Source organism: Nelumbo lutea, chromosome 6 (assembly GCF_056320005.1).
Source record: "Nelumbo lutea isolate HS-2025 chromosome 6, American lotus-T2T, whole genome shotgun sequence".
Classification (NCBI taxonomy): Eukaryota; Viridiplantae; Streptophyta; class Magnoliopsida; order Proteales; family Nelumbonaceae; genus Nelumbo; species Nelumbo lutea.
This window is the reverse complement of record NC_142689.1, coordinates 27940785-28179726: the sequence shown is the minus strand read 5'-3', so window position 1 is coordinate 28179726 and position 238942 is coordinate 27940785. Positions and strand designations below refer to the sequence as shown.

General features: G+C 38.1%; 12 protein-coding genes, 1 long non-coding RNA gene and 3 pseudogenes across 22 annotated transcripts; 10 read left to right on the top strand and 6 right to left on the bottom strand.

Annotated features, from left to right (window-relative positions):
• Window positions 1–23192: 23192 nt before the first annotated feature.
• LOC148848202 (scarecrow-like protein 6) lies at window positions 23193–26643 on the bottom strand. 2 transcript variants are annotated; one of them, XM_088950337.1, is made up of 2 exons: window positions 26106–26643; window positions 23193–26011 (listed from the first exon to the last, which is right to left on the bottom strand). In XM_088950337.1, the coding sequence occupies exon 2, from the start codon at window positions 25607–25609 to the stop codon at window positions 23612–23614; it is 1998 nt and encodes a 665-aa protein (XP_088806463.1). In that variant the 5' UTR covers window positions 25610–26011; window positions 26106–26643; the 3' UTR covers window positions 23193–23611. The 2 variants fall into 2 exon arrangements, with proteins under 2 accessions (XP_088806463.1, XP_088806461.1); XM_088950335.1 differs by having other exon boundaries at window positions 23193–26605.
• Window positions 26644–47827: 21184 nt separating this feature from the next.
• Window positions 47828–82835, top strand: LOC148848201 (E3 ubiquitin protein ligase RIN2-like). Of its 5 annotated transcripts, none has more exons than XM_088949026.1 (13): window positions 47828–48120; window positions 48807–49267; window positions 53382–53459; window positions 63710–63796; window positions 63889–64010; window positions 72624–72720; window positions 72860–72965; window positions 73974–74131; window positions 74239–74376; window positions 74472–74539; window positions 74623–74853; window positions 74942–75323; window positions 82542–82835. In XM_088949026.1, exons 2-13 carry the CDS (start codon window positions 49028–49030, stop codon window positions 82596–82598), a joined length of 1764 nt encoding a protein of 587 aa, XP_088805152.1. In that variant the 5' UTR covers window positions 47828–48120; window positions 48807–49027; the 3' UTR covers window positions 82599–82835. The 5 variants fall into 5 exon arrangements, with proteins under 5 accessions (XP_088805152.1, XP_088805155.1, XP_088805153.1 ...); XM_088949029.1 differs by lacking the exon at window positions 82542–82835 and adding an exon at window positions 80388–81790; XM_088949027.1 differs by having other exon boundaries at window positions 47843–48120; window positions 48859–49267.
• A 12550-nt stretch (window positions 82836–95385) lies between these two features.
• Window positions 95386–96785, top strand: LOC148848200 (dehydration-responsive element-binding protein 2A-like; annotated as a pseudogene).
• Window positions 96786–98669: 1884 nt separating this feature from the next.
• Window positions 98670–104217, top strand: ATG8F (Ubiquitin-like superfamily protein). The gene is made up of 6 exons (XM_088948665.1): window positions 98670–99379; window positions 99983–100033; window positions 100147–100202; window positions 102952–103004; window positions 103637–103755; window positions 103862–104217. The coding sequence occupies exons 2-6, from the start codon at window positions 99997–99999 to the stop codon at window positions 103963–103965; spliced, it is 369 nt and encodes a 122-aa protein (XP_088804791.1). The 5' UTR covers window positions 98670–99379; window positions 99983–99996; the 3' UTR covers window positions 103966–104217.
• A 6097-nt stretch (window positions 104218–110314) lies between these two features.
• On the bottom strand, window positions 110315–123122 carry LOC148848198 (putative polygalacturonase At3g15720). The gene is made up of 12 exons (XM_088948664.1): window positions 122989–123122; window positions 121187–121271; window positions 117921–118003; window positions 116549–116697; window positions 116233–116370; window positions 115434–115610; window positions 115174–115194; window positions 114857–115064; window positions 114556–114637; window positions 114347–114455; window positions 110964–111089; window positions 110315–110720 (listed from the first exon to the last, which is right to left on the bottom strand). The coding sequence occupies exons 4-12, from the start codon at window positions 116690–116692 to the stop codon at window positions 110484–110486; spliced, it is 1242 nt and encodes a 413-aa protein (XP_088804790.1). The 5' UTR covers window positions 116693–116697; window positions 117921–118003; window positions 121187–121271; window positions 122989–123122; the 3' UTR covers window positions 110315–110483.
• A 5855-nt stretch (window positions 123123–128977) lies between these two features.
• On the top strand, window positions 128978–130967 carry RGF6 (root meristem growth factor). Its single transcript, XM_088952023.1, has 4 exons — window positions 128978–129367; window positions 129527–129740; window positions 130084–130145; window positions 130432–130967. Exons 1-4 carry the CDS (start codon window positions 129245–129247, stop codon window positions 130594–130596), a joined length of 564 nt encoding a protein of 187 aa, XP_088808149.1. The 5' UTR covers window positions 128978–129244; the 3' UTR covers window positions 130597–130967.
• A 4963-nt stretch (window positions 130968–135930) lies between these two features.
• Window positions 135931–154812, bottom strand: LOC148848196 (uncharacterized). Of its 2 annotated transcripts, none has more exons than XM_088948661.1 (6): window positions 154580–154812; window positions 154218–154339; window positions 153553–153638; window positions 153346–153406; window positions 152110–152196; window positions 135931–136229 (listed from the first exon to the last, which is right to left on the bottom strand). In XM_088948661.1, exons 2-6 carry the CDS (start codon window positions 154296–154298, stop codon window positions 136137–136139), a joined length of 408 nt encoding a protein of 135 aa, XP_088804787.1. In that variant the 5' UTR covers window positions 154299–154339; window positions 154580–154812; the 3' UTR covers window positions 135931–136136. The 2 variants fall into 2 exon arrangements, with proteins under 2 accessions (XP_088804787.1, XP_088804789.1); XM_088948663.1 differs by lacking the exon at window positions 135931–136229 and adding an exon at window positions 145581–146003.
• An 11043-nt stretch (window positions 154813–165855) lies between these two features.
• Window positions 165856–198378, bottom strand: LOC148848194 (YbaK/aminoacyl-tRNA synthetase-associated domain-containing protein). The gene is made up of 5 exons (XM_088951030.1): window positions 197990–198378; window positions 196290–196367; window positions 196136–196220; window positions 192180–192268; window positions 165856–166392 (listed from the first exon to the last, which is right to left on the bottom strand). Exons 1-5 carry the CDS (start codon window positions 198284–198286, stop codon window positions 166252–166254), a joined length of 690 nt encoding a protein of 229 aa, XP_088807156.1. The 5' UTR covers window positions 198287–198378; the 3' UTR covers window positions 165856–166251.
• LOC148848195 (cellulose synthase A catalytic subunit 7 [UDP-forming] pseudogene) lies at window positions 176772–179136 on the top strand (annotated as a pseudogene).
• A 29-nt stretch (window positions 198379–198407) lies between the features above and the next one.
• On the top strand, window positions 198408–205253 carry LOC148848193 (spindle/kinetochore-associated-like protein). 2 transcript variants are annotated; one of them, XM_088951028.1, is made up of 9 exons: window positions 198408–198769; window positions 198867–198991; window positions 199107–199219; window positions 199308–199386; window positions 203433–203500; window positions 203786–203891; window positions 203989–204018; window positions 204344–204457; window positions 204940–205253. In XM_088951028.1, exons 1-9 carry the CDS (start codon window positions 198673–198675, stop codon window positions 205015–205017), a joined length of 810 nt encoding a protein of 269 aa, XP_088807154.1. In that variant the 5' UTR covers window positions 198408–198672; the 3' UTR covers window positions 205018–205253. The 2 variants fall into 2 exon arrangements, with proteins under 2 accessions (XP_088807154.1, XP_088807155.1); XM_088951029.1 differs by having other exon boundaries at window positions 198563–198769; window positions 199134–199219.
• Window positions 199583–206347, bottom strand: LOC148848192 (uncharacterized). The gene is made up of 3 exons (XR_016101005.1): window positions 205958–206347; window positions 202672–202872; window positions 199583–199991 (listed from the first exon to the last, which is right to left on the bottom strand). It is a non-coding gene; the product is annotated as an uncharacterized LOC148848192 (long non-coding RNA).
• A 273-nt stretch (window positions 206348–206620) lies between these two features.
• LOC148848191 (L-lactate dehydrogenase B-like) lies at window positions 206621–208524 on the top strand. Its single transcript, XM_088951026.1, has 2 exons — window positions 206621–207669; window positions 207774–208524. Exons 1-2 carry the CDS (start codon window positions 207058–207060, stop codon window positions 208215–208217), a joined length of 1056 nt encoding a protein of 351 aa, XP_088807152.1. The 5' UTR covers window positions 206621–207057; the 3' UTR covers window positions 208218–208524.
• A 10503-nt stretch (window positions 208525–219027) lies between these two features.
• LOC148848190 (L-lactate dehydrogenase B-like) lies at window positions 219028–222993 on the top strand. Its single transcript, XM_088950246.1, has 2 exons — window positions 219028–220342; window positions 222414–222993. The coding sequence occupies exons 1-2, from the start codon at window positions 219725–219727 to the stop codon at window positions 222855–222857; spliced, it is 1062 nt and encodes a 353-aa protein (XP_088806372.1). The 5' UTR covers window positions 219028–219724; the 3' UTR covers window positions 222858–222993.
• Window positions 222835–225690, bottom strand: LOC148848189 (uncharacterized). Of its 2 annotated transcripts, none has more exons than XM_088950244.1 (6): window positions 225164–225690; window positions 224986–225073; window positions 224562–224852; window positions 224272–224449; window positions 223682–223763; window positions 222835–223337 (listed from the first exon to the last, which is right to left on the bottom strand). In XM_088950244.1, the coding sequence occupies exons 1-6, from the start codon at window positions 225395–225397 to the stop codon at window positions 223140–223142; spliced, it is 1071 nt and encodes a 356-aa protein (XP_088806370.1). In that variant the 5' UTR covers window positions 225398–225690; the 3' UTR covers window positions 222835–223139. The 2 variants fall into 2 exon arrangements, with proteins under 2 accessions (XP_088806370.1, XP_088806371.1); XM_088950245.1 differs by having other exon boundaries at window positions 222835–223445; window positions 225164–225684.
• Window positions 225691–226512: 822 nt separating this feature from the next.
• Window positions 226513–234700, top strand: LOC148848188 (NADH dehydrogenase [ubiquinone] 1 beta subcomplex subunit 8, mitochondrial). 2 transcript variants are annotated; one of them, XM_088951025.1, is made up of 5 exons: window positions 226513–226693; window positions 226826–226912; window positions 227022–227117; window positions 228507–228555; window positions 234437–234700. In XM_088951025.1, exons 1-4 carry the CDS (start codon window positions 226556–226558, stop codon window positions 228525–228527), a joined length of 342 nt encoding a protein of 113 aa, XP_088807151.1. In that variant the 5' UTR covers window positions 226513–226555; the 3' UTR covers window positions 228528–228555; window positions 234437–234700. The 2 variants fall into 2 exon arrangements, with proteins under 2 accessions (XP_088807151.1, XP_088807150.1); XM_088951024.1 differs by lacking the exon at window positions 228507–228555.
• A 3208-nt stretch (window positions 234701–237908) lies between these two features.
• LOC148848187 (14 kDa proline-rich protein DC2.15 pseudogene) lies at window positions 237909–238770 on the top strand (annotated as a pseudogene).
• The last annotated feature ends 172 nt before the right edge of the window (window positions 238771–238942 follow it).

Here is a 238942-nt window from a genome sequence, read left to right as displayed (position 1 = left end):
AAAATTGAGAAAGTTGTGAGGCCCTGGTTGGTAAAAAACCTAAAAGTCTAGAAAGCCAGAAGTAGGCTTATATGAGCCAAAAGACTAACTTTCCGGAAAAGCTATTCAGAAGTGGCTGTCAATGCAGCTCAATCACCGCAGATGCCCTCCTAAACAGACTTCTAATTGTTTGGTTAGCACTTTTATAATACTGGTTGATTGGTTAATAAGTTCTTTAGATACCTTACTTTAGGCAGTATATGGTTTTATTATATTTTATTAAATAAAATTTATTTAGTTGGTTTCTTTGGTTTCTTTAATGTTCAAGTTAGTTCTGGTTCCATAAAACTAATCTGCTAACTGTCACATTTATTACCAAAAAAAAAAAAACCTCATAATCACGAGAGGCTTAGGAATAGGGGTGTCAATTGGACTGAATTTGGTCCATTGACACCCTTACGTAGGAGGTTCCTGAATGAAGTGAACCATGTTTTCGGTTTTCCTGCACTGACCTATTCTTTTATCATCTCTTCATTTTATTTACAAAATCTTCATGAATTCTCCAGTTGATCATATAAGTCCAAGGATTTGTCAAAGATCAAGATTTATTGCACCTTTCGTCCAATGTATTCTACACCCGAAATTCAACCCAAAAAAAAAAAATCCAGTAGCCATTGACTTTCAGCCAATTTTGACCCCTAAACTATGTGTCCACCATTATTTTTAGTGATCCAAGTTCTAAACTAAACTAGCCAAAGACTTGAGATTCTCATGAATCATCCCTAGAAAAGCACACATTCCATCGCGAAACCCTAAGACACTATTGCTCGAATAATCTGAACATTAGATTTCCAACATATTCGCTTACATTGACTAGTAGGTGACGAAGCACCCATAATGGCCCTCGAAAGCTTCATAGAGAATGTTCCGACGAGAGATAGACTCGTGATGGTAAGAGATGTCGTTAACCTTCTAGGCTAAGGAAAGATCTTAGAGATTCTACCTGCCTGCGATATTTGATTAAAAGAGGCAAATCCATCACATGACGTTGAGATATGCTTTGATTCTTGTCCCTTGTTTGATCGATTGCCATCACTAAAATATTAATACAAAATACCCTTTTGAGAAGCAATAATGAATTAGAGAAACCATCCATAAGGATAGGTTTGTTAAAGAGTGCAAAAAGCATTTATGTAAATGTAAATTTGGTCAAAAATTGCATTGATAAATTTTGTATTGTGTTGATTGATTGTGAGTTGTGATTAAACCTGTTCATGGGCCAGGCCGGGCCGGGTTGGGCTTTCACTCTATATTAATAGATTTTTGTAAGGCCGAAGCCCAAACCTGGCCCGACCATTGGGCCTACAACTTGGGCCTGAGCCTGGCCCTCATAAAAAGCCCGAAGCCTGGGCTTGAGTCCGAAGCTCGGGCCTGAGCCCAGGCCCGAATTTAGTCCATGTTGTTACTACTTCTAAAGTGGCTAAATAGAGAGAGAGAGAGAGAGAGAGAGAGAGAGAGAGAGAGGGAGAGAGATTATAAAGAAAAAAATAAAAAATGTATATATTAAATTATAAATATATATATATATATATATATATATATATAAATATTATATTATTTATATATTTTATCTATTAAATATAAAATACATAATGTTGAGTCGGGTTGGGCTTTTTTGACAAATCCCGAGCCTGACCCAAAACACAGTCGCGCTTACTATGTTAGGCCCAAGGTCAGGCCCGCGAGCCTAATTACATGACTAAGCTCGACCGAGGTGCGGGCTGGGCCGGGCCATTGGGCTACCCGGCCCATGAACAGGTCTAGTTGTAATGAGTATAAACAGTGTTTTCAAAACCAGACTGGACGGGATTGTCAAGACTGGAAAAATCGGGAACTGGTCATCGGTTCCATCTCACCTCAAAACTATTTTTTGGCCAAAAATCGTTGATTTGGTCAACGAATTGCTAACTCGGCCAATCAATTTTTTATTTTTATTTTCAAAACAAGCCATCCATTCGAACCGGATGGTCAGACCGTTCGACCTGGGAACCGTTCTGGTGTTCGACCTAGGAACCGGTCCCAGAACGGTTCCCTGTCTGGTTTTAAAAACTTTGGGTATAAATGCAAATTTGAGTGCCACGAAAAAAAGGGAAAAAAAAGTGCAAACTTTCCTCCTATTTTTTAAGCAAATTTTGCTCTCATTTTGAATATAAAAATGACAAGAAAAAAAAAAACATATTTACTTTCATTTTCAGTACAAATACATATTCTTATCAAATACCTGCAAAACCAAACCATAGTACAGAATGCAGCCTAAAGCAAGAAATTTGCAACCAAGATTCATCTATATCAGAAAATACGATGGAATGAAAGATGCAGTCTGTATACCCTGAAACCAGGAAAATTTTGACATGGTTAGTACAAATCTAATAAAACAATGCATACAAATCTTTATTAGAATTGTTGAGGCTTTGGGTAGTCCACATTTCTAGATCCAGTGGGCTCTGGATCTGAACTCTTCAGAGAATTCTGTCATCTATTTTTATTATAAAGGCATAAGTTTAAGTTTCATACAGTTCCAATTTTGTACGTATACAATATTAAAATCACTTTTAGTTCATTTTAATAACAATACATATTAATTTGAGCATTTTTTTTGTTTAATTTATTAATTCCATTCAATATCCCATTGCCATCCAAATTTGATTTCCATCCTATATAAGTCAGTTGAAGTAAACCAATAAGATCAATTATCAACTAATCCTTGACAAAGCCCATTTAGGGTCCTGTCAATTTACGTTACAGAGATTTAGTTTATTTGTGAACCCCACTTTATATTAGAGAAAATTCAAAATTGTAGCCTTACAAGAAAAATATGTTATAAATTTTGTATCAATTTTTGAGATGCAAAATTTATATTGCCAGTGAGTATAAATAAGACAAAAAATACAAATTTTATATCCGATAAATCATGGTTACAAACAAAAGAATATAAAATTGAATGGGGTTCGGATTTGCACTACAAAGAAATAGAGCCTTGGAGTCAACTGAGAGTCTGTCCAGTTCGAAATCCGTGTCAATCCCATTTTGCTATATATTTAAAGACACAACATACCAATTAGTTCTAAGACTCGATGATAAGTCAGGACCCTATTGTGGTCCAAATTGTCCTGATCTAGCTAGGTCCAAAGTCTTTCAGTAGACCTAACCCTCAACCCAAACATACCTAAAGGCAATATTCGGTTTTTATGTTGCTGTAAACACCAACATTTAGTTGTCATTGTTTTGTTTAACTTGAATTGGTTGTTGACCATCTCTAGTCATCTTCATTCATTTTGTGTAATTAGTGATAGATAGGGGTGGCACCGAGTTGAGTATTTTATGAGCTATTTGAGTTCGGCTTGGCTCGGTTTTAATCGAGTTCAAGTTCGAGCTCGAGCCAATTTAATGGCTCGATTATTAAACAAGTTGAGTTCGAGACTACTATAACTTGGCTTGTGAGGTTCATGAGCCGGTTCGAATATATATATATATATATATATATAAATTATTAATTATTATAATTTTTAAAATTTTAAATATAAAATAAAACTTTTTATATATAATTTTTATTTTTATAAAATACTTTTTCTCAAAATCAAGCTTTAACTTATGAATTTTTGACTCGAGCCGAGCTCGAACTCAAGGTTCTAACTCGAACCGAGCTCGAGCCTTGTAGAATAGTCTCGAGTCGAACTCGATCTTGATACTATTCGGTTCGGCTCGGATCGAATCCACGGCTAGTGATAGACCATGGTTAGAAATAAGTCTATTGACCCATTGATCGATCATTCCTCTCTCTCTCTCTCCTAAGAAGTCCCAACATCACCATTGTTCTCAATTCTCTGTGCCGTCTGTTATCAGGACTCACCACTGAGGAGTGAGGACCAGAAAGAAGAAAAACTAAGTTATCTTCCCTTCTTTTATCCCAAAACCGAAAGAAGAAAATAATACAAAAAGAGAGATCACTATAAAGGAACAACTGCCACAAAACGTAGCTCCAAACGAGAGGAAGCATATTGAAAAGTCCTAACAAGTAACAACTCCACATGGGATTTGTCTCAACTTCTCTCCTTGCCCATGCACATTAGTGTACCTGAGTACATGATATAATTGTAGATAAAAATTTTTTAAATAAAAAACGCAGTTGTAAGAATTATAAGAGCATTGACTCAGGAAGGACGAAACAAACCGACCCAAGTTCTATTTTTTTTTTCAAAGAACATTAAAAAGAAGCTCGAAAAAGACATGAGTTGTGAATGTTGTCAGGTTGACCTTGTGAGGTTACAGGATAAACAGAAAAGGATGAGATAAGAGAAGAGAATAAAAGGGGGAAAATCCTGAATTAGAAGCTACTCAAATCGTCCAGGTAAGAGTCCTGTGGAGCCAAACTTCCACTAAGTGAAGTCTGGTCCAATTGGAAAAAAAAAAAAAAGAACTCAAACAGAAAACGAGATTAATTTTAATTGTAGACGGACCACAAGAGAGAGAGAGATGAGAGTGCTGGGGCCTACGTGCAGTGGCTTTTGACAAGTATTGAGTGCTTACTTTTGGGTTTTGGTATAAAAGAAAATGTGTGTGGGAAAGAAGGGAAGCGTTGTTTTTACGCTCACAAAGAAATAGAGAGTAAAACAATTGAAGGAAACTTAAAGAAGGGTTGGAGAAGATATGGTGGCGAAGCATCTGTAAAAGATGAGAAGCAAAAGTTTCAGCCATGACAACTCTCTAACTTTTCTTGCACACGCACACCCATGCACCCTCTCTCTCTCACACACACACACATAAATACAATCTCTTTTTTCTTTTCACTTTAGCCGATCTGTTGGTTGCATCCTCACATGGGTTGTCTTTGGCTTTAGCCTTGGCTTAATCTTTATTCTGCTTTCTATAATTATCTTTTGGCTTCTGATGATGATGATGATGGTCTATTATAACTCAGAGACTTGACTATATGTTCTAACCAACTAATTACTCATTAATGCTCTTTTTCCCCTCATCTCTCTCTCTCTCACTCCTGTTGTTGCCTTGATTTCTGTTACCGAAAATGGATGGATAATTTGATGGGGGAAGTAAGGGTGTGATAACATTCATAATAATTAATGGGGTTTAAGTTATAGAATTATTAAGGGCATGTGGCTTTAGCCTTTAACTGGTAGAAGAGGAGTGAGACTGAGCTGGGTGAGGAGAGGAGCAAAGTGGATTTGATGGGAGACCCACTCACAATGCCCCACATGTTTGAACAGGCCAAAAGCTGGCTCATGTCTCATAAGTGCATTTATGGTTGTCCTTACCGAATCCCTCACTCTTAGGAGGCTTCTCAGTGACAAAAGCTTAATATAAAGTTGTTTATCATACTACTTTACATGGGAACGATTTTAGAGCTTGAAAAGTGGGCTACTTTAGGCCTTCTAAATCTATATCTATAAGATGATGATCAGCTCCTGCTCTCTCTCTCTCTCTCTCTCCATATCTCTATATCTATACATCTCTCTTCGTGTTCTGGAATCTTCTTTCATCCATTCATTGGGGGTGACTAAAGGATTGAATTGGGTTGCGTGAGTATGATAAGGGGAACCCCCTTTTTCATTCATTTTTTCTTTGGTGGATGTTGTTTTCTTTCCTCCATTTAGAGGACTATTGGTCAGTCGATCAGTTCAGCTAGAGCATACAGAGGCCAAATAGAAACCGACATTCACTACCCACTCAAGTGGCTTGAGAGAAGATTTTTAACTTAAAACCACTGTGCTAGGCTGGCAACCTTGGCGAATCATTTTTTGCTTTTGACTCGGCAATTTTATGCTATATTGTCATTGCAGATAGGCAATATCTGTTTGGGTTGGTTTGTGACCCAATTGTGGGGTTTCTGATCGCATTGTAGAAAAGCAACTTGGGTCAGGTCCAAATCATGGTTTTCAAAACCAGACCAGATCGGATGATTGGACTGGAAAAAATGGGAACCGGTCAGGTACCCTAGAACCATTATTTCCTCAAAAACTTTTGATTTGGTAAATAAATCGTTGATTTGGGCGGTCGTACCATTCGAATCGTTCAACGGTTTGACTGGTTTTATCTTTTTATTTTTTTTAATTTTTTTATCAGAATGGATCATCTGTTCAGTTCAAACGATCAGACCCTTGGCCGGTTTGCTGTTCGGTTTGATTTTAAAAACCTTGGCCCAAATAAAGATGGGCAGGGTTGACTACAACTTCTGCCTGGGTCAGATCCAAATACAGCCAACCTAGGAAATGGGAACTAAACCTGGTTGATCTGCTGATGGATGGTCTGTGGATCAGTTCTGATGCAAGTGTGTGTTATAGTTAAGCCCTGGAGAATGAAGATTCAACCAGATACCAGACACCCTTCTTAGTAACAGCTGAATTGCCTAAACTGAATGACTGATTGTATTGTCTTTTAATTCGTAAACTCATTAAGTAGGTTAAGAGCTAACTTAATGACTGAAAGGTGGCATGGCTATGTGTTCATCATAGTTCTATCTGGCCAGATAGAACCAAAATTGATAGCCGAAGTTTTCAGAGCCAGGGGGATCCGGACGCAATCTTGTTGCACTAATCCACAGCTCACAAGTCACTACTCAGAAGTGGTTGGGTTGCAACATTTCCACGAGGGTTGCCACAAGCTCTTGACTCTTGAGACGTAGATGACTGACCCACGAGCTTGAAAACGACCTCTCATTGGCATTTTCACAAACATATCCAGTGGATAAGGAAATTCTCTTTGTTCCAAGACCATATACGTAACAATTTGCTTTGCTTTTCCAATCATGCTTCTTTAAAGAAACTTGTCCCTTACTACAGAAAAAGGGATTGGCCGAGTAGGGTTTGTGATCTTAAATTTGAACGACTAGGCCACCTTATTAAGTAGGCCATACCCATACCCTAACAATCACAATTTCACTGATTTAAGAATCAGATGGTTTGTATTGTTGACTATGCGCTTTTTCTGGCTTTTCCCTTTTGATGTATGAACACCTTTTTTTTTCATAGATCACACCAGATGAATCAGAATTTGCTGTAATAACCGAGCCCAGTTGTACCAACCATACCAGGCTGTCTTAATGGGGATTATGCGAGTGGGTGACGCAATCACCAGGCTTAGTATACTCTAAAATTGGCTTCAGCCCTAAATTAGCCAGCTCTGATTAGCCAAACAATAATTATCACAAAAAAAGATTTAGCAAAACAAGAGAAGTTGAATTCACTCCACAGTTATGTGTACGTGTATTGCATGTGGCAATTTGAGATGATGATGGTGATGATCAATTGGGACAAGTCTGGCCAGAAAATTTTTGAGCCTTATGCAGACGGAAACCAGGTGAACCTAAACTTTTAGGCCAGGTCGTGTTGAAAATGATCACCCTTAAGTTGAAGCATGGTGTATTAGTGGATTTGTAGCCATTCATACTAAATCACTTTTTTTCTTTCAAAACATGTCATTGACTTGGTCAACAACTCAGTAAATTGACTAGTTGAACCATCAATCCATCAGACTTTATCAATAAGTCATGAATTGTACATTAATTCTCTCTTTTTTTTTTGTATTTGTAGCCTTTATTTTTGAATAACTTGTATTTTTAGCCATTACCACCATTAATAACAACAACTGACATTTGTTATTGATGTAACCGTTTTCGGCCACGTACCAATGTTTTGTGATGAAAATTTTTTTGGCTAAGTACCTCGTTATTCGACCCGGTGGTGACGTGCCTTAGTGATGAGCTACTTGGTGGCGAACTGTCTGGTGGAGAACTGTCTGGTGGTGAACTGCCTGGTGGCGAGCTCCCTGGTGGTGAACTCCCTAGTGGCGAACTACTTGGTGGCGAACTGCCTGGTGGCGAACTGCTTGGTGGCGAGCTCCCTGGTAGGCAAACTGCCTGGTTATCACGGGGGTATTTCTACAGTGGAAAAAATCCATGCGGCGTCCTAGCCAAGGCAGGCCAGGACAAGCCTTTATACGCATAGAGGCTAGGAGTTGCCCGATGGGATGGCTCCACCAAAGTCAATAGCACTGGATCATGACCTCAAGTCCAATGGCTGGGGCACTCTCCTGGCTCAGACCAGTCCATGGGAGGCGCCGCTTACGTGCTAAAGGGGGACACCATAATGCAAGGCGACCATGCGCCGATGAGGTGACTTGGCACCGATATGATGGGTCTCTTGAATGCCAATGATGACAGGCACCTGTGTGCCATGATGATAGGCAACCGCTTGGGCCGAAGCACACCCGTGCGCTAGAGGCAACGGGATAGCTCACTCAGCTTGGGCAACGGACTGGCGAGGTGAAGGGTCATGCTTGAGCCAAGCCAGCATGCCAAGCCTCCCTTGAGTATCGGTAGTGCAATGCCGGTCCAACACTGTCTCCATGAGCAAGTGTGCACCCATGAGGAACCCTGGTAGCCATGCTAGCCATTAACCAGGGCTGCCCCGCAAGGGGATGAAGGTTTAGGAGTGCCAAGGTTAGGCACCCAAGGAGGTCAACCACCCCTCCTCAAAGAGTACGTTAAGCTTCTGGTGGTCTGCCGGAAGATGACATCAGTTCTCCCAAAAATCTTACAGGCGAAAATGATCGACATGTCCCTAACGTAAGCCTGCCAAGCGTAGGCAAGGCTAAGCTTGTGTCAGACCATCACAGGCTCCCCCACTCAATCCATTGTCGTCCTCGACAATGATCTTCCTTGTGAATGGGCGTATGTGTCCCGCGCCATCCACTTCCTTGCCAGTTCCAGGGCTCATCTGGCTAGCCCGAGTCTTGCCTATGTTGGTGTCCATTTATGGGGACGGAACCATTTCACCATGCCGGCCTGCCTGGACTTCACCCCCACTGATGAGGTTACTCAAACCGCGCAATGGCTATGCCGTTGAATTGTGAAAGAAGGGCCCTTGAAGAAATGTGTGTGGTGCTTCGTGGAGGTCCGCCCCATGTATCATCTTACCTCAAGGCTCAACCGTCTTCTTGGTAGCTTTTCAGTGATGCTACCGAACACGCTGATAGGTCTACTCCTCATGTTGGCGATGACCTGAGTACCCTTTCACCACGCTGGCCTGCAGAATTCACCTCGCCCTGTGCGGGTTACTCAAACCTAGCCATGGCTTATGCTCTCTTGGCCCTCGAAACTACGCTTCACCTCGCCGACTCGGGCTACATCTTCACTCCGAGGGGGCCCCACTGCTGCTACCTCAAGGAGACCTGACCGCAATCTGTGCGAGTGTGGCAACTTTTACCCATGAGTTGCCGAACATGCACTCGCCTTGTGATGAGCTTTTGCTGCTGCAAGTGTTCAACCTGAAAATTGAGCATGTACACCTGAAACTTTGCCGGTGTAGGGCCGCCATGCTCCAACGGCCAGCGTAACCACATTCCCAACAAGGCCCACCCGTCTGCCCCCGCATGAGGACAACAACCAATGTGTCTGCACCCGCAAGGGAAGCTATTTTAGGGTGTCATTGGAATGGGAACGCGAACAATGAATGGCCTCTTGCTAGGCCTGATAAGCAATCTGCTTGGGCAGTGTACCCACATTCCTATCAAGGCTCACGCGTCTGCCCCCGCATGAGGACAACACCCATGCGTCTGCCCCCGCAAGGGAAGCTGTTTTAGTGTCATTGGAATGGGGACACGAACTATGAAATGGCCTCTTGCCAGGCCTAATTTGAAATCTGCTCGATCCTGGGTGGAAGTGCCTAGGGACCGCACCCCACAAAATGCTGCTTGTCGAATTGACCGCTTCAACTGGCTCTGGGCTAATCTGCTGAAAACCAAATGCGGCTGCAATTGGCTAACTTGCTCTGATACCAACTGTCACGGGGGTAGTTCTACAGCGGAAGAAACCTGTATGGCGTCCTTGCCAAGGCAGGCCAGGACAAGCCTTTATACGCATAGAGGCTAGGAGTTGCCCGATGGGATGGCTCCACCAAAGTCAATAGCACTAGATCATGATCTCAAGTCCAATGGTCGGGGCACTCTCTTGGCTCAGACCGGTCCATGGGAGGCGCCGCTTACGTGCTAAAGGGGGACAACCATAATGCAAGGCGACCATGCGCAGATGAGGTGACTTGGCACCGATATGATGGGTCTCCTGAATGCCGATGATGACAGGCACCTATGTGCCATGATGATAGGAAACTGCTTGGGCTGAAGCACACCTGTGCGCTAGAGGCAATGGGATAGCTCACTCAGCTTGGGCAAGGGACTGGCGAGGTGAAGGGTCATGCTTGAGCCAAGCCCACATGCCAAGCCTCCCTTGAGTATCGGTAGCGCAGTGCCGGTCCAACACTGTCCCCATGAGCAAGTGTGCACCCATGAGGAACCCTGGTAGCCATGCTAGCCGTTAACCAGGGCCGCCCTGAAAGGGGATGAAGGTCTAGGACTGCCAAGGTTAGGCACCCAAGGAGGTCGATCACCCCTCCTCAAAGAGTACGTTAAGCTTCTAGTGGTCTGCCGGAAGATGACATCAGTTCTCCCAAAAATCTTACAGGCAAAAATGACGGGCATGTCCCTAACGTAAGCCTGCCAAGCGTAGGCAAGGCTAAGCCTGTGTCAAACCGTCACATGGTGGCGAACTGCCTGGTGGCGAACTGCTTGGTGGCAAGCTCCCTGGTAGGCGAACTGCCTGGTAGCGAACTACCTGGCGGAGAGCTACCTGGTGGCAAACTCCCTACTAGGCGGCCGGTGACTTAGAGAATGGTGGAGCTCCCTGGTGCGGTGCAATCCAACTGCCCTTAGCATGAGGTGGTCTTCTTTCCTTTGTAGGTAGTGGGAGCTGAGGGACCTACGAGAACTCCATCTTTTCCTCATCTTTGTAGGTGGTGGGAGCTGAGGGACTTGCGAGAACTCTATCTTTTCCTCCTCTTTGTAGGCGGCAGGAGCTAAGGGACCTGCAAGAACTGAATCAGAGGTCCCGGGGTATTTTCCCGATGGGGGCTCTCTGACGCTTAAGTTAGCACTCTGATTGTAGAGAGCTTTAAAGATAATATTGGAGAAACGAGAGAGCTAGAGAGTAGGGATTACTTCCCTTTTTTCATCTCCCTCCCCTTTGGGGGGTGAGGTCTTTATATACCGGAGTCCTCGCGGGTTAGGTGGGTGAAAAGCCTCCAAACGGTAAGACTCGTCACATCCCGTCAGAACCGCGGTACGGTGGTGAACTCCTCCAGGTCGGCGCCTGGGCCGGGTTGTCAGGGCGGCGCCTGCATCAGTCAGCGGGTCGGTGTCTGGGCCAGGTTGTCAGGTCAACGCCTGTTTTAGCCAGCGGGTCAGTGTCTAGGCCAGGTCGTCAGGTCGACGCCTATGCAGTCGGCAGGTCAGTGTCTAGGCCAGGTCGTCAGGCAGGAGATCTTCCTGCGATACGCCAAACTACTCCTGTACTGAACTTCTCTACAAGTGGCAAACTGCCTATAGCGAGCTGTCTGGTGGCGAACTGCCTGGGGGCAAACTCCCTGTGGCGAGCTCTGTCGAACTGTTTGTGGCGAGCTCTGCCGAGCTGCCTGGCTCTGCCGAGTTTATCGGTGGGTGTCTTATGGGCGGCTTGGCTGGATCATGTGCTAGGCTAATCCAGGTCGGCTAGGTAGCACAGGCCTCACGCCAGGCCGCGCCAGGTCGCGCAGGTCACGCCAGGCCAGCCAGACCGGTGCCCAGGTGGGTCACCAACTTCGTAAGTTTGTTGGTTGGGTGTTTGCCTAGTTGTCACGATGTGCCACGTGTCACAATTCCACTGGAGGGACAAATCTGCCCTCATTAATTATACATATTTTGTTTAATATGATGAACATATGATATTATAGACATTATAGGTCGACTTGTTTTGACCGAATAATTGAACTGTTAACCGCTATCTAGAGGAAAATACAAATTCCAATCATATTTAAGACGTTAGTTTCTATTAGTGTTTTTCTTTTTCTTTTTAACTTGTGATCGAATTAGTAGCTTGAATTGATCAATATCATCCATCCAGGATTCCATGTCCATTTCATCACCAATCTTCTTGAATGCATAAAACTATTGACTTGGTCAATAACCTAGTGCCCCTAACATTGAATATTGAACTATATTTGACTCAATCAACAAGGTTAGGGGTTAGATATTAAATCTTTAATCTAATTTTTATGTATCCTATTTCCATCTTAAGTAAAAATGATTCTTATTTAAAGTGCTAATTTTTCTTTTTTATGATGATATATAATATTATAGACATGTACATCACTAATGTTTCTACCAAATTTATGGTTTCTTTATACTTTTATTTATTTTTAAGTTTGATTATGAGGTCATATCTTATACAAAAAAAATTATAATTTTATAGGTCATTCATTTGACCCAAACAGTTGAAACACTAATCCATCACCTACATGAAAAAATGGTTTCATTTCTGAATTGGTTTTATAAATGTTGGTTTTTGTCCCATCAAAATTATGGGGCATAGATTTTTTTCTGATGGACAAATTGTGAGGATAAAAAATGTCTCAAATATATAGGATTTAATAAGAGAGAATAAGATGAACTGAAATGTGATAGTTCAAATTACGTTCAAAAAATAGAGGTATTTATTCAAATAAATATAGGTATTGTTGGACTTGTTTTTTATAATAAAAAAATAAAAAATAGAAAATCAACGGTTTTTGTCCCATCAAAAAATAAAAAATAAATTTGATCAAGTCAATGTTTTCCAGAATCAAGTAACCAAAAACCACAAAACCATGTACATGGTCTTCTTGTCCTGATTTCCTCTTTAAGTATTGTACACAAGGGACTTAAATTACCAAGATGAATGAATTTATTACATTGCACTTCGAAAAGAAAAATGAAAAGATTGAAATGAAACCAAAAACCATTTTAACTATTTTTTTTTTTTTCAGTCTGAACGGTCCAACCATGAGGTCCAGTCGAAGTGTGGCGACACTTCATATTTAATGACCTCTTCTCTATTAATATATTTATAGTAAAATTGACTTAATCTACCTATCATTGTGATTGTGATTGAGAGAATAGTTGATCAGGCCTTTCACAGTTTCATGCAAGGTTTTTAAAATTGAACCGGATAATAAACTGTTTAAGGGTCCAGTTCTCGGGTCAAATAGTTTGATCGTTCAAACCCAACAGACAGCCCGTTCTGATGGTTCGAACAGTTCGGATGCCTAGGTCAGCAGTTTGCTAGCCAAATCAACGGTTTTTGGCCAAAATGACAGTTTTGGGGTAAAATGGAATAAGTCAGATGACCAGTTCCCGGTTTTTCGGTCCAATCATTCGGTCCGGTCCGGTTTTGAAAACCAAGGTTTCATGACCTATTTTGTTACATCTAATAAATGGAAAGTACATATGGGACACCCATAAGCGGATGGCTTGTGTTTTATGATCAACCATGGTTGGCATAAAAGATATTCCTCCATTGGTCTGTCTCATGCTCATCCGTCACCATATGAGATACAAGCATAGAAAATATTTAGGGCCCGTTTGTTTTTTGGATTTTGTGAGGAGAGAAATTGGTTAATGGGATTTTATTTCCTTTTGATGAAGATGCCCATGTTCTTTTTTTAAATTTATGTGGACTCCATAGAAAATTTATTTTCCTTGAGTAAGTGATACCAATCTCATAGGTGAATAAGTAATTTTCTCACTTGGGAGGAAAATTGGCAATACTTGAATGGGATAAAATTACCTCTTTTAATAATAGCTTTTATGGCTAAAATGGACATTATCTTATTTACCTAGAAAATTAAAAAAAAAAGGATGGATAAACTCATTTACTTGAATAAGCATTTCTTAGGAAACATTTACCCGAATAAATAACTTCCCAAAAAATGAACAGGACTTACTAGTACAATCGAAAGACCAACCATACTTGTTATACATTTAATCCTCCCAAGACCTATAATATACTTCTATAGATTCTATACAGATCAACAAAGAGTACTTTTTCATAGAAAAGGGCCTCATTAGGTTAAACCAATTCGACAAATATTTGAAGGTTAATTAACTTAAACCCAAACATATGTATACTTTTTTTAAGTATTAATGATAAAAAGAGAGGGGGGATGAAACCTTACCCTTGAAACAAAAATAGGAACTGGAGCTCAAAACAAAAAGACAAAAAATAAAACCAGAAAAAGTAAAGAATAATACTGAGGGTGATAACCCTTATTTATTCTAAACGACCTTTGTTGGACTTGGTTCACATCCCTGCCTCACAGTACATCTCCGCCGTATATTAGGAACATCTCCCGATGATGACATCATCAATCCTGGTATCATCATCGGGAAATGTTCCCAATATACGGCGGGGATGTGCTGTGGGGCGGAGATGTGAAATCTGTTGGATTTGTTCTTTTTCTTTCTCTTGTTTCCCATCATCACTATTCTTCATTCGAATCATTATTATATTAGGATAAAGCATCTCTAACCAAGTTCTCAATAGTGTGATCATCTTTCTTCACAAGAATGGCTCATAACCAGAATTCTTTTCACAAGAATGGCTCATATCAATGATAACAATTAAAAAGAAATTGCACATTTTCTCTAATTCCAATCTCTTAATCTTCCTAGTACCATTAATTCACCATGGGTCAAGGAAAATTTAGCCTTTCATCATGGGTTGGTTTAGTTGTACACTTGGAAAATAGTCACCACCTTTGTTGGTTTTTAGTTGCAGCCTTGGGAGCATTCTCTTTGTTCAAATCTGTCGTAGGGTTTTCTTCAGCCTTGTACCCTCTTTCTTTTTACAGAAAGTGTAATAAGCAGGGAAGCTCTCATAAATGATCAATTGCCAAAACTCATTTCTATTAATGTCAATCCCCAACCTTTTAGGGTTCTTTTTCAAAAGATCTACTTCTACACAAACGTGTGCCTCTGTAATACAGTAAGTGTAAAGGCCAATGCTTCAATTTTCAAAACTCTACTAACAACTTAGACTGCATTTGGAAATGATGCAAATAAGTGTGAATGCAAATATGTAGAGTGTAAAATGGTTCATATAAATTGTAAAATTGGGTTATTTTTGCACTAACAAATTTACCTTCTTACCAAACAGATTTTTAGCTGTAATGGATGTAAATACGGATTCCAATAAAGCATATGTTTTTTTTATCAAAAACCCACTTGAGTGAAAATTTATTTCTTTTTTATTGATGTACTTTTACATCTTATTATCAATGCAAATATGCATTGGTCTGTTATTTGTCAATGCATAAATATAATGTTGCCAAGAACATACAGAAGTGAACCAGAGTGCAAATTTACTCTGAACCACGATTTACACTCCATTTGCATTATTTCTAAAGGCAGCCTTAGCAATGGATCTGATGAAAGAATCATTATTCATTATTAAGATTAATAGGAAGTTGAGGAAAAGAAGTCCTGATGGGAATTAGGTAAGATTCATAACCAAGAATCCAAGATAATATGCTAATGACCACTTAAAAAAATGAAAAGGAACATCCTTAATGTGGATTGATTCCCATAGCGAAACCCTGAGGAACTCATCTCATCAACAACCCGAATCAAAACCATACAAGAATCAAGAGTTGAGTACCAAGTTGTTTTGAAGATGAAAATCTCAAACGAATAAAAAAAAATTATTTGATCTCATATAAGGGTGGTATGCAGTGGATGCACTTCCCAATAAGTGCATTCTAAGAGGTTCAAACAACTCCTGAATCACCTCCTCTGAAAACTGGACTGTTGGTTCACCTTGTTTCAGTGTAAGAATCTTCTTTTCATCATGATCTTTATAAGGACCATTGGGGCGAGAATCGAGTTTACATCTGCGCCCCACAACGTTTCACAGCACATTCCTGCTGTGTATTGGGAGCATCTCCCAATGTGATATCATCGATTTTGGTATATCATCGAGAGATGTTCCCAATACACGACAGAGATATACTGTGGGATGTCGTAGGGCACAGATGTGAACTCGGCAGGGCTAATAGGGTTCCCATCTTTTCAACATTTTATAGTAACCAAACCCAATAGTCAAGAAATTAAAACTAATCAACTTATTGAAGTTTGCATGCGTTTAATTTTTAGGGCCAATTGGTGAAAAGTGTGAAACAGGGTTGTTTTACAGAAAATGGAAGATACTTTTTCTTATGCTAGAAGGAAAATTTTCATTCAACCGCTCAAAGCAAGATTAGCTTGTAAAACTTACACAATGAAAAAAGGTGCACAATACCAAGGCTTAGTAGTGAGATATTGAATGAGTCTATCTTTCTAAAGGTGATGTTTGGTATGGTTTCCATTTATTTGAAAATTGTTTATATTTGATTTTTTTTCAAAATTTCGAAATTGAGAAAAAGTGGTTGATAAACTTTTTTAGTATTATTTGACAGTTGTGCCATAAAACCAACCAAGGGTTGAATCATTGGTGTGTTAGCTGGTTTGTTCCAGCGTTGACATGTAATCAAATCCCGCAACCAGTACTTTGGGGAAAAAAAGGGTCAAGGGAAAGTTATTAACGGTGCATAACACCGAATACCAAAAAAAAAAAAGAAAAAAGACAGTTAGGTGCCATTATGAACCATATGGTCCACATAAGCTGAACAGTAAATAAACACCTTGGTGATAAGGAAAACGTTAATGAAGCTTCGCCCAACAGTTGGCTCACACATAAACCGCACAAACGTTTATTTAATAGTCTTACCAAATAGCATTTTGAGCTAAATGCCAACATGACGATGAGCTGGCACCGTTTTTCAAATAAATGAAAATCATACCACACACCATCTAAGTCATGTGCAATTCTATTATAGGAACATGGTACCAATGTTTGCAACCCACTGTTGATCTGATCGATTGAACTGTCACCCGGCCAGGATTTCAGGTCCAATCCGGTCAAGACCTACCAGACGGTCAAAACCATTGACTAGGTCAAGAACTATTTGACTAATCCGGTTGAACTGGTGACCAACGACCCAGAGACAAAAACGGTTCAGACTCTGAGTCGATTTTTTAGATATTGCATGGTACAAACTTGAGAGCGCATTGGTGGATGGATTGAAATAACGCTCTGCAATCGGCAATCAAGGTATGAGTTTAGGATGAATTCTCTCCCATCAAGGTTTGAACAATAGAAAGAGTGTCTCATTCAATAGAACCGCATTGTTTTATGTATTTTTAAAACCAAGATAGAGGGGTATTTTATGTCCAGTAAAAAGTCCAAGTGCAAACTAAATTAACTAATTCATTTTTTTAGTAGTATAGATAAGTTCATTTAGGGGGTGTTTGCCAATGTCTATGATTTTGTTTTTCAAAACCAAAACAACTACCACATGAATAGTTGTTTTTGTTTTCAGAAACATACTTGTACATATTATTCTGTAAATAGTATCCAATTTTTACAGTGCAGATGTGCCTGGACTTATCAATCCCAATCTCATGATTAGGATCATCGGTGCTTGCAATTCTCAAACCGTGTTTGGTTGAAGCTTGAAACTTGGGGGACACAATCCACAAAGTTGAACTCGAAATGGAGAAGAGCCAAAAGGGAACCTTGTTTCTGGGGTCACAAAAGCTTCAACTCTAACTGAGTATCTCAGAACCTTCCCAAGTCTGGAAATAGGAATCTCAAAGCAAAACCGTAAAGAAAACATGACAGTTAAAAGTTGAAAGAAAAACAAATTGAGTTTTGCAAGAAAAACAAAGCAATCCCCCACCCTATCCGGCCCATAGACCGTAAGACTGATACACATAACAAAGTGAGAAGGCGATTGAAATAATGGACGGAAAAAGCGAGAATCAAATCGAGTTGATTTCTGACAGAGAGAGAGAGAGGGTGTGTGTATTTTGTATAATGAAAAAGAACCCAAATCGGACAGAATCATGAATCTTGGGTTTCGGGTACAAAAGCATTGCATTTGATGTACTAAGTGAACTGTAAACAACATGAAGATGGAAACAATACAAACCCTTGGAAAGCAGCACCTTGGGTTTATTAATCATGGCTGTACCATCGTGATGAATTAGTTAGGTCAGTACAGTCTAAAGTTACTATGTAGAGAGACTTTACAAGACTTTTACCTTTTGGCTACAGCTTTTATGTTTCAATGAGATTAAAATGCTCAATTGAGAGCTGGCTTGGCTACTGCAACTCATCAATCAGGCATTCAGGCCTCAAACTAGAGTCCGTCTGGAGGGTTAAGCTGAAGATGCAGCTATCCTGGTTCAGCTGTTTTGAAGTGATTCTGATAAACTATTTAAAGAGGCTAAAGCAGATAACCCTCCAAACAGATCACATCTGCGCTTGGGAACATATCTGGAAGTTATCAATGGAAGATGTTCTCAATACACGGTGAGATATGCTGTGGGGTGCAGATATGAATTCACGACTTACTGATAGCAGATTAGAGAGAGAATGGAGCATTATTTCCTCCATGCAAGTGGATTAAACAAGACAGTCAAGATGATTAGAAAAACAAGTTAGAAAGATTGAAGGAGCTGAATAGTTATTTATGGAAAGACCTGACATTGCACAAAGAAATGGGCAATGTATTAGGTTGTCTCTCTTTTTATCCTTATGGGGTCTCCTGAACCCCACCAAGCTGTTTGTCTTTCTCTATCGATTTAACTTTACACTACTGTACAAAAAGAACAAATCGGAAGAGGATAGCTAGAAAAATAATATATGATATTACATCAGCAATTATATCAAATAAGAAACTACCAAGAAATTCTTGACAAGCACGGCTTTGAGTTAATAATTGAGAGTTGATATGCATTTTGACTCTTTAAGCTTGGTATCAAGGAACACTGGAGTACCCGAGAAGATCAAAATCATCGTCGTTTAAGTCAATCATATGGGGTCGGTTATATGAATCATGTTTTATCATTACATTCTGTTTAGTACTCAATATATCGATTGTTAGATTATGAACGCTTAAATGATTTCTCACTAACTTAACTAATGTTGTTTTCCAGCCCTTCAACTTGCAAGAGATCACTTTCAGGCTTTATCTTCTCTTTCTCATTCATTAATCTAATTAATCTAATCAAATATTCAACAAAATATAACCTCAGAACTAGGATGACTAGTACTGACCCGATCCACCAAAACATCTAGTTTCCGGGTTTTGGCTGGTTGGTCCCTGTCATGTCTGAGTCTTGTATAAATTATAACCCAATCCCGATTGACAATTTTCGGACTCGACCAGAAATGACCCGCCACCGACGCAATTCAAGAAGCATATTTGCAATAAAAGGGGCCTGGCTAAGGCTAACTTGCCGCATTCTCCGGGCCAGCTAGGCCAACAGTCAAAGGCAATTCCAATCTGGGTTACAAATTTCAACCTCCAGTCACAAGTCACAAGACGCATTCGACAATAATATGCAACCTTGGTTTGGGCCATACCCAAAACCCGGGTGGAGCATCCAATCAAATGTCCTTTTCTCTCTGTCGAAAATTAATAAAACTGCCCATGAAAATCCCAAAAGGGTCATGAATTGGAAACCGGATTCAGTCGATGCAAAGCCAGTTTGAACACCCATTATAGCCTTGTATCAAGAATATCTCCCCATGAGATAAAGCACAGAAGTGTCAAATGCAATGCTGTAAAGGCTGTTCAAACGGTATTCAAATGGCCTTGCACTGACTGAAACCGATCTCCGTGGATTGAATGGTTGCAATCTTTACAAGGGACACTTTGGACAATTGGAGGGATGGTTTGATTGGGGAATGGAGAATGGGGATGCTCTGTGCCCCTCTGTCCCTCTCCTCCTCTCTGGTCCTCCTCAACATTTCATGAACTGTCTTGTTTTGTGTTACTCGTGCATGAGAGGACTAAAACTGTTCATTCCTGTGAGTGGGGCAGCCACGCTCACAAGCATGCATAGATTTTAGAGATCCTCTCGTACTCTTTGGAGGGCTGTTTAGTCCTGCCCTGTGGGGCAATGAGGAGGGGTGTCCTAGTATTGGACAGCCCTTAAATTGGCTAGATCCGATCGGGTCCTGCCTACAAAGTTCCAAACCCGTAAGCTGACTTTAAGTGCTTTGGTGGGTCTCCCCTTTCCGGTGAGGCCGGTGACATTATATTTTCATACACCCCCCAGGCCCCCTACCCCGCCAGAGGTTGTAAGTCACAATGCCCAAAGGGTACGGACTTGGGTCACAGTTTGGACGTATCACGTCATTCTTGGACACATGTGGTGAATTTCAAGCCATGTGGGCCCATCCTCCCTGCAGCTACCGTACACGTGGCATACTACTTGATTGTGACCAACCATTCCGTGGGTGACCACCAACAACTTGGGGTGTTTAGTGGGCGAGATCTCTTGTCATTTTCTTCTCACTGCCCAATAACAGCTGCAACAGATGAGAGACGTACACACCCTCTTCATGAAACACGGTCCTCCAATTCTGGTTTGGCGATCGGTAGTGGGTCCCATCCCCTGCATACGCCACGTGTACGGTCGATATGGACCTGGCAGAAACCCGCCACGTATTTACGATTTTCCTCCCTGTGGGCCGTGGGGATCCGAAATATCGGTTGGTAGGAATTGGGATGATCCAATCCCAATCCATCGGAGTTCAGACATCAGTCCATCCATTTGTCTATACAATTAGCCTTGGCCCTCACTGTCACTCAGCCAGAGAAATTTATGAAATGAGAGATATTGCAAAGAAAGCTAGTCAGCCACGCCTTCCATTTCCATGAGAAGGGGTGTAAGGGGTCGTGTTAAATCACAATCTAAATTGATCTGAACCATTGAAGAGGTGTGTCATGTGTGGCCCCCATCTAAGTTGGATGGGTCAAACATGATTTAGAAAAAGAGAAATGATGTTAGATCAGGTAAGATGATGTGATGATCAGGAGGACGTAGAACGTCTCAATTCATAGAAAGCAACAAGAAGTGGGCCAAACAAATCTATTGGATGGTCCGGACCACTTGGGCACCTACAACAATCAACAAACACCCCCCATACCCAATTACCCATGGTGGTCAGTGGTCACAGTTGCTGTTGTATACAAGGGCTTTACACAAAAGTTGAAACCCACCACCCTCACAAAAACACTTGAGTGGGCTGCCCTGCCCATGAAGAAATCCTGCCACCATCTACATTAGAGACTGACTGACCTCATCGCCATTAAAAACAAAGATACAACAAAACCCCCCTCAATAATTTCAATTTAGATTTTATTGGGGGTAGGGGGTTTCTACCTTCTACACACTCCTAAGCCAATCTTATTAGTTACTCTTACCCACCTTCTCCTTCCCAAAAATACACTAAACAAATAAAGAAAAACCCAGTTAATGCAAAAAAAAAAAAAAAAAAAAAAACAGATAGAAACCTTAGAATCGCAGAATAAACCAAGAGGATTAAAGAAGCTTAGGGGCTTCAATTTGAATTAATTATGCCCAGAAGCAAATATAAAATCCCACCATTATCGAGGTTGTTGTTTGCAGGGATTTTTAGAGGATCGTTTTCAAGGGGACCGACGTGTTAAATTTGCTTTCTTTTTGAAAGAAAGAAAAGAAAGAAAGCAGAATAAGATATGATTGATCATCGTCTTTGTCCATACTCGGCATGTTCTCGTGCAATTTTTAAATCACCCAAAAAATTTCTAATGTATTTTATTTTCTACATATTAATGAATGTTGCATAGATTATAGATTTCTATTCCCACCTGCAACATGGTCTCCACATTAAATTTATGTTTGGTGATAAAGAAATGGAGGCCAATTAGGTGAAGAAAAAGAAATGAAGCTTAAACTAATCATGTGGAGGTCCAATCGAACATGAGGCATGTGGATTGATTGGAGGTATAAAAACTATCCACACCAATAGCAGATTCAATGTACAATAGTACAATTGTTAGCAGCTTAGCATGCATAAATAAATATTATGTTCCACAGTACGCAGAGGCGAGAGGACCACATATCATCCACTGACCCCACCTTCATTGACAAATTAATAAGAACTCCACAAACAACAAACTAACAAAGCGTGTTACGCGTTACAAATCATAGTTGCACAGAGAGAGAGAGAGACGAGTTTAGTTCTTGAAGGGTCATCATAAACCAAGATTTGACAACTGGAACTGGGTCATCATAAACATCTGATTACAAGACAATTTCCAACAGATGTGATTAGTAGAAGGGTCTGGATTTGATCGTCTCAAAGGGCTGCTGCTTATAGTTTCCAACCTTGATTTAGAGGCAGTCTCTTAATTCTATTTCTATTTGTGTTAATCCTCAAAGGTTTCAATGTTGGGTTCCGGAGATGACGATCATTTAACAAGGAACAAAACTTCCTAGACAGATTATCAAGGCCAAGTGTTTAGTAGAGACACAAGTATGAACAGGAGAAGCATCAAAATGAGTTCTTCAATCAAACACGAGACCCAATAAATGAAACAGAACCAGTTTCTCAAAGTTGAAAAGCATCAAAATTGGGATCAAGACCAACCTCGAGCATACTAACAGAACTAATTTCTCACATGAACACTTTGTGAAGGCAATCATCTAGTTCTCAAGACAATGGATACCCCAACAATTTGACTATGCTCGAATATCCGACCATGGAGCAGAAAGAAAACACCTGGAGAAAAGAAATTAATGGCGCCTCTACTCTATATTATGGCCCAAGACCTAGAACAACTGTTTGCTTCAGAGGGTGAGGGAGGGAGGCAGAGTGCAGTATCAGCAATATATAACATCAAACTAGTATGTTCCTGAAACTTCTAACAGAACCAGCAACCAAACTGAGACAAAAGCAGGAAGCAATTACTAGAAAAAAAATAATCATTAACAGAAAAACCAATATCCAAATTCTAACACAGTATACTTTCAGAGCCCAAGAAGTAAAATTGCAAAGCATCCATCTGACTGCACCATAAACGAACTCAACAAGAGAGAACAAGTCGCATAAGAAAATTAATTGTAAATTTTCAAATCATCAGCATAGGTAAAATTTTCTCTATATTATTCTCTAGAAAAAACAAGGAACTATCTAAAGCTAACACCAGCAAATATGGGGGGAAACTGCAATCGCAAATTAAAGTACCAGAAGAAACCAACATCTATATTAGCAAGACAAGTAACTGCCACGGAGAAATCCATCATCAAATAGAAGGTAGTGTAAGAGATCAGAATTAATTAACAGAAAACTAAGAAGAATTGATAAAAACAAAAGAACTTGGCACATTTATCACCCAAAATAAATAAGCTAAACAAACATGTTGGGGGAGTCAATTCTTCCATCCATTTCCATTTCTGTTTTTGCCTTGTTGTCAAGCGTACAACAAACCACCACCATGTTAAAAGAACCATGTGCTACTTCTCAGTTCTCACCATAAACATTAAAACACCTTAGCGGCAATACCCATGTCCAAAATAGAGACTGAAAGAAAGAAAAAATAAAAACTGTACTAGAAGTTGCAGTTTCTCAATGTTTTGCTTTACTCAGAAATAATCTGTCTAAGACCACAGAGACAATGAGAAGACGATAATTACGCAGGAAGGATATCAGAGAACAGGCGCCACCCTCGTAATTGAAGATTTATTAAGATTAAAGAGTAGAATAATAGGTTCGTGGCACCTTGATAACGAAAACGAATTTGGTAAAACCGACCTTCCTGCCTGTAAAAAATGTCGCTCCTCAGCACCTCCAAGCTGATGCCGAGACCAGTTCCCCACGCTGCCAGCAGAGAATGAGAGAAGCCTGGCGTTTTTCCACGTGGAATCCCCTAACATGAAGCCTCTTCACCAGGCATTCAGCCTGAGTCTCAGTGAAATTAGTGAACGGCACGGGCAAGAACCCAGCTGAAGCGAATACGTTCCTCCAAGGTAGCATCTTTTCAGGGGCACGTTGTCGCCCCAGTACAATGCTCTCAATTCTTGGCTGGAATAAGAACTTCTCGATCTTGTGCACGGCATCTGAGTTAACGTTTACAGCATCAAGAGAATCCAGCAAAATTGAGAATGACTGAAGGGAATAGAGGAAGTGGTGTGAGAAGGGGAGGTCACTGCGGTCGCATCCTCGGTCAACAGAGACCACAATTTTTGGGGAGAGTTGTTTCACAAAGCGTAGGAGGGAGGGGACAGAGGATAGTTGAGTCATGGAGGACCCGACGGGAAGGTTCACTGCAACTGCATCGCTGTCCGACACATGAAGAGGTGCCAGTGACCAGGAAGCTGGGTCAAATGAATCAAGGTTCACGATGTCAAGATCGAATGCGATGCCGAGATCGTTAGCGAAAAGGGTCAGGTTCTCCCTAGTGAGACGAAGCTCTAGTTGGTCGTGGGAAGTGGGGGATGTGAAGGCGGTAATCTTCAAAGAAGGGGCACCACCAGGCTTGGATGCAAGCTCCTGCATGAAGGAAGCCCATTGTCCACCAATTCCAATATCAAAGTCAATTATGTGGATTCGATCAGAGCGATCAAGTGCTTCAAGAAGAGCCTGGTTGCAAGTGAAATTCGCAAATTGCAAGAGAGGAGATATCTCGGAGAAGGCCTTGTAGGCGCCAATCTTGAGAACAACATCGAAGTGGGTAGAGTTCCTCGGGGAAGGAGAGGTGGCCGTGTTGTTGCTGGTAAGGAGGAGCAGTTGCAGGGCCTCCTTGAAGTAGAAAGAAGCCCTTTGGAGGGGCTTTCCTACTGGGGAGAGCTGGTGATTGAGCCGCGCCAATATCCCTCGCGCGTGTACCGAGTTCCCGGCCTCGATCAGCTCGGCGGCCTTGAAGAGCTGGTCGACCAATGCCTGCTGCTGCTGATGGGCCACTTCATCGCCTGTACCCACCACCTTCGGCTTTGTTGCCATCGTCGTCGGCTTTTGTTGAAGATGAGGAGGAAGTAACTGGAGCTGAGGGAAACCTTGTTGTTGTTGTTGTTGCTGCTGCTGTTGCAGCTGTTGCCTTCGCAGGAAAAGTTCTTGACCCGAATCGGCAAATGGAACCTTGGGGGGGATCTGGCAGCTTGGGTCGATGGCCGAGTGGGGGCGCTTCGGTTGGGGAGGGAGGAGGAGGTGCTGCTCCTGCTGGGCATACGACAACGGCACAAGGAAAGGCGGATTCTGAGGATGATGGGCTTGTTGCTGATTCATTAGCAGTTGCGGATTGAAAAGCTGAGGCTTTTCATCAGCAGGTTCAAGCTGCGGTGGTTGTTGATGTTGCTGCTGCGGATAAAACATGCCAGGAGGAAAAGAAATAGGGAGAGGAAGATTGTTAGCTGAAGGAGGGAAAATGGGGTTGGGAGGGGTACCGTTGTTATTCGACGCAAAACAAGGAACCTTGTAATTAGGAAGAGGAGATGCATTTGGGACTGAAGTCACTGAACCAACCCTTCCATTTTGATTGTTGCTATTGCTATTGTTGTTTGGCGGAAAAACAGAACCAGGAAATGCCAGAGAAGGATTAATGGTACCCATGACGTTGCCGCTCAAAGAAGCGCCTGCCCCAATAGATTCGAACCCAAAGCCTTGGTCGACGATCCCATATCCCCCGGCATTGCCTTCGAACTCTGAAGAACCCCCACCCTGCAATAAGTGCTTCAAACCCGAAGTTGGGTCGTCCACATCGCCCATGATCCATCGGAGGAGAGACTGTTCTTGGCTTGGCGAGGCCGCAGATTCGGACAACACGCTCTCCCAATCTTCCATTCCGAGTCCACATTTTTCCGCTCCGGTAGTACCGCCGCTAACAATCTCTAGCGCAGTCGGAATCGGCTGAAGCTCTGAAGTCCATTCGTCCTTCCGGGAACCACCAACACCACCCCCAACGCAGCTGCCGGACTCAGCTACTGCAGCCGAGCTGTCCTCTTGCTGCTGGGTAGGCGGCCATTTCTGTGGAGGGTTGTCGGAAACCGCCGCCACGCCGGCTGTGTCGGTTGAGCCGCAGCCTCCGCCCAAGGAAGAAGACAGGGTTGAGGTAGATGTAGGAGGGCTTGGGCTTCTTCTCGTATCCAGAACCGAGGTAGGCTCGTTGCCCAAACAGGTAGCTTCCTTCTTCCACTTCGCTCCTGATATCGAAGAAATCGCTGCAACTTCCAACACCCCCTTCCCCTGCAAATTAAAGGGCATTCCCCTCATCTAAAAATCAAAAATACCCAGAAACCAAAAGTCTCCAGAAAAACTAAAAGAAGACCCAGATGCATACAAAGGAAGAACAGAACAGAAGAGCACGGCAGAATGGGCTTTCAGATAATATTCAAAGACAGCTACACGAGTAGGTTATCGAAATAAATTTGTCAGCCATTAACAGAAAATATCAACATATTTGGAAGGCCTGAGATCGCTGTTCAGTCGGACTTCAACCCCACCTCCACTTGTTAGATGCATGCACCCGAAGAAACCCATTTCACCAGACACAAACCGCTGTTCTCCTCTTCTTCTTCTTCTTCTTCTCTATCTTCTAAGTTATTTCTCAATCCTTCTCCGCCAGTTCCATTTCCTCTCTATTTGTTTCCTTTCTTTCTTTCTTTCTATCCCTCTCTAACCCTCCTTTGTTCTTCTCTTCACTTCTCTTCTACCCTCTTGTGTCGTAGCAGTACTCTGTACCCTTCTCTGTTCTGCCATGGATGCGTGCAACATAAAAAAGGTGATAAAGTGCCCTTACCCTTACCATCTCTCTCTCTCTCCCCCCCGCAAACATTTTCCTTTTTTTATTTTTTCAATTTTATGTGGCTTGTTCTTAGAATTATTTCTCTCTCTCTCTCTCCTGGGTTTTCTTCTGCCACTGTGCCTTTTTCCTTTATTAATTTTCTTTTTTTTTGGTTTTTTTTCTTTCTGTTACACAGACTCAGAACCCAATAAGGTAATAAACCACCCTGTATATTATATTAAAATAAATCAATAAAAAAATAAATTACGTCGAAAAGAAAATAAAGGCTAACTGCCCAAAATACGATCTTAGCTTTTGTCTTCCAAAACTACCCTTACTGCTTCTCATTTATTCAGGAATCATGGTTATTCACGTGTAGATAACACGGAGGATCTTTTGGTACTTCTGCAGATGGTTGCTTTTGTGGGTCAGGTTTTCGAAACCAAATCTGGTGATCTGGTTAAAAATATCGTGATTGAATCGAAGCGAGAAATTGATGAGATGAAAAATGTGTGGCTGTGATCTGAGGACGGACGTTATAGTGTAACGGTTGCGTGGCAGGGGCAGGTCTCCTGAGACCCATCTGAGTAGTGAGTTCCACTCTCCACCAGGCATCAGTTCACCACCAATGGCAGCGGAGCTCCGGTGTTTTCTTTTGATTGGCCGTCTTGTCCTGGAGCAGAGGAAAAAGCTAAGTAATAAAAAAGCAATGGAGTACGGGGCCTGTAATGAACAGAGCGGAGGGGCTTTATGGTCATTTAAGAGAAGGAAGGGCTGATTTGTCATTTCAAATATTTTCTCTGACTCTGGTTGTTTTGGTAGGTCCTACCTAAGCGCAGCTTCAGACAATCAGACTCAGACCCCAGAGTACATATTTTACACTGTTGTGTGGTGGCACGCATGCAGAAGCGTCTGTAGGCCCCTTGGCCAAAATGTCCTTATGATCAAATGATCCTGACCATTCGACCTCGGGAGACCTCCTAGGTTAGGAGTTAGGACTTAGGAATTAGGACCAACAAATAACAATAAAAGGGAGAATGTTTGGAAATTTTCTTGGCACAAGAAATCTCTTACCTCTTGTCTTGACAACTAAAAAAAAGAAAGAGATCCTGATCCAACGGTTAGGGATGCGATGCTTCTTCCTTCCCCCACCATAAAAGTCGAGCGATTGGTGTAATAGATCCAAGAGACGATACCATTATCTCTCTCTCTCGAAAGCAGATATTTCGTAAATGGGCATCTGGCAACCACTGTTAACAAGAAAGATACGTGTTCACGGCGAATAATAACAATAATGCCTCCAATGGACTTTAAAGCTGCTATTAGTAGCTTTTAATGCCACAGAAGTTGAGTTAAAAGCTCCACGATTATCATAATGTCCACGTCCACGCAAGAGTTTGCCCTTTCTATCCAAATATTTTACTACTTTCTCCTAGTTACTCGTCAAGGACATTTGAGATCGGCTTCGGTCAGTGCAAGTGCAAGGTTATGATGACTATCAGGAATATCTCTCTGTACATCTATACTCGAAGATATTCCCAATGCAAGGTTATGATGACTGTTCGAACGGGCTTTTAACACTGACTGTCCCGTTTCGGAGATTTTATATCTCAAGTTCTCAACTGGGGTCAGCAGCGGAGACCAGACGTCGAGTTCCGCATTTTTGGATTGTGTTTGGCTTTAATGACTTCAGTAAACATTGGATTGATTAATGCAAATTGATCTTATTAATTATTTGAAACTCTAAACAGCAACAATCACTCTCCACACTCATACTTTCAGTTGAAATGACATTTTATGTAATTTGACAATTCATCTTTTATTAAAAATTTGCAATGACTCAGTTGGTAGGATATCTGAATCATTGGAACTTGGAAGAGAGATTTGGGATCAAATCCACACCAGGGTAGGGAGGTTAAAAAGGGGTGGGAAAGGGTCTAACAACTTCACAACATATAACAGCCTTTGTAGCGAGAAAAATCTCCCAAATCCTTCATGGTAGGTTGTGTTTAGTTGTAATACAAATTTATTTCCATTTATGCAAAATCATAGTAATATAAATTATTTTAATACAAATTATAGTTTATTTTTATTTTAAATCTTACCTTATTTTGTTTGGTTGCAGTACATATAATGTAAAGCAAAAAATTTAACAAAATATCTTAAACCCAAAATAAAATTAAATCAAAATTTGTATTCTTTTTATTTACACTCTTATGCGTTAATACCAGTATAAATAAAATTTTACTGCAACCAAACACAGCCTAATGTACAGCTGTGATGATCAAACTGGATAATTCCCGTTGTGTAGCCAATGAATCAACAAGAAAAAAGAGTCCCGATTTATTTTTTAGGCTTAAAACATATTTCATTCATTCAAGAAATTGATACAAGTGCATAGACTTGCTAAAAAGGTCAATCAAAACCTAAATACAATTTCTCATGAAGAACAAAATATAATGTAGGAGAATAAAAGAACTCTGCAATGAAACAAAGGTGAAAAATCACCAACAGAAGTAGAAAAACACGATTTCAATCCACCATAAACGACATGAGAGGTTCACAAAACAGATTGCGAAGCATCGATAATAGCATAATTGAGATAGATCCACAAAAGATGACAGAGCCCCAAACATTATAATCGATACCAAATATTGTAACTGCCTTCCATAACGGCATTCGCCGAAGAATTGAGAATGAGTCCCGACTTTTTTTAGTACCGGAGAATTGAGAATTGATTTGGGCATGTCGCCAAATCCAGCCCTATTCTGGGAATGATAATTTATTTTTAAGCAGTTAATCAGTTATTGGAAAAAACACTTATTTTAAAGCAGAACCACACTAATAAGCACTTGTATGATTTGGGAAATAAGTCTATTTTGAGTAAACTAAAAATTCTGACTTGTCTCCAATTACTTATTTTGTATTTAGCCCGTGGGTTAAAACAAAATTAGAAAATGCATGAGTACATTTTTGTCTTTCAAATGATATGAGTTATTTATTGACTTTTGGTTGGCACGCCTTCTCTAAAAAATGAAATGCGCCAAAATTAATAAATTATCCAAAAAAAAGTCAATAGTTGGCATTAATACGAATTTTCTTTTAAAATCACTAATACAAAACCATTAAAGGGAGGGCAAAATAGAGGGGGAAAAAAAGAAACAATTTGTGGATGCGCTGAATTTGATTGGACAAGACCATGGACAAAATACCAAAATAACTGCTTGTTTTATGCGTAATTATCTAAGTGTCCTCATTGTTGTTGTCCACTTCAATAGTGTTGATGTTTGATCTTTGTTTTGTTTCTTAGTGTTAGTGGAATGGCTTGTGTGGTGCATGGGGTATTTAATATCATTTATGAGGATGGTAACAATGTTTTGTCAAAAGGCTTTTTTTTTACTTTCCATTTTTACCCTTTATGTTTTTTATTTTTCCAAATTTATTTAATTAACGGGTAATACTTGTATTTGGATAAAGCAAATAAAATAATAACAAAATCATTGTGGAACCTACTCCTCTCTCCCCTTAGGTCTTATTTGATCTTCTCCCGAAGCACCTATCTCATGAACCTCTTCACCTATTAGACCCAACATTTGTCAAGTATCGGATGGTTTGCCAAAACCACGAATTTCAATTGAAGGAATGAATTGATTTTTTTTACCTTTTTATTTTCATCATCGAACAATCAATTAGATGATTAAATGAATCTTTTTCTTTTGTTTTCTCATATGTTTTTTTCCCATTTCCCCTCTATTTCGATTGTCTCTGTTAATGTAATAAGTTGCATTTCATCAAAAAATGTTTTCAGGTTCATTATATTGATTCACTTTTTAGAAAAACGAATGACTTTTTAGAAAAGACAATGTTTTTTTTTTTTGCCAAGAACTGTCATGCACCCTCATTTAGAATTGGGATATGTCGGAATAACCAAAAAAACTAAGGGGTAGAATTAATATAGAAAATCAAGGTCTTTCGACCACACTAACTTAATCATTCTCATTTTCTTATATATGGTAGTAGATATAATGTTTTATTTTATTCTACAAATTTTGTTCATTTTTTCTGTAATTTATGGTTTTCTTTACTTTTTGTGATTTATGTTTTTTTCTTTTTTTATTTTCTATATTTTTCTGTAAACTTTCTCTGTGTTTAATTGTTTTTTGTAATTTATGTTATTTTCTTCATTTTATGTGTTTTTTCACAATTATTTTTCAATGGCAATGTATACAATGGGAAAAAAATATAAAGTTGAAGGTAAAGTTAGAAAGTAAAATCGAGGTCTTTTGACCAAACCAATTGCAACATTCTCATTTTTCAGTGTGGTATAGATTTGTAATTTATGTTATTTTCTTGAAGTTTTATTTTTTTGTAATTTATATTATTTTCTTCATTTTATGTTTTTTTTCATAATTATTTTGCAATGACATATATACAATAGGAAAAAAATCAAAAGTTGAGGGTAAAGTTGAAAAGTAAAATCAAGGTGTTTTGACCAAACCAATTGTAACATTCTCGTTTTTTTAGTATATATATGGTATAGAAATTTCTATGGTTTTCTATATTTTGTGTAACTTTTCTATGTATTTCTTTGTTATTTTGTAATGTATATTATTTTATTCATTTTATGTGTTTCATAATTATTTTGCAATGACAATATATACAATGGGAAAAAAATAGAAAGTTGGAAAGTAAAATCAACGTGTTTTGACCAAACCAATTGCAACATTCTCATTTTTTTAGTATGGTATAGAAAATTTTATGGTTTTCTATATTTCTTTGTAATTTTTTTGTGTGTTTCTTTTTGTTGTTGTAATTTATATTGTTTTCTTCATTTTGAGGAGGAAGGTGCATAGGATAAGAGAGACACCATTTCTGATTCCTCCTTCCTAATGTGAAGTAAGGGGAATGGATAAGATATACACCATATAGAGAGGGGTTTAAAGGCGAGAACTAGGATTTTAGAATTTATGTCTTTGCTTCATGTGTGAACGATGACATTTGGCCTTTTGCCTCCTGTTGTTATACTCATCAATGATGGGGCCATTAAAAGCATATCTAACAGCTAGCATCTGAATATAGGTTGATCTTGATTTATTTATATTCGAAATCGAATCGAATATTCATTCGATTTATATAGAAGAGTCCAGATATCCTACCAACAAAATGCATTCCAAACCCCCACGACCCCTGCCAAGTACCAAACCCCTACAGTATTACATTGGTAGGGTGTCAGATTATCGAACTAGCCTGATGATCATTGAGAAAAAAACACCCTAAAACATCAAATACAGGTTATTACGTTAACAAAGACAATGAAAACAGAGGGGAAATGGGAAAAGAATACTTGAAAAAAAACAAGGAGAAAACCCAAAAGAAGCTTCATTTACTCATCTAATTGATTGTTCAATGATGTAAACAAAAAGGTCAAAAAAAATTCATTCCTCCCTTCAATTCGAATTCGTGGTTTGGGAAAACCATCCAATACTTGACACATGTTGGCTCTAATCAATGAAGAGATTATTCATCAGGTAAATGCTTTGGAAGAGGATCAGATAAGACCAAAGGGGAGAGAGGAATAGGTTCCATAGTGGTTTTATTATTATTTTATTTGCTTTTATCCAATTACAAGTGTTAACCATTAATTAAATAAAATTGAAAAAATAAAAAATACAAATGATAAAAATGAAAAATGGAAATCAGACTTTTTGGCCAAACATTGTCACCTTCCTCATTTTTATAAATGATACAGATATTTTCACTTTATTACCAAAAAAAATCTATATTTTCATAAACATTAGCAATGGGGTAAAATCAGATGCGTGAGCCCTTGTATCAGCGCATCTATCTCATGGGCTAGGTTTTGTACCTATGATAAGGGTTATAGTCTAAATAATGGCCCGTTCCGGGCTCAGGTTCTGGGCCAAATTTAATTTGAACCTATCTTTTATGTTTAAAATATTATATAATGTATATTATAAGTGTCATATTAATATATATATATATAATATAACATAAAATAATATATATTTAAATATATACGGGCTGGTTTTAATAAGCGTCATAATATTTATCATAATATATATATAGCATGGTGTAGGTCCATGCAGCTTACTAGTTAGGTAACGTGATATTAACTAATCTAATAATTAGTTAAAACCAAGCTTTCAATCTGCTATTATTGTGATATAGAATGCACTAATGCAGGAGTGGAGTTTGTCAACCTTGTTTGATGCTGATCGGTTGATGTTAGGACCAGTGGGTTCCATTTAAACAGTTAATCCATTAATCACCAAGTTGTTTGACGGGTATGCGGTTTTAATATCGCTGGTCCTAGCCCAACTTCAGCAAAAGACCAACTGACCAGCCTTCAAAAAAAAAAAAAAAAAAAGACTAACTGACCCACATCACTACTTGTTATTTGATCGTTTTTGAATGCTATGTGAAATACAATTATTGGAGGTGCAAGTCTGTGTTGTATGAACTTATTTATTATTAATAATTTAAACGTTTGAATAAAAAATTCATCTCCTGATGGCCCAACAATCAAGATGGTCACTTCACACCCCTAGGCATGGGATTAAACTCGTGGAAATGTTGGCTCTCCATGATATGATTAGTGGGCTTCACCAGGAAAGTCTGAGATTTTTTGGGCCTAGACCCAGCCCAAGTATCCAAAATCTAAGTCCAACCTATGAAAATTTGTGGGTTGGGTTGGTTTAGGGCCTCTGGGCACAAGTTGGACTTATCCAAGTTGCATACCTAATGGTTCTCCATGCTAGCTTTATTCTTTAGCATCCTCATATTGCTTTTCCATCCCTTTTGTGATTTTTGAATTAATAAAAATAGAAAATCAAACATGTGGCTATTGAAAATCAGGGGTGCAAGTCAGGCCAGGTTAGGTGAAGGTCTCAACCCTAATTCATCCCAAAGTTAAGTCAGCTTGGTACTTTTCAACTCTAATCCAATCTTCAATCAAATCCTAGGTTTTGGACTAGGTCTGGGCTAACCCAGCCCAAATTGCAGACCTAATTTAAATTCATCAACAGTTAAAGCTGCAACTTGGTTGGAGCTAGCCTGAGCCCTACTAGACCCAACTTAAATTTTTGCAAAGGTTGGACTTAAGTTTTAAGGCTATGAGTTCGGATTGGGTTGAGGCCTCAAATAGCCCAAGCCCAATTCAACGCAAGCTGAGTCTGCCGGAATTAGTACATATTTTCAATCAATTCTACTTCTAAATTGATCATAATGCCTAATAAAATGTGATTCAGAAATCCCTAATTGTGTTTGTAAATTTTCATTTATTTGTCTGTATTTATGATTTACATTCTCACCTGATACAAAATTTGTACTTTTTATCTCAATTGCACTTAGTATCTGTGAAAATTTTGCATCTTAAAAACTGATGCAAAATTTGCACCACCTTCCTCCTGCCTCAATTCTCTCTAATATGAAGTGGAGGCCATATCATCTTGCTTTCTACTCACTTGAGAACAAAACTCCCTACCTTCATTCTCTTTCATGTAAGGTGGTACCACAACATTTGACTTCCTAATAAGACAAAATCTTACCAAATAAAACAAAGTCAAATCCAAAGCGAAAAAACTAAACCATAATTACACCCAGCCTATGTGCGCTCTCACACAATTATACCAGTGAAAATCAAATTTGCACGCAAGCAAACAAAGCCTTGGGCTCAAATTTGAGCATTTTATCCATGAATAAAAGATTGCCTAGAGGAACATGTGGGGGTTTTTGGGCTCTGATGGATCGCAATCCAGTCGGTCTTAGCTGTCAACGATTTCGCCTCTGACTGGAGCGACGGGGAGCCTAAAACGGAGAAGATGAGGGAACTCCGGGGGGAACCCGGTGAGATAACTCCGAAGCTCAAGTTAGTATTCTCTCAAAGGCAAAGTAAGACCAGATGGCGCAAAGTTCACATACCTTATTGTTGGGGGTAGGGGGCCTTCTATAACCACTTAGTGCACTCACTCCAAAGCCCTTGTCAGGTCGGGTATGATTACCCTTGCTTCTGTCAGTTCGGGTGTCGTCCTTCTTGCTGGGATAGAACCGCCACTACTCTTTGTCGAAGTCGTCTCTATAACTGGAGATAGCGGTGGCAGGTGGCCGTTTGGAGCGCGGCCGTCAAGCGTCAGATCCCAAGTCAATCAGGTGCGCCGCCCTTGGGTACGGACTTCCTCGGTGTCAGGCATTGTACGGTTTGTTTGGTTTTGGTGTCCTGAGGGCGATGTGGTGGAGTGGTGAGCGAGGCAAAGTCTTGAGTTCGGAGGTATGTCTTGTATTGCTATAGGGCAGGCCAGTTCGGCGATGTGTGTCCTGAACTGTTACATAGGCCAATTCGGGTTACTGTCTGGCTTGGGGCCGAAGGGAGAGTTCGGGCTCCTAGTAGGGAGTTCGGACCACTGGTAGGGGAGTTTGGTCCACTGGTTTCTCCCCTTGGTGCTCGCGCCTTAGGCGTGCTTTTGTGGTGAGCTGTTGCCTTTGCCACGTGTTGCGTAACTGTGATGTCGAGCCAAATCTTCCTTCATCAGGCTCCATGCCAACTTGCGGTATGATTCAGATCCATTTGTTGTTCATCCTTGTTTATTAAATGGCTCATCTAGCAAACCCCACTTTTTTATCCAGGCACCAGGCATGATCTATTGATGTGTTCAATGTATATGATATCAAGGCTGCATTTGGTTGCAATGTAAATAATTTTTTACTGATGCAAAACTATAGCAGTGCAAATAGTTTGATTGTAAATTCTTACCTATTTTTGTTTCAAATTTTAGCTTGTTTTGTTTGATTGAAGTAAAAATGAAATAAACTAAGATATGAAGTAGAATAAAGTAAAATCCAAAACAAAATTAAATAGGAATTTGCATTTTCTTCATTTGCACTCCCATGCATTTGTATTAATGCAAATAAAATTGCATTGCAACTAAACATAGTCCAAAGAACATTGTGATTATAGTTACATAGTGATGGTATTCTATGCAAGCAAAAACTCTGAATACAGTTTGTAAGCATGGACATGAGAATCCAGCCAGACATTAAGAACATCTCCCACTGAATTTAACATAGGTATAAGGGAGATATTCCCAATGTACGATTGCATTTTATGTGCACAGCATGGTTTTCAAAATGTCATTGACCCAGACGGTTGAACCATTAAATTTGATAGAATGGTTGAGTAAAGCTCCACATAATCAGGACCACTTTTAGGTTATCATCAGCCTAGAAAAAACGAAAGGAAAAACAGTCATGGATTGTGGATCGTGTCAAGGGCAGCAACCTCTTGCTAAGGGTGTCAATGGACCGGTTTTGGATTGGACCCCATCTAGTCCAAAATCAATTTGGATGGATTGGACGGACCAACAATACATATTGGATTGGACCAATCCGGTCCAAAATATTTATTAGATTGGATTGGACCCAGTCCGTCCGTAATAAATTTACATTGGATTGGGTTGGATTAAGCCAATATCTGGTCCATTAATATAAGATAAGAATATAGGTGTCAATGGAACAGGTTTAGATTAAAACCAATTAATCTAAATCAAAACGAATTTGAACAGATTGGATGGTCCAGACATTGAATGGGGACCAATCCAAAATGGTCCAAAATATTCATTGGACTGGATTGGACCTGGTCCATTTATAATGGACTCACATTGGACTGGATCGATTGGACCAAAACCAGTCCAATTGGCACCCCTACCTCTTACATGAGAATCAAGTATATAAATGGATCCCTGTATCATTATGTTTAGCTGCATTAACAACCTTTGTAAAGTTTATAAGCACATTTAAAACTGTAGGTTGCATGGTCTCTTGTCATGTAATAGAGTGTCTTCCCACTCCATGAGAAAACCAGACAAACAACTTTAAGAGATGGCATGACAAGGTCTTAGGCTTTTGGAGCTATATAGTCTAATTGAGCTTCCACCAATTGGAACCAAAAGATGCAACTTATAATAGCCTTTATGTTTCCATCAGTCAAATCGCATAGTGGATGGATACAACAGCCCAGATAAGAGTGTGATGTGAGCCATAGTCTGTCATTAAAGATTTTTATATCCTAAAGAGCAGTTTGTCTCACCAAATAGAACGTTTCAATAAAATCCTCTCTTCATTGCTCCTATCTGTTTGTTATGTTTTTTCTACCTTTTTTGTCATTTTATCATAATTTTCTCTTGGGTGTCTTTTTTTTATTAATAATGGATCTGGATACCTACCCCGCCCCCCCTCTCAGAATTGTTTAGGGAAACCGTGATTTGGGCTTGTCAAATAATGGGTTTAATTAGTTAATCCCAGATCCCATGCGAGGTCTAACATCACCATCCATTTCATGGAGTGGGAAAGTGACCCAACTCAATCACATTTGCTATTTTTGTTTTCCACCTAAAGTTCTAACTTTCTTTTGTTTCTTACCTTCATTATCACCCTATCTCTATCCCTATCCATTCCCCTTTCCCTTTTTTAGTTGCTTCCTCTCTTCTCAAGACTTGTAAAGATCCTAGCAATATCATACAACCCCTAAGTCCTAACCCCCATAACTGCTCCAATAAAAGCATTATTTTAGCAAGATAAGCTCTTCACATTACATAATTAAATGTATTCGGTTTATTTGACAAGGGAAGTCCATGTTTAAAAAACACAGAAACCTTATATATCTATATTTGTTTATACAACCACATGGAGTATAGATTTGAATCACATAATTAGGCCACGTGTCACCACCGACTGGCAAAATGGATGACCCCACAATGTTGACGTGACGACAGGATTGATTTGAACATAAATAACCAGCCGAAAGAAAAAAAAAATGCAACAAAATGAAAATCACTATTCATAGAGATAGGGAAATTTTTTTGAAAAAAACTTTTCCTTTGCCTCCAATCAATAATGAAGTTGAAGCCCATCCCTCCCATTAGCCCAAATAGTAAAGGCCTAAAGGGCTTATACATAAATGCACTCTGAATCTGCTGCAAACAAAAGTGTGTAGGAAAAATGATCAGCTGAATTTGACAGCTGTTATGCTGCCTGTGGCTGTCTGTGGGACCAATCATTTTCATTATGATACACGTGGAGCAAAACGATTGGTCCCACATTCAGTGAAACATGAATCCGAAACTGTTCCTTGCAGAGTGTTTTTCGCATTGATCTAACAGCATCTATCAGCTGTACATTGAGAACATTTCTATAGGATGTGGTTGTGAGGTCGATATCGAAGCACAATTGATAAAACACCTATCAGCTAATATATTCTTGTAGAATGAATGGGCCAATAAGGACTAGAGAGTGAACATAACACCAGTGATACGTGCACTTGGGGTAACAATTAAGAGTGGTGCATAAAACTTCAACTTGAGTGGGCTCAGTTTGTCTACCCCAATGGCCCAGCCCAATACAGTTTAAAATAGCAACTGGGATCAACCCCCGATTGAACCCTTAGGTGCACATTTTTATGATCTGGGATCTGCTACAAACAAATATATCATACGTGAAGTCATTTTTCCATTTCAGTTGAAATGAGACAAATACAAACTGACAATTAAAATGGAGTCATTTTTCATTTCAATTGAAATGAGACAAATACAAACTGACAACTAAAATGGAGCCATTTTTCATTTTAATTTCTACTTAAATGTTTTTAGTTGATGAAAAAACTGGCATACAACTGTCACTTGAGGTTGATTGTTTATAAGTGAAGCAGGCATGTCTTAAAAATGTATGGGTGAAAGTCTAATCATTCTAGCTGAATTGACTCTCTTATGAATGCAACCACCCATATCTTTCACCGTATTGATTAAAGTTTTTGGTAGCAAAAGCAATGATGACAAATATAACCTTAAATGGGCATTTTTTTGCATAAAACCAGATTTGTTTGATCAAACTTTAAGATTAAGTCTGATGTTAGGCTGATGAGATTTGCATATAACCCATTAGATCAGAGGCACTAATGGATGCTTCTTGTATAACTACACTCCTACTCACCTGGTGCCCGAGTTAGTAACCCGATTTTGTTTTCCAGCGAGAATTGAGATTACGTTGGGGTCCCATGGGTGCCCCACAGTACATTCCAACCCTGTATTGGGAACATTTCTCAATAACAAGGGCTAGAGATATTCTCAATACATGCTGAGATGTGCATGTAGAGCGCTTATGAGGCATATTTTGTGGGGCACAAATATAAATTCACTAGAATTAATCCAAAGTATAACATTTTATATTGGTTCAGATTCGAGTTTTTAAGCTAAATACATTCAAATTTTGACAAAAACCCAACTGATTGACTCTCCACTCGACTAACCACCTTGCGCAGAACCACTTGACAATATAAGAACAAACTGACTAACCAACCATCCCGAAAGTGACGGCTCATCAATTCCTCTGTCTTAATCTCTCATTAGTAATGAGATGGGGATGGATTTTAATTTTCTGGTTCGATGTATGAAAGTTATTGAATTTCTAATCCATTTTCTCAGAACTTAATTTTCAGGAAATTCAGGAGAGAAGCTAGTTGTCAACTTAAGCTTCGTTCAATAATCAATACGTGTGTGGATCAAATAACTTTAGCTAAACCAATAATCAATACTTGTATGATATGCAATAATTTGGACCTTTACCTTTAGCTAAACCAATCAATTGATGGGAGGGGTTACGTACGTAGAAGAATTAAGGAGTTGTTTTTCTATATGGAGGATAGGAGGCGTTGTCGGTGTATTATATACTAAGAGCTTTTTCTTTTGGTAGAACATTGCTACAAGTTTTTTTATTCATTTATTTAATTTTTGTTATAAAGAACATCTTGATAGAATATAAAAGTATAGAGATACAAGTTATTCAAGGCTAAGCATATAAAGAAATGGGTATCGGAGTTCTCCGTATTTATATACTTTATTTCATGAAGAGATATTCCTGATGCAAGATTACAAGAGGTTGTTGGGGTGGTGTAAGCACCGACTTATCCTAACCGAAGCCGATCTCGATCAGATATAGGAAGGGTGTGAGGATATCTCAATCAGATATGCTCTTAGAGATCTAAGAACTTCTCTCATCCCTCTTGGACTAAAACTTAATGTTTTAGCTGTCTTAATTAATTATTTAAAAAATTAAAACTTTTTTTTTGTTAAACCGCAGACCGTTGTCGAGATCAAATGCTAAAGCAGTTCAACCATTTAGATTAACAGTTTGTTGACCGGTTTAACAGTTTAATAGTAAAATCCAGTCCAAGTAGTAAAATGGAATCAAATATAAGTATGTACAGTGCACTAAGATTGGTAAAAGTTTATGATTAATTGCACATCAGTATAAAAACTGTAAATTATCAAATGAAAGCATAGATTGGTCAGCCCAGCCCGTGAAAGTCATCAAATAACTGCAACAAAGATCAGAATGCAGTCTAAGCATCTGATCTGATTCAAGCCTGATAACACTGTTTATTTTTTTATATTTTCTTATGGTTCAGTTTGGAAGGAATACAAATATAAATATATACAGTGTAAATACATACAAAGTAATACAAAATACAAGGTTTTACACTCTACAAATTTGCATTTGTATTCCTTCCAAACTGAGCCTATAGAAAATATGTCATTACTGAGTTGAAGTAGTGAATGCCTATTTGATAATATAAAGCAAACAATCAGGAACCATTAGTATGTGGCAACCGAAACCCTTTTTTGAACATTTTATTTATTTTGAAACTTTAGGATTTCTGTTTTTTTCATAAAAAAAAATAAAGAAATTTTAGGAAGTCGTCATAGAGTGCTTCTCAGGTTAAAATAATCCTTTGGTATAGAATCAAAGCAAACATCTTAATTTGGTTGTTTGATAAAGAAGATTGTTGGGGCATGATTACCCCTACAAACCTTCAGCCTATAATTAAAATTTTAGAACAAATTGGGATTCAAATAAAAATAACATTTTAATTAAATCATAGTCCACGATGCACAATTAAAGGGTGTCCATCAATGTGTATGGTTTTGTTGACTGCCACATCAGAATAAATAATGGGGTATTTGCCAATATATATGGCTTTGATTTACTTCGGTCCTTATGAGCATTTCCCTTGTGAACATGTAAGACTTTCTCACATCAGCTTGAAAATTAAAATTCAGCTTTAGTTCAAGCATCCTTCTTTGAATGAGCACATTTTTCCCCTTTTAAAAGAGGGAATAGTCCTTTTCACAAAAGATGTATAGATGCTAAAGCCACGTCACCCCATACTATTTTATAGGATTAGAAACATTTAGGCCATGACCTTGTTATTCACCATCGGAAAGGACCATTCACTCCTTTTAAAAAAGGAGTGGAAAGTTTATTTATTTATATTTTCTAAAACTATAACAAATACCACATCAGGATAGGGATGTTCCACGATGTATATGGCTTTGTTTTGAAAACAAATTCCTAGTGAACATGTCTAATCATCATCATCATCATCACATTGACCCAACTATATGGGGTCAATTATATGAAGTCCTGCTTCATTGTTTAGTTATGTTCAGTGCCACATGCATCGTAGAATTATGGGTGCTTTGATCATTTTATATTACTTCCATCCAAATCTTTTTAGTCTTCCCTTAGCTTTTCTAGTCCCTTCATCTTATAACAGAGCACCATAGGTGTTATAGATGGTTTTTCTATGTATGTGATCAAACCATCTCAATTTACTTTCTTTAATTTTATCACTCATTGGAGCTACTGTTTTTTTTTTTTTTTTTTTTCTGATAGATATAATTAGAGTTACTGTTAGGGTCATTGCAAAATAGGATTCATGTAGTCACCCCCCCCCAAACCCCATATAGTTGGGGTAATTGGGTAAGGCTTGAATGATGGTGATGATAATGGTTGATTTCCCAGTTTTTCTTTTCTTTTTTTTTTTTTTTTGTAGTTTTGCCACTAGCCATCTAAGCATTCATATTTCTGTCATACTCATTTTTGGATATGTTTCTTAATTGCACAACACTCTACTTCATACAAGTAGTTGTCTTATGATTATTTTAGAGAATCACCCTTTTAAACATTGAAATCAAGGCAAGTATCTAGTTCATGGCATTAAGTTAAACCTGGACCTCCCTGATTTGAATATTGTTTTATACATGCTTCAACCAAATAATTTAATGTTTTTTACATGCTCCAAGTAAGTATTAATCATATATGATAATATGATATTTGAAGGCAAGTATCTACTTTATAAAGTATAGACTTATGATTTGTAGTATATTATTTTATTTGAATTTTGCAATGTAAATTAATGACACTCTTATGATTGGAAGCCAAGAGATAACTCAAAGTGACATCTTCTTTTACCTTGCTTTGGTTCAACAATTCATAACAAATTAGAGATTAAAGAGGATGTGCCCATAGCGTTACAACTAAATGGGCAAAATGGAGAGATGAGTCCAAGGTCTTATTTGTGACGAACGGGTCATGTAATCCCCACTTACCATCCCAATATCCTGTCGGAAGCATTATAGGTGAAACCATACTAGAGGATAGGATTAAGAGGAAAGGGGAACTGGATGTACGTAACGTTTCGCACCGATAGTTTGATTTTGTGAGTGATGTCCACTACTGTTTGTACTTATCCCTCCATGAGGTTGTGATGAACGGGTCAAGTAACCCCACTTACCATCCTGATATCATCTCAAAAGCATTGGAATTACGTAATATTTTGCACAAGTAATTTGATTTTGTGAGCATCGTCCGTTGCCGTCCATGCTTATCCCTCTACGGGGTTGTAATAAATGGGTGAAGTAAACCCCACTTATCATCCCGATATCCTCTCGAAAGCATTGGAAGTGAATCCATGGTAGAGAAGAGGATTAAGTTGAAACTGGATGTATGTAAAGTTCTATATAGAAGTTTGATAATGCAAGGTTCATGCACCACCGTTCTTGTTTCTATCGCCGCGGAATTGCAACAACCAGGTCAGCTAAACCCTATCTACCATCCCCCTTTCCCCTTGAAAGCAATGGAGGTGAGTCTATGCCAAAGGAGATGATTCGGTAGAAGGGGAACTGGATTTATGTAAAATTCTAATTGGGATTACAAATAATTCGTGGTCCACCCACCTAAAGATAGTTGTATCAGTTCACATTGTTATCATCTATAGGATCAAGGACAATGGCAACCACATATGACATGATGCTATGTTCTGGGGGCAAGATTAGTGCTCGCCGGTTATCTACATTACTAACCCAAACGACGCCCTATTCCACTATCCTGACATTCAAAGGGTAAGCATTCGGACAAGCTCATCCAAATGTATGGCTCAATCCTACAAAATTGGTATTTTCCAAATCTCATTTTCTTATGTAAAGATAATTTTTACTTTTAACTATGTCATCAATTCACCCTCTTGTCTTATAGGGTAATAAAAAGAAGATGTGAATTATAGGCACCCATAGAGGTAAGTTATCAATAGAAACAACTCTAAAGGTAAGTGTGAAACAAAATAGGTGTCCAATAATTACCCACCACCCACTGAAATGTTATAACCATGGTTTTCAAAACTAGACCGGGTTGGACGGTCGGACCAAAAAAATCGAGTACCGATCAATTTTACCCCATAACCATTATTTTTCCAAAACTGTTTGATGGTTTGGGCGTTTTCTATTTTTTGAAATTTTTTTTTTGTCAGAACGGGTTATCCATTCGGTTTGAATGGTCGAACCGTTCGACTCGAGAATTTAACCCCTGACCGGTTCGATTTTAAAAACCTTGGTCACAACAATAGGATCTTTGCATAACAATTTGCTTTTAGGTTCAACCGAAATTGTTAACCCACCAAGTTGAACCTATTGTATCCCCCAACACTGAAAGTTGGAGAATAGATTATTACCCATATATTTGTTTCCCATGATACGACAAAGGAATAATACAAAATATGTTACCCATATATCTGTCGAGAGCTCACTACATGTTCAAAATTTAGGTTTAATAAAAAAATGCATAAAAACTATATGAATAATTGATTCTTCATAAATCATATATGCATTAAGGTTTAGCTTCTAAAAACATGACCATTCACTGTTGTCTTTTAAATATATAGAAAAATAGAAATACAATGATATAGAAAATAAACTATAAACCTAATTGTCTTCATCCCTTCCAACAATAGGTTTTGAGATGACACCATGGACCCCATCTATTTTACGATAGGGGTGCAACTTGGATAGGCCCAACCCAAACCGAAAATTTACACAAGTTGAGCTTAGTTTTTTGGTGCTTGGGCCAGGGTTGGACCCAGAAAATCTGGTTTTTTTAAATTTCAGGTTGCGCTTGGGCCTGACCATTAGTGAACCTGAGCCCGGGTAGAACCCACATTGATATCTACCCAAGCTCAAGAAACTCAAGCATGGGCTGATGTCTAATTGAGCCCAAGTAACTCTTAGGTCTTAGAGAATAGAGAGTTAAGACTTGTTTCCATTTGAGAGTTGTTTGAAATTTTAACCCTAAAAAACAAGTAAGAGATTAAAAAAAATGGGAAAGACCTTTCATATTTGTTCGCTTGAGTGTTGAACTTGAGCCCATCATAGCCCTCCCTGATCCCTCTTACCTTTTCGACTTCAAATCTTCTGTGAATGTTCTACACCTCCAAGGACACTAACCGATTGAAGAGTGAAGGCACAATTGACCACCAAATATTGAGTAAAGTCTTCAAAGTCTTAGAGGAAAAAAATGTATGATTTCTATCGCCTACATTTATTTATTCTTTTTTGTTTATGGATTAAACTTTACGATTTCACTTTTCAATTTTCACCCTTTATTCTTCCATCTTTCTATTATAAAATAATGGAATGAATAAAGTAATATAAAGGATAAAAGAATCATGCATCGGTCAATCACTTTCTTACCATTAGTTTGTCTTCTTTATTTTATTTTTTATTTAGTTATTTATTGGATTGTTGGGGAAAAGAAATATGGTTTTCTAGGTTGGAGGGTATACAATAGTTGAAAGCCGATGGCAAGTAATGGTTAAAAAATACAAAATTTGCAAAAAGCTTCGGAAGGATATTGGCAAGTTATTTTTCTTTCTATTTGGGGGTTTGAAATGGATACAACATCTTTGCATTACATAACCCTTGGAGGTGCTTGCTCAACCTATAGTAACTTTAGCATATTAGTTTGTGAGTCTTAAAACTCCCACATTAACTAGTTTAGGCTTTGGTCTCTAAATGGTCCTCTTAGGTGCAAACACTTTGCATGGGAATTGCTTCTTGGTGCAATTAAAACAAAACAGACTATCTAGATCAAGGGGAAAGAAGGAGACATCCTTCTGAAACTTCATAACACACTTCTACCCACAACAAAAATTCACTTTCTTTTTGTTGTTTTTAAAGAAAGTTAGCAAACATCCCAATACAAAATTAGGGAATGATACTGATGCTATTGCTATATAAATCGCTCCTAAACACTCCTACCTTGGCTAAATTTTCACATTTCATTAAAATATAGTGTTTGTTATCAATTAATTGAATGCTCAATGATAGAAAAGTCATGAATTGCATTTGTCTTAAAAAGTTGAAACACCAAAAATGTCAATTTCCAAGTAAGTCATGCAATTCAATTTAGTAAGTGAGTTTAATATAATTGATGGTAAATTACTATATTATGACAAGTTTATCTTTTTTTTTATACTCATTAATTTCCGATTAAGATTGGATGGGACATAACAAAGTTGATCATTTCACATTAATTTTTGAATTTGATTTAATTTATGTTTTATGTTGCATATACCTTAATTTATTTTCGTTTGTTTATTGTAGGATTGAATGTTGGGGACTGATTAAAGTCTTCAACTCAATCATGGAATAAACAAATGATTAGCATCAAATAACTAGTAGTACGACTGTTGCCATAACTTTTGAGGTGGCTTCTAATAAAAAAATGTAAGAGTGTATCTTTTGTTTGGGATCATTTAAAAAAATCCCCTTGACTTAGAGGACTTAAATCAATGCGTACTACTTGCAATTATTGTGGCAATGAGCTTGGGTGTGCTACTGCTAATGGAATTAGTACACTGAAATGCCACATTATAAATCCTAAGAAATGTCCTTTTAAGTGAAAATGATTCTAAACAATATGTTCTTTCATTTGGGTCTGAGGTAACTACCAATCATGTTATTTGGAAATTTGGTCAAGATTATAGTAGGCAAGAATTGACAAAATTGATTATTCTTGATGAATTGTTATTTAATTTTGTGCAACATGAAAGTCTTAGAAGTTTTGTTAAGGCTACTCAACCTAGATTTCAACTTGTTCCACACACCATAATAACAAAAGATTGCATGGAGTTATATATGAATGAGAAGAAAATTTTTGAGAGAAGTGTTTGCAAAGCTAAAAAGGGTGTCCATCACCATTGATATTTGGACATCTATTAAAAATCTTGGATAATATGTGTTTTACTGCACATTATATTGATAGTGATTGGAATTTGCAAAAGAAAATCATTAAATTACCTGTACTTCTATCTCCACATATTGGTGATGCAATTTGAAATGCTATTAAATCTTGATTGTTATCATAGGGTTTATATAATTTATGCCTAATAACTATTGACAATGCAAGTACAAATGATGTGGTTGTCAGGTTTTTAAGAAAAAATTAACCAAGAAAAATGGTTTGTTATTTGGTGGTGATTATTTTCATTTGTGATATTGTGTTTATATCTTAAATCTCATTGTTAAAGATGGGATGAAAGAAGTTGGAGACTCAATTAGCTCTATTGGTAATAGCATCAAATATGAGGCATTCATGTTGTGTATTAATGAAGAGATGATATACAACAAATAAAAAATCAGTGCATTTGGATGTTATGACCTAATGGAATTCCACATGCTTCATGCTATAAACTTCATTGGAATCCCAAAGAACTTTTGAGCACTTAGAAGATAAAGATATGAATTTTCCAGTTTAACTTAAGGATGATGCCCCCACTGAGTTTGATTAGGGAAGAGCAAAGATTTTATGCAAGTTTTTGGAGGCTTTTTATAAGACTACAAAACTATTGTTGAAATCAAATTATGTGATAGTCAATTTGTATATTCATGAGATGATTGGAATTGAACATCATTTGAGGAAATGGTCAAAACATGATTATCATTTTTTTTTTTGTAACTTGACAATAATAATGGAAATGGTCAAAACATGTTATGACCTAATGGAATTGAACATCATTTGAGGAAATGGTCAAAACTCTTCACTAACTTAAATATTGGAGTGCCCACCTCGGGTAAAAGCAACGCAAACACTCTAATCTCTTTCTTTGCAGCTCAAATAGGCGACCTACTCAGTTCAATGTCCAAGTTGTCTGACAGTAAGGAGCACCAAATCACACACCATCAGGGTTAGTTCAATTATTGTACACCACTTCTGACCATAAATATTTCTACAGGGGCTTGCCGCGTAAATCTACCAAATCAAAAAACTGAAAAGCCAACAAATCAACCCGATCAACCAATTAACCGATCAATTTCGATTATCAAATTTCAAAAAACCAGTGCAACTGGTTTAGTTTAAAAAAAGGCATGCAGTTTAGTTAATTGAACCATGAGCACCCCTAAATTAGTCATATCGAAATCTTGTTTTAATGCTGATAATAGAGTTTTAGATAATATGAGAATCCATATGATGGATGAAACTTTGAATATGGAACACCAGAATTTTACATTTGTTAATAATAATATTTAAAAATTAATATTATTATAAATTTTAATTTTCATTTTTATTTGTAAATTGCAATAAGAGTCACTTGTGATTTTTTTCCAATTCCATTGTAAAATTTTGTTTTCGGTTTTATCATACCATTTCATTTAAATTTCATTGAATTTTTTCAATTTCGTTTTTTATTATTTCATATACGAACATGAAAAATTCTATACATTAAAATTCATATAGAATAAAAATTTAAATCGTTTTCACTTTGTTGTTTATTTTATCAAGTTATTTTTTTTTTAATTTTCCTTCATTAAAAAAATAAAAAAATTCGTGCCGGACCACTCCCCGGGCTGTCCGTGCCGAAACGTGCCGTACCGGCCCGCGTAACAACTTACAACTATAGACCAGCCATTCAAACAACCGTTTTGACGGCCGCTCGGCTGAATGATCCCACCGTCTAATTTGATCAGCGTGTGGCAACAGCTGTCCAACCGATGGATGAGATTTTAGATGGATGTAGGAGGATACAGTAAAATAGACTAGGGTATTATGGTAATACTGAAACGAAGAGAATGAATCAACTAATTATTTAATGCCCAACAAGAAAATGTACGTTCGAGGTATGAATGAATAATAAAAGTTTACGTGATAACTAAAGCGGCGATCCCCAAAAGCGAGAAACGGAGAAAGGGGAGAATTTCATTAGAGGACAACGTCGTTAGAGAAAAGAGGGTTTCATTTTTAGTTTTTATTTTCGGGTTTCGTTTTTCGTTTTCACGTTCCCGCAAAAAACTGACCTCTCTCTCTCTCTCTCTCTCTCTCCGTTACGAGGAACAAAAGCAGAGAAAGTGAAAAAAACCCTGCCGACGACATTAAACCTTCTTGGTCGAAGCAGGTACGTAATTTTGCCCAATTTCGCTTTTTAATTAAAATTTCAACGTATGCGTATCGCTTTAATTTGATTTGCCGTAATAGATTGTTAGGTTTGGATGGGAAGTTTGCTATTTTTGTTCTCGTATTTTGATCACTGGAATTTCGTCAATTTAGGGTTCTCGAAAGTTTGATTTCGATGTCTGGATATTTCTTGTATGTCTTCCTGTTATTATCAGCATCATGATCATCGTCTTCATCTAAGCTTTGTCCTAACTATATGGGGCCGGTTAGGTGAATCCTGTTTCTCCATTTCGTTCTGTTCAGTGCCATATCCGCCTTCCTGTCTGTTTAGCTATTAATTGATTATTCCTTTTGGGGGGAATTCGATCTTCCAATTAAGAGAAGAGATTCATTGGTACATAATGCTATTAGAAGGACTTTTGAATCAATTTTCTTTATTGCACTTGTATACCTATGCTTCTAGTTTCTGGAATTAAATATTAACTCTTGCTTAGCTCCCAATTTTTGTCGAATGCCTTGAGTTTCATTTTTTTTTGTATATTGTAAAACTTTTAGGTTCTGCAATGTGTACTGGGGTTCTTATCAAGAATTTTTCTTTTTCAACACCGGAGCTGTCAGTTATAAACGATATATATTTAGATGGATATTCTTTTCATGCAGAAGTGACTAAGTTATAATTTGATGCAGGTTCTTTTATTTCATTATGGGGATTGACGTTTGTGATGCATGTCTTGATCAGGGAGGAGTATGAACCCTCTAAGTTATCGTCACTCCAGTTTTTTGTGATTTGTACCTAGTCAACTGATCTTTGGATGCCACATCCTGGATATTTTTGTCTAGCCATGCTAGTTCAGTTGTGATGAAACTTTGGGAGATTGATCTTGGTAAAGAGTTTGCTTTTACTGAAAATGGGTGTGGGCTACTTATCCATCTCAGCACTCTGTACGGTGCTAAGCCTTGTAGGGCTCCAATGGTGGACAGTATTGTTACTGGATAGGATCAAGTCAGATGGCTCAATTGGTGAAAACGTTATTCATTCAGGGAATGCTGGCCATGCACTAGAGCTGCTTTTGGGTTCATACATCACAATTGCCTTGCTAGCGAATTTTGCACTTAATGTATTTATCCTGGTCGTTTTATGTCTCAAGGTAAGTCATTTCATGGCTGGAGACTTGAGAATGCATAATGAATGAACTGTATACTAATTGATCAAAACAAAAAAAAAAAAGAACTGTATACTAAGGTAATAATTGGATAACTTTGTATGCAATAGTGGCAAACACTTGTGTTGTATTAATCTTGTTTTCCCTAGATTTTTTTTTTTATAATTTTCTTTTCTGCTTTGAGAACATTTGCTGTTCTTTCATTTTTCTCATACTACAATAAAGCATGCAATGCCTTTTCCAAAAATCTTTTTTTTTTTTTCAATCAGGGGCACATCAATTTTGTTCAAAAACAAAGTTGGAAATAAGACATGAATAAACTGCAAGCTTTGAGAGTTCACATTAAGGATAAGCTAGTTGAGAACAATTTGCAATTTACAGGGATACTCATTAGCCTTTGTCTTGTTAGAAATTCTGTGAATTTTCTAGTTCCCTAAATTGTAGGATCATTTGCATGCACGACACACCTTTGGTGTTGCAGACATAAGCTGTTAAGGTTCTTGGTGGTACATAAGTTTTAGAGTTGGAGAGTTTTGACTTCTTTGGTAGTGAGTTACCATAAAAGATTCGTTTATGAAATTGAAGTTGGTTTCCTCATGCATGTATGAAACTAGATACAACTTCAGAATTTGCAACAACTTATGAGTTAGCAATAGTAAATACATACCTTAAAAAGGGAAGCTCTTGTGGGGTATAGTCCCCCATGCTATATATTGCGGGCTGTGGAAGGAGAGGAATAGAAGGATTTTTGAAAGGGAGAGTTGGGGTTTGGATAAGGTGGTCCAACAGGTTATGGCTTCGATTCATACCTGGTTGTCAGTCACAGATCTCTTCAAAATAATTCCCCATGGTCAATTTTTTGATAACAGCATTCTATCCGGCTAGTCAGATAAGTTGATTGGTATCATTTGACCTGCTTTTAAGCCTTTTGGTTTTGAGAAGATTTTTTGGGGTCTTTTTGAAATCTGATGTATAGTTCCTGGCTGTACTTGTTGAATATATGATATACTTGTTCTCTCTCTCTCTCTCTCAAAAAAAAAAAACCCCTTAAAAAGAAGGATGAAACAGAAATCTTGTTTGGGGATTAATTCTCCAAGGTGAGGGGGGTAGCCAAGGCTAGCTGAATATTGTGGTGCTTGGCACATTACTGTCTATCTACCATTCTAATTTTCAAATGTAATAAAGTTCTGTTTGTTTTTTACCAACAATAGAAATTTTATTGCAACACAAAATATAGTACAAGGATTGTTTACAATCCTCTCAATTTAATAAAATTAATTTTTCCTTGCTGATAAAAAAAATTATGTACAAATCCATACAAAATTACAAGTGGGTTAATGTAGTAAAATTCTGATTGTTACTATATATATATATTGTTACTTACAAAAAAGGAGATGTGTCCGACATTTCCATTACCAAACAAGAGAATTGGTTCCCTTAGAATGGAATGTAGGAACAGGATTTGTATTTCATTACTCCAATTAGGTGGGGTAAGCTGGATAAGGATGACCGGCGATGGTGAACTTTTGTTCAGCTTTAAGGTGTTAGTAAAGTTTTTAACTGTGTTAGCTGAAGGTGACCATAAAATTGCGTTTCTAAAAATCTGTTTAAGCATATGGATATCGGTGTTATCAAAGTTTGACTAATCATCAACCAACTTGTCAATTGAGGGCCAGACTAAGTGCATTATTAGTCAGTCGTTATTCATCATACAGTTGCCTAGGATGGCTAATGACTAGTCAACCTAGTTATCCAAAAAGCCATTTTAAGACTTTACTTTTTTGTTTGTATCTCTAGTTATTTGAAATATTATAAAATATTTATATACATTTTTTTACGTTCATTTTGTTGCTTTAAATATTTTTTGATGGATCATGATTGGATAATGGTATATGAAATGGAAAAGGCATAAAACAAAAGAAGGCATTGAAAGGGTTATTTTGATTTTTCTTTCCAATTAGGGCTGGAATCGGATCAGATTTGGATTGGATCCAGTTATGACCACATCCGATCTGATTATCAAACCTTTGGATCTGAATCCGATCTGAAGTCTGATATGTTGAACTTGAATTGAATTCGGGTTTAATCTGCATCCATCTTATTGTGTTTAAAATTACAAAAAAATAAGAAGTGAAAAAACTAGTTATTTTTAAGTTATACATGTATAATTAATGTATATAAATATAAAATATTAAATTTATCAGCTATAAGCTTTATATAATTGTATCTTATATAATATATGCATAATTATACTATATATGTATAAATTTTTATCGATCTTGGATTTTAATCAGATCGGATGGGGTTAAATCCGATCCTATCCGATTATTAATCAGATGCAAGTTCTAACATCCAATTTTTAGATAATTGGATCCGGAATCAAATCGGGTATCAAATTTTCAGAGCCCATTGACAGTCCTACAAACAAAAGGCACATCGAAAAGTCAAACTTTCACCTTTTCTTTTGAAAACAGTGATTTTGATTCCCTATAGCCTATCTAGTCTAACTTTTTCTTTGGTTGCAAAAAAAAAAAGTATTGTAAACTAAATATCCAATATCATTCTTTTCCTGCATAGTTGTAGTCTGTATTAAGATATTTATGAGATTGCACCAATATCTTAATGCTTATGATACCTGGATACCTGTACTAAGGTGCTGTATCATATCAGATACTTCAATTCAGTGTTTTAAAAGCACAAGGGCCACTTGAGCCTGAGATGTGAGGTGCACGCCTTTTTGAAGTAAGGTGCAAAAATGCAAAAAATGCTAAAAAATTCAAAAAAATGCAAAACTTAAAAAATAGTAAGCACATTATTAATTGAAAATATAAACTTAAAATTTAAAACAAATGTTTTAAAAAACCTATTTCTTAAATTAAAATACATAAACATAACATGTAAAACATGTTTAAAAATAAAATCAAGTATAACATATAAAACATATTCAAACGTGTAAACTCTTAATCTCTTTATTTTTTCCCAATTGCATTACTTCAAAAGTTATTGTGATGTTAAACATTATGCATTCTTGATTCTTTGAGCTGCCTTTGTATCAAAGCCCCTGAAGGCAAGCTCATATTTGCTAATGTTGTTCATTCACTCGTCCTAATAAAAGATATTTTTAAAAGACACTTAAAGTTATAAAACCTTTTTTTTTACAAGGATTAAGAATTTAAGACCCATATATGGATTTGTTTGGGCTTGCCTCGAGGGGCTTGGTCTGGAGGGAGGGGGGCAACTGCTAAGCACAAAAAAAAAAAAAAAGAACAGAAAAAGAAAAAGAAAAAGCACTCAGCGCATGCCTGGGCTGAAGCACATGGTACACCAGGCATGTGCCTTTTGAAAGTGCTGCGCCTGGGACCTAGGCGAGGCACATACCCTAAAATGTGCCTCGCCTGTGTACCTAGGTGCGCCATCACTGCTTTAATTTTTAGCATGTCCTCGCTGTATTTGCTTAACATAGCATGGTGCTTGTTGATATTTGCTAAGTGGTTGCTTTAATTTTTAGCATGTCCTCGCTGTATTTGCTTAACATAGCATGGTGCTTGTTGATGTTTGCTAAGTGGTTGGATTATTAATCCACTACTTTAATTTGTAAAATTGTTTGTTTTTCCTTTATTTGCATTTGATCTGAGTTTTGATATCACATTTCCTTGGGTTTAGGTCCTTCACTCCTTAGTCCTTAGGATTTTGTTTACATTTATTATAATGACTATTATTTTTTTATCATTAAGCTGATCAAAGAGATTATTAATGGCAATGATAAGAAACTCTTGCCAAAGTTGCAAGGGACAATCATTCAAACTACAGAGGCGTTATGTGATTACTGATTTTGATAATCCAATCTAGAGTTCCCCATAACAGTTCAGGTATATGAAAACCACCTCTACCTATGAAATTTAGCCAAGGCATTGCCAGGCAAGTAATGACTGTAACTTACTGTTTTCATTTTGTCATGCGTATAAAAGGATGATTCTATATGGTAGCTAGTATGCACATCATCATTTGATATTCAGTTTGCTCTGCTAAAGAAATGAGTAGTTCACTGTTGAATAAACTTGACATTTTTATTTTGATGGATATTTTTCTGTTTTTGCAGACTTTATTTTTCGTGCAGCTCTATCCTTCTGAGATTCGCAAAGTGGTGGAACGTCTTATCAATTATGTCATTTACAAGGTGATTTTTGTTTTTAAATCATTAGCTTTTTCGATAAAAAAGATTGAACTTTACAAAAAATGTAATACAAAAACCAGGTGATAAGATATCACTGCCATAAATAACATGTTATCTCTACAAATTTCCCCCCAACATAAACCCCAACACTGAATTTTCTCTCTCCCTGATCCAACAATGAAAATCCAATTGCAAATACTACAGCACCAGAGAAGCCTAACTTCATACGAACCCCCAAACACCATGACCCTTGACATGTTTTCTGTCCACACCCATCTGTATCAATACTTCCCAACTGTTAGAGTCGACAATACAAGGGTATTTTGGTCATTTGTCTATTTAATTGAGAGTGAATAGTCTGTTTTGTTTACGTTTAAGTTATATGTCCCATACTTAATGAGGGACAATATTGTCTTTTGTAATTCAGCTTATACAATATAAATACAAAGTGGGTCGGTTAGGAGAAGTGACTTTTTCTCTCCTAGGAGAAGTGACTTTTTCTCTCCTAGGAGAAGTGACTTCTTCTTCTTCTCCTTACATACTTCGGACCTAGAACTGAATAGAATTAATCAACCTATTTACATGGTATTAGAGCAATAAGAAATCAGTTCGATTTTTAATCTTCTCTCATCGCCCTTCGTCTTCCTGGGATCGCTGCCATATCAGATTTTTTTTTTGAATAACTCTTAGACAGATTGGAATTTCGGTAAGGGGCCAAAAAGGAGTGGCCGTTTTTTGTTCTTGGAGGTGAATATACCTCCAGCTGCTGTGGTGGTGATCATTGTGGTGGTGTACTAAATACCCTCTACTCGATGGTACGAAGAGGGCTGACTTTGAATTGGTGTGAACAGAAATTCCTGTTTGCTAATAGTGGATTGCAGCTGTTTTTTTGGTCTGGATTTCATTTATGTGGTAGTGTGGATTGGTAGGTATGCATATGAACCTCTTTTTCTTTTGTTTATGCTTGGTTATATGAGGTGAAAATAGGGTTTTCGAATAGTGAATTCATGACAGCAGCAGTGTGGTCATAATTATATTTTGTTGTGTAGTGTGTGGTGTGGTGCTGAATAGTAGAGGGTGACTACTTTGTTTATAATAGTGATTTCTTTGTGAAGTGAGGTGAATCAATTAGGATGGCATCAATTGGAGATGGTAGTGACAATAAGGCAGGTGTTATGATTTCTCCTGATTACTTGAATGTTCAAATGACCTTATTAAGTAAAATGGTGAGAACTATATGCCATGGGCCAAATCTTTGGAGGTGTTTTTAAGAGCCAAGAAAAAGGTGAAACATGTGAGAGAGGAGAAACCCCCCTCTGATTCTCTAGGGTTTAGTGATTGGGAAAGGAGGATGCACAGATTTTGACCTGGTTGTGGAATAGCATGGAACCTAAAATTAGTGTGAATTTTATGTTCCTAGATACGACTAAGGAAATCTGGGACAATGCTAAGAAACTTTATTCTGGCCAAGATAATACCACTAGAGTATATCAGCTTTACCAAGAGTACTTTAATCTGAAGCTCTTTAATGAAGCAGATATACTAAGCAACATTCATGGGTAGGAGCTTCTGAACTGAGGGAGATGGAACGAGAGGAGAGAAATTTTAGGCCGACGGGGAAGTGGAGGTTGGAGTTGGGTATTGAAGCTAAACATTTCTTATTCGAGCAGGGATGGACAAGAGGTAAGGCATATTTGAAAATCAGGGAAGGTAGTAGGGCAACGATATTCATACCAGAGGAAGCATGTTACTGGTTGAAAGGTTTTGTTGATGGAACAATAAACACTATTAGGGAAGAAGGTTGGAAAAATTCATTCGCCTATTGTGGGAAGAGCTATGAAACGGTACCGAGAAGGAATCGAAGAGGGTGGTTTATCATGGTAACAGAAAACTTTGGCACTAACAAAAAATAATTAATATGCATATCGGAAGGACAAAGGGGACAAGGCTGGATTGCCTTCGCCAATAACCTTCAGGCATTTCTCTCGGAAATCGAGAGGAAGGTTGAAGAATGAATTGATAACGAGCTGTGTGAATGTGTTACGACGAGCCATGGTACTCTGGAGCATAGCAAGAAGCAAAGCTCATATCGTCAAGAGATTATGGTAGCAAGTTCAACTGGAATTCGAAAATTAGCACTTGAAGAAGGGAGAGGCAAATGGGAACACAAAATGGTATTAACGATAGATAGGACTGTAAGGGATTGGACGTAAGTCTTAGATGCAGTTGCAGAAAGACTGGGCTTAGAAGGTGATGCTGTCTTATTGCCATTTACTGAGAAGAAAGTCATCCTTGATACAGGCGACGAGAAACTGAGTTTCAATACAGTCCAAGTAGATGGAGGACTGATACAAATACAAAATTGGGTTCCAATATGCAATGAAGTAGTACCAAAGGATGGCAACCTCCTGATCAAACTTTTAGGACTCCCCTTTAATCTCTGGAACGAATAGACCTTAGGAAAACCTGAGAAGCTTGCGTGCTGTGGAGATTAAAGTTGTAGGGATTAAGCCTGAGAATCTTCCTCGTGCATTTGACATACTCTCAGATGGCGCCTGGTACAGGGTTTGGTTGGCATCGGAAGTTGAGGCGTCTCTTTGGGGAAAACGACTAGAGGTAGGGGACAGTGGTGAGGTTGCAGGATGGAGCACACGTGGCACCCAGGGAATGGTGAAGAAACCTATTGCGTGTGATAAAGCAAAAGAGAATGAACAGTCACAAGGGGGTTACCATTTCTCGAAGCTTACCATTTAAAGCTATTAATTCAAAATCTTTTGAATTAAAGTCGAGGTATTTAGGTGGCCCTTCCTATGCTTACGTGGCCAAAAAGGGAAGTAACTCGGTGGGTCTCAACAGAGATACTTTATCTGAATCGGCTGTAAGAGCAGGTGAACGAAAATGTGGACCACATGCCACCATTAGTGGTCCACATGATGACTTAAGGCGTCATGTTGTGAGGGAGAGACTTAGAGAGATTGTAGATGAAAACTTTCGTATATCTTCTTCTAGAAAAGGGTTGGCCGAACTGAATGAGTCACAGAAAACGCTAACAGAAGGAGGAAAGCCTCCCTTGAGCTAGACCCATCGTCTGAACTTTGACGAGCAGGCTCTCAGTGTAGTTGATCGCCCAAACCCGTGCTACATTAGAGACATAATAGAAGAAAGAGAGGAGGAAGACCAAGGGTGGATAAGCTGCAGTTCGGAGAGTGATGTAGAGGGGAGTTCCAAAGAAATTGCAAGTATTGATGGTTCGGTAGAGGAAGGATTCTATGAAGGCCAAATCAGAAAGACATTAAACTTGGAGCATCTCTTTCTTGGAGATACGGCGGGAGTACAAAAGAAAGACTTGGAGGCTCCGGTGAACACAAACAGGGTAGGCCAAAGTCCAAAAACGGACAAGCCTTTACCAAGTTTTAGCGCCATGCAAGTAGCTGAAAAGGTGTTAGTTCAAGCTAACCTAGATCTGAACAAGGGTACATCACAGAGAGGTGGACAATTGGGTAAAGGAAAAGGTATTTGTGTAGACCATTTGATGGGGAATAGTTCCCTCCAACCTGAGGAGATAGAAAGCTCTAGTTGTTCTTTAAAGGGTTTGAAAACCAACCACCCTCATTTGCCCCTGTCTCACAACCCTTGGTCGAAACCAGGTAACTCTGTTAACTCTGTCAATTCAGTTTTTGCTACTGATGAGTGTTTTGTGTCCCTTGTTCCAGATTCCCTTTCCAACCAAGAGTCAGAGGCCCATGGATAGGAAGCCACAATGAGGATATAGGGGGAGAAGGAGAGGGAGACAGTGGTGGGAATAAATTGCAGGGATAAAAGGATCTGGGTATCATTGAGAGAATAATGGGTGAACTGGAGAGGAATGAATTGCAAAGGGAGGGTACAAGTGGGGTAGAAAGAGTTCCTGGTGGAGAGAATGTGACAAGGAATGAGGAGAGGATTAGAAGTGGAGAGCTTGGAAAACTAGATAAAGGGGAAACTTGTAGGGAAGATTCGATAGCAGAATTTGTGGGAAAGTTGGGGTGTAAACTGAAGAACCCAAATGATTTAAAAGCATTTCTACAAAAAAAAGGAGGATAGATAGATTAAGAAAAGAAAATTGAGTGAAGTTGAGAGATTAAAAAGAGATATTGAGGTGGATAAGAAGTTTGGGGCGAGAGGGGACAAAAGGAAAGGGTTTAAATAGATTTTGGTGGTGATAGGGTTTGCTTTTTACAAAATTGAAATGGGAATCCTAAGTTGGAATGTGAGGGGGCTGGGTAGTGCTAGGAAGAGAGCAACAATTAAAGAGGTGATTAAGAAGTTTAATCCAGATGTGGTATTAATTCAAGAATCCAAAAGAATGGATTTTGATTGCAGATGGACAAGAAGTGTTTGGAGAGCTAGGGGATTAAGTGGGCGGCTACTCCGTCGTGGGGGTCCTTAGATGGGATTGTGACATTATGGGAAGAAGATGTGCTAATAGGATTGGAGGAATTAATAGGTGATCATTTTGTTTCTTTAAAGTTCAGGTAGGTTGAAGATGGTTTTGAATGGGTACTAACAAATAGGCAGAGAAAGAAATTGTGGGAAGAGTTGAGTGATATTAGGGACCTTTGGGAAGGACCATGGTATGTGGGAGGGGATTTTAATGTGGTGAGATTTACAGAGGAAACCACAACCCTTGACAGAGAGTGACAACAAGTATGAGGAACTTTAATCAGTTTGTGGATACTTTTACGCTTAAAGAATTCCCACTCCTAAATAATACCTTCACTTGGTCCAACCTCCAATCAAGTGCAATATGCTCTAAGTTGGACAGGTTTCTATTTTCTACAGATTGGGAGGAACATTGGGGTAATTTAACATCTAGGGTGCTTCCTAGACTTACCTTGGACCACTGGCCTATGGTGATGTGTAAGGAGGAAATGAGAGGTGATGGTCCTGCCCCTTTCAAGTTTGAAAACATGTGGTTGATCCATCCGGGCTTCATTGAGAAAATTAGGGAGTGGTGGGAGCACTATAATCCGCTAGTACAGTGGGAAGGAATGAGGTTCCACAAAAAGCTACAGTTCTTAATATCCTAAATAAATGAGTGGAATAGGTTGGAGTTTGGGAGAGTGGAGGAAAGGAAATAGTTCTTGTTGGAGCATATAGAAGAACTGGATATGAAGGAAGAAAGGGGATCTTTTGGAGAAGAAGACAAAGAGAGGAGATGGAGCTTAAAGAATCAAATGGAGACGGGGTTTTTCCACTCAGTGGCAAATGGTAGGAGAAAGAAGAACTTCATCTCAAAATTGGAAGTTGAAGGAGTGGTCATATCCTACCCGGTAGAAATAGCAGAAGCCTCTGTTAGTCATTTCAAATCTATTTTCAGAAGACCTTTAAATGAAAGGATTTGGTTGGAGGGTTTGGATTGGCTAACTCTAAGTACAGAAAACAGAGAGTGGTTAGAAAAGAGATTTGAGTTGGAGGAGATAAAGGAAGCAGTTTTTTCTATGGATAGGACAAAAGCTCCAGGTCCAGATGGTTTCACAATGGCTTTTTATCAGGATTGTTGGGATATTGTGGAGAAGGATCTTGGGTCAGTGTTTGAGGAATTCCACGAAAGGGGAATAATTAACATGGGTTTGAACTCCACATTCATTGCTTTGGTTCCAAAGAAGAAAGAGGCATCACAACCAAGGGGCTTTAGACCTATTAGTTTGATGAACAGTTTGTATAAAATAATTGCAAAAGTGTTGTCTCTAAGGGTAAAGAAGGTTCTTCCTACCATAATTGCACCTAACCAAGGTGCTTTTGTGAAGGGAAGACAGATTGCCGATCAAATCTTGATTGCAAATGAGAGTCTGGAGAGCTTTAGGAAATCCAAGAAGAAGGGAGTGGTTTGCAAACTGGACTTGGAGAAGGGATATGGTTGATTGGTCCTTCCTGTTGGAGGTGTTGAAAAGTTTTGGATTTGGAGACAGCTGGTGTAAATGGATTTGGGGCTGTGTTAGAAGTTTCCCCTACTCTATTTTGGTGAATGGAACTGTGGTGGACTTCTTCCCCGCCTCGAGAGGAATAAGACAAGGAGATCCACTATCCCCTTTTCTTTTCACTATGATTGCTGATGTCCTTGAGAGATTGATCCATGGAGCGGACTCGAGGAATTTAATAAAAGGCTGGAGATTAGGAAGGGAGGAGGTACCACTTATGCATCTATAGTTTGCAGATGACACAATCTTGTTCTGTGAAGGTGGGGACATCAATTGGATCCATAATTTAAAATTGGCAATACAACTCTTTGAGCAGATGTCTAATCTCAAGGTGAACTTGGATAAGAGTAGTGTGGTGGGTGTGAATTTGAAGGAGAGGGAGCTAAGTGAATTTGCAGGTGTGTTAGGTTGTGCAACCTTGGATTGGCCTATGATTTACTTAGGCTTCCCCTTGGGGGATAACCCTAAGAAGGTAAGCTTTTGGAACCCAGTGGTGGAGAGATTTGAAAAAAGGCTTGCTTCTTGGAGGAAAAATTATCTTTCCTTGGGGGGAGAATCACTTTGATTAGGTCAACCCTAGCTAATCTACCTGTTTACTTCCTATCAGTGTTTAAGATCCCCACAAAGGTTTCTAACATTTTGGAAAAACTTATGAGGGATTTCTTGTGGGAGCCTGGAGAGGAAAAGCGGGACCATAGGGTGAGATGAGAGGTGGTAACTAGATGTAAAAAGCTAGGAGTTTTTGGGATTGGGAATATTAGGAAAAGGAACATGGCATTGTTGGGGAAATGGTTATGGAGGTTTCCATTGGAAAGAGACATTGTGGACAAAGATTGTGGCTAGCATACATGGGTTGGAAGACAATGGTTGGGAACCTGGAATTTTGGCAAGGGCTATAGTTGCCTCTCCTTGGAAAGCCATATATAAGTTGCTTCCAGTCTTCTCCCCTTGGATTAGGTATGGTCTTAACTATGGTAATAGAATAAAATTTTGGGAACAACATTGGGTTGGGGACTCACCTTTGATGGACGGATTTCCCTCTTTGTATGTTCTATCAGATTTGAAAAATGAACCCATATCATCCTTCTTGTGCCCTTCAGACTCTTCTTCTAGTTTTGGGTGGAACTTAGGTCTGAGAAGGGCAATTAGGGATACAGATTTGGGCCACATCATGTCTTTGTTAGCCATCCTCGAAAATGTTTTCTTGGACCCTAATAAGGAGGACACTAGATTTTGGATTCCAAATCGATGTTTTAAAACGTGGAGGTGTGACACAAGACGTTCCACTACCTAGAGGCGTGAGGCATAGTTCAGAACGTAAGAGGTGTAAGCCTCCCGAACACAAAGAGGCATAAGCCTACTTAAGAGGAGGGGGGGATGAGGAGGAAGGAGGAGGGAGAAGAGGAAGGAGGATCTCATTTTTCTTTATTTTTAATAAAAATCTTTTATATTAAGAGGAATGAAGATGCATATCACTAGTAAGAAAGGGGGGCTGGGGTGTCTGGGGGCGAAGCCCCCTAGCCAAAGGGGTCTGGGTGCTTAGTCCCTAGTCCACTTCCTTTCCCCTTACCATTTCTTTTCTTTTTTTTCCTTTCCTTTTCTTTTATTTCCTTTTCTTTCCCTTCCCTTTCTTTCCTTTCTGTTACTTTTTTTTTTCTTTGTTTTATCTATCTTTTTACATGGGGTGTGCATGAGGCGTACGCCTCATGAAAAAAGCATATGGGGTGTACGCTTCAGAGGTGTCAGCGCCTCTGGCATATGCCTCAAGGCGTTTTAGGGGTGCCTTGCCTGGAGACACCTCCCACACATTTTAAAACACTGTTCCAAATATGAGATCAACTGCGGAAGCTTGTGAGATTTGAACATTCTGGAAAAACTTAACTACTGCAGCATCTTGATTTCAGAATTGGAATGCTTGAACTCTAGCAGAGATTTTGGTTTTCAGTGTGCTTAGAGTTAAGAGTTGATTCCTGGAAGAGAAGTTTCAAGTTTACTGCAACATTTTTGATATTCATATTTTAAGAACATGAAGGTTATTTGGAAACTTGGGAGGTTGAATTTGCTTGATCCATTCATAACTTGTGGAATTAAATTTCTTGAAACTAACAAAGGCTGGTTCTGTTCTCTCTCCAAAACTACTGGGAGTGAGTCTGAAGAGTTTCAGAATCAAATTAATGTGGGGGAAAATTTACTTCTGCATGAGTGATATGGTGTTATAGAAATAAAATGAAGAAATTCAAATGGGTAACACAACACATGAATTTGACTATACAATGGGTGGGAAGGGAGGCTTATTCATTTGCTGACTATCTAGCCAAGCAAGGAGTAACTAGGGATCAGTTGTATTGGACCCAATTGTAATTTTTGTGCTGTTTTTTTCAAAAGAGTGAGGCTGCACCTCGTGCCTCCCCTTGGGATGCTTGTAAGTTTGTAACAGATATTTATCTTTTTTCTGATAATGGATTCTTAATGAACTTTTACCTATAAAAAAAATTTACTTCTGCATGATGAATCTATTCATTCTCCCGAAAACTATTTTTGTTTAAAATTTTATTGGATTAAATTATTTGAACATTAGAGAGCTTGTTGTAGGAATAGTGAGAAGAGAGAGTGAATTTGTTGCTGAAATAGCATAAAGAGGGAGAGTCTTTTGGGTATTATCACGGGAAATTTGGTCAAAAAATAAAAAAAAATCTTCCTCCTGCTCACTGACTTAACAATTGTTTTCTAAACATAACTGAATTTGTCAAATGACCAAAAACTTGGTCATTTAATAAGCAAATATATCTGTACATCTTAAAGAGGGAGAGTCTTTTGGGTATTATCAAGGGAAATTTGGTCCAAAAATAAAAAAAATCTTCCTCCTGCTCACTGACTTAACAATTGTTTTCTAAACATAACTGAATTTGTCAAATGACCAAAAACTTGGTCATTTAATATGCAGAAATATCTGTACATCTTAAAAGAGATGAAGTATCTTTGACATTACTCATAAAGAAAAAGAGATATGATGCTTCATCTTTAAACATCTTGCAAACACTCTTGAGATGACAAGTGGAATATGAATTATTTCTTGCAATTTTGTGGCTTGGTGTTGACTCCTCCATCTCTGCATTATCAACTCATTTCTTCCATCCGTCTTGTTTTTCCTCTTATTCTCATTCTCTTTCTTTAATTCTTTGTTGTTTTTACTATTTAGTTTCTACAGCCCATAATCTTAAATGGCACACCTTAGACCTATTTTCTTTTGGTTTTCTTATATTTTTAGGTACCTCAAGTTCTGTCCAGCACCTTTTTTCTGGTGACATTTAAGATTTGTTAAACCAAATAAGTTAAGGACCTTTTGGTCTCTTTTGCAGCTTGATATTGATACTTCTCGAACAAGAAGTTTCCTTTATTTTACGCCTGCTTTTACTCCCCTAGGTTGAATTGCATAAATCATCCAATTATTGCAATTTAAGCAGTTAAATCCCATCTAAAATTCAGCGAACAGCCCCTGTTATATCTTTGATGTTCATAGAAATCTCACATGAAATTTCTAGAGAATATATTTCTGCCTTTTCTCTATTAGTCTAACATTACAGATATTAAAACGCCATCTTCTTCACCTCAAATCAAACCCTCTAGTCATGATTTTTTTTTTGATAAGTACCCTCTAGTCATGGTTATGGATATGGAAACTGGAAAGATAAACCTCTCCCCCTATGCTCTGTCTCATTTTTTATTTCTTCAATTTTCCATTCTTAATCTTAATCTTCAGGTGATGGCTTGCTTATGTCATTGTTGTGGCCTATGAACTTTCAATTGCCATATGGAACAATAAGTTAGTCGTAACATATCAAACAAAGGAATATCAATGAAAAAAGAAATTCCTGAAGCATGGTAAACATGATTTTTATGCAAAGTACTTTTGTGGGAGACTGCCAGATTGTGTAAAAATGTTTCCTTATAATCCCCATGGTTTTCAATTTTATCTCTGGAACTTTCATTTTTTTCAAGCAGTTACTTTCTGCAAAGCACTATATATATGGATTGTTCTTAATTTGTAACTCTAATGAATTTTGGTCTGCAGATGGAGGTTGAGTTATGTTATTCTGATTGCTGACCTATTTTGTACAGTTATTCACAACAGTTGGATAGTTTATCTTATCATTTCCTTTATCTTAACTATATCTTGGGGTTATAAACTCTTAAATAGCAAATTCTAGGTCCTCTATAAAATTCAACATCAATTTCCTTTAGCATTTATCATTTAGTAACTGTTGGTGCAACATCATGTTTCTTATTTAACAGGGGACCTTTCTTCCACTGGTAGTTCCGCCAACAATATTTCAAGCAGGCATGTGGACAACTTGGTTAATAGTTCTTTGTTCCTTAAAGGTATCGTTACATAAATGCTTTGCAACTTACATGATCACTTAGCATGTAGAACTTGAATAGCTCCTTATAAACTTTTTCATACCTGATTACAGATGTTTCAAGCATTGGCTAGAGACCGACTTGAACGGTTGAACGCATCTCCTTCTGCAACTCCATGGACATATTTTCGTGTTTTTTCAGTGTTCTTGGTGGTTCTCTCTACTGATTTGTTCTGGTAGTGCTTTGTGACCTGCTCTTTTTGTAGATGACCTTATTTTTTTTTGTGGATTTTGTTTCTTAGAAATGTGGTACATAGTAGATCAGCCATCTTAAGAGAACATGAACCACATTAAATACATTGCCTTTGGTTAATTCTTGTTTCTTGATTGTAGACTGGCCTAATGCTTTAGATTATGACATTGTCTTAATACTTAATAGGGAATGTTCTATATCAGCAGAGATAATAGTAGGTTTTAAAAAGGAGAAAAAAATATTAGAGGAAAATTCAGTTTGAAAAGTGAGAATGGTGACTCTCCTTATATCACAACAGATTAGTAATAGTTTATATACTGTTCAGTTTTTTGGACGATAAGTTGTTTTGAATGAAATCATTTGCAGTTGCTTATCAGAAAAAAAGGCTTAGTAATAGTGCAATTTAAGTGAAGAGGAGAAGAATTGCTCTGTTAGGAAGAAAATGAGTATCTCTTTCAAATGTACTCAGACATTCAGAATGTTTATCGTGTGAAATGATATCCATTCATGCTTTCTGAAATGGGTATCTTTTTTTTTTTGATTATTTTAGTTTTGTTTTCTGAAATGATGTTCATTCATATATGTGCAAGAGATGATACTTGATAGTGGGTAGGTGTGACTCCTTTCCATTTTGGGAGAGAGGAAATAACATAACAAATGCTGGACACGATGACATGAGGGTTTAAATTATGCTCCTATTGAATATATGAAAGTTGGTATCATAGGGGAACTTTTGTAATTTCCTGTCGTTAATGTAAATATATCTTTTTGGTAATAAATAAAAAATAAAATCTTCTTAAAGAGATAGATAGTACAAAAGGTGACAAGATATCACCCACAGAAATTTAAAACCCACGCCCACATCATTAAGACCCTCCAACCCCTTTTAATACAAATTTTCCTTCCCCATTTTTACAGGCACACACAGGACTCACTGCCCATCTCAAAGCACTTCTGCACCCAACAACCTCCTTTACTATCCTCAAATCAACAATGATCTTAATAACTTTTACCAACCAAATCTTCTGTTTAAAGCTTTATTCATTCATAGGAAACCTCTTTTCCAAATCCTGGAACAATTTTTCTAGCAAAATTGTCCCCTCATAAAACATATAACCCCTAACAACTTGCTTACTTGGACTTCAGTTTCCACTATCTTTTCCAAATCCACACTGCTTTCTACTTTTCTCACTTGATCCAAAGCCACCTCCTCATTTTTCTCTTCCCCTTCTGAATTTTCTTCTTCCGTTTCACACTTCATCCCTGGCATCATCTCCTTTTTTGACAAGATATTTTCTTTTTGAACAGCAGGTGGGTTCCATCTTCTTCTCCTTGGCCTCTTTCTCCACTGAATCCATATTACTGCTGCTTCTATCAATACTCTTAATTCTATTCCTGTTTTCTTATCTCCTTTCTCTTATAAATCCTCTTATACCTACTGAAAGGTCCAACCCCAAAGAGGCCTGCCTTTAGCCAATGGAAGACCTTGGTAACATGAACTAAGTGACCATTGTTTGACCCCTTAGATTTGAAGTGAATAATGAACATCATGTTCACACGCCAATAGAGATCTTAGATTTGGCATTTGTGGCGATGAAGATGGCAATGGAGTAGGGGAGGGGAGAACGAAACAGTGGTGGTGGTGTGGTGTCTCTGGAGGTGTCACTGGTGGGTGGCGATGCGATTTTGATGGCAGCTAATCTTTAGGGTTAGGGTTTCTTGTCTCAATGAAATGGAAGAGAAGAAGGGAACCCTGGAACCAAACGAAAACCAAAACCTTTCTTCAATGGGTTTTGGACCTTCTGTTATTTTTGTTTTAACACTTATTAAACTTTCCAATTTCAGGTCTTCCCTTTTGTTAAAATTACAACTGTTTTATTAAATTGTTTAAACAAAATTGGGGGGGGGGGATACATGTCATTCTCTAAAACATAATATATCCAATTGGATCGGATTTTTTGGATTGAATCAGGGGTCATTCGAATTCGATCTGAAATGTAAATGGAATATATTTTCTGATCCGATTCAATTCAATAATCTGATAATGCTGATTTGAATCTGCCAAAATCGAATTGCATCAATATCCAATCCATTTGCATCTCTACAACCACATGTTCATTTAAGTCATCACATGACTCAAGATTCAACTTCACTCCAATGTGCCTAGAGGAACACAGCCTAGGTTGATTTTACTCAGGCCCCTGTTCAGCTCCTGTCACATGAAAATTTAAAGTGTCACCTGCCGTCTCATGAACTCCCTCCTCAGCCAAACCAACCCATGTCAAATCTAACTCATCCTCATATCCTTTCATATTCTTCTCAATATCCATCCTCTTCTTCACATTTGACAGTCCTTCTTCATTGGTAAAAGCCTGAAAACAAACCCTGTTACACACCAACCCAGTTTCCCTTCCCAAGCAAAAAACCTTGTTCTTCTGTCTTCCATCTTTAATTGTTTCCAGATTTTTTTTTGGAGAAAAAGTTAATCAGATTTCATTAAATAAAACAAGGAATACATGAGCAGATGTACTAAAAGGAAAGAGAACTTAAACAGAAGAAACACAAAATTACTAGGGGGGAAGCCTGTTGTTTTATAAATTTTCTAAGTTTGCTCCAATTTTAGCTAATCCATCTGCAATATGATTCATCTCCCTTGGTATCCACATCAGATTAACATTTAAATTTTCCAAGGAGTCTCTTGCCTCTGACAGATAATGACTCAACCTCCACGGACCCCCCTCCTTGTCTTTCAGCCATTTGATAGTATTAGCAGAATCTCCAACAATGGATAATTTCTGAATGCCTAAACTTTTTATTATTCTGATACCAGTGAGTGCTGCCATCACTTCAGCCTTTGTTGAGTCTGTGTTACCTATTGGGCCACCGAAAGCCCAACAGATAAATCCCTGTTCATCCCTCAAAATACCACCTATCCCAGCTTTGTCCGGATTGCTTGCAGCGCTTCCATCGAAGTTTAGAATCATCCCTACTTCAATATGTGGTATCTGTAATCTTTGGGTTGGTTGAGAGTAAGTTGGAAGAAGCAAGATCGTTTGGATATTTCTGTTAAGATCATTGAAAGAGAGGTCCTGAAACATCTGAGTTAGCAGCCCAAAAATTACAACAAAAGAATATATCTGAAATTAATTCTTCTAGAGATCTGGTTTTGTTTTCGAATATGCGCCTGTTTCTTTCCTCCCAAATTCCCCACAAAACTGCATGTACCACAGTTTTCCAATACACTTTACCTCTTTTGCTCAAGCCTGACACATGCCACTGGTTGAGGAACTCCTGAATATGCTTTGGAGAGACCCAACCATATCCAGTCAGGTTTAAGAAATGCCACCAAATCTTTTGAGAAAAATTGCAATGAATGAGTAGATGATCTGCAGATTCCCCTTCTCTTAAGCAAAGCACACATGCATGAGACCTTCCCAGGCTTTTTTTCTGAAGAAGATCACACGTATTTATTCTCTGTAGACACGCTTCCCAGACAAAGAAGCAAACTCTTAGAGGAATATGACTGCTCTATACCTTCTTGAACGGGAAAGAGGAGATCTGATCACCTGCAATTAGAGCCTTAAACATAGATTTGGAAGAGAAAACACCATTTGGGTTGAGGGTCCAAATTCGGGTGTCAATGGAATGAGGGGAGGTGTAGACTTCTTTTAAGGTGAGGAAGAGGTTTATGAGATCTGAGATCCCAGTGTCCCTTAGAGGTCTTCTCAGGTTCAGGGTCAAGTTAATATCGGCAGGTAAAGCTGGGATACAAGAGGAAACAGTTGAATCTTGGTCTGTGGAGAGATTGAAGATTCTAGGGAAAGATTCTGCTAGAGTGGTATTCCCCACCAGAGATTTTTCCAGAATTTTTTCCCACTTTGAGTCTAATGAAAGGAAGGAAAGAAGAGTGTGAAGAAACTATACCTTTCCATGGATTTGAATTCTTTACCTGGTTCAAATGAAGATTACTGTCCCACCCATTTATATTTGTTCCATATTTGCTAGAGATGACAGCTGCCCAATGAGTATTGGATTCTACAGGGAATCTCCATAGCCATTTGCTGAAGAGAGGTGTTCTTCTCTTTCAAATGCGCAACAACTCCCAATCCTCCATCCTCCTTCAACTTACACACTTGATCCCAACTTATCAAGTGCTTTCTATTCTCCCCTCCTCCACCCCAAAGAAAGTTTCCTTGGATTTTCTCTGAATAGTTTCTCACTTTAGGAGGAATTTTGAAGACAGAAAGATAATAAATTGGTAAGTTGGCTAGAGAGGCCTTTAGGAGAATCAGTCTACCCCCTTTTGATTGGTACCATTTTTTCCACGAAGCCAATTTCTTATCAAACTTCTCCATCACTGGTCCCCAGAAGTTTAGAGTTCTTGGGTTGCCTCCAAGGGGCATTCCTAGATAGGTAATGGGGAGGTTTTCCGCTTTACAGTTCAGAACAGCTTTGAAATTCTCTAGGAGGCTCTCTTCAACTGAATTTATGGGTATAATACTGGATTTGTTGAAATTAACCCTCAGCCCGGTAACTGATTCAAAGGCTTCGATCACCCTCTTCACATTAGAAATGTCTTTCATGGATGCATCCAAGAATAGGATGATGTCGTCAACAAATTGCAAGTGAGAAACCTGGACCATATCTCTTCCCACTTCAAAACCCTTAACCAAACTTAGTAATTTGGCTTTGTCAAATAAAAAATTGAAGATGTCCATCACTAAGGTAAAGAGGAGAGGAGAGAGTGGACAACCTTGTCTAAGCCCTTGCCTGGCCTTAAAATAGCCCTTAGACTCTCCATTTAGGAGCACTGAAAACCAAGATGAGCCAATGCATCCTTTGATCCATTTGATCCATCTCCTGCCGAACCCTCTCATTCTGAAGCAGTCCAAGATACACTCCCAGTCAACTTTATCATAGGCCTTTTCAAGGTCTAGCTTGACTAGAACCCCTGGGTTCCCATGAGCCTTTCTGTCTTCTACACACTCATTTGCAATTAAGATACTATCCACAATTTGTCTTCCTTTGACAAAGGCAAACTGGTTTGGAGAGATCAGATCTTGTAGCACTTCTTTCAGTCTTCTTGCTAGGACTATACACACACCCTACCAAACTTATTGGCCTAAAGTCCTTCACTTCCAAAATTCCCCCTTTCTTTGGGAATAAGCACAGAAAGGTTGAATTTAAGCCTTTATTTACTATGGCTGAGGAGTGGAACTCTCTAAAGAGCATTAGAAGATCTTCCTTAACAATATCCCAACATTTTTGGAAGAAAGATAAAGGGAAACCATCTGGGCCAGGTGCCCTGTCTCCATCCATGCTAAAAACCGCCTCTTTGATTTCCACCTCTTCAAAGCTTCTTTCCATCCAAACTTTCTTATCTAACGACAAAGTTGATCCTTCCCAAGTATTCAATCTGAAACTGCACATTTTATCCTTAGAATATAGGCTCTTAAAGTAGGAGAGGAAGACTTCAGTTATTTCTTCAGAAATTTCCACTTCTCATTGGTTCACTCTAATTTTGGAAATGAAGTTTTTCCTTCTTCTCCCTGAGGCATACATGCGGAAAAATGTGGAGTTATTATCTCCTTCTTTCAGCCACCTCACTCTAGATCTCTGCCTCCAGTAAATTTCCTCTTTTCGGGCTAACTTTTCCCAAGATTTCCTCAGCTCAGCTCTTCTTCTTCTGCCTGAATCATCTAAAGTGCCTTTTTTCTCTTTTACATCTAATTCATCCAGTTCCGTGAGCATCTTCTTTTTGTCTTCTTCACCAGCCTTAAGCTGTTCTTTTCCCCAAGGTTTCAACCTCCTCTTCAAGAATTTTAATTTCTGTAACAGTCTGAAACCAGCCCATCCCTCTACTTCACACTCCTCCCACCAGCCAGCTACCATCTCCTTAAAATCCTTGTGATGGGTCCACCATTTTTCTAGTCTAAAAGGAGGCTTTCCTCTTGAGATTAGATCTGTGTTCAACTTAATGGGCCAGTGGTCTGAAATGCAACGATGACAGAGTTCTTGGGAAAGATTGGGAAATCTTTCCAGCCAATCTTGAGATAAGAGGAACCTGTCAAGTCTGCATGTTTTCCTGCATAATTGTGTCCAGATTTAACTCCCCTTCTTTTGGTATTTCTGCTATGTTTTTGAAATAATGCACTTCTATTCCACCACGTAACCACTCTTCTTTGACCCCTTCATCTGCTTCTCTGCAGACCTCCAACCAGAGTGATGCTTCAATGGAGGTTTCCAACCAGACTGAGTAAAAGAAACTATCAACCAAAACCTCCACCTTCCTGTTCCTGGGTATATCCTCCGGCTTCACCCTGCTGAGGAGTATAGCCGCAGAATGAAGGTCGAAGGTGGAAACTCCATTTAGGTGACCTCCACATATTGACACAATGGATGAAAAAGCTTCAAGCTTCCACAGATCGAAAGAAGCTCAATAACACAAACGGTCACATCGTCCTCCACAAGCAGCTTCTTTGCATTGGATAATGGGGACCATCTTGAAACTAAAACGTTACCACAATCTGGCTGAATATTTATGACTTCTAACTCCAACTCTTCATCGACCAGATCACTGATTGCTTTACATTTTCAAATGGTGTAAATGTCATCGTCCCTTTCAGATTTAAACTTCTGATTATCGCATCTGCTACCTTTCTCCAAGCATGAGTTTCTCCTTTCACTTCATCTACTAACATCTTCTCCCAACCCTTGTCTCACCCTGAATCTCCATCTTGCACTACCCACTCTACCAACCAAGGTTAAGTTCTCTTCTAAAATTTCATTCTTTAGGTACAAGCTTTCTTGTATTGATTTCTCATCTATCTTACCAATTTTGCCTACTTCCGAATACCGAATAAATTCCTATAGCATTTTAGAAATTAAACCCCACCCTGCTCTGTCTCTTTCTTCAGGAAACACTAGCAGTTGTTTTCTTCTTTTTCCAAAATATTCATACAAGGCAATGAAGTTTCTTTTGTTATTCCTTCTCCTTTCAGCATTAAAACTTCTTCCTTCTATCTCTGTTGACCTCTTCCAATCCTTTTCCCCATCTAAAGACAGCTTTGTCAATAAAACTCTTAAAACCAAACAATAACATCACCCACCAACAACATTCTTTACCAACCTCCTCTGAACCATATCTCCTTAAAACTTATGTTATCAGACATGGTGAAGATTGATATACTCCTTAAAACTGAAGGCCATAGGCCTGCAGATTCTTTCTCTCTACTATCCTTTTTTCCCTCTTTTTCTTCTCTTGTGCCAGTTAGGGCTTGTTTGTTTGCTCTGAAGTCTGACATCTGAAAGTGCAATAATTACATTAAGAGGTATATTGGTATTGGTGAACTTTTCTTTCTTCTGAACTCTGAATGCAGAGAATGCTGTTATGAATTCTGAATTCTAAAAATGATCAAATATCCATTTTGACCCCGTATATGAGAGTTTTTTGTTTGTCTTTTTGGGGGTATCATTGGAAAACAAAAAGTTTATGATTGCACCTTAAGAGATAAGAGATAAGAGGAAACGAACAACCATTTTTCTCTTAAAGTTAAAAGATTCCTCTTAAGAGATAAGAGTTAAGAGGAAACAGACAGGCCCTTAGTCTACTTGGTATCAGAGCAGACAGTGGGGAGGATCCACTCTTGTTTTTTGGTGATTGACTGATGCATGATATTGGATATCCTGCTGATGTCGGCAGGTGTACAGGTGGCCTGCAGGTTCTAAAGAGGTTTTTGATTCTAGGACTACTTGAATTTAGGAGCCATCCATGCAGTTTTCATTAATGTTTGGAGTAATATGATAAACTTCAAGATTTTTTTGGCGAAAAATTTAAAATTCCAGATTCTAATAAATGGATTGGTGCTTTGATTGTGTATATGTTTCTATTTGTGGGACTATCATGGTTTGATCTACCTGACTTTTGTTCATACTTCGATTAAAGGTCAATATTGTTTGGATTATTGAACATTTGGTGAGTGATTTTATGCCTCAAATTTCTCCACTGCCCACTGGTGCATGAACCTTATTTTTCTTCTTGAACCCTGCGATACAAGTCTGTTTTATGCTCAGTATGACTTGGCCCATATGTGGATCTGAAAACTGTTAATTGGAACTTTGTCCTAGACTGTAGATTGGTTGAATATTCTTTTTTGATTTGTATCTCCTCTGGACTTCGTAGAAGTCTGTTCTGAGGAAAGAGATTTGCTTCATGCATACCTCTTATTATGTTTGAGTGGTTGCTTTTTGAAATATGTCTTCTAATTTAAAAAACAAGAAAGCTGCACACTCTGGATTTGTAATGTTCTGCATCAGTTACAATGATTGAATATTCAGTTCATTACATCAAACTCAATGGAAGAGATTATTTGGAATGGTCTCAGTCAAGAAAGCTATATGTGGGTGATAGAGAAACTAGGATGTCTCACTAGGTAGGAGGAATGCCAAAGAGTGGAGTTGTATTTTAAATTTGAATGGGACAATTGCAGAGCCATTGTCACTTTGTGCTCTTAATGGATGTTGCAGATGTAAATATTTTTGTAACATTCCCAATAATCTTGAAATATATCTTATTTATTATGCTTGTGGTCTACAGGATAAGACTTTGTCTCATGATATGCAAATCTTTAGGCTCAACCACATTTCTGCTCTTACTCTTTGAGCCTATGAGCATTGCTTTTGAGACATTACAGGTAATAATAGTCAGCATGCTTGAATTCCTGTGAGCTTAATAGCAGAAAAACCTTTTAAGAGGGCTTAGATATTCTTCTCCTCACTTATGTTCTACAAGTTGGTTTATAAGGTTCTTTGCCATGCAAAATTATTTGGCAGGCAATTATGGTTCATGGGTTTCAGCTCCTTGATTTGTGGCATCGCCATTCAGCAGAAAGCAGAACAGACTGTCAAACATCACCGTTTTTTAATAGATCAGCAGCAGGTATTTGTGCAGTTGTTTTTTTTATTTATTTGATGTGCATGAACCCAGGACAAGGGACATTGTGATTTCTTGTCTTATTTTTTAATATGATACTGTTATCTGCAAAAAATAAAAACTTCTGATACATTCCAAATAAAACTCTTGTTACAAAAGATAGTCCTACATGCACCCAGACTAAGATGAAAATATTGAAAGTGTTTTGGCCTTCTAGGTTGTTTCTGTTTTTTGACCATTTACAGTCCAAAATTTTATTAATTAAGAGGAAAATGATGTACAAGTAGACTGCTCAATATTTCACTAAGCCATCAGCCAAGAAGTTGGTTCACCTTGGGGCCCATCTGCAAACTTTATTGAGCTTACTACACAGCTCCTCAATTTCCCTCAAGACATTTCTATACATTGAAGAGCCTTTTCTTGTCATCCACCCCACATTGAATTAAGGATCCCTCTCCTCCATCAGATGTCAAAGATTTAAGGATTTGGCTAATCTTAATCATTGTCTAGAGAATAATGCAACCAAATTTCCTTTAGTCCCTAAAAGCTCCTCCAATTCCTGACATTCTTAGGTTCCGAAAACAGCACCCATGAAAGTTTAGCCTAATGTTTCTTTTTTTTTTCTTGGGGGGGGGGAGGGTCCAAATAATTGCTATGACTTTTTCTTGTCAAAGAGGGATTTGTCATAGCCTGTTCTGGGTTGTCTGTTCATGTAACCTTTAGTGCTCTTGCAAATGTTATGCATTCCCTGTCAGTCATTGCCAGGATAAACATGCTTGGTGATTTTCTTTTTTGATAAGTTACATGCTTGGTGATTTTCTTTTTTGATAAGTTACATGCTTGGTGATTTTACATTTGGGCATCCTTCAGGATACCTTTGGCTATGGAAAAAATTGTATTCCCTCTTGGATCCTTGTAATTCTCAAACTTGCCTTCGATGATTAGCTGATGTTTCTATAATTATATTGTTGTTTTAGATGTTTGATTTTCCTGATTAAAAATGTTTGATTGTAGGGTCTCTATTGGAATGGAAGGGTATTCTTATTCGGAATTTTGGTTTTTTCCTTGACATGATGACCTTGTTAATGGCACTTGGTCATCATTTACATATTTGGTGGCTTCATGGCATGGCCTTCCATCTTGTAGATGCCGTCCTTTTCCTTAATATACGTGTAAATATTCCTGCCACTCCCATATTGGAATTGTAATGTTCTTTAAGATTTTCATGTCTCAATGTCTTGTTCCTTGTACTCACTGTTCAGATGTGCACTATGAATAGGCCTTGGTTAGCACAATGATAAAGCGAATAAAAGGGTTCATCAAGTTGAGAATGGCTTTAAGTGCTCTTCATGGGGCACTTCCTGATGCAACATCTGAAGAGCTACAAGCATATGATGACGAATGTGCAATTTGTAGAGTAAGCTTAGTTCTCTCTTTTCTCTCTTGTTAGATCTAATTGGTCATTGGCTTTCCCAGGGGTAGTGTATGATTTGGAAAATTGGAATATAACAGGAACCAATGGCCAAGGCTAAAAAGCTGTCTTGTAATCACCTTTTCCATCTAGCATGTTTGAGGTCTTGGTATGTTCATTTATTAGTGCAGTATTCTTCAATTATGCTTGAAAATGGATATTATCCAATATGTGGTTATCTAATAATTTCAGGTTGGATCAAGGTCTAAGTGAAATTTATTCTTGCCCAACTTGTCGGAGGCCACTTTTTGTGGTCAGACCTGAAGTCAACTCAAACCCCAATTCTAGAAATGTCTCAAGTGATGAGCAGCTTGCTCGTCAAATAGGATCAGGATTGGAGCAGCCAGACACATCTGGACATGCACTTCCTATGGGGGCATTCTCTGAACAGCCACAACATCCTTTAGAAAGTAGTCCATGGAGGTTCAGTTTCTTGCCTTTGTCCTGTTCATGAAGCCTACTTGCATTTCACAACTCTCATTTGCAACTACCAATGTATTTGGATTTTTAGGGGTGTGGGTGTGGATTCAAGTTGGCTGCATCCTTGGCCAAGCCAGGCTCTTGATGGTGCTGGTCCATCTACTGCAATTAGATCAGTTGGATTGGGCAGATTCCAAATGATGATGAGACATCTTGCATCTGTGGGTGAAACCTATGCTCAGACTGCTCTTGAAGATGCTGCATGGAGCTTTTGGCCTATCACACAACCTCAAGCTGTCTCTGGTTCCTCTGTTCCTCCTGTGGCTATGGCTACAAGGTACACTGGAAATGCTGGTGGTTTACGGTTTAGGAATGCTTCACCCTCTGCAACTGATAATATATCAAATATACTTGCCATGGCTGACACAGTACGGGAGGTGCTACCCCACATCCCTGATGAAATAATTTTCCAGGTATTTTTTAGATTTGCATTTTTCCATACTAGCATGCACTGATACTACAAGTGTTAATTTTCTAAGTCAAAGAACATAATATATTTTAGCATAAAAAAGAATGCTTTTAGGATACACTAAACTTAAAATCCCATGTTTTAAAGATAATTGAAATTAAAAATGTTTTTTTGGTAATTATTTACTCTCCATGATTCTATAACATTTTTCAATATGCCTTTTATTTTTTTATTAACTTGTTACAAGTAAGTTTTCCATTTTTACTCTCTTAAATACAAACTAGATGTGGAGATTTAGTGAGGTTTATTTTTTCAGAAGAGTTTCCTCGATATTTTAATTAGCAAGTGAAAATAATAGTATGGTAAAGATAATTATTATCATCTTTAGTTCTACTTGTTTTCTTTTTATAGATCAAAAAGTAAAATTTTTAATTGTTTTTTTCAACTAAAGTTCCTCTTGTTTGTCATTTTGGAGAACCCAAATGGAATGCTTTTTTAATGAAGATTTCTATAATTAGATATGAGAGAAAGATATTCTTGAGGACCCAAATGGAAATGATTTATTTTATTATATAACCTAAACTTGATAAAATCCTTAAAGATTGTTTCAATCTTATTCTATGGATGATATCATTTAGGGATGGCAGGGGCCATTACTTGGTTTAAACTGTAAAGGTAAAATCTCGGGCCAGCATATGTGGATTCCAGTCCGAGGGTGGCCAGTTTGTGTTAAAAAAAGAATGTCAAAGTTTAGGACTGTACCCAGTATTACCCCTCCCAAGACCCCAGATGGTTGGAACAAACATTGGGTAATGGCTGTATATCATTTACAGGTGACGGATGGCGGCTTTGACATCAATGCCAGTGTTTTCAATCCATTGTTAACTTGGATGGTCAAACCATTCAATCTGTCACCCGGAGGCCAAGACGGAATGGTTAAATCCCAAGCCCGTCAATAGACAAAAGAGCCTGTTGGCTTAGTCAAAATCTCTTTAGCTAGGGCATTCAAAGCACTAAACCATTCAATCCAATCTATGGGTCATGGTTCATTCCATTTTACAATATTAACTTTTTTTGATAAGTGACAGAAAATATTTCACTAAATAAGATCACTAAACTGCTCAAAACAAAAGCAGCTGGCCTGTAACAACAGCTTCCTTTAGTGAAGCCCATGAGAGAATAAAAGCAGAAAGCTTTTACAAATTACAACCTGGTCCTGGGCAACCCCAACCCAAACAAATTCTCCCTACCCCATTTTTTTTTTCCAACAAGTCAGCTGTTATATTAGCACTCCTAGGAATCCAGTTGAATGAGGTGTTCAATCTTACACCTAAGGAATATGCCAACCTCACCATATGCCTGAACTGCCAAGGAATCTGGTCCTGAGCTTTCATCCATAATATGATTGTTTGACAGTCCTCCTCCACTTCTATAATATTAATTTTTATATTATAATTTGTATTTTTAATTTACTTTAAATATTAAAATTCATCCAACCAACTACTATGGAACTGAAAGCATGGAGCTAACATGGGTCCATAGATCATCCGACGGTCTTGCTAAAGCAAGTGATCAATAGAAGTATGTTATCTTGGAGGATTATTTATAGCTGGATGTTTTTTGGATTTTGGGTTAGGTAGCTGGTGCTAGCTTTGAAAGAGGGGTCCATTGGCACGCTTTGTTTACTGCTTCTCCTTGTTTTCTATCCTTGCTTCTGTAAAAGAAGAAAACAATTTCATTTGTGATAGTGCAAATGCTGATAGGAACCATCATCTTGTGGGTGGATGTAAGCTATGGAAGCCAATGGATGAGGAGCTTTAGTGAAATTTGATTATTGCATCTTTGTTGAGAAAGTTCCATGTGGTTGTGATTCTTGTGAATAATACAAGTCAAAGCACAAATTGTGGAGAATAGCTATTGGATTTTGGGTGGAGCTGAGTATCAATTAATGCATCTTTTATGACCAAATTCCAAGTGACCAACGAGATATAGATTGAAGCTCAGATTGTGGGGGATAGCTATTGGAATTATGGATTTAGGAACCCTCCATTGTAAAGTAAGATAGGGCTACACTAATAAAAAAATATAGGTAGGGCTACTGGGCAGACCAAAAATGAACCTTTGTTTTTTGATATATAAAAAGATGAACTCAGCCAGACCTATGTGAGCTTTCATATGTTTTTGTGTTTGGGGTACGCTTTGGTGTGTGTGGTGGACACCATGTTTTTTCTCCATAAGACCAAACCTTTAGATCTTGAGTTCAAAAAATCTCAATCTAATGCTTGTAAAACACTTATTTTCCAAACTTTAATCTGGATAATTGAACCATTGGAATGTCACCTGGAATTGGTTCAATCTTTGGGTTGGGTTTTAAAACATGGCACATAATATTTCATATTTATGTATACATGTTATGATGTTGGAGATGGAAAAAGTTTCATATCATGAGCAAGACATTGGAGTATTCGTGCAATAATGTGTTTTGGGGAGGAATGGAACTGGTGCATATTCAAGGATATTGAGGCATCATTTGAGGCCTTGAGTGGACATGCTCTATTTCTCCTTGGTTCTTGGATGCTTGCTTAAAGGAGTTCTAAAAATATTGATTCAATTAAACAATTAAGTAATTTGAAGCAAGAAAAAAAGTAGATGAGAATAAATGGAGAGGTGCCGAATTTGGGCACAAAAATAGGCCTGAATCTGTTTTATTAGATCTTAAATTAGAAATTTAACCTTGATTTTAGAACTTAGAAGGACTAAAAGACTACTCCTAGAAGACAATAATAGATAGCTCAAAACTCACCCTCAAGATAAGCATAATTTTTATGCATATGCCTAGTTTGCATAGGTTATCTCCTAGTTTGGGCTGAACACCTCCCTTAGATTATCAGCCAACTGAGACTTATATTTGACAAATGATGAGCACACTTTTCCATTTGCTACTTGTTCTATAGTGAAATGTCTATCCACCACTAAATATTTGTCGTGATCATGTTGAACAGGATTGTGTACAATATAGGTTGCTACTTGTTTGTCTTGGTAAAGCTTCATAGGGTTATTAGAGATGATGCCCAGTTCATCTGATAAGATCTTTAGCCATAATAACTTTGACACCCCAAGTGCTATGGCTTTGTGTTCAGCCTTTACACTCAATTTGGCAACTAGGAACTGATTCTTTTTCCTTCAATAAAATAATATATCACCTAAAATGTGTGATAACCAGTAGACTGCATTGACAAAACCTACCTGATCTGTGTCTATATAAGCTTTCACTTGGAGATGACAATGAGAAGAATTGAGGAGACCTCTACTTGGGGCTCCCTTGAAGTAACTATAGTATCTTGTTTGTAGCTGCCATATCAGAGATTGTGGATTGACGCATGTACTAACAACACAACACAATACTTCATATAAGATATTATTATGAGTTAGACAAAGGAACAAAAGATTTCCTACAAATTTTTTGATACACACCCTTGTCTGGAAACACCTTACCATTATCTCTACATAGCTTGTGATTAGGATCTAAAGGAGTATTGATTGGTTTAGTTCCTAATTTCCCTTTGCCTTTCAAAAGGTCAAGTACATTCTTCTCCAAGGTGATAAAGATACCCTTCTTTGATAAGGAAAACTTTACTTTCAAGAAATATATGAGATCCCTGATGTCATTGATCTGAACTTCAACTATCAATAATTGCTTTAACTGTGTGAGTATTGATTGGTTTAGTTCCTAATTTCCCTTTGCCTTTCAAAAGGTCAAGTACATTCTTCTCCAAGGTGATAAAGATACCCTTCTTTGATAAGGAAAACTTTATTTTCAAGAAATATATGAGATCCCTGATGTCATTGATCTGAACTTCAACTATCAATAATTGCTTTAACTGTGTAATTGCTATTGGATCATCTACTGTGACAACAATAGCATCATTATCATCTAAGCCTTATCCCAACCATATACGGTTGGGTACATGAATCCTGCTTCTTCATTCTGTTGTGTTTAATGCCATCTCCATTGTTGAATAGTGATGGCCAACTTTCCTCTTCATGAAGAGTGTATGAGCCACATGGGATTTAGGTGAACTCAATTCTATGAAGAAGCCCCTTAGATCTATCAAACTAGACCATGGAAGACTGTTTCAGACCATAGATTGATTTCCAAAGCCTGCAACCCTTAACTTGACTTCGGGACTTGAGATGATAAAATCAATTAGAAATCATCTTGGCAACCAGAGCAAAAGGGTCTTGATAATCAATACTATATGTCTGAGTTTATGCTAGGTCAATAAGACAAGATTTTTATCTTTCTATTGACCCATCAGTTTTATATTAACAGCGACCACTTACAAAGAACTGTCCTACAAATTGGAGGCTGGAAATATGAATCTATCTGATTCAGAAGGGAAGAACTTGCATCAGTATCTCAATTTCAATTCAAACATGGGTTTGATTCACACTCCATATTCTGAGAAATATTTACCATCCGAAAAGAGGAAAAAACGGAGTCTTTGTCTAAAGAAATGCGTTGAGAAACGGCAGATGTATAGAACCTTTCAACGAGATAGTGCTTTTTCAAATCTCTCAAAATGGAATCTGTTCCAAACATATATGCCATGGTTCCTTACTTCGACAGGGTGCAAATATCCAAATTTCACCTTAGGTGCATGCCTGTTTCATTAGGTTTTGTAATAATGATATAATTACAAATATAGATTACAGGCTGATTGTGTTACGTGCATATGGCCATGGGTCCATGCGTGCAAATGTCTTAGAGTCCAAAAGAACGACCCAACTTCACGTGGAGGATGGGCATAATAGTAAGAGAGGTTTGTATTTGGTTGTAGAGTCCATTAAGTGGTCAGTTATTTGATTATGGAGTCCATTAAATGAGTGGGCCATGTCGGGCAGTAGCAGATTCAGTTATTAGTGTCTTGTGAAGTCTATTTAAGTCCCTACTTTTTTGTTATTGCAATTTTAGGTGAATAGATGTTATCTTATCGTTGGAGAATTCTTTTTTAGCTTTATTTTCTTCCTATTCTCTCAGAGTCTTTTCTCTCTCCTCTCACTGTAGCACTTAAGCACCGCAAGAGTGAGAAGCGAGTGTTGATAGGAGACCAAGTACGTGACAACTTGGTATCAGAGTCAAGGATGGCTGACGATCCACACCTTTCTCAGCTTGAAGCAAGTATCTGTAGCCTGACGTCGAGCCAAGAGAGAACGATGAAAGAGTTCAAAGAAACCTTGGCGTCTTGGAGCAGGAAATTAGATCAGCTCAAGGCTCACCAGGAATGGGAGCAATCTGAAAGGTCACTGTCACGAAATACAATGGTTTTTGGGCATGGCAATAGCACTACCTTAAGATCTTCAAGTTCATGGGCCTCTCGGGTTGCCAAGTTGGATTTTGTCAAATATAGTTGAGCTGAAGATCCTACAAGCTGGATTTTCTGTGTTGAGCAATTCTTTGCCATTCAAGATACCTCGGAAGAAGACAAGGCACCAATGGCGGCTTACCACCTTGAAGGAGGCACTCTATTATGGTACCAAATATTCAAGGATGTACATGAAATCGTTACATGGACCATCTTGAAGCAAGGCCTACATGAACGGTTTGGGCCAACTCTGTTTGAAGATTTCCTTGGGGATCTTACCAAATTGAGGCAAGTTGGTTTGGTATGAGATTACTATCAACAGTTTAAGAAGCTCCCTGTGTCGAGCTAGGAACTTGTCTCCCTTACAACAGGTTAGTTGTTTTGTGAGTGGGTTAAAAGAATTCATAATGGTGGATGTCCTCGTGCAAAATCCTCAAACATTATCTATAGCAATAGGACTAGCTCATTTGCCTGAACCCAAACATGCAGTGCACATGAAGCCTGGTCAAAACGGCACCATCCATCAAGAAGCTTTCATATGCTGAGATCCAAGAAAGAAGGGACAAAGCCTATGTTTCAATTGTGATACACTTTGAACCAGGCCATTGCTGCAAGAAATTATTTCTCATAGAAGGATATTGATTGGCCTGGAGAAATGAATGAATACTTAGATGGAGAAACATCATCGGCAATTGAAGTTGGTACTGGACAAGAGATACCTGCAATTCACAGCCTTCGTTCTCGAGGACAAGAACGTTATGATTTAGGGGGGAGTTGTTACGTGCATAGGACCATGGGTCCATGTGTTCAAATATCTAGAGTCCAAAAGAACGACCCAACTTCACGTGGAGGATGGGGCATAGTAGTAGGAGAGGTTTGTTATTTGGTTGTAGAGTCCATTAAGTGGTCAGTTATTTGATTATGGAGTCCATTAAATGAGTGGGTCATGTGGGCCAGTAGTGTGGTTAGTTAAGGAGTCCTAAGTGGAGTTGGTTAATAGAGTCCTGTGAAGTCTATTTAAGTCCTACATTTTTGTTATTGTAATTTTAGGTGAATATATGTTATCTTATAGTTGGAGAATTCTTCTCTAGATTTATTTTCTTCCTATTCTGTCTTTTCTCTCTCTTCTCACCATTGCACCTAAGCACCGCAAGTGTGAGAAACTGAGTGTTGATCGGAGACCAAGTACGTGACAGCTGATTGTGACATAACCTTCCTGAGATCCTTTATTCTTTCCTTCGTATGTAGCTGGGATAGGTGCTTTTTCCAAGGCAGATGGGAGCATGCCTTCGGCCTTTATTACCCCATTGGTTTTTCATTTTTTTGTTCTTACCTTTTGTTATGCCTAGAAAAAAACTTTTCCTTTACTGGATAGATTCTTTTAAGATTCAAGATGGAGAGATTTTTAGGTTTCTCTTCTTGGCAGGCTTGGTTGTTGATACCCTGTATTCTATTTTCTATCTTTTTTGTTTCTTTATTTTTTAAGATAAAAGTAGCTAAGAAAATGGAGGCTACCATTAGAATGACGAGAAGGAAAAGTGCCATGACCATGTATACAAGCGGTAGTTTTTTTCCCAGTTATTAACATTACAAAAACTTTTATTACGAATAACGAAAGAAAGATTTAAGCATATGTCATGTTGCAGAAGTCTCATGAAGAGCAAGAGAGCCCAAGTTTAATCCTGATGGACAGGGCCCCAACTGCCCTAGATACAAGCAGTATCTCTGGGTGTCTGGGTGGCTCCTGGGAAAGTTCTGTAGCTGAGTGAGACGACTGTAAATCCTAGTTGAATTTTGTTTTTTAAAATTACCTGTTTAGTTCACTTCAAAAGTCCAACCTTTTCAAAACTTTTCAGGACTTGCAGCGAACAAACTCTGTTGCCGTTACTGTGAATAATCTTCTTCAAATGTGATCACTCATTGCATTTTCTCTGGTGCCAATTCACTTGCTTGAAGAACTCGAGGTGATTAAAAGAATTGTATATTCCAAACATCTAAGGTAGGTGAGAGTTAAATTATAGAGGCCCTTGAAATTCTGCAGAAACTACGGTCTCCTTGTCTTTTTCCCTTAATTTCCATGCATCTCATCATATGTATATACGTTCACTTATAATAGTAAAGGATTCCGATGGAAACCCGTTTTGTGCAAATTTGTGCAAATCGTTGATTATCTTCAAATAAAATTGTTATATCACTCCTCGGAGTTCCATTGTTGGTCTTACACCTGTAGTCACCCTTTATGGCTGGTAAGTGGTAACCCCAGAAAACCAATTATAATCGTGATAAGATTCATTTCGCAGCATTCGCTGTTTATAACTTGGTTTTTACCTAAACGAGCATTGTGATAATAGCATTGGTCTTAACTCTTAAGTGCCTTTGCAGTCTTAGTTTTGGCTTGTTTAATTATGTTTGGTTCAATTCTCATTTTTTTTCATTCTCACCCAAGATGAAATTCTAAAATTGAAAAGAATGGGTAAAAATAGGTAGAATGAGAAAGTAGTGCTATGAACCAAACACTTTTTTCCTAAAAATGAATTCTTTTCAGACTGACAAGTGTCTTATGTTGCCCATTTTCATTCATAAAAAAAAATGTGCTGATAATCACAAACCGTCAGCCTAGGTCTCCAATAGTCAATGTTTATTAATTGCCATAGTTGTTTTGTAAAAGCGCTTTCGTAAAAGTATTTCTATAAAAGCGCTTTCGTAAAAGTATTTTCATAAAAGTGCTTTTATAAAAGTATTTTCATAGAAGTGCTTTAGTAATGCATTTTTAAAAAAAGTGCTTCTGTAAAGTGCTTTCATAAAATTTTTGTAAAATTTTTTTATAAAAGTATTTTCATAAGTGTTTTTGTAAAAGTGTTTTCGTAAAAGTGTTTATATAAAATTATTTTTGCAAAAGTGCTTTTATAAAAGTGCTTCTGTAAAAGTACTTTTATAAAAGTAATTTTACAAAAGTAAACATCAATGACAACAGTTTTATAGGTAGAGTTTTCTCAAAGAATGAAATAAACAAGATGGGGTATGATTATTTTTCATGACTAGTCAATTTTTGTGACATGGGGCTATATTTTATTCTAAAAGAATCTCTTGACAAGAATTTTATAACCAAACACTATGTTATTCATTCTTGTCCATTTTAAGAATAAACAAGAATTAAGAAAACAAGGCCCAAAGCAGTGAACCAAACATGGCCTTAACCTGTTTCATTTCAACTCTGCTTTAGGAAGGTTTTTGACTGTAAACTGGGCTACCATTTGAGTCTTTGAAGTAAAGCTATTTAATTGCGCTCACGCTGCTGGATGTTATGTGTTACCATAGTTATTCAATCTGATCCATGTATTAAACCGCTGGAATTATGTATTCATAAATCATAATTACTGAGATTGTTTCTTTGATTGGAAGAACCGACCCGGAATTTGAATAATACAGAATAGGCAACGTACTGGAACTATTCAAAAATGTGTTCATCTTTGATAAGAAACGACTTAAGTTTTCTGTGATGAATCCATTTTAGATGAGGATGCGTGCTTTCAAATGTGAGGATTCTTACTGTAGAAGTTTTCTTTTTTTTTTTTTTTTCTTTTTCTATTTTATGGATTTTGTATATTTTATGTTTTTTCTGTTTTTGCATCCATCCTCTGTTTTACAGATCATACATCCGTGTCCCTGCCACCTTAACAACCATTTAAAACTGTTGGTCTAAATCATTAAGTGACAAAATTGCCCGTAATTCACTTAAAATTCGTAAAAGACAATCTATTTATTCTAATTTAGAAATCTACAAAATTTTGTAGCTGTAACTTAAAAAAATCCAAATAACGTTATTTTAAAATGAGAATAAACAAAAAGAAAAAATAGGAAATGAAAAACATAATGAACCTCAAATTAAAAAAAAAAAATGTAAGAAATGTATGGGGATATGCAGCTGAAAAGAATGGATCATCATCATTATCATCCAAGTCTTTTTTCAACTATATGGGGTTAGTTACATAAATCATATTTGTCATTCTGGTTTTATTTAATGCTATATCTATTGTTAAATTATTAGTACCTAAATCATTACTTAGTATTACCCATGTCCTTTTTGTCTACAACTAACCCTTTTATCCCTTTCAACTTTCAAGTTTCAACAAATCTCTTCTCACTATTGTTTTGTTTAGGTTTTTTATGCATGTGATTACACCATTTTAGTTATTTTCATTTTATCACCTATTGATGGTGGTCCTAGTTTCCTTTGAATGACTTTATTTATGACCCTAACATTTTTTTTTTAGTTTTTTCACTCATCGATCTCAACATATGCATATCTGTATATTTAATTTTAGGCATGCGTCTAGATTGCCCTAGGGCTGCAAACAACATCCGATTATCTGATTTTGAATTTGATCCTATTAAGGGTGATGCGAATTCGATCCGTTTATAATCGGATCAAATATGGATATACCCCTATCTGATTTGATGTAATCCGGTTTGATTCGATTTAAATATATATGCACACATATACTTAAAAATTTATATTATATCTGTGATTAAAGTTTTCTTAATGTTGTATTTTCACTAAATTGTCATATGTTCAAGTTTTATGCAAGTCATTTTTAATTCATTTTGTTCATAAAATATAATTTTAAAGTCATTTTTAGCTCATATTATTAATAATATATAATATTTCGGTCATTTTTAGTCTAATTTATTTATACTATTTAATATCCGATTATAATCCGAAATCAATTCGAATCCGCTAGATATCCAATAGATATGATCCGATTCGAATTCGAATGTAATCAAATCAAATTTGGATATGCTTGTATCCGATTCGATATGATCCGTTTGCAGCCCAAGATTGCCCAAGTTTGTTCCATACAACATAGTTTTACGTCACAGATTTTTTCTTTTAATCTAAGTGGTACTAACTGTCACATATGATTCTAGACCCTTCATTTTGCTCATCTTGCTCTGATTTTATGGGTGACATACTACTCAATTTCTTCATCGTTATGAATTATCAAACCAATGTAATAGAAAAAGGTCATATTGAGTTATTTCTTTGTCTTTTAATCCTAAGTATACTTTGTTTTGCACATCTATTATTGTTAAATTTATATATCATATATTCTTTTTTTGTCTTATTTATTTAAAACCTCTTGTTTCCAAGGTATTTGTCTATATTTTGATCCTTTATTAGTTTTATCAATTAAAACAATGAAATAAACAAATAAAGTGCATCATGAGATGCTTTAAATATGTTTAGCCAAGTCATCTATGATTTGCACAAATAAATATGGGTTAAATTTTGGTGAACATCCATTGCACCTATACAAATAAAGATAGACATATATACATTAAAAGTTTGGCTTCGGCCAATGCGCGTCTTGTGCTCACACCGTTTGAACCTTAGGAGAACGTGCTACGCATTCATATGTGTGTGTGGCTGCTAAGTCCGTGCACCCTCAAATGAATTTCGATTTGTTTCTTCATTCTTTTCCCTTCTCACTTCTCTTTCTCTAGAACCCAACCCACCGAACCCCCTATTCACTCACTCCCTCTCCAATTGACGATGACGTCGAGAAAACCAGGTTAGTCTTGCTTCCTTTTTACTTCCCCAAACATAGTATTTTGTTTTCTCCCATGAAAAACCTGACCATAAAATGTTTTCATTCTCTCTCTCTCTCTCCTCAACTGAAAGGGCTTCAATAGCGATTGTTCCATCGACAATTGGCAATAAATCTCGGATAATTCCTTTTTCCTTTTGCTTCCCCAAAAAAATCTCAGCGTTGTGTGACATATAAACATGGAGAAAAAACTCTCTCAACACTGCCCTGTGTTTTGATGCTAGTTAATAGTGGAAACAATCGCTGGTGAATCCATCGTCACCATCAGTTGGAGAGGGATAAAGTGAATAGGGGGTTTGGTGGGTTGGGTTCTAGAGAGAGAGAGAAGTGGGAAGGGAAATGAAAGAAGAAAAAAAATCGAAATTCATTTGAGGGCACACGGGTTTAACAATCACATGCGCATATGGACGCATGGCGCGTTCACCTAAGGTTCGAATAGTGTGAGCACGGGGCATGCACTAACTGAAGCCAACTTCATACATTAAGGGCATTTATGTAAATCTTAGGAATGCATCACTAATACTAATTCTGGGCTCAAATGGATGTAAATATGAGAGGAGATAGAGGTTTGAAGGTCAAAGGAGAAAGAAGGAAGAGGAATAACTGAGGGCAGGAGGGTCTAAGGGGCAAGAAGATACTTAGATGATGATCTTAAGCTGGAATATCAGAGGTTTGGGAAGTGCTAGGAAGAGAGCAGTAATAAACGCGGCCATCAAGAAAACAGACCCAGATGTGGTACTTTTGTAGGAGACCAGAAGAGCAGATTTTGACATTAGGCGGGCAAGGAGTGTCTGGAGAGGTAGGGGGATTAGCTGGGTGGCTCTGCCTTCTTAGGGGTCTATAGGGGGTATTGTCACAATGTGGAAGAATGAAGTACTCATAGGTCAGGAAGAGTTAATAGGCCAATTTTCAATTTTCTTGAAGTTTAAACAAGTGGAAGATGGGTTTGAATGGGTGCTTACCAATGTATATGGTCCAAATGATTACAGAGAGAGAAGGAATTTGTGGGAAGAACTGGCCGATATAAGGGGACTATGGGAATGGCCTTGGTGTCTTGGAGGTGACTTTAATGTTATAAGATTCCTAGAAGAGACAAATAGTCCGAGGCAGAAAATCCAAAGATCAACCTTGAGTATGAGGAAATTCAATAAATTTGTAGATGTTTACAAGCTTAAAGAGATCCCACTATCACACAACTGTTTTACTTGGTCCAATCTCCAAGTGAACCCGATTTGCTCTAAGCTAGATGGATTTCTATTCTCAAATGACTGGGAAGAACATTGGGGGAATTTAAACTCTGAGCATATCCAAGAGTGACTTTTGACCATTGGCCTATTGTAATCTATAGGGAGGATGTGAGAAGTGCTGGTCCTACTCCCATTAGGTTTGAAAACATGTAGCTAGGACACCTGGGGTTCATAAAGAAAGTCAAAGAGTGGTGGCTAGAAAGCAATCCAACAGTGAAATGGAGTGGAATGATGTTTCATAAGAAGCTTCAGTATCTGAAAGGCAAAATCAAGGAGTGGAATCTATTAGAGTTCGGGAGATTAGAGGAAAGAAAGCAAATGGTGACTGCACAAATTGAGGACCTAGATGGCAAGGAAGAAAGGGGTTGTCTTACAGAAGAAGATAAAGAGCTAAAATGGAAATTATGTAAATAGTTAGAGGACTATCTTCTTTGGGAGGAAATAAGTTGGAAACAAAAATTAAGGTGTAAATGGCTAAAGGAGGGGGATAGGAATACCAAATTTTTTCATGCAGTGGGAAGTGGAAGAAGAAGAAGGAATTTTGTATCAAGTCTGGAGATTGAAGGAGTTATAATATCCACCCAAAGAGAAATAGCAGGGGCTTTTTCAAATCACTTAAGGTCTATCTTTAGAAAAACCCTAAATAGTAGGGTGTGGATTGAGGGTATGGAATGGCCAGCTTTGCAGATAGAGGATAGAGATTGGTTGGAAAGGAAATTTGAAGTGAAAGAGATAAGGGAGGCATTGTTCTCTATGGATAGATCAAAGGCACCAAGCCCAGATGGTTTTATGATGGCTTTTTATCAAAATTGTTGGGAGATATTAAAGGAAGATCTATGGACTGTGTTTGATGAATTCCACTCTAGAGGGGTGATCAACCCAGGGCTGAACTCCACTTTTATTGCACTGGTTCCTAAGAAGAGGAATGCATGTCACCCAAAGGGTTCAGGCCAATTAGCATAGTCAACAACCTTTATAAGATTATCACCAAGGTGTTGTCCATCAGAATAAAGAAAGTGTTCCCAGCAATTATAGTAGATAATCAAGGAGCCTTTGTGAATGGGAGACAAATAACAAATCAAATTCTGATAGCAAATGAGAGCTTGGAGGAGTTTAAGAGATCCAAGAAAAAATGGGTGATTTGTAAACTGGATTTGGAAAATGCTTATGAATTGGTGGATTGGTGGATTGGTCTTTCTTGATGGAGGTGATGACCAATTTTGGTTTTGGGGATAATTGGTGCAGATGGGTCTTGGGTTGTATCAGGAATTGCCATTATTCCATACTAGTAAATGGGGCAGTGGTCGATTTCTTTCCAACCTTGAGAGGCATTAGGCAAGGAAACCCCCTCTCTCCCCTTTTATTTACTTTGGTAGCTGAAGTTCTGGGGAAACTAATTTATAGAGCAGATTCCAGGGGCTTAACCAGAGGTTGGAAAGTTGGGAGCGAGCTTATGCCACTCACACATTTGCAATTTGTAGATGACAGCATACTCTTTTGTGAAGTAGGGGACCCTAACAGGATTAGAAATTTGATGCTCACTATGACTTTTTGAGCAAATGTTAAACCTTAAGGTGAATTTTGAGAGGAGTTGTATAGTTGGGGTAAATATGGGCGAGGGGGAGATCTATGAGGTTGCAGACATCTTAGAATGTGCAAAAGCAAATTGGCCCCTTAATTACTTCGATTTGTCATTGGGTGATAACCCTAAGAAATGTGAGTTTTGGGTTTCGATTGTAGAGAGTCTTGAAAAGAAATTAGCAACTTGGAAGAAAAATTATTTCTCTTGGAGGGAGAACCACTCTAATCAGGTCTAATTTAACTATATTTATTTCTTGTTAATCTTCAAGATTCCGACAAAGGTGGCTAGTAGATTAGAAAAACTAATGAGAGACTTTCTCTAGGAGCTGGGGGAGGAGAAGAAGGACCATAGGGTGGGGCGGGAGATGGTTTGTAGGAGTAAGAGGTAGGGAGGTTTGGGTATCGGAAATATAAGGAATATGAACTTGGCTCTTCTGGGGAAATGGCTTTGGAGGTTCTCATTGAAGAAGGACAAACTTTGGATGAAGATAGTGAGAAGCATTCATGGGGTTGCAGCAAAATGGATGAGACTCTAGGATTCTGGCAAGGAGTACAAGAGCATCTCCTTGGAAAGCTATTCAAGCTATTCTACCTTTGTTTTCTCCATGGATAAGGTATGACTTGCACTCAAGCAATCTCATTAATTTTTGGGAACATGTTTGGATTGAGGAATCCTCCCTAAAAGACTAGTTCCTAAGCCTTTTTGCTCTTTTCACTTTTAAAAATGAATCGATGCCTTTGTTCATTGTTCATTTTAATTCTATTTCTGGGGTCGGCTAGAACTTGGGCTTGCGAAGAGATATCAGGGACACAGAGCTTCATTGGTATTTGATCACTGTTATCCATTCTTGAAGGGGTGTTCCTAGAGCCAACAAAGGTAGATAGTAGAATTTGGACTCTCACCCCCTCTAGTTCTTTCACTTGTGCCTCTTTCTTTAGTGCTCTCACACATTCTTCTTGTTCTAGCTTGTCTTTCCCTGTTAAAGAGGTGTGGTGTCATCTTATACCTCCTAAGGTTGGGAGTTTCTGTTGGGAAGCCTTTCTGGAAAGAGTTAACACAACATATTTACTTCAAAGAAAAAGACCCAATAGTTGTTTTTGTTCTCACTGGTGTGTCCTCTGTAAAGCTGATGGTGAGTTTGAATATCACTTACTAATCTCCTATTGGTTCACTAACATCATTTGGGAGTGGTGTATTTATTTGTTTGGGTGCAGGTGAGCCCCCCGTTCGAATGTGCAAAGCCTATTCACATTTATGCCATTTCGGCCAACAAAAAGGGCCAAATTTATGTGGAGGTGCATGAAAGCTGCAGTCTGTTGGACTATTTGGGAGGAGAGAAATTCACAAATATTTATAGATAAGGAGAGAGGTTTGGAAGCAATGCTGGAGGTCATCCACATTAGGGTTATACATTGGCTGAAAACCTTGGCTCTGTTCGTAGAATTCTCAGTTGATGAGCTGCAAAGAAAGTGGAAGGAGATAGCAGAACTTGTTCTAATGAGGAAGGCCTTAAATGTTTGTTGGATCCCCCACCCCATGGTTTTGTTAAACTAAACTTTGATGGCAGTAGCTTGGGCAATCCATGGCTATTTGGAATAGGAGTAATAAGAGATGAACAAGGGAAACTGTTAGCTGTGTATTCTGGACGAGTTGGGGTGGGAGATTCTTTGAGAGCTAAGATTCTTGCAGCTCTTGAAGGGGTACAAAGAATCAAGGATATGCATATTAACAAATTGATCATAGAAGGAGATTTTGAAGTGGTGGCAAACTGGTTGAAAGAGGATAGTCTTAGACTTTGGAATTATAGTAATGAAAAGAGGAAACTCAATTGGCTGACTAAGGACATGGAAATCCAATACAAATGGATAAAAAGAAGTGCAAACTCTTTGGCAGATGGTCTAACTAGACAAGGGGTGAACAGACATTCTACTTTTTGGGTTGTCTCGTAATTTTTGTTCTTTTGATGTTTAATGGTTGTTCTTGGGAGCTAAGATTGTTGAGCCCCCTTGCCCTGTAATTTTATCATATTTTTAATATTAATTCAATCCACAGTTATTGATAAAAAAAAATGGCATAAGAACCAAGGTGCAAAAGTATTGTTAGTCTTGATATGCAAAATTTGCATATTGAGAGTTTCATTCAATTGAAACTCACTTTTTTTTTTTTTTTTAACTTTTTAGTTTAGTAACATTTAAAATAAACTGAGTGTAAAGGGCACATACTATGTATATGTGCAAGTAAAGGGTAAAGATAAAACTGAAATTATACAATCAATTTTAACTTATATGATTGCATCAAAACCAAGGCAAGATTTGCTTTATAATAGTATGGATGCACGCAACTCTTAATATTTATTGCATTGGTGATCTTGAAAACCAATATGTCATATAATATGCAATGGTACGTCGTGATATTTTGAATCTTAATAGGAACATGGGAATCACAATAATGACCTAATAGTAGAGATGGTCATTCATCATGAGGTGTTGGATCAAACCTGTGGAACTATAGACTCTTCATGGTATAGCTAGTGGGCCTCATGTTAACCCACCAAGTCCCCTGTAATATGTACTCGGTTATGCTCAAAATAAAATAAATAAATAAATAAATAAAGAACATAGGAAGTCATGTATAACTTCTGTATTGGGCATGTGTACTTTCTACAATAATTTTACCAATAGATCTATCAATTGCCAAAAATTAAGAAAGCTCAATAATAATCCAAAAAAATTATTAGATAACATGGGAATGATATGTGTATGTGTGTGTTTAGACTAGCAAATTAATTCGGGGTCTCCATGGTTTGATAACCAAACCGTGGGCCTCTTTTCCAAACTGAACCGGTACCATCAATTTTTGGAAAACCATGAACTGAAATTGAACCAAAACTAATTGGTTAACTAGTTGATCATTTCAATTTTTTATCAGACTTGTTATTTGGTTTTTCAGTGTTTTGATATTTATAATATATACTATAAATAAATTTATAAATACATAATATAAATACTAGAAATACAAATAATATATTATATTATAAATAATAAATATATATTTATATATATAATGCATATTTATTATTTAAAACATATAGATAATACAAAATATATATGAAAATATTATATATATACATACTAGTTGGCTTTGTTGTTCCTTGATTCTTCTTATAAGGCCATATATCCCATAATGGTTCCATTTTTCCATATTTTGAATAAAGCTTTCTTATTATAAAAAGTCAGTTCAAATGCAAAAGTAAACTAGAAGAAGACTTTATTAAAAAAAAGTCAAATCAAACAGAGTCGGAATAACTTTTGCCATTCTATGAAGGCAAAATCCAACAATATAGAGAGAGATATGCACCGATAGGGCATTGTTGGGATGAGAACAATGCTGCATCATTCATAGGTGTAGTGATAAATGAGAAAGGGTTAGAAAACCAATGACTGCGAGCTGAAACGGATTTAAGCTGAGTTGAATTTGAGTTAAGTGAAATCAAAGGAGGAGAGAGAGAGATTTTTTCCTTTTCCTTTTCATTATAATTTATTTTTGAAAAGAAATAGTCTAGGCTGAAATTGGCATTGGTTTTCGAATGGAAATCCATTACTCTGACTTTTACTGTGCTATCTTCACATGGTTTATGGTTTAGAGATATGTGACAATTCACATGACAAAAAAGTTTCTTGATTATTATTCTATAAAATAATCATTGATTTTAGGTGTATTTTCTTTTAATGGAAATCCATATCTTCTTTCCTAACTCCACCTAATTTGCTAAGTTAATGCTTGATCATGTGATAGTGGAACACATGTTGTAACCTGATTAGAAAGCAAAAGACATGCATATGAGCTGTTAAGGGAGATTACAATTTATTCCCTTAAAAAGAATGGATTAGATAGAAGCCATAAGAGAGTCAAGTGGAAGAGATTAGAGATATATGAGAAGGGGGAGGAGCTTGAGAGGTACATGCATACGTGGAGAGAGAAATTGTGAATTTGTGAGAGAATTTTGTTTCTAGCTTGCTTTTAGAGAGAGAGAGAGTATTCATATTCAATTCAATTAAGTTTATCCAGTTCAAATCAGCCCCCCACAAGATTGCCTCCTACAACGTTCCACAGCAAATAGAGGTGCAAGTCGGGTTGGCCCGGGTTAACAGTTTACACTGTTTCAGGTTCGGGCTTCGTATTGAGCCTATTGAAATTTTGACAAAATCCCAACTCTAATTTGGAAAAATTATACTCCTAACAGCAAATCCCAGCCGTGTATTGGAAACATCTTCTGATGGTGACATCACCATTTCTGATATTATTATTGGGAGATGTTCCCAATACATGGCGGGGATGTGCTGTGGGACTTTGCGGGAGGCTGATATGATCTCAAGTTTACCTAGTCACAAAGACTCCATGGTGAACTTTTAATCTCAAAGATACCCTTATTTCTCCCTAGTTTTTCCATTCTTATACTTAGTCGCTCTTAAACACATTTGGCATTCAAATTGATTTTAATTACTTGTTGCATCCTTATAAGACCAAAACGTGAAGAGGAATTACACTTTCTTTCTGAAGTTTGGGGATTCAGAAAAAAGCATATGCAACTATCACATGGAAGCCATGTGGTCAGATGCATGTGACATTGGATTCAACTATATTCTTTGTGAATCTTATGCCAAATTTATCTCAATATTATCTATTTATATTATATATAAAGTGGATATTTGCTTTTATAAATCTTCTTCCACTATACCACAATGAACACACAATGGCCCACATTGCTTATCCAATGGGATCACCAACATACTTATCTAGGCAATCAATAGGGTTCATTATATCATTGATCATCTTTGATATTTCAAAAGTTTTCTCAAGAATAAAACAACATTCAGATTGGTGCTGGGAATCATAATAATCTTTCACTTCAGCCTTTTATTTTTTTTTCTCAAATAAAATTTATCAACCTCAGAAATACGCATTCAGAGACTTGTGTTATTTGGTAAAAAGGACTTCAGGTTCGATTTTGGAAAGAATATATATAAATATAAATACATACAAAATAATACAAATTAAATACAATGTTTTGCACTCTAAGTATTTGTCTTTGTACTCCTTCTAAACTGAGTCTTAAAAAACCCGTAAACAAAAAGCCAATTAAGACGTATTCATTAATTTGATGGGAAAGATATGATATCTGAAAGATTTCTCATTAATCAATTGGAATAAAAAACCTGATAACCTATTAGGTGTTATTTATCAAAATTTATGAGTGGATTTTGATTGATCAAAACTCTTTCCTACCACATCTTTTCCACATCATAGATTTTCCCATAAAGGAGCTAATTATAGTACAATGGGTGATTGGGTGCATCTCCCTCCTCTCAGATATCCTACAACTTACACTCCAGATCCAAGGAGACATTGTCAAAAGAGCCATGACTTCAGTTTCTAATCATGTGCATTAAGGATATATAACCACGTGGTCCATCTATCACCAAACCACTGAGATGGTATCGAACAACAATTGCCACGTGAAAAACATTGCCAAACTAAATTGCAGCCACGTGGACAACAATTGCCACTCTTTCATTTTTCAAAAAGAGTGGGATAAGAATATATGAACTGCTCATAAACCCCAAACTAAATTGCCACGTGAAAATATCCTAGGATGCTTAATATTGATAATTCTCATTAGATATACTTTTTGACTATTATTATAAGAAAGACAATTTCTATGATGCATTTTTTATAGGGTAAATCTCTTAAGATTCCACTCTTGTTCATGAAATTGTTTTAAGCTATTTTCAAGTTTTCTGACAATTGTTTAAAACCTTCATTGTTGTTAATTTTTTCATACTATTCACATGTGACATCACGTGAGCATGATTTTTAAAACCAAACTGATTAAGGGTCCAATTACGGGTTGGAATGGTCCGACTATTCAACCTGAACGATTGGCCCGTTTTGACAAAAAAATAAAAATTAAAAAAAATAAAAAATAGTCAAAATCGTTCGAAAGATTAACTGGCCGATTCAGCGGATTACTGACCAAAATCAACGGTTAGGTAACCAGTTTCTGATTTTTTCAATTTGACCATCTGGTCCGGTCTGGTTTTGAAAACCGTGGATGTGAGAATTAATTATTTGAAATTCCTAAAATACGCTTATTGTTCACCGCCACCGTTGGAAGTTGCAGCGGTGGCGGTGATTTTGGTATTGTCGTCACATGTGACAATGGCCACTATAACTTCCGAACGGAGCTCTCCTCTTAATGGTGATGGTGGTTGGGGAGAACGACTGTAGAGGCAAGAAACAAGTGATTCCCATGGAGTCGGCTTTGCCTAACTATAGAGGTGTCAGGGAGTGAACATGGGGAAAGTGGGTCACCGAGATTTGAGAACTGAAGAAAGGAAGCCGGCTTTGGCTGGGAACCTTCTCCACCGCTCTCGAAGCTGCTCTTGCTTACGATGAGGCTGCCAAAGCCATGTAAGGTCGTTGTGTACGTCTCAACTTTCTTGAAAGCTCTGCATCGATGGAATCTTCATACTCAACTACCACTTCATCTAGCTATTTTGAAGTTTACTTAGCTGAGGAATTGAAGGTGAATCTCCCAAAGGTAGAACCTAAGCCAGGGCTGAGTGAGTTGGGGATTTATAGTCAGCCTTGTACTACAATGGAAGTAGCTGCGCCAGCACCAATGAATATAGTTAAGCAAGAGCCGAAAGAAGAGTAGCCTGTGGAACCCATGAATCCTGGTCAGTTCAGAGGGTACGGAATGACCCAAGGACCAATAGATTCTGGTCACTTGACTCAGTTCAGTGAGAGTGGATGCAACCATTTTGATGATATGTAGAACTTTTCATTGGAAGAACTATTTGGTATGGAGGAGATATTGGGGATGCTGGGTCCAAATACTCCTGGGCCAGGACTGAAGAATGAGTACGACCAATTAGGTGGCTTTGATCAATTGCAGTGTGGTAGTCCATTGGATTTATCGTATCAATTGCTGAATCCCATTGAATTGGAGGGAGATGACGGGTATGGGCTATACGAGTATGACGAGCAAGGATTGCTTCAATTGGGTTTTCCTGATTTGTGGTTTTAAGTAGTTTCTTGGAGGACTGAACTGATTCTAAGGGAGTAAGGGGGGGCCTCTGCTTCAGCTTCTGATCTGTACTAAGTCAAAGTGTATATATTTTCTTTTTGGGTCTTCTGCCAACCGTTGGAGTTGATGGATGTAAGCTGATTCTCTATTGGTTTTTTAGGTTGGAGAATTGGGCTGATATTTTTGTTTTCCATCCTGGGAGGTGGACTGAAGCATGGAAAACCTCTGACCGGGAAGACATCATCCTTCCAGTAATAGTCTGACAACTCTAAAGAATGACCAGGAGAATCCTTGGCTGAAGCCATAAACCAGAAAAACACCAAAGACGAAGCTTGTGTGTAGTTGCTTGCAGATCCATATGGGTAGCCCCTATGTGAAGATCTGTACGGGTAGCCACTTGTGGTTGCAGATGCTCTGGTTGCACAATAACCGCGGAGAGGGAGATTCTACAATAGTAACCATCCTCGAAGGCTCCGCAAAGGGTTGTGTGTCCTAAAATTAGGGTTTTTTATTAGTTGAGTTTTATTTTGAAAATTTGATAAATAATGAAGGGCAAATTTGATATTCTATTTTTTCCTTAGTGTTTAATAACATATCAATTGTCAGAAAACTTAAGACCACATGTAAACAATAATATTACAGTTTGTCAAATTCATGAAGAGTAAGGATAGTTTAAGAGATTTAGGGCTGTTCATAAGAAGACCCAACCCAACCAAATCGATCAACCCGAACCGGCCCAACCTGAGTCGGGTGGATTTTCTTCAGCACCAGTCGGTTTTGGATTGTAAAAAATCATAAACCGATGATTCAGGTTGGTGTGAAAACCGAAATCAACTCGAACCAAACCAACTTTGTAGTTAGTTCCTAGTTGCAATCCAAACTTGTACCACACAGGCACATGGGGGGTGCTCCTACTTCACAAAGTTATTGCCCTGTTTTCTCTTAATTTATGTGCTTTCCTTGCTGGATGATGTTGCTAGCTACTTCTCTTATGCCTAATCTACCAATTTATTACTATAGTTGAACTTAGAGTCGAAACTGACCCAAAGTGATCCAACCCGATTCAAACCGACTAAGTCAGTTTTACTTAACACATGGTCAGTTTCGATTTCAATTTCAAGTAACCCAATCAGATCGGGTCAATTGAAAAGAATCTCAATAAACCAACCCAACCTGACCCATGAACAGCCTAAAGAGATTTACCCTTTTTTATATTATTCTACAACCATTAAAGTTCGGATTAGGTCCTATATATTGTGGCCCGATAAAGTGACATGATTCGACCCGTTAGGTAACTTTTTTTAACTAAAGTTTTCAGACCGACACTGACCCAAATGGTTGAATTGTTTAAATCATTTAAAATCATTGATCCGTCTAAAGTCTAATCCATGATCAACCCTATCATCTGTTGACTCGACTTAAAATGACTCCAATTTGCCTCCACGGAAGCCGATCCGATTGCCACGGTGTACGATACATTGCATAATGCGTAAGGAGGTTTCTTATGTGGGTCAAACAAGAAACTTCTCTATTTTAATTTTTAAGCCACAGAGAGAAATCAGGCGGTTAATCCAGGCCGTTCAGTAGATAGGGGAGGCCTTTGTTGGCCATGTGTCAGAATCTTGTAATCCACGTCAATCCTTTTCTGACTTTTCATTGGGGTTTTATGATTTTATCCCATTCTTCATATTTCTTTTTAATTTTTATATTTTAAATTAAAAAATTGTCCATTAAAAAAACTTTTAAATTTATTAGAGCTATGAGGCAATGACAGGTCATGGTCCCCTAATTCCCTAAATCCTGTGTACTCGGTTACTTGCACAATTTTTTCCTTGTATCGCATTTTCGTGCACGATCCCCCAAATCAGAATTGCAATTTGCAAACCCTTTGTCAATCACCCACAAACTCAAAAGTGAGAAGATTTCGAACCAACCCTTCTAAGCTTGGGAGCACAATTTCACCTGTACTCCCTCGGAGTGCGCCGAAGTCATCATGACCGACGAGGAGAGGATACTTGGAAAGTTGGAATATGCTTCTAGCTTCTATCCATTTGAACACAGACGGCATGATACGGTGAATCTATATCCTTGTCATCTTTCTTAGACATGACCTACAGAAATCACGACCGTTCAATTGGTGGGGCCACCTCCATCCCGTGAATTTCTTGATTCTGTGAAAGGTAAACGGCCTACCTAATAAGTAATACTAATAACAAAAAGCCATAAAAGTCATCTCCCCCGTTTCTATTCAAACTTCTATTTTTTTCGAACTTCCCTAAGAAAAGACTGCTCGAATTGCTCTGAAAAATTAATACAAAAAAAGAAGTTTTTTAATTGGAGATGGATTAGACACATTTAACATATATACTTGATTAAGGCGATGTACTAATAGGGATACACGTGAACACAATTTAATTAATAGATGGCAGTTCAGCCCGATATATTAATGCCGTAATAGATTGAACTCGGATAATCAGTCCACCTGGGTCACCTCGGGATGAGGTCATCTTGATACAAGGCTGCACGAGGATCATTTCGGTCTCAAGGCACTTCGAGGTTCACTCTAATTTGGGATTGAAGAGCAGTTTGGGGATATCGACTCAGACCACTACTTGATGACCCCGGAAGCCTCGCCATTAGATTCTAAACCTTACGAGATCACACCTTGTAACAGCAAGCTTAGCTTACTCTCGCTCGGTTCCAATGGAATAGATAAGCCTTATCAGTTGGCAATGTTATTATCTAATTAAGATGGAAACGGATCTCAGTAAAGAAATCCCTGCACTCCTCCGCGAAACCCGCAAATACTTCACTATTTAAAGTCTCTAACCCCGAGGGCACAAGATACGCACAATTTCTCTTCTTAACCACCCCGGGTTCTATGATCATCTCCTTTTTAACATCAACCTCGTCCAGAAGCCAGATAACTTCCAGCGGGAAACAGTTAGATCGCGCAAGATCAATACCCATTTTCAAGTTATTTTACATAAATACCATATCAGTCTTATTGTAAGCGCCGCGTGTAAGGGGTAAAATCGTCTACAAGGCGCCATCTTTTTATCTTCAACAACACGATCAGACCCCTTGCTGGTTGCCTGGTTCTCTGAGAGTCTAGGGAAAGAGGAGTTTTCGTTTCGTCTTTCTTTCCTGTTTCTTCCTTCTGGAGGTTAGGGTTTCTGTGTTTTAATTTTTTGATCTTCTTTCTATTTCCTATTATGTTTCTTGATTGATCATTAATTCACTTGGATGATCAGTTCGAAATTGTTGTGACACTATGATTACGAGGTGTTTGTTGTTAGATTTTTTTTTTTCCTTTTTCTTTGATAAAAAGGATTGATGGCATATTCTTGTTGAAATTTTTCTTAGTTAGGTTCCCCCTCTCTTCCTGGCTTATGTTTGTCATGTCGATGAAGCCAACTTATTAGGCACTTCTGGATCTTTTCTTTTCCTCCAGTTGTTCTTATTCGTTGGGATATATTGCTTATCTGATATTCTTCTGTTAATTGAGAGGCATATCGTAGTTAATTCTTTCTTCTTTTCTGATTAAAGCTTAAAATCTCAGATTCTTCTTCATCATCATCATCACCATCATCATCTTTCTTTATGGTTTCTGTAGTGTGATTTTAAATTAATATTGACTTATTATTGGCAGTATCTCTGGATTCTAGCAATTCTTTAAGTTGTGTATTCTTGTTTATTGGACAAATTGACTTGTCTCCCCTCTTATGCTCTACGATTTTTCTTAAAAAAGTTAAATTTTTTTCTGCAGTAGTTCGAGGACAAATGGCAAAAAGTTACTTCAAGCAAGAGCATGACCTTGGTATGCCCTGATGTTTGCTTTCATTTCATTTACTAGAGTGCTATCTTTCTTTTTTCTGGTTTCTTCTTTTACGATATTGTTAAATTTATGCTTCTTTGACTGTTCAACTTCAGAGAAGAGGCGTGCTGAGGCTGCTAGGATTAGGGAAAAATATCCAGACAGGATTCCGGTAAGAAGTAAAACATAATTATACAACTCTTATTTATTTCTCTATCATACCGGCTATTCTTTCTCAGCTACTTTTTGGTTTTGTAATTTTTTGACGTGCTGTAAACTCTATAAGATTAAGGACTTCACTCTTGGATTGGTTGGTGTTTCTTGAGGAGTCCCCCCTTCCTGACTCCAAAGAGTTTTTGTTATATGCTATTTCTTAAAGATGTTTGGATATGTTTGTGAATTGGTAATTGTTGTCTCTTTTTTTCCTGGTTCTGCTGATTTTTGTTAAAAACAAAAAATGTAGTATAATGTTGAGAAATTCGACTGCATTATGTGTTTGGGAGACATATCTGCTATAAGGCATATGTGAAATCTATTGGGTACACAGTAGTTTCCGAGCAGCCTTTTCCATTTTACTTGAATCTATGGTTTGCGAATGCAACCAGTATCAAACTATCATTAAGATACTAATTTACCGATTAAGCATTCATGATCCTTGTTGACAAGCTGACTGGCAATTAGGACCCCTGCTAGGTAGTTGTCCAAATGGCTATTTTAGGCTCTCGACATTTTGGCACATGAAAGGATTTGTTTTGGATAGTGATGTTTTGTTTCTTATATTCACATGCTTTATTGTATATTTCTAGGATGTCATTGCCTTTTAAGTTCAGCACTTTTTTTTCTGGTCGATATTCATCACTAAGGCACTAACTAATCAACATTTTGGTTGAGGCAGACCAATACTACTGGTTTCTTCTTTGTGATGATTGTATCTTGTATTTATATTGTCAGATAGTGTGTAAGCATAATAGCATATACGAACTCAGTTAAGCTTCCTCTAACTTGTTATCTGTTCATGAGTCCTGCTTTCCTATTTTACTCTGTTTAGGGCCATCGCCATATATTCCTTTTAAATGATAATGCCTTTTGTCTTATATTACTGTATCAGACTAGGTATCTTTGCCCCCCCCCCCCCCCCCCCCCCCCCTTGGCTACCGTCCCAACTCCCAAATACACCTTTTATCTAAACAACTGTGTCTTGGTCTCTGTAAGTCTTCCTCCAATACATTTAATCCATGCTCACTCCTTTGCTTGGCTAAATCATTTGCCAAAAATTCGCCCCCCTTGTATGATTCACTTTCCACCAAGATGTCTTTGAAGTTTAATGAGCAATCTAGCCTTGAGCCTTGGTCTATGGCCATCGAATCAGTTCTTAATGAATCTCCTTTCCCTATTGGTCTTAAGTATAGTGCCACAATCACCCTGTTGCCATCTCTCCATAGTCCACAAATGCAAGATCTTCCTTGAAAAAAAAAAATATCAGTTTAAGTTGGGATGCTACATTAGCACAAACAAAAATAAGGGCCTATTTTGGAGACATTTCCGAGAAAGCTGGGATGTTGACATGGTTGTCAAGGCGACACCTAGGCGATGCCTAGGTGATTAGGCACCCTTGGAGGCTCGCCTCGCTTAATCTTCAAGCAATTTTCTATAGCATGTTATAAAAACCTTTTATATTCTTAATTTTTTGAGGTTATAACTTATAATTATAAAATAGACATTTTTTAAATTAAATTATTCATTTTGTGTGTTTATATACTAATTTCTTTTTATTATTTCTTATTTGTTAGGGTTTAATCAACACAAACATTGCTAAATGCTGTATTGAACCCTCAAAGACTTCAAAACCTGAACCAATAAGTAAGGAAGAAACATAAAATGTTGTCCAATCAACACATTTTCTTCTTTTTCTTTACTAATTTTGTGTGTTTATATACTAATTTCTTCTTCTTCTTCTTCCACCTTTTCTTTTCTTCTTTTTCTGTAGCAGAAATAGGGGTTCAGCCCCTATATATATATAATTTTCTTTTCTTTTTTCATTTTCTTCTTATGAATATGTTGGAATATGTTGATTTTCTTTACTTTAACATTAATTTTATACTTTTCTTATGAAAATTATGGATATTTATCAAGGTGATATGATTATGGAACCTAGGGAACTACCCTAGGATACATGTTTTTACTTAAAAAAATCCATTGCCTAGGGCGACTAGGCGACTAGGCGACAAGGCACCCCCCCTGTCGCCTAGCCTCGCCTTGGTGCCTTGAAAACTATGATGCTGCATTATCACAAAATTCAGTTTAAGTTGGTTAAAGCTGGGTTGAAATTTATTCCATTAATACACGTTCTAGAGAGGAGCATGAGGTTTCTTTTTTGGCACTAAAAACAAGTTGCCACATGCAAGCCTTCTGTGCTGTTTGGACTTCTCTAAATGACCTGATTAGTAGCAGGCTTATATGTATATATATTATATAGAGAGAAAACAGGGTTTCTTGTCCCCAAAACAAGTAGCCACATGCCAATTCTTTTGTGCTGCTTAAACTCCTGAATGCCAAACTAGCATCCGTAACAGCTTTTGTAACAAGTGACCGACTCGACTAGTTCCATGACCCGTATCAGATCCCCAATTTCACCAAGTGATCTAAGTGGCAAAATTGTTATCAATATCATTGTGATATTGTGGAACCTGCCTATTTATTTACCCTATTGTAGTAGTAGTTCTTACAGCTCCCTGTATTTTTTGTTTGAGTTTAGAAAATAATGTTCCTGCTAAACAAGAAGAGGTGCTTTTTTGTGGTTAAGTAATTTAATTTTTTTGATCCATTGGAGCTTGAATATCTATGATTTCTATGCATCCTATTGTCTTGTACTTTACTGGGATCCATTTAACTTTGTATGACATTGGCTTTATAATTTTAAGGTGATTGTGGAGAAGGCTGAAAGAAGTGACATACCAAACATTGATAAGAAAAAGTAAGCATTACTCCATTTTACTAATGCCTTGTTTACTTCTACTGCCACGTTTTGGCTTGGCCTTCATTTTTGGAAAATTGTGATCCACTTATGCTTTAAACAGAAAATTAACACATCCATTATTAGGAAAAGAAACAAAGGAATAAAGTAAAAACAATGTTCCTTGATATCATGAAAAAACATACTTTATATATAATCGTAAAAGCTACACTTCTATATGTGTGGTCTTGGTGCATTTCACCTTCCCTCTCTCTCCTCTCTGGGTTTGGTTGGCTAGTGATTGGAAGTTAAAAATTATGGTCAAAAGAACAAGAGAGAGCTTCCCCTACCGGAAGGAGGGATTCTTAGGAAAGTTCTTTTTGTCCACATTTTAGGAGGGTGATCTAGCCAATTGAGGGGGTCTTTATACAGGAGATTAGATGGTTTGTTTGCTTTATGGTCCCTTTGCTGCACGACTAGTTTCTTTTGCATAAATTCAAAAACCAGAAGTTGATTAGTACTGTTATGGTCTCCTAGCTGAAAGACTTGGACATTGGAGCTCATATGATAATTTATTTGAGGTATAAGGACAACATGCCACTAATTTAAATATGATTTTTTTTTCCTTGATAATCTGGTTGCGAAAATTTCAGGTACCTGGTTCCTGCTGACTTGACGGTGGGACAATTTGTGTACGTAATCCGGAAGAGAATAAAATTGAGTGCAGAAAAGGCAATTTTCATTTTCGTAGATAACGTCCTCCCACCTACAGGTGGACCTATAAAGCAAATTTTGTTTAACATTACATTTTTGTGCAGTCATTTGCATTGTGTAGGCTTGACATCAAAGGCTAATTGCCATATGGTTTTCTATTACAGGTGCAATAATGTCGACAATATATGATGAAAAGAAGGATGAAGATGGATTTCTCTACGTTACTTACAGTGGGGAAAACACATTTGGGGACCAGAATCTGCTGTAGCCCACGTCTATTATTGCCTTGCTTTGTCATTATCATCCTCGTATCATTTCATCTCATGCCTCTGTTAATAATAATTCCAGTATACAGGGATCTCAACAGTGGTAAGTTGTACAGTCAATTTGTACATAGCTTCCAGGGATCATCCGTACGACATTAGAATTACTCCTTCATGCCCTAAATAATAATTCATTACTCTGCAATTATTTCACTTTCTAATGAATTTCTGGAAGATGAAATGTTGAACAATGAAAACTTGCTATCAATCGCTAGCTCTTGGTCAGTTTTTCTGTTGATTGCGCCTTTGCAAGAATTGCACAATTTAGTGCTGTTGGAACCTGCGAATGAGAAATGAGGAATCGCAATGTAAAATTTGCGATGCAATCCTTGAAATGCTTTTTAATTTGGTTTCAATGAATGCTTTTTAATTAGTTTTTCCACGTAAACAGTGGACCTGAGAATGATATCCGATATCCGTGCACCCGTCATTCACTTTTTTAAGGTGATATTTGCCATCAATCTCGGAATTCGGAAAGAGAATGAGAAGATGGTTTCCATGACCCATTCCACCTGACCTTGTCAACCAACCAGGATCAGGATGTCTGCTGTTCGTCACGACTCTCGCCGCTCCTCCCCTCCTATTGCCGACGAGGTTACTCTCGCCAGCCCAGAAACTGTCTCAATAGCCCATGCTGTTGGCCCCAACAGCCAAAATTGACCCCACTGGAAATGCGTTAAAGCAACCTTCAACTTCGCGTTAATGGTGAGATGCTGTTTTGTCTTTTTTATGCCTTTGATCCCTACCCCTTAATGGTTGTGCTGTGTATGGTTTATTTTTGTGTAAATTACAAAGACCTTTGAACTTTGGCATTTTGGCGGTTAGACAAAAATCCCCCTCCATTAATGTTCTGTCAGTTAATTTCAAAAAATATTTTCAGTTGAGTGTTTAAAATTTTTTAAATGCCCAAATTACTTTTTTATTTTTTAATTTATGAAGTCATCTTCACCATTGTTCTTTCAAGTAATATGTTGTCCTCGAGGCCTCCTTTGCGTCCCCGAGAAAATGTGGGTAGTCTCTCTCATGTTCTTGCTGTCAAGGCTGCCATGTTGTATCTCCATCGGCTAAGATAAAGCTAATCACCATTCACCAACATGGTGTTTGGAAGTGTGGGTGTTTTTTGGGACCGATTTTCAAGAAAAAATGTTTATGTATACAAAATTCGTTTTTTACAAAAAAACGTTTTTGCCACATAGGCAGTGAGTAATATTATGCTGTTTGGTAAGATGATTTTCATCACTATTTTTTATGTATGTGCTAACAGATAAGCATTACATAAGATACATATCAATTAACTGTTGGGGGAAATTATTCATCGATTTGGCATTTCATGCATCGGTGGGGTCCTAATTTTCAAGGTATGCCTGATTTTTTAATAATCGGTTGAATCAAACAATGAGATACATGGGCATTTGTTGAAACGCCTATGTGGATCCAATGTGACACTTTTTTTTTTGAAAAATGGCCACCGTTCCAAACATCCCTCAAGTCTATGCAAAGCCGAAAATTTGGGAAACTATTTTCAGAGCGTTTGATTAATTGAGCCAAACCTTTCATTGCTCAGGCGGACAACACTTTCAAATGCGGTGGTGATTTCTGGTGATGGAAATGAGGGAGGCAAGGATTTTGGGTCAAACACAAAAGCAATCTTGCAAATGTTGTCAAGGCAAATCTTTGGATCAAGGCTCAAAAAATTGACACATATATCGACCAATACATATTGTATCGAGAGCACCCCGATATGCCCTTACAGAGGGTGTATCGGGGTTTTGACCGGTTCAGGGGGTGGAGGAACCTTAAACCGCCCCCTGAACCAGATTTGGAAAACAAGTTAAAAAAAGTAAAAAAAAATACCGATACTGTCTGATACGCCCCTACCAGCATGTTGGGCATATCAATATTTAGAACCTTGCTCTAGACGATATCTTATAGATTGATCACAGACTTCTCTGCGATGATCATTGAAAGATTCTGGTTGTATAACTAAAAATGCAGCATTCGAATCCATGGATGTAAAAAAAGAAAGTAACGATCCTAAAGACAGAAGAGAAAGGGGACGACGCTACCTCCAACAAGAAAGAATGACTTGACCTTTCGATTGAAATCTGACAATCCTATATCCAGAATTGAGAAATGTTTCATGTATTTGCTCCTTTGATGGAACTGGTTCATAACCACAGGTAACTATTTGTGTGAACCCAAAAGCTGCATTTGTTAATTCGACTAAGCTGGAACTAGGCCTGTGGATGATTAATAAATATGAAAATAGACATGGATGCTGAACTGAGAAACAGGGCATTGCTGGGTTAGTTTAGTATGTACTTGAGTTCAACTGTCCAACAACTAGGTCGATTTGAGTAAAATCAACGATATATGTCAAAATGTCCCAAAGTTTCCAAATCAATCCGGTCAATTCCTCTCGTGCTATGTATGGACTTGTGGGCACAACCTGATTGAATTTATTCGATTCAGCTTCATCGTTGCAGTTTCATAAAGCAGGTTGCAAATTCTTTGGAGACGTGTATAAGATATATGTTGCTTTCTTGTAAATGATCCTTTGTGGGTAAATACTTACGTTTTGATGAGATGAATAAGAAATATATGAGAGATTCAATAATTGGCGTACAAAGTGGTCCTCTGTTTTGGCGTCATCTTGCAATGGGCCTGCAATTGCACCAGTCGAAGTCCTATGGCGGTACATGGTGCTTGCTCTGTTTTTCCGTCAACAAATACCAGTTGCAAACAGAAGTGGTTCTTGAATTTTCTTTTCTTGTAATACAAGAGAAAAGAGCTTCATAAATCCTTGCATATGGTGCAGCTTAATCCCTCCACATCTCCCTTAATTTCTTGACGTCAATGATTAACTATTATGTCTGCTCTGCAATTTGTTTACCATTCTCTGGATTGATTTGTATTAATACCAAGATATTAGTGTCCCTTGCCATTTATCAAGTGTCCTTGATTATTGGGTCGATCTTCCATGGAATGGTTATACATTGTCTTGATTCTGTCTGTTGAGAAGCTTAGATTATTAATCAGCCATCAATTGGTAAATAGTGGAGGCATTCCATGGCATTGCAGGTTTTGGACTAGCTCTGCAACCGCAGCTCATAGAGCGAAGTCAATAATTCTCTAGAGAATAATGAAATCTACTTATCGAAGGCACATATTTCGGACACACACACACGTTAGGTACTGTAGTCTTTTCATGTGCTTCGACTATCTATTCTCTGCAACCCATTTGCTACTTTCGTCAGACTGTAATCTTCTAATGTGGTTCAGAAATCTCATTTTATTCAGGACATGAAACCATCCCTTTCTATTTTAGTTCTTTTGGTGAAAGTTTTCTAGAAGTTCAACTTATGGACCTCACCACAGAACAAATCGTCAACAGAGGATCGTAACTCTAGAAGACGCATTTTTAAGATGGCTAGTTTTGGTTGATGCATTGGTTCAAGATCAAGGATGATGAATTTTCAAGAGATTTTTTCTTTTCTGGCGATGATCGCTTTCTCATTGTCGGAGGTTTCTCACTACAAAGATATTTTGGATCAGTTAGGTTTTAAGGGAGAATGACAAGAAAAGGAAAATAGAGAAAGTTTATTGGGGTATTTTTGTAATTTAACCGCTTCCATCATCTGAGAAGGGGTATTTGTCACAATATAAAAGTGGGGGGTCTTTATAATTTACCCTTTATTTTTTGAAGATTCCATGCTCTAATTTTTAACATTTTTTTTTTGTTTTTTGACAAAATAGGATACGGGTTTTAAAACATTGGTATTGCAAGGAATATTTGAATCTACCCCAAATAAAAAGTAACATTTATATTAAAAAAAAAGGAATATTGGAAATGCGATCTTACAAAAAATCCCACAAATATCGGAGTTTTCTTATGAAGTGTTTACTATCAGGATATATTTAAAAGATATTTATAAGTGTTTATTCTGAAATTTGATCTCTAAAAGGAATATGATATGCTTGAATGACCATTTCTCTTACATGTTCTGTGCCATATAGGTTTTTCTGAACAGTTTTGTCATCTCATGAAAGAACTGCATTTCTACTGTTTCATTCTCTCTTTTGGTCAATGGTGTTCCCCTTGAGCCTTTCTCCGCATAGAGTGAGACAAGCGTGTCTCTTATCTATTTATTTCGGGCATGGATGTGTTATCATGAATGTTTTTTATTTTTTATTTTTTGTATTGATTCTCTTTATGTATATGTTTGGCATCGATGCTGCAGATATAACATTGTTTTCTTAGAAAAGGTGCCACTAATGTATGGGTTGGAAGCATCATGTTTTGAGAAAATGGTGTATTTTTTTTTTGTTTGAAAATGTTGTTGTCAGGTAAGACATTTCTTGGAGCAACAACACAACACTTTCTGTTTGGTACCAGTGCTCCACATCTGTTTTCAGCACTAGTATCCATTATAAGAAATCCATGTCATTGTCACATCATGTCTTTGTTGGTAGTAAGGATCTCCAATATGAGAAAATGTCAACTTCGGCGTTGCTCCAAACCACACCTTCTCGATTTCTAAAGCGTGGCTTGGAACATCGTTTTTTATGGAAAAACGGTTCCAAACAACAGACGTTTCCTAGAGCACCATTTTTTTCAATGTGGTGTTGATGTGTCATCGGTCATTTTCTGGAGCAACGGCATCGATGCCAATCAGACGCTATGGGATTTGGTTTGGTCAAGGTGGTGTATAAATCATTTGATGTTTGTTGATATATCCTCATCTTTGGGCGGAGGGATATGGCTGAGATCATCAAAGTATATGTTTGGCATCAATTCTGCAGATACAACATCGCTTTTTGAGAAAATGGTGTCTTTTTTTTTTGTTTGGAAATGTTGCTGCCATTTAGGACGTTTCCTAGAATGACAACAACGTTTTCTATTTGGTATCAATGCTCCAGGAAACGTTTTCAGCACTGTAACCTATTATCCAGTGCCACATCATGTCCCTTTTTGGCAGCAACGAGCTGTGCAGCTCCAGGAAGCGCCAAATTCAGCGTTACTCCAAGCCATGCCTTCCTGATTTCTAAGGCGTATCTTAGAATACCGTTTTTTATGAAAAAATGGTTTTAAACAACTGGCATTTCCTGAAGCACCATTTTTTTCAATGTAATGTTGATAAATTCCCATTTGTTGGAGCAACGACATTGATGCCAAATAGACGCAAAATCACCCATATATAGCATTTGTTTGAGAAGTGGTCTAGGCAACAGGTGAATTTTGAGAAATCACCTATACTTTTTAGCAAGAACTCTATGCGGTGTGATAAGATTCGTATCACGAATTCTGTACGTGTCTCATCGAGAAAAATACTTATGTTGTTATCTACAAGAATGTCGGTCTTTGAAGGAGGAGAGCAAGCAAGTGTCTGAGAAAGTAACTTCCAGGTTGAGTAGGTGGAACTGGAAGGGGCATTATCTTTCTCATGCAGGTAGAACTGTGATGTTGAAGACTAAGGTCTCTTCTATTTCCAATTATTTTATAGCAATCAGATTGTTTCCTACTAACTAATTAAGGTCTGTAATGACATCTTGGGTAAAGTAAGAGATTTTTGGTGGGGTATGGACCAAGACAGGAAAAACTTATATTTAATTAGAAGCTGGTCCACCATCTGTTTGGTCGAGCGAAATCAAAATCCTAGTCCCATTCCTGGTGAAATGGCGTTGCCCCATTTGAGAGAATGGCCATTCTTTTCCCTTCCTTTGGGAATGAGAATCCATTCCAATTGATTCTAAATCATGTCTGATCCAAACAGGCAGGAGGAATAGACAATTCTGATTCGATTCCAATTCTAATTACAAGCCAAATGGACCCTAAATGTTTATATAAATTAATTTCTGTACATATAGATATGAAACAAAGTTTGGTCTGGATTGGGTTGTCGGGTTGGCCAAGGCCACTACCCAACCTGACCTAACCTGTCTTGAGTTGAATTCAAGCTTAACCCAACCCAAACTGTAGACCCTACAAGTTAGGAAGGTGAGATAAAATCTTCTACAATCAGCCGCTTCATCCATGTTAACTTTAATTGCACTCACTTTTGGTTTGGACCACTTCACCTACAAGAGAATACTTTGTCTGTTGGGGGCCCAACAGCCCAGTAATTCCATCATAGCTTGAGTAACTGGGCTCACATGGGCTTACACTACATTTGTATGTTTTAATATTTTGCATCGCAAAGAATAAATAGTGTGGAATTTTATAATTCTAGTTTGTATGAAAACGTACTTGATTTTTTAACGCTATTCGTTAAATATAAATAAAACATTTGAAAGGAAAGTAAAAAGACAAATATTAAGATCATGGCTTAAAACCCCAAAGGAATAAAATATTCAGATCATCATAACTTATCATTCCATAAATTTTAAAATTGACACTCTAGTCTTGAATTACGTAACCATTTTTTTTGAATGTAACATCAATAATAACTTCTGAAAAAAAAAATTAATAACGAAGCAAACATGGAACAATTGGAACTACTTGCCCTCGAGCTCTTCCATGTGTATTAATGCAAGAGGATTTTGTTTCTTCACCTTTGATGGTTATTGGAATATTTACATTGTTGAGAGAAATGCTTGTGCAAGAAACTACCTCACTGCAATCGAATTTCACTGCTATTTCTCCATCTGAGGTTCCATAAACATTGTTGTATGTAATGTTGCTCACTTGTACCGCTGATTTCTGAAAATAAAAATCACTTTAAAATCAATTAATATCATATAAAAATAACTTTTTTAATACTTGCTATGCTTGTAACATTATAAAAAATACTAAATATATGAATGATTCAAATCCATGTTGAGATTTGGTACCTTGAACACCATGGATTTAATGCAAAGTTCATATGTATATAGAGAAGGGTTTGATAAACTCTTATACTTATAATTAAACAAAACCTGTTCTCAGGAAATAAGAGAAACTTACAAGATTATGAACACATAGATCCTTGAAGTTAACATCACAATAGTTTTGATCAATGACAATTGGAAGCACTGCACCGTGAGATACTATTTGCTCAAACACAATGTTTCTAGCATATCCTTTACCTCCCTATCAAAATAGAAAGAAAACAATTAGAAAATTGAACTTTAATTGCTATGACATAGTGATGAATTTTATAATAATAATGTTTTAATTTTTTATTAAAACAATTAAACTTATTTTATAATTCCTAATAATAAAAGCTATTATTATAAAATGATATCCTAGAGTGCATGTGGTGGGAATTTAAGTAGCTTTTGTAGGAATCCAAATATCTCTAAATACCAAAAATGAAAAATTTTAGTAGTTCAAATAGATTTTTGTATATCATTCAACTTAAGGACCATAGTCTCTTATCATATCCCATGCTGAGAGAGAGAGAGAGAGATTTCCATTAGCTTTACATTTCCAAATAAGCCTGACGATAATCGTCATCACTCAATGAAAATTTAGAAGAAGAAATTAGCTCTATAATATGGAGAAGATTTCAGGAACTTCGTTAAAGTTAGCTGCCATCCACCAACATCACTTGGTTTAGTTTAGTGTCTTGGACCCCATTCTCTTCAAGTTCAAAAGTCAAAGGTCCATTGCTGTGCAGTTGTCATACCAAGAGGAGATGTCACCTTTTCCAATCAACCATTGGCAATGATGAAATGCCAAGCGTTTAAGCTCTAACATATCTAGGGGTGGATTCAAGTCAAATAACTAGTTATTTGAGCTCGACTCATCAAGGTAGTACAAGATTTGAGCTTGATTTGAGAAAAATGTTTTATAAAAAAAAAAATATATATATATATATATTATTTGATATTTAAAAAATTAAAAATTATAATAATTAATTATTATCATATATAAAAATAAAAATAAAAATATTATATATATATATTATTTTATATAATTTATTATTATTATTATTATTATTATTATTATTATTTGTAGCTCTTTGAGCAGGCTCACAATCTGAGCTTTATTAGGCTCGAGTTCGGGCTGATTAATAAACGAACCTGTAAATTGGGCTCGAACTCGGCTCAAAGCTCAGTTGAAACCAAGCTTTTCACGAGCCGAGTTCAAGTAGCTCATGAAGAGCTCAGCTCGTGGCCACCCCTAAACATATCACACCAGCTCTTTGAAAATTTTCTTGACTTTTCTAGTAAAGCAATGGGAGTAGTGCATGATGTAGTTCCTCTGGACAATACAATTAAGAGACGAAGTGTTCAATTAGCCTCAAAACGTTGTTGTTGTGAAGAATCTGTTAATCATGTTTTTGTTAGTGGTGCTCTAGCTAATAAATTGTGGGTTTTCTATAACAATTTATTTGGGGTTCCTATCATTCATGCACAACATGTTGTGGATAGGGTGAAACTTTGGTGGACTACTACTGCTTCGAAAAATTCTCAAATCCATCATCTCATTAGAGCTCTTCCATCAATTTTATTATGGACTATATTTGGAAAGAGAGGTGTACACAGAGGATCGAAAGGGGTCTCATCTTCTACCACCATTAAAAGAGTAAATAAATCAATGGTTGCAAGGCCCACCTCTAATGTCTGACAAGTATTCCATAGCGCTACAAGTAGTGAATTCTATTCATTTTTTATAATTATTATATATTATTTTATCAAAATAAAATGCTCAATAAAAATTAATAATTATATTTTAAAATTATTTAACTTCTCTTCTAAATCTATTTTTATATAAGATTTTTTCTCCAGGTATTAATTTGTGTGTCATATATTAATGAATAATGTAGTCAATTTTTTAACATGATTGCTATGAAATAATAACTATGAATTTATAATGAAAATGTTTTAATTTTTAGAACAATTGAACTTAACTTATAATTCTTAAATATCATAAAATGAAATCTTAGAGTGCATGTGTCTGGAATTTAAGTTGCTTTCGTTGGAATCCAAATATCACTAACTATGGGAAATGAATCATTTAGTAGTTTAAATCATGGTTTTGAAAACAGGCTTATCTCCCTTTTATTAGGAAAATAACTATCATATACTTTCTCCTAAATTATCTCTAACTATCTCTAATTCCTTATTTATCCTCTCCCCCATCTTTCATCTGTATCTATCGAAATTTTTTTTCAATTAAAAAATTTAACATGTATATAATTATTATAATAAAATTATGTAATAACTTTAAAATATTTATTAAAAACACAAAAAATAATCATAATAGATTCCATAGTATTCATATTATTAATAAATTTGTATTTTTTATGAAATTCATAACGAAATTATGTAATAACTATATAAGTTAGAATTTTATGGATTATTCAGTTTAATAACTAAATAATAATTTAAAAATTTCAATATAAATAATAATATTTAAATATTTCAATAACTAAAATTTTTAACAAAGTATTTAATATTAAATAACAAATTTAAAATAAATAAAAATTAAATAACAAAAAAAAAATTAAATGTTTTACATATTACTTATTACTTAAACCTTTAAATAATGAAATATTTAACATAACTAAATCTTAAATATTTAAAATAACGAAATTATTAATAAATTAAAAAGATTTCTTAAGAGTAGAAAAATAATTATAATATATTTCATCATATTTGAATTAATAATAATTTTATATTTTACAAAATTAATAACACAATTATGTAATAATAGTATAAATTCTAATTTTATGAATTGTTAAATTTAATAAATAATTAAATAACTAAATCATATCTTATATATTATTTAAAAAAATATTAAATAAAAAATTGTGTAATAACTTTAAAAAATTATCAAAAAACATAAAATTAATTATAAATAATTGAAAAAAATAAATATTATTTAAATAGTGAAAGTATATTAAATAACTTAGAGGTATTGAAGCTTTTTATTCATTATTTATTGAATATTTTATAAATATGTTTTCAATAAATAAGTATTTTTGCTATAAAATTTCAATAATTATTGGAGATTAAACTATTATTTAACTTTCGCTTAATAAAGTCCATGCATTGCACAAGTCCCATGCTAGCTAGTTGTATTATAATTTGTATATCATATATTAATTAACATGTAATGCAATGGTTTCTGAAGCTGCAAATAACAATTTTCTTTCATCCAAGAAATGCTCAGAATACAACTCAAGATACTAGAATAATCAAGAACAATGAAAAGAAAGAAGAAGTGAAGACCAAATTGAGAATTAAGAAGATAAAACTATAACGACCAAAGCATATAAAAAAATTAAGGAAGATATTACTACAAGCGACTGCATAATACAACCAAAAAGAGAAATATATTACTACAAAATAATTTTGTTATTTATATTTAATTAAGTCATAGAAAAGAAGAGAGATTACCCGCCAAGTTTTTATTCGAACCCCATTTGAAGTTTTCTTGAATTGGATGTTGCTTACATGAACATATTCTACTTGCTCTTCTCTCCCTTCCCTACCTAGACTTCCAATGCTGTATAGATACAAATTTTGCACCATATTTAACTATATAATAATAAACAAATAACAATAATAGCAATGAACATTAGTTAAATAAATAATATTTCTCTTACCTTATGCCATGACCAGGACCACATGAAATTCCACTAATGTTAAGGTACGATGTTCCACCACCAATTGAAATACAATCATCACCTATATTCCAAATAACTCTACAAGTTTTAATACATTTCAAATGAAAAAGGAATGTAGCTTAGGCTCAGTTTGAAAAGAGTACAAATACAAATATGTACAATGCAAATAGATAGAAAATAATACAAAATACAAAGTTTTGTACTCTACAAATTTGTATTTGCACTCCTTCCAAACTGAGCCTTATTTGATATAAAGACGAGACAAAGTAGAATAATATACCGGTTCCAATGGAAGAATTGTATATAAAAACATTTGTGCTTTCTTGAATATGTATGCCATCTGTGTTTGGACTTTGTTGAGGGGCTGTTATAGTGACATTTGAAACATATACCCATGTTGATCTTTCAATAATAAGATGCATTCCGGGGCTATTCATAAAGTTTAAATTTTTAATGTGAACATTGTTGGCATGTTCTAGAAAAAATGCCTGAAAATTTCAAATTAATAATAACACCATTAATTCATGAAAATAAGTATGGTTACAATAAAAAAAATTAATGTTCAACAAAAATAAACATTAAAGTTGTCCAACTCACATTTGGGCGCATGTGGCATACCTAATTAGAAAAAATGAAGATAAAAAAAGGAATTAGAAAAAAAATAAATAAATAGATAAAAAAAACTTAAGTACATCAAGTCAAATTAAAAATAAGAGTAAGCATTGATATGAATATTGTTTTCTTACCAATACACAAGGATTTGTAAAAACCATGTGTCCTTCAACATATATGCGAATTGATGACAATTTAATATCATGATTAATGTTGATTTAATTAACTTTAAAATTGAAACTTACATTATTTTCATCTTGGCATGATCGACTCCACCATTTTGAACCTTGGCCATCAATAATAGCATTTGAGCCATCAATATTGAGCCCATCCAAATTAGCAAATGTAATCCAGTGATCACAGTCTGTCTCATAACATCCCCATTGTGAATGTTCACTCGGTGCTATTATATTTCCATTTATCTGAAAAAGCCACAAAACAAGAAAAAACAATAAGGGAATAACCAAGTTTGACTTGTTTTATAAACTGAAAAAGAAATGGAAAAAGAAAGAGCTAAGAAGTAAGAAGTTGAAATGAAAAAGGAAGAACAACAAAAGCTTTTCAAGAATAATGAGTTTATGGCAAAAAAACTGAAAATGCGATAATCCAGTACCCAAACTTTCAAAGTGTGACAATCTAGTACCTACCGTTAACCAGTCTGTTAATCAGCCGTTAAGTGACATTTGAAAATTCAAAATTGCCCTTCGAATGCCATCTAATCCTCTTTATCAACCATCCAAACATTGACAAAAAACTGAACAATCCCAAATTAGGTGACTATTTAAAAGAATCTAGAATTTGGGACTGTTCATTTTATTGTCAATGTTTGGATGGTTGATAAAGAGAATTAGATGGCATTCTTAGAGAATTTTTGACTTTTCAAGTGTCACTTAACGACTAATTAGGGACTGGTTAACGACAGGTACTAGATTGTTACATTTTAAAAGTTCGGGCACTGGATTGTTGCATTTTAAAGTTCAGGTACTAAATTGTCACTCGAGTCAAAATATAGGGTAGTGATCAGGAATTTTTCCTTAATTTTACCTGGACATGAATGTTATTAGACTTGCAACCACCACTAAATGTCACAGGTCTCAACAAGAATGTTTTTCCATTTGGAATAAGCATTATTGGGGAATCATCAGAACACATGCAAGAAGCTTGCCAAGCTTCTTTGAAGGCCTAACACCACAAGAGCATCAAAAAAAAAAAAAAAGAAAGAAACTATCAAAAGAAAAGGAATTGCAGCTGAAATCTCTCTCTCTCTCTCTCTCTCTCTATATATATATATATATATATATAGGGAGAGAGAGAGAGAGAGAGAGAGAGAGAGAGAGAGAGAGAGAGAAAGAAAATGAACCTGAGAATCATCTGCACTACCATCACCCACTGCTCCAAAATCGAGCACGTTATATGTAGCATTACTGCTGTTACTGTTCTTGTTTGCACCGATTAGAGGTGCAACTAGAGTGAGTAAAAGAAAAGAAGCAAGAAGCCCTTTCATAGCTTCTAATCAGAAGTGAAGAAACAAAATACATAAAGTGTGAGTTAGAGGAGGGATTACTAGAAATCATCTTTTTATACACTTCTTTAAATTTCAATTGATGAAAGATTAGAATTGTAGAAGAAAGGTTTGAACAATGCACTAGTAGGGCCTGATGCAATGCATGGGCTTAATTTGTTATAAACCAATATCCGATTTGATAATTATAAACCAATAATCAAAACAAATTATTTTGACAATGATTTTTAAACTTATTTTTTACTTTTCATTAATCTCAATATTTTTTTTTCATTTTGATTTTACTTTATTCCTTTAATGCTCAAAATTAGTTATTTATTATTTTCATAAGTGCATTAATAAATTTTAATTGAATTATAATTTTCACATATTACATTTTACTATTGTTATTATTTTATAATTACCATGTAGCTTAATTATATTTTAAAAAATTTTTAACTTTATTAATTTGTTATCATTGTATACTTATTTTTCTCAAATTTAGTTTTCCTATATTTTCAATTATTACATTTTATTAAACTTTAAATTATGATTAATTATCATTTTCATTTATTAAATTTTATTATTTTTAGAACCAAATTATGTATTTTATTTTTAACTTTTCCCCTTAATTTTGATTTTAAGTACTAAATTTTATAAACTTCACTCTTTTATTTGTTAATTCGACGAGGCTTTGAAAAATCAAACTCTCATTGAATTTTCGTGAAAACACTTGATTGGTTCTTTTGTAGTGTCGGTTGATTGGTTGTAAGTTTTTCAGATATGTTTTTTTCGGCATCATAATAGAACCCATTAAATTCGAGAGCCGGATCGGCGGATTAAAATAGTGATGGCCGGATCGGTCCAAAAAGTGAATACAACGTTACGGCGACGAGACATGATCTCCTAAAAGCAAAAATCATGTATATATCTTGAAAGCACGGGATCCAGCCTTCAATTAAGCATTCAAGAATGAGAGATATTACAGATTTGCGGCTGGATGTGATGTTATCATGGTCCTATTGCACGATTTTTGCTTTTTATTGCTATCCGAAACGTCCCGTGGACGGTTTATCAGAAAAAAAAAGGTCTCGTGGACGTCGGAGACTTCCCAGAAGTCGAGTTCCGGCAAGAAACCGGCGAAATAGCCAAGAAAAAGACGTTGAGTAATGGACCATAATTCTATCATCGAAATAGTCTCCGAAGTTAACCTGGGAGAAAAGGGGCATACCTGGGATAAATGGGGATGGAAAATCCAGAATGATCGATGAGACAAAAAAGAATGAGTTCTGCAACTTGAGACAAATATGAGTTCTGCAAATACAGGAAGCACAGAACGGAATAAGAAACGTATCTTCAAACTTCAAAACACAAAAACAATGAAAGAGGATAAATTAAGCTCCAAATAAAGTTCAACACCCTTTCACAACTCTCAGTTTCTTCTCTTCAAGTCTTGTCTCAACGTTTTATATCTTGAAGTTTGGTCTCGTCAACTCTCAACTTAACTTAGTATATTAAACGTTCCAAAGAGTCGTGATAGAGAAAACGTCGGAGGGAAGACGAAACGTGTTCCATTGAAATACTTCTCATGAAGTCCTTAACAAGGAACTATTTCATACGTTACTACTGGATAACTCCTAGTGAAACATACATGATGCATAGAAGGTCCATGATGGGGAGGGGAATTAATGGAAGTCGAAGAAGGATTCTCGCAGGCTAGGAAATGGAAGAGACAATGCATTTAACGTTGAAGATAAGGACTTCATGCTGCTGGAAGAGCACATTAGTCAGGAAGAGCCCACGCTGAAAATTCGAGAAGGCCGAAGAGAGATTCAGCTTTGCTAATAGGTAAAGCTGTGACGTGGTTCAAAGGTTTCTTTGATGGAAGAACTCGAACTCCCTGAGTAAAGGAAACAGAAATTTCAAAGTGGAGAGGATGAGCAACACAAAAGGGCGATTTGTTTGTGTAACAGAGTAATCTGTAATTCTGTATACGTACCAGAAGGGTTACCTGTTGATAAGACAGCTTTCAGAGGGATGGAGGAAACCGGAGAAAAGACCTATTGCGGGTTCCCAATGGCGAGGTGAGAAGAGACCATTACAGCACCACCCATCAGCTCTAGATCGTGCTAACAGAGGATGAATGTGATTAAACAGATAGGCTGGTGGTCACAGCCAACGGACCAATCTTCGATTGGAAAATACTGGAGAAAGGCGAGGCTATTGTGCAAACCAGGTGTGAATTTCCACAGTAATTGTAATGTGGTGGTGGTAAGGTCGTCAGAAGGTCCTCTAATGTTTTCTTGATGGAACCCAGAATCAAACTAAGAGGAGTTATGCCTTGGTGAACTTTGTGGTGAGAGTTGAGAATTTTCAGTGGGCTTTACTCAGACTGTTTGCTTCACAATCGGAATCCATTACTTGGGTGGTGAGGTCACAGACGAGGGTCTTACAGTGAAGGTATGACAGTGACGCCGGTAGAGACTGTGGGGAGAGATTTGGGAAGTGGGAAGGTGATGAGGGCATACAAAGAATGGATCAGTATGTTGGAAGACAACAACATTGAGCAGAATGAGGTGATGAGTATCAGTAGTGAAGAAATTGCTATCAGTTGGGGTTTTCCAACTTTCTCTGCTTCTCTTATTTTCTACATAGCCAAAAAAAAAAGAAAAAAAAAAAGACAAGAAAGATATGGAGATAAGTCCTGGTGCTGTTGCAAGGTATGAGGCTTGCGAAGCAGCTTCTGTTTACAAAAAAATTTTAATCCAAACCAGTAATTTTAATTACAGTCTAGTAAATTATCAGACCAAATCAAATCAAATTATTTTGTTACAGTTTGGACGTCCAGTTTTTAATACGGTTTGGGCCGGCCATTCTATTGGCTTAACCCAATTACAAAGTCTAAATAACATACCTGCTTACATAAATAACAAATAAAATTCAAATATCAAATTGGCTTGTTAACAAATGCTATGCATTCACAATTTACCAAATATAAATGTCTTTCCCATTAAATTACAAGTTGAAACAACAATGTGGGAAATATTTATATGGGTAAGAGTAACGTAATGTTCAAATGTTAAGTAAATGCTTATGTTATATATATATATATATATATATATATAATTTTATTATATATGCTTAAACTTATGTATTATATATATTAGATACATTAATTATTTATACACTTAATAATTTGGTTTATGGTTTGGGTTGGTTTCTGAAATTTAGAAAACATGGTCTGAGAAATTCTCAAACACAATCAGATCATTTTTAATGCCAGACCATATCAGACCACCAATTTTAGTTTGGTTTAATTCAGTTTAGTGGTCTATAATGAACACCCCTAATTACATGCACAAGCTAGTAGGGACCCCCGATGCACGGGCTTTGTTACACGAAATTTAGACAGAAGGATTCTTATGAACTACTAATTGGGCCAATCCAGACCTAATTCACTCCAAATATTATTGTTGGGTTTATATTTTGTTTGAAAACTTTGTATTTAATGTTTGTTAATTTTTATAATTATTGTATGAATTTATATTTATTTTTTAAATTTGTGAGATTTGTTTCACAAAATTAAAGTAAAAAGAGCCTTATAACCCATTTAGGGAGAGCTGGTTCAAATCAGCATTCAGGTCGACAAGTCATTAAACAAAGGTGTCTAATAAAAAACTTCATTTTTCATACAGTTATTTCATGTGAAGGCATGGTTTTCGAATTGCCGTTGATCAGGACTGGCCCAGGAATCATCCAGGTAACCGGTTCTATTTTACCCCAAATCTGATACCTGGCAAAAAACCATTGAACCGGTCAATGACCCATTGACCCAGGTGGTCGAACTGTTGATCCATCGACCCGTTCAATAGTTTTGGGCCATTTTTTATTTTTAATTAATTATTTATTTTTATTATAAGAATAGACAATTCATTCGAACCGAACGGTCAAACCGTCGACCCAGAAATCGGTGGCCAGAGCGATTCCATTTCTGGGTTATTTTTTAAAACCATGTGAGATGAATCTTTTCAAGAATTCTTACTTTCAATGTATAACTGATTGTCCCTTGTTTGTAGAAAAAAATTCCATATCCTATGTTTCATTAATAACAATACACATCATAAGAATCTTTACCCCTTAATCCCCCCCTCCCCCCTAAGAAGGGCTACAATTCATTAAGAAATTTGGATGAAATCCGAATCACTTGTAGTAAATTATCAAATAAAAAATAAAAATTATTGACCACAAATTCACTAATTTATTTTGCTTTCTAGTGAATGTGAGCGTCAGATTTCGCATGCACATGTGTGTGCCTAAAAAAATGATTCTTACTATGAAACCATAAACTATATATCAAAATTTTACCTAAGGAGAACAGAAGCTAAAATACCATTAGAAGAAGAAGCAAATTCTATATTTCAAAAGCAATAAAATAGGAGATCAATTATCATAAGGAGGGACCCAAACAGGAAGAGCCTAAGAAAGCTAAAATCTTACCCCCTCTTGGCTGTTCGGAATGTTTAAAGAGTAAGGCTCAAAACCATTGTAGCTATTGAAATTGCATACTTCAAAATAACCTTTCCTATTGGCAATAAGAGAATAGATCATTAGGAACTAATCAACATTCACATAGGAAAAAACAGAAGTGAATCAAAGAACCAAAGTATTTGTTCTATATTTTTTGTTTTACTATAGTGTTCAAAACTTATTGAATGCAATTTCATGTTTCCACAAGTTTAAAGTTCCAAAATGAAGAACAATATAAGGCTAAAGAATTCAAATACTATATATAGCAATATCAAGCTATCTATGTCTTGTGTAATTAGATGGGAACTCTATAGATGTTTCATCACTGCAGTATCAGCCGCGCAAAAGAGAGGAAGATATTCCTATTTGTCCATTGATACAGAGAAGATTGGGGTAAGGCAGAATTTGTTAAAAAACATACTATTCACGTATAAAATGCTTTATTTGGAATAATATCTTTTGATCATCTTATCTGACAACATGTGGCAATGAATTATGATATTCAAGGGATCAAAATTCGACATGAAATAGAATATCCTGATTCATGAAATGAAATTACATTGTCTATTTTTCTAGTTTGTCTTATCACAGATAAAAAAAATGTTTGCAACAAATGCAAAGAAAAATTTCAAACTCAAAGGAATTTGACAAATAGATAACAATTAAGCTTTACAGAGGAGAAAGATGCCATAAGGGAGACCGATTTTCTTTTGAAATCAAAATAGAAAGTGCCTATGTCAAGATAGATAAAGAATAGAGTAATTATATTGTGGTGACATCTAGTACACTGGACACAAATTAAGTTCCTAAGTATTGGATGATTAGACGACGCATTAAAGAGCATAATGGCTTGCAACATTATAATTAATCTATCCAAACATTAAGGGTTTTATATTGGGGTGCAAATTTGGGCGGGCCCAACCTGAAATTTTATATAGGTTGGGGTTGGATTTTCAATCTTCGGGCTGGGATTAGGCCCAAGAAATCGGTCTTTTTTATTTTTCGGGCCAGGCCTAGGCCTATATTTTATAGGTAGCTCGAATACAGCTCATGCACAGTCCAACTATACATATTTATAGGTGCATATATATATATATATATATTGACTAACCTGAATCCAACCTAATCCAAATGCATCAAATTACAGTATAAAGTATAGACTAGGCTTGGGTTAGGAAGATTAGGCTCAGGCCTTAAACCTAAATTTTAAGATCAGAGCTCAGTTTATCATAAACCCGACCCGACCCAACTGATTTTCACCCTTAGTTTTAGATGGGTTTTATTCGAAATTTGCATGGTTGACTTTAAAAGGGATACATGCATCTTACATTATATCATGGCTTAACCTATATTACTTAAGAACCACTGGGTAGGATTTGAATCGAAGCATTAGAATAAAGATTACTCATACTGGTCTGAGGAGTCAGCTTAACCAGCGGCATGGTTAAGGTATTACCTAGGTATTCAAGGAATCTAATTGGCGGATTTAATAAAAATGGATCGGGTTGACACTCCATTCCAGATAACAAAACTATATAGGGCTAAATGCCAAGTGAAGTCTGGGACGAGTTGCCGGATTCTGATCATGAGTATGCTATTATAGAACGGTAAAGTTGCTGGAAACCGGCGATGGTGTCAAAAAACGGAAAAAAAGTTATTAGGAAGATTGCTTCATACAGTTTTTTTAAATATGTAGAACTGGCTACTGTTTCAGCATATATCTAGCTAAACCACGAAAACACATTAAAATTGGAAGAGATAGGCTGATTTACCTGAGTGTTTTTATTCAAAATCATCTACTTTTCAAGCAAACAAAGAATTATACGGGAGATAACGATCTTCTAGAGGAAAAGAACAAGTCCAATGGTGAATTTGCTTGTGTAGATGTTCTTCTTTGCGGGGTTCAACAGCATATTCTCTCAAGTGAAAACTACAAAGAGTAATAATTTAATTTATATTGTGAATAGAAACAAATGGATTAGAAGAGAATCCGTTATGGATTAGAAGAGATAAGGGTCGTTATGGATTAGAAGAGAATCCGTTATGGATTAGAAGAGATAAGGGTCGTTATGGATCAGAAGAGAATCCGGATTAGGTCCTCCCAGAGCGCTCCTTACACCAACATCAAACGTTTTCAGTGGTGCATTGGGAATACCTCGGGGAGATAGTGCGCGCTGGGAGGAGCAAATCCGGTTTCGGATAGAACGGAGAAATTAATGCGTCAAAGTTGGAAAGTGGGATACAATTTCTTTTTTAAATAAACCCAAAAATCTATAAAATCAGAAACCATAGGAGTAAACCGAGGCGGTGTTTGGCATCGATGCCGTTGTTTCAGAAAACGGTGACACATTATTGTCACATTGGAAAAATCAGTGCTTTAGAAAATGGTAACATGTTTGAAACCATTTTTCCATAAAATCAATGTTCCAAGTCACGTTTGGAAATCGAGAAGGCATGGTTTGGGGAAACATCAAATTTGGAGCTTGTTGCTGCCAACGAGGATATATAGTAGTGACATGGACTTACAGATATGGAGCACTAGTACCAAACAGAAATTGTTGTTGTTGCCCTAGGAAATGTCCTACCTAGCGCAATGTTTTCAAACAGTACTTCCAATCCACACATAGAAAACAATATTGTATATGCAGCACCGATGCCAAACATATACCAAGTTAACATTGGCTGTTGGAGGCCAAGAGCCTGCGCTGTTGAGAGAGTTTTTAAGATTCACACCCATGTCTATGATTATGGTTAAAAAGAAATAGGGTGCAATTGTTATTCTACTCCACTCTATGATAATGCGGCATTCCCAAAAATGTTCTCAACAGCAGATGCTATTGGCCCCCAACTGCCAAAGTTTTTTTGGAATAAACCCTATAGCAGTTTCTGAGTTGGACAATTGTGTTTGTCAAAGAAAAGTATTATCTTTGTTAGTGTTCTATTCTATTTATTTTATTTTATTAATGAATAAATATTATAACTTTTTGTAAATGTTACTTAAATATTTAAAATACTTAAATATTAGTAAACCCGAGCTCGAGGTTCAAGTTTGTGTAACCTAATGAACCAAAAACATAAAAGATCTTGAGCCAAATTTTGATAGCACATTAACAACTTTATAGGTTGCTTAGCCCAACTTGGCACACACCCCAAGCATAATAATATTTGTTTGGGCTTGGGACAGAGAAATGCTTACCTGTGTTAATTATAAAACTATACTTTTTTATAAATTACTTTTTTATTTAATTTTAGTTTTTTATAAAAAACATATAAAAAATTCTATCTATATATAGCTTCTAGGTCGAACTTAGGGGATTAGCTTGGTCCCTACCTGATAAGGCTATCAATGAACTTTGAAAATGCAATAGCTGATTTGGTTCGAAATTTGATTATCTTGGATTTGGATGTTAGAACTTGCATCCAATTATTAATTGGATTAGATGTGGATTTAATCCTGTCCAATCCAATTAAAATTCGAGTCCAATAAAAAATATTGTTTTATGCATATATATAGGATAATTATATATATATGTATGTATGTATGTATCGTGTGTAGTTATATAAATTTATAATTTATAAATTTAATATTTTATATTTACACATTTATTATACATATATACTTTAAAAATAATTATTATTTTAACTCTTGTTAATTTTTTAGTCATTTTAAACACAATAAGAAGGTTATGGATTAAATATGAATCTGATCCAAAACCCAACATAATAATTGGATTCTGCTAGATCTGATCTGAATCAAATCGGTTTATAGTCCTACCTGACATAATTTCATATATGAAATTAAAATTACTATGTTATTTTAGGGGGATATATATAGAGATGTCTTAAAATCCAAAGGGATGGAAAGAAATAGAGGTGCAACTTGGGCCTATTAGTCCAACCCAGCCCAAATTCAATCGAAAAATAAAAGTTAAATTGGGTTGGATCAAGCTTCAACTCAAATCTACTAATTTGTTAATGATTCATTTAAATGGGCTGGGTTCAATCCAAACCCAACTTGACCTACTTTTATCAATAAATTTATCAAGAAATAGCCTAATGATAAAATTCTGTCTTTTATTTTGATATGGCTTGTGGGTTCACATTACATAGAAAGCATTAATTTTGGCATTAGTAGAAAGCAAATACCATGCTACAATAGTTTTAGACAAAATAACCATAAAAGCAAATACCATCAAAAGCACAAGAAGAAAATACAATTGGGGCAAGAATGACAAAACCCATAAAAATAAAATGGAGAAAATCAGGATTTGTGTATCTGGAATCTTCCTTCCAAACAATAATAAACAACAAAATATGCACAGAAAACTTTAAAGCTTAACGTCTTAAGATCTTTTAGACGCAGTTAACCCAAACGACTAGTCCTAAGTTTAAGAAGTGAGTGAAGAAATTCGGCCAACCTGAGCACTACCAAACCAGATGTCGTAAGGTTGAAAGTTAAAAGTTAGTCTACAGCTTTGGTTGGACCAGTGTGACTTTAACCTAGGGGTGGATTCGAGCCGAGGTGAGCCGAATAGTATGAGGTTCGAGTTCGGCTTGTCAAGGTTGTATAAAGCTCGAGTTCAAATTTGAGCTAGAATATTGAGCTCGAGCTCGAGCTCGGTTCGAATAAAAAACTCATAAGCTCGAGCTTGATTTGAGAAAAAATATTTTATAAAAATAAAAAATTGTATATAAAAGATATTTTTTATTTGATATTTAAAAAATTAAGAATTATAATATTTTTATTATATATGTTATTTTCCATAATCATATATATTCGAGCTTGGCTCGCAATCCTCACGAGCCAAAATCTATTAGACTTGAGCTTGACTCATTTATTAATCAAATCTATAAATTGGACTCGAGCTCGAATTCAAACTTAACTAAAACTGAGTCAAGCCAAGCTCAAACAACTCATAAAACACTTGACTCGTTTCCACCCCTACCTTAACCTAAGCTAACCTGCCTCGGCTTGCACCGTTGTAACAATTAACTTCTTGTTAGTACAGGGCATTTTAGGAAGTAAAATCTATAAATAGCTTTATAGATGGTAGAATTTTAATTGGACATATCATTCTGTCCTGTATATTAGACTTGATTTCAAATTTGAGGAGACCAGATCCTCTGAACCATTGACTAGAGTTACATACTCCAGTGTCTAGTCTATCCCTATAAAGCAGACACATGTCTAAATACATAAATGGTGGTGGTGATGATGAAACATTTCAACTAATTCAGTCATTAACAAAGGCCCCTTGGCCTAATTCGCCCGCAGATTACTTATCTTTACCAATTTATCTTAGCTTAGGCATTTCATTTGAGTGTAGTATGGTGAACCCATGATGTGAAGTACGATGTCAAGTCGACAATATTCAATAATTAATGTGTCTCAGACAAACCTCAGGTAGCGCCCACGGCCCACGGCCCACCCCAAATAGTTGGGAATAAAGTTGGAGTTGAGATGAGACAAATCCGGTAGTGGCACCTGTCCAGGTCAAATTTAAACAGTAACAACTGAAAAAGAGAAAGAAAGAGGCTTTTTGCTTGACTACTTCTCATTGTAAGCTGCGTTCTTGATTTGTCAATAAGATCAACCCCTCAGACCCAGATAGGATAATTGGTTGCAATTGTAAGCCACCTATTGGCTATGGATGAGATTCTGAACTGGATTGTTTGTAACTTATTGGTTTCCAACTGCAAGTGGAGACAAAAAAAAAAAAAAAAATCAAATCTCACCATCAGCAGGGAAACTCATTCAGAGGCTAATAAGTGCACAGAAACACTGTAACAGTAATTCTGTAATTGTCAAAAAGGAGAGAGAGAGAGAGACTTATTGTCACTTGCTCGGCCAGCAGCAGGGAGTAAGACAAAAAAACATCTCCACGTTACAGAGTATGGAGCTTAATAATGTAAACCTTACCTCTCCTTCCTAGTTCTTACACAGACACAGTGACACAGGTGCAGTTCTGTGTAAAACACACAACTAACTTATCGGTGCTAGGATAGCTGCTAGCTTTGGCTAACCGCTCTCCTGATCTCCTCTGCTCGCCGTGGAGACAACGGCGCCGAGCCAACCAAAACTGCTTGATCTTTCCACGACATGAATGAATGAATGAATGAATCCGGTCAGGGTCAGCTGATTGCCAACGCCAAGTCCCAAACCACGAGCTATCTCGGAGTCGAGTTTGTCGCGCCGCCGCTCCAAGCCGACACAGACGGACAGACCCCGCAAACATACAATTACAAACAAACAAAATTAACTCCACCAACAACAATAGCAGTGGGATTGGGATTTGAGAACAGATGAAATGAAAGTAACATATAATCTTGTATCGGGGGCCATGCATCTCATGTCCACGTGGCAATACATTTGAACATGGTTTTTCTTGCCACGTGTCGTGTATACCTTGGTTACTGCAAGGTAGGGTGCCTCTCCCTCTCATGTCCCTCATCTCAAGTGCAAAAGGAGGTCGTTCACGTACCTTTGCCTCCCTTTCTCTCTCTCTTCTGTCCAAACCCTCCAATGCACCTCTGTCGGTCTCACTTGTGTCGGCTATGTAAATGCGGGTCCCTCGGTATTTATGTTCATCTTCTTCACATTGACTAATTAATTTACCCTTCTATTGTTGAAACATGAGCATGCAGAGCTGCATGCATATATAAATCCTTGTGCAGTACCATCCCTCAAGGTTAGCAGCAGGTCTGGATTCCCCATGTGAGATGGCTATAACTTGCCCATCACAAGGAGGAGATGTGACGTTAACGTCTAACTAATTCTGCTCTGAATGAATCACCACAACGCCGGCAACTAGCCTTACCTCTTTTGAAATATAGGTAGATCTAAATTTGATTAGTATAGCTTTTTAGTGGAAGTATAGCATTCAAACCATTTTTTTTAGTAATTATATACGTACAATGGAATATAAATCGATCCATATTTGGTCCAATTATAAATGTCTCAAAAAGCCATTCAACCTAAAAGCTTAAACTTAATTAATTATAATGGGGGTGATGAGAATTGGGATTGAATTTGGTCAAAATGACTTTGATACCATCTCAAAAAACCATTCAACTTAAAAGTTTAAGCTGTTAAGTGAGATCCTTGAATAGGTTTTATTTTTATTCTCTAACAAAATGGATCAAATTTAGATCACCATTAACAAGATGGAATATAATTTGAATCATATCAGATACATGGATACCATTTGCAGCCCTAATAGTCATGCATTCTGTTTGATAGTAAAACTGTTAAAACGATTTCCCTTAACATATACTTAGGGGAGCTTCTTCCCTTTTCAAGGGTATATTCCAATTTCAAGTATGGTTGGAAGTAATTTGTTCTTTCATCCCCAAGAGAGGGGGATAGATGATGTTTCCATTCACCAAAGAAGGGTTTAGATCTCTACCTTTGACACCACACCCACCCTTGCAGAACATTTCAACCTTTTCCCCTTGGAATGAATAATCTACTAAGTATATATTTCAAGAAATTAGGTAGGAAATGACTAAGAGCAACAGACATGGAGCCACAACCCATGCACGCAATTTGTAAAAATGTCCAACACAAAGACAAGGAAAGGAGTACCTCGAAAGAAACAAATGGGTCAACCTCTCCCTTTCTTGTTTTTGTTTGCTATATAATTTTGATATACACATTTCTCTTGCTTTTTTCTTTGTTAATTGTTTCAAAGAAAAATCTTTCTCTTTCTCTCTTACTTTCCACCTATACGTTCATGAGGAGACTAAAACTGTCTTCCTTCCATGGTGGGAGTCTGTATCTTGGGTCCCAACTGACTGAGAAGTGGGAGATAGGAGGAGACAAAAGAGGCCATACATATCTTCATTTTTCTTCTTGGGTCTCATCGTTCACACACGTCTTCACGTTCCCCTGGAGAGCCTCTTTCACTACATACAAAACCTGCATTTATTACCTAATTTCCTCCTCTCACTACAAATAGCACCCATGACACACACAGATACACAAATCACATAACCTTCAATTCTATAACCCTGAGAGTTACGTCAAACATGTCTTCTCTTCTTTTCCTCCTCTTCCTTCAGTGTCTCTCTCTCTCTCTCCTTGCATGTGACGCTCGTTATCTCCGGGGCATTGCCACAGAGTCCAGTATCCAAGTTCACTATTCTGGCAAGGTAATTATTAGTTCAAAATGCTTTTATTTTACGTAATTGCTTTTAGAATATTATCTAATTATGTAAGATTAATTGCTACCCATCAAACAGCGAGAATTAAAACTGACAAGGTTTTCCAACTTTTCTATATATTAATATAATCTTCTGGATCTGGTGCAGGAACTGGAGAAGGCCAAACTTGATGAGATGACTTCAGTTCTTATTCCATTGAAGATGAAACCTTCCTTGCCAGAACAAGTCCGAAAGAGAAAGCAAGAAGCAACAGATGGAGAAAGTATGATGGGTGAGGGTCAGGGTGGTGCAATCAGTCAGGAACCAAATCATTCAAAGGCTCCTTTGGAGGAAGTGGGAGAAACAAGAAGGAAGATATCAGGTTGCTGTTCAAAGTTCAAACCGAGTTTCTTCGCTGCTTAACTTGGACTACTCTATATATACCCAAGACACACCCTCCCTCCCACAAACTAATAAACTGCTCTCGTTCTCACTCACATCCAAATTAAAACTTCCCAAAAATCTCAACTGAATGAAGAACATTACATCCTTAATTAGAACCTGACATATATATATATATATATATAGACTACTGCCAATGACCCAGGAGCTAGCACTGTTGCATTGTATTTGTTGTCAATCTTCTTTCTTAGTGCACATATATTTGTTATCATCACCACCACCACCACCATCATCATCATAATTAATTGTTTTGGGACATGCAGGAGGAACTGAGACTATATCATCTTCTTCTCATGTGGGTGTGCCACAAGCAACTAAAATACAGGTAAACTACACCACGTTTCATGTTTGTATTAATAGTTGGAGCTAGCAATGGTGACCAGAAAAACATGGCCCATCTCATTAGCATGTCCATGATGAGGGTGGCAAGGGCGTATATGATATGTCCTACATAAATTACATGACATGCATGCTTGCATGTTTGTGTACATCTCCTTTGTGTTTGAGAATTTGAACATGCTATATATACGTACATGGGATATGCATGCATGCATGGGATGGATGGTGTTATAACATATCATCTCATCATCTATCTGGTGCTTATTGTGTAGGGATTGGAGAAGCGAGCAGCAAGGTCGGTGTTAGGATCAGCTTATTCCCATGCTACCGAAGAAGTGATAGATTCTCAGAAAAACCATACCAATAATGAAGACGTTGTAGTCATGGATTATGAGCAACCCCACAGAAAACCGCCCATCCACAACGAATCGCCATAGATAAAAACCAAGCATGTTGGCTGTGCCTCTGCCCGATCGAGTTTTAGTTTTATTCTTGGATGTTTTCAAACTCACCATTACCTTACACTGAAGAACCTTAATCTGATTGTATTTTACGAGGACATGGTGACCTAGTGGATGATGATGATGATGGTCCGCTAATATTTTCTCCTTTAATTTACTTTATTTTTCTCCTTTAAAAACCTAAAAACCAATATTTTCTCCTTTAATTTACTTTATTTTTAATAAATATTGTGAGTAAACTAAAAGAAGGAATTTAAGACGATTAATGTATGTGATCAGTATGTGTAAAATCTTGTGTGTGTGTGGTTTGATTTCTTCATCAATGAGACACGGCAGTTTTCTGATAATTTCTACATCTTCCATTATTGATATTCAACAGACATTCTAAACATGGGTTTAGAGATGTAAAATCTGTAATGAATGCTCCATAAAATCTGTATTAATTAATTCGTCAAGAATGAATGCAACACATGGTTTGTTTGCACCGTGGGGGCCGGATCACGGCTTGAGGATTAGTTTATTTGCACCGTGGTTAATTTGCAAATTTGATTTCAGCAATACCGTTTAGTTGCATTGTTATACTTGTCGATTGTTAGGACCATCAATCCTTAATCCTTAAGGCTGCGTTTAATTGGAACCGATGTAAAACGTCATAGGTGTAAAATTGCATTGATGACATTTTTACATCGAACCATAAAAAGTGATCATTTGAGTTTAGCGGTGTTTTATATGGATAATCAATGTAAAACTCTACTTTAGATGAAGTTTTGCATCGATTTACAACATAAGACTCCACTCCATCAATCTAAATGCCGACAAAATCGAACCGGAGTGGAGTTTCATGTCGATCTTGATTTGCACTCCTTCTAAACGCCAACAAAACTGAACCGGTGTAAATATTTACATTAATCTTGATTTACATTGCTTACAAACACAACTTAAGGCTCAGTTAGGAAAGAGTACAAATGAAATATGTACAGTACAATACATACAAAATATAAGGTTTTGCACGATACATATTTGCATTTGTATTCTTTCCAAACTGAGCCTAAGGCTCTGTTTGGAAAAAGTACAAATACAAATATGTACGGCATAATTACATACAAAATAATACAAAATGCAAGATTTTGCACTCTACATGTTTATATTTATACACTTTCCAAAGTGAGCATAAATGGAACCGCTAGAACAAACTGTTACTTAATTGGGAGCAATGTTTAAATACTTATGCAAAGATTCTCTAGGGCCTGAGCTTACAAACATAAATATAAATTAGAAATTTGAGATGACATTAATTAAATTAAGCCCCAAAATTTTGTCTAAAATTAAAATGGAATTTGGGGTTTAATTTATGTATTTAGTCTTGGAAGTTTCTTTAATTAGGTGGTACATATATAATATATATATTGGCAATAAATAAGAAGGATACCAAAAACAATCAAGAAATATGGTAACATGAAATATTGATCAAGTGGGATCAAATACAGACTCCAATTTATCACTATGTGCCCGTTTGAGAGGACTGTGGATCTTCTATCCACATAAATTCTACCCACGCCTATCCACAAAACACTACCTCCGTGAATTGGGAATATCTCGATCCCCATGCATATAATGTGAATAAGAATGGGTAGAATTGTCGTGGGTAATCTAGACTCGTTTGAAAGGGCTTTTGAGATGGGGCTTCTGGCCTTTCAAGTTGGGCCCCACATGGAATTCATATAATTAAGTCGTGTTTGGTGAAAGTCCAGAAAATGAAACCACTCCTGATAATTTGTTCGAGGTGCTCAAGACCGCAGTTCAATCAACCTAACTCACCTCCAACGCAGAAGCCCTCCCAAACGGGCACTATACATAAAACATAAAACATAAAACATAGCCGCTAGCCTATGTATGTAGGAAGTAGAAACTAGAAACTAGTTTTAGTTTTAGGTGATTTGGGGTGGACGTTGGAACAACAACGACTATCACTTTTCTCGCGCGGTTCCAAAACCTTCCAGAGGAAAATGTTTACGATGGATTACAACTTAACCATCAAACGAGACGACTAGAATCAAAGCTGGATTTACGAGCTCAGCCGAGTCCAATATTTAACTATTTGAGCTCAGCTTGACAATAAAACATCAAGCTCGAATTCAGGCTCGAACTCGATTCAAACTAGAAATATCAATTTGAATTCGGCTTGAAAAAAAAAAACATTTATCTTCGAGCTTAGTTCGGCTCAATCTCGAAATGAACCGAGCCTATTCGAGCTTGAATTGGAATTCGAATCCAAGCCTATCTGAGCTCGAATTTGAACCTACCTGAGCTTGGATTCGAGCTCAAATCCGAATGAATGTTATTATTCTTGTAGAAAATCAGAATTATCCTCATTTCTAATTAAAAAATTACTTGTAGAAAATCAGAATGAATGTTATTATTCTTCAACTAAAAATTACAGATTTCAAATACCTTTTTTTAATGGCGTGGATGCAACTTGCAAGACGAACCAAAATCATAAAGTCCCTGTAGAAGTCATAAGAAAATCCGAAATAAGAAGAAGAAGACCTGGAGTCACAGACCTAGAGTTGCAGAGTTGCAGACAGTAGGTAATCAATCCTCTTTGGCGGCAGTGTCTTCACTTGTTACACACTCACAGTCGCACTCGCACTTGTTCTCTACTTGTCTCTTACAGTTGTAGACTTGCAATTTCGTGTTCGGCAGTTTCATCTCAAACCAGTTTGAGTTCGGCAGTTCAAGTCTTCAAGATTCAATTGAGGGTTTTTCTTTCCCTCCCATCCCATGCATTAGATAAAGTAAGAAAATATAAAATACAATAGGGACTACAATAGTGTGCACACCAATAAGTTTAAATATAAATTATATAATTATATACGGATATTATATATATATATATTCAGGGTTCGAATAGGCTCGCGAGCCTAACGAACCAAATTGCATAATATTCGAGCTTGGCTCGACTAGTAAACAAGCTCGGTATTTAGGGAGGGTTGGTCTAATTGTCTAAGGCTTGCCTACCCATGAAATAGATTTTGAACCTTGACTTCATATGAGAGTAGACTTGTTCATGGGCTGGGTAGCCCGATGGCCCGGCCCGGCCCCGCCTGCACCCCGATCGGGCTTGGTCATGTAATTAGGCCTGCGGACCTGACCTCGGGCCTAACATAGTAAACCCGACTGTGTTACGGACCGGGCTCGGGATTTGTCAAAAAAGCCCGGCCCGAGCCTGGCCTGATCTGACTTAGCATTATATATTTTATAAAATACATAATATGTATTTTGTATATTATATAAAATATATAAATAATATAATATTTATTGAATATATATATATTTATAATTTAATATATACATTTTTTTATTTTTTTCTTTATAATTTATCTCTCTCTCCTCCATTCAGCCGCTTCAGCAGTATAACAACATGGGATAAATTTCGGGCTCGGGCCCAGGCCCAGGCCCGGGCTTCAGGCTTTTTATGAGGGTCGGGTTTGGGCTCGAGCCTTAGAAAAATCTGTTAATATAGAGTGAAAGCCCGGCACAAGCCAGGGCCGGCCCATGAACAGGTCTATATGAGAGAACCAAGGTAGGAGGAACACGGTGCTTGCATCGCTATTCTAGGTGCAAATTTTGCACCACCAATGAATACAAATGACAAAAATGCAAATTTTGCATCATGTAAGAGTGCAGTCAAAGTTACAAGCAGATGAAAAAGTGAACTCAATGCAAAACTTGTATCTAGTTCATTATACTGCAAACAAACTGAGCATGAAGAATGTTTAATGAAGCAAATTTTTTAGTGGACTTTCTATACGGCCAAGCTTATACTCAAGTTTTCAACCCGCGATTGACTCGGCTAGTTGAATCATTTGAATCATCACCCAAGCATGATTTCAGGTCTAATTCTCCCAAGGCTCGGACTTTGGTAAAAAAACCATTGACTCAATAAAAAATTGTCCAACCCTGGGCGATTGAACCATGACCCGTTCAACTTGGCACTTGGTCATTGGTTGCACATTCAACGCATATGCATTTCTAGAGGCCATAACTTTGCGTTCGGTTGTCCAATTAGGTGATCTTTATATTGATTTGGGGTAACTTTTTATATTTATGTGTTCTAAGGTGATAATGTCCCACTATTTTCACCAAAAAATTCCTTTTTTGCCTCAAATTGTAAATTTTAATATTTTTTACAAATAATGTTTATATATACATATATTATGTGTGAATTGTACATTATTTCACTGATAAATATATGTTTACACACATATTAAGTATACTAACATGTTATGGTCTGACCCATTTGACTGGACGATCAAATTGGTGACCTACAACTAGGGATGCAAACGAATCGGATCAGATTCAAATTAGGGTATATTCGAATCCAATCTGATCAGATCTGATAGGATTTGATTTAAATTTGAATCCTATCAATAAATTTGATCTTCAGATCTGATCCGATCCGACTTGTTTTCTTTAAAAATTAATAAATTATTAAAAAAATAAAATATTTTTATTTAAATAAAGTAAAAATATATAAATATTTTTTTATTATTTTCATCATATACGTACATTTTTTTATAAATAAATAAATAATATAACAAATTTATAAAAATAGAATATAAAAATATATTTATAAGTAAATAAATAACATATATATGTATTATATATATTTATATTTATAAGCATATAATATACATTGGATTGGATCTTCTCAGATCAGATGGGGGGTGTGATCCGAATTCGACCAAATTGGATTGGACCTTAGATCGGATCATTATATGATCCATTTGCACCTCTACCAACAACCTAGAAACAAAAATGGGTGAGCATCAGGTCAGTTTTTAAAACATTGGCTTATACATGAATAAACCGGCAATTATAAGATCGTTGACACAAAAATGCCCGCCAAATTTCAATTTCTTGTAGTATAAAGTTGATCTGATGGATATCATAAAGAAACATTCAACGAAGTGTTAGTTATGGAATATCTTTTAATGGCCAAAACCCTTACTTTCAGTTTGATATAACTTTGGGGTTCAGTGTAAATCCTAGAGAAAAGGGTAACATTTACGACTTTTGGGTCTGTTAGTAACTTGGAATCCGCTCTAATGGGCTTGATCAAAATGGTGTTACAATCTACTTGCTTTTCCTACAAAATAGTGCATTATATATATCTTTAAACAAATCAGGTTTTTCAGTCTTGGAACTACTGTTCTCAAAGCAGTCAAAGTGAATCTCTGGGATGCACTTCTTGATTCACACTAGCTCTGTACAGGGAAGATCAGATGATTACAAAACATAATAAGAAAATGGAAACATCAACGTGGGGATTTCATCTTAATAACCTTTCTACCAAAAATAACAATAATAATCATCAATATAGGTACTCTTATGAAGTTCTCAAAGTACATTGGAGCCTTCAAAAAAAAAAGAAAATACATTGGCCTTTTTGTGGAGCTTCCCAATTGGTTTCTTGTCTCCATTTGAGAGGAAAACATTGGATTGGATCCATAGATCTATAGATATTTTCTGGCAAGGGCTCGAACTTTTGTGTTGAAGTGTGATGATGTAATGCGGGACCCAGGTAAATAGAGGGGATTGAGAAGAATCTGCCATTTTTAACAATATGCAAATCAATAAAGTAATTAGCTCATTGAAAAAAACAAGCAAAAGAAATAAATTCCTTAGCTCTTGGGGGTACTACTTCGATGATAGGACATGCAGTTTGGTCTGTGTGTGGCAAATAGACAGGGAAATAAAATTCAGACTCACTGACATCAAGTACTAGTGAGTATTTATTGAAGGAAAATTGCACTCACTACTATTCTGTGTGTGGCAAATAGACAGGGAAATAAAATTCAGACTCACTGACATCAAGTACTAGTGAGTATTTATTGAAGGAAAATTGCACTCACTACTATTTTTGTTACAAGAATTTATGCTAAAAATCCAAGCCAATTGATGAAGTAAGATTTGGTCCGACCTTCTAATCACTCAACACGTGGAAAGGTAACAGTTCAATACAACAGTACGTCTAAGGCGCGAACTCCAAAAAGAACCTGCGGTCCAAACTCCCCACAAGGAACACGAGCTCCCCCTTGGACCCGGAGCCTTACAAAAGGCAACAACCCGAACTGGCCCACCCCAGGGCAGTTTGGGCCACGTCTCTATCCGAACTCAAGACTTTACCTCGCACACCATTCCAGCACTTCACCTCCGGGACACCGAACTGAACAAACGCACCGTACCCGACACCGAAGGAGTCCGTATCTAGAGGCGGCGCACCTGACTAAGTTAGGACCTGACGCTTGACAGCCGCACTTCAACAGACACCTGCCACCGCCATCTCCAGTTACAGAGACGGCTCCGACAAAGAGAGCAGTGGCGGTTCTGACCTAGCAGAGGTGAGGATACCCGAACTGGCAAAAACGCAGGTAATCATACTCGAATTGGCAGAAGCGCAGGTAATCATACCCGACCTGACAGAAGCTTACGAGTGAGTGCGCGAAGTGGTTATAAAAAGCACTCTACCCCCAAGAACGAGGTATGTGAACTTTGCGTCATCTGGTTTATCATCTTGCCTTTGAGGATACTAACTTGAGCTTCGGAGCATTCTCACCAGGTCCCTCCCCAGAGACTGGACCCCACGGTACAACTCGCAGCGTCAAGAGAGGAGTAACACACAAGGAGTTCAAATGGCACATGGTAGCCAGCCAGCCGCGACCGTGGCCGAGTTCCTCAAGCTCGCGGATAAGTTCATGAGAACAGAGGAAGAGATCGGCCAAAGGACTAAAGGCGGAGTCGAGAAAAGGAAAAGAGAAGGCGAGCCCTCCAACCCAGATGATAGAAGAAAAAACCCAGCCCGGGAGGCGAAGCCAAGCCAGCCGTCCCGAGCTCCCTTAGCAGCTCGAACGGACTACACACCCTTAAACACGAGGTGAACTGAGATCTTGATGACGATCAAAGATGCCCCATACGTAAAATGGCCACCTCGCCTAAAAGGGAACCCAAACGAGAGAAATAAAAATTTGTACTGTAGTTTCCCTAGAGATCATAGTCATAGTACCGAACAATGTAATAATCTCCGGGACGAGATAGAGTGACTCATCCGTCGCGGGTACTTGAGAAATTTTGTACATCATAATAATAATAATAATAATAAGACTGGTCAGCAAGAAGAGCACGAAAGAGATGCCCCCGAACCCAGCAGCAGGCCAACCGAACCATCGCAAAGACAGCCTCCGGAAGAGAGGCTAGTTTGGGGAACCATCCACATAATAGTGGAAGGTTCGGTGGTAGCAGGTTGTACTTCGGCAGCGGTCCGGACGTCAGTTCACGAAGCGGCTCGAGAAGAACAGAACCCTACAAAGAGGCCGAAAGGCGGAAGGACCGATCTTCTTCACGGAAGACGATGCGCGAGGTGTTCACTACCCCCACGATGACGCACTTGTCATAAAACTAAGGATCAACGACTTTGAGGTTAGGCGCGTGCTTGTGGATTCATGTAGTTCGGCAGACATCTTCTTCAAGTCGGCATTTGACCAGCTTCAGTTACAGAGGAGCAAGTTGAAGCCCACGAACACTCCTCTGGTGGGCTTCAGCGGAGAGGAAGTCAGGCCCCTTGGGAAAATAACAGTACCTGTGGAAGTTGGCACATGGCCTTGTGCGGTTAGACTCAACCACGATTTCCTGGTGGTCGCGACCCCCTCCCTATACAATGCCATAATAGGGCGGCCAATCACGCATGTCCTACGAGCAATAGTCTCCACCTACTATTTGACAATGAAGTTCCCTACAGACTTCGGTGTGGGGGTAGCGCGGGGCAACCAGCTTGAGTCCTGCAAGTGTTATGTTGCCACCCTGAAGGGAAAAGCCAAGGCAGCCAACGACCTCGAACTGGAGCGGCCTACGGAGTAGGGTGAGAAACGAGCTTCGCCCACAGAGGAAACGGTCGCAATCCCAACTTCGGCTATGGACCCGGCCCGGACACTACAGATCGGTGCTTCTGTCAAGGAGCCTCTACGAACCGAACTGGTGAGTTTCTCACTTCAAAATTTAGACATTTTTGCATGGTTCGCGGTCGATATGCCCGATATTGACCCTAGCCTTATAACTCACAAGCTTAATACTGACCCTGTAGTCAGACCCATTAGACAGAAGAAATGCAACTTAGCCCCGGAGCGCTGGAGGGCGGTTGACGAAGAGGTCGAGAAGCTCCTCGTAGCGGACTTCATAAGGGAAGTTCATTACCCGAGCTGGGTAGCCAACTTAGTGCTGGTGAAAAAGGCAAACGACAAGTGGCGCATGTGCATCAACTACACCGACCTGAACCGGGCCTGTCCGAAAGATTGCTTCCTCCTCTCCAAAATTGACTGCCTATGGACACGACCTCGGAACATGAGTTGCTAAGCTTCTTGGACGCCTACTTAGGCTACAACCAAATCAGGATGGACAAGTCCAATGAGGAAAAAACCAGCTTCATAACCGAGTTCGGCCTGTACTGCTACAAGGTCATGCCCTTCGGGCTGAAGAACGCTGGGGCGACCTTTCAAAGACTTGTGAATAAGCTGTTTCGGCCCTTAATTGGCACGGAAGTAGAATGTTATGTAGACGACATGGTCGTCAAGACACAAATTTCACAGGAATTAATACAAGACTTAGATTTTGTCTTCCAAATTCTGCGTCGATTTAGCATGAAACTGAACCCAAACAAATGTGTCTTCGGTGCCACCTCGGGTAAGTTCCTAGGTACATTGTCAACCGACGCAGTATTGATGCCAATCTAAACAAGATAAAAGCCATCCTAGATATGAGAGCACCCCGAAAAGTAAAAGAGGTTCAGAGGCTAAACGGTCGCATAGCTGCTTTGAGTCGCTTCATGTCCAAATCGATAGACCGCTTTTGCTTTTCTTCAAGGCATTCCGGTTGACTGACGAAGTGGGCCATCGAGCTCAGCGAGTACAATCTCCAGTATAAGCCATGAACTGCTATTAAGGCCCAAGTCTTAGTAGATTTTATCGCTGAGTGCACGTTCAGCCCCGAACTCCCTAGGTCGGTTGAGCCCGAAATCCCCAGTTCGGGTGAGCCTGGAGCTCCCAAGCCAAATAGAGTATGAACCCCGTGAACTAGCAGCCAGTATGGCATCTCTCCTGGTTAGGACAAATGCGAACTGGGATGAGGAGCCCTAGATCCTTCACGTAGATGGCTTCTCGAACCAGTAGGGCAACGGGGCTGGAATAGTATTGCACGGCCCGGGCGGTACGAAATTGGAATACGCACTACGTTTTGATTTCGCATCATCCAACAACAAGGCGGAGTATGGCATTGATAGCCGGGCTGAACCTAGCACAAAAGGTAAGAGCAAAACACATAGTTATCTGCAGCGATTCCCAACTTGTGGTCAACCAGGTCGCGGGCAAATACGAAGCACGCGAGCTGACTATGATCGCCTACTTGGCAAAAGTAAAGGAGGCTCTGTTCAACTTCCAGTCACACTTCATCAGGCAAATCCCGATGTTAGAGAACACTGAGGCCGACGCCCTGTCCTGGTTAGCCAGCACAAGTAACAACACCATGAGAACCGTGTACATAGAGGACTTGCCTCGGCCTAGCATCCTCGGTGGGGCAGAGGGGGTCGCTCCTGTCCTTGAAGTAGAGCCGAGCTGGATCGACCCATTCGCGGGCTTCTTGCTAGATGGAACCCTCCCCTCGGACCGCAATGCAGTCAGGAGAGTCCAGCGCCAAGCAGCCAAATACGTCATAATAGACGAACGAGTGTACCGACGATCCTACACGCTCCCCTACCTACGCTGCTTGCAACCTGCCGAAGCCTAGCTCGTACTCCGCAACACTCATGAAGGTCTGTGCAGAGGGCACTTGGGAGGCAGGGCCCTCGCCCAAAAAGCACTTCGACAAGGGTACTACTAGCCAACAATGAAGGCAGAAGCCATCGAGCTTGTTAGAAAATGCGATAAGTGTCAGAAGCATGCCAATATCCACCATCAGCCTGTCGCCGACCTCAAGTACCTCACCAGTCCATGGCCCTTTGTGCAATGGGGCATCGACCTCCTGGGGCCATTCCCGTCAGCAACAAGTGGGAGGAAGTTTCTAGTGGTGGCGGTAGATTACTTCACAAAATGGATAGAAGTCGAACCTCTGGTAACAGTTACAGCCCGAAACGTACATAACTTCTTTTGGAAGAACATAGTATGTCGCTTTGGGTTACCTCGGGTACTGATCTCTGACAATGGCAAGCAGTTCAAGGATATCAAGTTTTAGGAATGGTGCCAAGGTATGGGAATTCGGAAGAACTTTACATCGGTCGCACACTCGCAGGCAAACGGTCAAACAGAAGTAATGAACAGAGCTATCCTCCGCGGACTGAAAGCGCGACTAGACCGAGCTAAAGGGTTGTGGGCGGACGAGCTACCAAGTGTTCTATGGGCTCACCGAACTATGGAAAAAACCGCCACGGGAGAAACCCCCTTTAACCTCACCTACGACACCGAAGCGGTAATCCCGACGGAGATCGAAATACCTACACTACGACTAGAAGCATACGACGATCAATCAAACGGAGATGAGTTACGTACCAACCTCGATCTACTGGACGAGGTAAGAGACCTTGCATACATTTGAACCGCAGTTTACCAGCAAAGAGTAGCTCGGTACTACAATATCAGAGTAAAAAAATGGAACTTTTGCGTCGGCAACCTAGTCCTCTGTAAGATCATTGCACCCAAGCCCGGCGTGGGCAAACTTGGACCAAATTGGGAAGGGCCCTACCGAGTAACGAGCGCGCTCGGGGGGGGGGGCATACGAGCTCGAAACCTTAGAGAGCAAACAAGTACCCCGAGCTTGGAATGTCGTTAACTTGAGACGATACTTCCTATAGATCTCACCAAGTGAAGTGGACCAAGTCAATTCCAGAGCCTAAGGGCCAAGATGTCGGGCTAACAAGGACCTTGACATGAGCACCAAGCGAAGGGATAGGATGCCAAGGACCTTGGCATGGGCAAGCAAAAGCAAAAAATGCAAACTAAAAGCTCAGGCAAAGTGCCAACAACGAACTAATAGGGGCATCGGCATATGGTCAATTCGGAAGAAAGAGTGACAACAACACTTAACCAAAAGAAGAACATCCATTGCAAGATACTTTGTTTACATTCCAAAAAAAAAAGGGCAAGTTCACAGGCCCGGAGGTCCCGCTTCATCCTCAGAATCCGGTTCATCGTCAGCAGCATTGGCCATCTCCTGAGTAATGCGCGAAGTGGTTATGGCGCTAATATCAAGCTCGGGGTACGTATTCCGGATTATTCACCGGCTCAGTTTAAAGCCCCGTCTGTATGAGCCCACCATCAGGTCGTCAAAGCACGGTGAGGCGATATATTCATCGACGGCCTTCTTCTTGGCATCCTCGATGCCCTGAGAAAAGATCTCCGTCCTCTCCCTAATATCCTCTTGAAGGCATTCAACCTGATGCTGCAAGTCCAGTCTCAAGTCCGCCATATGCTTCACCACAACCCCATGGCCTCGGTATCTCTCCAAGACCTCGCCAGTCTGGTCTGTGCAACGCGAGAAGCCGCCTCAGCAGCTCGGGTAGCCGCCTCGGCAGCGCGGGAAGCCTCTTCGGCAGCTCGCGCCTGCCTCGAGCTCCTTTCCACTTGGGCCGCCAAGGCGTGGATAGAAGAATTCACATACCAAAAGGAAAAATAACAAATGATCAAAAGAACGATAGCAAGAAAGAAAAGCAAAGAGCTCGACATTAAACCGCTGACTTACCACCATGGCGTGAGCGGCAGCATGATAAGCCACCTGGTTCAAAGGAAGCTCGGCCCATGCCGCGACTTCCTCAGGATAAATGGCCTCCCTATTCTTCTGAAGAGCGTGGTTCAGTGACAACACGTTCCTGAACTCACCTTGGGTTCCCGAGCCTGAGGGCCCAGCTCGTGTATAAGCAGACCCAGAGTAAGCGGGAGCCCCCGTGTAAGTAGCCTCGGCATAAGGGGCCCCTGCCACTTCTTGTATTGGAGGGGCCATCTCAAACTCCATGGGTGGATCCACTGACGAGTAGTCTAGTGCCTCGGGCTCTGCTTCTCGGGGCAGCTCGGAATGAGTCCGTTTGGCGACTCGTTTCCTCCTCTTCATGGCGTGAAACATGTTCTTATCACGAGTCTTCTCTAAGTCCATTACACCTACAAAAGAGCTCAGCATCAGGGGAAACGAAAGAACAGAGCAAAAACAAAAGACAACCTCTAAGGAACCTATCCGAACTCAGACCGGCCGCGATGAGCTTGGCCTCCGTCAGATACTGATGGCATTTTAGCACAAGCCGTACCCATTGCCGGAGGCCCTTCTCCGTCTCCTTGTCAAGTGTAACACTGGCATCAGGGGCTGCCACCCCCACTCGGTTTGGAACGGCCACCCCAATGCATTTTGCACCCCGAAGTAGTCTCGTTTCCACTCTGGGACATTGTTGGGAAGATCGTATAATAGCTTAAAACCCGGGCGAGGAGACAGGTAATACGCCCGTCTACGCCCGGGAAGGGGACCTGCTTGCTTTAGCATCAGAATGGAAGAAAAAATCTCTAAGTCTAAGGGCAAGATCTGTTCGCAAAATAGGGAAATTGTCCCTACCAAGTTACGAATAGAATTTGGGTGAACCTGGCTAATAGTAACGCCGAAGTGGTTCATGACATCGACTATAAGGGGTGGAAAGGCAGGCGCAAACCGGCGAGCTGCTCCCGGAATATCACGATCTCATTAGGACCGTGATCCCAAGGGAAACTTCCCGAAGGTATAAAATATGTATACTCCCCAAGCAAGTTAAACTGGATAATAAGGGAGTAAAACCCCTCAGGCGTCATGGTCGAAGGCCCAAACTTGTCCAATGTTCGACCTCAATGGGAGGAGGACGCCAAACCACCCGAGGCGACTCGGCCTATTGGTTCGAACTCTTCCTCGAGTTCTACCTCAGGTTCACTAGGACTGTTGGGGGATGCAACTCGGTTCGTAGAACCTGCATCTGACCCCCTTGAAGAACTGCCTGAGCTATCCGAGCTAGACATCGGAAGGAGAAGGATCCCAGGAAAGTACTCACTCGAACAAAAAGCAAATGAACTACGGGAACGTGAACGCGAGCTAAAGGCTTGAACGCCAACTGAAACTTGGACGCGAGCTCAAGAAGCAAAACGCGGGACAATGACGGTGACTGGGGTCCCCCACTATTTATGCCCACAATAGCCAAAAACCAACGGCTCTAATCAAGGCCAATCCAATGGCCCGCAGTTGCACTGACCGCACATCTCCTCAGACCGAGACGTGACTGGCCGCACGTCATTCGAAATTGAAAAGGGTGCCAGCGCACATCTCCTCGCATTAAAGACGTCCAACGGCGCACTTTTTGAATTTTTGAAATAAACGCGTACTGTCACGTCTGTCAGTATTTATGGACAGATTGGCGCGTTTTCCCGTCTTTTTGGCACTCGAAAAACTCAAAAAAATCCTAACGACCACGCACTTTGCGCTAGCAATCAACCAATCCGGAGTATGGGGCAAAACCACCCGCCACCTGGCAAACTCCCCGCGCCAGGACAAGTCCCTTAGCGCAAGGAGTGGGGGGCAATTGATGAAGGAAGATTTGGCCCGACCTCGTAATCACTCAACACGTGGAAAGGCAATAGCTCACACTACAGTACGCCCAAGGCACGAACTCCGAAAAGTGGAACCCGCAGTCCGAACTCCCCACAAGGAGCACGAGCTCCCCCTTGGACCCCGAGCCTTATAAAAGGCAACAACCCGAACTGGCCCACCCTAGTGCAGTTCGGGCCATGTCTCTATCTAAACTCAAGACTTCACCTCGCACACCATTCCAACACTTCACCTTCGGGACGCCAAACTGAACAAACGCACCGTACCCGACACCAAAGGAGTCCGTATCTAGAGGCGATGCACCTGACTAAGTTAGGACCTGACGCTTGATAGCCGCACTTCAACGGACACCTGCCACCGCCATCTCCAGTTACAGAGACGGATTCGACAAAGAGAACAGTGGCGGTTTTGCCCCAGCAGAGGTAAGGACACCCGAACTGGCGAAAACGTAGGTAATCATACCCGAGCTGGCAGAAGCGTAGGTAATCATACCCGACCTAACAAAAGCTTAGGAGTGAATGCGCGAAGTGGTTATAAAAGGCACTCTACCCCCCAAGAACGAGGTATGTGAACTTTGCGCCATTTGATTTATCATCTTGCCTTTGAGGATACTAACTTGAGCTTTAGAGCATTCTCACCGAGTCCCTCTCCGAAGATACTCGCTTTCTTCCCTGTTTCAGGCACCTTTTGCTCCAGCCAGAGGCAAGACCATTGACAGATAGGACTGACCGGATTGTGCTCCATCACCAATATTTGACAATATCAATTCTTTTCTCTTGGAAAAAGAAATCAGCTTGATACTTTCTAAGGCCAAATCAGTAACTTGATCAAGCTATTCATCTAGTTGAACCGAACTCAGCGACCAGGATCTAACAATGGAACCCATGTTAACTTTATATTTGGAAACTGTAGATGCGTTTACACTATTCTGTTGGTCTACTAACTTGCAAAGGAAAGAATAATTTCTTCTGTTCTATTATATTGGTCTATTAACCTTGCAAAGGAAACAAAACCATTAAACTTTGGCTGCTACTTACATGAGGTAAGATGAGTTTTTTTTTTCTTTTTTTTTCCTTTTTCAATTGATGTTGAGCAATGCTGCAGTCAGCACATTAAGGTCATTGCAGTCCCCTTTTCTTATCCATCCTCCCAACTCTATCCTCTCTCTTCAACTATACTGCTTTGTTTACATGAAAAGAGCTGCACTTGTTGCTACTGCTATCTATATCCATTTTTTTTTCAACTTTTCCTTTTAACTGTTTGCAATTATTCCTGTTTAGAGTTTTTTAACATATTAATAACTGAACATGTTTTTTTTTTTTATGAATAACTGATTACTTCATTGAATTTTAAGGAAAGTGTACAAGAGAAAGTGAGAGAGAGACAAGCTCTCTTATCTCTCCCCTTCAACTTTAGTTATAATTACAATTACAGTTGTTCCCAAAATGTTTGAATTCTCCCAATCCCTTGCTTGGCCAGTGCATCAGCCATTGAATTAGCTGTTCTTCTCACCCACTGTATTCTCAGTTCCATGTCCTTTGTGATCCATCTGAGTTTTTTCTTTTCATTATTAATCTTCCACATCCTACTTTCCTCATCCAGTAGCCAAGCCACTACCAGTTTGGAATCCCCTTCAATGATTAGCTTTCTTGCATTCATGGTTGTAGCCCTTTGCACTCCTTCCATAACTGCCATTACTTCCACTCTTAGTGACTCTCCTTCACCTGCTGGGCCTGAGAATAATGCACACACTTTACCCTCATTTCAATCTGCTTATTGACATTTGATACTTTAAAATTTGAATTTGGACCAATTAATCTTAATGACTTTATGGATACATATGTCTTCAATGGATTTGGATTATGGAATTTTATGGATGCCCATCTGTTATATGGATTATCCTCTTATAGAGATTTTAAAGAATCCTTCTATTTATTCTTACTTCTTTTAGAATTCAACTTGCAAAATCTTATAAGTTTTTTTCCCCAAAAGTGGTACATTGTTTGTTGCATATCTAAGGGTCGAGGAACCTCTTTCCGTCTCATTGCATTTTTTTTTTGACAGGAAGGATTTCCAAGGTTCACAAGCCGCAAATTTTCACTTGGCGAGGGTCTTTTCTATTTTAGCATGGTAATACCCACAGAAATAGATACTCCATTTTCCTTAAGTAACTAGATTCTAAGACACCTAAATTACAAGGTTCATTTCTGTAGGCAGATGGTGCCAACATTTGCACTTGAAATATGCATTTACAAAATCTGGATACAGCTTAAAAACAAAAAGGATCTTATTCACGATATTTACAAACTTAAAATATACCCTTGTCTCACCAAGACACCAGAAGTTGGAACTTTGGAATTGTCAATCTATAACTATAACTAGGTTAAGGTGAATGGATCAGTGTGAACCTCTAATCCAGCAAGCAATGCACACAGATCAGCTTTACCAAGAGTCCTTCACTCTTTCCTCCCATTTAGCTAATTCACTCAGCCAATTGGCTAATTTCTAGTCCAAGGTCTAAGACTTTGTTGCCTAGTAAATAACCATCAATATTAAGCTTGTCCAACAAGTGCTAAGCTTTACCAATTGCCAAGGAATCTTTCTGGATTGGAATTTGCAATCAAAAAATATTTTTCCAGTTGACTTCTAAAACAGACAGCCTATAGTCCTTAATGCCTTCCAATATGAAGTCTTAGAACCCAGTTTGATGCCTGGAAATAAGTTACTCCTTTAATTGGAGAACTCCAAGTTTCCTTCAGTCCTAATGCCCCAACAAATAGTTAAGTGAGAAACTATACTAAAAGGTTTTTCCCATGGTGTCTAACTTTTTCCAAGGATGAAAAAGTCTATCATCTTTTCATTATGGAAGTGCAGTAAATGAAATGGTGCTCTTGTCCATCATAATCAGACATGTTTTTACCCCAATAAATTATAAGTGTTTGATCAGAATGCTTTCACAGTCTTCGATATAAAAGAAATGACTTTAAATGGAACCTAGATTGCAAAGATCCTGGAATAAGGAACTAATTGTCATGTGAAATAAATGGTTATAGAAGGACCTGAAAGTGAGGCAGCCAACAGGCTCCGTTTCCCAAATATGTTCCCTAGACTGTTGATCTGGAGCATGTTTCTCATGAAGGACCAAAAGGAGTTCAAACATTCAAATATTTTCAGCATTCTTCTCCTCAATTCTCCTATAAACAGGGGTTTCCACAGAACCCTATTTGCCAACCAAGCATCATAAGAACTGAGAAAATCTATTTAGGGACCTCCCTTCGAGGGAAGAGTATAATAAAAGGATCGAATCAAGCGTGTTCTTATCAATTTTTTTTTGTCAAAGCTAACCATAGATTTAGGGTTGCCTTTCCAATTGCCAGACCATAGATGAACCAAAATTCCCTACTAGATCAATCCACAGGTCTCAGTCTATATCTGGTACCAATAAGCAATGTTGTAAAAATCTGACAATTTACAATATGATTCACAATTTGAACCAATGGTTTTGATTTGAATCTTATGTCTGAATATTTTCATGCAAAAATCTTACGATGTATATGATTCCTGCACTTCATTGCAATTCAAATAAATTCAATTAAGAATTAGACCTCTACTTTGTCTTTTTTGTATTTTGTGTATATTCAGTTGTGTCAAGGGAGACTTGTTTTAAAGCCCTTACTAGAAAATGATTTATTTATGTTATTTAATGCCAGGTATTGTGTTTATTTTACATCTATGTAGGTTGAAGAGCCATTGTACGTAGATTATTTGACTTTTTTTTATCAATAACAATTTCATTAGTTCACCAAAGAGGTTACATAAGGAAGACAAACACACTTATCTTCCAAGTACAATCAATAAAACAAAAGAATAGGTAGATTATTTTGACCCAGCACATTTTAACTTCCATCTCCCGCACCAGCCACTCAAATTTCCTCCTCTGATTACTATACCTCCATAAACCATTGTTGTCTGCATTCAGCCACCCTATCACCACCTCCGAATCCCCTTCAATTAAGAGTTTTCTGATGTCCATCTCCTTGGCTTTCTAGATTCCTTCCATAACTACAAAGACCTCAGCTCTAAGGGAGTCACCCACTCCAATTGGGCCTGAGAACAAGGCAAAAATGACCCCATTCTCATCCCTAAAGACACCCTCAATCCCTGATTGTCCAAGGTTCCCCCTACTACTCCCATCAAAATTTAATTTCATGAACCCAGCAGGTGGAGGTGTCCAAGACACACTCATTACTGACTTGGTCTGTGTGCACTTTGCTATTTCACCCCACTTCCTCAACATGTCATCCACTATGTAACCTGTGAATAGTTCCAAAGATTTCAGCCACTGTACAACCCTAAAATGAATGATAGCCTTTAGTTCTTCCACCCCTCTCTCAGCCGCTGAGAATATCCTGAAGTTTCTTTCTTCCCATATTGTCCAACATACTGCAGCCCTCAAACCTCTCCACATAGTCCTTCTCCTTTTCCTATGCCACCTGAAAACAGAAGGGGAAAAAAGGCCCTACAGATCTGATGGAGGGTTCCATCTACACCCAAAGAGGGAAAAAGCCCATTCCCCAGGAAATAGATGGGTAAATTAGCAAGTGTGGCCTTAATCAGTGTAACTCTTCCACCAAGAGAGAGGTAATTCTTTTTCCAAGAGACCAATCTTTTTTCAAACCTTTCCACCACCGAGTTCCAAAAGCTCTCCCTTGTAGGGTTAGATTATTTGACTTTCAACTCAAACTTGATTATGTCATCTTAGGCTTTTATTGTACAAGTGGTAATTGGTAAATTCTGTTGTTTTAGGCACATATATGGTAGATGTGGGTTAAAAATAAGGTAGCATCATTTTCATATATATAAAACCTTTTAGTAATTTTATATTTAATTTTTCAACAAATTTGTAAAAAATAGGAGTAATCTTACTATGATTTTCAGAACATTGCCATTATGTTCCCTAGTAGGTCCATTAACAATTACCATAGTTACCTGTTACAGCTGTGTATTTAACTCTCTAGACAACCTTATTCACAGCATGCCATTCTCCTTGAGCAGACATTATGCCCAATATCAACAAGGTGATACTTCTTAACCATAAGGTTGTTTTCCCAAGAAAAATATTCCTATTGGATTGATTAATACAAAGTTCTTTCTCCTAAAATGTCATGTGCAAGAAACAATTTACACCAAAAGAAAGTGGAAAATCATTGGAAAACTAGAACTACACATTGTGAGAACCAGGTTTATTAAAAGGTTGTGAATTACATGCTGTGAACCTGAACCTGAACATGTAGAACCAACCATTTAGGTAATTATGGTTAGAACTTCCTTTTGAGTGGACTATTTTTAGGATGAAGATTAAGAAGAAGAAAATCATGTAATTTAAATGAAGAAATATTGAGGTCTCCTATACCTGGTTATCCTTGCTAGAACCTAGGGGAAGCTCCAAAAAATGTTTTCTCTGTCACTATCAATCAATGTTACTGCTGTTTGACAATAAGGAGATGTACAAGGGGTATCTTCATATTTTAAATTGTCTAAGATATTGATATAATAAGTTAAAATTTTAATCAAGCCAACCAAAAAGTCTAAACTTTGACCATTTAAACTTGAAAAAATATGCAAATTACTCAATCCAGTGAATTCTATGGCCAGGCTTGGACCCAATGTGGACTTGAATTTGTCATGAACTCAAATAAAGAAGCAAATCCTTCATTCCTAGAGATTCATGCAGGAAGAAGCTTATCAAGTTCAATTTGTTTCTGAAATGTCAAAACAACTATAATTGTAACCATAGTTTTCATGGTGCCAAGGCGAAGCTAGATGATAGGGCCTTGTTGCCTAGTTGCTTAGCCGGGTGCCTAGGCATTGCCTAGGTGATGACTTTTTTTAAATAAAGTACAAATCCTAGGGTAGTTCCCTTAGGTTTCATGGTAATAAGCAGTAATCTTTAGCTAAAAATTACCATAATCCTCATGAAATAAGTATAAACCCCATACCAAAAGATAGAAAATCAACATATTTATGAGAAGAAAAATAAGAAAGGGAAGAAAACATACAAACCATAAGGGTTGAGCCCTTGTTTTGGTCCTAGGAAGAAAAGTCCTATTGATTGTTCTTGTATGTTAATTGGATAAAATCTTCAAGTTATTTCTTACTTATCAATTCAAGTTTTGAAGTCCTAAAGGATTCAAGACTGCTACTGATTATTGAAGGGGATTCCCAGGTAATAGTGAGTTGGCTGAAGGATCCGGACACTGTGAATTGGGGTTTTAGAGATCTTCTCAAAAAGGTTAAATGGTTAACAAGGAATATGACAATCAGAGTTCAGTGGGTAGGCAAATCAGCAAACTCAATGGCTGATTCACTTGCAAAACAAGGGGTTCTTTGGGATAGTTTATTTTGGACTTCTATGTAATTTCTTTTGTACTTATAATTCTGTAACTAGTTTTAAAGGAAAGGTCGCATCTCGTGCCTTTCCATGGGTTGAATGTAATTCTTACTTGTTGGGTTAATAAAATCTTACTCATTTATCAAAAAAAATTCAAGACTGCCACTGACGTTCGTGTTGATTGAACTCAAACAAATAAGAAAATAATAAAAAGAAAACTAGTATAAGAATCATCATCATCACCATTCATCCATGCCTTATCCCAACTATATGGGGTTGGCCATATGAATCCTCTTTTGCCAATCCGTTCTATTTAAAGCCATATCCATTGTTAAATTGTTAGTGCTTAAATCATTTCTTACTACTATCCATATCTTTTTGGTCTACCTCAAGCTCTTATGCCCCCTTCAATGTGTAACAAATCACTTCTTCTAACTGGCGCAATTGGTCTTCTATGCATGTGCCCAAACCATCTTAGTCTACTCTCTCTCATGTTATCACATATTGGAGCTACTCCTAGGTTCCCATGGATAACTTCATTCCTAATCCTACCCTTTCTAATTTTTCCACTCATCCATCTTAGCATTTGCATTTCTACCACATTAATTTTTTGGACATGTGGTGTCTTACATATAAATATGTAGGCGTTAGGGTGAGGCAACCCTCCAAGAATGCCTTATTGCCTAAGCATCACCTTGACAACGATCATTACAACTTGGGTGGTTTGGGTCCTATGGTCAAGCAAAGATCAAACTAGGAACTGGAGAGTCAACCATTAAATCACTGAACCCAAGGTGATCAATCAAAGGATGCTTAGACCCCAAGCCGTATTGAATTAATATGATTTGGGATGGATTACAATGTCATGCAATATTTTAGAAGATTAATAAGAAGTTGCATATTAAGACTTCAACTCAAACCTTGTGCTTGGAGCAACATTGGAATCACTAAGCCAAATGAATTTTTTTTATAGGACTAAGTCAAATGAAGTTTTTTGATAGGACTAAGTCAAATGAATTTTTTTATAGGACTAAGCCAAATGAATTTACTAACTATTCTAATAATTTTGTTAAACACCTTTATATAGTAAAGTGTGTAATATAAATTATGAGTCTCAGTTTTAGTGGGGTTTCCTAAGGTCTCAACCCAAGCCAACCCAACCTTGGATGGAATTTTTCTTTTTCAACAAGGCCCAACCTGTAGCCTGAAAACACCCACCTATCTCAGTTTGTTCGTGCTGATTGTAGCTCAGTTGCATTTTTAATAAGCAAGAATACTTTAAGGATTAAATTTATAAATCATTAATAAGCAAAAATAACAGAATTTCTTAAGTCATATTAGCATTCAAGTTTCACGGATAACATATCACAAGGACATACGTTATAGAATAAACTGAAGAGACAAACAAATAATGCCACATGATAGACAAGCATAGTTTAACAACATACCTTTATATAGAGTTCATGGACCTCTTGGAAAAAACTTCGGATTCCATCATCGTTACGAGAATCATGAAGTAGCATCAATCGCGTATGTATGATATACTCAGTCAAAGAAACAAAAGAATGAAAAGATAAAAAGGTCACTGTTGGTCCCAGCTATCTAGGGCCTTGGGAGGGGTAGACTGGATATGGACCTAATCTATGTTGTTTTTTTAGGCACAAAGTGGCCACTCTCAGACTTGAATCCATGTTCTCACACTTGTCATCCCAGGATTTTACCATTACACCAAGCAGTGGTTCTTAATGAATAAGATGAATAAAAACTGTAGATTGAAATGTTAATACATCACTACATCTATTTAACAAACAAAAATGTCATTTTCCAAAGAAAGCAAACAAATACATATACGATAGACAACCCACATTTCTCTTCAAAAAGTGTCATTGAATAGCATACTCTGAAGCACTCCTATATAGGCCAACCATAAAACCAGATTTTGCACAACCCCAATAATTGTACCAATATGATTCATGCAGATGATCATATCAAAAATACAACCTATGATTGCTAAGATCATTAGTAAGTTTGACCATTTCTCAGTTGGTAATGTCTATTATCAATGGTTCCCCATATCTGGGAATAAAAAGTAATTCTTTTAGTTGTGCCCATTGAAGGAATAACACACCTTTTGGACAGCCTGGATTACCAACCATGATAATGGCATAGCACCATCAACTCGTTCATTTGAGTTTTCTTTGTTCAGTAATGAAGATCATACAAATTGTAACCAAAATTGTGTTGTCTGTTGTAAGTTGCACTTTGGAAAATTTCATATACCTAATAGCTTGCTCAACATTCAGGTAGTACAGATGGATACGTAATGTGTATGTTTTCCAGGTAGTCTATAAAATATAATTAAATCAATAATTAGATATAGAATGCATAGGCATATAACATGTAATTAAAAATGAGTAAAAACAAAGTTGTTGAATGAACCTCAGAATCCAATTGCAGGAAGAGTTACTTAATGAAACCTATGAGTTAATACTAAGATATAAAATATACTTGGATCGCTTGTTCTATTTGTGAATGAACCTCAGAATCCAATTGCAGGAAGAGTTACTTAATGAAACCTATGAGTTAATACTAAGATATAAAATATACTTGTATCACTTGTTCTATTTGTGAAAATAATGACTTGTATTTAAGCATTGCATCAATTTGTGAATAGCTAGGATATGACCTGCAGTTACATACACAGAGACCACCAAGTCATTGAACCTGTCCACTGCCTTCAAGAACCTGAATCAATAATTTCAGACAAACAAATTATCAGGTGCTAAGAAGAAGAGGAAAAGGAAATTGTTTGAGTCAGTTACCTGCTAATTTGAACCTTCACGAAAGTACCTATAAGCAAAGGAAAACAATCAGTAGTAATGGAAACTTACATGGCACTTGTAGTCCATGCAAGATCCTGAACAACATCCAAAGCTGCATGTAGTATAAATTGATGCTGATGGGCAGATTCTTCTTTCTGTCACATTAGAATGATGTCAGAGTGCTAACCATTAATATTAACAAGTACTCATCCAAGAAGAAAGGGTAAAGATAGGGGAAATGTTGTAAATTCTACAAATAGACAGATTACTGCAACAGCAGAATTGCAAATGCACAACCAGTGAACCATCTTTTCACCCAAATAAAAAAAAAATAATAATAATAATAATAATAATAAAATTACCGGATACCTTGTGAACCTAGAATTAGATAGGCTTAAAACATGAACAATGAAGTAGAATTTATATATTACAGTTGGCATCTTATTGTATTTTAAGAAAGATTTTGCATACAAGGTGTAACAAGCATAACTAAGATGGATTGACTTGACTGTTGCATCCCCATTTCTCCTCTACCTTTGCAGATAAAACGAATCAGAGTCACCTCTAAGAAATCATTCATTATGATGCCCTCGTCTTCTAATGCGAAAAATACAAAATTGTGTTAAGTATTAAATATATTTCCTAAGCACCAAAGAAAGACTAGTATAAACCCGCTACTTTGTAATAAAAAGTTGGAACTTTGATTTAAAATGGTGGCAGAGTAAGATTCATACTTTAAGCGCAGAGCCCAGCTCGGCTTCATATATAGGAATGTCATTCCTACTGACAATAATGAAGCAAGCTGTGCTTCCCATTCCTTTCCTCTATTTAAATCAAATGCAAGGTGTTATGTTTACTGCAACATAACAGAAAAATGAAGTCAGATCTCCATAAAGATATGTGGCCATCAAACAGAAATTTAGAACAAGACAGATCGTACGCAACCTAAAAAAGAAAAATTAATCAAAACAAGCAATATGCGTAACAAGAAAAAAGGAAAATTGGAATGAAAGTGGAAAACATGGAGATCATTTATTAGAGATTCAACTAGAACATATCAAAACTTAAAAGTGGTATTGATGGGTTTCTAAATTACTCTTTTCGCAGCGGTTGATCATGAATAGTGGAGTTCTTTAGTTTTCGAATCCGAGAGAGGATTTCTTTGTTGTTTGAACTTAGTGGAGAAGAGGAGAAGGGAAGAAATCTTGGGGGTTGTCAGGTGACTAGTAGGAACGATCAATTTGAAGGGAAGAAAGTTGAGATTTGCTTCGACTCTACGTCTTTGTGTTTTTTCAGAAATGGGTGAAATCGATTTCGTGTCCAAATGTCGTTCATGAGCCATACGAGGAAGTGGCTAAACTGCTGGTTGGGGCAACCGAGCCGCTGAACAAATGAACCGGCCTCGTAAGGCGAGTTGACTCATGACTGTTGCCGTGTTGCGATATCTAGGGGTGCAAATGAATCATGATCCGATCCAGATAGCCTCATTTTAGAATCCTATACGACCGAATTCGTATCACCCTTAACTGATTCGAGAATAAATATCCGATCTAAAATATATGTTATTTATTTATTAATAAATATATTATTTATATTGTATTTTTTCAATTTGTTTTTTATAAAAAAAACATATATATATATATATATATATGAACAAAATAGTTGAAAAGATATTTGCATTTTTATTTTTCTTTTAATAATTTATTTATTTATTTTTTAAAAAATAAAACTAGATCGAATCAGATCTGACAATCCGATTGTCTCATAGAATTCAAAGTCAAATCCATATTTATGAGATTCGATGGGATCTTTAGATTGAATCGGATCTGCAATTAATAGTGTTAAATCAAATTCAGATGTACCTAACATTATCCATGCCCAAGTTCAATCTTCAAACATTTGGCTTGATCGTCTTCCCACCTAAAGTACCAATTTGAGTAGGGAGTAGGGGCACAACTTGAGCGGGTTAGACCGGTCCAGTTTAAGGTCAACCTAGGGCAATTCCTAAGATCTGTTCCCAAGCCTAAAATATACATTGAGCTGAGTTGGAATTTGGGTTGAGCTTAGCAGGTCAGTTGGGCTCCAATAGGCCTTTACACCTAAGAATTTAGGGGTGCAACTCGGGTTGGTCCGAGTTAGCATTTTAGATTGTTTAATTCTCGGGCTTTCTGGTCAGGCACATCCAAATTTTGACAAAAGCCCAAATCGAGACTGCCCAAATTGCACCTCTTGAAGAAATAGCCTTGAACTTATTTTACATCAGTGGTAATAAGGCTGCAATTTGGGTGGGGTGACCCTGGCGTTTAACAAAGGTTGAGTTTTAGTTTTTCAAACTTGTAGTTGGGCCGCGGTCAAAAAAACTCGGGCTCTACTATTGGAGACTGAATCAGCCCCCCACAACTCTCTCCTACAACGTTCCACAGCACATCCTCTCCATTGGGAGATGTTCCCAATACACGGTGGGGATGTGCTGGGGGGCTGATTTGAACTCTTACTATTGGGCTTGGGGTTGAGGTTTTGAATAACTTAAGCCCTGTCTGGCCCAATTTGAGCCTGCCCAATATCAGTTTTTTTTTTTTTTTTTTTTGTTTTCTTTGAACACCCAACGAAATATCTCATTCCACGGGATAAATTATGTCAGGTGAAATAGCAGAACAAGCAAAAAACGGGGTCAAAGACCAAGTCATCGTCCAACTAATTTATGCCCCGTTTAGGAGGTGTTTGACAACATCGTTGGTGTTGTTTTAAAAACAAAAATGATTGCTATATCCAAAAAATAATACAATTTTTCTGACGTAGCAATTGTTCAACCATATTGTCAAACACCCCTTAGATGTGGTGATTGTATATTTATGAAATATCTTTACCATATAATGCTAATTAGGGGTGATTATGGACCGAGTCGAGCTTGACCAGGACTAGAATTTGGACTTGAAATATAAGCTCAGTCCTACAACTGTAAGGGCATAAGTTTGGGTTTGTGGCTACGCCATTAAGTTCTTTATATTTGATATTTATACTATTTCATATTATACAACATATAATATATGTAAATAGTTATTGGAGCTAATTAAGTATATGTAAGAAAATGCAAAAATCAAGATTAGAACACCTATGAGAGAGACGTCAGATTTTGCATGGATCTTTATCAAGAGTCAGCAGTTAGTTCATATTTATTTGCACTAGTCATAGATAATTGACTAAACATATTTAATGCATTAGTCTAAATATATTTGCACTAAACATATTTGCATAGGTATTTATTAAAATGCAAAATTAGGTTTATGGACAACTACATTAGAAACAAGAGGTTTTATAATAAGTAAGACTAAAATAGAGTATATAGAATTTAAAACAGTTGTGATGTCAACTATGTTGTATGGAGAGTAGTGTTGAACAACCAAGAAACATGAAAAAAATGAGTATGGCAAAAATGTGTATATTCAAATAGATGAGTGGTAAAATTAGAAATGAAAGAGTAATGGAATCGGTTGCTTGAATGGTTCCTTGGCTTGCGATTTGATATTTTTGGCTTGTATCACACTTATGTTGCATGACGTGGCTATTCAAGCTTTACTTGCAATCTAGTACCATTGGTGGGGGGCGTATCCTATCAGTATTGGTTAGAGAGGATACGAGATACGCTCCGACTAAACCCGTATCCCCTGAACCACGTGTATCAGAGCAATGTGCCTTCGTATCATCATGTATCGTGGTGTATCGGAGCGATACGGACCAATACGGCCGATACGAATTGATGTGTTTCTTGCACGCATGCATTTATTTATAAAAATTTGTACCTAACGTGATTCAAACACAAATCACCTAGCATTCAAGCCTTTAACTACATGCTTCATCCACTAAGCCAATTTTCATCTTATGAAATTTAATGAAATAAAATAACTTTTTCTATTCTAGTGTCCACATGTAATGCAGAAAAATTGCATTTGTGTTTAACAACTCCAGCAAAATAAAAAAAATAATGTTCAAAACTAATATTTTATAGTATTTAAAAAAACTAATATTTTATAAACTAATAGAATAAATAATTTCTTAAATCCACATTTATATAAAAAAATTGTTTAATCTCAAGAAGTTTATAGGAAAAAGATATTAATAATACAATAATTATTTTAGTACTTAATATTTATAAATTGGAATATGACACATATCTTAAAATTTTATAAATTATTAATTAATATTTTAATTTGGACTAAATAAAAGTATATATATTATTTATAAAAAAAATATTATTTACAAAAATCTCGAGAGTATAATATAAATTGAATTTGTCAAATCCATTAATCTACATTTATATCAAAAAATGAATTTTTTATCTCAAAATTTATGGAAATAAAATATTAATAATGGAATAATTATTTTAGTAGTTAAAAATTATGAATTTGCATACGGTGTGTACCTTAGAAAATTTAAAGTAATTGATATGTTTTAAGTTAATATTATATATTATTATAAATTTTTAATTTATATTTTAATTACATTTTATAATGACGTGTTTATTGTATACAAAAATAAAATATTGTTAACTAATCATTTGAGAATTAATTTTTAGTTGACTTTCAATTAATATTAAAAATTAAAAATAGTAAAATAGAAAATAATCAACATAATAATTTGTGCCTTGAAATTCAATAGAAAATAACATAATAATAGCTTTGTGCATGTATTAATTTAAATATATATATATATATATATATATATATATATATAAGTTCTACGATTCTTGATTAATATAATATCAATAAATTTTTATGATTTCTATGCATCCCTCTATAGTAATTGTAGTATATTTCTTCATATATACCTTTAGAATATACTTTTTTTTATGCATCTATACATTAGTTATGGCTATTTTGATCTTAAAAATAATGTTATTAATATGTTTATGAAATTTATATGCATTTTTTGGCGCATTCATATTTTTCATCTGTATTCATGTGTTTTCAAAACGTATACGTATCCAAGTGGTCCGATATGATGCCTGATACCGATACTTTAATCCTTGATTGGGCATCATATGTTGCTTATATCACATTTGGTATGATGTGTGATTGTTAGTTCCATGCCATTACAAGTAGAATTATTAAGAAGTGGTTTAATAGACCATAATCTAATGATAGGTATGACACTTAAGAAAAGGGGAATGACAAAATATGATTCAAGTAGCCAACCCCATATAGATAGGACAAGTCTTGGATAAATAATCATATTGCATAAAAATAATATATATATATATATATATAACATTTATGTTAAAGTTAGTCCATAAGGGCAAATTTGTCTTTCTCTAATGTTTCTTCTTTTCCCACTTTCTTTTTCTTTTCCCTTCTTTTCTCTACTTTTCTTTTACTTCATTTTGATACATGGTATCTGAGCAATAAGCAACTAGTATTGTTCATGCTTCTACTTTTTGTGCCTTAGACATATAGAACATTCCCTTCAGGTTATAGCTTGTGATTTGGTGGTGTTTTTCTAATCTCTAAGTCTGCATTTGGCATTCCTTATTTTAAGGACTTATCTCCTTTTTACAATTAAAAACTCATTGTGCTCCCTCTACTCTGTGGTTTGAAGAGGGGCACTTTTGTGAATGACTCGAGTGATGTTGTGATTAGCCTTCAATGTGGTCAATGTGTGGTGGTTTGTAGTGTGTTGGTGGATTGTTGGAAAGTGTGTGAAGCTCCCTTAGTATTTTTCAAGTGAAAGTTTGGTGGCCCTTTGGTGTTTTTCTTAAGTTGCAACTAGTGCTACAATAGATGTATAGCACCTATTTGACAAATTGTCTATGTGGCAAATCAGTAACTTATCTCATTTACTCATGCCCTTGCTTATGTGGTAATTCAGTAACTTATTTACTCATGGCCTCATCAAGTGGTAGCTCAGCTATAGTTGTACAAGACCATATGAGTTCACAGTTAACCACAATGAAACTAAATCCCAACAACCTGATATTTTATGAAAGCATTAATGGACTATATTTATAACATATGCTCGAGCTTGGGGGTGTTTAAGAGTTTGTCAGTGGGGGAAAATTTAACTTATGTATTGAGAACTTATCTTGGGTTGACTGTCAAGAGAGGTAATTCGACTTGTCTTGGTAGTTTTCCCTTCTTTCTTTCTCTCCATCTTCTCTCTATTGTTTCTTCTTTTTTACCCTCTTCTTTTTTTCTCTTCTTTTCTTTTGCTTTTTAGGTCAGCACAATTTATAAATATATTGCATGCTAGGCCATGCCTAGGCTTGTTGTAGAAAAATTCCAAGCATGATGCGGATTCAAACCTAGAGCCTGAACCACAAAACTCAAGCCCAAGACAGTCACATTTGCAGGCTAGGCCGGGCCAGATATAAATGATCACCTCTAATGCTGATATATGCCTTGGCTTCACATTCAAGCCATAAAAGTTACATCAGAATATTTTTCATTGGATGGTACATGCTTATGAAAGTTGATGCACAAGACATCAGAAACCACCTAGGTTTGACTAGCGTTTTCAATTCACCGTTTACCCGATTGATTGAATCATTTAAATCAACACTTGGTCTGTGATTCTAGGTCCGTTGTGCTAAAACCCACCATTTTGTCAAAAACATTGACTTGGTCAAAAACCGTTTGACCAGGTGGTTCAACTGTTGACTCATTCGATTCAATCACCGGGTCACGAGTTGTACACTCAATATGTATGCAAATTTCTAGTGGCCATAGCTTTGCATTCTGATGTATGGGTGAATTTTTTTTTTGATTTTAGATAGTTCTTTGAGATCTATGCATCTCAAGGCACCTTGCCCCACTATTTTCGCCAGAAAAAATCCTTTTTGGGCCTCAAATTGTAAGACTGATTTGTATTGGATTAAGCATGGTTGGGCTGGGCTGGGCTCAAGCTTAAAATCTAAGGTCCCATTTGGTTCACTGGAATAGGGGTCTAGAAGCGGAATCAGAATGGGGTCATTCTGATTCCAACTGTTTGGTTCAACGGAATTGAAATCCCATTCCCATTTTCACTGAAATGGTATTCCCCTGTTTGATGGAATGATCATTCCCTATCTTTCTGAACCAAACAAAGTATAGGAATGAACCATTCTGATTCCAATTCTAAAAAATTCCAATTCTAACTATGAACCAAGCGGACCTTAAATGTTAGGATGGCCATCAACCCAACCTTCCCAAATTGCATTCCTAGGTCTAAATAATTAATTAAATAGGAATATTGTTTGTTTATCTTCACATTATATATGTATGTTGGTAAGTGTATTCGGGTCAGGCTTAAGTTAGGATCACATTGCGCTCAGGACTACCCAAGGGCTATCTCGGGCTCAGCTCAGGAAATGGAATAACCAATAGTTCTATGCCAGACTCAGGTCAAAGATAAAAAGAAAAAAATAAATCCAATTCTCAGTTGGGCCCGCCGAATTTGCACCTTAAATTTGACCCAACAACTTAGATCATCATGACCATTCCAGAATTGGGCCCACCATTTAATGGCTCCTTAGTCCTTACTCGTTACTACAGTAAGGGGTGGCAACAAATACCCGACATGCTCACCCCTTTATTAACATGATCTGGGTCTACACACCTTGGACCCCATCATGTATAAATGGGACATATATTTAAGACCAAATAGGAATTTGGCTCATCTACCCGTAAGAAACGGCCTATTAAAAGTTAAAAGGGGATAGAAGGGCTAAGGAAGAGCTCTAGTGTGGAGTAGATAAAAAAAAAAAAAGACATAAATTAAAATAAATAAAAAGCGATTTAAGTTTTATGAATCAAAATTGGATATGATATAAGTATTAAAAATAATGGACATGACATTAAACAGAAGGGAATGGCAAAACAGGATTTATGTAACCGACCCCATATAGTTGAGACAAATATAACCGACCCACGACCTAACTAAAAGTTATGGCTGTTTTTTGGAATCAAAATAAATAAATTTTTTCACTTTGTTTCAAAATGACACATGTCGCTGTTTCAAGAAGACACGTGTCAAGAAAATACATTGATTTTGCTGATATGACTGCTTTCTTTAAACCACTCAATCTAATTCAACTCAACTGAAGAAAGCCTCGTCCACACTATATGGGGTTGTCTACATCAATCCTATTTATGTTCAGTTTCATGTTCATTAATAAATTATGTGCCTCAAATTCACATCCATTTTCCCTTGCCTCTAGTTTAAGTTCAGTTTAGACTCTTCATCAAAACATTACATCTATATTATATTCTAAATTGCAGTTGTTCAAATGAGCAGTAAATGTCACTCCACCAGAAATAGAAATGAGATTTTCATTTTGCCCAACTAAATAGTTGGAATCAGAATAGCCTATTCTAATCTCAATTCGGGATTTCTATTTTTGCAAATCAAATGAGCAGTAAATGTAATATAAGCATATTTTATAGGGATAAATGGACTGCAGTCCACCTCAGAAATCTGAAATTACAGCCTCCTCTAGTCTACTAGTAGCTCCCCCCTACATCGCATCTTGCCCGTGAATTTGGCATCAATCCATGGGATAGGATTCATCTGACCTATAGGGTGGGGGTGAGATTTCTGAGGTGGACTGAACTATAACAACTCCTTTTTTTTTTTTAACATAAACCCAGGTCCCTTCTAACATTACATTAAAACTCAATTTGATAAGAGTATAAATACAAATATGTTCAGTGCAAAACAAACTGAGCCTAACATTTGAAGTTTTGTACTCGGCTGTAAGGACAAAATTACCGACAAGGATATCTAAATTTTGATTTCAGCTGCGACTTCCATATTTTGGTAACAGGGACATATGTGTCATTACACTATGCACGCTCAAGCACTTTGAGATATTTTGCATCCCTTCTGATGAGCAGTAGTGTATCCACCTTTAAGTCTTTAACCTATATACAAAATTAAAATAATGAAGCAGGTTATTCAAGAAAAAAGGTGGGCAAAAGCAAGAAACAACGAGCCAAAACCCCAATGTCGCAGTAAAATCTAACACAGACAAGAAATATTGGAGCTTCTCGATAGAAGCAAACGGGGGCATGCAGCAGGCTGCTCTATACCTTCTTCTTGGCTCTGTTTGTTATTTACCATCTACATATATTCACCAAAAGGATCTAAATTGCTTTTCCCTTATGGTGGAGGTCCATTTTTGGGTCCCAACTGACTGTAAATTTAGAGTAAGAGGAGACAATGGAGGCCATCCATATCTGCATTTTGCTTCTCGCGTCTCATCACAGAAACATCTGCATGTTCTCTGGAGGAACCTATTTAATCACCTGAGAAGTCTGCATTTAATGCTCTTGGTACAAATACTAGCTACTACCCCCTCGACACACAATACGCAAACTAAACGCTTAAGGTTATCATCAACCGACAATTACCTTTATCATCATGTCTATAAATAGACACATCTAAATCTCTCTCTCTCTCTTATAAGCTTTTTTCTATGTTCATTTGATGCAGGAAGCAGAAAAAGCAAGAAAAAGTAAGACTTGGGTTTCATCAGAATTTAAGCCTTATCGGTCACGGGAGCTTCGAGCAGGACAACAAAATCTGACAGTCGGCCATGGAAGAAACAGAGCTGATGAGAATGGAGATGTTGGAAGTAGTCAGAGGCCAAAGGATCAAAAGGTCCTCCTTAACAAGGTCAGAGGAAGGAGGACACGAAAGACTACTACTTCAGGTGTTGCAGAAAACAGCTCTCTTGGTTCGGTTTCATGGTGGGTACCTCACGAGAAACAGAAAAAGCATCCTGGGTTTGACCAAGACTATGCTCCACCCAAAACACACCCTCCCACTCACAACTGATGAACCATGTCCCCCATATTCTTACTTGTCACCTTTCTTTTTCTCTGTCACTGATGATGTATCTTGTTATATTTAACATCCTAAAACTCTGAAAAACATTATATATATGATGTAGAACAGGAATGTTGTATTCTTAGTGTTCTATCTTCTTCTCAACTGGTTCTGCAACAGGCGATATTGATCATGTATGCATTGAAGTCGATGTGGAGCAAAATGGAAAAGCAGAAGTGATTTGGGAATTGATGTGGAGGAAGGGGTAGTACAGATTATCTTGATCATGTTCTGCCGAGGGCAAGGGTAGATTTTCTAATTTCAATACCTTAATGTATGCATGCATGCATGTCGATCGATGTCATGTGGGTATGGTGCGTGCATGTATATGCATATTCGTAGGAAGCATGTCCTTCCATGGGTGCATGTATATATATATATATATATATGTAATATGAAAGAGAATTAATTATAAAAATGGTGTGGTTGTGTGTATATATATACGATGCATGGAGATGCTTGTGGGAAGTGAAAAGGATGATGATATATACATCTATGTTGGTTTAACATGCTTTCATTTCTTCTATGCTGGTCTAGACTATTGTATGAACAAATCAAACAACAAAACTAGCTACAGATTCTAATTAAGAAAGCTCAATTCTTTCTATTGAAGCCCACAGAAACCGACCAAGCATCAAGGAGATCTCATATATAAGGGGCCCCGGTGGAGTCATAAAATCTAGGGCTGACAAGTGTGAGAAAATGGGTTCTAAGTCTGAGAAGTTAGGTATGAATCTACACTACCCCCTTCCAAGACGCAGAAAAGGCCAGACCCAGCATTGACCAGCATTGGGTGAAGGCCTTATCTATCAGATTCAAAGAATAATATAACATGGGCGAGGGCCCTATCTTGTAGTTCTCCTATTTAATGAGGCTGTGAATTAAGGACGAGACGTAAGGATGCATGGGGCCTGCGGTAGTTGGTTCTTAAATGCGGGGGCGGCAGTTACCTGTTACTCCCATCTTTGTTGTGTATCGACGGTTACCCGTTAGCCCGTTAGTTAGTTGGCACATTGCATCAGTTAAATCAGTAAGACCATAATGTTTAAGGAAGTTTCAATGAAGCTCAGATAGTAAAGTAGATGCTTTTTCAGCAAGGTTCAAAGTCTGGATACGTCACGCAATTCAAGGGGTCATGTTCTTAGGGGTGTTCCACAAATCAACTGTCACATCAGCAAATTTGTATAGTTTTTTGTAAAATAGGGCAGTTGTTTTTTAGTTTTCAAATCAACCATCTTGTAAACACCCCATTAGATTAAAATTTTAAGTTACAAGAATTGAACTGAACTAGGTATTGATGAGTCTGGATTTGCTATTTACAGAGAGCACTTCTCACACCAATCTCAAAATATGTTTCAGCCCCACATCTGGAACATCTCATGTATTTGTATGTTGTTATTCATGGGAGATGTTTTTAATATATACATGGTGGGATGTATTGTGAGGTGTGTACTGTGAGGAACAAGTAGTCTGAACCTTGATTTTGAAAAATCTATCCAACTTTTAGAAATAAGGCTATAGAGTAACTGTCTCATGGAAATATCTTTTTTGCAGTTTCAACAAAAAAACCTATGTCAAATTTCCACTTTAGACTCTATCAATCAAACTGGTGGCAAATTGGATAAATTATTAGTGCCAATTTTTTCTCTATTTTTTTAACCCCAAACTTTACTCCAAGTGGAAGGGCAGTGACGTTAAAATTATTATCAAAAGAGAGAGAAAAAATTAGAAAAGATGACAAAGCCCTCCTTACCCCAAGCCCCAAAAAACAAGAGACAATTCAGTCATTCAAAACCATCTGATCATTCTGTACAACTCGGAGCCTGTGGATACCTTGTCAAATATCTGCCACCGACCACTAGACATTCAAAAGCCAAGCATATGGAATGGACCCACCTTAGGCTCTGTTTATTCCTAGTACAAATTACATTGCACTGGTCAAATGCATGAGAGTCCAAGTTCTTGTTTACTTTTATTTTAGAGGTTCTATATTGGAATTGAAGTAAAATAACATAACGGTCACTTTATATGAGAAAAAAATGAAAGTGGATGAAATATAGGATGGTGGTGATCGAAAAATTTACACTGCCAACGAGTCAAATGAGACAAAAATGGAAATTTTGCGTCAGTCAGGGATATGATTCATAGTCAGACAGAGATGGATACATGCAAATCTGAACCGGCAATTTGGCACTACAAACAAAAGAACCCTTACGGTTTGGTTCATTTCTTTTACTACAATTGATTAATGGCATGGCGTATTGGCCTCTAGAAGCAAAATTCCCATTTGCCACTTGTTACCATAAAAGAAGCAGCGCAAAGACGGTCAAACGGATAAAATATTACCACTTTTACACCTTTGAGTTGCTTGCGGTCAGTTTAGATAGAAGTGGGTTGCAAATGCATGCCAAATTTTCTTCCAACAACGTATATTAATTGTTTATTAGTTTTTTTATTTGATTTTGTGATTAAAATATAGAGTACATAAACAAATAACTGAATGGTCCCATCCCATAAATTCCATACCTTGATTTTTTTTTTTAATTTCAATATAAAAATGAACTGATCACCAGTCACCAGGGGCTCTTAGGCTCTACTGGAATGGTTTCCTGGGCGCCACATTCAAAACCTAACCAGGAACAGTGGCTGCTACCATTTCAAGAATGTCTCCCAAAAACGTCTAAAAAACTGATAATTTAATCAAGTTTCGACATCCCAAAAGTAAAAGTTGAGGAAAATCGAAAACAGAACCTCCTGCTGTAAGGAAAACAGACATCCCCAACTTCATTTCTCATCGAAATCCACAAGCCCGTGAAACGGCATTTCCCCGATGTGGTTTGGTGGGCAGGAAAACACGCCATTTCATTTCTACCAGACAGTCCTGCTACGCTCTGAGTCAACAATATTTTTTTAAGTACTACAGCCGACAATGAAGGGTTTAACAAAATTGATGAATTGAGAGGTCCTGATCCCCAGCTTCAGATCGACCTCTCCACCTCCCAACCAGAAGAAATCGGGATTAAGCTTTACTATTGCTTCGTCCAAGATTACCTGCAATCAACCAAATCGTTTTTTAATCAAATAACTATATCATAAATTATTAAAATCTGATCATGTAGCCACGTTGGTAAACTTTATGCGGTGAGAATGTTTCTACTTTACAAGTACATTTACTCCGCCGCCCCACCCCCCACCCCCCACCCATATTGCAGGGGTTTATTTTAACTGACACTACCTTTTAAAATCGAAAAAAATTGGTTTAACAGTGTTTAGGAAACCGGACCAAATTGGCCAGTTGAACCAATTGAACCATGACTCAGGCCTATGTCCAATGCGGTAGTACCCTAAAAACCGGAATAGGTAAAAAGCTGCTCAAAACCGATAAATTGGCCATTTAACCAGAAAACTGATAAACTGGTCCCAATTTCCTAAAACCACCTGGGTCTAAATGCATGGAGTTTTCAAAATGCAAATGGGATGACCTGAACCTCTGACCTTTTTCATGTAATATTTACCTATTGTCATTAATCCACTTCATTATTTGTATTCATTTATGAATATTTAATGTACATATTTCTTTAATACATACGTATTTTAAAGAAAATGTGAGTTGGGAGGTTTGAACCCTAGTCAATTGCTTTAAAAATTTATATATATATATATATATATATATATATGTGCGTGTGTGTATTCCATGACATCACAGTTCAGCCTCCAATTTGACTGTGGTCGAACCTACCTCTCCTCTTTCCGGTTCTCTGTCTGGTTCGGTTCTCTGAACATTGGTTAAGCACGATCAAACCTAACCTATATTTGCACTATTACACACTGATTTGCTTGTACAAGACAGGAACAGGAAGGATGGCACCTACGCTGTTCCAAGAAAGATTCTGTGTCACCCTGATTTTTTTCAGAGTCCAGACCGCTAAATTAAAATTCCATTTTCAATCTTATCTACCTACCTGTACAGGTATGCTGTATATTTCATGAGTTTCTTGCTTTCAAGTTTACAATCTATAATTATTTTGTGACTATAACATCCATATTCATTCAATATAATTCTAAAGTAAAAGTCGACAAAACCATTCACCATTTCCTGGATGCAGTTTCTTGTATTCTCCATTCAAGCTAAAAGGTTATTTTCTGACTAAATCCATATTAGTGCAATAGAACTTTAAAGAAAATTTTGATAAAAATTTTAACCATTTCATAGCTGCAGCATCTTTTTCTTGTTTGCTCCATTATGAGCTAAATATAAATAATTGCAACAAGCCATCCCAAACTTGGCCGAAATGATTAGTGAAATTGATAAACTTTTCAATATTTTTGTTATGGTTAACACTAAAAAAAAAAGATTTTTGTTATGGTTCTGATATCAGTACAAGTACTGTATAAATGTGAAAAAGAAAATGAAAACTTAGGTTCTTTATCTGCAGTGCACTCCAACCCCATATCTTAGGTTATTATGTTGCTGTGGTTGCTGCTTCTTTTTCCTTCTTTTTCCTTATGTTTAATGAAATATCTGACAAAGCCTCTAAGGTGCTGAAGATTGTTAGAGGATTTAGCGAGTCTTGTATTGTTCATGTTACTAAGGTTTGCTAACATTTATAAGGTGGTCTGGTTGGAGCAGGTCCTAGCAACAAATTTAAAAGGCTAGATAAGAGCATGCAAACTTATCAAAAGAAAAAAACAGAGAGAGGGAGGGGAAAAAACCAAAGTTTTGGATTTGTTAGATTCTTCTGGGGAAGGTCATGGTCTCCAATGCCATATTGGAAAGAAGGTTCCTTCAGTTTCTCTCTCCGAGGAGGGGTAAGAAACGGAGTTGCAGGTGATAAGCAAAGGGAGGACAGTAGTGGAGGATGGGAGAGAGATGATAATCTGGACTCAGAGGCAGTAGAGGTGCAGCGAGGAAGATATGAGTTGGATAAACTAGTTGATAGAGAGGTGGAGGTTGGCAAGTCCTTGGGTTTGTTTTTCTTTGGTGGTGAGGCTTTCACCAGAAGAGCTTCGTTTGAAAAGAAAGGAAGAGAATCTTAAGAGCAGTTTAGGGGAAGGAGGTGAGGCATGGTTTGAGGAAGGAGGAGGAGAAGTTTGTGATGGGGAGTAATTTAGGCAGTAGTTGGGGGGTCAAGCTGTCAATGGGGTTTGGAGTTTTGGAGAGAGGAGGGGGATTTAAGGGTGATTTGCAGTTGGAATTGGTGAATTTGGGCAATTTGATTTATTTAAGTTGGGGGTCTTTCTTTCTGTTCATTGCTGTAAGGTCCTGATGGTAGTTTGTAGTTGCTTTTTCTTTGGGGGCTTCTTTTGTCTCTCTCAGGTGATGTCTTATCACCTTCATCTTGTATTCTCTTATTTCCTTCTATGAAAATTTAATTTTATTATAAAAAAAATCTGATGACTCCATATATTTATGCATGGTCTAGCAGTTTATTCTTCTAGACCACCCATTTGGACTAGCAGTTTGGGTGAGAGGAGAGGACTTTGAGGGTGATATTGCAGTTGGATTTGGTGAATTTGGGCAAATTTGGCTAATTTCAGTAGGGGGTATTTCCTTCTGTTCATTGCTGTAAGGTCTTGATGGTAGTTGGTAGTTTTTTCTTTGGGGGCTTCTTTTGTCTCTCTCATGTGATGTCTTATCACCTTCCTCTTGTATTCTCTTTTTCCTTTTATGAAAATTTATTTTATTATCAAAAAATCTGATAACCCCATATCTTTATGCATGATCTAGCAGTTTATTCATCTAGACCACCCATTTGGTTGATTAACTCAATTGTGGGGCAGAGCTGAAAGATAATCTCAAAGAATTTAAGCTCCAGTGTGGACCATTGGAAGATATGGTTCTTGACTTGGGCCCAGGAAAATGCAGTGCCTGGTCTATGGTGAAAAGTTTGGACAGAAACTATGAACTATGGGGGATATTTAGGTATAAAGCAATCAATGGCATAATTAAAAGTTTCATCAGAAAAGAAAATGAAATAACTGGATGTCTAAAGATGGACTTTTACAGCATATGCATTTAATATGGCTTTGGAGTTCCATCTTCCACGTGGTGATTTGTTTTATGGCCCAAAAGGATGCCACGTGTTTCTCTCCAGCCTCTCCCAGTACATGGTAAATCTCAGACTAAAATGACTTTACACATGTCCACCATAAGCCCTTCTTTATGGGCATTTTTAAATTAAAAAAAATTATAAATTCAGATAGCCAATGTAGTTGGTCCAAAACTTCAATACAAGGAAAGAATCCACGGAGAAATAAATCAGTTTTCCAATTCCTATACCAATTTCAGATTTTTTATGATCAAAATATATGTATTTTGTTGAGTTTTTTATTTTCTAGTTGGTGGGTTAAGGTTCAGATTTCTATATATTAACTGTTCTCAGTAAAAAAATTAAAATTACTATTTATGGTAAATTTGGACCTACTATTTGTAGCAATTCCCATAATTATTATTTATAATATCATGATTTATATTTTTTCTTTTTTCTTTTTGTTTCTTTACATTAAGTCAGTTTTAGTAGGATTAGAAAGAGTTATTAGAGTTGTTGGGGTTAGACTCCCTGTCTGAGTATTCTTGTGGGTTATTTATGGGTTTGTCTCGGTTACAAAGCAATTAGAAATTGTATTGGGTCAATTTTCGAGTCCAAAATTAAAATTTGTAAAGAAATATCTAAGTTCTTGTGTTGAGTCCATAAATAGTCATTATAATTGAAAAAAGAAGTTGATTTGGTTAATAAAAGTTTGGTTTATTTAAGTCTGATTTTTTTTTTCTTTTGAGTTCCCCCTAATGTTTTTTCTTGTAAGCAATCCATCTCTTTGCTCTTTACGTTACCAACAAGAGTACTCTTTTTTCCAATCTCTTGCTTATTTCTTGGTGGACTGCAAGCTTTAGACTGTTTCTCTTTCCGATATAAGGCCTTTTCTGCTTGGTAGAATAACGAGAAAAGGTGGGTCAATGTTGTTTGGTAAATCACAACTCCTTGTGCATATAAGTAGACAAAAGGAGTTTTGGCAGATTAGTTTTAAGGTGTTATGATACTCCTTATTCGATTAAAACATTAACAAAAATTGAAAATATCTTTAATACCCTCCAATGACAATATAGAATAATTTTTTATGACTATTAAACCCTCGTAAGTGATTTAAACTACACAAATCACCCTTGTACATTTTTAAATTACCAGATTATCCTTTACCCATCATTGTTGCCCGTTTAAAACCAACTTTATCCACAAGACTCAAAACCTACTAATCCATATGAGGGACAAGCCATGGGTAAGTTATGCCAAATGCAGCCTAAATAGTTCTCTGTTCTCCACCCATATATTTCATCATTACCACCAAAACCACTTAACCACCTTTCGCCCTACAAAATCCATCAGATTTGTTAAGTTAAAGAATCCTTTACCAGTCTTACTTCAGTAGGGCTTGTGATGTAAAGCGAACACAAAGCTGGTCAAGATAGTCCTCCATCTGATGAATGATCTAGATTGACCACACGATTCCTTCAATGGCAGATATAGGTGGAGATGTTCTTCCAGCTTCACTTCTCCACCTAGATCCATTAGGGAATATTTCCAACTTTTAAGGTATAAAAAAGAGGAAAAAAGCAAAGGAGTAAATGTGAAGTTTTTAATGCATTTTATGTCACTTTTAGGGCTTTTGTTCTTCATTCTCCGTACTTTTGCTTCTTAGGAATGTTTTCAGAGCTGCAAGTTATGGAGAAGGAAGAAGATGAGAGAACTGAACAAGATGGGCAGCAGAATCATCTCTTCTGGTCAGCCCTAATCTCTTTTATGAAGAAGATGTTTAAAAATACATAAAATTGCAATAATCCCCTGATTAGTGACATAAGTTGTCTCATCACTTTAAAGAAATAATGGGCCTAATAACTTAAGCCCAATAACTACAAACAGCAATAAGTAAAATATAAGTCATAACACTAGAGCCAAGTTTGGGAGTGCTTATTTGAACAAGCACTTATTGTGAACCAGGACCACACCAATAAGCAGTTGTTGGCTTATTCAAGAAGCCCAAAATTCAGACGTATTTTTAAGTGCTTATACAATAAGTGCTCATTCAAAATTTTACTTCCAAAACATTCACTAGTTATATTTCGAAATGCCAATATTACCCTTGCTCGAAGAACATAGGGTTTTCTCTGTTCGGTGAAGGTTTCTTCTCTACTCTTCTTCTCACAGACTCCATAGCAGCGGCGGCACTACTCCAAGATCGAACAGAAGCTCCTGTGTCCAGGTTGGTGAATATTCTTCTATACTATATTTTTTTTTTCGTTTTCTCATTTTCAATCTAACAACCACTGCATGTGTCCAGCCCTGCTAGTTGTTTTTTCTGTGAATACTAGCTTATTCTTCTTTCTAAGCATTGGAATTTTTCCAAGCTCAAACCAAGCTCATGCGTCCAGATTGGTGAACATTCTCTAATCTTTTTCTTCCTCATCTTCAACTCAGCAGTGAACATGGCATCCAACCCTGTTACTCATTTTTTTTTCTCGGTGAATGCCAATTTGTTCTTCCTAAATTTGTCTTTTTATATGAATAAGTGCTTATTGGAGAAAAAGACCACCAAATGCCTAATATGAAATAAGTGCTTATTTTTTAAAACAAGCACTTGAAAAAGCTGGTCACCAAACACAAATAAGTGCTTATTTGAATAAGCACTTATTTTTCAAATAAGCGCTCCCAAACTTGGCCTAAGAGCTAAACATAAATGGGCCCAAGCCCATACGAGATTAGATATCTCAACACTCCCCCTCAAGCTGAGCATAGATGTTTGTCATGCCCAGCTTGCCAAAGATTCCATGAAACTTCGCCGAAGTCAGCCCCTTAGTGAGAACATCTGTTACCTGTCCCTCCAAAGAAGTGTGGGGATTGTTGGCAAAGTGTTTGTTAACCTCAATTTGTTTTGTTCTGTCATGCTGTACTGGATTGTTTTTTTTTTTTTTTCTTTTGGAAAAGGCAAAGTAATATTTATTGAGAATGAAATACACACTGGAGGCTGAGATCAGTCCCTAAACAGGCTGACTGATCTAAACAGCAATTACACAAGCCATCAAGACAAGGAAAAAAATACATCTGATACATTACAGTTTCTAAAATCTGCCGCCACAGGCAACCAAGAAATCAGTTTGCCCACTAACTTCTGGGTTAGGTCCTCCAGACTTAGAAACTTGTTGTTGAACACCCTTCTATTCCTCTCGGTCAAGATACACCTCATTACAGCACTTGGAATCATTTTCCATAAAGTCTTATTTTTCTTGCTCCAGCCCACAATATTCCAGCAGCAATAACAGCTCTTTTACCGACCTCGGCATCACCCAACAAACCTTCAAGGACTTGAGGAGGTGGTTCCATAACTGAGCTGAGAACGGGCAGTATAAACACAGATGATCAGTAGATTCAGCACTGCACCCACATAAGCTGCAAGACTGGTCCAAAATCTGAATTCCCCTGCTTACAAGGTTCTCCTTGGAAAGGCATTTGTTAAGAGCCATAGTCCGAACAAGGAAACTGGCTTTAGTTGGACTGATAGGATTCCACACTTGCTGAACTGGGAAATCAGGAACACCCCTCCTACCAATCCTAGCCGCCAAAGATATAACAGAGAATATTCCATCAGGATTCCACTTCCAATGCCACTTATCCTCCATACTAAAGTCCATCTCTTGATGCTGTAGACAGGTCAAAAGATTCACTGCCTCATCCACCTTCCAATCAAAGAGATTTCTATGGAAAGAGAGAGTCCAAAGAACAGAATCACCAGAAATACTATAGCACTCAGCAACTGAGGCCTCTTGGTCTGAAGCACACTGGAAGATGAGAGGGAAGGATTCAGCAAGAGGAACATCTGAGCACCAAGGGTCCTTCCAAAATTTGATCCTATTACCATTACCAGCCCTGACTGAGATCCCCCTGGCCAACTCTGGAAAGTGCTTCATTGTCCCCTTCCACAGAGAGTTACCCCAGTTGGGAGGGGGGTCCCTAGATCTCCAATTCCCCCAGCTCACACCATATTTGCTAGCTATGAGAGATCTCCACCAAGCATCAGATTCTACAGCAAATCTCCAAATCCATTTACATAGGAGTGCAGAGTTAAAATATTTCAGTTTCCTTATACCTAACTCCCCTTCAGATTTGGGAAGACAGATTTATTCCCTACTCACCAAGTGCACTTTTTTCTCCTCCTCCCAGCCTCTCCAAAGGAAATTCCATTGAAGCTTTTCAATCTGATTTGCCACCTTAGGAATAGAGAAAAGAGATAGGAAGTAGGTAGGCAAATTGGAGAGAGTACTCTTAATCAGAATCATCCTCCCCCCAAAAGAAAGGTATTTTGCCTTCCAAGAAGCCAACTTCCTTTCCAATCTCTCAATAACTGGGTCCCAAATAGCAGAGGAACCACCACTCACCCCAAGCGGGAGCCCCAAATATTTGACCGGGAGAGATTCAATCTGACAAGCCAGAATACCAGCACACTCAGCTAAATTGGAAACATGTCCAACTGGGATTATATGGCTCTTATTCCAATTAACTTTCAAGCCTGTAATCACTTCAAAACAAGAGAGAATCCCAAGAATTAGCTCCACCTGAGAGAGGGAAGCATCCACAAAACATACTGTATCATCTGCAAATTGAAGAATGTTCACCTTCTCTCCCCCTGACACCATTGCAAAACCTTCCCAATCCTCTGACTCGGCTGCCTTCTTACAGAAAAAAGTGAGGATCTCCATTGCACATAGAAATAACAGAGGAGATAGAGGGTCTCCTTGCCTAAAACCCCTGGAACTATCAAAGAAACCTGCAGACTGTCCGTTTACCAAGACTGAGAACTTTGAAGAAGTGATACATACTTTCATCCAATTCCTCCATTTCTGCCCAAAACTCATCTGAAGCACAAGGTCTACATATCTCCAGTTAACATGATCGTAGGCCTTCTTAATATCAAGTTTACAAATCAAACCCGAAGAATCTTCTTTTTTCCTGGAATGAATGAGCTCATTGGCAATAAGAACTGAATCTAGCATCTATCTACCCGGAATAAAAGCACTTTGGTTATTTGAGATAACCCTACCAAGAACTGCTTTCAATCTTTCTGCAAGGACTTTAGATAGGACTTTATAGAAGCTATGCAATAGACTAATTGGCCTAAAATCCTTAATATTCACAACACCTTCAATCTTTGGAATGAGGGTTATAAAGCTAGTGTTCAGACTTCTCTGCAATGAACCCCTCTCAAAAAAGTCCTGGAAAACATTCAATATATCCTGTCTCACCACGTCCCAACATTTAATGTAAAAGAGATTTGTAAGATCATCAGGCCTTGGAGACTTTTCATCAGCCAACAACTTGATAGCTTATTTAATTTCCTCCTCAAAAAAAGGTCTCTCAATGAAAGAAGACTGCTCATCACTCAGCTGGTTAAAAGAAAGGGATCTTGGAAAAGGTCTGAATGTCCAAGATTCCTTATACAACTTCTTGTAAAGGCTAGTTGCTACTAGCTTCATATCAGACTCAGTGATACCTACCCTGCCCTTTCCCTCCAGCCTGGTAATTACAGAAGCTCTAGCTTTGGCATTTGCCATTGTGTGAAAATAATGTGTATTCCTATCCCCCTCTTTCAGCCACGCCACTTTGGCTCTTTGCCTCCATTTAATTTCTTTTGCCACTGCCAATTTGTCAAACTTCAACTTAGCCTGAAATCTTTTTAATCTGAGCTCCTCAGCAAATAGGACCTAATTCTTTGGCTGTGTCAATCTCCTTTGTGGTATTCAGTAGAGCCTTCTTCTCAGTATCTAGATTCAAACTTTTCTCCACTTTCCAAATCTTTAGCCTTGCTTTAATAGCTCCCAATTTCTTTGCTAAGATGAATGAACTTGTACCTCCCACCTGCATATCCTCCCAAGCAGACTTCAACAACAGAACTAGAGAGTCATCCTCAAACCAAGCATTCTCTAATTTGAACGGAACTTTTGTTCTCACTCTTTCACCACAAACTAGTTGAATGGGAATATGGTCTGACACTGGTCTTGGAAGGGCAATCTGCTTAAACTCCAGAAAAATATCCTCCCAGTTAGAATTAACCAGAAACCTATCCAGCCTCACTAGGGTAGGAAGGTCTTGATTGTTGGTCCAAGTATACCTATTGCCATGAAGGGGTAAATCCTGAAGCTCAAATCTGTTGATCAAATCAGAAAATTGCACCATATCCCTAGATCTTCTTCCCCCCGAGCTTCTCTCCTCCCCAGAAAGATTGACATTAAAGTACCCACCAATAACCCACGGGCAATCCAAACTTCCCCTAGCCACTGCCAGCTCCTCCCAAAGCTCCTCCCTCTGACTTCGGTCATTAGGACGATACACATTAGTAAACTGACACACATTGCCATCTGCAAATTTCAAGACAAGAGAAATTGAAAAAAGTCCAATCTGATGAGAGATCAAGCTACAAACAGTCGGGTCCCACATACTCAGTAACAGCCGTGCATTACCAACTGCCGACTTCGACCTCCACCTAACCTCCCCCTCCCCCCAGATACTTCTAACCACTCCGACCTCCACAGATTCCAATTTAGTTTCTTGAATCAATACCACTTTTGAACCTGAATTTTTCAGTCACAAACTACCAACCTCCTTCTCCCCGACCCCAGCCCCCTCCTCCTCACTCCTACCAACTTTATCATTAAGGTTCTAAGTCAAGCGTAGCAATTCTCTAGTTCTTTTAGATTTGTTGCCCCCTTCTTTACTGCAGCTTTCCCCTTGGCCATACTCATTCTTTTCTCTACCCCCTCCAAGTACTTAATCGTTTCCTCTTCCAAGCCTTCTAGCGAGATCCCCAAAAACTTTCTGTTATGGACACCTTCCTTGGGAAGATGTACCATCGCCGCCGGGAGCAACAGGCCCCGGGCCCACCGCCAGCAGTAGCAAGGATTCAGTGATGCTCATCCTACCTAGTTCGGCAACAGCAGCCTTATCTAGATTAGATTAGCTTATTTTGCTTGTTCTTATCTTATTCTATTGTTCTTATCTTATCTTGTTAGTAGGTTATCAGATAGGATTAGTTTATCTTGTTATCAGATTAGGATTAGTTTATCTTATTATCAGATTAGGATTAGCTTATCTTATCCTTAGCAAGATAGAATTGGAAGTCTCCCTATTCAGCAAGGAGACTCCCTAAGATTAGGACTCTTGTAATCTCCTATTTAAGGAGCTGCTATCAGTCAATAAAGATAGCGAATATTCAGTTAAAAGAAGTGAATTAGGAGAGTTGGTGATCTCTTGAACAAATCACCAAAGGCACCAAGATAGGTTCATCAAGAAGGGACAAGGGAAAACATGAGGTTTTCCCCCGTGGACCGACCCGTGACGAGATCCTATTTCCGGGCCCATAACAACTTGGTATCAGAGCCTACCATCATGGGAGATCTGGAGCAGCTATCATCCAAGGTCCACGAACTGGAGCATAGGCTCGTGGAAACCTGCGTGGAGGTTCGTGAGGTCAAAGACGATGTCCGGGAGCTGCGACGCTTGCTGGAATCGTATTTCTCTAACAAGGAGAGGGATCCAGAAGGGGCTGTAACCATAAACAACCGCCGACCAGACTTGACGGAGTCGTCCAGCGAACAGCAGGTCGTCGCCCCGGTAGCCACAGTCATCCCCAAGTACAGCAGGCTGGAATTCCCGTCGTACAACGGCAACGGAGACCCCTTAGGCTGGCTGTATCGCTACGAGTAGTTTTTTCGGAATCAACTGACAGATGACCGGGATAAGGTAAATCGTTCTATATTGCTAGAAGAGGATCATGTTAAAGCAGAAACAGAACATGCCAAGGCACCAGTAGATTTCACTACATTGCAGCTTCACAATTTGATGTATGAGAAAATTCATTTTGGGAAAGCCATAAAGGTGCGCAAAGATTTCAAGTCAAAGTATCCGGATATTGAACTTGTGCCTGAGGAAGGGTTTTTCAATTCAGCCCCTCAAGATATTAAGGGATCTGTACTATCAAAAGACAGTGCACATGACCTGATGCTAAGGCGGCTTAATTTTGAGCTTTTCCGGCGAAAAGAACTCTGCAAACTTCATGAGAAACTGGAGCAACACAAGAAAAGCCTTATGGAGACCATTGCACACCGAAAGAAATTCCTTTCAAGTCTCCCAAAATCTCTGAAGAAAGCATCATTGCTTGTCCAACACCAACTAGGGGTTCTGCATACAAAGAAATTAAGGCAGCATAATTTAGCAGAATTACTGCCACCTCCACTCTATGTGATTTACAGCAAGGCTGTAAGGGAAGCCATGTGCTTTCTGATGGATCCTCAGCTTGGAAAGAAGCTAAGTTATGTCCAGTTTCCACAGAGGTTCGAAGGTATTGATCGCCACGATAGATACGCTAATCGCAATATAGTGTTCCTTGATATCAACAAGAAAGGCTTGGATGGGATCCAAGGACCAGTCTACGTTGGAACTGGTTGTGTCTTGAACAGGCAAGCATTGCATGGCTATGACCCACCAGTGTTTGAAAAGAGACCAAAGATGACTTGTGATTGCTGGCCTTCTTGGTGTTTCTGTTGTTATGGTGGATCAAGGAAAAAGTTGAAATCAAAGAAGGAAGAAAGAAGTTTGTTTGGAGGGTTTGACAGCAAGAAGACGAAAGTGATGGCAAAGGACTATTCCAAGAAAGGCTCTGCCCCTATCCTTGATCTTGAAGAGATTGAAGAAGGGCTTGAAGGATACGATGAGCTAGAGAAATCATTTCTCATGTCTCAGAAAAACTTTGAGAAGAGGTTTGGACAGTCACCTGCCTTCATTGCTTCCACACTTATGGAAGAAGGTGGTCTTCCTGAGGGTACCAACAACACAACCCTCATTAAGGAGGCTATTCATGTTATTAGCTGTGGCTATGAAGAGAAAACTGAATGGGGAAAAGAGCTTGGATGGATTTATGGCTTAGTCACAGAAGACACATTGACAGGGTTCAAGATGCACTGCAGAGGATGGAAGTCGGTGTATTGTGTTCCTAAACTAGCCGCATTTAAAGGTTCAGCTCCTATAAATCTTTCAGATCGTCTGCACCAAGTTCTCAGGTGGGCTCTTGGATCAGTTGAGATATTCCTTAGTCGGCATTGCCCTCTATGGTATGGCGTGGAGGAAAACTAAAATGGTTAGAGAGGTTGGCCTATACTAACACCATTGTTTACCCTTTAACTTCCATTCCTTTGCTTGCCTACTGCATCATTCCTGCTGTCTGTCCTCTCACTGGAAAGTTCATCATTCCCACTCTGAATAATCTTGCTAGCATATGGTTCATTGCCCTCTTCCTGTCCATCATAGCCACTGGTGTGCTTGAGCTCCAATGGAGCGGTGTTAGCATTTAGGATTGGTGGTGCAATAAACAATTCTGAGTGATAGGAGGTGTCTCAGCTCATCTTTTTGCCGTCTTCCAAGGCCTTCTTAAAGTTCCTGCAGGAGTTGACACCAACTTCACTGTAACTTCAAAGGCTGCAGATGATACAGAGTTTGGGGAACTGCACCTCTTCAAATGGACTACACTTCTCATTCCTCCTACGACACTGATTATCTAATGGTTGGAGTTGTTGCTGGAATATCGGATGCCATTAACAATGGTTATGGCTCATGGGGCCCCCTATTTGGGATTGATGGCTCTCAAGAAGGACCTCAGAACAACATCTTATGCAACTTGTTTCCTGATGATACTGGTACTGAGCTCCCCATCAGTCAGCTAAGCTCTTTGTTGGTGCTGCTATTAAAGTCTTGGTAGAATGGTGTAATTTAGCTTCGGCCGAAGCCACATGGCTCCCATTGGCAGAGTTCCCAGGCCACATATCCAGCTTTCGAGCTTGAGGACAAGCTCGTAGTCTAGGAGGGGAGTAATGTTATGGACGCCTTCCTCGGGAAGATGTACCATCGCCGCCGGCAGCAACAGGCCCCGGGCCCACCGCCAGCAGTAGCAAGGATTCAGTGATGCTCATCCTACCCAGTTCGGCAACAACAGCCTTATCTAGATTAGATTAGCTTATTTTGCTTGTTCTTATCTTATTCTATTGTTCTTATCTTATCTTGTTAGTAGGTTATCAGATTGGATTAATTTATTTTGTTATCAGATTAGGATTAGTTTATCTTATTATCAGATTAGGATTAGCTTATCTTATCCTTAGCAAGATAGAATTGGAAGTCTCCCTATTCAGCAAGGAGACTCCCTAAGATTAGGACTCTTGTAATCTCCTATTTAAGGAGCTGCTATCAGTCAATAAAGATATCGAATATTCAGTTAAAAGAAGTGAATTAGGAGAGTTGGTGATCTCTTGAACAAATCACCAAAGGCACCAAGATAGGTTCATCAAGAAGGGACAAGGGAAAACATGAGGTTTTCCCCCGTGGACCGACCCGTGACGAGATCCTATTTCCGGGCCCATAACACTTTCACAATCCCATCAACTTAGAAGAGACCCATGACGAATCAAAAGCACTTTCAAACTGCTCCCCTACCTGGTTCGACTAATCCACTAACAGATTGTTATTCTTCTGAGACTGCCCAACCGTGACAGCAAACCTATCCGTAACACAGTTTGCTACCTCCCACCTGTGGCCCAGCAACCTCAAAAATACCTTCACCACCTGCAATTTGAGAATCTGCAGCCACCATCACTATCGGATCCACCTCCATCAACTCCTCTTCCTCTCTCAACACCGCTAGTTGAATGGACTTTAGCTGCCAGAGCAGATGCTTGGGAAGGCAAAGATTTCACAACCCCAGCACCAGGATCTGAAACTCCCTCTCCACCCTTCTTCTCTCTACAAGCAACAGTCCCCCTTCGTTCCTGAGAATCCCGAGCCTCTCCAGAACCCACACCCTGAAGACCACCGCCAACCTGAGGACTGAAATTTGGCGTCAAGTTCGTCCTTCGAACAGAGGAGGGACTAAACTCAATATAACCATTGAGCCCAAGCCCAACTTCCAGAATAAAAGGCTGAAGAGTCGGCTGGGCTGGATAAAGCATTCCAGGGGGAGGCTGATAGCCCTTTTGACAATTCTTTGGTGCACTAACTTCCCTAGGGGCTAGCTGGAGCTCTGCAAGGCATTCTCTAACTAAGGCTTTAATGGCCTTAGTACCCCAAGCCCAACTTCCAGAATAAAAGGTTGAAGAGTCAGCTGGGCTGGATAAAGCATTCCAGGCCCATTAACTTCATCCAAAGTCCCATGGGCCCACTAAGACTCGAGTGGGGGAGGCTGATAGCCCTTTTGACAATTCTTTGGTGCACTAACTTCCCTAGGGGCTAGCTGGAGCTCTGCAAGGCATTCTCTAACTAAGGCTTTAATGGCCTTAGTACCCCAAGCCTGCCCGATGCTCCTCAGATTTGAATTTTGAATCTCCTTCACAGCTGGATCCTGGGTAAACCCATCTGTACCATTCGAAGTCACCAACATCGGACGGCTCAAAAGAACCCCCAAACCTGCATCTTCTTCTCTATCTACGGTCACCGGAGAAGCAACTCGCGTCTCTGTCTTTTTGATACCTCTCTGCTACTAAAAAACCAGGAAGCTCACTTTCGCCAAAATCTTCCAGGATTAACGTTTTGGAGCAATTCGAACTCTCCTTGTCTTCTTTAAGAACATCGCGGGACAATCCTTCTCCACCTCTCCAACTTCAAACAGACGGCAAAACTTCTTGCCAGATCTGAACCGCGAATTGTCATTCTTACCCACTCGCAGGTCACAATCTCCAGCGGGGAATCATCCATCTCTATAAAACCCCACAAGGATCCCCAATAGCCCTTATGACACTTGGGCACCAGAGTAGGAGTGGTAGGCCGTAAACCCTAATCCAGCATGACTCCAGGTCCTCTCCTACTTCGAAGGGATCGGGGTAATGGCATCCCGCACTTGCCCCTCACCAGTCCAGCAAAAGGGGGTTTCTTCCCATCTGCCACAGACCGTCTTAAAACCCAATCCGCACCAGCTCTTAACGGACAAATAAAGAGGAATAGACCATCCGCCATTTTCTTCACTCTCACACCCCCCACCTCTCTCCAAACGTCGTTTGCCCACCTCTCTACCTCCTTAATCTCCACCCCCCATCGGAACCTACCCACCAAACAGTTCCTCAAAAACTCTCTTCTCGCAGTCACCCCCTAAGGATCCGTTGCTACCACCCTATTACCATTAACCTGTTTCACCTTTGACGCCCCAAAAGTAGGCCAAACCCCCGCAGCCACCACTTCTTTGTAAGAAAGATTGCATCTTACCCTCCCTTCGTTCTCCAATCTACGGTACTAGGCAGAAGCTTCCCATCTTCACTTCCCCCCACCTGCTCTATTATAAGAGAATCTGTGCTCTATCAATAACTTCAGGAAAGAAGGATCAACAGCCATCAATAGCTTCCCCCCATCAATAACTTCAGGAAAGAATCTGCACTCCATCAATAACTTCCCCCATGTTGTACTGGATTGTTGGCAATATTAATAGCAGCTTTGTTGTCACAATATAGCTTGAGGGGACTAGAGATTTTCAATCCCAACTTAGACACAAGAATCAACCATAGCAATTCTACTACATAATGAATCATAGCTTGGTACTCTATTCTGCACTCAGACCTGGCAACCACATTCTACTTCTTACTCCTCCAAGTGACAAAATTCCCACCAACAAAGGTACAGTAGCCTGAAGTAGATTTCCTATCTCCAATGGAACCTGCCTAGTCAACATTGGTAGAGGCTTCAACTTCCAACTTATTATGTTTTCTGAATAGTATGCCTTTCCCTAGACATGTCTTCAGATACCAAGGATTCTCTTAGCTGCCTTCATATGAGGAACTTTAGGAGCATGCATAAACTTAGTGCCTGTTTGGCAAGTCTTTTCCAGAAGATTTGTTACAAGATCTGATGGTTAAAAGACGGGGTGAGCTTTTGCAAATAGATCTTGGAAGACCAAAGACTGTTTGGTTGAAATATTTTACATAGATCTCACAGAAGACCATAAAAGCTAGAAGAGTGTCTTGTGTGTGGGCCAACAAACCTTTCATTTAACACGTGGGACCCACATACATTTTCTAAGGTGGGACCCACATACCATTGGTGGACATGTATGTTGGGCCCACATACATTTTACAAGGTGGGCCTGACATACCATTGGTGGACATGCATGTGGGGTCCATGTCGACATGTATGTGGGGCCCACGTACATTTTACAAGGTGGGCCCAACATACTGTTGGTGGCCATGCATGTGGGGTCCATGTGTGGACATGTATGTGGAGACCACATACATTTTACAAGGTAGGCCCCACATGCCATTGGTGGACATGCATGTGGGTCCATGTGTGGACGTGTGGGACCCACATACATTTTGCAAGGTGGGCCCAACATGCCATTGGTGGATATGCATGTGGGTCCATGTGTGGACATGTATGTGGGGCCCACATACATTTTACAAGGTGGGCCCCATATACCATTGGTAGGTCCCACTTACACATTCAAATAGTTTTTGTGGAAAGATAACCCATTTTCTCCCAAGCGTGTGCATCGTAACACACGTTTGAAGAAGACAGGGCGCTAAAAGATTGTAAAAGCTTCATTTGTAGCTTCCTGAAAAAGCCCAAATTTAGGCTTCTGGTGTCTTTTATGGGCTGGAGTTTTTCCCGAATAGATCTTTCTATTGTTAAACGGAAAAAGCCTAGAATTCAGGCTTTCGAGCTTCTGAATAGCCCGAAGCCCGCGCGGAAAGACTTGCCAAACGTGGCCTTACTTATCACGAGGACAACATAACAAATATCTAGTCTTGTGAGAGATAGGTATATCAATTTGCCTACCAATCCCTGGCATCATTCCTTATCAAGACACTCCTTCCCTTTTGATTCCTACAAGTTGTGATTTTGTTCTATAGGAGTATCAGTTGGCTTACTCTATACCATTCTCTTTCAAAAGTCCAACTAGAAGTGTAAATCGAGTTGTGCTGCTTGCAGCCCGATACGATTTTAAGCCAGCCCGGCCAATGGTCCACGGGCTGTGCTACGGCCTAGCACGATTGTATGGGTTGATGGGCCATGCCGGGCAGGCATAGCCCGCATTGTGTGCCATGCCACTTGTGGCTCGGCCCGGCCTATATATATTATATAATATATAATATATAATATATTAATAAAATAAACATTTTTTTCAATTTTATTATACTATTTTATTTAATTATCGTATATATATAAGTAATTGTACACATTAAAATTCATATAAAATTAAAATTTTAAAATTTTTTCAAAATTTTAAATAAATAACTTTGGCTCGGTCCACGGCCCGACCTGGCCCAAGGCTCGGCCCACAAACCAGCTTGGCCCAGCACGAGCCCGCGGGCCGTGCCGGGCTGACCCCCCCCCAAAGGGGAGGGAGGCACCGCCCAACCCGCACTTTGCGCGGGCTGAGCTGGCCTGTTTTACACCTCTAAGTCCAACACATTTTCTTTGATAGATAATAACTGCCCTCTTTTAAACTTTCTACCTCTATTCCAAGGAAGTATCTCAAAGGTCCCACCATGTCATCAACATATTATGACAACTGTAATTTCAAATTCAAATGCTACAACCTCCTTATTTCTTTAGAATTATTTCCTATCACCACCATGCCATCAACATATACTATGACGATTGTAATCTTCTCCCCTTGTCTTCTTATGAAAAAGGTATGATCAGTGCTACTTTGAGTGTACCCCACAACATCCATAGCTTTGCATAGTCTTTCAAACTAGGCACATAGAGACTGTTTCAACCAATAGAGAGCTTTCTTCAATTTGCACAGTTACCCACGAAAGTCATAACTTGGTGGAGGAGCCATAAATACCTCTTCATGCAGATCTCCATTCAAAAAGGTGCTTCACATCTAATTGATATAATTGTCAAGAGTAGCCTTCAATTGAGGACAATAGTACCTGTATTGTGTGTTACGTTTTGCTATTGGTGCAAAAGTCTCCTTGTAATCAATTCCTTCCCTCTATAGTCAGTGTCTTACAATATCTTACAATCACTCGCCCGGATATCAGCTATGTTGTGAATAAGGTGTGTCAGTCTTGCATACCCCCATTGATGAGCATTGGATGGCTGTCAAAAGAATTTTGAGGTACCTCACTAGATTATGCACTATTCTTTTCTTGTAAGTCTAGTTTGGATCTCACTGCATTCTTCAATGCGGATTGGGCTGGTAGCCTCGATGACCGCCACTCCACCAATGGCTTTTGTATCTTCCTTGGTTCTCATCTCATTAGTTGGAGTGCCAAGAAGTAGCCGACTATTGCACATTCAAGTACCAAGGTAGAATTTCGATCCCTTGCCAAAACAACCACTGAGATATTATGGATTCGGTCCTTGTTGAAAGATCTTGGCATTCTCTTAAACTTTACCACCTATTATTGAGTGTGATAATGTCAATGCATCTTATCTCGCCTCTCATCTAGTTTTCCATGCACATACCCATCACATTGAAGTAGATTTTCATTTCCTTCGGGATTTGGTCCCCAAATGTGCTCTCCGGATACAGTACACACCTTCAATGGATCAAATTGCTGATGTATTCATAAAGGCCTTGTTATCTCCTTGGTTTTCTTCCCTTGTTAACAAGCTTCATGTGCATCCTATGCCCATTCGCTTGAGGGGGCGTATACTAAGGATAAGAGTGGCACGTCACCTACAGATAACATGAATTACAACAACCTTTCATCAGATAACTCCTAGGTTTACTCGATGTAATCTCTCATGGTTTCCTTATTGTAATTGTACTCAAACTCTTTTGACAGTATTATATAAATACAAGGTTCTGGGTGGACTGTTACCACCGAACCATTCTATTTCAATTCCAATTTGTTCTTTATTCAAACTCTAATAACCCCATACTACACGATAGAACCAAACATATTGAGATTGACAAACACTTTGTGAGAGAAAGGATTGTATCTGGAGATCTCTGCATCCCTTGTATGCCCTCTGCAAGAGAGCTAACCAATGTATTCACTAAGGGCCTCACTAAAGCAAGATTTGCTGAATTATTATTATTATTTTTTTGATAAATAGATTTGCTGAATTATTATGCAAACTGGAACTTATATTTGTGGGCGTAAGTTATAATATGTAAGTTCTTTTTATTTGAGTGGGCTGGGCCTTAAGTTCCTTTTATGTATTTCCATTGCTGCTGCCTAACTAGGGGCAGACAGAAAAAGAATCCCTTTCATCAGTTCTTTCTATCTTCTTCTTGCTTCTCTATTCAAATCTGAATGTGAACAACTGGGAAATTGGCTTTATGGAGGAGCTGTTGCAAAGGTTGTATGGCAATCAAGTGAACCTTTCTACAGCAGACGGGAGGGCATGGCTGTGGGAGAAGTCTGGGAAGTTTTTGGTGAAATCCTTTTCCTGATCATTTGCCAGCAATTAAAGAAGCAGAGGTCCCTGTTCACATAATCTGGTGCAAGAACATCCCTTCAAAGGTGGCATTTTTTGTGGACTCCTTATCTGAATAGAATACTTATTAAAGATAATTTGGTAAGAAAGGGTATGGCTGTATCGTCCACCGAATAAGTGGATCACCTTCTGTTACATTTTTTTATCAGAAAAATGAGAATTTTATTCAACTAAGAGACTTAAATACAGAATTACAGAAAGTAGAAAGCAGACATTGCACCAGAAATTGTTACAATAAAGCCCAAAAAAGCTGTTGCCTTTGAACTCCCTGTTTGGCTAGAGAATCAGCCATTCCATTTGCAGTTCTCCTGATCCATGTGAACAAGGCATTAAGTTCCACTGCTATGCTTACTATCTCCCTTAACGGATTTCTATAGATCCAAGGTACCGATTTACCGCTTGAATTGGTCCAAGATATCACTATTTTTGAGTCCCCTTCTATCTCTAAGTTCTTAAGATCTGCTTGCCTAGCAATTTTTTGAAGGGATGGGAGATCCATCATATGGATGGCCGAACCCTATAAGAAGGTTGGGCGAAATTTCAAAAATTTCTTTACTCCCTTCCAAGAATCCTATTCCCAATTTAGAAAACTACATTTTCAAGGTTCGTTCTTGTAACCAAACCGGACCAAATCTGAAACCAAAATTAGGGAGAGATATACCTGATACGGAATCCACGCAAGAATGCTCCTCCCAACGTAGGTGTTCACGCCCAAAGAGTGTACCAAATCCTTCCTCCACTGAAGATGACACAACTTAGGATGAGGCAGGATCAGTAGGTAGTTCTTCACCAAGAACTTGTGATTCTTCAGCAAGAACTGAATGGGATAGTGAGCACAGCTTCTAAATTGTTTCTTTTGGCAAGAAACAATATCAAGATCAATTCTTGATCAAATCTAAGAACTGGAGATCGAACAGGGTCCAAGAACTGGAGATTGAACAGGGTAGGGCAGCAAGAGCAGGAAGAAAAAGAACTGAAGGCAAGATCAGTCTAACTGAGTTGCCTTCTCTCGATATTGAGTGAGTGTGTTTTTTCAAGTATGCCCTGCTCTCTTATTTATAGCCTTAAAGAGACAACTTCCTAATCTCATTAGGAGTTTCCTGATCCAAATCTTTATTTGGATCTGGCCTCTTTAAGTGATAAGGATAATCCCTTATCTTATCTACATATAAAGATCAGCCTTCCTAATCAAATTAGGATTTTCTTGATCCAAATCTTTATTTGGATCTGAACTCTCTAAGTGGATAAGAGTAACCCTCTTATCCTTATCTGCTAATCCAAATCCAGAACCGCCCCTATTTAATTAATCCAATTAACCCAGTTCGAAATGGGCTTTTAGGCCTATTAAGATTTCAGGCTCACTTCCTATTTAATATTGGCTAGCTTGGCTCTCTTTGTATGGTGTGGGACCCTATCATTGATCTACACATCAGCCACATGGGTTCAACCTAGCCTCTGTTACAAGGCTTGGCCGAATTCACTGCTGAATACAATGAACCCCTGAGTCCATCACTATGGGCTCTTAATGGGCCCAACATTTACACTAAATGGTCCTTAGGTCCATCCATCTTATGAAGGCCCAAGGACTGTGGGAATATGCAAGATTAGCCCATTAGGTATAACCCTCAATGGTCTTACACTTAACCTCTCAGCCCATAATGATCAAACACTGTCTGACAAGAGGTGCAGTGTTGCACTCTCTACTCACATGGATCACAGGAATTAAAACCTTTTGCAGACATTTTGAAACCATAATATATATATGTATATATGTATATAAATATATTTTGCAAAAACAAATTTCAACAATTGAAATCAACTGCCGGCAGTTTAGGTTTCCATCAGAGAGAATGCATCCCCGATCATTCACTTTGTCCGACAAAGGGGATGATCCTGTCACTATGATCACCCACTCAGATGAATTCTCGGACTGTCCCAACATACCCAGGTTTTGACCCCCTCTAAGGATCTCACTGATTGGCATATCAAAGGCAACCCAATCTAACACCTAATGCAGTATCATAATCAAGTCTAGGGGTTAGGTGTAACATTCCAATTTTGCCCATCTATCAGGGTTTCAAGAAAACCCACACTACATGTACCTTAGGTCTCACCCTGGCAACTGAGACAAGCCACCCCAACCAACTTGGCGGTACATCAGTGCCAGCCTTGGCAGGATAAATCTCCCTAGATCTATCCAACGACTGTGAAGATTCTAAACCAACACGAGTCTCATATGTGTCCAATTTAAGGGTATTACACAGAAACACACCATAATAACATGAATCAAATATGTACTTTATTCATTTACAATAAATGTCATAATGTACATCATGCTGATTGGAGCTAAGGGCATGCACTGTCTAACAGTTTTAACCCTTGTAATAGAGCCAATACTTTACTTGAGGAATCTCTAGTCACACCACCAATGCTTGCCATACCCGGGTTTCCTATAGAGGTCCCATCAAAGTTCAGCTCAATTTTGTTGGCACCCGAGGGCTTCCACTCGATCACCTTTCTTTCTTTCTTTTTTCTCAGCAATGTATGCGACTTCATTCCATCCTCTTACTATATTAGTAATTGAGAAATTTTGAAAGAGCTGGATTGATTTCACCCAGTGTGCAACTTTTATCTTTATGCCCCCCACCAGATCTTCTTATGACCTATACTTCTTGTTGAATATTCTTGCATTCATTTTCTCCCATATAGTCCACACCAATACTGCCCTTACTGATTTGCAAATAACCCTTCATCTTTTTGTTCTGCCTTAGAAAGTTTGATCAAAGAGGCTTTCTACTTTCTAGGGAGTACTCCATTGCAACCAAAGAGAGAGCAGAAAGATTCCCAAACAAAAAAAAAATATACAAAAAAGCCAATGGATAAAACAAATGGGGTAGGGATTCACCACTTGCAAAGCAAAGAATGCACATATGAGGGTAGAGGCATTTATTTGGCCTCCTTTTTTGAAGCATGTCACAAGTGCTCCCCTTCCCAAGAAACACCTTTCAACATAGAGCTTGAGTTTTTTTGTGGAATGGGCTTTGCTCCAAACCTCTTTCACTGGATAGTTTCAAAAATAAAAAAAAAACACTCTTTCACAGGAAATTCTCACCCCAACAGAAGTTTCTACAAGGGTATTGAAGAAAGAAGCATAGGTAAAAGTGCCATTAGAAGAAGCAGACCATACTCTAGTGTCCTCCATAGATTGAACCAAGAAATCTGACTTAAGATTATCAAGCAAACAAATAAGGGACTCACACTCATTATCCCTCAAACCCCTTCTGAAACCAAAATCCCAACTCAATCTAGAGTGAGAAAAGGTGACGAAATTTGAAATGGGTTGTAACTTGTAGTTAGAAACTGAATAAAGATCAATGAAAAGGGAGCAAAAGGGAGTATCACCCAACCAAAGATCTTTCCAAAAAGGCACCCTAGAACCACAACCCGCATCAAATTTGATGAGATTAAAAAAGGTAGGATATACCTCTTGTATTGCTTTCCACAGAGAGCTCGAGGAAGATGTGGGGGCTATCTTTGCATCCCAGCCATTGTTAATCAGCCTATGAATGCTTTCTATCACCTTATGCCACAACTTGTCTCTTTCCAATGTAAACCTCCAAAGTCACTTTCCTAACAAAGAAGTATTCCTTTGAACTAAATCCTCCAATGCTAAACCTCCCCTTTCCTTTTTTTTGCTGACTTGTGCCCACTTTACTAGGTGATCCCTCTTTTCATCCCCAAGTTCCCAGAGAAAATCCCTCATAAGTTTTTCTAATTGTCCTACCACTCTAGTGGAATTCTAAAAGTTGATAAGAAATAGATTGGTAGGTCTATTAGAGTTGCTCTAATCAGGATTATTCTCCCACCTATGGATAAATAACTCTGTTTCCAAAGTGCCAACTTCCTTATATACCTCTCCACCACTAGCTTTCAAAAGACTTTTTTTATTTTGGATTCCCTCCCAAAGGCAACCCTAACTACTCCAATTGTCATTGTTTGACCTCACAACCAAGAATCTCAATTAGCTCTCTCAAACTTTCATCTTCCAAGTTAATCTTTGCTAGGGGTGGCCACAAGCCGAGCTCTTCACGAGCTATTCGAGCTTAGCTCATGAAAAGCTCGGCTTGGCTCGATTTCAACCGAGCTTCGACCCGAGATCGAGCCTAATAAAGCTCGGCTCGTGAGGCTTGCTAATAATAATAATAATATTATTATTATTATATTATATATAATAAAAATATTATAGATATAATAATTTTATTTTTATATATAATAATAACTAAATATTATAATTCTTAATTTTTTAAATATCAAATAAAAAATATTATATATATATTATTTTTATAAAACATTTTTCTCAAGTCGAGCCTAGCTCGAGCTCGAGCCTTGTACTTCCTTGGTGAGCCGAGCTCGAATAGCTAGCTATTTGGCTCAGCTCGGCTCGACTCGAATCCACCCCTAATCCCTGCCATACAACATTTTCCCCAATTTATCTTCAACTTGGAAAATGATTCAAAGGAAGTAATGAGCTCACGCAAATTTCTTATACACTCTTGATTACCTTCCTCACAAAATAAAATGATGTCATATGCAAACTGCAAATGAGTGATTGTCACCTCAAGTCTTCCTAGCCTCCATCCTCTAAACAAATTTCTTTGATCATCCTACTTGGGACATCAGCAATTAAAGTGAAAAGGAAGGGGAGGGGGGGGATTCCCTTGTCTCAATCCTCTTTTTGCTGGAAAATAATATCTAGCCACACCATTAATCATGATCAAGTCTTCCTACCCTCCATCATCTAAACAAATTTCTTTGATCACCCTCCATGATCATCCTACTTGGGACATCAGCAATTAAAGTGAAAATGAAGGGGGAAGGGGATTTCCTTGTCTCAATCCTCTTTTTGCTGGAAAAAAATATCTAGACACACCATTAATCATGATCAAGTACTGCACTGAACTAAGGCATCCCTTCATCTAGATCTTCCACTGCTCCCTTAACCCGATTCTCCTCATAATTTCTAGAGGAAAAGACTAGTCCACAAAGTCATAAGACTTCTCTAAACCCAACTTGCACACCAAGCCCCTCCCTCTCCTCCTCCTCTTCTTTGCTACACATTCATTTGCTACCAATACCTGGTCGATAATCCATCTTCCTTCAACAAAGGCACCTTGATTCTGTGAGATGACCAAAGGTAATACCCTTTTTAGGAAATCAACAATTAAAGTGAAAAAGGGGAAAGGGGATCCCCTTGTCTCAATCCTCTTTTCATTGGAAAGTAATCTCTAGCCACAGCATTAATCATGATTGAGTACTGCACTGAACTAAGGCATCACTTCATCCACATCCTCTACCACTCCCCTAACTTGATTCTCCCCATAATTTCCAGAAGAAAAGATCAGTCCACAAAGTCATAAGCCATCTCCAAATCCAACTTGCACACCAAGCCCCTCCCTCTCCCCTTCTCTGCTACGCATTCATTTGCTACCAATAACTGGTCGATAATCTGTCTTCCTTCATCAAAGGCACTTTGATGCTGTGAGATCACCTTCTAGTTTTTCTAATTTCCTCAAGCTATTTGGGTGAAGGTTTTGGGCATGTCTGCAGTTAAGGGGTGCTATCCTCAATCAGTGATGGATTTCCTAAAAGGATGGAGGCTTGATGGCTTGATACCTTGAGTAAGAGTGTAGAATCATTTGGCATATGATTCCAACAGCAGTTTTCTTTGGAGGATTATGGCAGGAAAGAAACTCCAGAATATTCAAGAATAAGACATCTCCGATAGGTAAGGTTTTTCAAATGATTTTGAGCAGACTGCACTCATAGGTGGCCACACATAAGTCTTTCAAAAGAAAGAATCATAGTACATGTTTTGTGCATGAGAATCTTTTTTGTAAATTCCAAGGGTATATCATGCTAATTCTTCTGGGGCAGTTCTTTTTTTTTTTTTTGGTTATCTCCCTTTGTACAGCCTCTTGTTGTACAGAGATTTTTTAGATTAATGAAAGTTTACTTTACCTTTTTCTCAAAAAAGAATCTCACTAATTTTGCTTTAGTTAAATTGCTAAGTATTACAGTTTAGTTCATAAAAACCACTATTTTCCTGTAGCTCTAAAAGAATATGTGTATCATATGTTTCTTAGTTTAAAAAGATTAGTATTTTGCAAGATAGAGATGTATAATTATCAATAAGAAAAAAATATGGTAATATCAGTTGATTAGCATCTTCCATTGAAGCATATCTGGATGAAGTTAGAAAACCTTATCTTAGCAGTTAATATTCACTGCAATTATTTACCATGCATAAAATATAGCACAAAGAAAACTGTGAATTTAAAGCACTAAGTAGTCGAAGCACAGAATCTTAATTACCGGAATATCTGTTTTCATGCCAATACATGTCACACCATTGTGCTCGTAACCAGTCAACTTCACTGACTGGTCCTCAGGTGCAAGCCTCACTGTAACAACAAATAAAATTTTAACCATTCACATTTCCAAGGTTAAGATACAGTGGAAAGGGTTCTGGAATCTTTGGAAGACTTCATGCCCATAAAAAATCATCAAACAATTAAATTGAAAAGGAATAGCTCAAAGTTACAGAAGTATGATTGTGAAAGGAACAAATACACATGCGCATGTATATAAGACCAATACCAAACACCACTGATAAAAAAAAAGACCAATACCAAACACATGGATGGCTGAACCAATAAACCAGAAACTCATTTCCAAATAATTTAATGTGACCTTTTCTTTATTGGTATAATTTAATGCAATTTAGACAATTAACTTTCTTGTTAATACAAGGAAACGATTTTAAATAGGACAATTGAAAGAATTGGCAGATATATACCAGGGATAGAATTCCTTTAGTGATTGAATGCATATAAGACCTTGGTACAGGCCAATATCTAATGCTTATGTCACACAATTTTAGTAACTTTTTTATCATTCTGTCTATTATCTGTATATGTTTGTCCATTACCTGAATGATTTTGATGAAAACCAACTTACAAAGCTGAAAAGTATTCCTTTTACAAACCAATGGCTACACATTATGTATTTAGAATGGGGATTAGTATTATGTCTAATCTGGGACTGACATAAATTTTCTAAGCTATATTAATTTCATGTCCTTGATAGGAAACTGATTTATAATGCAAGTAATGAGGTAATAGCATATAGCTCACTGCCTTGTTATTTTCCCATAAATATGGCAAGAGAATGGAACTAAGGCTTGCAAATCTGGAAGGTGTGGATAGGTGAAGCTGCAAAATAATAATGCATAAGCCTAGATGTGGTGAAGATAAGCCTTTTGAGCAAATCATTTCTTTGTTTTTTCAAAGAGAAGTTAAAACGAGAAAAGTGGATAAATTTGAAAGGGATGGTAGAATCCATCGTATGGACGCCAAAATAGTTGCGGAATGGGTGGGCGAATTTCAAAAATTTTCTACCTACCTTTCAACTGGGAATCGCATTCCCTGATTTTAGAATTAAGATTCAAGGATCCTACTTGAACCAGAACCAAACCAGATCTTAACCAAAAGAGAAGGGAGTGATTATACCTGATCTAGAGAAATAATATCTCCCAAAGTTGGTGTTCACGCCCAAAGAAGACACCAAGATCTACTCTTGTTGAAGATGACACAATAACTGTGGAACAGAACCAACAGAGTGCATCCTACACACTGAATCCTTCACAAGAATCCTTTGGAAGACAATGAGCATCAAACTGAATCAGCCTTTCAGTAAAAACTGATATCAAGAACTCTTTCTTGATCTTTCTCTGACAGAGAAATCGAACTGTAGTAGACAGTGGCGGCTGCAACAGGAGGAACCTAGAGAAGAAGATGGCGAACTGCTTTTTCTTCTCTAGGGTTTCTGAGATCCTATCTCAAAATTGCAGGGTATGTTGTTTTTTTTTTCAAAAACTCCTAGGGTTCGAATTCTTGTAATTGTAATAGGGTTTCATCTAGTTGCTTAATGATTAAGAAAAAAATCTCCTAATCATATCAAGAGTTGCTCTTATCCAAATCTGTATTTGGATTAAAACTCTTCTTAATCTTATCTGTAGATTATATAAACTTTTGGGCTCATCCTAATCTCAGATCCGCCTCTTAATAATGACTGATCAAATAAACCCAGTTCGAAATGGACTTTAGGCCCAATTAGGTTATGCGCTCAAATGTCTTCCAAACTGCTGCCCAGTTGGGCTTCTTTGTATGGCGTGGGACCCAAGCATTGATCTACACACCAGCCACATGGGTTCGGCCCAGCCTCTGTTACAAAGCTTAGCCGAATTCACTAGTAAGCCCAGTGAACCCCTTGAGCCCATCACATGGACCCTATGGGCCCAACACTTACACTAAGTGGTCCCTGGGCTAAGCCATCTTATAAAAACCCAGGGACTGTGGGCAGGTGCAAGACTAGCCCATCAGGTATTATCCCAAATGGCCTTACACTTAACCTCTCAGCCCATAATGATCAAACACTGCCCGACAAGAGAGGACCTCTCCCTCGGCTACAAGGAACAATATTGCACTCTCTACTTACATGGATCCCAGAAATTAAAACCATTTGCAAATATTTTGAAACCATACTTAGGTATATATCATATATATAAATTGTAAAACAAAATTCCAACGATTGAAATCAACTGCCAACAGTTTGGTTTCCATTAGAGAAAGTGCATCCCCAATCATTACCTTTGTTTGACAAAGGGGCTGATCCCGTCACTATGATCACCCACTCAGATGAATTCTCAGACTGTCCCTACATACCCAGGTTTTGACCTCCGCTAAGGATCTCACTGATTAGCATATCAAAGAGCCTAATCCGACACCTAGTGCAGTACCATAATCAAGTCTAGGGGTCAGGTGTAATTTTCCAGTTTTGCCCATCAATCTCCAAGGTCCAGGGCAACACTGGAAATGTGGTCCGGTTCAAGGGTTCAAGTAATCATACACTGCATGTGCCTTGGGTCTCACCCTGGCAGCTTAGACAAACCACCCCAACAGTTGGCAGCACACCAGTGTCAGACTTGGTAGGATAAATCTCACCAGACTTATCCAACGGCTGTGAACATTTAAAACCAACACAAGTCTCATTAAGTGTTCAGTTTTAGGGTCTTACACAGAAGTATACCACACAACATGAATCAAACATGTACTTCATTTATTTACATTAAATATCAAAAGTACATCAGAATTGATTGAAGCTAAGGACATACAAAAACTGTCCAACAAAATTAGTAGAAAAATAATGGACTATAGCTTGTATGGGAGATAAATACATAGACTCAACCAATTAATAAAGAAAATAAAGTTAGAATCTAGAAAATGCTTCAATTAAGTTTCACCTTTTTGTTAGGTGGCAAACAAGGGCAAGGCCTGAGTCTCATGAGAGTTCAGAAACAAACTGAAGTTTTCTGTAGCAGGGCAGGCTTCTGTGGTTCCCACTAATAGAGGCAATCTCTTAAGAGAATCTGGATTCTATAGGAGACTGATGTTGCTTAGGTAAGAATAGTAATTGGTTCAAAAGACAATTTCTTTATTTTTAGGATATGGAGTGCTAGTTTCATAAATAGTATTGATATTTGACTGTGGTTTGATTTTTTATTTCTAATGAGTCTATAGTAGGTATCAATCTCTTTAGTAAAAGACTTTAAGTTGCATTTAAGTTTTAGATAATGTCTAACAATAGTCTAGAGGGATCCACATTGTTGTCTTGGACCTCAAATAAACATGTATAAAATACATAGACTATTTTAACAATATATGTATATGTTAATGATATGGTGTATTATGCATATATCATATGAAAATAAATGGACTTATTTGCCATTGTTGCCTAATTGAACTTGGGGTCTTATGACTTTGCAACTACTTCATTATTAGTGCAAGAACCTTTATGCTATTTATGTAGGCAATCCTTGCATAGATCCCCCTGAAGGCACCTATTCACCTAGTTGATGCATTAAAAATCATGCATGCCAGTTTATAAATAATTTACTCAATTTAACTCAGCCTTAATTCCAACTAATTATGGTTGGCTACATGAACCTGTCCTTCCACTTTGCTCTATCAAGAGCCATGTTTTCTATCAATTGCAAGTTCTTAGGTCATTTCTTAGCACTTTATCCCATGTTTTCAGATTACAAATAATAATGATATTTAGTAGAAAAAGAATAAATGATCTAAGAACTTGCAAGTGAAAATAATTCAGTAACTCCAAATGTTCAATAAATACCATTGATCCAATGGAATTTTAAATAAATTAGACCAAACCATGCCTTAAGTTTAAATCTTGTAATAAATGCAACTTACAGTTGAATTTCTTTTTTGGTATCTTGCCATTGTTGAGTGAGTACAGAAAGTTTTTTACTGTTTCAGCATTAAATCTAGCAGTATACTGCAAAAAGGCAATGTTAGAGAGACAAGACTTTAGGCAAATGAATAACTGATGAAGTGAATAAAGCACCTGGACTACAACAAGGTAGTACTTTGAATTATTCTGATCGCTACAATCAGTAACACTTGCAGGGGCCTGTGTGTTAACCTAAAAAGAAAATATCATTCATGGTAAGGGAAACCAAGATGAGCTATCATAAAAAGGTAAAAAGTTGGAGAAAAATAACTTAGGTGATTCATAAAAGCAATTATATTGCTACAACACAATAGGCCTTAATTTGATTACATGGACTGTTAAAACTCAGGTGGTATGTCCTGGCCCATCAGAAATTGTAAATTTTCAAGTCAATATGTGGATAATAGTTGAAAATGAATCACATGCCTAAGTACGGAATTCATCCATGGTCCATAGGCAAAGGAAAGATCCAGACCCGGTTCCAAGAAAAAAAATAAAATTCAAGTATTTGCTCTTGGGTGAGGGAAAAACAGAAACCCTATTGATTATGGGAAGTGATGATTTTTTTTTTTTTTTGAAGATTATCTACTTCTTTGTTACCTCAAATACTCAGGGTAAGGCTTTGTTGAGTTTACTTGGCATTTGTTCACCTCTTTGCTTCATGTCAATCAATAAAAATGTACAATGTGAGTCTCTCAACTATTCTTGTTGACTATGTCACAAGTTAAAGGAGTGGTTCATGGAAATAGACCCATTTTATCAAAGAGCTCCATGCTTAATTTCTATGATGAACTTCTCATTCTGATGGAACCTGATATCAACCAAAACTTTATTTTAACAACATAGCTACGAACAATGTCTCCAGGAGTGATTTACAATGGAGAGTTTGCTCCCTTGCAACTTTTGGTTTTGTTTTCAGGTTGTTGATGGTGGGATTTCACAAACATAAATTCTTTCATTAATCTACCACAAAGCCCAATTAAGATTATTATACTTGAATTTAAGTTGCAAGGAGATTTAAGCTTTGGAATACACCAAAAGGCCCTGTTTTCTCATCAATGGAGAATCAGAGTTTAGTCTCTGATGGAACATAAAAAGATTAAAGAGTTGTAGATCCCATTTTTAACATAAACAAGATAACTTTAAAATTTTATATGTACTAGACTATTACTATGCTGGATATCTATACAGAAAATATGTTCTGATAAAATGATGCATGACAAAAACAGATCATTACTTGATGCAATGGGCACACTGAAGCAGCTAAATAAAAACCACAAACACATACTTTCGTTATGTAAATATTAACAATACTGACAATCTAGAGTTATTTGATAGTCAGGAAAAAAACGAATGGTTATTTACCCGTGTCAAATTATAGGAATCCCAACTACTAGTGGTCCTTTAGGGTGTGTTTGGTTTGATAGAAGATAAGAGAGAAACAAGAAGTTGAGGCAAAGTAAGAAAAATAAGGCAATACAAAAGAATAGCCTCCAAATAGCAACAATAGATGCTTTCAAGAGCTCGAACTGTCGCAAGTAATCATGGATAATCGCATCAAATAACGCGAACATGGCTAGTTACACCAATCACAAACACCTAAAAAATGCATCGAGCAGACAATCTTCTTACAAGAGTTCACATGGATTCCCGTTGAACTCTACAAACTACACTTCAAATTCAAATAGGCATTTTATGAAATAAGATTAAAATGATTATTCAATTAAAACTGCGGGAAAATTCAACTTTTTTTGATAGGAGGGAAATTCGACATATTTAATCAGAATTAATCAACAGCGAGAGAGGTAGCTCACAAGGACGATGCTCTTGCAGAGATGATGGATGGACGGCGCCTCGAGGATTTCTCTTCTTGCCTCGATAGGTCTATCATAGTAGTCGGAGGGTACCCTCTTGAACAAGAAATCTCGAACGCCATTTGCGCGAAGTATGACGGATAGACGTGATTCAGTGGTGCCGTCGCTGTAATTTTCTTCGTGATGTGAGATGGATAGAGCAGCCGAGAATTGCTGTGGCAACAGAGACAGCTCTAATTCGGTTATCCGTTGGAGGATTCCGAGTTGTCTTCTCTCTAGCTCACCTAAAGCATCCATTCTTTGTCTTCCCTTCCTCTCAGAACTCTCTCTCTCTCTCTCTCTCTCTCTCCCCCGAAGCGGAATCAAATGACCAATTAAAAAGATGCAGAGAACGTGCTTCAAGTTGTGAGGTGTGCCTATTTCATCAGTACTGACGCAACCTAGATCAGACGGTTATGGAGGCATGACCTAAATCGCATACTGGGTCCCACTCCACAACACTTGAGCTGCGTGCCTGCGTTATGTATGGGTATAGTTATTCCAGAGTTTCCCGCCAAAAGAAAAAGACTGGTAGTTTATGACTTTCGAACTAAAAAAAGGGAGGGGGACCGGGAGAGAGAGAGGAAATCAAAATTACCGAGGGAGAGAGGAGAGAGAAGGGGGAAGGAAAGGAAGAGAAAGCGATGGATCTGAAGCAAGCTGGTTCTTCACTTGATTCTCTCATATCATCCTTCAACACACGCATTTTGGATCTCCAAGAGCTTGTGATTGGTCGCAACAGTTAAGAAAATAACAGTTCTTCTGTAATTCTTTGATATTCGGATTCAAAAATAGAGGGAAAATGCTTTTCTTTTTTGCTTTTGTTCTTCTATCGCAGTGTATCCAGCCACCAGCGTTCCTGATTTATCGGCGGTAGATACGGCCGTGAAGGCAATGGAGTTTCAAGTGCAGGCTATCAAGGATCGGCTACGGGAGGAAACTGAAGCTATCCCGAAAGCAAAAGTATCTACTCTTATGCGTTTTTCTTTTCCTTTCAAATTAGGGCTTGCAATGACGTTACTGTGTTATTGCCTTCTGTTGACCCTGAAAGAGTTGTATTACTTTTTGCTAATTGTAGAAATTAATTGATATGTCCCTGCGTCAGCAAAAGAAGTTGCAGCATATGTTAGCTCATATGCCACCACGCTTGCTAGAGAGTGTAACAGTGTCGAACCGGAACCCTAGTAATTGGTAAATTTTTTTTTTTTGCAGAATTTATGCTGTTTCTTTGTCTCCTCTATACCAAATGATGAGCAGATTGCTTATCTACTGGGTTTAGTTTAATGCAGGAAAGCTCCAACCACGACTTCCACCTCGGGTCTTTGAAACTTGATGAGGAGCCTGTGGCATTACCCAAGGTAAAAATTTAATAAACAAACAGAAAGAGTTGGTGGCAAGCCTTGGTAATAGCCAGTGGGCCATGAAATAAGAAGTCAAGCTACCACTCAATTTCTTTCACAATCTGAGTAAGATTTCAATTTTAGTGGATTCGACTGTAGTTTTCACCGCCTTTAGTTGGACCATGATCACTATGTATACATTGAAGGTGCGTGATTTTTGATAGGCAAACAATCAATTTCATTTCACATCAACAAAACGATTATACAAACAATGTTCTAAGTGGTCTAGAGGAAATATAAACCATGGAGTGGTATGACATTTAACAAAATGTACTAATTTATGGGCAGATACATTAACAAGAGATCATAAACATATCTAAAATCCACCTTTTTTATCAGAAAACATATCTAAAATCCACCTTTCCAAAGCTAGAAGCTAAATTTTTAATTTTATCTAAGAGAAAAATCGTATGCCATGAGAGAGAATGTTTTCTTGTCTTCAAAGTCAAAATTACTGCTTGAGTGTCAAAATGAATTGTGTCAACTAGCCATAGCTGTTTTTTTAACTATCAACAAAGCTTTGAAGATTGCCATTAATTAACTCAGTTTCCTCAATGAAACACCTGCACCAATGTAATAAGAACTCAGGATAATTCATGTAAACTCAAGACAAACCAAAACTAAGAAGAGCAGTCATGCCCAAGTAACCCAAGATTATCCATGTAAACTCAAGAGTGGTTAACCAAAAGTAATAAAGAGGTCAAACAATCCACAATCCATAGTTGTCAAGGCGACGCTTTGGCGAGCGCCTAGGCGCCCTTTGAGGCTCGCCTCGCCTAATCGCCAAGCAGTTTTCTACTTCCTACTATGAAATACTTTTTTATTCATTCTTTTTTGAGATTATAATTATAAAATAGACATTATTAAACTAAAATAATCATTTTGTTTGTTTATATACTAATTTCTTTTTATTATTTTCTTATTTATTAGGGTTTAATCAACACAAACATTGCTAAATGCTGTATTGAACCCTCAGCACATTTTCCTTTTCCATATATTCTTCTTCTACTACTACTACTACTACCAATACTTTTTATTTTCTTATTTTCCTTTAACAAAATTAAGGGTTCAGCCCCTATATTTTTTTAATTTTATTTTCGTTCTTCCTTTTCTTCTCATGAATATGTTGATTTTCTATACTTAATATGAAATCTATACTTTTTTATGAAAATCATGAATAATTATTAAAGAAATATGGTTATGGTACCTAGGGAACTACCCTAGGATCTATGTTTTCAACATAAAAAATCCATCGCCTAGGCGACTAGGCGACAAGGTGCCCCCCAGTCGCCTAGCCTCGCCTTGGCGCCTTGAAAACTATGCCACAATCCATCATTGATGTGCGAACTGAATCACCATAGGCAACTTCTCAACAGTCAATGGACTTAATGTTTTCAAACCAATAGGGAGACACCATGATGCAACAGTGTTTCATAGAATTAAAGGAACCTAAAAAATGTTACGCAACAAGAGGACAACAAAATTTGTCTTAGCATTATAGGTATACAGTGAGAGAGGTAAGACAACTATGGAATTCATATTGGGTAGCTGCCCTGAACATTTTCTGATTATGGGTTAGGTGGCTGAGAAAGAAAGGCCATTCTCAGGGAGTTTGAGATGAAAGTAGGGTCTAGGGACTGCTTTTAATGGAGGTTTCAATTATACATTAAGAAGAAATGGAACATTTTGTCTTCAATCTTATCAAACCAATGTCCAAGAAAGATAGAAATCATTCTTAAAACCATCAAACCCAGAACAAATAATAGCATAACCTTTATAAGGCAACAAGAACACAGTGTTCAAGGAAGCTAGAGGGGAAGAGGAAGGAAACAAATATGATTGAGCATGATATTGTTGGAATTCATTGACTGTATTGTGTCTACATAAAACCCAGAACTGGTTAAAAATTGGACAGCCCATTTTATGCATTTGTTCAATGAAAGATGGCCTAAACCTGAATCTTCAATTAAACCACTTGTTCATCAAATGAAATATAGTAATATAAAAAAACAGAGAACAAGTAATTTCATTATACTGTCAAACAACAAAGAAACAATATAGATTTGAACCCCTCCCCCAAATCTTCAGATCATCCCAGTCTAACATCAGTGAACAACCAAAAGGGAATGAAAACAAAAGTAAATGGCTTCAATCTGCAAAAAAGGGGTGAAAACGTTACCTCAAGTTTTGGTTCAAACACGCTGGTGGATTTGGCTTCAATATGCAAAAAATGGGATGAAAATGTTATTAGATCTAGGAACCCAATGTGTATTTTATTAGTTTTACAGATGGAAATCCCACACACATCATCAAGAAAGAATGACATGAACACCAGTCGACCAGATCTCACCAGTGGATAGACATAAGAAAACATGAAAGCAAAAAGAAATGGAAGCCGCTGGAAGAGTGGACCAAAAAAACAAAGGGATGGGAAAGAAGGAAGAGTGGACCAAAAAAACTAAACAGCGGGTAAGCAAAGGAAGTAGAAGATGGATCTAGTCTTACCTTTGAACGAAACGGCCGGAGAATTTATTGGAGATCCAACCGTTGGGACAGGTGGAGGTTGAAGAACAATATTCTCTCAAGGCTCTGTTCTGAGAAGACCCAAGAAATTTTCTCAGTAGAGTTTCTCACTGCGATTGCACTATTTTGGTGTGATCCCTCCTACTCGATTTTGGGATCCTGTGCCCCACATTTTCCCCATCTCATCCCCCGATTTCCCTCAAAACAAATAAAGGAAAAGGAACATTTTTGGAATATTATTCATCAAAAAAATATTTTTGGAATATTCCCTATTTCCCATCCCCTATCCCACAAACCAAACAGAGCCTTAAATCATTGTTGTTGTTGTTGTTTTTGTTGTTTGTGGCAAATCAAAGATGATGACTAGTAAAATTTATCAAAAAATATGATGACTAGTAAATTCCCCAACTTCTTCATGGTTGACTCTTGAGATGAGTATATATGAATGGACTGGTTTTTGCAGGTCTGACTTCTGAGTTAGATCTTATCATCCTAAGTCTTTAATACATAACAGAATCCAACCAACTTTGGCAGCTTTGCATATAATTTAGATCAGAGACCAAACAAGAATGGAATCGAAATATTACAATTTACAACTTAGTAATGCACCTTTGATACATAACAGAATCCAACCAACTTTGGCAGTTTTGCATATAATTTAGATCAGAGACCAAACAAGAATGGAATTGGAATATTATCATTTACAACTTAGTAATGCACCTTTGAACAGTCCTTTGGCACACATAATAAGAAGTTAAATCTTTTCTGTAGTCTATTCTGATTCCTGAGGTTTATGTATCCTCTGTTTCTAAGGCATGTAGTCCAAAGATCCAACATTACCAGTTTACCACCTGGTATATCTTCAATTTCTGTTCAACAAATGTCCTTTGCCATTTTCCCCCAGAACTTCTCCCTTTGTCGCTGCAAAGTTACATGGGAAAGAAACAGAAATCAGCATGCCATCTAACTTAAAACTTCTAGATGATTTATAGAAAAAGGTACCATGGTAGAACATGAAAGTATCTAATAGGAAAAAGATTCTCCTCAAAACTATTTTTGTATTTATGAAAATTTCCACCTTAAATCTCAACATGAAATGACTAACTAGTTCTGATATCAACTGCCAAAAACTAGTTTGGTTTGTAAAGTATGGGGGAATCAAATTCCACTTTACTACCATTAACAATTAACTACTGAACCATTATTTCCATAGAAAAAATAAATAAATAATGACCTTTATGCAACTGACTAAATTTAAGAAGAATATAAATCTACCTAATAATGATATTATATTTAAAGTTTGAATTTCTGGTTGGATATATTGGTCGTTGAATAATTGAATCAGAAAATTGGGGAAACTGGGGAAAACTGTTATTGTTATCAAACTTGTTTTGATTGGGGTAATTTCTCAATTAGTACTTCTGATTAAGGATATGTTAAGCATTTTGTTGGCTTATTCCTACAGCTTTTTTTTTCTGCAGGAGAAAAAGGGCCGTGGTTCTGCACCTCTTTGGTATGTTACTGCAGAAGAACTTGATTCTTTGTCATCGTAAGTACATCATCCTCCTTCAGAGACTTGAATGGTTTAGTGTATCACCATAATTGAGTACCCAAATTCACCTTTTAGCCATTTTGTTGGGCCCATCTCCAATTCTTTATTTGTGTTGTCATCATCATCATTTAAGCCTTGTCCCAACTATATCCTGTTTTGTCATTCCACTTTGTTCAGTGCCATACCCATTGATCCAATTCCTCATTTACATAAATTCTAAAATATTTGAAGCCCTTAAACTTCCAATCCACTAACTAACTACAAATTCTTGATGATTTTTAGTTATATGAGGGGAAGACTCACACTGGACAAGGTGAATGCAGCTATCAATGACATGGCTGCATATGCAGAGACAAATGCTCAACTTATTGCAGCTCCAAGAAAGAAGGTCTTATCTCCTAACTCTTGTTTTTCTCTTTCTATTCTGGTAGTATTTGCTTTCTGGTTTTCAATTTTACTGATTATGTTGTTCTGTTTCCATGTAGTTGGCTGAAGGTTCCTGGGAAAAGGCCCTTGTAAGTTAGGCAATTGAACTTAAATGATCTAAAATTCCATTTTTTGTTTTTCATTGGAGGATGAACAAGCAGATTTGGGTACTATATCAAATGTTTACCCAGATTTTGACACAATTGAACTTGACCTCCATGCTTGAGTGGTCTTAATTTATTATATGCCAACACAGTTTCAACACTATGCATGAGTACATGACAGGATTCATATGCTTGGACCTCATACAAAATGTAGCTCGTTAATTATTCATTAATACTGATTTTTTAACTATTTAATCACTAGGTGGTGATTTCTGAAATTGATTCCTAGTTTCCCATGGAAAATATGCAGGAATTAAGAGATATAGCAATGACAGAAGCAGTAAAGGGGAAGCACTTTTTTCTTGAAAGTGACATAAAAGGACCAGCACTGAAGCTTGATAACACTGGAAAAGCAATTCTAACTGTGAGTTTTTCTTTTCTCCTTGTATGGTGGATGATCCAATGGTTTGGTAGGATATGGCATTATCATATTTTAGCACCTAACATGCAGAAACAAGCATAGTAAAGTAACCATGTTTTATTTGTTTGATGTCAATTGTCATGCAACATATTTTTTGGGATTTTCATGATCTTGACACAGTTCAAATATGTTTCAACATCCAAAATAGATAAGTATCAATTCAATCAGAAAAATATGTCATGCAACATGTTTTTTGGGACTTTCATGATCTCAACCAGTTCAAAATTCAAATATGTTTCAATATCCAAAATAGAGAAGTATCAATTCAATCAGAAAATTTATTCTAGTTCATGCAAGATTGACTAAATCTAACCTTGTTGAATTTGAAACTTATGAAATATGGACTATATTGTTTATTTTTTATGTACTGGCAGAGGATGCCAACCTCATAGCAGAATCTAAAGTTTCCGTTATGTGTTTGGTAGGTCCTTCGCCACCTCGGTCGAATAAGTGAGGCAAGAATTGGGCATCACCGTGTTATCATCCTCTCAAAGCCCCAGTGATTGACTCATTTCATTGCAGCATAAGGACCTAAAAATCTTGTGTACTTTTCTTGTTCATTTTGTTTACTGATGTTACAAGCTCAAGAACTTAGTGTGGATATCAGTAAATTGCAGAAATTGCAGGTATATATAGGTGGACAATATCAAAATGTAGTGGAAACCATATGGCATATTCCAGAGAAATTAATTTCACTATTATATATTAAATCTCAAAGGACCAATTTTTTTTTGCTTAATCATGTTCTTGTGACGCTTTAAGAGTTTCTATCAATCACAGTGGTGTTGGAAAGGCCTTTGTTTATGTAACTTGGTTTTCTTGTGCCTCTTCTTCTCTTCAAAGGAACGTCTGTTTAGGGGGGAAATCAGAGCAGTGATATGTCAATTCAGATGTATTCTCATTTGGAGATATTACCATCAAGGGCGGAGCCCAAGTTATTGGGTGGGGGTCCTTGGCCTCTCCAAACGTTTATCATCTCTATACCCATAACCAGGGGTAATCCATCCCATATGCCCACAATCAGGTTTGGCTAATACTCGCTCCCCCCCCCCTCAAACTTTTCAAAGAAAATGTTATAGGGTTCATGTTTTTAACCCTGACCTTAATAGAAAGTTCAAATCAAACTTTTGGTTGGAGTTTAGATGGAGAATACTTTCTATAGATGCACTATAGAAGTTTTCTCCTAACCTTCATTTTCCATTCTCCATTCTGTCATCTCTAAGAAAAAGTGAAAAAAAACTGAACTCCCTCATCTCTTGGCCCCCCAAGGGAAAATTCCTGGTTCCCATTGATTACTACCATGAAAGATGTCATATGGGGTGGGGTTGATCAGGAGTCCAAGAATATCTCAGGTGCTGGTTCTATCTTCAGTGAGCTATTGTTATAGTCAGATTATAAGCACATGGCATAACGAGTGGTATGGGAGAGAAAATTATATCTTACAGGAAAGGAGAAATAGCCCAAGGGCCAGTGATCAAAATTGTTCCAAGTGTCACCTTCAAGCTCAAAACCTGAGCCATGAAAGCTTCCAAATTCCAACACTCCTCCCCTCTCGAAGAAACTCATGAAAAAGTAAGAGCCTGGAAGTCAATAAAGAATAAAGATGGAGACCTTTCTCATCTCTCAGAAAAGAGGGAAGGAGTCAGGAGTCAGGAGTCGTGTCGTGCAGCCCAAGAGTCCTCCTAATACTTGGTTGAATTCTAGCTGATAGCTTCGTTAGGGGAACATGGACTTTCTCCAATGCTCCCACTCGTCTAGTACGGACATTCACAAAATATTCAAAACAAGGGGCGCAACTCGGCCCCTCCTTTTCCCTCACGCCAATTGTTTCGTATCCATCCATCTTGAACAGTTCAAAACTTCAAGTAGTTTCTTTTTTCTGTTTTTTTTTTTTTTGTAAAAAACAGTACAAATAGTTTATATTTCATAAAAGGAACTTTTCCAAGAGACAAAATGGTTATCGGTCAATAAGCAATCGCATTCTTCCTTTCTACACGTACTCTTCTGGAATGAATCTCTTCTGGAAGACGAAGACCAAAGAATTATTCCAAACATATGCTTTTTATTCTGTTAATATACTTTTCTTATTTCACATAGACTGTTGATCTGGGGATTGGAACCCCACTTTGACTCCATATTGCATTTTGCTGGCAACCGATGGAGACTCAGGGAGGGAGAGAGGAATTGGCGGGACAATTCCGCCGTTTGAGGGACTATTGATCTCATTACTTAGCGGACGAGGTGTCGATGAAGCACATGAATCGAAATTATTGGAAGAATTGACTTCTAACTTCTAAGAGTTTTTGTTGATTTTGGCGTGTGATTCAGATTTCCTGGGTGGTACGAGACTCTTTTAACTTTAATTAAAAGTAGTCCAACTGTCCAAATGCACCCGTTCAGACTTTCTACTGGTTTAATTGTTTTCGTTCTATGGTTGGTGTCTGGTGACTATAAATGATGAAACCGCCAAGTTAATGAATTATCTCCAGCTAAACTAAATAGAAATTAGAAAAGATTAACAGTTATTGTTCGTGTCGTTCCTCATGAAGAAGAGTTCTTCGTCAGCATTTCTGGGCCAGGATTTGGGCCTTGATATAGCTCAATCCTTCTTCAAGCCCATCCAACGAACCGAAGTTCCGTCCCCCACCAAGCGCCACACCAAAATCTCCGTTGTCGGCACCGGCAATGTTGGCATGGCCATCGCTCAGACCATCTTGACACAAGGCCTCGCCGATGAACTCGCCCTCGTCGATGCCAAGGCCGACAAACTCCAGGGCGAGATGCTCGATCTCCAGCACGCTGCCGCGTTTCTGCCTCGTACCAAAATCATCGCCTCCGTTGAGTACGATGTGACTGCCGGGTCAGACCTCTGCATTGTCACCGCGGGAGCGCGTCAGATTCCTGGGGAGTCCAGGCTCAATCTACTACAGCGGAATCTTGCGCTATTCTCGCATATAATACCCCAGCTTGTACACTACTCCCCCCATTCCATACTGATGATTGTTTCCAACCCAGTTGATGTGTTGACTTACGTTGCATGGAAGCTCTCGGGGTTTCCATCGAACAGGGTGATCGGGTCTGGAACGAATCTCGACTCTTCAAGGTTCCGTTTTCTAATCGCTGATCATCTCGACGTCAACGCCCAAGATGTACAGGTACGTACCTACGTTTACGTAGTAAAATTTTCTAGGGTTTTATTCAAATTTGCTTGGGAAGAATGAAATTGAAAACTGGGTGCGTCACGTTACGTTGTAACCAGGCGTATATTGTTGGGGAGCACGGTGATAGTTCGGTGGCGCTGTGGTCGAGCATAAGCGTGGGAGGAGTGCCAATTCTGAGCTTCCTGCAGATGCAGCAGATTGCATACGAGAAGGAAACGCTGGAGAAGATTCACAGAGCGGTGATAGGGAGTGCATACGAGGTGATACGTCTCAAGGGCTACACGTCGTGGGCAATCGGATACTCGGTGGCTAGCCTGGCACGAGCTTTGTTGAGGGACCAAAGGAGTATACACCCGGTGTCTGTGTTCGCCAAGGGCTTTCATGGAATTGAGGGTGGGGAAGTGTTCTTGAGCTTGCCTGCCCAACTTGGGAGGGGCGGGGTCTTGGGCGTAGCCAACGTGCATCTCACCGACGAAGAGGCGCAACGCCTCCGTCATTCGGCCAAGACCATCTTGGAGGTGCAAAGCCAACTTGGAATTTAGTCCATACCCCCATACCTGTCTACTACTGTATCTATTACGTACGTTCCGTTTGTTTGCACTGGGTATACTTTTTGCTTCGTATTTATCCTTGTTTTAATTTGTCTGTAAAATAGGAAATTAAATGATTATTGTGGTCTCTAATTATGAAAGAGAAATAAGGAGGAAGATTTTTTGTTTGGAGTAAAGTAATTAAGAAGCTAAATATCTATCATAAAATATAGGAAGCAAATTGATGTGGTACTGTGTGGTCACCTTATATATACAAGAGAATTTAGGTGGAAGTGGTGCAAATTTTGCATCACTTTTTTAGATACAAATGTTGCACTGCTAATGAATGATAATGAGCCAAAATATGCAAATTGTGCATCAGTTTAGATTTCTTTTAAACATCAGTTTAGATTTCTTTTAAACATCAGTTTATATTTGTGTTGCAAACAAATACAGCCTTATGTATTAACCATTAATTAGTTTGTTTTTACACTTTTAGGGCCATGTGATAACAGATGAAATGGATGAACTGAAAAAACTTATTATTTTATCTTTTGGTGAATTAAGGAAGATTTTAGAGTTGATAATATATTATATTATAGATAAAGTTGTACAAGGCAACATAATATGTCCATAGTGCCTTTACAAGTATAAGTATAATAAGACAAAAGATGAGCTTGTATGCTCTTAGTTGTAGATATACAGATGAAGTTTCTAAATTGCCTTTGGAGATCTGCTCAAAATGCAATGCACTTGATCAATCCATGTACGGTCCATTACTAGAAGATTTAACTTCTTTATTATTGATACTTCAGCATCCAAGAAAACTCGTATCGATTGGCATCGCAACTCTATAGCACCTTCCAAGCCTATGATAATTATATGGAATTCGATGTAGCGCAATCCGGTTGTTCCTTGTTTGAAATGATCTGTCTATCAGTAACGATGGGCTAGATGAACCTGCAAGAGATGAATCAGAAAACCTGGGGTGGCTTATCCAGTGAGGTCACTTTGATGGTTAAGTTAGCACTTAGTTGTGAGCTTGAAGATGATATTAGATTGTGAGTGAGCTAGAGAGCAAAGATTATGCATACCTTCACCCCTGGGGGTGAGGTCTTTATATACTGGAATTCTCGCGGGTTTGGTGGAGTAGTTTTGGGATCCCTGCTGTGATGGGACAGGTTTCCATGTTAGTTGGGGATAACGTCACTAACTGGTTAGGTTGCCCATTTCCGCCTGAATCGGGGAGTGGGTGAGCTAATACTAGCCGTTACAAGTCATGATCCCGTAAGATGCGGGGTACGGTGGTGAGATCCTTAGGGTTGTAGCGAACTGACCACGTCGAGTTGTCCCTTTACGATGAGTCACGTCCATGTGTCGAACGGATCATGCTGAGTTCTTACTTATGTCGAGTCACGTCCACTTGTCTCCCTGTTACGAGGTCGGGCCAAATTACCCTTCATCAATTGCCCCCCATTCCTCGAGTCAGGGGTCTTGACCAGGTGCGGGGAGTTTACGATGTGACAAGTGGATTTGGCTCGAAGTTCAGGCTGCTCTGCCAGACACGTCGTTGGTCAGACCAGTTTGTCTGCTCGGCTCAACCAAGAGTAACCCAGGTCGTATGCGTTTTATGCATGGATGTCACGCGATTTGTAAATTCCGCAGATGCCAAAAAGCGTGCTAAACTGATTTCGACCTTGAGAGTCGTGCAACCGGTTTTCTTAGGAGCCATTAGATGGCTTTGATCTGGACTGTTGCTTCTTCAGTACAGTGGCTATAAATAGGGGGGACCCGAGACTCATTTTCTTCGCCATAAGCTTAATAGCCTTCGATCTGAGGTCACACTTAGCTTCTTTAGCTCGGGTTTTCCAATTCGCCACTTTCTTCTAGTTCAGTCGTTTCTTCTTGGTGAGTCTTCCTTAGCTTCTCCTTTTCAATTCATTTGAGTTCGTTGTCATGTCCAGTTTAGCTTTGATAGCCTTTAAATGAGGTCGAGGAAGGCGCCTTGACCCAGGTCGATAGCCAAAACGAGGCTATTTTGGGTCCAAAGGCAATCTGTGGCCCTCCTGAGGCGTAGTCATCTCGGGAGGCGCGAGAGGCCTCAAATAACCTGGCATCCACTTCTCATCAAGGTAGAGTGCTAGACAACTTTGGCCCTTCGACGATGACCTTAGACAGGCTCCGGGCCTTAGTACATCAGTACAACCTCCCGAGCGAGCTTTCCTATACCTGTAGGCAACTTCCCTTGGGAACACGATCACAACGAGATCGTGATTTTTGAAGAGCAGTTCACGGTTGGTCTTTGTTTACCTTTGCACCCATTAATAATAGAGGTCTTGAAGTTTTTTAACATTACCATAGACCAGTTACACCCGAACTCTATCCGTAACGTAGTAGGGACCATTTCGCTTTTCTACGATTATTGCCTGTCCCTCAACCTCGATACCTTTTCTTCAATCTTGTCCATCAAGAAGAACTCTTCTTGTGTTCTTCCCGAGCATTGGCGGACCTACTACCTGTCTCCTCGCATGGGCTACAAGCTTTTACACGAACTCCCCAATAGGATCCCAACCTGGAAGCAGAGTTACTTCGTGGTCCGCAGTCCCGCGGGGTGGCCTTTTCTAACCCATTGGAGCGCGGCCATTCAGGATTCCGGGGTTAGACTGGACCTGAAGACAAGGGAGACGCTCCAGTCTTGGGTGGAGCTCGACTTCAACTTCGCGGACTACATCGCCAAAGATAAGCTTGTGCAGACCGGCTTGAGTCCTGGTAGGTCGTCTTGGTGTAGAGTTAGTACTTCACTTTTGATTGTGATGGCACTTTATTCTTGATAATGTTGCTAATGCTATGTTTTTGCTGCAGCTCCCATGAAGCTCGGTGCAGACAAACTTTTTGGGCGGATGAAGGGGAAGAAGCGAGCTTCTAAAAGAGTTCGCACTGAGTCTCCGCAGCCCGCCGTCCCTAAGCCTAAACAGCCTTCTACTGCGCCTTCGATAATCGACTTGATTGAGGAATTGAAGAAGATCCCACCTCGCGCTACTGAGGCATCTTCGGACCCGCTCCTACGACAATCGCTTCTTCAGGTAGTGAGGAAGCAGTTCGGAGTATCCTGACTCCGAAAAATAGCCTCCTTAAAAGCAAAGGCGCGGTGTACGCTGAGGAGGTCACGAGTTGGGCTGAACTATCGGCCACTCAGCTCGGGGCTCGGGCGACTACCCACTGCATGGTGGTAAGTCTTGTTTTTATTTCTTCAATTTGGTAATTGTGACTTTGCTGGTACTAACTCATATTCTTTTGGCAGGTGAACTCCGCCGTGCACACCCTAACGTACCAGTCCGAGCAGTATTTGAAGCGGGCTCTAGCAGCTAAGTGCTTGTCTCGCAAGGCTCATACTGAGCTGAATTTTGCTCGTAGCAAGATCAATCTGCTAGAGAATGATGCACGGGATCAGAAAGAGCTATTTTCGGTGCTGATGTCAGAGAAGGCGGAGCTGAAGCGCGAAGTGGAGAACCTCGGGGCCCTCGTCAAGGACCAGACCAAGATTCTCCTCAAGGCCATGGAGAAAGCCAAGATCAAAGCCGTTGAAGAGTACAAGAGCTCAGAGGAGTTTGAGAGAGAGTTGATCGAAGCTGGATAAGTGGGAGTATTCTCTACATCTCGTTTGGGATTTGGGAAGGGACCCGCCTCAAGTGGAGCATTGAGGCTTGCGAACATGGGAGACAATCAAACTGCCCTTTCCCTTATCATCAGATTGTTGGAGTGCAAAGCAACAACCGAGTACATAGAAGAAATAACTTAAGCAAGAGTAACAAGACTTCATCACTTTAATGTATCTCCCAACACGAAGAAAACTTGGAGGAGCGGAACTGAAAACTTGTAGCATGTTGCCCGTGTAGCTTCTTTATGGGTATTCACAATCGTACACGTAGACATAGCACTCCGAGTACCATTAATCTTGATGCTTTCAAGGCTTGATCCAAATAGTTGGATTGGTCCCTACAACCATTAAGGTGTTAAATGTTTCATTTTGAAAATTTAAAGAAGAATGATGGATAAAATCATTTTTTTCATTTTTCCGCTAATAGATGCTAATGATAAGGAGGATTTAGTCAATTATCAAAAAATTTAAGAATGCTTTAAGACAATATGTAAATAGTAAGGGTAGAGTTAGTTAATTTCCTAAAACTTAAGAATACCTTAAGAAATTTATCTTTAAACATAAAGTATAACAAAAATTACCCAAACATCCACTCTTTTCAAATTGGACAAGGACCTCCCATATTAAGTGATGATATGATGGGACAAAAGCCTCCCCTCCATTAGTAATTCATCAAAATCTGTATGCATGTGACATCACATGTGAGTTAATTTTTTGAGAAACCCAAATTTTCCCTTTAGCAATTCAAATCATACTCTCATATTTTTTTTATGCTGCAATTTAACTCCACAACAAACACAAGCTTCATCTGGTTTGTTTCTCTCCTTTCATTACAAATAATAAGGGCACCCCGCTCAAAGTTGCTCTTTTGCAGCATCGAATTCAAAGTTCTTGGTTTATTTTATTAGTTGGGGGGATGATGGAGGATCCAATTGAGGTCAGGGCCTTAAAGTTGTTGGGATTGGGGTACATTGAATTCAAAGTTATTGGTTTATTTTATCAGTTGAGGGAGTGATGGAGGAGCCAATTGAGGATAGGGCCTTAAAGTTGTTAGGATTGGGGTTCGATTTGATAAATGGTTTTAAGTTGAAACATGCAAAAGGGTATATCCAATGGAAAGTTGGTTGTGTTAGATGAGAAGAATAAGTGGGACATTGTGATTCATGGAGGGGTGATGTTTCTCGGCATCTCAATGATATCAGGTGTGATTAAAAGGGACTAGAATGTGCTTGAGTTTATTCAGATGATGGGTTTGAATCAGTTCTAGCTTTTGTTGTGATTTGAATAAGTTGTTTATATTATTTAATCAAGGATTAAACACTAGAAAAAGAGCTCTCCCTAACATTGCGGAGATGTCTGCACTAATTCCTCTGTAAATAGACAAAATCCCTTCTATCTTTTTAATTTATATTTGTTTTTTAACTCCTCTATTTTCATTGCAAATGGGTAATGGCTTCTTTTGGATCAAAACTAAGTGACACCCCTAGAAATCTTGTTCCATATTAAAACCTCCCAAAGGAAAATCCCATGCTTGATTGTGTTTATAGGGTTTAAAGTTCAATAAATCTTCCTTTTATTCTTTATCAATTCTCTACTCTAACCTTCTTTTTATTCCAAGCTCTTTGAAATATTCGTCGAAAAAGTTGTTGGGTGGGTCAAGTCAAGACAAGACAACCAGGAGAGGTCTTAGTCCAATTTGAAAATAGAGGGAATGTTTTATTATTTATGTGGAAATTCAATAAGGGAGTTTTAAGTGTTTTACCCTATATATTATTATCTATATAATTGGTTTGGGTTTTAATTGATTTGGAACATGAAGAACTAGTACCAACTCAATTATTAATTAAGACAATCGATTTGGTTGATTTGGTTTTGTCAAATATACCCGACCCATTAATAGCTTTGGACCATGGTTTTAAAAGGTTAAAGGCATGGTTGAGGTGTAATGGCCCAAAAATGATGAAACATTGTGAGCACCCAATTTTTTCTTAGCCCTTTTGTCGTACATTTTTGTACCCTTCTTTTAGACGTCAAAACTTGTAATCACAACTAGATCAAATTGAGACTTCACAAAGTCAAAAATTTCTTTTTGGACACAATCAACAGGACAAATGAAAACCTCGAGATTAATATCGGCGTCCAATCAAATATGGCCTACAGGCTTAGGAAACTATAAATTAGTCATGCATCCACCATTCATCATGCCAACTTTCTTTCTAACAACCCTGATCCAACATATCCATTTCCTCAAGATCATGAGGACACAATCAACTAACGAATCCCAATGCAAGTCTACAACGATCAAATTTGAAAGCGCCAAAATTTCATTCTGATGGCCATACACAACTAGATTTAGAAAACCTAAATTAACCATTTCTTTCTCACATCAGAACCATCCACTTGATTCCTCACCTTAATTCATGCCTATCCACTAAATTCCATCACAAAATTATACTTCATCAAATAAATATTCTATTTTAGTAAATCCCATTGATCTGAACTTGTCAACCATAGATCTTCATCATCCCGACCCTATTTGACCAATCATGCCTCACCACTGTGTTCAAAGACCCAAAAAAACCATAGCACGTCAAATTTCACGTCCTAATTCACCTATTTCACCGTTAAAGTAGGAAGGTGCCATTTTGATGTGCCAGATTGAATCGCCATCTCATTTGTCTCAATTTGAAACTTCAAAAGAGTGATGGCCGATGTCAAACCCATTCTCGACCTATTCAAACACTTGGACCAGTAAAATTGAGCCTAATAAACCAAAAAAAGCCCCAAAACCTAAAGATATCCTCACTTAAAGCTAAGAAAAGACAAAATCACATTTAAAAGTTAATCAAATTTACATTTTTTACCGCTAACAGCTCCAAATATGACACTGGCATGACAGGCACGTCTCAAGCTCCCATTGGACACAGGAAACCCATGAAAACCACCCCCAAATCAAATAAAACATTTCACCAAAGAAGAAATCTTGACTAAGCACCTTTTTCTTTAAAAATCCTTACTTATTTTTGTGAAAAAACTTTCTTGAAGCCCAAGCCTTGGACAAATTTCAGTTTTTTATTTCTCTATAAATACTGATCCAACTCAAGCTCAAAGGGAGGCCCTAGAGAGAGAGAGGGGGGGGGGAGAGGGGGGGACAGGGAACGAGAGCTAGAAAGGATGATGGAAAAAAGAGAAGAGAGTTTTCTCCCAACCCATATACTGTCTTCTATTCACCTAAAATTCAGAGGTACTTTAAACCTCAAATTCCAAGCTCACCTCCTCCATTTTCAAGTGGAAGTTATTGCAACCAGAAGCACTCCCTAGCTCAAGAAGCCATTTAAGCTTCATCCTATTTCATCCCTAGCTGCTAGAAAACTTTTGACAAAATACATACGAAAGGTAAGTCTTTCATTTTAACTTTTAAACTTGATTTCGTAATATGTTTTTTTTCTTAGATTTTTTGGATTGCTTAAAGTTTTGAAATGTTGAAGAACCATCGTTTACAATTTCTTCTTGACTGAGAATAGAGGCAGAGAGGCGAGGGTCTTAGGGAAATCAATACATAAGACTCAATAACATCACCTCAAAATTAGTCTTAGGAGAAGTTGAAAGCATTTCCTCCAAATTTAAGAAATTCAAGCAACCATTTCTATTTTTCTTCGTTAGAAATCGAGCTTGAACAACTCTCGTATTCAGTTTCTATAGTAGCTTGGAGAGGGGTGCTTAACACATTCCCTCTCTCAATCCTTCCGGATTTAGAATCTTTTTATTTGGTGCCATTCCCACGGAGAATGAAGTTATTATCAAAGCAAGTAAATCGATTTTTCATATTTGAAAATGAGAGCCCATTTCCTCTAAAAAATGGGTGGCGACTCCATTTCTTTGAACCGGCCATGAGCTTTTTGGAGCTTACAGACATAAGCCTTAAAGTACGACGACGCATAAGCCTCAAAAATTAAATGAGGATATTAATTGAAGTTTATAAATGATATAGCGTGAAATAAATAAATAAATGGTAGAAAGAACATGTGATAAACCAAGATAGAATGATATAAAAGGTACAAATATCCATAAAATTGAAATTTATAAGCAATGAGTTATATGATTTTAGCATTCAACCAAATAATTATAACTAATCAACTAGCACTCATAAACCTTTTATATTTCAAATTTTGAGATACAAATTTTTCAAATTGTTCAAATGATCCATCATAATATTTTATATTATTAAAAATTCCCTTCATCAATATTTCTTTTAGGAACGGGATCATAATGAATCAACAATATAATTGATACTAGATTTCTAGTTACCAGTTTAGGAAAAAAGGAACACTACTCAATTGAATTTATCTATGCAAAAAGAACCAATAAAAAGAAAAGAAATCCATTAAGAAGAGAAATGAGAGATGAAAACGTTGTAGAGTATTTTTCTTGTGGAGAAAATAGAGAAAATAACAAATACTGGATATTAGATCACCCAAAAGTATAAAATAATAAGAAAACCCCACTTAATTTGACTAAAAATAAGGAAAGAATGTTGAAGTTTCTTTGTGGCCATTATTGCATTGAATCTTCTAAAACCCTAAGAGAAATTAAGGCCCCTTTCGCTTTTCAATAAATTATTTACCTTGGTAAATGCATTTACCCGAGCAAGTGTTTCTTGGGAAACACTTACACAGTAAGTGCATTTACCCATTTTTTTTTAATTTCCAAGGTAAATCCATTATCAAAAGGGGCATTTTTGTCCCATCCAAGTGTTGGCAACTTTTCCCCAGGTGGAAAAGTTAACATTTACTCGGGTAAGTGATGCATAGGAAAATAAACTTTCCCTAGTCCCTACATAAATATGAGAAAAGAATATGGGTTTCTTGGTTAATGGGATTCACTTTGACCAACTTTCCCCTTTCAAAATCCAAAAAACAAGGCCCCCTTTAAAGGTATAGAGTGTTGGTCTTGTCATGGACGATATCGATGAATAACTCGGATTGTGCATTCAGCTTGCTCTTATCTGTCAAAGAGCATTAAAAATTCGAAGCAGTTTGCATCCTTTAAAGGTACATTATTCGGACAAATTTGTCCAACATTAAACTTCTAAACCCGTCAGGGCATATTTGTCTTTTGAATTATTCGATCGAACAAATGTGTCACAAAAGAGGTATTAGCCCATTTTAAAAAGATAAGGGAGGTCTTAGTATTTAATATGAACTTAAGGGAGGTTTAAGTCTTTTACCCTTCATTTTACTCTTTTTATTTGGCCCATAACTAACAAAGTTCCCCAGCCCTCTCATATATTTTAATAAAATTTAAAGAAAACATATACTATATATTTTGCATTAAATAATTTAATAATCATTGGTTTTTGAGGCTTATGCTCAAGGTTCAAATTATCGGAAAGGTAATTTTAAGAGACGTATCGGAATACACCTTGGATACGCATGCATATCGGAGAAAAAACTAAGATACACATAGATATGCTTGGAAATACTATAAATACTTTAATAAATCACAAAAATACATCAACAACACTAAATATAAGACCTCAATGAGGTGTATATACATTAAATTAATATATTTTAATGGTTTTATGAAGAAATATATTATAGCTAATTATAATTTCATTAAAAAATCTTATGCTTAACTATAATTTATAAATTATAATTCTTAAGTTTTAATGTTTTATGGGATGAGAAAAACCCAACTCTCCTATCCAACCATAAAACATGCATTGGCACAACTTCTATGTGAAAATATAATTAATAATTATTATCTATTATTCATTTCCAAAAATTATAAAAAATAAATAAACATTATATAATATATTCAAAAAATAGTTATTAAAGAAGAAATTTCAATTGTTTTGTGGATATGATTGATAGATCATCCATAGAATTGTTTTGTGATCAAATGATAAAATATAATTAATTATTTATTTTTTAATTCTAAACGAATAAAAAATAATTATTAAAGAAGAAATTTCAATCGGTCTATGGATATGATAGATCATCCATAGAATTATAATATATTCAATTATTGTCATCAAATGATAAAATATAATTAATTATTATTTATTTTTTTAATTCTAAAAATATAAAAAAAATAATTATTAAAGAAGAAATTTCAATTGCTCTATGGATATGATAGATAAATCCATAGATCTAAAACATATTTAGTCTTTATAGGCAAAGAACAAACTTACATTTTCAAATTTTTTGTTAATTTATATTTTCCCTAAATATCTTCATGAAATTTACTGATAGCACAAAAAAATTGTGATTTTGAATGTAAGAAATGTAGATCAACATAAATTTAAACATTCAAGAAAAAAAATCCACAAGATATTATAAAAAATTTAAAAAATAATTACCTATTTTTTTCATATTTTTTCAAAATTTGAAAAATGTTTTAAAAAATTAACAATTCACACTTGTTTCTTGCAAACTTTTACAAATCTAGCACTCTAGGAATGAAGTTTGGAGTTTTGTAGTCATTTGGGGGTGAAAGAAGGCTTATTTTGGGGGAAAGAAGCTTGCTTTCCCTCTTTAATTTTTGTTTTTAGTTTTTGGTCGTATCTTTTTCGTCAATACGCCCCCGATACACCCCCGATACACATGAAAAAAGACAAAATGTCCGATTTCCATGCGTATCCTGTATCAGTTTTTGAAAGATACGATACAGTACGCCTTGTATCGAACATATCGTATTGAAATTTTAAATGTTGCTTATGCCTTTGTATGCCTCATACCTTTGAATCAGATTTGTGCTTCTTTCTAATAAAGGCTTAGCCTCATATAAAAGCAAAACCTATACCATAGTTTTCAAAATCAGACCGGACTAGATGGTCGGATTGAAAAAACTAGGAACTAATCAGGTGACCGGTTCCATTTTAACCCATAACTGTTATTTTGCCAAAAACCATTGATTTGGTTAACAAACCGCTGACCTAGGCGATCAAACTGTTTAATGGTTTTAGCCATTTTTATTTTTATTTTTAATTTTTTTGCCAAAACAGACTATCCATTCGATTCAAACGGTCAGATTGTTTGACCCGAGAAGTGGACCCTAACCGGTTCGATTTTAAAAACCTTGACCTATACACCTCACCTCAAGCTATAAACCTCATCTCTCAATCCTTAAGCAAACTATGTTCTAAACCTTGTTAACTATAAAAGTTGCTTTTGTTCTTTGCGGCAAGGGGTTACAGCCACCTCCACCTAATCAATACAGCAACACAGGGTGGCTATATATAACTTGAGAAAGGATTAGCTGGATTTGACTTCATTAATCTATTTCCTGTATATTAGAAAAAAGAAAAGGAAAGGATTACTGGCCGTAGGACCAAAGCATTTGACCCACAGTCGCACAATCTCATATTTGCAAGGTGCCAATCGGCTGATTGGTATGGTCACTGGCTCTGTAGCGGATGCACCTGGATTGGGGGATGGGCTACCACACGTTGTGTAGCACTTGCAAGAAAAAAAGTCTCGTATTCATGACTGGTATGGGCTACCCCACGTTGTGTAGCATTTACAGCGGGTTCAAACGGGTGAACCTTTCGATAGCTGTTTGGTGATCTTCTGAACCAGCTGGCCCAAACAGATTTAAGTAACTTTGGATACATCAGGCATTACCAAGACTCTAATCAATCACCTCTCTCTGATTTTCATGATGACCCCATCCCATCAAGTCGATCATTGATGAATTTTGTTTGTTTAAAACACTGGATCCTTCCTCGAACCAAGGTCCTTCGTTCGTCGAGGACAACGACCCCGATGACCTTCTAAAATATTTACCCCGTCAAGAGTGGAGAAGATCCATCCAACCAGACCAGACTCCAGACTCCGAGCAGTTCCAGTTCTACTGTTCGATGTCCATGGAGAAAAGTCCTTCAACTGGGTTCTTAACCCAAGATCTAGGCCTTGACATAGCCCAGACCTTCTTCAAGCCCATCCATCGAACGGAGCCCCCATCTCCCACCAAGCGTCACATAAAGATCACCGTCGTCGGTACCGGCAACGTTGGCATGGCCATTGCTCAGACCATCCTAACCCAGGATCTTGCCGACGAACTCGCCCTCGTCGACGCCAAGCCCGACAAACTCCGTGGTGAGATGCTCGATCTCCAGCACGCCGCTGCCTTCTTGCCACGTACCAAAATCGTCGCCTCGGTAGACTACGGCGTTACTGCTGGATCGGACCTCTGCATCGTGACGGCGGGAGCGCGTCAGAACCCCGGTGAGTCGAGGCTAGGTCTACTTCACCGGAACGTGGATCTCTTCCGGAATATAATACAACCGCTAGCACAGCACTCGCCAGATTCGATATTGATGATAGTTTCCAATCCGGTGGATATTTTGACATATGTCGCCTGGAAGCTCTCTGGTTTTCCTTCTAACCGGGTGATTGGATCGGGGACGAATCTTGACTCGTCGAGGTTCCGATTTCTCATTGCGGATCATCTGGACGTGAACGCTCAGGATGTTCAGGTAACTTTTTTTAGTAAATAATTAATTATTAAAATAGATGCTCGATAATTAAAGGTCGATCTTCGATTGATCATCCGATGATATGGTGGGGGGCATCCCCATTTATTCCTGGACTCTTGATTGGTTGCTTAGAATTATATTACAAGGACATCCACTACGCATTTAGGCGTGACGGACTGACGAGGTCCAGGTTGTCTGAAACCGAGCGCCGGTAAATTAGATGCCGCGTTTGGCTTGGCACGCACGTCACCACTTTTTGCAGACTTTAGACTTTAAATTAGAGCTTTGGAAGTTCAAGAATAAACGGAGGTACACCGTACTCATATAACAATGAACAAAGAGACCTGGAAGACGAGTCCGTAATAATGTGTGGGATACGTTAGCGTTAGTATAGGTGTGCGGTGAAAATGTAATTAGAAACAATATTTTTTTGTCCAAACAGCCAAACTTTTCTCGCCGAATGGTCCGGTGCTTCTTAAATCGTCATCTTTCAACGTGACGACTTTGTGCCACTGAGCAGTGGTTTGAAGAGAGAAAAAAAAAAAAAAAGAATGTGGTTTGTCTTTGTTTTGGGCCTTGGGTGCTTGTTTATATTAGTTGGAAGTGCTTGTACGTACCACGTGCGTGATTAGTTTTATTTTATTTTTGATAACTGCGTGATAAGTTAATTTAGCTTTTGACACTACAATAAACAATCACATAGCTATTGCCTTTTTTTTTTGTAAACACAGGCCATAGTTATAGCCTATAGCTAGTGACATGCGTGGATGGACAAATTAGAAATCAAACTGATTGGGCCCCTGCACTTCAATTCTTACTCCCATCCTTTTATTGGGTTGGGCCCATTGTCCTTTGTTTAGTGCTATTAACCAATCAATATGGGAAAGAAACTCCAATACAAGATTACAAGATTAGGTACAGGTCTGATGTGGACTGTGGACTGTATAAATGGGCCTCATGAAGTCATGATTTGTTAGTTTGGATACGCTCTTCACACAGTGCTTTTCACACCGACATTTCCCCATAAATATTAAATAGAAATACAGTGATGTTCCCGATGTGTCGATGTAAGGTGCGCCCAGTGAGAAGCAGATCTTGACTGAGTGCGCCTCATATGCACTCCACTGCACATCCCCCATACATTGGGAACATCCCCCCTTGTCTCCACTCTCCAACTAGTATTTTTAGATTTTACACCGTTTTGGGTCGGGCTTTCAGTCTGGGCCCATTCAATTTTTGATAAAAGTCCAATCCAAACTGTCACTGGGCTTGGTTCAGCTAATAAGAAACAGAGAACTTCTGTCCCGTTTGATCAGGGGACCATTTTTTCACTGGGCTTGGATCTGCTACACACACCCACCCATAAGAAATTGTTGCCGCACATGGAAGACATCTATTGTACTGGTGTGTTGTCATTCACGGTTGCACTTGCACAGATATAGTCTCTTGTGGATAGTGTGGGTAGCAGATCTAGAATCCTTTCCTTTTTTTTTACTACCTTGTTCCACAGAAGGCAAGTGCATTTTTTCACGGTTGCATTTCTTTGCAACCAGATCAGATTGGCACCCCACAGAGGGCATCCGACAAGCGCCCCACAGCACCTCTAACCCATGTACTGGGAACATCTCGCCATTAAGTACAGGAGATGTTTTCAATGCACGCTGAGATGTTCATGTGGGGCGCCAATATGATTTTCTTTGCAACTCCCAACAAAACAAAGACACATCATCGGTAGAGAGAGATCATTACGTACTTTTAAATTAAAAAAAAAAATTAATGTGTTCATGTTTTATTGGGGTTGGCAAGAAAGTGCTCTGCCCGTGGTCTCAACAGATGTATTCAGATTCTCTATGCCCCAAGCCCCCAACTTATGTTGAGATATTCTTTTATTAACATCAGCAATTTAAAGTTGTAATATAATTTGGAAAAGTTTAGTCATTGTATTGTCTCTTACTCTTTGGGTGAAGCTTCTATTGTCTCTTACCCTTGAAGTTCTTAGTGTTGGCTTTGTTTCACTGTATTGTCTCTCATTCGGTGAATTATTCTTTTCCCTAACGCATCTTCTTGTTAGGCATATATTGTTGGGGAGCATGGTGATAGCTCGGTGGCACTATGGTCGAGCATAAGTGTAGGAGGAGTGCCGGTACTGAGCTTTCTTGAGAAGCAACAGATTGCATATGAGAAGGAAACGCTAGAGAAGATCCACAAGACAGTTATAGAGAGTGCGTATGAGGTGATACGTCTCAAGGGTTACACTTCTTGGGCAATTGGGTATTCAGTTGCTAACCTTGCTCGATCTGTATTGAGGAACCAAAGAAGGATCCACCCCGTCTCTGTCCTTGCCAAAGGCTTCTACGGGATTGATGGTGGGGAGGTGTTCTTGAGCTTACCAGCTCAGCTTGGAAGGGGTGGTGTCCTGGGCGTGACCAACGTGCACCTGACGGAGGAGGAGGAACAACAGCTCCGTGATTCAGCAAAGACACTTTTGGAGGTCCAAAATCAGCTTGGTTTGTAGTAATATATACTATTGTTTTTCTTCAATTTTCGAGAGTCTACTACAGTCTGCTTTCCTACTTTCAAGTGGATGTCTTGTGCTTGTAAGAGAGAACTTCCATTTCATTTTCATGAAGGAAAATTAAGTATCCAAGCAAGGTCATAAGTTGGTTGATTTATGCAGTGCCTGACATATACACAACAAAAATTTCCCATCCAATCAATCCCTTCAGGTCTTTCGAGCTGTTTGAATCTAAAACTTAATAAGCAATGCATATTTGCAAGTTTTGCATGTCGAAATGCACTACCAATGGATCAATGCCTTCAACCTCTGAAGCTTACCAGTCTCTCTTTTTTTCTCTGCCATCTTGGACACATCCGATATCTTTCTTGCAGTGGCTTGTTGCTGCTTCACCTTTTCTTCGTTGGCCTTTCTCTGTATACTTTTAATTTCCTTCTGCATCTTCTCCAGGGCTTTCAGTCGTTTCTTCTCCAACTTCGCCTGTTTAAATAACATACCTTGCAATTTTCAATTCTACCTATCGTACAGCCTAGTTGACTTTGCCGTTGATTTTTAGCAGTGAGAACCAAGTTACTGCATCCGCACTCCCTGTAACCACCAATCTGAATCATTGAAATGCCCAATTACCCTACAGAAAGAATATTTAGTCATCCTTCCACCAAAGATTCTCCTTTCTTAATGGTGGTAGAACATTTGAATGATCCAGTTGATGACCACAAGAATATGGATTACAGAAATAACATCTATGGTCTGAAACCAAAGTTCAGTTCCACCTTTACTATACTGAATCTAGTAGTAACAGCAAAATTGGCAATAAAGGTTACCTCGACTTCAGTCATTTCCATGCCAACTCTTGCTGTCTTCTTGATCTCCCATAAATTTATTAAAGCTTCCTTCCTTCTCAGTCTGTACATAAGAAATGGAGATGTCAAGTGTCTAGTAATGTAAAGTTCCATTCCTTGTTATGTAACTGCCCATATTTGTATTACTGTTTAACTTTAAAGGGTCAGCTGTTGAACCGGAAAGGGGACCAACCAGTACTGTAAGGTATCTACTAATTAGAATTTTCTTACCAAGCTCTCCCCATTTCCCCGATCATCCATGTTCAACAGGAAGGCAAGCCTGGACAGGTCAATTCTATTTACAGTCCCCAGGTTTGCTAGAACTTTCCAGGTTAGGTACCTTTTCTAACCATTACTGGTTCTACTTTTGGGCATTCCAGCTATTGTAACAGAGGTCTATAATATGCACACTGCTTTTCTCATCATTCTCATGCCTATAACTAATTCACCTACCCACCTGATACCCAAATAAAAATTATGCTGACCAAATGAAGCATCAGAAAGTTAACCAAATCTGAGACACATATATCTCTATCTGCTTGTGGGTTTGAATTAAGGAGAAGATTCCATACTTGTCCATGAGTTTGTTTGATTTGGCAGTCTTCCACTCATCGAGTTTGGCTTCAATTTTGTTCCTCTTGATTCCAGATATGAACTCATGGAAATGTCTTTTACCCAGTTCAGCTGTAGGCCCATGGTTCCCGTTTAGTCTATCCACATTAGATGCCCCACATGTGATGACGGATATATCTGTATAATCAACATCCAAATTCAAATATGACCTACATACATTCATGGACAAACTAAAAGAATTCAAAACAGATCATAACTATTTTGTATAAACACGATGCAGAGTACAAACCGAGGGATAAATTGGATACAGAGGGAGCCTCTCCGATTGAATTCTTGTGGCCTTGATTCTCTTTTCTTTCCTTGTTGCTATGCTGCGATTGGTAGGTGCTGTAATTGATGGGTTGGTTACTGCTGACTCTGTGCATCTCCTGATGAGTGCTGCAGTTGATGGGTTCGCTGCTGGCTGACACACTAATCGTGCTGGGCTCGCATAGAATTAGCCTTCTATATGTCCGAACTGACTTGGCCTTTTGATTCGGTTTGTTTCTTGGACAGCATTCTTGCTTAGCATGTTCACCAACTAACACAAAAATGGAAAAGAGATGAAGGATTCATAGAAAAATCCCAAAGAGATATTGGCAGGAAAGAAATAAAAAAAACAAAAGTAATTTTAACACAAATGGAATTTAAGTGGATGAATATTAAAGAAAAACCTTTGGAAGGCAAACGATAGTTGTTCACGCTCTCGGTCTCTTCTTTGGATGGCGGTTTCTGATCCTCATCCGAGAGAACACTAAACCACTGGAATGCAACGAAACACCATAAATATGAAAATGGGAGAACACGAGTGGTGGACTTAAGCATCTGAATCAATGGTTCTTGAATCATTACCTGATTCGTTTGGGGTGAAGACTCAATGGGAACCTGAAACAAGTGATGCTTCGAAGTAACAGAGGACGACCCCAGGTACACAGGGCTGCAAACAGGGGGAGGAGAAGATAGGGTGTGGAAAGTCTCCGGGCTCCATGTGCCTGTGCTAACCCATCCGTCGTGTTTCACTCCGAACGTCTCCGCTGAACATGTAGAAGCATCGGCAGCGGACTTAGCACCTTCCCAGACGCTCATGGCTGATGGCTCGTATAGACTGAAGCAACCTGAACTTGTACTGCTGAATGCGGAAGAAACAGTAGATATATAATCTTGCTGAATGCATTAATTTTCTTGAGTATCCTTTCGGTTTTCTTGTCTTGGTCTTGGATTGACGGGGAGGAGGTGAATCAGGTGATCAGATCACAACAAAATATCAGAAATTCAGAATATAGACTCTGTGTGATCGGGTCTTCGATTGTCTATTTGTTGCCAACAAGTGTCACCGCACCTAAACCAGCGCCCAGAGGATACCCAACCAAATATTATTCAATAAGAATAAATAATACAAAATATAATATGCAATCAAGAAATTGGCATCAATAGAGTTTATTTTTGTTGGCAGGAAATTATATCTCCCGTTCTTGTGCTCTTTATTACACCTGTAGCACCAGACTTAGTTACCCAACTTGTAAAATGTTGAGCCCATTTAAGGCCCAATCCCTTGAACATTGCATTGCCATGAATTCTCATGGAGTCTTAGGTTTCGTTTGCATCTCCACAAATGATTTATTTGGGTAAATGCATTTTATTCGGCCAATTGTTTAAAAAAAACATTTATTTAGATAAAAATATTTCTCAGTATTCTTTTATTTACTAAGTAAAGATGTATAATGACTGATATATTCAAAAAAGTAAAATTATTGAAGAGACAAATTATCCCATTATATTTCAGTGGTTTTAGCTTGCATGGATAAGTAATTTATCTAAATATGAGAAAAGTATTATAAATTGCTGGGAAATCGTTCTTTTATGTGAAACTCCATAATAACAAAATAGGAATGTGGATTTATTTATTTTCCGCGAGACTAAATATGTTTTATTACCAACAAAACGCTATTAATTCTTTACGCACGAGCGACTGTAGCCTCACATTGGGAACATCTACCGCTGCAATCGCTGATTGGGATGTTGTTGGCATCGATCCGAACTCCGAAAAGAGTGGCCCAATATAAGGGGCCATAATGGGCCAAGTCATCATATGATATAGAGGCCCATCAGTAAGGAGATGATGTGGTGTGTGTTGGCCCAGAAATGGAAGACTGGCCCATTCGAAAACCACAATATGGCGAAACAAGACGACTCTGGTTTTCGTCCTTTTGGTGGAAATTGGAAAAGCTCGCGCGCTGATCGAAGATGTCAGGAAGATTGAGCAATGTAGCGTCTCGAATCATGGGCGGCAACGGCGTTGTTGGTCGATCCGTCGCTTCCTCTCTTCGCCTCCGCTCCGGCATGGGTCTCCCCGTTGGCAAACACATTGTCCCTGAAAAACCGGTATCAGAAAAAACTCATTTATTAAGCCCTAGAACTATAGGGAAACGAAAGTTAGACTGTTATAGGCTTATGGCTCTCTTCTCTTGATTTAGTAAACCCTAAACTTCCATCAATTTCTACTTTGTATTTTAGCTCCCCGTAAACGATGAGCTGGTTTGGGACAACGGGACTCCATTTCCGGAACCCTGTTTGGACCGGATCGCAGATACAGTTGGAAAGGTACAGCCCCCTGCCTTGAATTGTTTTTTTTTTTTTGTGTGTGTGTGTGTATGGGAATTGAATTTGTTTGTTTTTCGAATTAAGTGCTGATTGTTGGTTACATTTCTAGTATGAAGCATTGGCTTGGTTGTGTGGAGGGTTGGGGTTCTTTGCGTCTCTCGGGCTATTAGCTGTCTGGAATGACAAGGCCTCCAAGATACCATTCGTAAGTTGCAAATCCATGCTCTATACTGTGAACTTGCTAATATCTTTTATTTTTGGTTTAAAAACCGTAGGTTGTAACAGAAATTATTACCCTATTCATTTTCTTATTTGTTGTACCTTATTACTTGTGTGGATGCGGGAAGTGTGTACCTTATTACTTGTTCATCTGTTAACATGTCACTCACTATGAGTGGAGCCATCAATTAGAAAGACATACCGTCCTATCAGACTTATCTAATTAGTATGACCAAATTCAAGCATGACTTGAAGTTTTATTTTTCTGATTAACATTCGTAACAGAATATTGAATCGGTATGGTTATTGTGTGAGAAAACAGACCTACAACACCAAGGCCCCTAATGTTCTTTATCCAATTTTGCCATAGAGGAGATGGGAGATGACCTTTCTTTTGGTTGCCGGGGGGTGGGGGAGAGGAATTCCTTGTATCATACATATAGATATGTGGGTCCATATGTGATCCTAGTTTTGTGTTGTGTTTGAATCAAATCACAAGGTTCGATTAGATCATAACTTGGATTGTCCTTGTAAAAAATGCATGGAACACATCCATCTGCTATCTTCTTTCTGTAAATTTTCCTTTTCCTCACTTTTTTTTCTTGATCAATAACAACAAGATTTATATTAAAGATTAAAAAGATAGACACAAGAGGTACAATATACACAGACATTGAGAGAAACAGATTAGTCTCTCCCTGAAAACCTATAAGTTTTACCACTGTGCCCAGAACAAACTCTCCCTCTCCACCCCTTGCTTGGCTAAACCATCTGCCATAGAGTTAGCAGACCACTTAACCCATTGGACCTTTACTTTGACATCTTTTGTTATCCATTTGAATTTCTTTTTTTAGAGAACTATAGATCCACATCCTCTATCATTGCACCACAACCAACTTACCACCTGTTTGGAATCTCCTTTCCCCCACTTTTGAGTATAGTACTTGTAGCAAAACCATGGGAGGAACATGTAGAATTGGAAAGTTCAAATTTTGAAATATTTACTAAAACTTTCTTGCAGTTAATCATCCAGAAAAGAAAGATTTGAGATGTCAATTCAACAAGGTATTATTTTAATACCTTGTGTTAAAAAGTTGGGAACACGTAGATCTCAAAAAGTTGCTCAAAAAAAAAAAAAGATCATCCCAATTTGACATCTGAGCACAAAGTTATGGTCTTTAGAAGTTTGCATTTATGTGCTAAAAAATTTCAAAAAACAGGCCGTTTTTCTAAAACCGAGACTGGGTCTTTGGCTTTCCGCTTTGACCGTCCGAGTCAGCGGTTTTGGCCAGTTTGTACCCAACCGGCTGCTCTGGTCTAGTTTTCTAAACACTAGTTTCAAGTCATCACTATTCTGACATGCTTCCATCTACAGATGCACCATTCAGTGATTTAAAAGGCCAAGGCGTAGCCCCTTTTAGAAGGTACACACCTAGTGCACCTGATGCACCTTGTGCCACAGCTCAAGTATGCAACTTGGTTAAATTTTGTGTGTGTGTTTTTTTTTTTTTTGTGCTTTTTGAAGCATGGTGGCTGGTTGTAGGTCAGGGGTTTTGTTGTGCGGAGATATAAGAGATCTTGTCTCTCACTGACTTTTTATTTCATACACTTTTTATATCTTTGCTCTGTAAAATTTTCTTTTTATTTCTTTAATAAATTATGCAGTTATTGATTAAAAAAATTAAAAAATGCTAGTTTGTTGTTATAATTGTTACCTTGGAGGGATATATCATTTTTAGTATCAGGACGAACATCCAAAGTTGAGGATATCTGCCAGGGTGAAACAAAAGCAAAATCAGACAAGAACATCAATGTGGTTGTAAAAGATTTAAGTAGAAGAAGAGAAAAGAAAGCTGAACCGTTTTTAACACTCAAGAGGGTATTCTGGACTGCAAGTCGTTTTGTCTGATTTTTGAACAGTTTCAACTACATTGAGCTCAGGTTAGGATTTGGACCCTTTGAAAATTTAACAATTTCCCTATCCAACCCTGCCCAAGTTGCACACCTAGTTGGGTGTATAGATTTTTAATAAGACTATTTCATAGTAAACCTTTCCACGATTTGATATGTTCCAATTTGCCTAGGTAGGTGGAACAAATTCCATGACTGTCAAGGTAATTAGGTGAATCTAGTTTCTAGGTGTCTTTATTATGTACTTCATAGCTTGGTGATCCAGTAATCTCTAGGATTTTGCATTATATAGCGTGCACAGTAATACAATAAGATGCATGAAATCGCTAACATAAGATGATAACGAAAATATATTTGTATGTAATTCAAAGAAACATGTTGAGCTTCATATTGTAATGGTATATATATCAGAGCGTCATAGTAATTGAAAAGCAATGTGACTTACAACAGTAAATTAGTAATTGAACAAATCAGAGAAAGAATGTTTCAACAAATAAGCAACATAGAAAATATGAAGACCCTATCCTCTCTTCTTTTCATCAAAGTTATGGAGGCCCTAAGCAAGCTTGTTCTTTGGGCAGCTGAGGGAGGTTTTATCCAAGGTTTTAAAGTGGGGGTGGGTAGAGACCAATTTTCCTTATGACAGTTTGCTGATGACATCATTTTCTTTCTTGACTCTTCATCCGATCAGTTGACTTCTCTAGGCTTCATTTTAAGGTGGTTTTAAGCTGTCTCAGGTCTCAAGATTAACCTTTCTAAGAGTGCATTCTTAAAGACTGAAGATGGGCTACCTGACCCCACTTTGGTTAGCTGCAAGGTAGGGAAACTACCCTCCACCTATCTTGCCCTTCCCCTGGGTGCTAGGTGCAGTTCTAAGATCTGGGACCCTGTTATTGACAGATTTGATAAGAAACTTTCTCTATGGAAACCTAAATACCTTTCAAAAGGAGATAAGCTCACCTTAATCTGGAGTGTTCTTTCTTCACTCCCTATCTACTATCTGTCTTTATTCCAGATGCCTGTAAATGTTGCAAAGGTCCTAGAGAAGAAAATGAGGGAATTCATTTGGGTGGGTTGGAGGAACACCTTCAAATTCAACTTGGTGAACTGGAAATTTGTGTGCCAGCCTAGAAAACTTGGAGGCCTCGGCATCAGAAATCTCAAAATGGTAAATAAGGCCCTTTTGGGTAAGTGGTGCTGGAGGTTCAACAAGGAAAGATACAGCCTCTGGAGTTATTGAAGACAAATATGAGCTTAGAAATTTTGGTTGGGACTCTGGTCCTAGTCTATCTCCTAAGGGATGTGCTTTATGGAGTAACATAGCCTCTATTCTACCTGTTTTTTTGAGGGGTATCAGATGCAATGTTGGTAAAGGCAATTGGCCCAAATTCTGGCATGACAGGTGGTGTGGAAACCAGACTCTACAGCAGAGATTTCCTTCTCTTTACGAGATTGCTCTTGACAAGGATGCTGTGGTTGAAGACTGTTTGATTCTGTGAATGGGGAGGCTATTTGGAGTCCCACTTTCAGACAGAAACCTCAATGATTGGGAAATCGGTCCTCTATTTGAGCTGTTAAATCTAATTCAAAGCATCTAGCCTAATCTACAGACTGAAGATGAAAGATTTTGGGCTTGGAGCTAGGGGTGAGCATTCGGTGTATTTGGTTAAAAACTGAACTGAATAAACCGAAATAACCGAAACCGAAATTTTTGGTTCGGTTTTTGGTTATTTCGGTTAAAACTGAATTTAATTAATATACATAAAATATTATATATTATAACTTATAATATATAATATTTATTATAATATATATTATGAAACTGAATTTCATAATAATAATAATAATATATTAAAACAAAAACTGAAATTCCTAAAAACCGAATTAACCAAAAACCTTAAAAACTGAAACTGAAATTTTTGGTTCGGTTTTAACCGAATAATGCTCACCCCTACTTGGAGCCCCTCAGGAAAGTTCTCCCCTCAGTCATTCTACATTAACTTGCTTCCATGTGAGGGTACTGACTTCCCACGGGCCTTGATATGGAATTTGTATGCCCCTTCTAAGGTTTCCTTTCTGGTTTGGACTGCTGTGTTGGGTAAATGTCTTACCACTGATCGGCTGCTCAGAAGGGGGATGCCCCTACCGAACATCCTTTGCCCTCTATGCAATGAAGTTCCTGAATCCTCCAACCATCTGTTCATTCACTGCAGCTTCTCCTCCCAGCTGTGGGATTTGACCTTCTCCTGCTTTGGAGTCCATTCTTGCCTACCTGATTCAGCCCTTCAGCTCTTGCAAGGATGGTCTCTTAAGGGTTTGAACAACAGGGTAAATCAATTTGGAGGACTTTCCCTTCTGCCATCATTTGGGCCCTCTGGAGGGAAAGGAACAGTCAAATCTTTTTTGCAAGCCGGACCTTTCTTTTGTTGACACTCTGTATATTCCCATTGTACAGGCTCTCATTATACATGGGCTGCTACTCTTTACTTTAATACAATTCAATACTTTACCTGTTTCAAAAAAAAGAGAAAAAAGAAAATATGAACAATTAGACACCAGCTCAACAAATGGAAATCTGATAATCTCTTTGGATGCTGTCAATCAGTGAATTCCCTTAAGAAAGTGGAGAATAGAGTTTGGTCCATGTATTCCAGATCACTGATTTAAAAGGCACGCCTCAGGCGCGTATAGGCACATAGGCGAGGCGCATTTTGGGGTATGCGCCTCACCCAGGTCCTAGGCGCACCTCTTTCAAAAGGCGCGCGCCTGGCGCCTCAGCCCAGGCATGCGCCTTTTTAAAATTTTGCGCTTTTTGCTTTTTTTTGAGTCTAATGGCTGGGTTGGGGGCTCTGCCCCCGGACCCCCGACCACGCCCCTCAAGGCAAGCCCGAACAAGTCTATGTTAGGGTCTGAAATTCTTATTTCTCACATAAAAAATATGAAAGTTGTAAAATCATTATTTTGTTCATTCATTCATTGCAATAAAATATCTTCCTAAAAGGCAATGAAAGTTGTAAAATCATTATTTTTTATATGAGAAATAAGAATTTCAGACCCTAACATAGACTTGTTCGGGTTTGCCTCAAGGGGTGTGCTACAAAGGCGACTCAAAATCAAGAATGCAATATGTTTTACATCACATTAACCACTTGAAGCAATGAAATTAAGGAAAAAAAGAGATTGTGGGTTTTACATGCTTGAAAATGCTTTATATGTTTTTAATTTTTAAATTTTCATTTGAATACACTTTAAATGTTATGTTTATGTATTTTAATTTTAGATAATAGGTTTTTTAAATCATTTATTTTAAAAATTAAGTTTATATTTTTATTAACATTATGTTTATTTTTTTTTAATTTTTTGCATTTTTTAATTTTTTTTTGGCATTTTATTTTGGAATTTTCTGACTTTTTTTTTGACTTTTTAGCTTTTTTTTTTTGTAATTTTGTGCCTTTCTTAAAAAGGCGCATGCCTCGCCTTGCGCCTTGCGCCTCAGGCGCAAATTGGCCATTGCGCTTTTTTTGCGCCTTGCGCTTTTAAAACACTGTTCCGGATGTGATTGGGCCCAAGCTTTGAGTGCCATTTTAATGATTGGGATCTGACCTCCTAGCTGATCTTTTGGGCTGGCATTCAACAAGTGAAGAACTGAAGATTTCTCCTTTGCAAGTAGATCAAAGTACTTGGTCCTCAAATCACAGAGGTTATCCCCTGGGTGGGATTCCATTCTCATTTTCTTTTAGGGAAAGCTCAAATTTATTCATTGAGATTGCTCCTTTGAGGTTTGGTTACATTATTTCATGGCATTTTGGGAGACAATAGCTCATCCCAAGAGATCTGGCCATACATGCTATGCTTGGTCTTTTAGTCATTTCAACAAAATGGGACACATCCTCCTTTTTGATCTTTGTTTCAACCTTACTGTAATAGGTTGAAACCATACTTACCCATTATGACTGGTGCAGCCAATGACCACATGGACCCCAGTTTTAAAAATAAAATCAAAGCTATTTTAATAGGAATAACAAGATCAAAGCTGCTTTAATAAACAAATGAAAGCCAAGCAGGATACAGTTCAACCTTTCTACTCAAGATTGAGAAATTATTCCTATCCTCTTGCGAATCCATCTTCCAGGGAGTTGTCTCATCTTGGAATCCAATTGACTGAGGTTTTTGTTCTGGCTGCCAATGATCTAGCTTACATATTGAAATGTTTTAGCACCAAGTCCCATTCAATATCAGTCTGAACCAGCTAATTACCACAAATGAGTACTGCTCCATTTCTAGTCCTTTAAGGCCAAGTGAATAGCCGGTCCTCAACCCTTCTGCTAGCAACATGATCTCATCCTTAATGGCTGTTGTTTCCTCAGTAGGATCCAAGTGCACCGCAATCACTTCCTAATGCATTCTTTGATTTTATCATTTGCTTTTCAAGATGAGGCCAAATAATAAAAAGAATAGAACTCCTAAACATTGATTATTTTTTGTGTTGGAAAAGTAACATTGGTTAATTTTTAGCTGAATAATCATCTGCCCAAGCTGATGATTTCTTTCCTTTTTTTGTAATAAAATACTTTCTTTAAAGTATGAATACCAGAATAAAAAGAATACAACTCCTAAACATTGATTATTTTGTGTTGGAAAAGTAACATTGATAAATTTTTAGTTGAATAATCATTTTCCCAAGCGGATTTTTTACCTTGTTAATCCTTGAGGTTGGACCCATTGGATGATGGGTCCCTGATTGTGCTAATGTTGAAGCACATGTTGAGTTATGGTGCTCTCACTCTGATCTTCTAGCCAGATTGAAAAGAGTGCCTTCTTCACCTTTCTTTATTTTTTCTCTTGTAATTCCAACTCATAGGCAAACTGAATACCTCCTTCCCCCTGGTGATGAAGCCGCCCCCCCGCCCCCCCCAACACGAACCCATAATACAATTCTCCTTTTGCTGAATCTAACAGAACTTACCAAGTTTATTAACTTGCCTATAAGATGAATATTTTGTTTTTTTCCTCAAAAGATGTTTTTTATTTCAGCTAAAGTTAAGGACAAATTGAATCAAACTACCATGTAATAAATAAGATCCACATTAGGTGGCATTAGATGATTGAATTGTATTGTCCATGTCTCAGAAAATTAAGATGAGACACCTTTAGTTTTCTGCTTGCTTATCCCCTTTGTAGTTACCTTAAAACCGATATACCTTCACTTGTTTGGTGTTTCTTTGTTCTTTATTATGGAGCTACCACTTTGTTTAGATGCATTTTGCATTATGCTCGTTATGGAGCTACCACTTGTTTTGGTTGCATTGCTGTGAAGATTCTAATTGCAGGTTCTTGCTACTTAATGCTTTCTAATTCTGCTGTTGGTGGTTTCTCTTTTCATCTTCTTGTCAGACACCAAAAGTATATCCATATGACAATCTGCGAGTGGAGCTGGGGGGAGAGCCATAGGTAGCCTGGTTGATTGTTTCTCCAAGTGTTATTACTTATTAGATCAGTAGTGCACCTCATGTATTTTTCCTTTTGTTTACTGTGTTCCTCTGTTTGAACAATTTGAACAAATGGAAATAATGCATTTCTTGTCATTGAATTTGAAATACCATTTTTAGTAATTGAAGGAACACATATTGGCTGTTGCTGCACTCACTTGCAGCATGATGTTGGAATGGGTTGTTATCTATTGGAGGTCTTGTTGCATCTATTTGATGTTTGATTTTCATAATGTAGAATAAGTTATTGAATGCTATGGGTCTGTGGTTTTCTTTAGGGCCCTGATAAAAAAATAACAGAAAAGAAAAAACTATTGCATGCCATGACAAACAGAGTTTACGACAAATGGGGCCTGGCAGCTGGCAGGGTCCATGATCCATCTGGTTAGATGGGTTTCATCATTTCATATGCAGAAGATATGATGACATGACTTCTAATGGGAGCATAATTCAGGCCGGTCGATCAACATTGCAAATATCTCGACATACACAAAATGTCATACTGTGTCAGGTTAGTTTGATGACAGGTGCTGCTATCTATCGTCAATTGACATATCACTTGTCTGACCTGGCATAACACCACGACCCACGGGATATATCACATTCACATAGCAGCCTGAGCTAATTTGGGTAATTGGGGTTTTGCGTGGAAGGTCGAACCTAGTTAGCCTGAACACAATTTTGGGGTGGCGTGCGAGTTTAGTGTAAGCTTCAATCATGTCTTATTTATCCAAACTATCCAGTTTCCAAGTTGTGTAATAGACGACATGGGCATCCCCTATCTGACAATTAACTTGGCTTTTAACCATGATTAATGGATTGCTTTTATTTATGGGGTAGCGATCCCTAGACATTTGTATATATTATTCTATTCTCTTTAATGCATTTTCCTTTTAGTTATGGATAAAAAGAAACTTGTGTAATTGAGGTGGATGCCACCAGATAATTTATCCCTCTCATTTATGATTTAACCAACCCATCTAATTTCTTTATGCGCTTCCAGAATTCCATTGACAAGCTCTATGCTACATGATTTTTTGGAGTTTCAGCTTTTGCAGCTTCATTAAAATGTCCAAATTCCAAGTTATAGCAGGGGCAGAGAACCATGATTTAATGCCTCATTGCCTCTGGCTATCATTAATGAATTGAAAACCTTGACTTTGAAAATTGAAATGCTCCTTGGGACTGGAATTTGCACTCACCAATCCCAAAGCACGTCTTGGGGCGTCTAGTGTGCCTTTTGACACCAATCCCTCTGTCAACTACCAACGCCAAGACAATTATTCGTAGCACGGCTACGAAACCCTTGAGTTGATAGTTGAGACGATCCAAAATATAATTAAAAGTTAAAACTAGGCAACCCAGCCTCGCTACAACTCTAATTCTGGACCAGTGAGTTTTTCAATTCAAGTAGAGATGGGACCCGAAATTTGAAACGAATTGCGACTTTCAACGTTGAAACTCATCGATGTGCACTGCAGTTGAAGTATTATTGAGAGGTGGCAGCGTTTCATTTAATTATGAATTATCCACCTTGAAGAGGTCGACAAGCCTCTCTCAAGCATCCAGCCCTGTCTTCATTTTCTGAGACAATATGGCTCCCACACTAGAGCTTTTCCTTTTTCTATCTAATCAAACTCTAATGATTCTTTTCTTTCTATTCGTTTCCACTCTACTGAATTATACTGAGAATCGTTAGTTAAGTAAAAATACCAACCGATCGAGGGGGTAAACCAGTGCAGATGCATGTGATGAGTTAGCATCACCGTGTCTTGTCCTCGCACGGTACCTCAGACACAGAGCTCTTGAAGCAGACAACTTGGACGGTTATGGCGGAGTCGGCATGAACATGGAGACGGGATCTGCTATTCACACTTTGGCGCCTCACATGCACATACATGATGAGCTTATTTTACTTTTGCCACATAACAGTCATACACCCTTGCCGCGTGGACCCTTGAGCATTCAAGCCGCGTAGATGATTAGATCACTACGACCTGCAGCTGCCTCAGTAATCTCTAATCCAGCGTTATTTGTTTCTCATGTGCTTGCTTCATGAACCCATTAAGCTAGTGTTGTTTTATTTAAATGCAATTATTTGTTTTCTTTGATCGTTCATAATAGATAGGGAAGCTAGGGGAAGCTTCAGCTAGATATCAGTGCGACCTTGTTGTAACAAATTAAAGGAATGCAAATAGAGACAAGATCTAGGTCTCCCTTGTGTTCAATATCGAAATTAAATGGAGATTTTGTTGATCTGGTTCAATTTTTTTGTTTCTTTAATTGGGCCTACTATGTGGAACATAGTATTCTTTGGTGTTTAATATATGATATTTGGTTCCGTCCATGAAAAAAAATATTCTCTTCTTTCAACCCATATGACTGTGTGGCCCCCCCTTTGCACATGTGTACAGCTGGAACTCTACCACAATTTGGTCTTTTCATTTTTCTTTTTTTGATTGTGACTCAGTGAAGCGGTCCCTCCCATGATACTACTGCTTCTCCATCACATCTTGTGGGTTTCTTCAGTTGATTGGGATCTAAAGCTTGAAGTTTGCATGATAGCTTCTGATCTCCTTGTTGAGTTAGAGACTGCTTGAGAATGTTTCCGTGTTTGGGAATATTGACTGATCATTCATTTTATAAAGAATCTCAAAATCAAGCCGGACCCAGACAAAGCCACCGAGCTGATACAATTGAATCTGGTTTACTTGACAAAAAATATTAGTAAGGCAGAACAATAGCATTGAGAGAGAGAGAGAGAGATGAATGCATGGCTCCTCCTGGCGGCCTGGCCCCCGCCCATGTGTCACAAGGTTGCTGTCCATAAATTCGAAAACTCAGTCAAGTATAACAGAGTAGCTAAGTAAGAACCACCGGTCACCGACAATCACGGTTACATGACCCCCCTGTCAACATCTTCACCGCCCTAGAAAGCCATAAACTTGGAACGTCGTGAAGTGGTTTTACTGTAACAATCGCAACCGGCAACTGTACTTGTGAGTCGTAAACAATGTCTGGATTCTGGATATATACAGGTATTTGGTACCTGTATACTCGATCCATTTGTCACAAGCTAGCATCGGAGTGACTCATACACGGATATAGTAGAAATGAATCGACGATCTATTTAATTTTCTGCATGGAGGTTTAGATTTAAGTGAGTGTTTTGTATTAACAACTGGTTGATTACAGTGCAGAGAAGTGCCAAGTGCCAACCAATCAGTCCGGAAAGCTCCAAAGAATGCATTCCTCCCAAGCTGCACAGCCAGCTAGTTGTGGGACTGTGTGCTAATCCTAGCCAAGGTGGTCACATGGGTCTCTTTGGATATTTTAATCCCAAACGAATCACAATTTGTACCTATAAAACTCTAACCCACTTCACCATTCTGATCACCCACCACCTTTGATTAAGCGCACAAGCACTAGTACTGTCTAACAGACCCTGCTTCTGCCTGTGTGTCCCTGAAACTGAGACTGAGATGGCTTCCAAGGCTGCATCCATTGCCCTTCTCCTCGCCTTCAACCTCCTCTTCTTCACTCTGGTCAGCTCTACCTACGTCCCTTGCCCACCACCCCCAAAGAAGCACACCCCAAAGCCCCCCAAGCCAGGGCCCAAGTACCCTCCGGTTTATCCCAGTTGCCCAAGGGACACCCTGAAGCTTGGTGTCTGTGCCAACCTCTTGAACGATTTGGTGCACCTTGTTGTGGGAACCCCACCAAAGTACCCTTGCTGCAGTCTCATTGAGGGTCTTGCTGACCTCGAAGCCGCTGTCTGCCTTTGCACCGCCATCAAGGCCAACATCTTGGGCATTCACCTCAATGTCCCCGTCTCTTTGAGCTTGCTCTTGAATTACTGTGGAAAGAAGGTGCCCTCTGGCTTCCAATGCGCCTAACTGGACTCTCCTCGATCTTGCTCTGCTGCTTCTTACTGCATGCATGCTCTCTGGTATCAGCAAGTGTGAATTACCTATTCTATATTATTCCTTTGCCCAAAGGGGTTTTAGTTTCCTTGTAATTCCTGGTGTTCTCTTCTTTCTTTCTTTTCTTTCTTTCTCTCTCTCTTTTTTGGGTAATCAATCTCTTCTTCTTTGTTTTGTTTGGCGGTCATGAGAAGGCTCCTCACCTTCTCTACATTATTCTGTAGCTTTCTGAATTTAATAAGCATACCAGTCTGTACTCTGTGGCAGTAAAACAAGCAAACCCTTCAGAATGAGATGAACTGCAGAGTTTATTAAATGATGCCGGTGTTAATTAAATTGCATGGCTTCTTTCTAAGTTAAATGGCAATTATTTTGTTTGTCATTTTTGTGAGGTGCTAGGTCTTGTGGTTACTTTTGAGCTCTTAATTCTTTGAGAGTTAGGTAGGTAGGAATAATCTCATCACATTTAATTTAGTCGATAACCATCG

Bases quoted from the DNA above. Each gene is read 5' to 3' on its own strand.
- LOC148848202 (XM_088950335.1), bottom strand. From the start codon at position 26,038: ATGAGGGGAATGCCCTTTAATTTGCAGGGGAAGGGGGTGTTGGAAGTT.
- LOC148848201 (XM_088949026.1), top strand. From the start codon at position 49,028: ATGGGTGTGGGCTACTTATCCATCTCAGCACTCTGTACGGTGCTAAGC. The intron at 53,460-63,709 runs GTGATTTTTGTT...CTTATTTAACAG, and splicing joins TCAATTATGTCATTTACAAG to GGGACCTTTCTTCCACTGGT. The intron at 75,324-82,541 runs GTATTTTTTAGA...AAAACTTTTCAG, and splicing joins CTGATGAAATAATTTTCCAG to GACTTGCAGCGAACAAACTC.
- ATG8F (XM_088948665.1), top strand. From the start codon at position 99,997: ATGGCAAAAAGTTACTTCAAGCAAGAGCATGACCTTG. The intron at 100,034-100,146 runs GTATGCCCTGAT...GTTCAACTTCAG, and splicing joins CAAGCAAGAGCATGACCTTG to AGAAGAGGCGTGCTGAGGCT. The intron at 103,005-103,636 runs GTAAGCATTACT...CGAAAATTTCAG, and splicing joins CCAAACATTGATAAGAAAAA to GTACCTGGTTCCTGCTGACT.
- LOC148848198 (XM_088948664.1), bottom strand. From the start codon at position 116,692: ATGAAAGGGCTTCTTGCTTCTTTTCTTTTACTCACTCTAGTTGCACCT. The intron at 115,611-116,232 runs GTAAAATTAAGG...TGGCTTTTTCAG, and splicing joins CTAATAACATTCATGTCCAG to ATAAATGGAAATATAATAGC. The intron at 110,721-110,963 runs GTAAGTTTCTCT...TTTTATTTTCAG, and splicing joins ATCTATGTGTTCATAATCTT to AAATCAGCGGTACAAGTGAG.
- RGF6 (XM_088952023.1), top strand. From the start codon at position 129,245: ATGTCTTCTCTTCTTTTCCTCCTCTTCCTTCAGTGTCTCTCTCTCTCT. The intron at 129,368-129,526 runs GTAATTATTAGT...GATCTGGTGCAG, and splicing joins AAGTTCACTATTCTGGCAAG to GAACTGGAGAAGGCCAAACT. The intron at 129,741-130,083 runs GTTGCTGTTCAA...TGGGACATGCAG, and splicing joins AACAAGAAGGAAGATATCAG to GAGGAACTGAGACTATATCA.
- LOC148848196 (XM_088948661.1), bottom strand. From the start codon at position 154,298: ATGGGAAGCACAGCTTGCTTCATTATTGTCAGTAGGAATGACATTCCT. The intron at 153,639-154,217 runs GTATGAATCTTA...CTAATGTGACAG, and splicing joins AGCTGGGCTCTGCGCTTAAA to AAAGAAGAATCTGCCCATCA. The intron at 153,407-153,552 runs GTAAGTTTCCAT...TTATTGATTCAG, and splicing joins GCATGGACTACAAGTGCCAT to GTTCTTGAAGGCAGTGGACA.
- LOC148848194 (XM_088951030.1), bottom strand. From the start codon at position 198,286: ATGGATGCTTTAGGTGAGCTAGAGAGAAGACAACTCGGAATCCTCCAA. The intron at 196,368-197,989 runs GTGAGCTACCTC...TTTTCTTTTTAG, and splicing joins TCTGCAAGAGCATCGTCCTT to GTTAACACACAGGCCCCTGC. The intron at 196,221-196,289 runs GTGCTTTATTCA...GCCTTTTTGCAG, and splicing joins ACTACCTTGTTGTAGTCCAG to TATACTGCTAGATTTAATGC.
- LOC148848193 (XM_088951028.1), top strand. From the start codon at position 198,673: ATGGATCTGAAGCAAGCTGGTTCTTCACTTGATTCTCTCATATCATCC. The intron at 198,770-198,866 runs GTTAAGAAAATA...CTTCTATCGCAG, and splicing joins GCTTGTGATTGGTCGCAACA to TGTATCCAGCCACCAGCGTT. The intron at 199,387-203,432 runs GTAAAAATTTAA...TTTTTTCTGCAG, and splicing joins AGCCTGTGGCATTACCCAAG to GAGAAAAAGGGCCGTGGTTC.
- LOC148848191 (XM_088951026.1), top strand. From the start codon at position 207,058: ATGAAGAAGAGTTCTTCGTCAGCATTTCTGGGCCAGGATTTGGGCCTT. The intron at 207,670-207,773 runs GTACGTACCTAC...CGTTGTAACCAG, and splicing joins TCAACGCCCAAGATGTACAG to GCGTATATTGTTGGGGAGCA.
- LOC148848190 (XM_088950246.1), top strand. From the start codon at position 219,725: ATGTCCATGGAGAAAAGTCCTTCAACTGGGTTCTTAACCCAAGATCTA. The intron at 220,343-222,413 runs GTAACTTTTTTT...TCTTCTTGTTAG, and splicing joins TGAACGCTCAGGATGTTCAG to GCATATATTGTTGGGGAGCA.
- LOC148848189 (XM_088950244.1), bottom strand. From the start codon at position 225,397: ATGAGCGTCTGGGAAGGTGCTAAGTCCGCTGCCGATGCTTCTACATGT. The intron at 225,074-225,163 runs GTAATGATTCAA...GTTGCATTCCAG, and splicing joins CTTCACCCCAAACGAATCAG to TGGTTTAGTGTTCTCTCGGA. The intron at 224,853-224,985 runs GTTTTTCTTTAA...TTTTTGTGTTAG, and splicing joins CTATCGTTTGCCTTCCAAAG to TTGGTGAACATGCTAAGCAA.
- LOC148848188 (XM_088951024.1), top strand. From the start codon at position 226,556: ATGTCAGGAAGATTGAGCAATGTAGCGTCTCGAATCATGGGCGGCAAC. The intron at 226,694-226,825 runs GTATCAGAAAAA...TTTGTATTTTAG, and splicing joins ACATTGTCCCTGAAAAACCG to CTCCCCGTAAACGATGAGCT. The intron at 226,913-227,021 runs GTACAGCCCCCT...TTACATTTCTAG, and splicing joins TCGCAGATACAGTTGGAAAG to TATGAAGCATTGGCTTGGTT.